Genomic DNA, 248,410 nt, shown 5'->3' on the forward strand with positions numbered 1-248,410 from the left:
CAAAGAAGCAGTGCATCTTCTAACCTGCTCAGATAAATTCTCTTTTGGTACCATAATAGTGGTGGCTTAGACCCAAATCTTTTCAGTTGTACCACCTAAAAAGAGGGAAAGCAAGAGGAGGCCATAGATTGTCTTTGCCAAAGCAACAGGTCTTGGTCATTCAGCCTTTTTTCTCCTTTCAATTGCAAGGTAAATTTTGGGTAAGTTTTTACTTAGCCAAGGTGGCGCAGTGGTTAAATGCATCACTGCAGGCTACTGCTAGATCAGCAGGTCAGCAGTTCAAATCTCACCGGCTCAGGGTTGACTCAGCCTTCCATCCTTCCGAGGTGGGTAAAATGAGGACCCAGATTGTTGGGGGCAATATGCTGACTCTCTGTAAACCGCTTAGAGAGGCCTGTAAGGCCTATGAAGCGGTATATAAGTCTACTGCTATTGCTATTACTTGCCAGTAGCTCTGAGGGCTTCCCCTCACAAGTCACACGTCTCTTCTTTGGGGGCAATGCATTAAAAAAGGGTTGGGAGCAGCAGAGCACCCAGGGGAAGGAATCACCCTCAGTTTCTGGATAATATGGTGAGCTAAGGAAGCAAGGGCTCAAACCTATACCTCAACCTCATCCTCCGTTCTTACTCAATGGAAGATGTGCAGGATGAAATAAGTAAGGCCAGCCCCCAGCATGGTACCATCAACTGAGTGCACCTAGGATGTGGCAGCTGCTCTTTGACTGCTCTCTGCACTGAGTTCCCAGCAAGGCAGGTCATGCAGGCAAATCAAAGTGGATGGCTTTCAAATCTATTTCTATCTAGTGGCAGCACTGTGACCCCACAGAGGGTGAGCAAGAGAAAGGAATTTAAAAATATCAAAGGATATTCAGACCTACTATTAATTCAACTTGTAGCCAAGTAAGGTTACTCTCCCATGAGAATTTAACTAGAATTCTTTTCTCCTTCAGAACCAATTTCAATAAAGTTTTTATCATCACATTAAATAGGAAGGGGGAGGAGAAAAATGCAGGAAAACATTTCTGCCCAGCATTTATCCTATATTGTAAAGAACATATTTTTTCTTCAAAATAACATACAATACTCACATGTAGTAATGCCTTTACTCATGGCAATTGTATTGTTGAACAAGGCTTATTCCATGAAAGTTTCATTTAAAGACTGCATTGCGTTTCTTCTTCTGCAATACAGCCCTAGATGTTCCTAGAGAAGTGCAGCTTTAAACCAGGAGTCGGAAGTACAGACTCCTCCATGAAGCTTTACTGATCCTGTTGCAGTTATTGATAATTTAAATGAGGTATCTCTTGTCATGTTAGACCAAGATGAGAGAGACTGTCAGAGAATTGGACTGGGTAAAATGTAAGAAATACTACCTGGATTTTATTAACAAATCCACTCATAGATTTAGGTTGAGAAGAGAAGAAATGAAAGGGATTTGAAAAAACAAGATACCTTAAGTAGCAAATCCACAAAAAAACCCCATCTTACTTACAAGGAATTTGATACAGTTTCATTTCAGTTTTTCATTCCAATCCTGTATTTGTAGAATTGACTGAAAGTATATTTTATCATGGATTTTCATAAAATGTTTGGCTTAAATAGATTAGTTTCTCATAGGATTGCTGGTGTGCAATATGATGCTATAGGTATTAGGTTTCTAATGAAATGAGCCAGCATATTTTGAAGAAGTTTTTACTTCAGAATTAAGAATGTCTTATGTATTTTAGCATTTTAAGTAACTCCAGATGATAAAAAAGACCATTTATTGAGACTGATGCTAAAAATACTGGCAGAAGGAAAGAAAATTAAGAAGAGGAAGACTTTTTGCTGTAAGATTGCATCTGCAAAACAACTGTTTCCACTGAACTAGTTATAGATTATCTCTGTAATTTCAGATTCTGGATTTAAAGGTTTTTAGGCAAACCCCTTCTTTATATAAAAGATATATTATTTCACTTCAAAATGGGACAGATCACTTTACATAAGCATGTAAGAAAGGCTCTCTTAAATGAGATCAAGAACCCAATGGCCATAGTGGTAGAAATATGATTCTTCCTATGATGTGCATTTATTCTCAATCAAGATCTTTCTATTATGGAGACTGAGCTGGTCTGTCCTTTTGCTTGTCCCAGCTTGAGCATGGGTCCCCTATCATTTTGGGGTTGTAGGAATGGATGATGTCATCCTAACACTTCCCCTTGCATGCTGAGATGGTGACTTCATCTGAGATGTCTCATTTCAAAAATAGAGCAACTTTTCTCTGCTAGAGCCAGTATAACATCCAGCCTACTTACTCCATCCACTAGAAATGCCTCATTCCAATTGGCTCATGGCCAGAAGTACCTCTCTGATCTTACTTCTCTTGTTTCAATGGCTGTTTTCTATTAGAACTGCGTGCCACGAAAGATGGTGTGCTTCCTAGGAGATACATGCACAAACATCCTGGAGAGATGGTTTCAAACTTTACTGAGAAGTTTGTGAAGCAAATAAACAAGTGGCAAATCAGGAAAGGTGAGTGCAAATGCACACACAGAAGAGAAAGCAAGTTCCCCAAGCAAATTTACCTTAAGAGAATTTTAAATCCAAAACATCAGGCAAAGAGTGGCCAAGAGAAGTCCATGGGTCCAAATGTTATAGAATAGTCATCAGCTGACCCAGATCCAGAATCCAAGTTGCGAGGTTTCAAGTCCCAAGTCAAGACACACAAAATCTAGGTAGATGAACAGTTGTTGCCAACAGAGGCTTGAGCTCACTGCTCTTCTTAAATAAAAGCAACCCTTGTGTTGTTTTGCTCATTTGGAAGACCCTTCCTTGCAGCGGTCTTTTCTCTGCTCTCGTCTCCACATGACATGCCTTGTACTGGTTGGTGGTGGCATCTCAGACTTCTCATCTTCAGAGACTGGTGGCAGCTATGTCTTCTGGTTGCCAGGTGGTACAGTCTCCTGCAGCTCTCCAGGCAGCAGCTTGTTTGACAACTCTGGAACTGGCTGCTCATTGTCAGTCTCCTTGTCAGAGTCTGAGCTGCTGGCCATGACATAGAATGACCCAGGCTATAGATAGTCCTCATTTAACAACAACTTGTTCACTGACCATTCAAACTTATGATGGTGCTAAACAAGTGGTACTTATGGTCCTTGAAGTTGTGGCCATTGCAACATTTCTGTGATCACGCCATCAAGATATGAGTGTTTGATGACCAACTCAAAATTACATCACAACATACACAATCACCATTTGCAACTTTCACTACTGGCTTCTGAGGAATGGGGAAACTTGCAGGAGGCTGCAAATGGTGATCATGTGACTTTGTGCTTAACTGTCACAGGATTTGCTTAATAGTGGCAGATTGAACTACCAGAACTGCCACACGATATTGTACTTTACGACTGCATTGCTTAGCAATGGAAATTCTGATCCCAATTCTGGTCGTTAACTGAAAACTGCCCGTATTCCTTTGGTTAAGTTTAGTTTAAGAACTGGATGAGATTGACAAGAGGTTTGCCAAGTTTCCCCTTATAGTGCTCAAAAGAAAAGTATGTCTATCCAAGAAAAAGCAATTAGCACTGGGTATGGATGGGAGGGTAAAAGAAGTAGGGGAATCCACCCATTAGTATGGTCAAAGCAGAGGAAAAGATGGAAAAATGGAAAGGGATTTCATTAAGGGGCTTTATTTTGAGCTGGTTTATGCAGAGAAGACAAAACAGCTAACGGCTGGTGCCATGCAGAAAAGCCCTTTCTCTTGGGGCAAATCTGCATATCTGTCACTTTAATAACAGAACTGGGAAATTCTTGAGTCACAGGCCACATAGCCCAGCAGCAGCTCCTTCAGTCCCTCAAAGATCACTTTACTAAAATGCAATTACAAATGTCTAGTTTTCAGAGGTTCAGTTTTAAAATGTGAAAATGAAAAAAAAAAGTGCAGTGAATGCCCCTTCCCTCCATGAGTCAGAATGCACCATTATGGTTTAATAAACTAGGGGCAAATGCCTATGTTTCTGACAAAAAAAACTACAGAGGTGACACATCAATTGGGGAGCAAAACCTAAGGTATATTCCCCCTTTCTCCTGTTTAGTTCCAGCAATGTGTGGGAAGCAACCATCTGGAAGTGCTCTTAAAGCCCTTTGAAATTTCCTCTAAAACTGCTGAAAGCAGTCCAAGTCAGCCAGATGATCCAATTAAAATCTGTCTACATAAAGCAATATATGAAAAAAGTGCTTTTTACTTCCACTTCCTCTGTTTAGTTATCAGTATTGAATCGACACGTAATTTCCTTTATTATTATTTTTTTTAAAATCTGGCCAGAATATCATTACTAACTACATAACCTTTCATGCTTCAGGAATTTAACAGATCAAAAATGACAAGCTCCATTTCTGTAAATATAAACTTTTCCCTCAAATACATTTTTCCATGAGCTAAACACTTGTTTTAAATAGCAAGCCTGTCTCCAAATATTTTTCAAACACAAGGGGCCAGACTAATGAAAATGCTTCTTCCAAGATAGCTTAGTACATTGATCAGTGTTTCATACTAAAGCAGAGAATAGCAGGCACTGGTGGCAGCATGAAATATTTCTTTGTGTCATGATGGAAAACAGCTAAATGGAAATGTTGACTCAATACACCACGGTTATGATAAAAGAAGATTCATTTAAGGAAGCATTAGGAGAGGATGGCTGATGAAATGGTTGATACTGTAATTAGAAGAGGATGGAAGCCTTTAGCTTTTTTTTAAAATGCTGATATAAATTAGACAAAACTGCATTTGACAGCCCATTATATATCGCTGAACATAATTATTTTTTGATTTTGACCTTTGTGTATTCTCACATATAATCTTCTAAACTGTCAAGTGTGCTGAATTACATTACATATATAATATGGGAACATTTATAGATATGATGAAATTGGCCAGAATAATTATCCCTACAAGAACCAGCTAGCTAGCTAATCTAAGGAAAACTCTCTCTCTCTCTCTGTGTGCGTGTGTGTGCGTGTGTGTATGTATGTATGTATGTATATATACATATAATAAAAAAGACTGTGGAATGTTTTTGTGTGTCTGTGTGTGTGTGTTGCATTTGTGCTGATAAATTTGTGCTGATAAACAAAGGCAACATAAAAAATGGATTTCTGCCTGGATGGCTCCTAGGGTGATCCAAAAGACAGAAAAGGAAAGCAGTATGCTCCCTCCCATATTTGGGCATACCAGGGGTTGTGACACCATACATACGTACGTACGTACGTACGTATGATACGTACGCCTATGATACGTACGTACATACATATATTTACACACAATGAATTTGGTGATGGACAGGTTTTCTTTTAAACTGATCCTAGACCATCATTGATTATTATTAGACAGTATCTTGGGTGTGGATTTTAGGGTTGAGAAAGATTTTAATTTAAAATTTTATCTGCAGATCACTCCTTTCTCTAGTTTTTCTTTATGTGCCATCTTCTATCCCCACATACTTACTCATGAGGAGAAAGTCAAACCTTTAAACCAGTATTGAATTGGCAATAAATTAAACCAGTATTAAATCAACCCAAATTTTGCATCATTATCCTGAGACATGTATATTTTTCCTTTATTCATGAGAGATATGGGCAGCTAGTGTTTCAAACATTTCAGCTTTGGGAATCTTTCACAGCATGTGAGGTGTCAATTTATGAACAACTACGTTTCCTTCATTGATGCATTTGGGAAGAGGTGATTCCACGCAGCCTATGATATCAACCACTGGTTAACTCATAGATGGGCAGACGTATAGCAAAAGCATTCAGCAAACATATGTTAAAAGTTTTAATCAATGATTGCCATCTAGGATTGGGCAAGTATAAAGCAGCTATTGTCTATCACAACTTGAAGAAGAACTAGTCACCCACCAGGAAAATGTTATTAGGACCCTGGTAAAAGAAATGCTAGAAAAAGGAAATGGAGGATAAAATTCAAAACCTGTATGAACTTGGTACATAATTTATCAAACAAACTATTAAGCCAGGGGGAATGACAAATGCTTGAACATGATGAGAGGTTTAACATGTGAGATGCCACACCGAGAATTTATAGCAGCATTAAAGTCCATACTCAACGAAGTAGAGATAGAAAATTCAGAAAAACATGCCATCAGACAAAAAGTATCGGCAGTGCTGATCTGACAGAAACCAAATGACAGGCTCAGCCCAATGGAACAATGCATTTTGTAAGAACTGAAAAAAGATCAGGACATTATCATTATGCCCTTCTTTATGAAGACATTTGCCCTGCTTAATGATTCCTCAGCATATAAGCCAGCAAAGAATCAGAGATGAAAACGATGATCACACAATTGAATGCTTATCTCAGCCAACTCAAACAAAACAAGCATATAACAGAAAAATAATGTTGGAAAATGAGAACAACGGATGCAACCCCTGCGATATTTTATAGACTCCCCAAGATACACAAAATAGGAATCCCCCTCAGATGTATTGTAGTGCTATGAAATATCTCTACCTATAACCTGGCTAAATGGCTGGCACAATGCTTAAGCTTCCTGACTCCACCCTCAAACACCATAGTCACATCATCCACCTAATTTTTGACAAAATTACAAGACTTTAATGTGGCTCCTGATCAGATCATAGTCTCCTTTGATGTAGTATCCCTATTTACATCCACCCGCCAAACTAACATATGAAGTAATAGATTAAAAACTAGAAGAAGAATATAACACAGATCAGAACTACCTAACCAAGACACAAATCATGAAGCTGCTCCAGTACCTTCTTCACATTCAAAATGGAAATGTATGAGCAAATATAAGGGACACTCATGGGATCCCCAATATCAGAAGTCATTGCAGAAACTCTCGCATGAACTAGAACACTGTGCATTTTAAAACTACACACCTAAATTTTGGTGCCGCAACATGGATGCCGCATTTGTCATCATCAAAAGAAATGCAATGAAAGACTTTCATACGCTACTGAATTCCATCTTCCTAGACATATAATTCACAATGGAGGAAGAAATGGCTAGACAATTACCATTTTTAGATGTGCTCGTCAACAGACAGGAAGATGGAAGCCTTGAAACCACAGTTTATCATAGGGTCACCAACACTCCACGCATTCTTAATTTCAACAGTAACCATCCGCTGTCACATAAAAAAGAGCTGCTTCAGAACACTATATAGCAGAGTGAGAACTCACTGTAGTACCTAGCAAGCTAAACAACTGGAGAGAAGGTACCTATATGAACAATTCAAGCACACCCTGCCATACTTCAAAAACATATCAGAAGCAGTAGAATGCAGCTGCCAAGATCTTCAAGTAGGCATTGCACACTGCCCAGAGGCTACCATACAGTGATAAATTATGCATTGTAACTCTCTTGGAGGTGGTATACTGTATACTTCCAATGTAATCTATCAAGTCCCCTGCATGGATTGCTCCTGTGACTATGTAGGACAAATGAGGAAGAAGCTAACCACCAGACTGCAAGTGAACAGCCAGACGAGGAGACCTGAACTCATTGGTAGCCTCACATTGCAATGAACAAGGACACACATTTAATTTCACAGCAACTAAGATAGTAGGCCATGCAGGTACAAAGATAGCCAAGTAAGTGAAGCCTGGGAAGCCTGCCTTTGTCAGGTAACAGGAGTACTGATTTACCACCAGCGTATCAAATTCTTAGGAACCAAGGGCTTGGCAGCACAAGGAAATGACAGCCAATCACGAGCCATCAACATACCAATCAGGCAATAAGAAGGCACCACATAAACACCACTTACAGAACAGTCCAAAGCACATATTCCAGTAGAAAAATTCCCTGAAGATGGGTTTCAGCATGAGTGCGAAACCTCAGAAGAGTAAATCTCTAGTTTTGGTGACCGACCCAAATTCAATTTTGTATCATTATCCTGTGCCTTCATTCCTTTAAACAAGTATTTTGATCTTAGCAACTTTAAGAAATATAGATGTCAGCGTTCAAAATATCATGCAGAATTAAATCAGAGTCCAAGGCAGAGCTATCCTTAAAGTTCCAATTTAATAAGACAGACATGTTGGCACAAACTGTGGAATCCCAAATCTAAAAGCTTCCTGGGATTCCACCCAGTTGAAAGTTCATGATCTTATCCCCACACCCACAAATCCATCACATGGTCCAATCTTCTTCGGCCACGCTGGCATCTCCACCCAGCTGGTTCCGGTCAGGTGCAGAGGTGTGGAGACAAAAAATGACCTTGGGCTTCTAGAAAGGAAAGACAACAACACATTCCACAATTCTACTCCTTTCTATTCCCCCTCCCAATTACTACACTAATGAAACAGCATAATTAAATAATAGAGAGTGATAGGCCAAAGATCCTAAAAAGGAATATGATTGCAGGCCTGACAATAGACTTCAAGTGCTAAAATTACTCTGTCAGCTGGGCCTGGCTGAACTGGCTGGGGAATTCTAGGAGTTAAAGCCCACACATCTTAAAGTTGCCAAGGTTGAAAAACACTTCTCTAAACAAATCTATATGTTCACAAGGATGTGGCTGTAAAATAAGGCTATGGATCTCAGCTGCAAAAAAATAGATTCCTTCGAGATGGATTTAAAAAAAACACACATTTGGCTTTTTACAATTAAGATCTGGTAGTCCTTTGCTAATATGACCATATTTCATAATATGGAAATCTAAACCAAACTTGGATATCTCTAAGCAATCAAGCCAAATTATGATGCTGAGGCTGAAGGGCCCATAGAGAAGAATGTGCACTTGTGAAAATGCAAGATCAAAAGCATAACATATATTGAAGAACATAGGATTATTTGGGAAGGGCTTCAGTGCCAAGAGTTGTAGCTGTGGTGAAATTCCACCACCTCCACGTAATATGGGTTCAGTTCCAACCTACCCACGCTGGAAACAGCATCTGCCACCAACTCTTGCCTCACCACGTATCTTGATTCCTGCTTGGCATTCTGGCTTGATTCCCAGACTGATCTTGGACTTGCTTTCAGATGCTGACTGAATTCTGTTCTTCCATATTGCTGTTCATCAGGTTCTGGCTAGAGGACAACCTGTTGACTTGCTCCTGAGAATAATTTTGCCCCAAGGATTTGATATTTTCTTATAAATGTGGCAGAGAATCTGTCCCATTTGCCTATCAGCTCTAATACAGGATACACTGAGTAGCTCTGTATAGAAGTTCCTCCAGCATTTTCCCAAACCTGAGAGTTAATAGAATGACTCAATCCTGGAGACCTAATGTTGTCATTAGACTTTTGCCTGGAACAAGAAGTTTCCTTCTGTCCAAGCCCCCATTAAAAATACCCAAGAACAACTGCCTTACCCCCTTCCCACTTGTCCAGGATTAGTCATTATACCCTCTTAAAGCTTGCGGAGCATAAAGCAAGTACCTTAAAGCAAGTACCCTAATGAGTGGCAAGCTTTTTCTCTAAAGGAAACAGGTTAAGACTTTACAACAAAATAGTTAAATATCAAATAATTAATCCTCTCTCTTTCAGCTAATAAATATTGCAAACAGAATTTTCTGCTGAACAATAAATTATGCTACAGTGGTTTACCATCAAAGGAAGAGTACTTTACAACAATAAAATGAAGAAAGAATTTTACAACAATACAACTGAGAAAGAACAATAAAATGGAGAGAAGAGCAATTAATTTCAAGAAAATAGAATGCTGTGATAATCTTGTTGTATTCATGGCTTTTCAAAGTATCTGGTTGACCATTATGAAAAAAGGCCCTCTGGACTAATACAACAGCTTTTAATGCTCTTAAATTTTTATGGTAAATATATAATACAAGCAAGACAAAAAAACTTCTTAGGATGAAAGATTGGGTTTAACAGATTGATTTCTCCTGGAGACTTTATGAGCGAATCATTTTTTTTTACTATTTCCAAATAGCTAAAGTTCAGTTCATTAAACAGCATTCTTTGTGATATCCATCAAAGAAGTTAGGGATGTAGTTAGTATCTATTTCTTAATTAATATTAATTCATTTTAATGAGATCCTGACTATTATTTAAAGACTAAAGCCTGAAATAGAGTTCATTTAAGAATTTTTCCTGAGCTGAACTTCACTGAAGTATTGCCCAGGAGTGTGGGCAGAGTCACTATAGAATTCCAACTTCTAGATGTGTTTTTCAGATTGAATGATCAGGGGAGGTGGGGGAGTAAATCTATCCTAGAAAGACTAAAAAAGTCATTTTTAGTCCATAAGACCTCCCCTTCCCACATCCACCTACAGGCGTTCTTTGAAACATGAATTGTGCTGTGAGCTACATCATCTCTCATCAGCCTTTTCCTCACTGGAGTTTTTCTGTAAATACTGCTAATAGCTAAAGACATTGCATAAAAATATGCAGCATGATCTGACTTTAGAGTCCCTAGAGAATCCTGGAAAGATGATGTTAATAATATATTTCATCTCACAGGTGTTGGTGGATCTCTATCATGGGGCTCCCTACACCCAGGTTCATCCCAGAGGATTTACCACAGCTGCTGTGATGGAATATAATAAATATATATTCCATTTCTAGAAGGGATAGAGGGAAATGATCTCTGCAAACGAGAGAGAGATTAATTATAACGGATGAGAAGCAATGTGAAGTAGAAGAACAATAATCAAACTTGACTAAGACTGAATAACTTTCTACACAATCAGTCTATTGAGCAATAAATGAACATTTCACTTATGCTTGTTGCAAATAAGCCATTTCTATATTGTTTCACACTGATAATGTTTTCAAAGAGCCAGGACTTAAGAAGAACCCTCAAGTAATTTTTATATACTATACAAAAGTTTATATACTATATAAAATAACGACATTGTTAATTTTAATGGAGGAATCCATTCCCCTTTTAAATTAGTGTGTATTAGCAGCCATCTCCAAGTCTTATGGCAATGATTTTAATAGTTGAATAACATACCGAAATAGTGTAATATTGATTCCTTTTGGCCCTTCACTCCCTTCTCATCAGCTTCATTTGGATCATCCCTGGTCCTATTGTTTTGAGATGGGGTACATTTTTCATTGGTGAATCACAGTGGATTACATTGTCCACTTTTTCCTTGCTATTCATTATCCTCCTTGGTTTTTTTTCTAAATTAAAGAGTTCCCCAAATGCTAGACTTCTTTTCATAAGAAGGATGTTTTAATCTCTTGATCATTTTGGTTGCATTATATTGAACCTTCAGGAATTATAAGTACAGGTATAAGTTGATCTGGATAATTGCATTCATGGGCTTTCAAAATTCTATTATATTACCTTTCTAGCAAGAAAGATTCTTCCCGAAACCCAAATGACTCTTTCTTTCTGAGTTCGACAATTTTGCATGGTTTGACACCCTTAAGACTTCATCCAGTTGTCTCCCTTCTGGTTAGTTCTGAGACAACTGCAACATAATTTAGAGTATTTAGCAAATTGATAAATTACCTTCAGTGTGAAAGTACCAGTTTATGTGAGGTTAACTAAAGACTCCTATTAATACAATTTGTCTCCTCTTTCTCTCTGATTTCTTTCACCTTGTTAAGATTACCCCCATGTTTTGTTCAGGGGTGTAACTGGATATTCCTAAATGTTATATACATGTGTAGTTAGTTATTCTCCCAGAGGAAGACAAATACAATTTTCCAATGTTTTATAGTATGGTATATTTGATATCTTCTTCATTGCAAAAAGTAACTGCCGCAGGGGGCCCTTCCCTGTCCATTTTTTAAAGTTGGTATACAGCAATTTTCAGCTGTGACGGCCTCCTGCAACCCTCTGCCACTGAAAACCGCTTGGTATACAGGAATTATTTTGCCATTTGTCAAGGTTTCGAAAAATGTCCAATGCACTTAAGTTTTTGTTCAGAATCATGTACTCTTATGCTCCCATCATTGTTTAGAAATGTCCATTACTGTCTGTGTGTGAGTGTGTGGGTGTAGTTCTTCACATAGATTCATAACATACTGTGAGTGGAAAGTTGCTTTTTTTTTGTTACTCCAACTTTTTTTTGAAGTGGGAAAGTATTTCAAATCAGCTTTGACTCCTGGTGACTGCCTGGACTTATCCCTGTGGTTTTCTTGGCACGTTCTCAGAAGCAGTTTGGTATTGCCTTCTTCCTAGAACTGAGAAAAGTGATTGGTCCAAAGTCACCCAGCTAATTTTGTGCTTAAGGCAGGACTAAAATTCATGGTCTCCAAGTTTCTAGCCTACTGCCTTAATCTCTACACCAAACTCATCACTTCAGTTATGCAATTACATTTATTTATTGTTTATTTTTGAGCCTTTATCAGCTATTACTATTTTTTTCTGTATCTCTTGTCTTAACGATACTAGAAAACTTATTTGGACAAAGGATTCTGTTTTTTATCATCAAAAATTTGGCTTGAATAAGCCCATCTCTTGTAAAACCAATTTATGTAATTGCATACTACATAAGGAGAAACTGTTTTTACCATTCAAAATAGATTCAGTCATTGAAGTGGGGGATAGGCAGGGAAGGAAGGCTATAAAAGTCTTTTCAAACACAAGTGATTCCATGTAGGGAATGAAGAAAAGCTGAAAGGGAGCCAAAGAAAGAAATGCATCAGTCCTAATTATTTTTTAAGAACAGAATTATTTCAAAGGAATGTGTTATTTTTGGAGTGAATCATTCTGGTGAACCAAGGACATATTCATAATAGTATTGCTATCACTGATTTTGGTGGTATATTCCAGATAAGAACAGAACAATATATATATTCAGATCTAACATATGTCCCCTTGTGAAAAATACAATGCTAAAAGAAAATGAGTTGAGCTAAGACCTATACATTCTTTGCTCTGAGCTGCCAAAATACCAAACTGATGTGCATGACCTGCTGAACTCAGAACCAGTGTGTAGAATGCCAGAAACCTTACAAAAGCCAGGCACATGGTATCCAGTTGTAGTAGAGGAAAAGACCTTCCCAAGCTTTTAGCCAGTGACGTGCGGTGAGGTTTATGGCTGGTAAGGCACTGACACAGTGGTGGGTTTCAAATTTTTTTAGACTTGTGGACTTCAACTCCCAGAATTCCACAGCTAGGCATGCTCAGTTCCGATTTAAAGCGACAGCATTTGTTTTTCTCCTTTGTGAAAATGTTTCCTTCATTCTTTTTCTTCTCCCTCCCCCTCCTTCCTTCCTCCCTCTCTCCCTTCCTCCCCCCCTCTCCCAAACAGACACACGCACACAGGGAAGTTGGATTGGACTATCTCTCCTACCCCCTTCCCTCTCTCACTCTCTCTCTCTCTCAAACAAACACAAACACAAACACAGAAGTTGGATTGGATATATTTTCCAATTGCTTGAAAGCAGCTCCTCTGCCATACCCCCCCCATTCCCCTGCTGCCTTCCCCAAACAACTCCACCATTGCAAATGCAGCCTGCTGTCTGGGTGGGAAATGCCTGAAATGCAATAAAGCCCACCACCCACTCACCTCCTGCTTGCAGGCTGGGGTGAGAGAAGAGGCAGAGAAGCTGGAGGGGAGCCAATCCGAGCCTTTGATTGCAGGTGGAGCCACGTTGCCTTTTCAAACTTGTAATCAGTGAAGCTAGGCTTATATAGTTTATCCGTGTGTGTGTGTGTGTGTGTGTGTGTGTGTGTGTTTGAAAAGACAATGTGGCTCTGCCTGCAAACTACACTTGGGGCGGGATCTACATTTGAGGATGAAGTTTGAATTCCTCCTCCTCCCTCCAACTCACACGTTTCCAGCTGTTTCAGAGAGGATTTCAACTCTGCTCTTGCCTGTCATCATGAAAAGAAAAAAATTGTAAAAGGAAAAAGGCAAGAGCTGAGGTCAGGCTGAGCTAGTTGCTGCCAGAGTCACCGTAGATGACTCTGCTTAACTGTTTAAAAAAGCTTCTAAAAAGCGCCCTCTACAGGAGGAGGCAGAAGAACGACATGCCTCACCCACGTCAGTAATTTTTAGGCTTTTAACCTTTGCTTAACTGCTCGAGTGATCATAAAACGCCTAAAGTCAGACTAGATGAGGCATGCCGTTCTCCTGCCTCCTCCTGTAGAGGGCGCTTTTTTAGAGGCTTTTTTAAACAGTTAAGCACTAAGCAGAGTCATCTACGGTGACTCTGGCAGCAACTAGCTCAGCCTGACCTCAGCTCTTGCCTTTTTCCTTTTTCCTTTTTTTTCTTTTCATGATGACAGTGGTGAGGCTCTGCCTCTCCTGCCTCCCCTGACTGTACGTCCCTGCTTTTAGCTATGGACTCAGGTAACTAGCAAGTGAAGGAGATCTCATATAAATGGAAAAGAGTCATTAGCCATCTTGCTGGTTGCCTGCATCTTATGCTTCCTGATCTTTTTGTAAGATAAGGAAATCACGGCCTACGAATAACTTTTTGATAAAGTGGATAAAAATGGTGCAAATTTGAAATCCATTTCAGTTAGATTTCCAGCTGGGATGGATACCCCATTTTAAGAACTGGATTGGAGGTCTACTAGTTTGTTTAGATTTTATAATGTCTTTCAATACAATTGCTTATGATATAGTTCCAGACTACTAGGAGACATCTCAATCAGTATGAAATACCTTAAGAATGTAACTAGCCAGTGTACTATACTGGGATCATTTTATGCAATGTTGTAAGTATTATACTGGTGCTTTTTGCTTTCTGAATATAACAGACTGTTAATTTTAAGCTTCAGTCTGGATTTTCTCAGAGCCTCTCTCTGTACAAACCTATTTGAGCATCAAGGTTGGCAATAGAATCCCACTTCAACTTTCAAATACCTGTTTGTTGACACATGAGAGAAACTAGTCTACAAATAATTTACAAATAATGGGATTTAGTTCCACAATAACTGTGCTTTCTCACTAATCTTTCAGTCTTTATCCAGGTCCTTTGAGCTGAATAGATATTAATTTTAATTGTTTCACTTTTTGTTTTCAATTATTAGCCAGGCTGGTGTATTGTGGGTGGAAATCACTGTTCCCTCTAAGGTGCGCGGGTGCGCGGCCACGCATGTGGCAACAAAACACCGTGCAGCAGTTTCCAACTGCCGCCCAGTGGTTTTTGTGAGACGCCTTCCACAATAATAGGAGGGGAGAGCCAGCCTGGAGACAGCAATCACAAGGCAGGAAGTAGCTGAGAGAAGGGGTGTGGGGGTTGGGAGAAGGCATGGGACCGACTCCCAGCAGCGGCTGCTCGGATTTGCCATTTGAGAGAGAGAGAGAGGAAGGGAGGGAGGAGGAGGGGAGGGAATGAGTGAGGGAGAGCGTGAGCGTGTGTATCCATCCTTCCTTCAGCCCAACACTCTTGCTGGCATCCCAGCCAGATGAGAGGGACTGCAGAGGGTCTCCTCGAGTCTAGGGCAGCGAGTCATTCGATAGGAAACGTGCCTCTCGGAAGGAATGACCTGGCTTGGCTCTAGCTTTGTCTCTCCTGTCTCTTCGCTTCTCCGTTCGGTCGTTGGGCGGCAGATTGAAAATGGGAGCCAAGCCAGGTCATTCCTTCCAAGAGGCAACTTTTCCACCGAATGATTCGCTGCCCTAGACTCGAGGAGACCCTCTGCAGTCCCTCTCATCCATCTGGGATGCCAGCAAGAGTGTTGGGCTGAAGGAAGGAGGGATCTCTATCTCTCTCTCTCTCTCTCTCTCTCTCTCTCTCTCTCTCTCTCTCTCTCTCTCTCTCTCTCTCTCCCTCCCTCCCTCCCTCTCTCCCTCTCTTTGAGAGAGAGAGAGAGAGAGAGTTAGTTAGTTAGTTAGTTAGTTAGTTAGTTAGTTAGTTAGTTGGCAGACTTAGCACTTTGTTAAGTTTGTTTCTCTCTGTGTTGTGTATATATACATGTCTCAATGGGTGCAATTGTGCAAGCATTTTTTTTCCTCTTTAAAAGAATTTTTGGATTTCTCCTCACCAAACCTTTAAGACTGAAAGAGTTAGAGTTGAAATATAAAGAGATTGTCAATCGCCATACTGTTAGATTGATAGGCAATTATGGACTATCTTGATTATATCCTCCTTAGAAAGAATATGCTACTGTATGGTTGAGAAAAAGATCAAACTTCATTCCATGGAAACCCAACAAAGTTCATAGGGAGGGTTTCTTTCTATGATGGGCTTCTTGGGTCAACATGAATATCAGTTATCAAAAATGTAGGTAGAAAATTAAGCAGGCAATAGGCAATTACAAAAAGGGAAGCCAAGTTTCTGAATCTGTTTCTTTGCACTTAGTGACTTATAAATAGACTAATGTTCTGAAAACCTGACCTAAATTACTATATATTTTAAATAGCTGTAAAGCTATGCTGAAAAAGTTGTTCTCATGGTATTGTGATAAATTCAATAAAAAGAAGGGAATTCTTGATGAACGTAAGAAGAAATGAGAGTATTAGATAGTAAATGGACAAATAAAATTACCAATCAAGAGAATATTTGCACCTCAGAGTTGAAATGAGATGTTCTCTCTTACTCTTTCCTCTTCCTCTCTTCTCTCTCTGTCTATCTCATCCTCTTTCTCTTTGCCTCTCTTCTCTTTCTCTCTCCCTCTTTTCCATTCTTCTGTCACTTTCTCTCTCCTCCCTTCTCTCTCCTCTTTGTCTCTTTCTGTCTCTTTCACCCTCTTTCTCTTTGTCTCTCTTTCTCTCTCCTTCTTTCCCACTCTTCTGTCACTTTCTCTGTCCTTCTCTGTCTCTTTCTGTTTCTCTTCCCTCTTTTTTTCTTCCTCTCTCCCACTCTTTTATCACTTTCTCTCTACTGCCCAACCTGTCCCCATACTTATCTTCGATTGATTATGTTTGCAATAATTTACCTTCTTTCCTAAATAGGCACAGTTCCCTTACTGGATCCCACGCTCACTCAAACACACACACACACACACACACACACACACACACACACACACACACACTCACTCATGCACAAAACCATTTTTCTCCATTCCAATTCGGATCCTATAAATCAATTGCTCTGTGAAACATCTGTGAAAAAAATTCAGGTGCTCAGGCATGAAAATGTGCTGCTCAAATACTATACTTTTCCGCACACACTGAAAAAAAATTAGAGGGAACATTGGTGGAAATGTATCATGTTGATTTGAGAACAAATAAAAATAGACCATTTCAAGCAGGTTCTGTGCAATATTTTCAATAGGGTAATCTCTTATGCATTGCCAAAAAGGGAATTGCATCACCAGAAAAGATACATCTGCATAAATTTTTACAAGCCAATTTATATGCACAAATGCAAACTTGGAAATAATAACCATGAACCAGACAGAAACACAGTACATCTAATTATTTTGGATAAGTCTGTGACCTGAGTCTTCTTTTACTCTGCTCAAATGTGGACATAATTCTGAAGTAAGAAAGCAGTTCTGAAATAAGAGTTTAATTTACTATGTAAAGTATGAGATGCCAGGATAATTTGGTCTTCACTACTCTTTAGTGTTCTGCACAATTCTTTGCTGCTTTTCTTTTTTTATTCTATTTATTAGCCATACATAAAAACCAGAAATATATTTTGCAAAATCTTTCTCCCATCTTCAATGAACCAAGTCAGTATTGTTTGCCTTGGGGAACAGCCAGAAGCAGCCTGGCATCCAAAGAGATATGCTTCCAATGAAATCCTGCCTTCCAAATTAGTTTCTCAGTGTTTGATGACCCAGGTGGGACCTGACAAATATGCTAGTACCATCAGGAACCAGGGTACCAGGCCCCAGTGGCTTCTGAGTAGCATATGAGTCATATGTTTGTCAGCTCTTTGCATGCCTCCTGCTTCTGTCCTTATTCCTCCCCCTGCATCCTGTGCTAGTTGGTGTTTGCAGCTATAGGATTGTCTATAGGAGGGCTTTGCCAGCTATGATCACCATTAATGATCCCTCTGCCAAACCATCTGGTTTTAATCTGCTTCACTCTGTCTAGATGAAACTGAATTAGCTGTGACACTGGAAGAAGTGCCTCTGCCCTCTATCAGAGGGGCTGGAAAGATTCCCATTGTTGTGACTATAGTGCTAATATGTAAACATAAGACTTCCCATGATGTATATTCTCCGGTTCCTTAGAACAGAGGTCTCCAACCCCTGAGCCTCAGCCCACTACTGGGCTGTGACCTATTTGGAACTGGGCTGCGCAAGCATCTAGTTGGCACATGTGTGCACACATGCAGCTTGGCTTTTGTGAGCAGTGGGCCAGGACATATATGCAGCTCACTCGCACAAGTGACAACCGGCATACATGCGTGCGGCTTGATTTATGTGAGTGGTGGGATATTGAACCTTGGGCAGATACATAACTCAACTTGTGTGAGCAGTGGGTTGGCGCCTATGTTTGTGCTCACATGCTGGCCTGCTGCTATGTAGGCTAATTCCCCTCTCCTTTCCAGCAGGCTGCCAAGCCTTAAAGGTTGGGGACAGCTCAGTGGTGGGTTTCAATTTTTTTTAGAACCTCTTCTATAGGTGTGGCCTGCTTTGTGGGAGTGGCTTGCCGGCCATGTGACCGGGTGGGAATGACTTGCCAACCATGTGACTGGGTGGGCGTGGCCAACTTGTAAAATGTGGTGAAACTCACTTAACAGCGCTCTTGCTTAGCAACCAAAATGTGGGCTCAGAAACTCTGGCATTTGAAGCACGCAAGTCTTAAAGCTGTCAAGTTACAAGACTCTTGCACCCCTAACTCTTTAGAAAAAAAAAACCCAGGGGTGTTCAAACTTGACAACTTTAAGACTTGTGGACTTCAACTCCCAGAATTCCTCCTCTCGCTCTTCATCTTGATGATATGTGGACGGGTGGGGGGAGGGAGCTGGAGCCAGTTCTAAAGGGCACTGTAGATTTGTGGAACCTCTTCTATAGAAGAGGTTAGAACTGGCAGGAACCCACCCCTGGGATCACTGCATTACAAGATCTGTATGAAGTAACACTGGAGGCAATCATCTGGATAAGCTGAATTGGACATCCAGTTACGAGGCCACTGTCAACTTCAAAATGTATCTATGCTATTGCAGCCATCTTTTTGTTTCTCAGCTTGCCACAGACTATGGGGGGAGAGAAAGGCGACAACAAGAAATCGTCCCTTGGGGAGCAAGGTCATCTCAACAGATGTTTGGCAAGGACTTGAAGGGGTTGCCATAGAGACACCAGAACACCTAATTGGATAATGTGATCTGGACGAAGGAGGGGAGGAAAGAATTCATTCTTTAATTAGGCGAAAACCACGGGAGCTAGCTGGAGTTGGTTTTGCTTCATGCATGCCAAAATGATGTACTTAATAAAGTTAAGCTTAATGAGATCTGATCGTCTTGACTTGCTGGTTTGGTTGGGTTCGTCAGTCAGGACCTTGACATTTAAATCAACTCTAACTAGCTGTACCCACGTAGAAGTTTTGTATATAATTATGTGGATTGTGTGTTTATGTTTAGTTCTCTTTGTCATGTTCTCAACATATGCAAAATAATAATCAACTATGGAATGCCAGCATTTCATGAATAAGTTTATGGTGCTCTGCAATGTTGTCCAAAGATCCAAGAGAAGAAATTAACAGATTTGGAATCCATTTCCTAGGCCAATCAAGTATCCTTTTTATGAATGAGTAGAGGCATTGGAATATCTCAAATATTACAGCAAGAGAAAAATATAAATACTAGAAAGTTGGGGGATAAAAATTCAGAGAATGTTTTGACATGAAAACATGCCAAAAACCCTACAATGTCTTCCTTCACATCTTTCTTTGCAAAAGTGGAATATCAGCTCCCAATCTAAACAAGATCAAATATTGAAATAGGCTGCATTTTAGTCCATCTCCAAGAATTCTTTTTAAAAGTCTAATTCCTAGTGTTGATGAAATATACCACTAAAAGCATGATCATGCTCCCCACTAAACATCATTATTAACCTATTAAAGGAATGGAAAAACAAAAGCATAAGAAAACTCTGTTTTGTTTATTATATTCATGTACACAGCTGCCCATGTCACAATTTTGGTCAATAAACACAAAATTTAAAAATCCTCAGAATAAGGATAGATCAAAACAAGTAGCAATAACAAAATAATAGTACAATGGTCCTAATTGTAAATACAAGACTCTGGTTCTCCAAACACTCTGTATCCACTCTGATACATAGTGAGTCTTTATTCTAATTTCCAAAATGAACATTTACACATGTATCCAATACCTTCACTGCATTAAAATGCAAACGCTCTTTAAAAAAACAAATCTCACTGAGTTTCTTAATTTAATTGTGATTGATTTTGCTTATTTGAGTTATATGGAACAGGTTACAACTTAAAGCTACTTTCCTAAAATTTCAATTTTAAATTCTATTTTAGTGAGATTTTAATGACAACTGCTTCCTATAATAATCCTTTTTATGTGGTTATCTATTACGTAACTAGGACAAATTATTAATTAGGAATAGTGCAATTTCTAGATATAGCCACAGCAGGTGGCAGCATTTGGCTGACTTTAACTGATATCAAAAAGCTTATGCAAGATTCATATTAGTTAGCACTGGACAAGTCACTAGTTGGAAATCACTGTAAACTAGAATGGGAAATTGGAAAAAAGATCCCCAATGAAATATTGATTTGTATATCTTGGTTGAACATTTACTCAAAATGGGGGAAAATATCTTAACAGATTCTTTTTGTGCACAAATAGTCCTTGACTTACAACCATTCATTTAGTGACCAGTTAAAGTTACAACAGCACTGAAAAAAGTGACTTATGACTTTTTCACACTTATGAACATTGCAGCATCCCTATGATCACGTGATCAAAATTTGAATGTCTGGCAATTGGTTCAGATTTATGATGGTTGCAGTGTCCCTGGGTTATGTGATCACCCTTTGCGATCTTCTGCCAAGCAAAGTCAATGGGGAAGCCAGAATCACTTAACAACCATGTTACTAACTTAACAACTGCAGTGATTCACTTAATAATTGTGGCAAGATAGGTTGTAAAATGGAGCAAAACTCACTTAACAACTATCTCAGTAGCAGAAATTTTAGGGTCAATTGTGTTTGTAAGTCAAGGGCTACCTCTATTTAGCCCAGCATTCAAGTATAGTACAGACTTTTGAGTTCTAGGGGAAGAGTTTGAGAGGAGAAACACTTTGACTGTTGCATCAGCTGTCCATTATTATTATTTTGATATCTTATTAATCATGTGCCATTTTACTTTTGTTCTATTAAGAGGAAGCAAGAAAAAGAAAAGTAATTTCTGTTTTATGCTTTCTTTTATATGCAGAATACATCTCACAATTTCTTTGAATGGAGCTCTGATCTCAAAAAATATGTCCAGCAGTAAATTAAAGGGGGGGGGGGAGTGATCTGAAAAACAGCAGATCTTAGCTCATCAACAACAATGATGCTCCTTGTTGTTAATGATGAATGATTTGACTTGAAAGACTAGAGTCAAATTTCTGCCGGAACATGGATTCATGGGGCAATTTGACTGCAATTTAAGCGGCTTGTTTCTTGTACTACTTCCACCTGTTTTTAGGCTAACTTTGGAAGTGTCATTTCCAGGCTGGTAATAGGGTCAAGCTGATCCTTGGTCTGGAGTATGTCTACAGCTGAACCTGACTACGTCTTCTTCTACTTCTTGCCCTTCTCATTCATGTGCAGAAGGAAAACCAGCCTTGTTTTATTTTCACTCATCTCTATGCTTTTCCTTTGCTTTCCCAGACAGCTGTACAGATAGATGCCTTCCACCTTCTTCCAAGATTCTATCTTCCTTGACCCTAATACAGATCTTTCTTTTTTCTCCTTCTGGTATCATCATTGCTTTGATGTTGTAATAATCAAAATAGCAGAGGGGAAAGGTTGATCCTCTGTACATCTATGGATATTTGGTTGCAGAGAATTGCTGGTAGCTCAGCTTCATAGAAACAAGTACCAATGTACCTATGAAGAAAAGGGTATTGTGGGAAAAGGGTGGGAAAGGAAGAATAGAGATTGCTTCCTCAAGCTTTGGTAAAAATAAAAAGGGTGCCCATTAGGGCTAAATGGAGAATGAGTTTCTAGGTTTATTGATTTCACAGCCCACTGTTAGATCAATTGCATTATTTTTTTTTAAAAAAGGTAGCAAACTCTAATCAGCAGAGAACATAGTAACTGGATAAACCAGAACTGGTTGCCCAGGATAGCAAAAACTGCTGGAGGAAATGGAGGATCCATACATTGAATCAAAACAAATCTGGGGATGTTTTAGATTAGATCAGGGGTGTCAAATTCGCATTGTCACACTATCATCATGTGACATATCGGGACTCCCCCCCCCTTGCTAAACCGGGCATGGGCATGGCCACACATGATACATCTGGCCTGCAGGATGCAAGTTTGACAGCCCTGGATTAGATAAAAGTACTGGAAATCATCTGTCCTGGTGTTTATGATAGTTCAGACTGAAAAGCAGCAGTTCTGAATCAAAGATGGAAAATTAGGGTGCATTTGCAGTGGGCTGGGAATGCTAGAAGGATGCCATACCTTCTTGCATTCAGGAAATGGTGACTGGTCTCTACTGGAATAGGGGCAAGCAGAAGATGCTAATCTGCCCATTGTCTCCTAGATGCTATTGTTTTTCTGAAGAACAATACGAAGAACAGTATGCAAGAATTATCACATTCTACCTAACACTTATATCATTTATATAGCACTTAATGATATGGGCAGACTAGTTCAAAATACTTACAAAATGTTTTCAGCAAACTTTCACCCACACACAAGTAATTTTGCAAATACATTTTTGATCCTTCAAACTGTTGCGATTAGGAAGAATGATACACAAATGAGTAGTAACCTAAAGTAATCATCAAAGACTCCAGAATGATAGTAATTGGGGGCTTAGGACTGAAGCACATTGCTTAAAGACTTATTACAACTTTATTTCAGCTGAGCAGTATGTGCCAGGATTAAATCTGACATACAGAGAAAACAGAGGCAATAAAATGAGAGATGAGGCCTGTAGCTTGTTTTAAAACAGAACAGTAGCATTGAAGAGAAAATCAATTGTGCCCTTGGCATTTTGTTACCTAGGTGGCATTTCACAAACAAGAACATGGCTCCTTTCTGACATAAAAACAAACAGCAAGCAATCTTACTACAGCTAATAATTATGAGGCACTTGGGAAAGGAAAATAATATTGTGGCATAAATCAAAGCAAACAAGTAATTTGGAAAACTATTTTCTTGTCACTCAGGAAGGATGAGGGTAAGACTTTTCACCCTCTGTTTGCCTTGTCTTACACACAAGAGGGAAGTTCATAACATTTCCCACTATGTTTCTTTTTAGCTTAGCTGAGGCTGTAATATTTTATCCACTCCCAAAGGAGTAAGACTCACCGAATTTAATAGCCCTTATAAGACATGTCTCTCATCCTGGTGTTCCTTCAGAGTCTCCATGACTTATGCCTGGTTGGTTCCACAAACAAAACAACTTCCTTCTTAATATAACTGGGTTTTCATGACACACTAGGCTAAAATGATGGTTGCTTTGGTTCAAGTTTCATTGTGTGTGAAAGCCAATCAGGTTAGGGAAAGAAACCTGTTCTCAGGAAAAAAAGAGAATGGAGCCTTTCTTATAAACAGGGTGCTCTCTTGTTTCTGTTCCTTTCTCTCTCCTGTTGTTTGTCTGCAACCAAGTTAATTAAGAGATAGAAAAGTGATGAATGCTACCATATATCAAAGTATAAGTGAGCTTTCTCACATGTCTTCTTCAAATATTTATCTGCTCCAGGGGTGGGCTGCTGCTGGTTTTACTATCAGTTCTCAAACCCGCGCGCAATGTGCGTGTGTTTGCACTGTTCAATGTAAATTGTTCTTTGTGCATGCGCAGAACAATTTACAGTGAACTGCACATATGCAGTCACTAAAAACCAAAATGGTGGTGGCATGGCAGCAGCAAGAGAACTGGTTCGGGAGTGGGGCAGGCCTGAGTCGCTGCTGATTCTGCCACCCAGGCCTGAATTCCACTACTGGTTCAGCCGAACCAGGCCAAACTGGGAGCAACCCACCTCTGATCTGCTCCCATGGGGCTGAGCTGTAGCATTGGGTTGCCTGCAAATAGATACTTTGTAGGTATTCCTCTCACCACTCCCCACAACCTGCTACAGAGTCATGACTAATGTTCTGCAGAAGAGGGAAGACACCAAAACTGGATGACAAATCACTTTGCCTGTCATATATTGTATGTGTATAATCTGGACAATACAATTCAAATTAGAATATAGGAAGATAGTGATCAACGAGGGTTAAACAGATTTCAGGATGGCACACTTGTCTTTTGATTCCAGAATGGATGGGTAACGCTTTAACTTAACAGTCTGGAAATATTCCTTTTTGGCTTCATTAAAATAGTATGTATAATTGGAAGATGCTTTATTATATTACTATACAAGATTATTTCTCCCATTCATTTAGTCATTATTTTATTTTGTAGTCTGTATATATTTTAAGGATAAATTGCAATTCAAGACAAATATATTCATTCAATAAAATGTGATGAAATAGGTCAAATAAATAACATTTATATATCACAGAAAATAATTTTGGAACAATTCATATGAGTCATGAACCAGCCAATTACAATAAAATTAAATTAAAGGTAACTGAGTGAATACTGTTTTGACATTTAGGTTTTCTTTCTAAAGTTTCTTTATTCTGTTAAGGGCTCTAGTTAAATATGACAGGAATTAGGATGATTTAACAGTAATTTTACTGTAACAGAAAAGAAAAAATAGAATATGTTAGATCGGGTGAATGAAGGCACACTCAAGCTTCAGAGTAACAAGTACCTAGAAATTCAACCCTTGGCACATTAATTTGGCATTTTTCTTTTTTGAGGTGGAGGCCTTTGTCTCTGATTCTGGCCAGAACAGTTCCCAATCTTTTAAATAATTGCACCTTATTTGCAGCCAATACCAATATGTCATCAAAATAGGGGATGACTCCTGGAATCCCCTGCAAAAGCCATTCCACGATGCTTTGGAACAGTCCAGGGGCAATACTAACTCCGAATTGAAGGCGGGTGCATTTGAATGCACCCCTGTGCATCACAATGATTTGGGCCTCCGCCGTGGCGCCATCTACAGGCAACTGCTGGTATGCCTGTGCATATCTAATTTTGAAAAAACTTTTCCGGGGCCTAATGAGTGTAGTAAGTGCTGTACAATGGGTACAGGATAAGCGCTTTGCTGCAAAGCTTTATTTATTGTGCACTTGTAATCCGTGCAGATGCAGACAGACCCATCAGGCTTGACAGGTGTCACTATAGGGGTCTCCCAGCGTGCATGATCTACCGGCTCTAGGATTCCCTGGCCAATCAATTTGTCTAGTTCCAAATCAATTTTAGGGCGGAGAGTGAAAGGTACTCTCCTGGGTTTTAGCCTGATGGGGGCTACATTGGGGTCCAAGTTAAAAGATATTGGAGTCCCCTCATACTTACCTAGACTGGTGCCGAAGACGTCCTCGAACTCCTTAAGGAATTCCTCAGTGCTTTCGTCCTGCATGGTGTTGATTCCTGTCACTTCTAGGCCCAGGGCTTAGAACCAATCAAGCCACAGGAGGCTCTGTAGGTCTCCGTTGATTCCGTCACTGGTAGCTGGCTGCAGAAAGTCTTGAACCTCACCCAGAAAGCCCCCTGGCCCACGATCAGGGCTCGGTTCCTCTGGTAGGTCGCAAAGGTGGATGCTTTTTAAGGCTAGGGATAGCCTGTTTGAGCACTGCCCAAGACATTATGGTCAAGGATGACCCTGTGTCAATTTCCATATTGCATGGAGAGTCCTCACTGAGGAGTGTGACTTTCAGCTTTTTTGGCTGCTTCAAGTGGACTTGGCCTATGGAGGTGTGATAGGTGACTCTGGTGTCGTCTTCTGTTCGCCGTGGTGGCGGCTGCCATGCCCATTGGTTGGACTTCTGCTGGCAGTTAGGTATGCTTCTGGGCTTCCAGATTGTAGCAGGGCGATCGTTTCTGCAGACATTGGCGATGTGCTCCTTATGTTTGCAGCGTTGACAAATGGCATCGCGGAAATGGCAATGTGGTCTGAGGTGGTTTCCTCCGCAGCTGGTGCAAGGTGGGAAACGCGATTCATAATTTCGCGCTGGCTTGGTGCAATTACTGCGCATGCAATAGCTGTCATTTTCGCTCTCTGAGTCTTCAGACTCTGTGGCCTCGTGATGCACGCCTGCGTTCTTCCGCACGCTCTTTGGACTATTTTGATGCTGTAGGGTTTCCGTTGATTTAATTGAAGACTCAGTAACCCTGGCTTCGTCTAGGGCAATTTGGAGAGTAAGATTAGTCTTTGCTAATAACCTCCTCTGCAGGCCAATGTTCCTAACACTGCATATGATGCGATCAAGTAGTAGTTCATCAAGATCTCTAAACTTGCAGTACACTGCGGCCTTTCTGAGAGCCACAACATATTTGTTGATGGATTCCCCTTCTTTTTGGTTCCGGATATTGAATTCGTGCCTCCGGATGTATTTAGATGGTCTGGGAGCATAGTGTATCCTCAGTGTCTGTTGTGGAACCGACCAAGCGACCAATTGGAGTGGCGTTGGCTCGGACAAATCCTTCGCCATCTCGAACACTTCTGGTCCGCAGTAGCTCAGGAACATATTCTTTTTCTGGCCTTCAGAAAGGCCCATGAGGTCGTTGGCTTCGAGGAAGCAATCGAACCTCATCATGTAGGATTCCCAGTGTTTGGTGCCTGGGTTGTACAGAGTCGGTGGGGCGTGCGTTTTCATCTTGTGTTCCTGAGCACGTTTGAATTTGCCGCTCAAATATGGCTGCTCGATGCCGCACCGTGCTGCGGGCTGGATTGACTTGCTGGATTGTCGAGCTCTTTTTGTCTGCCTAGTTGCCTTCCAATTCCACCTTCGTCGCCAGTGTTAGATCGGGTGAATGAAGGCACACTCCGGCTTCAGAGTAACAAACAGCTCTTTATTAGCACAAGTCAACTATGTACAATCCAGCGAAGGTTCAGTCTGACAGCAGCCCTTTTATAGGGAGCTGTCAGACCCTTCGACCAATCAGATTGAATCTCTGTTCCCACCGGAACAGAGGACCTTGGTGTAAACCATTACCAATGTTTCTGGTATCTAACAGAATAGATAATTAAAGTATTTTCTATCTCTGGGAAGACAGAGGAAAAGAAATTGGTCCAACTAAGAGACTTGAAGAAACATGTATGGTTACATTGGAATGATATAGTTAGCATGAACTTCTAAACCAAAAGGCACAGAATTAAAGGCATGGAAAGTCTTTGAAAACTCAATATTATTTTACCTATCAACAATTGACAGCTGTGGTATAATTATATCTTTTACATATTGTTACCAAACAAATGAAATCACACACACAAACACACACATACACTACAGATCAACAGATAGCTGAGGTCACAGTCACTGGGAAATTCTATCAGTGGCTGGAAAGTGCTGGACTAAAAGATAGGATTGAGGCACTGATCATAGAAGCGCAAGAATATCAAGCTCCTTAATGAGATGGTTTACCAAGTTCACTTTGGCCCAACCTCAAGAACTTTTGGCAATTGCAATGGGCAGAGCTATTCTGTTCACTCTTGATGGTAGGGGCATGGAATATTTCTGAGGTCATGCTGAGATCTCCAGGCAGGTACAGTAAGTAGGTGAGACTGGCCAGGAAGTTTGTACTGTCCAAAAAGGAGCATGGAGAGAGAAGGAGGAGGAGGAGGAAGAGGAGGAGGAGGAGGAAGCAAAATTTAAATAGCTCTAGGTTGGATGGGCCACCAGATATAATAGATATAGCTTTGAAAAATACATATTAATTCTGCCAGCTATTGTAAGTGATCAAAATGCAATGTTTTTGCAGTTCTCTTTTACAAGTAATCTTATTTTAATTTAATAAATTTATGTTGGTGTATTATACTCTTTATTTCTGACACTGGAGAATTTTGTATTGACAAATGAAAAGGCTTCAATGTTGAGGCTCTCAGCCTAATGACCTGGCCACCATGCAGCTCTTGTAATGATTTATGCTGGTTTAAAAACATAAAAGGTCCGAATCAATTCTGTTAAACCAAGAAGCAGGAAAAAATGTTATTGATAGCAAGATTAGTAACGGAATGGTGTAAATATTAGGTAAAAACATCTTAGCAGAGCAAAAAAAAAAGTCTTAGCACTAAAATAATATTATTGCAATCAGTGCCAGAAAAAAACAGCTCTCTCCCTTGTGGTCAGCCTCTGGAGTTCAGACAGTGAAGACTTTAAAGTGATGATCAATGAGGTGATGGATTGATTTACATAAGACAAGTTCCTTTAGATGAACATACAGTATTTTCAACTTGAAGACTGCAAGAGCCAGCTTTTAAACTTAGTTGAATCATTTCATCAACTAAATCTTGTTTCCCAGATGAAAACATCTAGGAGTGTGAGCCTCTCCATCAGTCTCCCATTAATTAGTAAACTCATCATATTCATCCATTTTTCCTCCTTCCGTTCCAACTGGCCTTGTGACCAGTAACAATTAGAAATAGAAATTAAAATGCTATCAAATGTCAGGTGACAGCCCTTGATTGTCGAGCCAAAAAATTAACACTGCACTTGGTGTGGCTGCCCAGAAGGGAAAAATGCATTTCAGCTAGTCAAGCAAAATACAAAATCCTTTTCTGAATCCTAATAACTAGTTACAAACAATTTTCTCATTGTTCAGTGTTTCGAATCTAAAAGAAAAGGTCAGGCAGGTAAAATTTAGAACAAAAGTCTAATAATGTTAGGGTCACCAATTATTCCTGTGACAAGCAGTCATTTATAATGATAACTGCAATCATGTGTATGTGCAAGACATCATTTGCTTCAGCTAGTATGATTCTTTGGAGAAAACATCTTGACATCACTGCAGTTAAATTGTTCACCTGCTGATAATAATGTACAGGTGGTAAAAGAGCTTTGTGTTAAAATTCTATAGGCCTATTCAATAAAAGAAACATACTTTTACATAATAATTATGTATTCCCAGGAAAGAAATATTCTACATGTGTATGCAGAAGCAATCATTTTCACTGTGTTTCTAGTACTACTCACTTTTATCACAAATTGTCATAAACAAAGGAGGGATGGAGATAGAAGGAAGGGGTAGGTTAAGAAATATTTTGAAAAAGTAGCTGAGCTTTTTAAATTACGTGTGTTGGTGTTTTGCTCCACATGCTTGATTTCTTTCTAGGATTATGCAAATTCTCATAGACTGGAGAAAAGGAAGAAAGTGTCAAAAATTATTATACCAGGCCAAGTCTTTAAACATTATTTAATGCTTTTTTCAAGGAAAGAAAAAAAAAGGATTGAAAAATATGAAAAAGATCCAAGGAAAAGATAATTAGTGGCTTCCCTTGTGGTATAGCATTTTGCAAATGACACCTGATTTGAAATAATCAGAAATGGCACATTCACAATGGATTTGCACCAAGGCAATGATTGATTTAATTTAATAATTCATAAGTACTCATGGTAAAGTTCCAGCTGTAAAAAAAAAAAGATTGAATGATAGTAGTATTTTTCTGAAAAGTATGGACTTTCTCCAGTAAGGGAAAATTCTGGAAAGACAACCAGTCACAATGAATATCTGTGACAATTGAATATCTGTGATAATACAGTGCAGTGGGGCTACCTCATAATAGTTGAATAAATGATGTACTATATGCAGTATTTTAGTATATAAATGATGTGGAATAAATGATGTAAAGTCAAGTCTGCATCTTGGTGTCTAGACAGAAATAACCATGCAATTTTCTTGGCAAAAGTGTGGAACAGGTTTGATACTACCATTTCTGTTTTAGATTTTACACAGAGACCCGGGGGGGGGGGGGAGGAGGAAAGACTTTTAGACTAGCTTTGGTGACCCCCCCATCCAACTACATAAACCAGACTTCCAAATCCAAAGAAAATCAGCCAGCTGCTGCAATCTGCTAAGGCAAATCTTAGCAGTTTTCTTCAATCATGGATCTACTAAGAGATATTTGTGATGGATTCAGAAATTAATTTTAAGGATCTCCGCCTTTATTGATAGACTAAATGATGTTGCGGAAGAGGAACAAGCTTTACTGGGTAAAACTGAATCAGATTTACATATAGTTTAAAAATCAGAGGCTTCAAGAAAGACATGGAAAAAGAGCAAATACTGAAAGTACAAATGAAACTGGTTGATGTTTTAATAAATAAAAAGAACATAAAGGTAATGACTAAAAGGACATCAGATAATTATCTGTTCTGATAATTGATCAGAAGAGTGTCATGGAGAACCTCATTATATTGGATTTTCAAAACATTATTTGGAGGGATTGAAGACTAGGAAAGCAAAGTTGCTGTTTTTTAATGGCTGTGAGTTGGAGGGAAAATAACACTATTTAACACATTTTTAAAAAGATCTTTAAATTACCATTAAAGTGTTAGGAAGTGGGTTGGTTCTTGTTTTAAAAGCCAAGAAAAGCATGAAAAGGCATCTGTGTTATTTGCCCTGGTAGGTTTTCTAGCTCAGGTTTATGCTATGTATCTTACAGGTGCATTGTTTGCTATTGAAATTCATAAGTGGAGTTGTGTTGACTAGGCCAGAGGTCCCCAATCCCCAGCCCACTATCAGGCCGTGGCCTATTCACAACCGGGCTGCATGAGCAGTGGGTCTTGGGGTCAAGCTGCTTGTGCAATCCGGTCCATTGCTTGCACTATTTAAGCTGCGCATGCATATGTGTGTGCCTGCCCACCACTTGTGTTACCATTTCCCTTTCTTCTCAGCCAGGCCGCCAAACTGCAAAGGTTGGGGACCACTGTCCTAAACCACCTTTTCCTTCTACCCTTCTACCTACATGTCACATTTTTATCCTGTTAAACTATATTAATGGCATTGGTCAGTATTAAGGAAACCTTGACTGATCTAGAAAATTAAACTATTACAGAATCTGTCACAATAATTGTATCATATGCAGCATCCAGTCTCTTGTACAGTAGCCCATCAGATGCCCTTTGGCAATCTGGATGTGGGAATAGGAGACAAATGAATATATTCCACTACAAATGGAGGAAACTTCCCATTGCTGCTGTTCTCATGCAACGTGTTATTCTTTGTTTGACTATGATCATGAAGGCAGTACAGGTAGTCCTCGACTTATGACCACAACTGAGCCCAACATTTATGTTGCTAAGTAAGACATTTGTTATGAATTTTTGCCTCATTTTACAACCATTCTTGCCACAGTTGTTAAATGAATCACTGCAGCTATTAAGTTAGTAACACGGTTGTTAAGTGAACCTGGCTTCCCCATTGACTTTGCTTGTCAGTAGGTCACAAAAGGGGATCACGTGACCCCAGGACACTGCAATAAACATGAGTCAGTTGCCACGCCTCTCAATTTTGATCATGTAATCAGGGGGATGCTGCAATGGTCATAAATATGAAAAATGGTCATAACTCACTTTTTTCAGTGCTGTTGTAACATCTAACAGTCACTAAATAAACTGTTGAGTGAGTTGTTAGTTGAGAACCACCTGTAAATAGCCATGATTAATGTCTTTATGTCTTTCTCTGCAGCTTGTTTGATAATAGTCTTTTTTAAAGACTTGGAGGTCCGATAAGTCCGCATCGAACCGAGCAATGGTAACCACCTGCACCAGGGAATATACTAGGGCACTTAGGGCAGCTAAAAGATCACATATAGCCTCCCTGGTTGCGTCCGCTGAGTCCCGTCCAGCCGCCCTGTTTAGGATAACCCGCTCCCTGTTGAATAAAAGGGAGGCGGGGGAACCCTTGCAGGGCAGAGCTGAAGAATATGCCCAATTCTTAGCGGACAAAATTGCTCGGTTTCGGACGGACTTGGACTCCACATCTGCAGTTCCAGCCGAGACTCAGGGGGACCAAGTTCAACAGCTCTGGGTTGAGTTTCAGGAGGTTACCCCCGGGGATGTGGACAAGGCCATGAGAGCTGTGAGTTCCTCCACCTGTGCTTTGGATCCGTGTCCCTCATGGCTGGTTTCTAACTGCAGTGAGGTGACACGAGGCTGGATCCAGGCGGTTGTAACCGCCTCCCTTCGGGAGGGGAACTTCCCCGCCACACTGAAGGCGGCGGTGGTGAGACCCCTCCTGAAGAAGTCATCCCTAGATCCAGCTGTCCTTAATAACTACCGCCCGGTCTCCAACCTCCCCTTTCTGGGGAAGGTTGTTGAGAAGGTGGTGGCCTTCCAGCTCCAACGGTCCTTGGAGGAAGCAGACTATCTAGACCCCTTCCAGTCAGGCTTCAGACCCGGTTACAGCACTGAAACCGCCTTGGTCGCATTGATGGATGATCTCTGGAGAGCCAGAGATGAAGGACATCCCTCCATCCTGGTCCTCCTTGACCTCTCAGCGGCTTTCGATACCATCGACCATGGTATCCTTCTGCGAAGACTGCGGGAGGTGGGAGTGGGAGGCACCGTGTTACGGTGGTTCTCCTCCTACCTCTCGGACAGGTCGCAGTCGGTGTTAGTGGGAGGGCAGAGATCGTCCCCAAGGCCCCTAAAATATGGGGTGCCGCAGGGATCGGTCTTATCCCCCCTACTATTCAACATTTACATGAAACCGCTGGGAGAGATCATCCGCAGGCATGGGATTAGATACCATCAATATGCGGACGATACTCAATTGTATCTGTCCGCCCCGTGCCAAATCAATGAAGCGGTTGACGTAATGGACCGGGGACTCGAAGCCGTCATGGACTGGATGAGGATTAACAAGCTTGTGCTCAACCCAGAAAAGACCGAGTGGCTGTTGTGTTTTCCTCCCAAAAATTCGGCTATTAATCCAACACTCAGGCTGGGGGGTCAAATTTTACACCCCTCAGAGAGGGTTCGCAACTTGGGAGTCCTCCTGGATCCACAGCTGTCATTCGACCATCATATAGCGGCTGTGACCAGGGGGGCATTCGCCCAGGTACGCCTGGTGCGCCAGTTGCGACCCTACCTGAACCGGGAGGCTCTCACAACAGTCACTCGGGCCCTCGTGATCTCTAGGCTGGAATACTGCAATGTGCTCTACATGGGGCTGCCCTTGAGGAACATCCGGCGACTTCAGCTAGTACAGAACGCAGCCGCGCGAGTGATCGCGGGTGCACCCCGATTCACCCGCATTACACCTATCCTCCGCGAGCTGCGCTGGCTACCTGTCGATCTCCGGATGCGCTTCAAGGTGCTATTGACCACCCATAAAGCCCTACATGGCAGTGGATCTGGATACCTGAGAGACCGCCTTCTGCCAATTACCTCCCTACGGCCTATAAGATCTCATAGGTTAGGCCTCCTCCGCATTCCATCGGCCAGCCAATGCCGGCTGGCAACCACAAGGAGGAGGGCCTTCTCAGTAGCGGCCCCGACCCTTTGGAACGAGCTCCCCGTTGAGATCCGTACCCTCACCACCGTCCAGGCCTTCCGCACAGCCTTGAAGAACTGGCTCGCCCGTCAGGCCTGGGGATAAGGACCATTACCCCGCCCGAATGGTGTATGCATGTTGTGTATTATTTTATTATGTGTCGTTGTCTTAGTATTGTATTGTATTGTATTCCCCTTTCCCTGGTTTCTGTGAGCCGCCCTGAGTCCCCTCAGGGAAAAGGGCGGCCTACAAATAAAATCAATTCAATTCAATTCAATTCAATAAAAAAAAGATTGGTTGAAACCTAGCTATGTCTCCAGAAACATTGTGCATGCATCTAAAATAAACTTGGCAATAAAGATGTTCTGCTAGATCCTACTAGCCGCTACCCCTGATGCCTACATTGCATTAAAAAGCAACGCATAAAACATTAATACAGTGAAACAAGAAAGAAAAAATAGCTCCGTCGTTCTTGTCCCTGAGGTCTCACTAAATAATTTTATTCCTCATGCCACAACTATTTTTAAAATGCTGTTGGAGAGATTTAAAATGAAAGTATATGCAGGAAGGAGAGGCAGAAATTAGAACTGGTGGTATTGGGCACAGTTTCGAAGCCAAAATCCTTCCATGCTTGTAAGTGTCCCCACAGACAGTGTCATTTGTCAGAATCACCTGTCGCTATGCAAGACCTGCCCTAACAAACAGAAATTCCAAGCCTGGTCAGTGTCAGCTTCTCTGCAGATAAAATGAGCCTGAGAAGATTTTAGGCAGAGTTTAGCTGGAAGAGGAGCTATAATAATTCTGCTTCATGTGTACATGGTGACAAAAATGTTTCTCATATACAGTACTATAAAGGTGAAAGATTTATACGATCTGAAGAGAAACCAGAGTATTATACTATAAAAGAAAAGGAATGATAACACACATCAAGATATTGTTCTTGTTGACTCAGAAACACAGAAAAATTTCGGATATCCAAATGTGTCATAGTAATTTGCTTCGTCTTTTATCATCTAAGAGGTATTTTCTATACATAACAGAAACACAATGATCAGGATTCCTAGCCAGAATACTTCACAAACAACATGCAACATGTCCTTTAGTAGTGCAGAGACTATAGATATTTCATGAATGAGCAATTCATCACCAAGTAGGTTGATATCCAGCAGGAGTATATGAGAAGAACAATAATTGGAAGCAAAGCAAATAGAGACTGAGAGATGTTTAAAAGGAAGAGAAAGAAGTAAGAATTTATAAATGGATCTAGAACAGGAAGGCTCGAGGAGTGGCCATTAGTAGTTTGGGATTTACTGCCTTATGCTTCCAAATAAGCTTTTACATTTGCTTTGTTTCTAATGCATAAGAAAACAGTGTGATTAAAACCTAGAATTTGTTTCTGCAGGAAATCTATTCATGGGTTACTCCTGCCAATGGAAGGAAGAAAGTTGGTTCTCAAATGTCTTTTTATGGCCCCTGATGTCCCTCACTGCCTGCTTTGAAATAATAAATACATCTCAAGAAGGAAATTTATGAAAATGTCCTTCTCTCCATTTCTACTTCTGGAATGCAAGTATATAATATTTATTTTACTTAGGGTTTTCAAAGTTAATAATATTCTTCATTCTTGCAATTCTTATAAAGAGTCCATTGAACATTTATGCCCTTAAACTGTTTTTGTTACCAGCTAGCCTTGGTTTTCTATTTCAGAAGTTGTTAAATGACAGCTTGCATTACATCAATTCATCTCAAATTAACACACAAAAGTCAAATGTGTTTAACACTACTGGGGCATTTGCAGTAAATGCTTTGTAGATTTGTCAACTTTCACAGCAAGTTGTTTCTAAATCTCTTTAGTGTTGCTATGGAAACTGCAAAAATGGCAGTTAGTTGTAAATCACACACCAAGGCTTTCCACTGTTGTTTTTTTCTCTCTTTCTCTCTTTACAAGCCTTAGCAGGTGCCTTGATTGGGCTTATCCTTGAAAATTAGAGCTGCTTAACTATTTCTAACAATGATACATAGCTCAAACTTTTTAAAGGAAAGCTTCTATTGTTTGGATAAATTATTCTCTCATCTTTTTTCTTCATTCACTATTAAATTGTTGAGGCCCAGCATGAACATAAAGACACGAAGAAAATTAACATCTAAATCCTTCAAATCTGGTTAAAACTTAAGAATCTCAAGTATAATCCTTCCTTGTTAGTATTCCCAAATAAATCTGCTTTCCCCATTGATTTTAAGGACTTTTAAAAGCAAACTGATTCTTTGGGTTTACATTAAAATATTTAAACACTCTTTAGAATATGCAAATATCCTACATAAAATCTCTCAGATTGTCATCTAGAGGCATTATAATAAAATAATCTATGAAAAAGGTAAACAGCACCATTACAACAATATAAAAGCATGAAACTCTGATCATAGCATGCTAAACCAGCTAGCCAAAGGTAACTGGTGATAGACTCTTGCAGTTGTTTATTGTGTTGTGAGGTTTCAAGAGTATTTCATGGATTAAGAGTAAGTAAAGGTTAAGTGCACTTTTTCATAGCTACATTAATGCATTCCTGCCATCATGGAATCAACAGAAACCCAGTCGACACTGTTGTGAGGAAATGCCCATTTACACTGGTAATCAAGCATTTGGAGATAAATGAAAGTATTTTTTCTTGCATGCATAACTACTGTGACCACTAGGCTCCTCTTCAAAAGCTTTCACAGGACAGTAAAAATAAAAAGTCAAGATGGCAGTCAGAACTGCACGATCAAACTCTGACTCTTATGTATGTGGGCAATGCATGTGGACAAATGAGTGGGGCTTCAAAATCATGGTTAGGAGCTCCATCTTGCCTTTCTGATACTCCCCATACCCTACCCTCTGGGCACCACTGGTTGGAGGATTTTGTTATTAGGGATGTCACAGATCCAGGTAGTTGTAAAATTCTATTCACACAGATGTAGGTTTTCCGAACTTGTAGCAGGCTAGAATATATCTTCTATGGATTTGAAAAATGGGCACAGCAAGTCTGATTCTGTAGTGAACTACTGTTTGGAAATGGTCTCAAAGAGTGAAACTTTGGCTTTCTTTATATTTGCCTATAATTACAAAATTTGTAATTTCAAAGATTTAGCAAAGGACATTCAAGACATTTTGCTGCCTCAGGCATAAAGCAGATGGTACCATGATTTTCCTCTCCCCTCTTAGTCAAGAAGGAAAGGCTTCAAGGCCAATCATGTGATATAATTGGTGTCTTAAGCAGCTATTTCCCTTCTGCTTCTAACTTTCCTAGAAATAAAAATAGAAGAGACATATATAAAGGAATTAAGTATTTGCAACTCTTGCAGGATTTTTAGTTTACTGTGCCTAAGAGTCATACTTACTGGAGAAGAATTAATTCCACTATACCTAATTAGTAGGAAAGGCAGAATGTAATAACTACTGTTTTTAGGAAGGATTGTTTTTTCTTGCTCTGTTCTCTATTAAATACAGGTGAAATAGAAGCCATCAATTCTCTGGTAATCAAGACTTATGAGCTTAAAGTTTAGGAGGGGCATATCCTCCACTTCCACATAACCAACCACCATGATTGCCATATAGCAAGGGTGTCAAACCTGCATCGTCACTCATCATGGTGTTGTCACTGATGTATCGGGACTTTTTCCCCCTTTGCTAAACCAGGTGTGGGCATGACCAGCGCTTGACACATTTGAACTACATGCCGTGCGTTTGACAACCCTCCCATATAGGATTAGTTGAAATGGACTGAGAAGGCTAACTAAGTAACAAGCTAATAAACTATATTATTTTTAATTAGGAAGCATATTTGCATAAGAATCTGCTGCCTACCCACCCTCAAAGAAGAAGAGATATGTTAGAGTTATATATTCAATGTCATAGCCAAATGTTATTATTAATATTAGTTCTTTAGTGCATTTCTTTCTCATATTTCAAAATGTTCACTTTATAATCTGCATTTGAATCTTGTCCGACTGTAGATTTATCAGGAAATTTCTGGTCCCATACCTTTAATCTTAAAATGTGATTGAATTTTAAGAGAAAAACATGGAAAGGGATTCAATTTCACTTGAGTTATTGTTGACATACCCTCTTAAGCAATAAGAGAATTGGTACTGAAGCATGCTTACATTCTCCAGAAAATAAAATTGGTTTTATGTAAGGTTCTATTTAATGTAAATATGGTTGTGGATGGGTGAAAAGGCTATTTGAACACTAATGAAATAATATTTCCAAGTAAAAGCTCCTTAATGTTGCGTGTTTGTGTGTGGGTGTGTGAGAGAGAGCGCTAGGCTTCTGTGAATATAGAGACTACATAAAATATGATTTCATAATTTTTATAATACATAAAATCTTTCTACAGGCAAAAGCACATTATATCAGAGGAAAACAAAAAATTAAGATCATCTTTTGAACTCACAGTTGCTGTTCAACAAGGCTCTTGATAATTTGCACATAATTTCATAAATATATGGCTCAAAAGTGATCTTTCTGTAAAAGGTAAATTAGGAAATTTGAACCTTATATCAAAATATACTCTTCATGCACAGATGACAGAAGTTTTCGAATTCCAAATCTAACAAAAGGGACACTTTGCACCAAACCAGAGGGGACACTCAGCAATTTGCTGAACATATTTGACTCTGGATCCCCATTTGAACCTCCAATATGAACTACAAATTCAGCCTTTTCCTCATTTTGGGATGGTGAGAAGTTTGGGAAACAAAAATCATGCTACTCTTTTAAATAACAGAACCCTCCTCTCCCCAATTGGGTCTCCCTTGTGAAATATTGGGGTTGTAAAGATTGCCTACTGCTGAGCTAAGCTCCAATGGTTAGCATGGATTTTGGGCTTGAATGTTGTGTAAACCCAGCCATTTTTTTACTCAATAAATCATTGATGAAAATGGAGTATGGCTTAGAATTAGTTAGGGAACCTTTCTGAAATGGCTCAACATTTTTCTATGGTTTGTGGGTGCATAGAAGTAGCATGACTGATGAGATGGGAAAAGATGTTGGCTTTTTGGTGTGTGTTTTGTGTGTACTCAGTGAGTCAAGAACACTGAGTCTTAAAGCATTTGTGTTGCATTTTTTACCTTTTGCTAAAAAGTGTATACATCTTGCTAATGAATAACAGGATTTTTGCATTCTAAGGATACTTTGAAGCAGAGATCAGCTGAGTGATCAAAGCCAGGTCCTTTTCATGCTGTAGTGCATGTGTAGCACATGCAAATGGGTGTGCTTTGATTGCAGAATGGAGGCAGACATCTAGAATTTTTTGATCCATCTGCTCTGGCATCTGCAAAATAATGGGGCCAGGTGAGATGCACAGGTCCAATTGAGTCTGATGTGTTTTATTATGACAGAGATGGTGGTCTCTATCTCCAAAATGAATGAACCTGTGTTCAAGCTGGATCAGGTTGATGGGAATTCATGTTAAGAAATGCTGCAATAGAAAGTAAGCAATAATAATGTTCCTTTCTAACTTCTATTTTGGATAGGCTGTTTTCATTTTAAATAAGTGCTTCTCAGGATGTGTTATGGTGATCCAAGCATTTTTTCTGGGCCATTCCCCACTTACATCTAATGATGGCACAAATATACCCTGGCAACCTCTTTTTTTTTGTCATGTCCTAATGATTGCTCTTATCTCATCTCCACCTAAGACTAAGACATACTTAAGTTGTCTTTATTTGTGCTGATATTATGATAGTGTTTTCCATTTCTCTGACATTATCCAAAATATGTAAAATCTATTAAGATGTCACTCATCACTTTGGCAGGAAGTCAGGTGACTGCAGTGACTTGAAACAGAGGCAATAGACATGGGATAAGGATTGGCAATGGGAAAATTCCATAGTTTTTGACTGACTCAGGGATAGCCCTCAGAGTCATAAAATTAAAGTGTTAGAAGGATCTTGGAGTTCATTTGTAGTCTATCAAGTGCAGGAATCCTCTACTTTAGCATCCCTGATAATTCTCTTTTAATTGTTTCCAGCAAATGACAAATTCACCATCTCCTGAGGCAGTCTGTTCTACTGCTGAACAGCTCTTAACTATTACAAAATTGTTCTTGATGTCCAGCCAAATTATACTTTCTTATTTCTTGCTTTTATCTTCTGGAACAACACTAAGTAATTCTGTCCCACAGCAAGATTGGCCTTTTCCAAATGTTTGCACAGCCCTACTTTCCCAGCCATTTGGAACCATTTTCAATAATCAGTTTCAGTTTTGCCACCATGAGTTATTTGTAAAAATAATATAGGCGGGATATAAATTACATTAAATTAAGAGTTCAACTCTTTTATATCTCTAAACTATAGAATGTTCTGAGTTTTTGAATTTTTTTTACAGGAAATTTCTTAAATTGCAGACTAAAGCAGATGATAATAACAGTGGGATAGAAATCAAATTAATCAATTAGTATTAATCAATAAGTATTTTCTTTAAAAAATGCATTCTCTTTTGGATAAACTCCTCGGAGCAGCACACAATGACTTAACTAGGAGATATAGTGTTTGATAAATCAGAGTAATATGACTGATTTTTGTTTGTGTTTTACAAATATTTTGACGAGACCAACTTTCCCTTTTGTGAGTAATTGTAATGAAAGACAATATTTCCCTCTAATTCTCTTAGTTCAATAAATCTCACAATGTAATTTTATACTTTTGCTGCCAGATACTTGTTTGGCAATGTTATAGAAATAGAATTTGCTGAAAAATGACTACTACTTGGGACATTCAAAACCTTAAATTAATAATAAATAAATAAATTTATCTGTTATTGGCTCCCAAACAGATATTTGGAATTCTTTGATTTGAAAGTAAAATATAATTATCTTTGTGGAAAAAAATTACTATGGCATGTCCATTGTAGGAAGTGAACACATCTTGAGGATGTCTTTATCTTTAAACTTGCAACATCATAATAAATCTATGACTCTCTTCACATAACATTCAATTAAAGCCAAGCAAAACACAATGTGATTTATTGTGTTATGCAAATCCACCTAATCAGTTGTGTGAACACTATCTAGAAGTTAACAGTGTGAGCAAGCTCTCAAAATGGCCTACAGAAGAATGTTTAATTTTTAATAATCAATATCCCCCACCCCACAGAAAGTCTGGCCAGTTAATCATCTTAATTTCAATAAGATCACTATTGATTTGCTACAGGGTATTATTTGTTCCCTTTTATTATTTATTGCATTCGAATAAATCATTGTGTGTGATTGATAACTAGGTAATGTCACTAGTGGTGGGAGGATTAGGAGACATTTAAGTGCAAAACAGAAGTGTCCAATTTTAGTCAAGATTAATAGATCTATTGTGTACCTTGTTAGGAACAAAAATGAAAAATTGCACTACACAAAATAGGTTATTTTCCATCAGGTTTTGAGAGGATTGGTTTGGAGGGCAGCTGCAGTCCAATATCTTATTTCTACATTGATACTGTCACTAGAAATCCTTCCAATGCATTTAAGATTAAGCCATTTTAGTCTTGACTTGCCTTGTTTCATAATTTGATTTGCCAGTTTAGCCTCAATTTTTTTCCAATGAAAAGCTACTCTTCTGCCTTAGTTTTAGTAACAAACACACTAAAACAACTTGACTTGGTTTTCCTCACCCAAAATAAAACTAAATATCATTAAAAATAAAATCAACAATAGTAAAATACATGTGAAATTTATTTTATAACATAGTTACATAATGTATAAAATATAGGTTCCTTGGCAAAGTTAGCTGTCTCACTGCTAATTTCCAATTATCAAAAATTGTAACACAGTATAGGTACTCCTTGACTTACAATCACAACTGAGCCCTAAATTTCTGTTGTTAAGTGAGACATTTTGCCCCCATTTTATTATTTTTCTTGCCACAGTTGTTAAATGAATCATTGCAGTTGATACATAAATAAACTGGTTGTTAAATGAATCTGACTTCTCCATTGACTTTGCTTATCAGAAGGTTGCGAAAGGTAAATCCACATGACCCCCGGGGACACAGCAGAAATATGAGCCAATTACCAAGTGCCTGAATTTTGATCACATGATCACAGAGATGCAACAATGGTCTTAAGTGTGAAAAATGGTCATAGGTCACTTTTTTCAGTGCTGTTGTAACTTTGAACAGTCACTAAACGAACTGTTGTAAGTTGAAGACTACCTCGACAAATCTTCAGTTTATTATTATTCCCTGTGGAAGATGTTTAGTTTCCTCCATTACTTGCACTTTTCTACTCATTTACCCCTCCATATTAGGATGTGTCCTTTTAGCCTATGCCTTGAAAGCTTAATCCCTTAAAGCATGTGTGTTTATCCTTTTCTTCATTGGAATTCTTGAGTCTACCTTCTGCTTTGCAGTTTGGCTCATTGAAGCAACTGACCGCGTCACAGGGTCCCTCTCTGTTCTTCCTGGGTATGAATCTTAAAGAGGAAGTGTAAAGTCATCTAAAACCTACTCATTGTATTTTGAGCACCAATTGTCATAATGGTTGAAAATAAAAGTAGTAATAACTGGTCTGTATATGCCAGTCATAACAGAACTGATTTTATTACCAGATTCAGCGTAGGCAAAGTTGACTGTCAGTGAGTTTGTGTCTCTTTGCTTGAGTGTATGTTCATGTATGTGTAAGAATCTTATTCTGCAATTTCATGCATGTCTGCTCCAAAGATAAACAGTGAACAAATTTGCCAATAATGACCGGTGAACTTTCTTCACTTCTAATGATACTTGTTTAGTAAAATAATACTTTAGATTTGCCTATATATCTGGCACTATTAAACAGAGAATTTCTTAATGAGATGTGCCTGTTCACAAAGTTTCAACCATAATTTTCAGAGGAGGGAAAAGGTCAGCAGATTATATCTGCATTCACACAGTAATTTATACTGTGTAGTTGTACTGTAGTCTAAATTACGTTTAGACTAGCAATCTCACAAAAATTTGTGGTTTTTTTAAAAAAAAATATTCCACACTAAAATAACACTGTACTAGGATTACAAAGTTAGCCATACTACTGGGAATTCTGGGAGTTGAAGTTGTAACACATTTGGAAGATAGAAAGTTTACCTATCAACAATACCTGTTGCCATTGTATGAGGGGAGGGGAGTTAATTATGGTGGCACAAAGAAAAACCAGGGATCTGGTAATATTTGTTAAAAGGTAGATCATTTGGGAACAAGTATATCTCTTTTAATAAAATACATTAGAACCACGATGGGTTTTTTGTTTTTTTGCTATCTGCATGGATCTGAAGGCATGGGTGTTCTCAGGGGAGTATTAAGATGGCTGGTATCACATCTTAACCAAAGTCTTACCCATTTTATACATGAATGTCAAGCAGTTGGATTTTGATCACAGTACTGGAACTGCCATCTTGTAGATTTTGACTGCCTTGTAGACTCTGCTGCTTAAAGATAGAAGTCCTTTACATACAATTCTTTTGATCTTATTTTATGCTGTTTTTATCTATCTTCCTTGGGCAGGGGTTTGGACTAGTAGACCTCCAAAGTGCATTCCAAACCTTTGATTCTATGATTCTAAGTTGGCTATTGAATAGCTTCTTACTGAGAATGTACCCTCTAAAATCTGTTCCTATTTCATGATACTAAGGTAGTACTCGACTGGAGAAGTGGGGAGACCCAGTGCGATATAGTAGTTAGTCTTATAGTAGCTAGACACTATAGGGACCCAAGCAGGGGTGGGCTGCTACGGATTTGCCCGGGTTCAGGAGAACCCATAGCTAATGTTATGGCCGGTTTGGAGAACCTCCAAATCCCACCCCTGGCTGGCCCCTCCCCTCCCAGGAGTGTCCACGTGGTCCATTTTGGATGCGAGGTAAGTGCAGGGCCCATGCGGAGGCAAGTACTAGTTTACCCTCAGTTATAGAAACTCAGTGGGTGACTTTGGGTCTGTCACTCACTCAGGCCAACTTACCGAATGGCTGTAGTTGGGGGCAGGGATGGGGAGAATAAAAGACTACATAGATTGCCTTGAACTGCTGGACAAAAGAAATAGTATATAAATCTAACAAATAGGTAAATAAATAATACAAGTATAAGCAATATAAGCAGAAAAGATGGTTATTTCTTCTTGGACAGGGCATTTAATTTATGAATATGTGGGAACCCCCCCCCCCTTCATTGCTGGCAGTACAATCCTCAATATATTAAGAGGAAACCCTGGGGATTCAATGAGATGAGCTGCTAATTAGCCATAGATTTTCAAATACAGAAAGTTCTGGTCTTTGTAACAGGAAACTTTATGTTAGTTTTTATAAATATTTGACTTTCCTGTCTAGAAAACAGTAATTGTTTTCCTCTGGAGTCAAGATGGAGTCAAGACTCTATTTCCACCCCCAAGGGATATAGAAGACATCTGTTAGTCTGGAAAGTGTCATTTCTTAATATTGTTAGCATAACATATAAATAAGCCATTTTCTATTGGAACAGAGGCTAGCCATGCTAGCTTGTAAAGAGTCACAATCAGTCTTAAAAGTCTAACAGTTTTGAGGTTGCTTCATTAGAGGCATGAAGTTGTGAGGTACATATATACAACTATATGCTTGCAAGGGATAAACAATGAAACCAGAAGAAAATTAAATACAGAAAGTAGGGATTAAGGCTACTGCACTATTAACAATTGCTATTCTCAAAACAGGCATTGGTTTGAACCAAAGGACATGTTAATTATTGACAAGTCGTTTAGATGATTTTTTTTAAAAACTCTGATTCACATGCACAATGAAGAATTCTTGGATTGGACAATATAAATGCTTGTGGAAAGATGATGGTTTAAAAAAAGCATATCCCAGAAAACTAGGCTGGTAGGAAGGGATACTTTCAATGTGTAACAGAAGAGAAGTCATCATTGGAAAGAAAAATTACAAGAAAAGAAATCTAAGGATATTTCAAAGGCTCATGTATATGACTTGTAGAATGAATGAGATCCTTAATAGCAAACCAAATATATTTAAATGAATGTGAGATTATTCCCAGGAATAGAGGCAGTCCTCAAGTCATGAAGACAATTGAGCCCAAAATTTATGTTGCTAAGCAAGACATTCGTTAAAGATGTTTTGCCCTATTCTACAATCTTTCTTACAACTATAAGAAAGATTCTTAACAGCTGTTAAGTGAATCACTGCTGTTCTGTGTCAGGGTCCCAAGTAATAGATCCATTGCTAGCAAAACTTCATGTGAGTTTGTGTACTTAATAACATGGATTTCCCCACTGACTTTGCTTGTCAGAAGGTCGTAAAAGGTGTTCACATGACCCTCGAACACTGCAACCATCATAAATATGAATCATCTGCCAAGTGTCTGAATTCTGATCATGTGACCATGGGAATGCTGCAACAGTCAGAAATGTAAAAATGTTCATCAGTCACTTTTTTCAGTGCCATTGTAACTTTGACAGTCACTAAATGAATTGTTACAAGTCAACAATTACCTGTAATAGAAATTTAATGAAAGCTAATTTTCAAGAGTCACTCTTGAAAAAGAGTAAGCAAAAATCAAACAGAATGAGTGTTGTTTAAAATCATAGGAACTTTAATCTTCAAGAAAAAGATGGGAAAGTGTGTCAGTAAGCATTACAAAATACATATTTGCAATATTATAAATTTCATAGAAACAAAAAATCTGGCTAAGAAAAGTTTTTAATATACTATGTTTTACTAGTTTGCATTTAAAAATATACATTACAGCATTAAGGAAATTGGTTAAAATGATAAAGATGTTAAACTCCCTCCTCAATGTAAGTTTTTATTCAAAACTAAACCTCTAAACAATACAATACAATAGGAGAGTTGGAAGGGACCTTGGAGGTCTTCTAGTCCAACCCCCTGCCCAGGCAGGAAACCCTATACCATTCCAGACAAATGGCTATCCAACATCTTCTTAAAGACTTCCAGTGTGGGGCATTCACAACTTCTGGAGGCAAGCTGTTCCACTGATTAATTGTTCTAACTGTCAGGAAATTTCACCTCCCTTGGTAGTCAGCCTTTCAAGCAAGCTTTTCCTATGTACATTCAATAACTTCAATATTTTAACACCTGTTACTTCCTAAACAACTTTTTCCTCAATGAAGTAAGAAAGAAACTGAGACATATTACAAGTAGTCCTTGTTTAACAACCACGAATGAGACCTGCAACTCTGTTGAAAACTGATGCCATTGTTTGACATAAGTGACCACTGCAGGCTTACATTCTCTGCAGTCATTAAACAAGAAAACATGTGATCACAACTTTTACTTCCAGCTTTCTCTTTGACTTTGCTTGTCGACAGCTGGTTGTACCATGGTCAAATGGCAACCATGTGACTGTGGGATGCTGTGATGTATATCTGAACAGAAAGTAAGAGAGAATAAGAGACACAATCCAACTCCCCCAGGTGACAATATATATTTGTATAATAATATACAAAGATTATGCTTCATTGAAAGTTTTACTTGTGTTTACAATATGGAGAAGCACTGCATGCTAAAACTGTTCATATTTTTTTAAAGAAAAAGAGATAAAAGCAGGAAAAAAATCTTGTTGCTGACTATAACAATGCTGAAGTAAACATTTCAACTATATGAGTTACATCTCAAAACTACAAGTAGTTAGCTATAATTTATTCAAAATATGTTTAGAGCAATTTAAAAGTGAAGATCCTGTAATGTTGCCCAGGTTTAATAATTATAAGATAGATTGATTTGAGAAGCCAGGCAACAATTCTAAAACTCTTCTGAATATTAATTGCTCCAAATTTCAAAAACAAGATACTACACATTAAAAGCAATATTTGAAGTTTCCCAATTCTTCATAGTTTTGTTCATGCTGTTTAAGATGTCCTTTTCTAACAGTGTTTTCAGTCTCTGCAGTCCACTATATATGAAGGGTAACAGATTGGGAAAGGGTGGGTTGATGTTGCATTTGTTATCCTTGTGTTGATCCTAACCATACATGTGTGTTAATTGGTAGCAAACAGCCATTGCTAAAGTAATTCATCATAGTTTATAACTTTGAGAATGAACATCTTCGTTCCTGAAATTAAATAGCATATGAGAACATTTCACAAATTTGATTTGTGCAATGCATGGATTTTTTCATGTGGAATAAACTGTGAAAGACTGCTATTTTTAGTTTCATGGCACATTTCTGGCCAGTTTTAACTTTGACATTTGCAATTCAGAGTGATTTAAGCCAAAATGGAAAATTTCTAATACTCATTTCCACTTTCCAGGCTCTCCAAATCCAGCTTAGATGCTTCCTTGTTTATTATTTCTTTTTTAACCAAAAGCTGTTGTTTCCTCTGCAGTTTAACTAGCATCTGGCACCAGCACATTCATACATATTTGCAAAAAAAACCACACCACCAAACAAAACACATGTCCTTCAGTTGCATGTCTTTGACCCTTTACCCATTGTGAGATGGCAGAAAAAAATATCTGCATAAAATTTGTAGCTCCCCATCACTGATTCCTATCCTGTCTCTGTTGCACAGAAATGCCAAGTGTTGAGTGCCCTACTCTTTACCAACATCATTTATGATGTGAAAAGTGATTAGGGTTTGATCTTGCAGTAGTCCTTGTTTAGCACTGTACCAATTGAAGGGGAAAACATTATTATTTATTAAATTATTAAATCTATCTCACTGTGGGGCTACTGTAGGTGGCCAATTCCATACTGTAATTCGGTAGGAATGGAAAGAGCTAGGATCTGACAAAACTGACACTACTTTGCTTAGGCTCACCTCAATTGTTCTCTGTGCTTCTCCTTTTACACTCATCCTGTTACCACACAAGTTGACTAAAGTGTAAAAAACACCCACAGGAATTGCAAGAAGAGAGTCAAGTCATTGGCAGAGATTCTCAAGGGAAAGCACTTCTAGCTACTACAGTAGTCAGAAGAAAGACACCAGATCGCAAATCAGCATCCTTCCAGAGTAATTGTGTGAAGTAAGGTAATGGTTCCTCCCAGAAATGGTTGCACTTTTTAGATTTCTCTTTAAAAGTGCAATCATTTCTGGGAGAAAACATTACTTTGCCCCACACGATTAGTCTGAAATTGCTGCATTGTAATCTGATGTCTTTCTTCTGGCAACGTAGTACTGTGGGGACCATGTGGAGGAGGACACTTAAAAGGCTGGGGCAGTAAAACAATGAACAATCTATTGTTCTGTTCAGTGCTGCAGGAGGAGGAGAAAAGCTAAACTCCCTTGCAATCCTTTAAAAAAAATCTGTAGTGTATTGCTGGCAAAAAATAATAATTTCCAGCAAAGATATCTCTCTTTTAACCTTAGCTGCTGCACTTTTTTTAAAAAAGTAAAATTTCTGCCTAGATAGAAACCGAGAAACTTGTTGTTTTCTATTCAGCAGAGATACATAATCTGAGACCTAGAGCGGTATGCTTTGTACCCCAAAGTCTTCAGTACATGCTCCAGCAATTCTGCTAAAACTGTTACTGAATTCTGGTTTTTAATATCCTGTTTTCCCCAAAATAAGACCTCCCCGGATAATAAGCCCAATTGGGCTTTTGAGCGCATGTGCTAAAATAAGCCCTTCCTGAAAATAAGCCCTCCCTAAAAATATTGCAACACAGCAGCAGCCATGAGGTGATCACACTTGCTGTCTCTTGCACCTCAAAAATAATAAGACCTCCCCGAAAATAAGGCCAAGCACTTATTTGGGGGGGGTCAAAAGAAAATAAGACCCTGTCTTATTTTTTGGGAGACATGGTATGAAAAAAAAGAAAATTAAATGTAGTGTTACCAGTCGGGTCAATCGCTGTCAGGTTATCACTACAGGAAAAATTGAGCATGGACTACTGCCACTTGGAAGAAAATGGACTGATTACAAATTTTCACTTGTAAAGCTAACCAATTAAATTATTTTTGGCATTCATTTATATTTATATTAACTTAATTTCATTTATTTTCTTAGCTGCACTTAGTTGTTCCCTTTTCTACATTGGATAAACTGTATGAACTGATGCAGGCTCCTTAAATATTGAAATGTAGAACATTTTTTCCTAGAATAAATGTCTCTCAAGGGGCAAAACAGAAATCCCTAATTTTAGTTTTTCTCCTAGGGAAACTAGTTTTGTTACTCATAACTGATTCTGTACTGGCCATGTTACTATATATATATATTTGCTATATCAAATCTCCTTATGAGCAGAAATAATTAACTTGCTCCATTAAGAGCAATCTAAAATAACAAAAATTAGATCACCGATATAAATGATAACAAAATCCTAGCAATGGGATACAGTAATTCCATATTTATGCTAATGTAAATGAAAATGGGATAGGACAAGTTATGATAGCATAAGCTAACCTTTTAAGAGCTGTCTTTTTTCTAAACAACATTCCTAATTTGTTTTACATTTTGGTCTATTTTTTTTCTCATCTCTGAACTATGTAAAATGGCCTGGTAATCATTCAAGCTTTGTATACAGGATGTCTGATTTAAACAGATATTACCCAGAGCAGAAGAAAGTTTAGAAGAAACAGAATAGAGTTTAGTTTCTTTAAAGCAGCACCACTGGGGACTGATGGTGCCAACTGTGTATATATTTACATAAAAGCAAATGTAACATGTTTTGAACCCTGTTCAAAAAAGGGTTGCACAGATACAGACTAGTCTTACATCAAGTTTTCAAAGAACAGATGCTTTACTTTTTGCCAACTGGTATTAACATTTCTCTACCATCTTCAATGTTCCCTATTTCCTGCCGTTGCCCATTCTAACCATAACGGTATGTGGGAATGATCATGGGAGACAGAACCTTAGTTAACAGTCTGATAGAAGAAATGTGAGTGCAAAGGACAAGGGTGGCAAAGTACCTCAGAAGGGACACTTCCTAGTTTTCAGGAGAATAAAGGCAAAGATGGAGAGGTACTTTTAGACTTGAAAGCTTCTGTTAATGTAACCTCACCATAAAGATAGAGCTAGAACGCCTGGTTGTGCTTCTTGCAAAGTTAATACCAACTAACAGAACAGTGATTGGATCTAACCTTTACTTTTGTTGTGCAACATCAGAACACATCAGCCAATGTCTTTTCCAAACTGAATCTGCCATGAAGAAATGGGGGCTGTCTCTGGTTCCACAGCCTCCCACAGTTCAAAGTGATAGGGAAAGCATCCTCCTTGGTAGTCTTCTATTTTATGGACTACTTCTGGAGGTAGAGATGGTCCCTGTTTTTTGGCATTTCACCAACTGACAAAAGTGGTGGTTTTTTTCTGGATATTTAGCCTTTAATGAGCATCTTTAGGAGAGTTAATTCTTTGATGATATTTTGATTATTTATGCTGGATGGCAGTGTTCATTTTCTGTTATATCCCATCCCAATTCCCTTTAGATTGAGATATGTTCTAAATTCAGTGAATCAGTATCCAAATAATTGCTGGAGAAACCTTTATATTATCCAATTCCAACAAAGTGGTGGAAGTTTTGTTATTGGTTTTTTTTTTTTTGTTACCTCTGACTCTTTGTGACTCTGGGATGGACACAGATTTGCTAGAATTTTCTGTCAGTAACTACTTTTTTAGGTTCTTGAAAGCTCATGCTCAGGTGTCAATCATAGCAACTAGACTTTGATTTTTCCAGGATCAAAGGCTTGTTCAAATATTCCAGCTTTGACATATGCCCAAAATATTTAAGCACTAACCTCAACATTAGTTCTTTCAATATATGTTACTTGATCTATTTTATTTTCTTGCCTAGGGTACTCAAAACTATATCTCCAGTGCCACCATTCAAGGAAACTGATTTTTCTTCAGCATTTATGATGAAGCAACTTTCACAGATACATAGTACAACTGGGAAGAACATGGCCTTGAAACATATATTTGCTGGCAATGTATCTTTAAACTGTAAAACTTTATGCTTTACAATATTTGTCTAGATTTGTCATCATTTAAGAAGTAAAAAAGTTATTTGTTAGTAGTTTAAATCAGCATTTCCTTGGACTTTTGAGTCCAGCAAAGGAAAGTTGACTTTCATTACTTTATCACCTAATGTTGAGTTTGCCCTAGCAAGTAATTTGTTGTGATTTCTTTGTTTGATAGTTGTGAGCCACCCAGAGTTGTTGAAAGTTAGACTGCATACAAGGGATGATTATGAAGAGGATGATAAAAATCTTAGGTCTTTTTCAGGTGTTTTTACATTATTAAACAACACACAGATAACTATCAAATGCCAAAGGAAAAAGCTGAGAATTATGGCTTGCTCAGCTCTGCATTTCAGCAAATGGAACCCAACTTTTCTTTCAAATTTCATTTTTTGTTTCCCAAGGAGGATGCTGGAGTTGACTGGGGACAAATGAGAATGAACAAGCTAAAACCTAATCCAGAGGAACTACACTACACCACTTTTTCATATTGGTCTCAGATGGAATGACCTCCTTCTATCAAGTACATCATTTCTGCAGATGGTAATAAATACTGAACAAGATTTTTTTCAATTGATTTACCAACTGAGACCATACTATAAAGCATGAATTTGGTTTTAATTATCTTTGTTTTAGTAATAACTAAACCATATTAATATGTGATGGCTCAAATTGGTCAGATCATGTACACTCATTGCACTGAATACTGTGTTTCCCCAAAAATAAGACCAGATCTTATTTTCTTTTGAGCGCCAAAATAAGCACTAGGGCTTATTTTCAAAGAGTACCTTATTCCCCGCCCCCATGTAAGGGAGGGCAACTTCTTCTGCTTCCTTGCAATGGAGCAGGCCATGTGGCACACCAGTGCCACTGCTGTGGGGGGTGGGGGTGGAGCTGCCCCATGCACCCCGCACTGGCTTACCTCTGGAACCCTGCATCGAGGCCCACACCCCGACTCCTGCCTCATCTTGTGGTAGCAGCTCCAGCAGCCCTGTCCAGCAAGCCCAAGCATGATCGCTGGCCCACTTCTGCTTGCTTGTGACCACAACGGAGGAGGCCGAGCAACGTACTGGTGCCACAGCCACGAGGCAAGTGGAAGAAGTGGACTGGCAGCCATGTGGGCTCTTGCTGCACATAGTGGCTGGTGCTGCCACCGCAAGGTGTTGGGGAGTGGATGTCCTGGCTCCGGGGGCCCTGACGTAAGCTGGTGTAGGGCAGTTGGGGCAGCTCCACCACCCCCCACAGTACTATGAGCAACCAGATAAAATGGGCAGTCCACTGGTTATGCAGGCTCTTAAGTAGGGCTTATTTGGGGGTAGGGCTTACATTAGGCACACACGTAAAATGCTAGGGCTTATTTTCAGGTTAGGTGTTTTTGGGAAAACGGGGGCTGGGGTATTTTCAACAGTGTCCTTCTAATTGATATAAATTGAAGCATGGAACTGCTTCAGTTTATATTCACTGAACTTATCATAGCAGGATTTCAGGAAGACCCCCAAAGCTAGCTCTTTATTTTGACTTACAACTCAGATAGGACTTTACTAGGTTTCATGCTATCTGTTAATTTGGATGCTTTTATTTTGTTCTTACATTTTTATTATTGTGGTAATGAAGCAAATATATACAAATTCAAATGATTAATTAACTAAAACAATAGATCGCTCATTTTTCCAAACCTTTTTAATGAAAATGTTTTAAATAATTTAAATCGATTCACAATTCAAGAAAAATTGCCTTGAGTTAAATGGAGCCAACTTTATTCTGTAATGTCATATGTCTACATTTTCCCTTGTGACTTTTTGTAATATTTGCTTTGATTATTTTACATATTCCATCACCAGCATTGTCGCTATTCCAAGCAACTGGCACTTCTATTAACATTCTACACAGTAGGTTGCAGAATGAATTACAATTACTCACCTTCTTTTAAAAGGTTTTTACAACTCACAGTATCAAGACATGTCCATAACTCAATGAGAAAAAAAAGGAACGAAGAGCCATAAGAAACTGGAGGGGTATGTTTTCACTCTTTGTATAGAAATCAAATATTTAATTCAATTGCTGTGCATTGGGATCAGTTTTCATGCAACAAACAAGTAATACTAATAAAACACATTGTTGCTTTGTTTTATAATTTTCCCTGTCTTTTTCAATTGCTATAGAGTATACAATCTCATTCAATGTGTGTATATACGAAATCGGAATTCTTTATTACAATTATACATAATTGATTATATAATTGTTATATATACTATATATAATTCTTATATATACTATATGGGAGGGACCTTAGAGGTCTGCTAGTCCAACCCCTTGCTCAAGCAGGAGACCCTATACCATTTCAGACAAGTGATTTTCCAGTCTCTTCTTGAGAAGGCAAGCTATTCCACTGTTTAATTTTTCTCACTGTTAGAAAAATGTATTTATTACACAACGTATTTGTATTATACAATGCATTTATATAGTAGTGTATTTATTTATTTATCAATTACTCAAATTTAGTTGCCACCAATTTCATTTTGACTTGTTGTGGCTTATAACAGTTAAAATGCCCATGAAATGCATGACAGTATAAACAACAAAACACCCACACCTACAGTGAGAAGTAAAACATTAGAGTATTCACTAACATGTTCGTGGAAAATAATCTAACAAAGAACACAAAACAGTATAATGCCCTACCATTATAGTTAACTAAAATATACCCTAAATGCAGCAACAATTTTACATAATCAAACAATTTAAACTTGCAAAATAGAAAAAAGTCCACAGGCTCTCTCTTATAGCTTGTCTTTCTTGCTTTCCAGAAGATGCTCACAGTGGGGGTTTACTTAATTCCAAAGGAAGCTGTGGCATAACTTTGATGTTACAGCAGAAGAACATCATGTCCTAGCCTGATCCCCTTTATCTGAAGAAAATGTGGGATTAGTCAGTTTCTCCTATAATTAATACACCAATTGGTTCTAATTGGAATACAGTCTGCTTCCTACAGCAGAAAGACTGACCATTTGTTGAAGTCATGTCTCATGTTTGCTGTTGACCAGACAAAAGCATTCTGACATGAAAATAGTATTTTGTATTTTAATGCTATGGTTGTATCAGATATCCGTTGTTGTGGATTCTTAGTTTGTTGAGGACCTTTTTGGAAATTGATGATTTGTTGAAATTTGGCTGTGCCAGACCTGGAATTATTAAGTTACAATCTATCAGCACTTGAAGGTCACAAATTGCTAATATTTGAAAGAAGATGAAGAATCAAACCAATGGGTTGCATTCTCTAATGCAGTATTTTTCAGTCTTGGCAACTTTAATATGTGTGAACTCCAATTTGCAGAATTCCCCAGACAGCATGTTTTAAGATGTGTGGACTTCAACTCTACAACTGGGGAACTATGTGAGTTGAAGTCCACATATCTTAAAATTGGCAAGATTGGGAAACACTGGTGTAATCCAAATCTCTATTGGAAGCATGCACAATGCTTCACAAATTTATTATTTCCACTAGCTGCCTCTTTTCTCTATTGTGTTCTTTATGGAACTGATCTACCAGTATGTATTTTTTCTTAAACTTGGAAGACAATAAAAATGGTCTCATTGTCTTGATAGTCAGGACAAAGGATAAGGGAAGAACTAAGATATCAGTTGAGCTGCTTCAGACAGTTGGCAAGGTCATAGTATTAGAAATGACATCTCAATCTCAAGGCAAGGGAAAGCCATAGCTGAGATGAGAATATGATTCTGGACTGAGGATCCAAAGTGAAAAAAGAATAGATCCTACTATCATATGGCAGTGAATATGGTTATAAACTTCCTTGGTGGATGTAAAAATCAAGCCTAAATTAAACAATCATGAGAGACACCTTGTAGTTTACATGCAAGGAAATGAAAAACTAAAGGAGAGTCAATCAAGAAAAATATGAAAATGGAGAGGTGAATGGAAACTAAGCAAAGTATACTTTAATGTGCACTAGAAAATGCATCAGAACTACACCAAAATAAGTATTTTAGTGCTTTGCTTCTAATCTTAATTTATATGAAGACAATACTTACACTACACTTCTGAATTTTGCCCTTGCAGAAACCTCCAGTCAGTTCAAGCACCTAAACTAAACAAATACACGTAGTCCTTGAGTTACGATAAGCCCAACATTTATATTGTTCAGTGAGATTTGCTCCATTTAAAGACCTTTCCTGCCAGTTATTATGTGATTCATTGCAGCTAAGTTAGTAACATGGTTATTAAATGAATCTGGCTTCCCTGTTGACTTTGCATGTCAGAAGTTTGCAAGAGCAGATCATATGAAACCCCTCCCCACAGAACCAGTTGTCAAAGGTCTGAATTTTGATCCCCTGACCATGGGGATGCTGTAACGGTCACAAGTGTGAGAAATGGCCATAAGTCACTTTTTTCTCAGTGCTGTTGTAACTTTGAATGGTCACTTCATGAATTCTTGTAAGTCGAGAACTACCTGTACCAAGCGATGAGCACTCAGTGTCTCGATCAGGGTCAGAGCTTCTGTTTACAATCTGAAAAGAAAAAAGGTCACAAGGTAACTGGATAAATTCTTTTCTGCAGAGACAGAGTGGTCTTCTGTTTCACCTTCAGACGACATAACAGTATCAGGACAAAGCAGTTAAGAGTTGCGTGTGTGGGGTGTATGTGTGTGCGGAGGTGCACAGGTGTATGTGTGGGGCGCATAAGTTGTCCCATTAAAACTACTGCGCTCTCGGAATGTCTATCCATGCGCTCTCGGAATATTAGTGGGGGTGAAGAGAGATTCTTAATAACTTTCTACAAAAATTACTCGGGGGGGGGTGGGAAACCCAACAGGTGAGAATAAGGCAAGTTCCTTCTCTCGGAGAGAGACAGCCTGCGAAGCAGGACCCGAGGAGAAGAGGCAGAAGCGAGGCCATAAATCTACTGTTCGCCTTCGGGCGGGCGAAGCGGCGCGCGGCGAGGACAGGCAAGAGGCGAGAGCGTGCGCAGCGCGGTCTCTCCAAGCGGCGTAGTCGGGCGCTTGGGCGCGTCTCGCCTTGAGATCCCTCCACTTGAGCTCAGGCGCCTCCTTATCCTTAGGCAGACGCCGACTCCCGGTCAGAGCCTCACTCGAGCGGAGACGCTCTGGGGCGCAGCTACTCAGGCGCTCCCTCGCTGCTCCGGCTGAAGCGGGCAACCATGGACCATGGCCCCAAAGAAGGGGACGCTGCCGGGCCGACTGCTGGCGGTGCCGCTCGAGGAAATAATGCCGCCGCGGCCACTGCCGCCTCCTCCTCCTCCGGCGGCGTGGTCGTGCAAGTACGCGAGAAGAAGGGACCCTTGCGTGCCGCCATCCCCTACATGCCGTTCCCTGTAGCCGTCCTGTGCTTGTTCCTCAACACCTTCGTACCTGGACTAGGTAAGCCGCCCTTGCCCTTCAAAATTGAGCGCCCGCCAGGCGGCGCTCGCGGGTCTCCACTTGCAGGGGAAAAAAGAAACAAGAAACACTAGGCGGGAACCGGGACGTGCCCAAAACCCGCGGAATTCCTCCGTAATCGTGGCGCAACTTAGCCGCACAGGTGCGAAGGTGTAGCCTGGCGGCGCTGCTGGGCGGGATATTTCGTCCTGCGTCGGTCTCTTCCTTTACGTTTTGGGCTAGCGGGGAGCTGCCACTTAGGCCGATGCCTTCGCAGCTACTTGATTCCGTCGCTTAGCGCGGTTATTTGAGAGGTGGGAAAGTGGGTCTGTTATAAGCGTTCACTTCCAAACGAGTCAAGCTTCCTGTCAGGCTAGTGCAGAAGTCTTCAAACTTGGCAACTTTAAGACTTGTGGAGTTCAAGTCCACAAGTCTTAAAGTTGTCAAGTTTGAAGACCTCTGGGCTAGTGCAAGTCTTAAAGTTGTCAAGTTTGAAGACCTCTGGGCTAGTGCAGGGAGAAGAGAAAAGTCCGCACAACACCACGTTTGTCGGCTCTAATAATTGTTCTCTATAATAGTGTCACTGAAGGGAATAGAGTGGTGAGCCTGCAGGATTTCGTATAGGGGAAAGAAAAAGACAGTCCTGGACTGTATACACTATATAGTGTATACAGTCCAGGACTGTCTTTTTCTTTGGCAGTTGACCAAATATGCAAGCAGAGCCTAAAAGCATTTTTAATTGATGTTGGTAGAGCTATATTCCATTTGATTATTCAGAGTTCTGGAGCTAAGGACTATAATCATCTTTATCCTGTGTGAATTTCTTTCAACTGCTGTTAAAAATAGTACTCATTTAAGTTAGTAACTGTTGCCAAGTACTGGGGTTTTGAATTTTGTAAACTGATTTTGGCGTTGTTTATCCTAAATTCATTGTGATGTTTTAGAATGGAGCCAGGAGAAGTCTGTTCTCAGAATAATTAATTCTATTTATTTCTCAGAATAAATAATTCTAATTATTTATTTGAATAATTAAGTCAAATAAAAGCCGAACAATGCCTTTTGCTCACTCAAGTGCTGGCATTCTTGTTAGGACATGAACAACTCAGGTGGGGAAAGAAGTGTAAGCATATTTTGTTTAATTGCAAGAACATATATAATATAATATATACCTTCTCTTTTAAAGTCGCTGAGGTTGATCTGTAACCATGAGGCAAAACATTTTTGCATTAGATTATTGGCTTTTCCTTTTGAACACCAAGTTCTCTTCAATAGAAGCCTCAATTCTCTACAAAATTTCCATTTAATGGGAATACAAAACTCTTTCACATGATGAAACAGGTCCATCTCAATTGGAAAGAGATGGAAATGTTCTAGCATGGCCATTAGAATGGGAATATTTAGAGAGAGAAAAGTCAACATCCAGAATGAGAAGTCAGTTATATCAGAGATAAGATTATTGAAAAAAAATCCCATGTCCTCTCATAGCTGAATTATACCTCTTGATATGAAGATTCAGAGAAGCAAAAATCCCATCTGTTGTATTTCTCCTTGCTGTATCTGATATGACAACCTGTCAAAAAGATGAGTTATTTTCTTCTTCTAGCTATATTGACTATTCATGAGTGAAATTTCTCTTTGTATTGCCTTTCCTTTGAGAAATGTTAAATTTTCCAATTATTTAAACTTGTAATGTTAGTATAGCCAGGATAGAATCATAGAACTAGAGGTTATTTGCAAAAACAAAAAAAACCAGACAAGAAATTGTGATATTATGAAGAAATACTATGGAGAATACTAGCAACTCTGTGTGGTTGGCAAAATTCTTGAGTACAAAATAACTGGGTAATGTGTCCTTGAGCAGCACTGAGGGTGACAGAAACTTTACATATGCTGACATTGTTAAAATAGCATGCTGTTAATCCTACTGTAAATATCCTAAAAGCCAAAGGATATTGCCATGGAATTGGCTCCAGACGTTATTTTTCATGGTGTGATATTACACCAGCACATTGTTGATAATAATTCATTTGAATAGTTGTTATATTTTAATTAAGTTTTAACTTTCTGACATGCCAATCAGCATAAATGATTTTGTGTCCCTTCTTGATAAGGTGTTGGTGCAATCTAAGACTACCTTCATATATCCCCATGATGTATGGCATATATTCCAAAGGAACTACTGTGAAGAATATTTTGTAGTGTTTCCTCTGGAGTTGCATTACAGACTCTTTTCCATAAATGGAAATACCTGCCGGGGCATCCCCTTTCCTCTTGTACCATAATTGTATCATAGAAAACCATGCTATTCAAATCTAAGCTTGTGCCCCAAGCTACCAAATCCACCAGTTAAGGCTCTGCGTTTGAGAAGGAGAGCTGACTGATCTGCCCCTCTGCCTCTCTGTATAGTATAGAGACTATTTGGAAGCATCCTGGAAGCAGGTGCTATTTCAGAGTGGCCACAATTCATTGCAGCTGCTTCCAAAATAGTGCCCACTTCTGGGACGGTGCCACACTGCCTCCATGTAGGAAGACTATGTGGCAGAGAGGCTATTTCCCAAATGACAACGTAGGTGACCGAGTTGTGATGGAGATTGGGGCGGAGGATGTGAGACCCAGCAGGCTGAGAAGCAGGCTCAAAGCCTGCAGGGACCTGGCAGGAAGGGTTGTGGAAGGAAGATAGGCAGGGGAGCTGCTGCAACACACTTGTAATTGATTGTAAGAGTAGGTGAATTCAGGAGCACCTGAATTTTGTTAATGTCACCATAGGGGTGCTTTGGCGACTGTACATTAAGGCAGAGCTAAGTCCCCTAATTCAGCACCATCATAATTTTGAATGGTTACTGAATGAAGGGACTATTTATAAGGCACACACACACACACAGACGTGATTATCAGATTCTGCAATAGGTACAATGATACACCTGACTGTAATTTCTCCTTCAAATGAATCAATGATCCTAGAGGTTCACATCCTTTTGCTATACATAAATATATAGCTTTGGATCATTTTCTTCAATAAATCAATGGACAAGTATAATGTTTTTTGACTCATTTGATTAACTGTGCTCTCTTTATTTAGTTTTAGGATTTGTATGGAGAACAGATAAGATTTTAGGTCATATTTAATATTCAGAAATATTAAAGATGCTTACATTGTAGGTACCACTGTTTCCAATATGAAACTGAAAAGGCACTAATCAACCAAAATTTTAAAAATTCAGAGCATCAAAGCATCCAGATTGGGAAAATAAATATTGCCATTCAGCAATTGTAGGTAGGTTGTATTCTTTTTATAGTATTTCAAAGTCTTAAAAGTAGTAGCAGTGATAAGCTAATTAAAGGTGTTAAATTTTTTGAAGAAAACTTTTCCTGCACTATCTATAACTAGGAATTATTTCAGACAGTCAATTTCTCATGAAGTGTATCAGATTTAAATCTTATTCCCAGGAATATGTTATGGTGTCTGTTGTTTTCAATACAGCTAATTTCCAAATAAATTACAGCTGAATGCCTGTCAGAATTTCAGAGAAGCCAAATAATAATATTCTAATTGTACCCATGGAGGTTCATATTCAAAATAATTTTCATTCCAAAGAAAGTCAGAAGTTAGTGTATATGCCTAATGGTATAACTGAAAATCTGGAAAATTAAACCCACTATTTTTAGTTGGGAGTGGCAGTAAAAACAGATAATTATGGGTTCTTTCATCCTGATTTCCTTTATTACAGATTTATCAATTGTTGATTAATTTGTGTAAAATATATACAGTAGGTGGAATTAACATATTCTTTTAAAAATCTATTGAACTAAGGGTTGAAGCAAAATTCCTTTCACAAGATTTATTATTTCCCATATATTCAGAGGTATTTTCAATTATTGTTACCACTGATATTACTAGTGTCATTTACAGTATCCACATCTAACAAAAATATTTTTCTTGAATTATTATCCCAAATATTTAAGAGATTCCAAACAAATACCATATTTTTGGGAGTATAAGACGCACCAGAGTATAAGACACACCAAGGTTTTGAAGAGGCAAATTAAAAAAGTAGGTAAGTAGATGGAGGGATAGAGAGGGAAAGAGAGAGAAATACAGTAGGTAGGTAGGGAGAGAGAAAGTAGTTAGGTAGGTATGTAGGTAGGTAGGTAAATAAATGGATATAGAGAGAGAGAAATAGAGAGAGAAATACAGTGGGTAGGTGGGAGAGTGTAGGTAAGTAGGTAGGCAGAGGGATAGAGAGAGAAAGAGATAGAGAGAAATACAGTAGATAGGTAGGGAGAGAGTGAGTAGGTAGGTTGGTAGGTATATATAGAGAGAAATAGAGAGAGAGAAATACAGTAGATAGGGAGAGAGAGAGTAGGTAGGTTGGTAGGTAGAAGGATAGAGAGAGAAATAGAGAGAAATATAGTAGGTAGAGAGAGAGAGAGAAATACAGTAGGTAGGAAGAGAGAAAGTAGGTAGGTTGGTAGGGAGAGGTATATATATATAGAGAAATACAGTAGGTAGGTAGGGAGAGAGTAAGTAGGTAGGTAGGTATGTAGGTAGATAGAGGGAGACAGAGAGAAATACAGTAGGTAGGTAGGGAGTGTGTGTGTGTGTGTGTGTGTGTGTGTAGGTAGGTAGATATAGGGATAGGGAGGCAAAAATGCTGTATTCAAAGTATAAGATGCATCCAGATTTTCATCCTCTTTTTTGAGGAAAAAAGGTTCGTCTTATACTCCGAAAAATACGGTAAATTGTAGTGTTTATATATTGTCATAGAAATCTGTTATAGAGTAACACAAAAATAATCTTGACAGAAAGTATGCAATAACTATGTTTCAATTTTATTTTATTTATTAAATCTTTATGATCCCCCCAACCAACACAAAGAGTACTCCAGGCAGAGTTATTGTTACTAAAACATTAATTTAGCACTGGAAAACAGGAACATATGATTGCTTCCGCTTCAGTCTCTGAGGGAAGGGGAAATGCTGACAGGTTTTAATATTGTTAGTATAGCTTATATTAATAAATTATGTACATATTAACAAAATATTTCTTATAATGTCTATATCCTGATCCAGTTTTCCTTAGAGGGCAGATTATTATGCAATTGGTGATTAGTTTTATTCCAATTTATTGTATGTCCAGAAAATATACTTGGGTAGAGAAGCTTAAAAGTTGTTGATTAGACCAAAGTGTTATCAGCATGTAATTACAACTTGTATTTAATTTCAACTAAACCTTAAACACCTATAGAGTGTCTATTGAAACAGGCCAAAGATTCTAAGGCAATGGTAGATATGTTTTAACATTCTTGATGGATTTTATAATAAGGCCACCCAGCATTTTTAAAGACATATGTCCAATGGAATAAGGTAATTTTAACTGTATTCTGAAAGCTCAGTAGGGGAAGTAGCCAATCTAGTAAGGTGGGAAGGGGGAAGACTGTGTATAACAGCTGAACCACAATTATAGGTGGGAGTCAAGATACGCAAGCCTTTTAAAATTATCAACAGCACTTTGAATTGCATTCAGAAACCAATTGGCAACCAATATTCAGTATGCATAGATGGCATGCAGCATAACAATAGATCAGGCTGAAACTGCAGGGATCTTGGCCCATAATAAGCATTTTAACAGCAAAAACCATAGGAAAATAATTGGAGGTAAGCCCACCCATAGCTTTACTTTGCTTTAGTCAATTGGCCTAGCAACTCTTTTTTCAGTAGAACTTAATATCAATATTATAACTTAACAAAGAAAGAAAATTATTTTGAGTCGATGAAACGTATATAAAATTGATTTTCTTTATCCACTACTTTGCAGGCCTCAAATAAGAGGTGGAGGGAAGCAAATTTGGAATCAAGTAAAAAATGATGCCAGGCTTTGAGCGTTGCTCCTAAAATCTTTGTATTTCAGGGATGGTGACAATATTAAGCCATAATACAATTATAAAAGAGATAAGCAGCCTCAAAGTCTTAGTTCATATTTTGCATACCTATTGAACACATTTTCTCTCATTCACCCGCACTATTCACTCATGGGAATGCAAGATCATTGGCTGAGTCCCAAGTTGTGCTGCTAGATGTTGGCCATTCCTGAAATTCCTTTCTTTGAAGATAGTAGGAAACTTGCAAAATTGATGTTGATTTCATGGGATAAACCAACTAAGAATTGTGATCAGGTGAGCTACTTCTACTTTATTGTAAAGCCATATTGACAAAATCTTTCAAATGATTTCAATTCTCTCCCGTTTCATTTACAACACAGGAAAGTGGAAAAGGTATCTTCTGAGTCTCTGGGACCACCCACTGTCCAGTTGTGACTGTGCTATCTTTTATCTAACTGCTGTCTTGGTTGCGTATCTTTGCCCAATCTCCCAAGGTCTTTCTCGCATATCATTACATAGTCCAACAGGAAAAACATTACCAGTTCACTGGCAGACACATTGGATGGGACTAACAAGTTCAAAGTACCAAATGCAAGAGGGAATTAATTGAGGGATGCCTCACTTAAAAGATCCATCAATAGAAACTACATGTCCTCAAAGACTTAACTATAGAAAGGAGCAGTAGGAATTTCCCTAGCATGGATATTAGGAGTGAAGAAGCTGTGGTCTTGGTAATCATTGTCCAAATAAAGCTCCTAGCCAGAGTTTTTGAATTTGCCAGTCTATAAGTGTAAATACATGCTTGCCAGAGCTAAAAAGATTAAAAGCCAGATAGCAATTTCTTAAGCCAGTTTCATTTCCAATGAGTTTTTGCAGGAGAGATAAGCAGCCTTAAGCTTCTGTATGGAACAATCCTTTAACTTAATGTGATTGGTGAACCAAACCAAACCATCTTGTTCAGCAAATTATTATTAACACAAATGATGAATTAGTTCAGTTTTTGAAGTCATTTTTTTTCCCCATGAATAGTAAATGTTTCATTTACACTGTTGGAATACTTCTCTCAATTTTATGGAAGCTGTTAGAATTTTTTAATTAACAGCCATCCTCATCATGTGTGAAATTTATGTAGGCATTTCTGAGATTTGGATTAATTTGTTTAGAGTTCAGATGTTAATATTAACCTGTCATCATAGCAAAAGAGCAGTGAACCACGCTTCCTACCTGTGTTTTTATTAGACTGATCAAACCTGTCTTCAAAAATAATCTTTTGCTAATATGGTTCAAAATATTTATATGAATGTGAATATTTTTATCCTTCTACCAAGAATTTTTAAGTTGCTAATTAAAATTCTGGTATGATAGCTTTATTAAAAATACATCTTGAGCTTAGTTCTGCAAATTATTTGTACAATTTTTATCTGTTGATTACAAAATATTTACTGCAATGCAATTATTACTAAAAGTAGAGGATTTTTTTTCAAGCTGGTAATACAGTAGATGGCATGTAATTAGTAATTGCAAAATTGTATTCGTAATGGTGTTAAAATCTCTCAGGAATAATTTATTTGTATAAAAAAACTCATGTTTATGATAACTTACAGTTATTAATGATTATTTAAAAGTAACAAGTATAAATTACATTTCAACTGAATCTGATAGATGATTCATGTGGTGGAATCTGGAACTGAAGTGAGTGGATAAGTTAGGAGTCTGACTAGCCTGGAATTGCTGGGGAAGCGAAGGAAAGCATATCCTCCCTAAAGTTTGTAGTATTTACCTAGTAGTTTCTCTAGTCAGTGTATGAATCTGGCAAGATTCCTGTTAATAGGCAAGTAGCAATAAACACACCATTCTGACTAGCTGGCTGAGTCATCCTTTTCCTTGCACCTGGCAGTTCAATAATATTTTATAACTGTAAAAAATAAGAGCTTTTCTTGGAAGTTTACAAACAAAATATAACAATAATTGTGAATTGCAGCTCTAGGCTGAAAGTTGCAATAATTGACCAAGATACTATGCATAACAGCATAAAATTCTTTAAAATGAATATAAGAAATTATTTATTTATCCAATAGAATCACATGCCTCGAATTGATCTTAAATGATTTTTAAAATAATTTAAATTTACAATGTGGCTGTCCTTTATTTTTTGCATACAGGGAAAAAGTATTTAAGTGTATTTGTAAAAAAAATATTTTGCATAAATGGTTCCTGTTAATTTGCTATTTTTAAAATATTTTTGAGTTCATTCTTGTTGCTATGACAATTTCATTTTCATAAACACATTTTTGTGGTGTCTATGTCTGCTCCTTTCTGACATTCTGGAAATTATATAAAATTGAAGAAAACAAATGAGTAATTTTGATATTAAAGAGAGAATGCTATCAATTTTGATTAATTATATATTGATGCATTTTATTGGGGTAATTTTACATTGCTTTTTGACCCCAAAATACTCCTTCAAGGTAGCATACTGTTCAATACAGTGAATAGCTCAAATGCCAAAATCAAATGCCAATACTGTAAAATGAGACCAAAATAGAATAATTTACACACAATACATTTTCCTAAAACTAAAAGCTGAAAAAAAAATCTTCACAGTTCATCCAATATACAGAAAGAGAGGGAATCAACTGCTACCTGGAATCAACTGATACATGAAACTTTCAATCAGTTTCATTGAAAATGTTCCCCACCTCCTATGCTACCAGTGTCTTGCACAAGTTTTTCATAAGAATGAGAAAAAGTAATTGGGCTCTTGTATCCAAGGTAGACTTGTAAGAAGCTGAGTCTGTTGAAAAAGAACTAACAATAGAGAAGCCAAGCAGGATCTTTTTATAGTTCTGCTAACACAGTGTCAATTTAGCAAGCTGCTAATAAACAGAGTGGAGAAGGGACATTTCAGATTTCAAATTAATTTGGGCAAGATATTGGTTAAATCAGCTGCTGTCAGAACTTCAAGATAGCCCAAACTGAGAAACCAAAACCATAAATACAAATACTACTTTTACTGTAGTTTCAGTTACAGAATCTTGTGCTTCTCCTTTCCTCTGTCTTTACGTTCAAAAGAATTAGGGAGGGTCAACTCTGAGCTGCTTTATCCACCTCCACTTTTATACTCAGATTTATCTTATCAGATCATTGTTTAGGCTAGGGGTGTCAAACTCGCAGCATCATGTTGTCATCACGTCATGTATTGTGAATTTCCCCCTTCACTAAAATGGAGTGGGCGTGGCCAGTGTGTGATGCATCTGGCACGTGGGGCCACGAGTTTAACACCCCTGATCTAGGCTGTGGCCCTCCCTCCTCTCTCTCAAGGTTATTCTGACAGTCCATTGTAATTGCACAGCTAAGAATTAAAAAGATAAGAAATATCTGTGCCAAATATATAAATTGTGTCTTATTTGATTGGCTATTATATAAGCATGCACTGAAACAATAACATGAGCAATCATGCATGTGCATACATGCAGCATATCATCCCATCCTGCCCCAGAGACTGCTGGAAGCCATATTTTTACAGCTTTACATAAAAATCCAGAATAGGTATTATATGAACGTCAGGGCGAATACTGTACCACAGGAAAAGTGCAGCTGCTGAAAAGATACATCTCCTAATTTCCACAAAATGACAATGCTTTATAGCTGTGACCCGGAGTGAGCCAACTCTAGTAAATCTTACTGCCAGGGGAAAGTCAGTCCTATACGTATTCAAATTCTAAGCCATAAATTGCATCTGAAAGCCCACTAGTAATCAGTGCAGCTTGAGTTGAACTCAAGCTCATTTCTTTCCCCAAAAGCTTCACAGCCTCCAGGCATCAAGACAGGAGCTCCATTGCATTCCCTGCCCAACCAGGGCTCAAGATCTAAAACTCAAGTACCATTTGCATATTGGTGATGCTTAACACTCATGCCAATGGGTGACCTCACCCACTTGCTTCATGTAGATGTTGAATTGGAGTACATAAGGAAAGTGTCACGCTCTGTGGAATTCTATATTGCAAGAACTTTGCATTACATCACTCCCTATCAACACCAGTTGAAACCAGCTCCAGAAAGAGAATCACTATAGTACAGTGCTCCTTGCTCCTAACTCTCAACAAGGGTCTAGATTCTAGAAGGATGCTTTGATTTTATTTTTATCCTGCCTCCCTTTTTAGAGCTGAATGCTTCTGAAATATCAAGCAGAACCAGGAATGTCATGACACCCCTATTCTGGTCCTGCCGAATAAGTACAACCGGAGCTAAATTCAGGCTGAAGGCTTTACCAAAACGGCTTCAAATAATCAGCTTCCTCCAGGCTGCACCTTATCTTTAATGTTGCACACAAAATGGAAAGTTGGAAATTGGTTCTAAATTATCCCACACTGTCAGTTCCAGTGATGGCTTCATTTGGATGGAATGTATCATTGTCTTATTCAATGCAGATGGGATAGTCCACTCAGTCCAGAATAAATGCATCACTGTTTCAGCCCAGCCATTTGTTACCACCTAGGAGGCCTTAACCAACTAGGAGGGGCAAGGGCTTAAGTTGAGAACAGTAACATCCTCAAGGTCCTATGTCTGCTTTCTCAACAGTCATGACTATAGAATATAGATCTACCTGACTATTGAATCTGAATGATTTTATCCATCAGATGTCTAATGTATTCATGATAGCAACTCTTATCATATATTCATCTTATCCTTTAATCTCCATGAGACTCTGGGTTGCTTTCAAAAGGGTCATTGGACACTGATAATCATAGTAAAATAATAATCGTAACTTATAAAGCCCTTGGACCTGGGTACTTGAGAGACCGCCTGCTGCCAATTACCTCCCACAGACCAGGGTCAGCCTCCTCCGGGTTCCGTCTACCAGCCAATGCCATCTGGCTACCACCCGGGGGAGGGCCTTCTTTGTTGCAGCTCTGGCCCTTTGGAATGAACTCCCCGCGGAGATTCGGCCCCTCACCCCTCTCCAGGCCTTCCGGAAAGCCGTCAAAACCTGGCTGTGCCGGCAGGCCTGGGGTTGATGAGTTCCCCTCCCCTCTTGACTTGTATGGCTGTATGACTATTGTGTATCTTAATTACGTGTATTGTGTTTGTATCCCCTTTCCCCTTTTGAGTTGTTCGCCACCCTGAGTCCCTCCCGGAGAAGGGTGGCATACAAATAAATTAAATCTTAATCTAATCTTAATCTTAATTATATGCTGCAATCCTCATTACTATATAGACTGTAATGTGGGCACAGTCATGTTTAAACGGACTTATTTTTCATCTTTCTCTAGTAATCTAAGCATCTCTTCTGGCTACTCTATTTCCCTTGAGTCATTAGAAAACCAAGAGGCTCAATGTGATTAGCCACTGTTCATATGCAGTCCTATACAACACAACGGACACTTCTCCATTTGTAGAAGCAACTACGGTTTCTGGTGAACTGTCCTCCAAAGACTCAGGAAAATTTCCAAATAACCATCTGAAAACCAGTTGGGTCCATCATGCATCTATTGCAGACCAATCTAAGAAGGTCCATCTTTCTTCAAGATGGAGGACATCAGAAAGTTTCCAAGGAACCAGTTTCAAAGAAACCAATTTCTAAACCATGGTCAGAAATTGATCTGACAATGACAAGACAAAGTTACAGTCCCATGCAATATTCAGAAGGCCGGGCTTATTATCTAGTTAAGAGTTTCTCCAATTGTGGTTTGCAGAATCTCTCTCATGTGCACCTCAACAATGTGACTCTGGACATTTTACAACAAAAATAAACATTTTTAAAAAGTAACCATATATCGTAAAAAGTAACCCAATATATAAATTGATGAATGAAAAAGGATAATAAAAACAACCAGAAGCCAGGTCTTAAGACACGTAATGAGGGGGCCTGTCAGATATTTACTCCTGATTAGGCATTTTGGATTGCTTTAAAAAACATTAATAAATTCCACATCCTAAGAAATGTTAGGCAGTATGGTAGCATTAAATATACCTCCTGGTAAACATTTACTATGAATGTAAGGATTTGGCTAGAAAAGAACAGATCAAGAGGCATCATTGTTTTATATTGTCCCAGATTTCTGCCTCTAAGATCTCTGAAAAGGGGAGAAAAGATGGGCAATCAAGAGCAAAGATGCTTTTAAGTCATTAATTTATCCTTCCTCTCATTCACCTGTACAGGTGAGCCATATGATGTTGGAACGATTTCTTTTCTTTGGGTATAATGTCTTTGTGCTATGACAGGACTTCAAAAAGAGCTATGAAGTCTGTACACTGGGTAGAATAAGAGCAAAATATAAATGAAGGTACTGTGCACACATATTCACTCAGAGAACTGTTTAATGGATGGAAAAGCAATATTTTCCTGACAAGTTTGTTTTTAAAATCCTGGGTTTAAAGGCACAGTTGGGATTTGTTCCCTAGCAACATTGTACATCTAAGGCTTGTGAATGATTGCCAATATTATGAAAAGCTGCACAGAAGAGTGAAGCAATTGAGAATGTGGTGTGTGTGTGTGTTGAGAACAGTTAAATAAAAAGGTATTATGGTGAAAGAAATTGTCAAAGATTTTCTGGAGCAGAAAACATTTCCAAATAATGGTCAGGTACATTAAAACTTATGACTTGGATAAGAAATGATTATTTCATTGACAACTTATTTACACAACCACTTTTTCATAACCAAAAAATAATATATTGTTGAAGCAATAGTGAATAATATACAGAATTGTACAGTTGTTGAAAATCTACAGAGAAATGAAGGTGGGCTATGTTACTAACTGCCAGTATTATGCAAAGAAAGCAGTTCCTTCTTAGGAATGTTCCTGACTTTCAGAAATGATTGTTGCAGGTGTTGAAGGATCTTGATAATGGTTCCTGAAAGCAGAACATAATTTGAAGCAATAATGTTATTCTTTGTATAAGAGGTATAGAAGAGGAAGCTTATATGCAGCTTGAAAAGGATTTTAGTTTAGTTTCTTACTTCTACAGCTAAAGGGAATTAGATTCAGAGATCAAGTAAGGGAAAAGACTCTATATGAATTTTTTAAATATAAGTTTTAATCTTCCATTTTCAAATGCTGGAGATGATGCTTCTGGGAGTATTTCTTATGATGGTTTTTTGGGCTTGTTTCTATTTCATACATTTGACAAATTTGTCTAGTAAGATGAAAGGAAATATACATACAGATAAAAAGCCAACTTTCTCAAGTGATTTTAAATTAGCCAACATATATTTTAAAAGCTGTATCTGCAGATTGAGAAAACAAGTGATGGGTTTCCCAAATTTGCATATATGTATGCTGTTATGTTATTCCCTTTCAGGCTTTATAAATCACAGAAGGAGTTAGAAATGGTAAGCTCAATAGTAATAGATAAGAATATAATGAGATAATAACTCTAGGTTTCACTATTTATGTAAAATTTACATTAGTTCATTTTTTCCTATATTAGTTTTCAGATTTGGTTCTTAGAAAACAATTCTTAAATCTGACTTTGAAAGAACTACATTAAACAACACACTTTTAACATCCCTATGAAAATAAAGCATTATAAGTAGTTCTGGAAAATGCAGATTTAATGTTCTAGTGATTTGGCTGATAATTGTGGAAAATAAAAATTTCCACTTCTTTTTGAGGGGAATAAAGATAATTCTTTACTATCTTTAATAAAGATAATAGAGGGAGAAAAATTAGGAAATATTATTGAATTGTAATTATCCCAAAGGCTTGAAATATGTACTGCTTAATTTTAGCAAGAAATGCCAATTTAGTGTCAGCTTTACTAAAAGCCCATGCTGGATTTGTGTGCTTTAAGTACTGTGGCAGATTCAGGTTGCCCTTGACTTACGACTACAATTCAGCCGAAAATTCCTGTTGCTAAGTAAAACATTTGTTAAGTGAATTTTGCCCCATTTTTCTTGCCGTAGTTGTTAAATGAATCACTGCAGTTGTTAAGTTACTAACACAATTGTTAAGTGCATACAGCTTCCCCATTGACTTTGCTTGTCAGAAGTTGCAGAAGGTCATCTTGTGACCCCAAGATGCTGCAGCTCTCATAAACATGAGTCAGTTGTCAAGCATCTGAATTTTAATCATACGACCATGGGAATGCTGCAATGGTTGTCAGTGTGAAAAACAGTTATAAGTCACTTGTTTCAGTGCTGTTGTAACTTTGAATGGTCACTAAACTGTTGTAAATTGAGGACTACCTCTAATGCAAAAGTGGTATTCAACCAGTTCTGACAGGTTCTGGAGAACAGGAAGCGGAAATTTAGAGTAGTTCGGAGAACTGGCAAATAGGCTGGTCCCAACCCTGCTGCCTCCCAGCTGATCTTCTTTTGTTGCCCTGAACAGGAGAAGGGAGCTGGAAAACAGGTTAGTGGGGTGAGGAGGTGTTGTGGCCCAGCAGGATCCGGTTGAGCTGCTGATGGACTCGGATAGTGAGGAACCATATGAGTCTGCCATGGAAGATGTGGAGGATCCCGTGCATGGTTCAGACTCAGAGCTGGGACCAGAGAGGCCGGTTGGCCACCAGGAGGCGCCTGAGGCATGGAGCAGTAGGGAAGATCAAAGGCAGTTTGTCCCTGATGCTCGATTGAGACGGGCTGAGAAACGCAAGCATCAACTCCGTAGGCAGTCTCATAGAAGATAATTACGCACAGGTGGTTGTGGATGGGCACCTCCCAAGAGTCTTTATAAGTGAGGGATTGGGAGGGGACATTTGCAGGAAACAACTGTTTGAACTAGTATTGAAAAAATCTGTATTCTAGCCATGTCATGTGGAATTATCTGTGTTACTTCCTTTGAACTTTCTGGGTTGCTGCCAACCTATTATCTTGAACGTGAGTTGCCTGGGCCCTCAGCCAAGGGATTTGTTATCGCATTAATTAAATAGTGGCAAACAGCCAAGGCTGCATTCTGGTTTATTCACAGGCCGGGGGAGGGGGTCAGAACAGGGAGTGAATGGGGATTTTGCAGTAACTTTCTTCCAGGAATGGGGAGGGAATAGGTATTTTGCAGTATCCTTCTCATGCCACACCCACAAAGCCACACCATGCCCACATAGCCACGCCCACAGAACCGGTAGTAAAAAAAAGAAAAGAATCCTACCACTGCTCTAATGTCGCAGCCTTTGCAGAATAAGTATTAGCTGTTTATAACATGGAAAAAAGACAGGCTTCAGTTATGTTATGCACACACTTATCTGACGCAACCATAGGCTTAGAGATGATTGTTTGTAAGTAGGTTTTTAACCATCCTGTATTTATTTCTGGACATAAGGCAGGAATTCTGATGAAACAAAGAAGGTGTTTTAGTAAGATTTGACATTTATTTGAGGGATCCGTTCCAAGTTTGTGATTCTTTGTGAGTGGGGAGATAAAACCCCGTATATTTTCTGCAGCATTTTTAGCCTCTGATCCCAAAGATTCAAAATAAAAATCATTGATGATTAGACAAGATTGAGATTTGACTTTACATGGATTCTGCCAAGGTACACAGAAAGAGAAAAACTTCAATATTACACCAAATCATTGCTTCATAAATACATCAATGCTCCATGTTAGGGTTTTTTATTGTTTTAAATATTTTATTTCATTTTTTCATTTTCATTTTCATTTTGTACAATCACTTATATACTGTGCAAAGAAAAAAGGAAAAAAAAAAAAAAAAACCCCAACATAACACTTCATTCCCCCATACACCCTCTCTTCTCCCCCTCCAACTTTCCTTTCACCCCTCCAACATTCCCCTCTTCTACTTCCCTTCCCCCTCAGACATCTCCCCCTCCCTCCATTTACCCTCCTTACATTCCCTCTCACTCCCTCTTTACTTCTCCCTTCTCTTTCCCTCTTCTCCCCACTTTGGTGTATCCATACAATTCAATTTGTTTTTTACAATAAAAGTAGAAAAAGAAAAAAAGAAAAAGAAAAAAAAAAACGGCAGTACACAAGTGAATTCTTATTGTTCTAAGGATTGAAACTGTAATTCCACCCTCCCCCCTCCCCCCTATAATCCCCCCTCCCTAACCCCCTTACGGCTTCGCAGGTCCCATGCCCGGCATAATTCTTTAACAAGCATTTAAGTATAATAAGGCCAACTAACTTTAAAATTTAAAAAAAGTAAGATAAAAGTAGCCAAAAAGAAAAAGGAAAAATAGTAGAAAATAAGAAATAATAAAAAAAAAACACCCACACTCACACACAAAAAGGAGAAAGAAACAAAAAGGGTCATAAGCCCACTACGTTACCACAGCCTCCCACTATCTACAAATCTTAATCAATGTGACTCATTCCAAATTTCGATTATTTTACTACTTGCAGGGTTTCAAACTATATTAGAGCCAGGTAAGTTGATCAGTCAGAATTCCCCAACTAAAAATCTCCTTGCTTTGTCTATCTATTCAAACCTTTAATCCATCTCCTTTTTTATCCAAGTATCCAAACCCTTCCACAACACCATCAACTCAAATACTTCTCCCATCCCTCACCTCCAACACCTCCCCCTCTATCCCCACCCACCTCCACACACAAACCTTCAACCTTCCACCCTGCCTTCATCCACATCCACACACATATCCCATCCACATTCGTTGCTCCTCCCACATTCACTCCACCTTCCTGAAGATTCTCCGACCAAACCCTCTTAACCCTACATTGATATAGCAACTCAAACAAACATCAGCTTACGCCCTAGCCCCATGTAATCTAACTAAACTTTCGCTGCCCCTCCCTCTCCCACGCACCTCCCAACTCCGCCCGTCCCAAACCACAACTCAAAAAGATCACAACTTCCGCTCTCCTCACCCAAAAGAATAGTTCATGCACAATTAAAGTTAGAGTTCAAACAAAACTCCTGTACAATATATGTCCCCAATCAGCAACGCTTCTTTCAGTCTCCATGTCTCATCATCGATATGCCACTTTTCCATTTTATCCCAGACGGAAATCATAAAGCTTTAAAAACATCGCTAGTCTTTATTCTTTAGTCTTCTGCCCTTCCGGAAGAGAAAAGCAACACGCTCCACCTTGTAGCCACGTGTCTCGCTGTTTGTCTTCTCCTTCTCCCTGTCTCTCCCCAGATCCGGATGAATCAGGAAGTCCCGCCTTCAGGGTCTCGTAATAAAATTTTCGGGCTTCACAGACAGAGTTAATGCGGTGTTTTTGGTCGCCAAATGTAACTGTAATACCAGCTGGGACTTCCCATCTATATGAAATCTGAGAGTCTCTGAGCTCCTCGGTCAAGAAAGCACACTGTCTCCTTGTTCCCAACACCTGAAATGGTATCTCCTCAAAAACAATCAAGTCGTCCCCGTCAACTCTCAACCTCCTTCCGTAGAGCCTCTGCGTTATCCCATTTCTAGATTCCCTTGCAGTAAAGCACATTATTATGTCCCTCGGAAGCTGTCGCTGTTTTGCTACCCAGGAATTCTGGCGGTAAATTCTTTGAATCTGCCAATCAAAGTCAAGTCCCGGACTTCCCACCAAGCGGCTGAAAGCCTCAAAGAATGTCTGTTTCAAATTCTCCTGTTGGTCTTCACGCAGCCCTCTAACACGTATAGCAAAGGCAGACTTGTTATAATTTAATTTGACAAGTTCTTTTTGTGCAGATTCAACTCCCTGTTCTAACGTTTGAATTTTTGATATCAGATTAAGGTTACTTTCTTCCAAAAGTTCCAATTTGTCCTCCGTTTCAGCAATACAATCTGTCATGACTGTCACCACTCCGATCATATCCTGCTTTGCCTGAGCAACTTTAGCATCAAATTCATCAGATAAATCCGAAATCAGTTGATTAATCTCCTGTCTGAAATCATTAAGCGTTTTAAGAAGGAATTCTTGTGTTAGCAAATCTCCCGTGGAGGGTGTAGGAGACAAGGGTAGCGGCTTCATGGCATTTTTTGGAGATATATTATTAAGGAGGCGCTTCTGTTTAAGTTTGGGAGCCATTCCAGAATAAAAATAAGAGACAAGCAATCCAGCGAGCCAAAAATCAAAGTCTGTGCTCCCCTCAGATAATCTTTTAGCAATTAGTACGGAGAAGCCTTCAGGAGGGTAGGGTCAGCTAGCTGCGTCAGATCAAACACAAAAGCTACGAGATCGCCATCTTGTGACGCAGTTAAAAAAAGAAGAAAGGGAGCCTTTTGCGAGATTGAAGCTGGTATTTTAAATAGTAATAGAGAAAGTTCCTCGGGAATGTTCCCCGCCCGAATTGGCTTTTAAATAGCTTAGTTTTGTCCTGGGGGGGAGGCAATCTGCCTAGGCTGCAAAAAAAAGCAGCGCGGAAAACTGGCCGGAGTAAAGGCTCAGCTAATGTTGAACCTCTTCTCCATTCACAGCAAAAAAAAGCTATGAATTACAAAGAGATCCTAACGACTGACCTTCTCCCTGCCCCTTTCTGCCAGAAAGAGGAGATATCTATAGATCTTATAAGATATACGAACCAGAGTCCTGGCAGGAGCTTTACTTAGCTCCCGACGGCGGCAGCCCCTCCCCTCGAAGCCCCCATGTTAGGGTTTTTTAAAATCACTAATATTTCAATAATGATTGTAAATAATACATTACCAAATCCATACCTCACCCTCAGATCCATATCTCACCCTGGTATGCAATTGGTTCTTACCAGTTCAGGCGAACCGGTAGTGGTCGCTGCTGGAGGTTCCGCCCCCCCTGCCTCAATGTAATACGCAACCTTTTGCGCAATCGAGCACAGTCACATTTGCAAACCAGTAGCGAAGGTAAGTGAATCCCACCACTGTTCACTGTACCCCACCCCATCTCAATATAAGCCAAAATAAAGACTAAAAGGTGGAAGTAAACAACATTCTTTTGTGTTTTCTTTGCATGACTGTTTTTTTATTAGGAAGTAAAGTGCAGGAGGCTCACCAGTCTGAGCTCCCACCCTGGATCTTAGTAAGCCTGTTTTATTATCTTGGGGCTTTGGAGACGCAGACTCCACATCACTCAGCCTTTTTAAAAGGAAAAAAATAGTATTCTGAATAATACAATTATTATTTAATAACAATAGCTCTGTTATAAGGATCCCTAATCTTGAATCCATGGACACATTTCAGTTGTTAAGAACTAGAATAGTTCTTACAAAATAGTTACTTTGACACATCCAGGTTCTCATCTATTGATTTGTTTAATAAAATGTGAAATGAAAGGGCCAGATGGACCAAGAAACATTTCAGTCATCGTAGAGGAATAGTAATTCCATGTCTACAACTTTCGAACTGTTCAATAATTTAGATATAATCTTCCAAGGGAAGCATACACTAAACTGGTTTTGCCCTGAACTCAGTCCAACTGAGATACAGTTTATTATTTCTTAGTTCTTATCTTCTTTTGAGAATCTAATTTGGATCATTTAAATCTGTTTTAGTCTCATGATAACAGGAGATGTTTTTTATTTTAAGAATAATGTCAGCATTAAAAGTCAGTTACCTTTTTCATGATTGAATTCACTTGTCTTTTTTTTCTTGACTACCGGTACATACTTCGACTATCAAATTATCTTGTATGGCAGAGATTCTTACAAATTTTAATATTGTTAAAATTATATTTATAATTTTATAGTTATAAGAATTGGAAACTGCATATAATGTAGCCAATAGAACTACACTTGAATTATTCTGTGGTTCACATACAAAAATGTCCTTTTCTAATCAAGGAGTGAGAAAAAAACATACTACTGCATCTGTTGAAAAGTTAAAAATATTCAGTACTTAAATGCACTTTCACTGCTGGCCTATACTGGTTCTCTTGTAATTCTTCCAAATTATCGTTTCTATAGTTCATATAAGCTGTTTCCTTTATATTTCCGATTGTTAACTGAGTTACTTCTACTATTCTACTATTGTTCCTTACCTTCCATTTTCACAATTTTTCTGAATCAATTTCAGTTCTGCATTCCTAAATATTTTAGTTCTGGTAATTAATCCCTTTTGATCTGCTAATTGTTATTCAATGATATTTGAATCAGGATAATTTTTTTCAATGTTCAAATATTTGCTTTAGGTATCCCTGCTTTGTTGTTTCTGATTTATAATAGCAGGCCATCTTGGCATGATTTTTATACCCAGTATGTTTTTGCCTTTTCTGTGGTTTTTGTTTTTCCAGTAATCCTACAGCTGCAGCTATAAAAAAAGCCTCACCAGACAAGCTTGAAAACTTTGGAGGTTACTTCTTGAGGGGGAAGTCGGGCAGCATCCCCCCCCCCCCCTGGAGCTTCCCCGGGCACCTGCAGCCTCGGAGCCTCAGAGCCTGCAGCCTTGGAACAACTCCTGGCCCTCGCACAGTAAAGAAAAACTTTTCGTGAGTGTGAGTTGTTGTTAATTGCCTTGCACTCACTAGAAATTTTTATTTACTGTACTGGGAGATGCTGCAGACTCAAAGGCTGCAGGAACTCAGGGAGGGTGGAGAAATGCTGCCCAACTTCCCCCTCCAGAAGCAATCTTGGAAGTTGCTTCTGGAGAGGGCAATCTCGCTCCACCACCTGCCACCCCCAAATTGCGCCCCATTGCAAGTGTCTCTCAGCCATTGTGTGCTGAGAAAAACCTTGCACAGTAAAGAAAAACTTCCCAAGAGAAGTTGTTAATTCCCTTGCACTCACAAGAAGTTTTTACTGTGCAAGGTTTTTCCCTGCACACAACGGCTGAGAGACGCGACAAAACTGGCAGACTCTGCCAGAAGGAGAAATGGGGGCAGGGGTAGGTAGGTAGAAATTTAATTTTTTCCCCTACCTTTTCCTCTGGGCATGGCTTGTTGGGGGGTGTCATGTGACTGAGTGCACATGACTGACATCATGCTGGCCACACCCACTCAGTCACATCCCCCACCACGTAGCCAGCTTACCAAACCAATAGTGAACATTTTTGAAACCCACCATTGGCCTGTTTGGGTGTGTGTTAACTTTGTGTATATAAATTTAGCTTATCTTTCTGTGTATATGTGTGTAACAAGACATACCTCCATGAAGAAAGCAGTTGAGAATTGTTTTCCCAGAACATAAAGCTGTATGGCCAAGCAATGGGTGAATAATTCAGTTGGAGGACAAGGTAATTATTGCCTAGATTGAATATGTCACAAGCTCTGCCAAATTATCTCAATCCCAACATAATTTTCTTAAGCATACATGGACAAATTATCCTGAATGTAATACACGAGCAGCTTAAGAATTCCATTCCTATAGGCGCTATAGCATTTTAGTATATAAAATAATATATTCTGGAACATTTATAATTAATTTTCTTACTAATCAAATTGTTTTGTTTATGCAGACGCTGAACAGTTTCCAGAAAGTTGAGCCAGCTATGTTTATAAATATGTACAGTACTCCAGGTGCTGCGTATAAAAAACCCCAAAGTGCTGACAACAATAATGATTTGTGCCTTTTATTTATGTTGAATTTTCTTAATCTTGTTAGAATGTTAGTGCAATGCTTTTAATACCGTTCCTGTTTTAGTATCAATAGATGGATTACTATAATTGAGCTGCATAATAAGTATATGTCTCTATCCCTCTATCTACCTACCTAACCTATCTCTCTTCCTATCTATCTACTGTATTTCTCTCTCTCTCTTTCTCTCTCTCTCTCTCTCTCTCTATCTATCTATCTATTTCTCTCTCTATCCCTCTACCTACACACTCTCTCTCCCTACCTACCTACTGTATTTCTCTCTTTCTCTCTCTCTCTCTCTCCATTTACCTACTAACCTACCTACCTAGTACCTACCTACCTACCTACCTACTCTCTCTCTCTCTCTACCTACCTACCTACTGTATTTCTCTTTCTTTCTATCCCTCTACCTACCTACCTACTTTTTAAAAAAATTGCCTCTTCAAAACCTTGGTGCGTCTTATACCCCGGTGCATTTTATACTCCGAAAAATATGGTAGCTGTGCCTGATCTTGTAAGTGTATCATAAGCTTTCTAACAGATAGAAAGCAGCAAGTGAAGCTAGGCAAAATCACATAAGATATCTGTACAATTAGCACATCCCCGGGCTGTGTGCTTTCTCCACTTTTCGTCTCTATATATACCAACAACTGCATCTCAAAGGAATCCCTTTGTTAAAGTACTGAAGTTTGCAGATGATACAATAGTAATTAGTCTCATTTGAGACAATGACGAATCTGCATACAAATGGGATATTTAACTACTGGCCCTGTGGTGAGGCTGGAACAATCTTGAACTGAACATACTCAAAACTGTAGAAATGATAGTAGCTTTTAGGAGAATCCCTCCAAATTATTATCTCTTACAATGCTAGACTACATAGAATCCACAGTAGAGATCTTCAAGTTTCTAGATTCTATAATATCTCAAGACTTAAAATGGACACCTAACATCAAAAATGTCATCAAAAAAGCACAACAAAGAATGTTGTTCCTGTGCTGACTCAGAAAGCTCAGACTGCCCAAGGAGCTGCTGATACAGATCTACAGAGGAATTATTGAGTCTGTCATTTGCACCTCTATAACTGCCTGGTTTGGCACTGCAACCAAACAAGACAAATACAGATTTCAGTGGATAGTTAGAACTGCAGAAGAAACAATTGCTTCCAGCCTGCCTTCCATTGAGGACCTGTATAGTGCACAAACCAGAAAGAGGGCTGTGAAAGTATCTACAGACCCCACACATCATGAACATAAACTGCTTCAACTTCTTCCCTATAGGGCATTGCACACTAAAACAACTAGACACAAGGATAATTTTCTTCCCTCCATTCCATCACTCTGCTAAACAACTCATTTCCACAACACTGTCAAACTACCTAGTAGGGTTGTATTACTATTATCCTTTTCATCTTTCCTATTTCCTTCTCTTCTTATGACTAGAACTTCTTTGTTTGTATCGTATGATTTATATTGACTGATTATTTAGTATCCTAGTATGATTTATATTGATTGCTTAGTTAGTATCCTATGATTATCATTGAATGTTGTATTTTATGATTTATGATTATTGTATTTTGTGATTATGATCATGATTTATCATTTGTTGCTTAAAAGATTATGCACCAAAGACAAATTCCTTGTGTGTCCAATCACACTTGGCCAATAAAGATTTCTACTCTATTCTGTTCTGTTCTATGTTCTATGTTCTCTTCTCTTGTGGGTAATTGGTTAGTTCTCAGCTTACAACCATTTATTTAATGAGAGTTCGAAGTTACAATGCCACTAAAAAAGGTGACTGTCAGGTGTGCCTCCTTCAATAACCAAGAAAGAAAACTTCCAACTCCATTGTTTGTGGAATTAAAGATACTTTTACTGGTCATGAAAAGATAGCAGTGAAAGAAAAGCAAGATCTGAGCCAAAAAGGTGCAAACATGTACCGTACATATCAAGCGTTTACCCAGCACCCTCCCCCCAATCATCCCAAACCAATGGTCAATTTCCAACTCCCTAAAGAGTCATGTGGAGTGCATCTTCAAAATCCTCATTCAGTTGCTATGCAGAGACGGTTGACCTTGACCAAGTCCAAACACAGGCCATCAGCAGGTTGGTGAGAACCAACCTCCCCTCTGATAACTCCTCCAGCACCATAAGTTTCCCATCCCAAATACCTAAAGCCCCCTCCTTCCCTGTTTCCATGGCAGCTGATAGCAAGCAAGCGAAGTAGAGGCTGACATTCGGACCTCCTTCAGAACAGACATCACCCCTGGGATGGAAATAAAAAAACAAAAAACAACAACAATAATAACCAATAATATGCATCACAGTTAAGGTTTATTAGGATACTTAGAATAGAATTGTCGTAAATGTTTGGGAGCCCGTGACATTAGACTTGTTCACCCACTCAGCCTGGGAAGGGGAGAATCATCATTATGTAAAGCCACCATCCAGGCAGCCGCTTTGTTCTCCAATGCCATAGTAACAGCTCTCACTTTGGCATCCTCCAATGGGAAATCCTCTCCATATTGCTGCATGTAATTCCAAACCTGGACCAACACCCCCCCCCCAACTCTTTGGGATCTCCTCCATACTTCACTCCAAGGGGAGGGATTTTTGGAATTTGACACATGCGGAGCCCCACTCCCCCCTTGGAGGGGCTTGAATGGCTGCTGCTGCTGTGCTGGGACTCCTCTGTCCTGACCAGATCCGGTGTCTGCCCCCAGGGCTGTCTCAGGGTTAGACAGCTCATCTTCTCAGCTCTCTCCTCCCCCCGCTCAGCAAAGTCAATCTCCTTCTCAGTGCGGCTCTCACGGAAAAGCGCTTCTCTCACTCTTTTTGAAGAAGTTTCAAAGCATGGGTCATCATGAGGTCCTCTTGTTCAGCTTCCTGCCAGGCAGCCTCTGGTCACTGGCGTAGACTGGTAGTGACTCCGGCCAGTGTCTCCTCGGGATCACTCTTCTGCCCTACTCCCAATGACCATCTGGGCTGGACGGACCTTTCCTCCAAATCCAGTTCAGCCATCCATTCCATTTCCAAAGGAGGATCCAGTAGCCCTCTGTCTCTTCTTGGTCACTGCAGGGATTAGACATATTTTTTTTACTTTATATTCACTTCCCACGGACGTTTTGAGCTCCGGGATGAGTGCTTGGATCTTGCTTAATGTCAGGCATGCCTCCTTCAATAACAAAGAAAAAAAAGTTTGGAAATGTTTGGAAATGTTTATTCCATTTGTATGCCGCCCTATTCCCGAGGGACTCAGGGCGGCTAACAAACAAGGTGGGTGGGGGGGAATACAAACAACAGAACAAAAGACAAAACAAGTTAAAAACAAAGCAAGAGTCGCAACAATTCAAGTGGGGCTGGGAACTCATCAGTCCCAGGCCTGCCGGAACAGCCAGGTCTTAATGGCTTTGCGGAAAGCCTGAAGGGTGGTGAGGGTCCGGATCTCCATGGGGAGATCGTTCCAGAGGGCCGGAGCAGCCCTCTGAAGGCCCTCCCCCGACGGGTCGACAGTCAACATTGGCTAGCAGATGGTATTCAGAGGAGGCCTAATCTGTGGGATCTAATTGGTCGTAGGGAGGTAATTGGCAGAAGGCGGTCTCTCAAGTACCCAGGTCCAATACCATGTAGGGCTTTACTCCCAACTCCATTGTTTGTGGAATTGAAGATACTTTTACTGGTCATGAAAAGATAGTAGTGAAAGAAAAGCATGATCTGAGCCAAAAAGGTGCAAACATGTACATATCAAACATTTACCCAGCACCTTCCCCCCAATTACCCCAACCCATTGGCCAATCTGCAACTCTCTAAGGAGTCGTGTGGGTTGCATCTTCAAAATCCTCATTCAGTTGGTATGCAGAGACGGTTGACCTTGACCAAGTCCAAACACAGGCCATCAGCATGTGCAGAAGGTGGTGAGAACCAACCTCCCCTCTGATAACTCCTCCAGCACCATAAGTTTCCCACCCCAAATACCTAAAGTCCCTCCCTCCCTGTTTCTATGGCAGCCGATAGCAAGCAAGCGAAGTAGAGGCTGACGGTGACAATCGGTCCTCATCGATTTCAACTGTTGCATTCCCACAGTCAACATGATCAAAAGTTGGGTTTTGGCAACTGCATGCATTTACAATAGTTGCAGTACCCAGTCATGTGATCGCCATTTGTGACCTTCCCAGCTGGCTTCCGACAAGCAAATATGAGAAGTTGTATTCACTTAACAGCCACATGATTCATTTAATAACTTCATTTAATAACTGCTAAACAACCATGGCTAAAAAGGTCGTAAAATTGGCCACAACTGATTTAACAACCACTTTCCTTAGCAATGGAAATTGTGGGCTCAACTGTGGTTGTAAGTCAAGGACTATCTGCATAGGAAGAATATCTCCTTTTACATCACCACCACCCCACCACATTCCATTTCTAATATCTTAGTTAATAACTAAGGATATGTATTTGCAAAAATAAACATTTCTAATTTTATAACTTTCTATGCTTTGATATTAATCCTGAAAAAGTTTTTATTTCTTTTCCTATAACTTACCCTGTTTCTAAAATATTTGGGTAAAACGTAAAGCCTTTGTCTGACTAATACAACTAGTTGGATAATTAAAGGTCTGCAAGCAAACAATCAAGTTCAGAAAGCACTAAGAACTCCAAAATTCAACCCTGAGCTTCAAAATATTCTCTTCCACTAATAATGCAGCTGTATTGGAAGACTGGAGTATTAATAATGCTATGTTGTCAAGCATCCTTGCATATAAACGATGGGTTTAATGAGAAACCCTCTTTCAAGTCCTTCTCTTTTCTGCAGCATTCTCTGAGAGATATCAGGGGAGGGGAACTGAGATTGAGAGGTTTACCTAGCAATTCATTTGTACTTTATAATGTAAAATACTGCATTTTAATGCAACTAACAATTTATTATTTTTATCATTCGTATATTTTAAAATTTCTGACATTATTCACAAATGAGGTTTTCATTGTTTTACTGTTAACACTTTTGATGTGCTTTTACCATTTATCAGCTTTTAAGCTTTTATTTAGCTATGATTAGAAAGGAAGTACATTTGCTACAGTGCAGAATCGGTGTTGATATTCTCTGAGCTTGCTTCTTTTTTGTAGCACAATTTGAAACTCATGGTGAGCATGACATGTCCATTTTGGAGGAAGGTGTCCTGTGGGTGTCGGTGTATTTCATGGTGATGACTTTTGTTTTTCTTCACAACATTTCCCTTACTGTGCAGCTTTTCAGGAAGTTTTTTCCTGCAAAAAGTAAACAAAGTGGGCAAAGTATTGGCTACAGTAGCTATTAGTGCCAAAGGGAGTCATGTTTTAACTGTCCCATTAAGAAAATAAGCAGTTGCCTTTGCTAATTAAGTGGAAAATCTTTCGGGTCAGAGGAGAAGCAAATTGTACATTTCTACTATTTAACTCAATCCTATATTGAAATGGCCCTGGAATAATAATAATCTTGCAACTATTTGTTACACTGGCTTGAACCTCTGTGCAAGAGACAGAAAAATTATGTTTTAGACTTGTTAGGAAAGAGGAATGCTACTGGATGTGAAGGCTGGATTATTTTAAAACAACTTTCAATTGACATCTGTATGTTTATGATAAAAGCAAAGAGATTTGCATTGTTTTCACAAAATTTAAAGTATTTAAATAAATTAATCACAGAGCTGCAAGGACTTTTTAAAAAAAATACTGGGGCTATTCTGTGGTGTTCTTATATTAGGACATTTTAAGATTGTAGCAAAATCTATTGATGTTTCTGTGCCCTCAATAAATCAACCAGTCCAATCCCAACAGTGTGGCCAGATAGGTTAACAATTCATTTCTGTCCATCTATGTTTAATCTGGTCCAGAAATAGCAGATTCAAAGGGACTTTGGATAGACTGCGTTGCAAAGATATAGCTTGAAAGATAATGCCAGCATGAATGACAGCTGTTTGAATCTGAATGGAAATGCCATCACATTGTCATTAGAGAAAGCAGATGAAAAGCACATTGTCAGCTATGGCCTGATAATAATAATAATCTGATGCACTGAGTATCTCATGTTCTAATTAGGCCGAATTCCAATAGCTCACTGGGCACCACATATATTTTATTTTATCAGTAACCCTTTGATTCTAAGATAGCTGATATACCATGGTGAAAAGATGAAACCTTGGAGCCAGTATTGTGGAGTGAGCAGGTAAAAATTTTGGTTTATGCCTTTCCTTCCCTGCATATTTAATTATTACTTCTGATAAGCAGAGAAATCAGTAGGATTTTTTCTAAATCATAAATTTCTGAGTTGGGATGATACGGTGGCTTATTCTTTATAGGAAAGAAATAAAAAATGTATTAGCCAAGGAATATTGCCTTTGTCTTCCCATAATGTTTGGTGGAAATCACCCTAAACCGATCCTCTGGAATGAGAGAGAAAGTGAAAAGAATAAAAGAGAAGGGGATAAATTTATAAAATTATATTGCTGAAATGTTATGTGATAATTGAATCTCAGAAGATTTCAGGATATTTGAATGGGATTGCACACAGGATCCTTCTGATAAGATTTATTTATTATTTATTTATTTGTAAAATTTATTGGTCACCCATCTTTGTTGTTGTTAGTTGCAAAGTTGTGTCTGACCCATCACAACCCCATGGACAACATTCCTCCAGGCCTTCCTGTCCTCTACCATTCTCTGGAGTCCATTTAAGCTCACACCTACTGCTTCGGTGACTCGATCTGTCATCCCCTTCTTCTTTTGTTCTCAATCTTTCCCAGCATTAGGCTCTTCTCCAGTGAGTCACCCATCTTACCCCAGGGTAACTCTGGGTGGCTTACAATCATAAAAAGATAAAAACAATACAAAAGCTAGCAGACATAAATAAAATACTGTGAAGATCCAAATACTGTGGCCCAATTAAAAACGGGAAGGGCAGGAGCAGGATAGTCGGGGGAGGGGGGTGTCATGAGGTAGGATCTGTTCAGGGGTGGGTTGCTGCTGGCATTACTGCCGGTTAGGTGTGTATGCAATTTTGTGCATGCTTGCTTTGCTAGCGTGAGTGCGGATTTGACCATAAATGCAATAAAAATTACTCTGCACATGCTCAGAAGCAAAAACAAGATAGCGGCACCTACGCCGTCAGAAGATGACCAGTTTGGGACTTCCTGGGGGCGGATCCTGGCGCCGAAGGAGCTCAACGGAGCTCCTCTCAGAGTTCTGGTCTGTATATCTAATTAAGATCAATAGATATCACCCCTTTTTGGCAGAAAGGGGCAGGCAGAAGCTCAGGTGCTAGGATTTATTCGTAGTTCACAGCCCCTTTTCTTTTTTGGGCTGCGAACAGAGAAAAGATCCAGCGTAACTGAGCTCTTATCTCCAGCCAGTTCTTCTCAGCTGCTTTTTTTTTTTGCAGCCCTAGACAGGCGATCCCCCCCCCTCAGGACAATGATAAACTGCTTAAAGCAATTTAAGACTAACACAAGCGGGTTTTACTCCTGTGATGTTCCTTTTTTTATAACTATCTAAACACCAGCCTCGTTTTCCTTTGAAACTTCTTTGTTCAACCGTGCTACAAAATGGCGTTTTTACTGTGTTGGTGATTGATGACGTAATTAACCGGCTTTATCTCCCCGGAGACTGCTACTCATTAACAAGCAAAATCTACAAATAACTTATTGAGAACTGAGCAGGTGAAGACACTGTTTATCTGTTTATCAGTGACCCAGGCCGCCAAACTACTAGTTTCGAGTTTCGAGTTTAATAAAATTTGTATGCCGCCCACTCCCATTGGGACTCTGGGTGGCTCACAACAAGACAAAAGAAACATTTAAAATTTAAGAATAAAAAATACAATTAAAAGTCCACATCATCCATTCCACCTAAGCGGGGCTGGATATCAATCAACAGCCCCAGTCTTGACGGCTTTACGGAAGGCTGGGAGAGTGGTAAGGGTCTGGATCTCTACGGGTAGATCGTTCCACAGGGAACGATCTACCAGTTTGGCTGAATCGGTCTGAACAGGTAGGAACTCACCACTAGATCTGTTGTTAATTGATCATCTCCATTGTGATGCTCCTTCATTGGGGCACCAAGTTAACTGGCAAAGCCAGATCTTTGGGCTCTTAGAGAAGGTTGGAAGGGTTGCAAAATGCTCCAAAGGGCAGGTGCAACAGCAGAGAAGACTCTTCACCTGGACCCAGCCAGACAGAATACCTGGGCCAATGGGGTCTGCAGCATGCCTACTCTGCTGTCAGAGGTGGGGCAGGCCAATCCCACTGGGATGAGTTAGCAATAGCACTTAGCACTTAGACTGGCTTCACAGTGCTTTACAGCCTTCTCTAAGCGATTTATAGAATCAACATATTGCCCCCAACGATCTGGACCCTCATTTTACTGATCTTGGAAGGATGGAAAGCTGAGTCAACTGCCAAATTGCAGGCAGCCAGCAGGCAGCAGAAGTGGCCTGTAGTACTGCATTCTAATCATTGTGCCACCTTGGCCTTTCTACTTGATGGTCCCTCAAGTAGTCTGCCTCCAGGCCACTATGGGCTTTAAAGGTGATTACCAACACCTTGAATTGCACCAGGAAGCAGACCAGCAGCCAAAGCAATTCATGGAGCAGTGGTGTTCCATGGGTCACGTTTGGGGCCCCAGGAATTGCTTGCACTAGCATACTCTGCACCAGCTGTAGTTTCCAAATGCTCTTCAAGAATAGATTGCAGAAACTGTAGAAGTTGGAATCTCTCAAAATTTAACCTTTTAAAAATAAATGTTTGGAGGAAGGAACCCACACCATTTTATAAGATCACAGCTAACACCCACTTCCTGTAAAGGTTGCTGGTCTATGCCATCACAACAAGCACTGTGTTTAAATATCACCTGTCTACCACACTAAAACATACAGGGTTATTTCCTAATCCCTTGTACCATTATCTTCCACTTGCTCTTACTAGGATATTTTTGTTGTAAGAAAAATATTGTCAAGAGTTCAGTATTATGGGAAAGAGCGGTTTAATTAGGTAATATCAATATTCTGGATTTTGAGTTTTTGTACCTGAAGCCTTTTGTAATGTGAAGCACACTACAAAAGAAGATAATACGCAATTCTGAAAAGTATTTTAGAAAAAGTCCTTTGAGTCTAATATCCCCCAGGCAGTCTTTGTTATTCTCTCTGTTGTTTTATTCTATTCTCCAGTTTGATTCATGGTGTTTGAAATTTAAGTGGGATTGTGAGAAGACTGTTTGACATAAAGGGGAGCTCCAAAGAACTTGGTATTAATATCTGCTTTTTAAACAGGTATAATAATGATGTCAGAAGTACTGTGGATATGCTCTTGACTTGCTTTAATTTCCAAAATGTTTATTCCCCTAATCTGAAAAATAAAAGCCCAGGCAAGTTGTCTCTTAGTTTCCATTCAGAATTTCTTTATTAGTTTAATTTTGACTGATCCTATTTAGAAAAAAATTGCTATATTTATATCAAAACTGCAAATACAGGTAGTTCTAAAATTTGCAACCATTCAATTAGTGATTGTTTGAAGTTACCGTGGCCTGAAGAAATGAATTATGACTGTTTTTCACACCCATGACTATTGGAGTCACATTATCAAAATTTGGATGCCTGACAACTGGGTCATGTTAATGACAGTTGCAGTGTCCCAGGGTCATGTGATCATCTTTTGCAATTTTCTGACAAGCGAAGTCAATGGGGAAGCCAGATTCAATTAACAACCATGTTACTAACTTAACAATTGCAATGATTCACTTAACTGTGGCAAAAAACACCATAAAAATGGGACAAAATTCACTTAACAACTGCCTTGCTTAGCAACAGAAAGGTTGGGCTCAGCTGGGGTTATAAGTTAAGGACTACCTATACCTGTTTCAGTAACAACAATTGGAATCTATCATGTCTACTCCACATTTTTTCTTACTTTGTCTTTTTTTTCCTTGGTTGCCTGTATTTTGAGCTATTGTTAGATCTTGTATTTTAGCATAACTATTAGCAAATGAAAATACGTTATTGGTTTTTACTTTTAATTCCTTTGATGATGTTTTGATTGCCTTTGCCATGAAAATAGTTCATGTTGTTGATTTTTATTTATATATAGGATTAAGAGAAGTAAGTCACCTTAGATTTCACACAAATTGGTTAGTATTATTGACAGACCAGCATTAGAAATCCAGAGTGAAAGTGTTCTTTTCATCCATGACTGCATAAGCTGGCCTTCTACATTTAAATCGTGTGCTGTATCCTTATATTGAATAATCTTCAGTTAAATAAATGAAGCAAGATAGATGGATTCCAGTTAAAACAATGATGGAGGCACTGTTGAAAGCCCTGAAGGACTAGGTCCAAATTTTGTCCAATGGACAAAATCTATATACTGTATATGGTTAACTTGATAGCATATCATCAATTTTATTCAAGATAAGGCCATTGCTTTAATGTGGGAAATCCTTTACTAAGTAGTGTTTTTTTATTATTGTTAATTTAGCTTATATGGCTGTCCATCTTGCCATAGTAATTGTAGGTCACTAACAGCATATAAATACACAATACCAAAAGTGTTAAAACAGCAGCATATGAAGCCAAACTAAAAACCATTTTATAGTAAAATCATAACAACCACTACATAGACTCAGACTAACCACGTGACACCCATGCCCAGGAATACATTGGGGTCTTCAAAGTCTTCCAAAAAGCCAATAGGATCATGCCCAATCTAATCTCGGGGGTTGTAATGTTCCATTTCATTATAGAAAATATATGTCAAAAAATTAAGATATACCTTTGCCTATTTAGATGTAATGTCTGCAGCAGAAATGTGTTACTGAGTCTGGAATTGTAAGTATTCTTACATGTCAAAACTTATAGATGGGATAATGGTTCTACCACAAAACCCCGCACGACAAAATCGCGGTCGACGAAAGCGCGTATGTGACATCATCACAGCGCGACGAAAAAGATAGAAAAACATCGAAAAATGTAAAAATAAAGCTAAAACCTTCCCCTAACCCCCCCAAACCTAACCCTAAACCTAACCCTAACCCTAACCCTTAACCTAACCCTAACCCTAAGCCTAACCCTTAACGTACGAAAAACCTAACGCTAACCCTTAACCTAACGCTAAACGTAACGCTAACAGTCTAACCCTAACCCTTAACCTAACCCTAACCCTTAACCTAACCCTTACCTTTATGTGAATCGGCTTGCTGTAATTAAATTTTTATTTCAATTTTTCGATCTTTTTCGTCGCGTTGTGATGTCACATACGCGATTTCATCGACCGCGCTTTTGTGGAATGCGCTTTTGACGGGTCACGGGGATAATAGCCCTGCTATTTTTATTTCAAAGGATTTCTCAAAAGTTGTGACTTTCCAAGTAAACCAAGCTGTATTGTCAGCAATTTCGTATGTTGCTGGACTGTAATTCCATAGTCCATATTTTTTTGTATTCTGATTCATATTGTGCTGGACTGCATTATTTGAATTGCGGGTGAAGAATTGTTGCTGAAATAGTTTTGCATGTAAGATTTTTCTGCACAACTGCTTAATTATGGAGGTAGGGCAAGCCTTATTGAAACCATACTTTCTGACCCTCCAAGCTTTGTATGTATGTATATGCATTTTTTTTAAAAGTAACTAAGGCAACTTTTATGAAAGGTAAGGGGCTCTTTGTTTCTCTCACTCAGAAATCTAGCACATTTGAAGAATAGTTTAAATATTTTAATATTGATTTGCAGGTTTTCTCTGTGTACTTTGTTTCTGTTGTCCAGATACAAACCTCCTTGTAGAGCCAAGCCTATTCAGGTAGTCTTCAACTGATGACTACAATTGAGTCCAAAATTTATGTTGCTAAGCAAGAAATTTGTTAAGTGAGTTTTGCCACATTTTACAACTTTTCTTGCCACTTTTGTTAAGTGAATCATTACAGTTGTTAAATTAGTAACACAGTTAAGTTAGGTGAATCTGGTTTCCCCATTGACTTTGCTTGTCAGAAGGCTGCAAAAGGTAATCACGTGACCCTGGGACACTGCAACCGTCATAAATGTGAGTCAGTTGACAAGCATCTGAATATAAATCACATGACCATAGGAATGCTACAATAGTCATTAGTCTGAAAAATGATCATAAGTCACTTTTTTTCAGTGCTGTTGTAACTTTGAACAATCACTAAGTGAATTGCTGTAAGTCAAGGATTACCTGTATGCTTCTAGGTCCAAAGTGTCTCTTCTACTACAATATCCACTTAGGAAGGAGGATACCAGAGAACAACTCAGGGATTTCTATTTCATTATATAAAAGCAGAAATCTAAGTTTCTTTTTGCAACCCCACTTGCTTATTGATAAATTGTGCCTGAATAGAATCATGTATCATTAAAGGTCTTGTAGTGCTTGGATCTGCATTAAATCTAATGTAACTACAGGCAGAGCATACAGAAAAATCACTGTCGTTATTTTACACCTGCCAGCCTCAGAAGAATGCAGATCGAGACTAGTGGCATACAGTACTGTTTTTGTCTATGGTATATTTAGCGTCTCATCTGAAAGTAAGACTCCCTTTCAGCTCAGTTAGGAAAGAATGTATGTTTTCTTTGGCTTTCTTCCTTGCCTGTTTACAAGAGGAAAAAAAAACCAAACAAACTTGATTTCAATGCAAAATTAATCAGAAATGTTCATACAGTAATTTCTTAGAATTAGCAAGTAAAATAAAAACAGTAAGTTTTAACACAAAGTGTGAATTTTGGTTTTCTGTGAGACAGATTTCTTCCTGTTAAAAGTTGTCTAATTTTAAAAGTGTGTGTGTGTGTATGTATGTGTGTGTGTTTGGCATGGATAAATACATTCAGCTACTGTCTGTATAAGGTCTTAGTCATCCTAATTTGTATCTCTGTTGGAGAAGTGTGGGAATGAACATTTGGAACAGTAAAATAACCCAGCATAGTATCAAGCAAATGCAGAGATACTGAGCCAAAATGCACAGATCAGGCTTACTGCCAACGCTTGAATCATCCAGCCACAATACCACTATATTAGTAATTAGGTACTTTGTTTTGTGTTTCATTGACCTCTTTATTCTTTTAAAGGTATAATTTCTTTATTTGCAAAGCAATGCACTGGCTAATTAGAAGTCTGAGACAATAGTGAGATTTTAATCTGTTTTTATTTTTCAATCCCTTTTATTACTACTTTTTTGCTCATGGAATAAATAGCTATTTCCTTATAAGGTTAGGAATGATGTGGTTTACTTTAGAAGTTAATTTCTTGTCCTTTTAACAAAGCCTCCCCATGACTTGTTACATTATCCTCAGCAGTTTGTGGGCTGAGATCCATGTAACTTGGAGGGAGGAGAACATTAAGAACAATGACACTTAGTGGGTAGACAAGTTTAGGAGCTTTTTTAAAGGCTTTTAATTGTATCAAGACTTTTTAAAGGATTTTTCCTCCTTCAAAAGGGTGGAAAAGCAAACTGTCAATGTTTGACATTCTCTGGTTCTAGGGTTCCTTAGAAATTAGGGGTAGAATAAATCTATTCATTTTCTAGTTTTTGAAATTTTGATTTTGATTTTCATGTTTTGGTGTACTCATCCCATTATAGAGGCAGATTAATCTGTACCTGTTTTGGATTTCTTTTGCCATTTTTATTCAATTATGGAACATGGAGAAGTTGTCAAACCAGAGGTTTCCCTGGTAACTCTAGTTTTACATATTGAATTTCAAAATAGTGTATTTATATATAGTTTTATTAAGAATATTGATTATAATAGTAAAATCTAATAATTTTCTCTCTATAGCTTTTTACTATTTCTTTCAGTTTCTTTAAGCTTATAAATAGTTTTTCTTTTGTCCAAAGTTTAAAATAAACTCATCAATGAAGATATTTGAACCTTTTTTATTCTGAGGGTCCCTAACAGCTTTAAAGTTAATAGGAAACTTCCCAAAGTGATTAAAAAGTAAGGTTTGCAATCTTAGTGTCCTTGAAAAGGCTCCTCTGCAGTTGTGAGCAATCCTTTGTCTCCCAGTGCTCCAATTCATAGAAAATCTCTGTCCTGTGATTGGCTTGTGAGGAGCTATCATTCAGAGTTTGTGTGATTGATCTCCCATCCTGTCCTTATATGGAGAGGTTCCAAGGAACTCACAGTTGTCTTCTCTTTGCCATTTGTCCCCCATGAGTAAAAATCGTATCTGAATGGTCAAGTAAATTTTGAGTTAAATTCTAAATCAAAAGTTCAAAAAGTTTAATTCTCAACTGCCACATTTTACCCATATTTAATTAGTGCTTCAGTAGAAAATTATTTTGCAAAATAATACTACAAACTCGCCTACAGTTTTTTTAAAAAAAATAATGCTGGTTCATAAGCATTTTTAGCACAAATAAGGGAATGACATCCATTCTTTCCACATTATGGAATTGTAAACTGGCCCACCAATGGCAAGATGTTTTAATTCACTAGTCACCACAGTAGTAACACTAAGTAATATGGGTATACAATACAGCAAATTACTCTATGAAATGCCATAACCTGCTACCTGTGGAATCGCCTAGACTTCCTTTTTACAATGTGATTTTGTCTTATTTTCTGCATTGACGTTGCCTATTATAATCATTGTTGTTTATTTTATGTTAACCTTCTATGTTAACCTTCAGAATTTGCTACATCTAAATAAGAGACAATTCTGGTGTGGTTAAAAAAATGAGACTTGTATAATATTTGGTTGACCACATGCTCTATTTTAATTGTTTTACTTGCTTCAGAAGAATTCATTGTACAAAGCAAACAGGACTTCTCTTTTAGAGTTGTGTATTTCCTTCTTTGGCTTCAGTAGCTACTGATTCAATACAATAATACAATAATACAATAATGGCAGTGCAGAAAATAAGACAAATTGATTCAATAGGAAAATAAGGACCCAGAAAAGTCTTGCATTGCAGGACTCTCCTATCTTCTTCTGTATCCCCCCCCCCCCTTTTCAACATTAAGTTCCTTTTCTGAGTCTTAGCAGCTCTATCCCATTCCTGCTGCTCCCTGCTTTGCTTCTGAACTGATTCTGGACATCCATGGTCTTTGGGAGATATGTAATGCAAAGGTAGAAAGGTGGTTTTTACACACTTGGGTGATAAACAAGATAATACTTAAATAGTAATGCCTAAACTCTTGCCTACTCTCCACATTAGTATCCACAAAACCTACTTGTCTTAGGAAATGGACTCTGAATTTTCAGAAATGAATCAAAAGAAAATAAAACTGAAATCTGGTGTGCTCTATTAAATAAGCAAACAAATCTATAGCTCAACTTATAGCCTAACAGCACGTATATTCCAGGACTGTTATTGAATTTAATTAGCACCTCTATAACAATATTAATGATTATGTGGGCTGATCTGTGGAAATGGTGATTGTGATTTGCTATGTAGGAGGAGTAGGCTAAAATTTAGTGGATTTATTCCTTTCCTATTCTGGGATCTTATAATAAGCTTTTTCTAAGCAGTAAATAATATGCTTTTTAATATATTAAAATGCTGCAAAATGTTTTCAAATGTAGTAGATATTTTTATTTATTTATGTATGTCTCTTGAAACAAATGCAGATCATTTCTGAAGCTGTGCCTGCCAGTTATTCTATTGCTCTTATATGATGGTGTTTCATGTGATATGTGTGACCTTTGTTTTCTTCTGAGTTTTTAATGCTGATCTTCCTTCCTACAGGGACATTTGTATCAGCTTTCACAGTCTTGTGTGGAGCCCGGACAGATCTCCCTGACAGACACATTTGTTGTGTGTTCTGGTTGAATATTGCAGCAGCTCTGATTCAGATTCTCACAGCAATTGTGATGGTTGGCTGGATTATGAGTATATTTTGGGGGATGGACATGGTCATTCTTGCCAGTAAGTTTTTGTTCATTTTTGTTTGTTACTCTAATTATTAAGAATTAAAGTGAGCTTGTGGGAAGGGGGGTAGAAGTGGGTCCTAGTTAAATCAAATAATTCTCTAGCAGCTGAAAACTCTTTTTTGTGTGAGTTGATGACTTGATGGAATCTGTTTGCAGAAACAAGCTGAAGAAAAAAAATGCTTCCTTCTCTTTTTCCCTAATATTTCTTTGAACAAAAACAAAATTAGGATTTAGAGAACAGCTTTTGTCATGGAGTGACCTCTAAAACACTGTCCTTCATATTCTACTAGTTTTATATTTGTCCTCTATACTAGTCAAGCAGTTGGCTCCCGGTAACCATAAATGGTGCAAAAGGCAATCACAATTTATCGATTTTTTTTTTAAATAATCAGTTTGGCCATCTCAGTTACCAAAGGAATTCTAGGTAGTATGCAGCAATATAATAAAAACAGATTAAAACAAACATAGCAAACCTAACAAAAAACAACGTACCAGTAGAGCTTCTCATTAGGGAAATGTTAATATAATTATATGGCTAAGAAATATCATAAACTGGGTCACAAAGGAGCCTATCCTTCAAAAGGCAAGGTCTTCAAGGCTTTCCTAAAGGCAACTGAGTCCCATGTAATGCTCTTTCAGAGGGCAGTGGGTCTCTGGGATCCCATAACATAACACTCCCTTCATCTATGGGATATGGAGCATGCTTACTCTACAATATTTACTAAACAAGCAAACCATAGAGAGAAAAAGATACTCATGTAGGTAACTAGACCTCAATTCATGAAGGTGCCAACTAGCATATTGAATTGCAACTGGAAGCCAACTGGTAAGCAGTGCAGCTTGTGAAGTAGAGGTGTCACGTGGGTGAAATGGTATGCATCTGCAGCTACTCATACTGCTTCATTCCAACTGCAGCTTCCAGGAGTAACCCCAGCTAGAGCACGTTGTAGTAATACAAACAAATAAAAATATCTAAAACTTGAAAGACTATGAGAAAGGCCTCCCAAATCAGAAAAGAGTATAATTGGCTAATCACATGTATTTCTGCAGAGAGCTCTCTTGGCCATAGCTGCCACTAAACCCCCCCCCCCCCCAAATTCTGCCTGGGTTACTGCAGTGCAATTGAGAACTAATATTGGAAAATCTCTAAAACAGAAGGTCCTTGCATCTTCAACCATTCAGTGTTGCTAGGCTTGTGAAGAAAACTCATCAATGCTGAGAATGAAAACAAGGTATTTCAAAACATAACTAATGAAGAGCAGATGGTTGTTTCGGTGTCAGGCTTATCTGGGGGAAAACGGTGGTCAGTGCTTCAGTTTCACAATCTGGGGAAAAAGATTCAATAATTCAGTGATTCCACCTTAATGAATTCATTCCTAAATGTAGGTAGGAATTTTGCTTATTTGGTTTTCAAGGTTCTATATCCTAGTTCCTTATTTCCTGACAATAATTAAAGACATTTCATGTGACTCTTGCTTCCCTGTCTCCTAAGGACTGGACAGATGGACCCTGATCCTGTTCCTCTGTATCCAGATCCAAAATCCTTGAAGCACTAAGAGAAAATATTGGCAATGTTGCCCAATGAGCCTGGATTGAAATAGACTATGTCACTAACATATTGACACTCCCTTACAATATTTCCAGGTTATTCCACATAATACCCTCATATAGATGTTAAATAAGAATGGGGAATGTGTTGAATCCTAAGAGATCTTAGGGTTTCAGGTTTCAGGATGTTTTCCTTCCCAACACAACTGGACCCAATCCCAGAGAAACTTGGAAACTACAGTATGATAGTTGTCAGCACATTCAACAACTACTGTGTGTTGACACTGAAATATGAACTTAAAACTGGTCCTTAAAATTCTAGCCATCTCCACAATCACACGATTGCAATCCAGGCACTTGAGAGCCTGGCTCATGATTAGCCTGTTGCAGGGAGCTGTGTCATGTGATCACCACTTGTGAACTTTTCTGTCAGAGTCCCTCAAACAGAGTCCAGTAAGTTGCCCCCATCTCATTTTCTTCAGGGAGCCCATTGCTGAGATATTATATTCCTTAGTGCCCCCTCCTGCCCACACCTGCTCACAGCACCCTGCTCACACCTTCTGCCAGCCTGCCTATGTTCCCCATCACCCACTGGAATCCCTTGCTAGCTTGCCCACACTCCCTGGCATCCACCTGCAGCCCTGAACACTAGCTCACTCATGTTCTCCAGAATCCACTTTTCAGTCTTACTAAGTAAACCAGACAAGAAACACAACCAAATGAACTAATTCTACTTTATTATGAAGCTACAGCAATAGAATCTTGCAAATCTGAAAAAACAGTTTTCCTGTCATTACCTTTTACAGCTAAAGAACACGGGGAAGATTCTTTCTGAGCTTCTTGCTTCACCTTGCTATACAGCTGCAGCCTATGCGCTTTCTTATCTGGTCATTCCTTGCATTGTATTTCTTTGCCCTGCATCCCAAGTTCATTTCAACATACCATTTCATTACCTGCAACTTCTGGTAACCCACCTGAGCCCTCTGCCAGCTCTCCTGCAGCCCTGCTATCCTGCCCACATAACATAGTGTCTGCCTGTGGCACCTGCACAACATCCTCTCACCAGCAACCCCCTCCTCTGCTACTTGCCTGGGACTCTATTGTTTCCATTTAATGACCTTCTGGGTTTGGTGTTGCTAAGTGATCTGTTCACATGTTATTGTACTTTAAAACCATATCATTTAACAATGGCAGTCCCAGTCCCAATTGCTGTTGTAATTTGAGGATTATTTGTAGGACAGTCCCTTCCATTCCCAACTCTCAGATCCACTCCGGAAGAATACCATGACTAATAGTATCAAAAGTTGTTGAGGGGCCAAGGAGGGCATGCAGAATTACATGCCCTATATCCCGCTATTGTCAGAGTTGGTCCATAAGTATAATTGGTGCCATCTCAGACATATATAAAGCCTGAATTTGAACTGAAAGGGGTCTTGTCATTACTTCCCACAGGCAAACTTCCTCTGATCATGGACACATTTTATTAATATCCTAAGAAGTTGCCTTTTTATAATAATCTTAGTTGGGGACTGTTATCGTGTGATTCTAAGTTTGATGTTTTAACTACTCTATGAGAAACAAATGTGCCTTTAATAACTTTCTACCAGGTTAATGCTAACTGCTTATATATAGGAGAATTCCCCCCCCTCTATACTATACATGACGTTTTATCACTCTTTAATGTTCTCTGTTAAGTTTTTTCCCTCTATGCTAACTAATACAATATATTTTGATAGCACATTTAATCCATTAATTCCTCATTTTAATACATTTTTAGCACTATAATATTCCTTTGAAAAGATAGCAATAGGAATTGCACTTAGGGTCAGAAGTATGGTCATATTGTATTAACTGAAAACATTGTGATGTTGACAGTTTTATTCATGATATTATCATTTTTGCTTTTGTGTTGAGTCAAGTTTTTAATTGATCTGATCCTTTCACCTGCAGGATTATTTCCCTTCTCAGATTCCCTCAATGCATACCCAATGCATATTCTAGAAGCAAATTTAAATTCTTGTTAGTTAGGGATTTGCAAAATAAAAAAGCTTCAATTCTAAAATACCATTCTTTAATAAACAAAGAGTAGCTAATCACCGTACTTATGTTTTTCCGTTTTGCTCTTTTTTGAATGTCTTATAATTATGGCTTTGTTTTTCTCTTTTATGTTCCTTTCACTTCTTCTGAATAATCAACCAAGTTTCACAAGGTATGTTTTTTCCTGATATTACTCCCCACAATTTAATCAATTTAAAGATAAACACTTTTCCTCAGGGGACATGTTTTAAACATTAAACTAAGCCTGCATTCGGTTCCACCACAAAAGCGCGTAGGACAAAATCGCGCTCGACAAAAGCGCGCTATGACGTCATCACAGCGCGACGAAAAAGATCGAAAAAATGTAAAAATAAAGCTAAAACCTTCCCCTAACCCCCCCAAACCTAACCCTAAACCTAACCCTAACCCTAACTCTTAACCTAAACCTAAACCTAACCCTAAACCTAACCGTTAAAGTAACGAAAAACGTAACGCTAACCCTTATCCTAACCCTAACGCTAACGCTAACGCTCTAAAGCTAACCCTAACCCTTAACCTAACCCTAACCCTAACCCTAACCCTAACCCTTACCTTTATGTGAATCGGCTTGCTTTAATTTAATTTTTATTAATTTTTATTTGAATTTTTCGATCTTTTTCGGCGCGCTGTGATGACGTCAAAGGCGCGATTTTGTCGATCGCGCTTTTGCCGTCCGCGCTTTTGACGGGTCACGGTCCCTTTGAGCTTCTGTCCCAATTTATCAGCATGCAAACTAGAATGCAAAATATGTGTCAGCTGTTATTTACATGATGTTCCTTGTATCACAGAAAAAATATATATCCTTAAGCTGTCCTTAAGTTTAATCATGGATGTTTTAAACCTAATTTACATGTAAGGAACTTTGGAGAAATAATGTTTGCAACTTCTTGAGATTCAACTATTTCAGACTAGTAATTATGTCCCAGGATGTAGTGAGCAACATATGAAAACACCTTTAGAAAATAAATGGAAACACTGTTGGCAGTGTAAATGAAGTTTTAATTTAATATATTATGCCATGGATGCAGAATAGGGGTACTTTTTGAGTGCCCATCTCTGAAAATTCTGATATGTATCATGAATAAAATCAAGGAAATCTGTACACAATTATTTTCTTAGTCTTTCACTTTGGCCAGAAAAGCAATGACTATTGTGTAAAGTTGTTGGAAATCCTTACCTTCTCCCGTAGAAGTTTAATATCTATCAGCACACCTGCTTGTTTTTAATCAAATATTGTTTTTATGTTTGAATTTATACTTTGCAAATCTAAGACTTAAAGAAATAATTTTCAATAAAATAAAATTAAAGATAGGATTCCCCAGAGACTGAGATTCCAATGGAACCCAGCAATAACTTCCTTCCCATCTTCTTTCTTTCTTTTGTGTGTGTGCTTGAGTATCCAGCAGAGCGGAGGTGCAGATCAGCAGAGAGTGACCTTCACTGATCACTTGGACAGCTAACACTGCTTATGGAGACTCTGACATGTGGATTTTTGAACTGGCACAGTCAACATGCCAGGATGCCAGGCAAGCCATTCCAAATGTGGGAGAAAGCCACTGGTTAGGTAGGGATATGGCTGAGAAGGAAGATAACATTTGAGAAAACATCACTGAAGAAGTTGCAATTTTTTCCATCTTATGGGATAAACGACATGGAAATATTTCACCTCCTTTGTGACTTCTTGAGGAAATGTCCTGATGTGAATATTGGGAAGCAGAGGAAATATTGATAGATAATGTGCAATATATCAAAGCAAACATTTGAAGGGAGTTTCCCCCCACCCCACACAAAGACATTCTTTGGTGCAGGAAAGTTCAAGTTGTAACTTTCCTGCTTGTGTACGTACTTGTGGGATTTTTTTGGTGCTTGTTGAATAACTGTTTTCTGCAACCAATTTAAGATTCTGCTTGCTGCTTTTGTAAATCCTGTCACTATTGCTTATCTGTTCATGCATTTTGCCACTTTTTACCTTCTGAATGTTGGAAAGGAGCTGTGAACTCTTTGTCTAACCAGAAGCAAGAATTTGGCTTTGCTAAATTTTATTATCCACCATTACTTTTTACAGATGTTTTATTCTTAACGGTGAGGACTGGGTTTTAAGAGATTATAATATGGAGAACATTTTATTATATACTATGGAAAATGAAAGAAGAAAGACGTAATCTTTTCTGCTCCCTCAAAGAAACTGTGCCAGTAAATGTTAATGTATTTTGGAAATGTGCATATAAATGATGGCTAGTATTTGTAGCTGAGCTGCAGTAAAGGTGTGATATCTCTTTCCTAGTATATGTGCTCATAGGGTTAATTACAGGTAAAACAAGTTAGTATTTTTAAGATACATACAAAAATAAGGCTGATAATTTACTGACATTAACAGAAGCAAAGCCCTGTTGTGTTGTTACTTATACATTCCAAGACCTCATAAGAACTTAACTATTTTTGACCAGCATCCATTCAGATTCTTGTTTATGACTATTGGTGTCTTTATAAATCATGATGAGAAGAGTTTAATAGAGTTTAATAATAGAGTCCAGTCCTTGTTCAACCATGATGACTTTGGACCACTTGCTTTTTCAGCCATAATGTCATTAGATTGTTTTGAAAGAAAAAATAGGTATCTCTGTGTGAAAATCATTAATGCTGCCAGAATGGTAAAATAAACTTACAATATTGTGTGTGCAACATGATGCTTTTTTCTGTTCAGGAAAAATGTTTTCAGGAACTGGAAGTCAACTACCATAAAGGAGGTTCAAGAATTCTGTCAAGTACATGACTGCTAAACGGTGGCTTTTTTTAAATCACATCTTAACCAGCTAACAACATTCTACAGTTAGTCATGATTTTTTAAATGCTAGATTTGAATTACTGCCACTGTATTCAAAATATTCATTGCCTATCATTTTAGATGTATTATTGGTTTGCTACCCAACTCTGAGTTAGTTAAAAGGCTTAATGGAAGTATCTTGTCATAAATGAGAGAGCTAACATATGCAGAAAATTAAATTAAAAACCTAGGAATTTGTAATTTTATCATGTAAAACACTGTAGGACCAATTCTGATACTGCAGCCCACCTTCCACCAGGTTTGTGAAAACTCTAATTATAATTCAGGTAGACCTCAAAAGCTGTGCAATCTCTGTGCCTGTGACAAGAAAACCAGGTACTGTGGAGGCAAGCTGTTCCACTGATTAATTGTTCTAACAACTGTCAGGAAATTTCTCCTTAGTTCTAAGTTGCTTCTCTCCTTGATTAGTTTCCACGCATTGCTACTTGTTCTACCCTCAGGTGCCTTGGAGAATAGTTTGACTTCCTCTGAGATATTGGAACACTGCTAACATGTCACCCCTAGTCCTTCTTTTCATGACTAGACATATCGAGTTCCAGCAACCATTCTTTATATGTTTTATTCTCGAGTCCCCTAATCATATTTTTGTGAAGCGGCTTGCATTCAGAAACTGTGGAAGGTTTTTAAGAAGAGATTGGACAACCATTTATCTGAAATGGTATAGGGCTTCCTGCTTGGACTAGGTAGGAGATCTCCAAAATCCCTTCCAACTTAGTTATTCTGTTCTGTTCTGTTTTATTCATCATGGTAATACATTACTTCATGCTGCTTTTATTTTGTTGTGATTCTAGAAGTTGTATCTTGTCTGCGCTTCAGTGAGGCATCCCTATGAAATAATATTGCAGAAAAGCAGTAGATTATCTATGTAACTGATTAGTAAGAAACTTATGGGGAACAAAATGGCTCTTAAGATCAATATTTTACTGCCAAAATTGAGATCTTTCCTACCTTACACTTTACCTTCTATTGGGATTAATGAAGCTTTAAAACTTTGAACCAATCTGACTTTTGGTTGGCTAATATTCTATTTTAAAGTCAGCTACTACTATAATTATATGCTTATTTAAAATAAAATCTCCTTCAAGGAGAACTCAACTTTAGGCGACTTTATGAAGACATCCATTTAGTTCCCTTGGCAACAGTACATTACATTCTTCCAGGATGTTTCTCACCTTTCCTGCCTAGCCCTCAATCCTGGTTTTTCCGGGTAGTCTCCAATTCTAAACTAATCCAACCCTGTTTAGCTTTTAAATATAAGTCAAGGTCAGGTGGATACTGCCACCTAGCTGAGGATATGCTTATTCACTTCTTCTGTATTTGAATCATGTTAAATAGATTTGTCTTGTTCATGAGAGGAAGCTCACTTTTAAAAACAAAGTTTATCTGAGCTATAATTATTTGATGGATATTAATGCCTCTCTTTTAAAAATATATAGGCAACCTATGGCCTTCAGTTGTTGATCAGCCAAACTCCCCAACCAAACCAGCTAACAGATGACCACTCTCTTCAGGATTTGATAAGAAACTTTCACTAAAAGTTCAGAAGTATCCCTTTTTTCTGGGGAATATCAAAATGGAAGTAGCCATATTGTCAAGGACAATATTTCTGCACCCTTTCATACCGTCAAATTAGGATTATATCCTATTGACTAATTATGTGCCATCACGTTGGTATCAACTCTTAGCAGGCAGAAATATATATACTTTTGCCAAGATGTTCATCTACAATCTGGACCTTTGGAGTGCATGGCTCATGTGGCTAAGGCACTAGATTGGAGGTTAGCAACCCCACTTAGGAAACATGAATGCTATTGTGTGACAGGGTGAGTTCCTGTCATTTGCTCCAGCTCCTTGACGGAATATGAAAGGAGACCCAAATGTGTCCTCAGGACAATGATGATGTCACCAGCTAATTATTTCAACATAGAAGCTCATTAAACGGTGCCTCTGATACAAATGGTATGGGATCTGGACCTTCTAATTGTGGTCTAATTGTGGTCTAATTGTGTCCCTCCATCTTGCAGTTTATTGCCTTCTTCTCTTCTTTCCCTTCATCTTTCCCAGCAGGATACTTCTTGCATAATGTACCCAGAGTATAATTGGAACTTGGTCATTCTTGCCCCAACTAAAAACTCTGAACTGATTTATTCTTAAAGAATGTATATCTTATGAGGAAAATTTTTGCAACGTGTTTATTAAATAGTTTCCTAACATGAAGTAGATATTCATAATTTTGAAAGACAGCATGGCAAATAATGCTCTCCTTTGGAATTAAACATAAAGCTTTATGAAATATAAGTCAGCATATTTACAATGGTTGGAGAAATAATTTTTGTTCCCACATGACGTATTTGACTTGAGAATCCTCACTGATGTTATGGGTCAGTATCCAGTTTATATATTGTAAAACTCAATAGCTCACTTTATTATTATATAGGATTTTTATTTTTTTAAAAATTATATGAAAAAATAAATCACACTCTAGTCTATATGGTTTGTTCCATGTAAAGATAAACCAACCTCTGATCAAGTTCAAAATAATACATACATTCTGAGCAAAATGCCTTGTCATTCTCCATATTTATAAAAGCAGTTAACAATAGATTTGATTTGACATAAAGTAGGGAGACATGTGTAGATTATGACAAAATCTAGTTATTAAAAATGGGAAATTCGCACACACATGCATACATATATACACACATGTGCACGCACACATCTTCTCTCAGTTTTATAGACATATACTTATTTTTCTTCTTTAATTTTATTCATGTTTAATATTTATTCCTCCTATTTTCTAAATGTTTTGTAATCTAGCTGGCATAATCATGCAAGCTTCAACAGAATAGTCACTCCAGAGTCAAGGAGGATGTAAGTCAACCCAACACCTCTTGTTGAGCATTAGAGCAAGAAGGACGGACAGTTTTGATGGTCTCTGTATCTGACATCTCAAAGTTCCCAACTTCATTATTTTTAAAGTTTCAATTAACTGAGAAAGAATTACACTTTAAAGAGTAAAGTTTGTCGTTCCATTTTATTTGTCTCCTTGCTTGTTCAGATTATTTTTATAGATGCTTTATCATATCAGTTTATACAAGTGATGCCCTTTTCAGAAGGCAACAAAATCAACAATTGTGTTACAGAGAAGGTTTTAGTTAACAAAATAGAGAGATTTTTAATTGTTAGATGAACTTTGCAGTGGAAAAACCCAACTCAGTATGTTTGATAGATTCTTTTATTTTTATATGTCCATTTTATTAGTTGCTTTTGGGGCTAAAAGAGCATTCCAAACAAGCTTAACAATCATTAAAAGCAAGTCACTGAAACTAACACAAACTCACAAATGAGCATTCTTGTGTTGCTTTGCAAGGAATAGACCTACGGCTGGGATGATGAACCTATGGCACGCATGCCAGAGGTGGCACGCAGAGTCCTCTCTGTGGGCATGTGCGCCGTCACCAGCTGCTCTTCCTGGATTATCTTCGCACATATTGGAAAGATGAAACACTGCAAGATGAAGAGATAGTTAAGAAGATACTAGACTAGTAATGGCACACGTACAGAAGTCCTGGCAACTCGAAGACCAGCTGGCCGGCATGCATGTGCACATCAGAAACCAGAAGACCAAGTGGCTGGTGTACGCATGCGGACTGGCCAGCTAATCTTAGGGTTTCCAGAGCTCCGGTATGCATATGCACGCGCAGGTACATTCCAGTTTGGGCACTTGGTGTCAAAAAGGTCCACTATCATTGACCTATGGGATTTCTCTGAGGGAGGTTCCATAGATCAGAGCAGGAGAGATGTCATCAATAGTTTAGGTACTGGATAATATACCTTTTTTGTAATGACGAGGTAGAATGAAAAATCAGTAGGTCTCTGAAGTTGGACCACAACTTCCTTTATCCTTTCCACTGGCTATATTGACTTAAGCTAATGTATATTGGAATCAGGCAGTGTCTGGAACCTTGCAGATTTTCCACTACTGTACTAGAAAGTCTTTTAACTCCTATCACTCTTTTGAATAACAGAATTGGAGGGGACTTTGGAGGTCTTCTAATCCAATTCCCTGTTTAAGCAGGAAACCCTATACCAATGGTTCTCAACCTTCCCAATGCCGCGACCCTTTAATACAGTTCCTCATGTTGTGGTGACCCCCAACCATAAAATTGGTGTCTTAGTTCCTAAGACCATCGAAAATATGTGTTTTCCGATGGTCTTAGGCGACCCCTGTGAAAGGGTCATTTGACCCCCAAAGGGGTCCCGACCCACAGGTTGAGAACCACTGCCCTATAGCATTTGAGACAAATGGTTCTCCATCTGCTCTTAAAAATCTCCAGTGTTGGAGCACCCACAACGTCTGGACACAACTCGCTCCACTGATTAATTGTTCTATCTGGAAATTTCTCCTTTCTTCTAGGTTGCTTCTCTCCTTGATTAGTTTCCATCCATTGTTTCTTAGTTTCCATTCCACTGCCTTCAGAATACATTGGAGTTTGACTCCTTCTTCATTGTGGAAGATCCTTTGAATTTTTGAGTTTCTTTCCTATAGTGAATCATGTCATTAACTTGCACATACTACTTACTTTTGTTATTTAAACAGTAAAGTACCAACCCCTACTCCATTTTTGATCTATTTCCCCATCCTTTAAAAAAAGTAAAAGTACATGAAATCAAAGTAATATATATGGTCATATGTGCTGAGGAGGGGTATTAGATCCATCTAGATTAGAGCAATATTTCTCAAGCATGGCAATTTTAAAATGTGTGGACTTCAACTCATGGTGGTTGGAGAATCCTAAGAACTGAAGTCCACACATGTTAAAATTGTCAAAGTTGAGAAATACTGATCCAGAAAATCCCTGTATTTTTTGTCTTTGTGACATAAAGAGAGTGTTACTCTCTGAATGCCCCAGGAAGGCGTAAGAACTTCATCTGCCTGCTTATTCATGGCTTTTCTGGGTGCTTTTTTTAACTATGGGTATGTATGTTCCAGCAAGCACACTGAATCAGGAAACAGTTGCTATGGAAATGTTGAATTCCTAAGGATTGCCTGTGTATTGTGAGACTACTTCTATTTAATTATGCTTGGATATGTTGACTGCTTTCATTGTTTTAATGATGTTGCCAAAGATCACTTCATATGTAATATGAGCTGACTTAAGGATATATAATTGGTATGTAAATGTATTTTATTGTTTTGGATTTTTTAAAAAAAATATCCACAATTGTGTAAATTCAGTGTTTCAGTTGCTTATCTAAAGTGCAAACGGAACGAGAATCTATGAATTAATTGCATGCTGAATTATACCTTTATTTCATGAAGAAAAGTGCCTGTCAAACTGAATTTGAGTGTCCAATTAATTTTAATTAACAGTGGTTTAATCTACCATGTTGTTGTTAACTTAACTATTTAAATATCACCCAGGTTTTACAGAAAAACACATAGAATTAAAGTTCCCTTTAATTTCTCACACTTAAAAACATAACAATAGCCCCATACAATCTTGAATATTCAATATTTTTTAATGTTTCTTGCTCAAAGTCAATTTGTGAATACCTACATGACAACATTTAGGGATAGAAATGGATTGACTTGTGATGATGGGCTGTTTGAAAGTTGAAAGCACAAAAATCTGATGAGAAGTAGGCCAACAATTGAAGAGACTGAAGTGTCTGTTCTTCTATATCTCATAGACATGATGCATTAAGTGTGATTAGGTGCAAACTTTAATAAATGTAATTGCTGCTTGACCTTGGATGCTACTCAGACATAGATATGGGGATGGGGATGTGGACAAGGCTATGCGAGCTGTGAGTGCCTCCACCTGCATACTGGACCCGTGTCCCTCCTGGCTGGTTGCCAACAGCAGTGAGGTGACACGAGGCTGGATCCAGGCGGGCGTTACCGCCTCTCTTCGGGAGGGGTACTTCCCCACCGCGCTCAAGACAGCGGTGGTAAGACCCCTCCTGAAGAAACCGTCCTTGGATCCAGCTGTTCTTAATAACTATCGACCAGTCTCCAACCTCCCCTTTGTAGGGAAGGTTGTTGAGAAGGTGGTGGCTCTCCAGCTTCAGCGTACCTTGGAGGAAGCTAACTATCTTGACCCCTTCCAGTCTGGCTTCAGACCCGGTTACAGCACAGAAACCGCTTTGGTTGCATTGACCGATGATCTCTGGAGAGCTAGGGATGGAGGCCATGCTTCCATCCTAGTTCTCCTGGACCTCTCAGCGGCTTTCGATACCATCGACCATGGTATCCTTCTGCGACGACTGCGGGAGATAGGGGTGGGTGGCACTGTTTTGCAGTGGTTCTCCTCCTATCTCTCGGACAGGTCGCAGTCGGTGTTGGTGGGGGGGCAGAGATCGTCCCTGAGGCCCCTAACTTATGGGGTGCCGCAGGGGTCGGTCCTATCCCCCCTACTATTTAACATTTACATGAAACCGCTGGGCGAGGTCATCCGAAGGCACGGGATAAAATACCACCAATATGCGGACGATACACAGTTGTATCTGTCCGCCCCGTGCCAACTCAATGAAGCGGTGGACGTGATGAACCGGGGTCTAGAAGCCGTTAAAGACTGGATGAGAGCAAACAAGCTGATACTCAACCCAGACAAGACCGAGTGGCTGTTGTGTTTTCCTCCCAAAAATTTGACCAACATACCATCACTCAGGCTGGGGGGACAAAACTTACACCCCTCAGAAAGGGCCCGCAACTTGGGAGTCCTCCTGGACTCACAGCTGACTTTTGATCACCATCTCTCAGCTGTGACCAGGGGGGCATTTGCCCAGGTTCGCCTGGTGCGCCAGTTGCGGCCCTACCTGAATCGGGAGGCCCTCACAACAGTCACTCGAGCCCTTGTGATCTCCAGGCTGGAATACTGTAATGTGCTCTACATGGGGCTGCCCTTGAAGAGCATCCGGAGACTTCAGCTAGTCCAGAATGCGGCCGCGCGAGTGATCGTGGGTGCACCACGGTTCGCTCACATAACACCGATCCTCCATGAGCTGCACTGGCTACCTGTCGATCTCCGGGTGCACTTCAAGGTCCTACTCACCACCTATAAAGCGCTCCATGGTAGTGGATCTGGCTATTTGAGAGACCGCCTTCTGCCAATTACCTCCCTGCGTCCCATCAGATCGCATAGAGTTGGCCTCCTCTGTATTCCATCCGCCAGTCAGTGCCGACTGGCGACTACTCGGAGGAGAGCCTTCTCTGTTGCGGCTCCGACACTATGGAACAATCTCCCCGTGGAGATTCGTACCCTCACCACCGTCCAGGCCTTCCGCACAGCCCTCAAGAACTGGCTAGCCCGTCAGGCCTGGGGATAAGTCTACTTTCGCCCCTCCCGAATGCTGTGTGAATGTTGAGTTTTACTGTTTAATTTACTTTTGTTCACATTTCTTTTGTATTGTCCTACACTCCCTTTCCTTTTTGATTGTAAGCCGCCCTGAGTCCCCTCAGGGAAAAGGGCGGCCTATAAATGTCCAATAAAACAAAAACAAACAAATATCAGAATTAATAAAATCTGGGAATCTAATAATTTCAGCTTCTTTTCCCTGAATAATTCAGTATGTGTTTTAATAACAAAATCTTTTCTAGTTCTTAAAGTCAAGAGTCTATTTATGCTAGCTAGTATAAAGAATTAGTGAAGTGACTATGAATTCCATAGATTTCAACTAAGCAGAAACTTTCATAGTCTGCTTTGATCAATTCTAAAGTACTTTGTTTAGACCACTGGTCTGTCTAACCTATCAGTAACATAACAAATTCTCTTATACCAGTTGTCCCATGGTTTCATTGACTAATCCAAGATATAATACCGTGTTTCCCTCCCAAAAGATAGGGTTTTATTTTCTTTTGACCCCAGAAATAAACACTTGGCCTTATTTTTGGGGAGATCTTATTAGTTTTGAGGTGCAGGAGGCGGCAAGTGTGGTCACCTCATGGCTGCTGCTGTGTTGCAATATTTTCGGGGATGGTTTACTTTCAGGAGAGGGCTTATTTTAGCGCATGCCCTCAAAAGCCTGATTGGACTTATTATCCTGGAAGGTCTTATTTTTGAGGAAACAGGGTATGGTTTGTTCAGCTGTGGCTTAGCGTACTATTAAGATACAACCAGGGTTGTATCTTAATAAGCAATGAGATCCCAGTTGATATGTCTATTGTAATCCTTCTTTTACAAAGAAAGGAGGAACAGAGCAAGGAACCACTAAAAGAAGAGAAAAGATTACTCAGTCCTGGGGAAATGGAAAGCATAAGAAAGAATCTTAAAATAGCCCCAGCATGGTTTTGAGATAAAATGTGATAGAGAGAAACTGATAGACTTTCAAGATTCTGATTTTTTATAACAAGGAGCTTTCCTGAAATCCATGCTGCTTTTGTTTCTTGACCTTGCCAACCTTGAAAGGCTGATATCCATGTAGCTCTATACTGTCCTCTCTGATTGGCAAAAGCTCCCAAGAATTTCAATCAGACTTTTTTCCTAGCTCCTGCTAAACAGATCCTTCCTGCTGAAGTCATTGCAGCTTAATTCTGTAGAATGATTTTTCACCAACAACAACAACTCCTCCTCCTCCTCCTCCTCCTCCTCCTCCTCCTCCTCCTCCTCCTCCTCCTCCTCCTCCTCCTCCTCCTCCTCCTCCTTATAGAATCTCTATGGAGATTCTCAATCATCCAGGTCATAGTTGTCCCAAAAGTGCTTTTTCCAAAAGGCAACTTGCCTTTTTTCCCCGTTTTGGAAATGTTTCACTTCTCATCCAAAAAGCTTCTTCAGTTCTCATTTCATTAGAACTGAAAAGGTTTCTTGGTTGACAAATGAAATGTTTTTAAAGGGACACCCCCCCCCCCCGGCAACTAAGAGTCCAATTGCCTTTTTTGGGGAAAAAGGGACTTTTGGGTTGCCTTGCAGAGATTCTTCAGTGTTTCTCAGAGGTGCTTTCTTGGTCTACTCTTAAACAGCGTTTTTCACAGGAAATATAAGGAAATCTTCTGCATATAAAATGCACCCTTTATTACTGATTACAATTAGCTTTAGAGAACAATGTACGGGGGGAACAACTTTTTAAAATCTGGGCAATGTTTCCAGATTTGATAAACCCAATAAATCTATTGTTATTTAATAGAAAATATAATATGGTCAATTATCATAAAGATGTGGAATGTCTGAAAATCAACTATTGCATGGGAAAGTTGAAGGAAAGGTCACAGAGCAATTTCAAATAGTTGGAACAAAGAGTATATTCATTATATATCTCTGAATGTGAAAAATGAATGTGAAAAATGAACAACCTTGGTGTTCATTTTAATGGTGTGTTAAAGAAGTACATGGAAAATATCTGCTACCTGCTTTGCACAAGTATTGGTGAAATTTTTCCTGAAAATTTAGCATATAAGATCTAGCTAAAACTTTACAAAAGAAAACTTATTATTGGCTACCATAGTAATACACTGAATTTTAAGTCTTTTCTATTTAATTTTCCTTGAGAAGACATCCTTTTCCCCCTCATTAAAGCAATCCCAATAGTATTTCATTATCATTTGTCTGCAAGTACTGCATGTTAAATGTTTTGACATAAAAAGCACAATTGAAGAACTGGAAAAACATTTTTATTGTTGTCGTCATTATATTAACAGAGTCATACAGCTGCCTACAGTATCTACCAAAGCATTTTGAGCAGCAGGCAACTGAAAAGCAAGAATCATTATCAGGAAAAATGACATAAAAAGAAATAGCAACAGTAGTGAAGGTCCCTAAAAATATCACAGGAATAAAACAAATTGACCTGCAGCCATATCAGAGCCCCAATAGCCCCCTGGGCACAGTGCCTTGGGGAAGCTTCAAGTCTGTATGGCCCCTTGGAAGGCCAGAAGGTTAGGGCCATCCTGTCTTGGGGAAGGCTATTACACAAGATAGGTACCATGACAGAAAAGTTCCTATGTTACCGCTATTTCAACTCTCCAAGCCTGCAAGAGCAATACAAAAATGAGGTTGTATGAACTGATGATTCAGACTTTCTGAGGGCCAAATGTACACCTCATAGCTATACCTCTACCTGGCAAAGGCCCAACAGCAACAAATATCACCTCATCCCTACTCGATAATGAATATAGGGTAGGAGCAAAGGATTTTTTAAAAACAAATCAGAGATGCCTGATCCAGAGGTGGGTTGCTCCTGTAATGGTGGGGGTGGGAGGCTCCACCCACCCACCCGCAAGTGCAGAAGCGTCACGCACGAGCACGAGCAAACCAGTAGTCCCAGGATTTGAAACCCACCTCTGGACTGATCCATTAGAGAAATGAGTGGAGAATTTTGTCAACTTCATTTCTGTTATTCAACCTCATCTGAGGAAGAGTTAGGCTTAAGCCTAAAGCAGCATTCCCTTTCAAGACATGTTATATAGTCAGTGAAGTTCGGGAGCCAGAGCTCCACTGTTTCCAGCTAGAATCAACCTAAGAGCAATTCATCTTGTCCCACAACTAAGCTGGCCCTCAGCTGGATCAGAGGCCAGGAGGAACACATGGAAGTGTTACTTAGGTGACTAACCAATAACCTGCTCAAAGTTATAATATATCAACTCCACTCTTAGGTTTAACATAAATTCACCAATTTACTACAAAGTACTTTATACAAATAGAATACATTTTTATATACTGCAGTTATTGTTTTTTCAGGTTTTTCTGAATGATTACTCAAAGTCCCATTTGCCTGGAGGAATGTCTGCAGAGTGCAGCCTTGAAAATCAAGATGATGTTTGTGATGGTACAATTAAAAGTTTGATTGTTTTGTATCTGCACCACACCCCTGCTTGCATGACTTGTGGTTTCAGAGATTCTTTGAGGTGAGAATAAACTTCCTGTATTTCCGTGACAGTTGGCCACACAAAGCAGTCTGGAAGGTAGGTGAGTGTATAGGAGTGTGGTATTTTACAGAAAGTAAGAAATTATCTTGAATGTCTTTTTCTTGCTCCAGAGCCAAAATCTCTTTAATACGGTACAGAATAGATTGTGCCTGGCTCAACAGCAGTGCTGTGAGAAGTATTTTGGAGTCCTAGTGGACAATCACTTAAATATGAGCCAGCTGCAGCTGCCAAAAAAGCCAACACATCCTTGACCGCATTAGTAGAGGGATAGAATCAAGTTCCCATGAAGTGTTAATACTACTTTATAATGCCTTGAAAAGATGATGCTTGAAATATTGCAACCAGTTTTTGTCTACACAATATAAAAAAAGATGTTGAGAGTTTAGAAAGAGTGCAGAGCAACAAAGATAATGAAGACTCAAGGCTAAAACATAGGAAGAATGGTTGCAGGAATTAGGTTTGTCTAGATTAGCGAAAGGAAGCACTGGGGGGAGGGGTATCATGATAGCAGTGTTCCCATATCTAAGGGCTGCCACAAGGAAGAGGAGGTCAACCTATTCTCCAAAGCACCTGAACACAGAACAAGAACTAATGGATGCAAATTAATTGAGAGAACCAACCTAGAACTAAGGACAAATTTCCTGATAAGTTAGAATAAATAGTCAGCAGAAAACTTTGCCTCCAGAAATTGGGGCTGTTCTATCATTGGTGGTTTTTAAGAAGAGATTCAACAACCATTAGTCTGAAATGGTGTAGGGTTTCCTGCTTGAGCAGAATGTTTGACTTGAAGACCTCCAAGGTCCCTTCCAACTCTGTTATTCTGATATGGTGTTCCCAGAAGCCAAAAAAAGTAAGCTGATATGTTCCAAACGAAAGTACCAATCTTCATTTTCAAGAGCATTTCTCAAAAGAATTCTTAAAAACAAATGCTTGCAAACAGCCCCTGGCATCTTATTTGATTACCTCTTCTGCCATTCTCTATTGGACCCAAGCTACATCTGTTGAATATCTGCCTGCCATACATAATTGTTATATGCCAGAAATAGAAAAGGACACACACACCCCAATTAAGACCCATGGTTATTATTTGCTTTCAATAAATATTAATCACCAGGTTAAAAAGCATGCGATGAGGATATGTGGAAGCCGACCTGAGGGATTTCTGTGCACAAGGATTTGCTCTGTCCTTTGCAGTTTGTGATTACACCTCCACCCTGGCTGCTTCTTAACCAGATTGATCCCATTAATCACTGCCAAGCATTTGAAGCATCCTCTGTAAAGTAAATACTGTAGAACTATCATTTATTTCCTTGTAAACTAATCCTATAGGATTAAGACAAGGATGGTAAAAATGGGTTTTAATGCCAGCCCAAATGACAACCATGAAAAGGGCAGCAGCTGCCTGTGAAAAGAGAAAGAAGGGGGCCTCTTTGCCTGGATCTTGTTCAATATATCAAATATATACAATGCATGGCAAAAATGTCCCCAGTCTACTGTAGACCCAAGATTCAGCTCTAGAATAGAATAAATAGAGAAAGGGAGAGGGGAGAGGAGAGGGGGAGAAGACAATACTTTACTTGACCAAATGTGATTAGACATACAAGGAATTTGTCTGCAGTGCAAAAAGAAACAGCAGATTGTACTGCTATGGGCCACAAATCTATGGAACAGAGAAATTAATTAGGCACTACTTTAAGTGCACTCCTTTAAAAACAAAACAAACAAGGTGATTCCTTTCATTTTCCAAACTCAACTTTATGACAACTTCCCAAAGAGCTCTCTCTCATCTTCCAAACTCTCATTGTTCACAAATATTTGGAAGTCTTAGTGTCATTCAAAACAATTTTTTTCTATAATACCCAGGCCATTGTGTTGGGCATGATGCTACATTTTCCTATGGCACTTCTCAGCGTTCTATTATCCACCCTCTTGGGTATATTTAGGCATAAAATGACTCCCAAAAGTAATTTAAAACTCATTTCCTTTTGCTCACTAAACTGCCTCAGACAAGACTTTCCCTTGTCTCCTATCCCTCCCTGCTCTGCCCAGCAGCCTCCAATACCATCTGCCATCTTCTTGCTCTGGATGGGATTCTATATAGCCTCATTTTAAGCTGCATTCAGTCAAAATTCTCCTGTTTGGCAGGAAGATTTCAAAGGGTTGGTAAAAGGAACACATTGCTCTGATGGAATTAGCAGAAGGGAAAATGGGCTCTCACTATGTCTTTGAGCATCAGAAGAGTAACAAAGCAAACCAAGCAGAGTCAAAGTTCCATTGAGATAGAATGACATAATTGATTGGCAGTAGTAGATGTGGAGAATTATTTAAAGGTGAATAAATTGCCTGAATATATTTTTCACCATCAGTGAATAGATGCCATTTGGGTTTTCTCCTTTAGGAAACAAACTGAACAACCAATATGATCCATATTTTATATACAGAAGGACCCAGATTCAGTCAATGGCATCTTCCATTTTAAAAGGGCCTCAACTATCATGAACATTGCCCAAAAGCCAAAACGTAGTGATCCTGTTGCATTAGAAAGTATTCATAACTTTTAAAATTATCTTATATGCATGAGAAAGATGTCCAAAGAGATCAAAATAAACCAAGAGCGATGGTTTTATTTCAGTTGCTCCACTGTCTAACATACTATTGGTTCACCGACAAAAGGGCGAACGACAAAACCGCACCCGACAAAACCGCAGTGACAAAACCGCGTGTTCTAACCTCTAACTGCGCTGTAAAACTAACCCTAACCCTAACCCTAACCCTAAACGTAACGCTAACCCTAAACCTAACCCTAAACCTAACCCTAACGCTAAACCTAAACCTAACCCTAAACCTAAACGTAACGCTAAACCTAACCCTAAGCCTAACCCTAAACCTAACCCTAAACCTAACCCTAAACGTAACCCTAACCCTTACCTTAACTTAAATTGCCTCTGTCGACTGAAATCGCCCTTCTGTCTCCGCACTGTTGTCGCTGTGTTGTTGTCGGCGCATTGATGACGTCGCGGTTTTAGCGACGCGGTTTAGTCGTTCGCCCTTTTGTCGGGTCACGCATACTGCTTTGTGTAAAAAAAATAATGGGTAGGACAAGAAGTGATAGATGGAAGCTAGCTAAAGCGAGATTCAACCTGGAACTAAGGAATACTTCTTGACAGTGAGAATAATTAAACAATAGAACAACTTGCCTCCTGCAGTTATGGATGCCCATCACTGGACATTTTCAAGAAAAGATTGGGCAACCTTTTGTCTGGAATGATATCAGGTCTCCTGCAGGGAGTTGGACCAGATCAAGATCCAGTCCTATGATTCTATGACTTTGAGGTTGAGGCAGTGAAGGGAATTAAAAAAACAAATTACACATAGAGGAATGAAACAGTCAGGACTAAGATCAAATTCATCTAGTCCAGGATTCTGTTCATCTCAACATTCCAATGTAGCCCCCCATTTGGTTGGTTTCCACCATCTACTCAATCTAAATTGTATTTATAGATAAAAGAGGTTGGCTTCACACTAGCCTAAATCACAATTTATATTTGTCTTAATGTAATCCTAATCTTATTTCTGATAGATTTTCCCCTAAAATAAAAAAAGGTTTATCTGGAATAGATATTGTAAATGAATGGTCTCAGAAAAGAGGAATGAAGAAAAAAAATCCTGTTTATACTGTTCAAAAGCCTATTACAATTGATAGAACAAGCTTTAGTTATGAAGTACTTTTTAAAGACCCCTAACAGCTACTGTCATTGACAGTAATCCAAGAAAAGATTCACATTTCCTTTTGTCTAATTCCTCAGACTCTTTAAGATGCCTGGACTTCAGTCCAGAATTCATGGATGTTGCCTGGGGAATTCGGGGAATTTAAGTCCCCAAAATTCTTGAGGTTGAGAAAAGCTGAACTAATTTTATTTTACTGACCTTTTAATTCGGAGGGCTGGTTTCTGGAATAAGGAGAGAGAACAACTTCTTAATTGTCCAAAGAATGGTCAGATCTGACCCAGGTTGCTGATAACCTGTTGCTGATAACAATTTGAGACATATCTACTCTTAAAGTCTCTTCAGAACATTTCTTCTAAATCAATGGATTCAGTGGGTTGGGGATTCAACCAGGCAAGGCATCTATATCAAGGGCAGGAAGATGCTGCTATCTCAGCTGGGGATGATTTAAACAGGTAATTCATAAACTCTAGATTCCCGACTTAGAAAGAAGAAAAGGAAATTTCTAGCAACTTTTGTAGTGAAAATTACAGTACCAGCTTGACACAGCTGCCTTGGCACACATTGTGCTTCCTTTTATCATTACTCAGATGCAGGAAAAACAGTTTCATAACCTAATGACTGTATTTGAGCTAGTGCTTTTGTTCTTTGTTCTCCCTGCTTTGTTGCTTGAGCGCTTCTGAAGCTCCTTTGTTTCTTCTCCAAAAGGTTGCCTCTTGTCAAAGCTGCAGTTTAAAAATAGATCTGATAGAACCCAAGCTTCTGGTGAAAAGCAATACAAATAAAGATGTCACTAGCATGAAACATTACCAGACATTTTTTGAAAACTGGAAAAATGGCATTTAACCTGTTAGATCCATTTAATAAAAACTGATAGTGATCTAAGGCAGCAGTCCCCAACCTTTGTGTCTTGGAGGCCCAGGGGGGTGGGGCAGAAGGGAACCTGGCCACACAAGTGGTGGGCCGGCATGCAGCTCAACTCACACAAGTAGCGGGCCAGCATGCGCACACACGCAGCGCGGTGTGGTTCCGAATAGGCCATGGCCCAATAGTGGGTTGCATCTGGGGGCTGGGGACCTCTGGTCAAAGGCACTTTCAGATCCAATCAACACAACTAGGATAGTTTAGTTATCTAATCAAGTGTACTCAGATGTCAACCAACATGATATTGTGAAAGTTCTTCCAATTACGTTCTGCCTTTCGGCTTTCTAGATCCTGTTGAAAGTACTGTGACACATTAGCATTTAGAATAAAATAGAATAGAATTCTTTATTGGCCAAGTGTGATTGGACACAAAAGGAATTTTCTTTGGTGCATATGCTGTCAGTGTACATAAAAAGACAAGATACATTCATCAAGAATCATAAGGCACAGCACTTAATGATAGTCATAGGGTACAAATAAGTAATCAGGAAGCAATCAATATCAATATAAATCATAAGGATACAAGCAACAAAGTTACAGTCCTGCAGTCATAAGTGGAGGAGATGCGTGATAGAAACGATTTTAAGTCTGATTGACTTAACCCCAGAGTACATCTTTCTGACGGAAATCTTAAAATGGAAACATTTAAAAAAACAGACCAAAGCTTTATGGCAGGAGCAAGTGGGGGGTGGTACTTAAAAATTAATCAAATGATGACAAAAAATCATTAGTCAAAATTACAGTGAATTAATAAGAGGATGAGGGACACAATGGCTCTGTGGCTAAGATGCTGAGATTGTCAATCAGAAAGGTCGGCAAATCCCTAGCACCGCATAACAGAGTGATCTCCAGTTACTTGTCCCAGTTTCTGCCAACCTCGCAGTTTGAAGGCATGCAAAAATGCAAGTAGAAAAATCGGAATCACCTTTGGTGGGAAGCTAACAGTGTTCCGTGCATCTTCAGCATTTAGTCATGCCGGCCACATGACCACAAAGACGTCTTTGGACAGTGCTGGCTCTTCGGCTTTGAAACACGATGAGCACAGCCCCCTAGAATCGGGAACGATTAGCACATATGGGCAAGAGGTGTTTTTCACCTCTACCTAATGAGGGAATGAAATCATTTCAGTGGGTGGTTCTATGATTTCCAAGGTTTCAGAAGGGGTATGAAGGAGTCATTCCTCACCTTTGAAGTAGTATTTAATTTTTCCAGTGGCTTATGAACATTTGTGTTTGTTCCCACATTCCCTAAAGAGCCATATTTGCAATTTTGGCAGTACAGCTTTAGGAGTACAAAAAAAGGCAAACAAGGAATGCAGAATATAGTTTTCCTACCCTTGTCTTTTAGATCCTATGTTAAATCTGAAAGTAAATGCCAATATCTTAGTGCTGGATTGCAGAAATGTGCTGGACCACAAAATACTTGAAAAAAATCTGATGTTGCAAATCACCGTGCCATCTATAATAACAAGGACCTCATAAAAGGCCTATTTCAAATCCTAGTGAAGATTAATAGGTTTAGGTTTAGGTTTATTAGATTTATATGCCGCCCTTCTCCCAAGGACTCAGGGCAGCGTACAACATTAAAAGAAACACATAATACAAAACTTTAAAAAAATTAAATAGAATATCCCAAACCCAATTAAAATTGACAATGACATTTTTTTTAAAAAAAATTCGAATTAAAATTAACAGTGATCAATAATTTGTTTTGTTTTGTTCAGGCCAGGCTGGCTTGCTGGAAAAGCCAACTTTTTAGGGTGCGTCAGAAGGACCGGAGGTCGGGGATTATACGAAGCTCTGGGGGCAGCTCATTCCAGAGGGAAGGTGCTCCCACAGAGAAGGCTCTCTCTCTGGGGGGTCACTAGCTGACACTGTCTAGCCGACGGTACCCTGAGGAGGCCAACTCTGTGGGATCACACTGGATGATGGGAGGCTACCGGTGGCAGTAGGTGGTCTCGCAGGTACCCTGGGCCTAAGCTATGGAGCGCTTTAAAGGTCATAATTAGTACCTTGAATCACACCCAGAAGACAACTGACAACCAGTGCAGGCTGCCTAAAAAGGGTGCAACATGGGAGCACCTAGGTGCCCCCATGATAACCCGCGCAGCCGCATTCTGGACCAGTTGAAGCTTCCGGCTGCTCTTCAAGGGCAGCCCCATGTAGAGAGCGTTACAGTAGTCCAGGCGAGAAAGGACGAGGGCATGAGTGACTGTGCACAGAGCATCCCAATCCAGGAAGGGGCGCAACTAACGTACCAGGCGAACCTGGTAAAAGGCCCCCCTGGTCACGGCCGCCAGGTGTTCTTCTAAACTAAGCCACGTATCCAGGACGACACCCAGATTGCAGGCCCTCTCTGAGGGGGCCAAAATTTCTCCCCCTATCATCAAAGATGGAACAAGATGAACAAATCGGGATGACGGAAACCACAGCCACTCTGTCTTGGAGGGATTGAGCTTGAGCCTGTTCCTCCCCATCCAGATCCGCACAGCCTCCAGGCATCGGGACATCATGTCGAGGGCATCGTTTGGGTGGTTTGGGGTAGAGATGAAAAGTTGGGTATCATCAGCATATAGATGATACCGTACACCAAAACCACGGATGATCTCACCCAGTGGTTTCATATATATGTTGAACAGGAGGGGTTAGAGAACCGACCCCTGGGGCACCCCACAAGTGACGCGCCTCGGAGTCGCTCCCTGCCCTCCAGTCAACACAATCCGATCCGACAGGTAAGAGGAGAACCACCGTAAAACGGTGCCCCCACTCCCAACCCCTCAAATCATCGCAGCAGGATACCATGGTCGATGGTATTGAAAGCCGCTGAGAGGTCTAATAGGACCAGGACAGAGGAGTAGCCCCTGTCCCGGGCCCGCCAGAGATCATCGACCAACGCAACCAATGCCATCTCCGTGCTGTATCCGGGCCTGAAACCCGACTGAAATGGATCCAGGTAGACAGCTTCATCCAGGGACTGGGGAAGCTGATGTGCTACCGCATTCTCAACAACCTTCACTACAAAGCAAAGGTTGGAGACCGGATGATAGTTGGCTAAAGACGCTGGGTCCAGGGCAGGCTTCTTAAGGAGGGTCCTCACCACCGCCTCCTTCAAGGCGGTGGGAAAGAACCCCTCTCTCAACGAAGCATTGGTAATCGCCTGGAGCCAGCCTCATGTCACCTCCTGGGAAGCCGAGACTAACCAAGAGGACACGGGTCCAGCACACAAGTGGCAGCACTGAGTCTCCCCATAATCCTGTCCATGCCCTCGGGGTTCACACGATCAAACTAATCCCAGATGATCTCCACAAGATTCATCCCCATCGACTCGCCCGAAACTACCCAGTCAGAGTCCAAGCCTGTCCAGATCTGAGCGATTTTATCCTGCAGATACTGAACAAATTCTTCAACCCTACCCTGCAAGGGGTCTTTCCCAGCTCCTTGGTTAAGTAAGGAGCGGGTCACCCTAAACAGGGCGGCTGGGCAGTTATCTGCGGACGCAATAAGAGCGGAAAAATGTTGCCGTTTTGCCGCTTTTATCACCACTAAGTAGGATTTAATATTAATTCGTACTAGTGTTCGATCAGATTCGGACTGGCTGGCCCTCCAACCACACTCTAGGCATCTTTTCCAGCGTTTCATCTCCCGGAGCTCCTCGGTAAACCAGGGGGCTACCCGGGATCGACACTGGGTCAGAGGCTGCAAAGGCACAACACGATCCAAAGCCCCAGTGGCCGCTCTATCCCAGGCTTCCACTAGGGCTTTGGTCGAGTTGTGAGCAAGGGATTCAGGAAAAATCCCAAGCTCCATCAGGAACCTTTCAGGGTCCATCAGGCGCCTGGGGCAGAACCATCTAGTCGGTTCCGCCTCCCCGCGGTGAGGGGTAGCAGTATTGAAGTCAAGCCTGATGAGGAAATGATCCGACCATGACAAGGGTTGGATAGAAATATCCCCTAAATCTAGATCATTCATCCACTGCCCAGAGACAAAAATCAGGTCGAGCGTGTGTCCCCCATTATGGGTGGGGTATTGAATTAACTGAGTTATGTCCATAGCCATCATGGAAGCCATGAACTCCTGAGCTGACTCAGATGTCTCGCCAATGGAAGGCAGATTGAAATCCCCCAGGATCATAAGCCTGGGGAAATCAACCGCCAATCCGGCTAACACATCCAGCAGCTCCGGCAGGGCCCATGAAACGTAGCAGGGAGACAGGTATGTAATAAAAAGGCCCATCTGAACTCCAAGGCCCCGTTTCACAAAAAGGGACTCACACCCGCCTATCTGAGGCACAGTGACCGCCTGAGGTCTGAGACTTTCCCTAATAACCACCGCCACCCCCCCACCCCTGCCCTGGACTCTCGCCTGGTGAAATGCCCGGAAGCCTGGTGGGCATAATTCACTAAGGGGAACACCCCCCTCATGGCCCAACCAGGTCTCCGTAATGCACGCCAGGTCCACTCTACCCTCTTGTATGAGGTCATAAATGAGGGGAGCCTTATGTACCACGGACCTGGAATGAAGCTCAAGTGTGTTTCTGAGCACTCTCCAGAATTTCTTCAGAGAAAAATTCTGAGAAGCCAGACCATTTACCAGCTTCTCATTCTTTCATGGTCTTCAATTCATCATTGCGTCCCCCACATATAATAACTGGCTTTGAGCTCCTTGGGGTGGGGGGAAGTGAGCTAGAAATGTAGTAACCACATAAGGAAGTTGGCAATGAATTAATAGTTGTCAGGGCAGGGAAATGATAACATACTGAAGGTTGTCATATTTGGAGAGACTCACTGACAAACCTCTGCCAGAAGATCTGAAAAAAGCTCATTTTGAAGCAACTGAGACTTAAAAGTTTCACATGTCTCTTGAGTATGTAAGTTTCCTCCTCAAATGATTGCAGGGAATAGTTCTGTCCATCTGAGCTAGTGCCTTCCTTCAAGAGAATGCTGCTTGTTTCCAGGATGCACACCATACCAGATCATAAGCCACTCCACTATTTATCATATACCCCAAACCCATAGCAATAGCAGTAGACTTATATACCGCTTCATAGGCCTTTCAGGCCTCTCTAAGCGGTTTACAGAGAGTCAGCATATTGCCCCCAACAATCTGGGTCCTCATTTTACCCACCTCGGAAGGATGGAAGGCTGAGTCAACCCTGAGCCGGTGAGATTTGAACCGCTAACCTGCTGATCTAGCAGTAGCCTGCAGTGCTGCATTTAACCACTGCGCCACCTTGGCTCTTTGCATCTGCAACCCAGATGCAATGATTAGCTCATGATTCAGTCTGTCATGCAGAACCAGAAAATTGGGTTAATTCCATAAACTAGAGTTAACCATGGGTATGACATGTAAACATAGATGCTGAATTGAGCCCTTGCTGAGAATATACTAGTCATTTTCCTTTCGCAGGAAAGGGCTGAATATTCTTCTAGCTGAGTCACTATTTCAGCTCTGTACAACTCAGTTTTAAGTCTCATGATTGATCTTGTATTAGCTAATACTGGGATCCATTCAGTGGTGGGATTCAAAAATTTTTACTACTGGTTCTGTGGGCATGGCTTGGTGGGCGTGGCAGGGGAAGGATACTTTAAAATCTCCATTCCCTCCCCACTCCAGGGGAAGGTTACTGCAAAATCCCTATTTCCTCCCAATCAGCTGGGACCTGGAGGCAGAGAATAGATGGGGGTGGGGCCAGTCAAAGGTGGTATTTACCGGTTCTCCGAACTACTCAAAATTTCCACTACTGGTTCTCCAAAACTGGTCAGAACCTGCTGAATACCACCTCTGGATCCATTCCATCGTCACTAAATTGAAAGGGAAGTAAAAAAAAATGAAATAATGCAATCTGCTGTAAATAGCAGCAGCTCATGATCAGCTTCAATGAGATGCTATGTGATTTACTATCATTATTTTCTGATAGCCTTTCTCTTTCTAATCAGAATTATAGTATTAGAAATATGTGATTATGACAGTTCTGTACTGGGGAGCAGCCATCATTCACCAGACCTTATAAGTACTACTTAAGGAAGTTCAATCTTCTTTCCAGGTTGCTGTACTTATTTCTGAAATTTAAAGAATAAATTACCACTGTTATTTCACAAGGCACGTAGGAAGAACTGATGAGTAATTGTTCCTATTGATAACTTTGTTCTATTTCTGCTTTTGTTGTGGGTCTAATATATTTGATTATGTTTTACTGTTAATTGTCTTGCATAAATTTATATTATTAAGCATTGTAAGGCTATCAATGTTAGATCTCTCAAATACATCAGAACCAAAGACCTATTAGATCCCACAGACTAGGCCTCCTCCGGATTCCATCTGCCGGCCAATGTCGGCTGGCGACTCCCCGGGGGAGGGCCTTCTCTGTGGCTGCTCCGGCCCTATGGAATGATCTCCCAGTTGAGATCCAGACCCTTACTACCCTTCCTGCCTTCCGCAAAGCAACTAAGACCTGGCTGTTCCGGCAGGCCTGGGGCTAATGAATTATCCAGCCCCATCCCATGTTATGACTGTTGCTGAATTTTTAATTGTTGCTTTTATTTTTGTGCCCCCTTCCCTTTCTTATTGTTAGCCGCCCTGAGTCTCTAGGGAGTAGGGCGGCATACAAGCTAAATAAACCTAACCTAACCAAATAAGATATACATGTTTTCATTTTTATAACTTCCAGGTTTTAGTTATGCAGTTAATAAAATGGTATACAGGGATCTGAAATTGCTAAAATGTTAATAGGCCACATGCTTCTGAAACCTATTGCTTCTTTCTTATGAAGCAGGCGCCTGCTCCTTAGTTCTATTATGAAGACATAGCTATCATTTAATTCTGAAATGTTATTAAAAAAAACTAATTTGAATCACATCTTTATTATTCTGTTCTTTTGTGTGTGTGTGTGTGTGTGTGTGTGTGTGTGTGTGTATAAACACAAGATAAAGTCTTTGCAAATCTCATAGGAAAATACTGCCACCTCTTGGCTAGACGGAGCACAACCATCTCACTTCATAGAAAAGTTGTAAAGGCTAGTTAAATGCACAGCCAGATTTTTTGCCTGAATTAAATAAAAATGCTGAGAGTATATTAAGCTTATTTATACCATATGTGACAGATCCTGATTATTTCTAGCCCTGATTACTAAGAAATATGGGTGGTGCAATCCAAGAATCTGGAGGGCACCAATTTATATAATAAGCTTGTTCTGTTTCATTTTGCCTTAGTCTTTCTTAATCTCCAGACCACTTGAAAAATTTCACAGACATAAATACAAGCAGAAAGCTAGAAATATTGCTGTTTCCCCCAGTAACAAATGAGAAATTACTAGAACAGAAAGCATTGAACTGAAATTGAACTGAAACATTGTTCAAAATTTGCATGCAATGGACCCCCAAGTACAAGAGTCAAGAGATCAGCAAGGTGGCCATAAGTGAAATTCCCTTAGTGATTTCTCACCCTTTCTTTTTTAAAATCTGAATGCTGAACCAACATAGCTGGTTTTCAGGAAAGGCAAAGTTGAAAAGTTAATAAAACTTTATAGAATTCACTAATCAGGGAACTGGAGCAATAAAAGCCTGTGCAATATTCACTAAATTTGGTCTTTCTCCACTGCATAATCTAGATGCTATTTTGAGGTTAGATTTCCATTTATCCTGATTTCAGGAAGTATGTAATTACATTAGACAGGTACTTTATTTTAACATTTTTTCTGACTCTTTTGAAAATGGGCAACTGTGACTACTGAGGTCTGTGCTTATTCTTAAGTGTGAAAAACATCCAAAAGTTCCATAGCATAGCCCCCAGTCTAATGCAATTATTTTGCATTTATATTTGTTTCTATAACTGCCTGGCCCAATTTTGATATGGTAACTGGAGTTGCTCAGAAGTTAGTTTCTACTTTATAATGAAGATGACAAACCAAGGTAGTTCTGAGATAAGAGTGAACGGTACCTTTCCCTCAACATATAAAGCAACACAGAAGGAACAAATCCAGAAACACTGTCTCTATTATGTTAGTTTGAGTGTATTTAAAATGTGGCTAAATTTGTTGCATGTATCAATCAAGCTGCCCATCATTCAAAGAACTTGATAGATTGTCTTACCTAATTCTGGGATATCAGGATAAAGTCCAATCTGAGTAACTGAAAAGAGTCAGAACTATGAGAAAAAAGGTAACTTTCTACTACAAAGAGTTTAATATAAATTTGCCTCAATAAGCCAGTATGCTATTTAAGAGACAGCGCTGGGATTTATTTCCAAATCGATTACTATGGTATGCACAATCTCATGTGCATTATAGAGACCATACAGAAAAATAGAACACTGAACTGACATATTTTTATGTCACTTATTCATACCCCAATAAATACTTATACCTCTCACCTTGTATGGGTATACACCTGCTTGTTAAGAATAGGCATTTTTTTATTGAGATACATAGTGAGATGGGATAAAAAATACTGACATGAAAAATACAAAATAACTCGTGTTTAACAATTCATTAGCATGGCTTAAATTCAAGTTATTAAAAATCTCTAAAACATTACTCTTTGCTATAGTATAGTTCGAACGGAATAATTCATTGACTTGAACATCAGACAAGTATATGCCTATGCCAAAATCTAAATCTATCTCAAGGTGTTAAGTAGGTAGATTTTGAAATCTTAGTAATTTTGGTATGATAGAAACCCTAGAATTTAGGACTTTGATTGTCCCAATTGTCAAAATTGTACTACCGGTCAGTAGATCAAAGTATTGTATATTAAGAAATATACAATTTCTTACACCAGTCTCTCACTAAAAGAATATCAGATATAAATATTACACAATTAAAAATGATAAATTATTACAGCAACAAATCATGTTGTATGTTTTTATTTTAAGTTGTTTGACTTACAGGCACTGTGCATTGATGATGTTCTGTAACTCTGCAAGTTCCTCATCTCCTTGCTAATCAAGGGGAACGGGGTGGAAAGTGTTAGGAGAAATACCTCACAGCAATAGTTCCAGCCTCCAGAAAGATCCAAAAGATATCTGGAGAAATATTTCACTTCTTTAAAAGCCAAAAAGCAAAGAATCTTATTTTACAAACAAACCAGCATATTTTTTTTTTTAAAAAGCATGTAATGGAAGTAATTTAAAAGCTAAATACATTTTTATAATAGGATGACTTGAAACTGTTTCATGGTCTTCCCCTTTCCATAAATGCGGAAAGAGATTTCAAAAGCCAAGCATTATCCTTTAAAAAAATTCCATGCATTAAGACTTAGTGTTCTAGATAACTAAAAGTATGGCAATAAATAGTACTTTAAAAAAAACCCACATTTTTTTTTCATGACACTGAGTGGAACAGACACTAGTCCATAAGGCACTTTCAGCATAGGCTATTATTAAACAGCGTAGGAAGCCTGAAAGGAAAAAAAAAACTTCGAAGCAAAGCAATTATTTACAACAGCACTAAGAAAAACCAACATTATCTTAGTGATATATGAATGGAGCAAAACTCAATGGGCTAGAATCTTTCTGAAAAGCTTTCCAAGGGATTGTATGCCAATGAATAGCCACCCTCTAAAACAATTGCAATTGTTTCAAGAACAGCACCTCTGGATGCAAGAAACAGCATTACTGTTTGAAAAAATAGTAACAAGACGCTCTGGAGCAGTGTTTCTCAACCTTGGCAACTTTAAGTCCTGTGAACTTCAACTCCCAGAATCCCCCAGCCAGCACAGCTGGGGAATTCTGGGAGTTGAAGTCCACAGGACTTAAAGTTGCCAAGGTTGAGAAACACTGCTATAGAGGAATATGGAATACATTATAAATATGAAAGGTTTAAAAAATAGCCAGGCAATGGCTCAGGAAAAAATGTAACATAAACTTATAGTCTCAACATCCAAGATTTCTGCAGTATTATGAGTTCTCCAAGAAAATCAAATGCACCAATAATCTTTCTCTCCCAGTTGCTGACCATTTGATTTCAGCAGTCTAATTCAAATGTTCCAGGAACGTATATAATAACTTCTATATCCAAAATAGAGTCAGATATATTTGCAAGACTGAAAGTGGCAAATCCTTATTTAGAGAGACTGCCTATATTTACCTGCCAAATTACTTAACCATCTCCTTTCTCATGTTCCTTGCCAGGCATACAAACATTATGAAACTTTACCATTATAATACTCTGCTAGCTGATATGTTAGGTCAAGTTAATCTCTCTTCTTACAATGGGAGATTTGGAATGATTTGCAGAAGCTCACCTGAGAATGCATTATCCTTTTCAAAAGGGACTGCAGTGCTACCAAAAAGACACCCAGAGGATGGCAGTCAGTGCCTTTGTCATTCTGCAGCAGCCCCTTTCCTGCCACGTGACCAGGTCACCCCATGCTAATGGAAGGGTAGAGAAGGGATCAGATCCTTGCTCTCAGTAGTCCAAACTAATTTCAGTAGCTAAATGGATGCACCATGTAATGTAATCCGCAAAGGCAAACTCTTGCAGTTGCTACAACTATGTATATATTGCACAGTAAGCCAGCAAGAAATTACTTCCTTATGTAGAAAAGTTTATCTGATGTTAATTATTCCTATAAACTATTATATTCTAATTCTTATATTTAGGAAAGTTAGTAAATATAAGTTGCTACCATTCCTTTTGTGGGACATTCCCACGAAGAGAGAACACCTATAAGAAAATGCCCAATATAAACATGCTTTCAACATCAGTTGCCCCAAATAATGCTAGCTTTGGACACGAGAGGGCAGCAGATAACTACAAATGCATCCTTCACTCTAGAGATACAATTTAAACAAGTCTAGGGAATTATCTTTCTGGTGCTCAAACATCTAAGAACTTTATCACATTTTTAATATACAAAAGTATTTTCTGTTTTAGGATACAGGATACCTAACTCCTAAGGCCAACATTGCTATCTGCTTTGTCTAATTTTTAACTTCTTGTTCAGTGTTTCTTTGGGAACATCACATTTTATTTACACCTTAAATAAAAGAAAAGGAACTTTTAAATTTTAGAACTGGAAGAGAAGGTGGAAGAAAAGTGTCTTGTAGTGCAGATCAGAAAGTCAGTTGGAGGAACTAGGTTGTGGATTAGCTTTAATGCAGATCTTCACGTTGAGACAACTCTGTTAGGATCTCAATTAGATTATCCAGCCCCCAGAGGTAGCCATCCTCTCTGTTCCCCTCTATCCAGGGCACATTGTGCTGCAGAACTTGTCCCTCTGGAAGTGGAGTGGTTTTCCCAAAATCAATCATCCATACTTTGGCCTGCTCCCTCTTGTCATGGATGAAGAGAAGGGAACTCCCAATTACCTGCAAATGCAAATGCAAAAGAACTGAGTATCTCAGAGGAGGAATTAAGAACAAATGTTCCAAATTCTTCTGAAGATAAGATTGCAATTTAAAAAATATATCTCAACAGGATATTGGCATTAACAAATTAAAAACTGAAATTTTAGGTTCTGAATTTTTTAAAGTAGCAACATTTCAACACGTGAGGCAGTAAAAATTGTTTCCCGGTGTTCTCAATGCACACAGTTGTAATGTACACACATTCTTTTGAGTTTTCAGAACCAGATGCCCAATGATTTCCATTTGTGTGTTTAGGGGATATGATTTGACCTAGCTCTAGTTTTTTAAAAGACAAAAGGGGAAATGGATAATTTTACCTCATGGGTCATGAAGAATGGTGATGTTTGCAAAGTATCACGTATCCCCTTTAACCGGTTAAGATAACTGCTCTGAAATTGCAAGGGGAAAAAAAAGTCATACACGCACGCATGCAAGCACGCACACCCCCACACCAAGGCATTATTCCTGAATCAGATACGTTCCATATCTCAGCCCAGATACCAAATGACTTATAAAAAATGAATAAAAGGTGAGAGTAGAGGAGGGAACACCTCCTCGTTTTCTCATAGTCTTTTGAGTGCCATAGTTGGCTCTGAAGCACAAACTGTCCGCCTTTAACATAATATATTTGGATCATGGAGTTATTCAACTTTAATTTTTTTCACACCTTCCTACAAGACAGGATTGCAAACAAATTTATTTGCATAAAAATAATTTCACATTAGCCAGTATCCCTCCTAGCATTGCTCAACCTCATTTCTCAGTTACTCAGATTTATGGTGCTGGGTGACTTTAGGTTTTTCTTCTTGGTTGAACATTCAAAGGTGGCCCAGGAATTCATGATCACCATGGCCTTGTACCAAACCATCCTGGCCTCAACCCAGTTGGGAGGCCACAAATTAGATCTGTTTTTTTGTCTTGGAATGAGAGTAGATACCATTTGTACTTTGTTATGGTCACCAGATTCTGTGATGTCAGCTCTGCCACTTATACTCTGTCACCAGATCTTGCCTTTCCTGACTGGTAAAAGCAGGAAGCAGGGTTAGGGCCAGAGTGATGGTTATTGCATGCTTGAGAAAAGAGATGCTGTCACTTGTTTCAAAGTAGTGGTGGACCATCCTCATAACATTACTGCTGAATTCAGCAATATTAAGTAACTACCACAGTAAAAATGCCTAGAGGAAATAGATTTATGTTTTAGAAATAGATTTTCCAGACTCATTTCATTCAGAACTTGGGCTTGAATATAGCACTGAAGCCACTTTGATCATACTTTCAGAGGACCTGTAGTGAAATTGGACAATGACAGTGTTCCTCTCTTGGTCTTGCTGGACCTCATGGTGTCCTCCTTGATTGCCTATATGGGTTAGGTTTGGGGGAGCTGTTTTCCAAGTTGCTCTCTTCCTTTCTGAGTAATGGAGGAGGGCTCTTATTGTGGTGTCTTGCAAGGCTTGGTTTTCTCACTTCTTCTTTTTAACATCTCCATATATGAAGCTATTGGGAGAAATCAGAACTCAGTTGTATATCTTGATTCTGGGCCAAACAAGAGACATGGCTAATGTTCCCTCTTGATGGCTGGAAGCTATCAAGATATGGAAGATAAGAGGTTTAGGCTTAATCCCAGCAAGATGGATAGCTAGTTCTGGACAGATTGCACTATCCTAGACAGAACTGATTCAAAATCTAGGGCTCTTCCTGCACTCCCAGCTCTTCATCAAGGAGTAGATGACATTGTGGCTAGTCGGGGTCTTTGCATAAATTACATCAGGTACAACTTTGCCTGAAAAGAGTCTCATTCATTAATTAACTCTTTTTGGAATATTGCAATATGCCCTGTATTGGCTGCTTCAGAATGCAGTGGCTTGAGTAATCATAGCTATTACAAGGTATTCTTATGTAACACTACTATTTCAGGAACTGTGATGGTTGCTAGTTACTTTCCTACAATGACCTATTATGGTTTGAGACCTGAATATCCTGCTCCCATTTCCATTTCCATCCATGTGTTAAGTCCTTTTTAAAGAGAACATCATTCACAGTGATTCTGAGGATGAATCTTCTTTGTGAAAACTGTCTGCCCACCCACCCAGTCAACCACGTCTGCAAGATTAGACTAGTCCCTTTCCTGTTAACATTCTGAAAAGGTCTGGATATTTCAAAGTCCTTAGATTCTTGTGCAAAAGGAAGCGCCCTCCAGTTGTATGTGTGTGAAATTTGTTTATTACTTTGTGCAAAATTTATTGCAATGGTAATTTATTGTTTGTCTTAATTTGTTTGCTATTTTAATATATTATTTTTTAATCCTTTTACTGGAAAAGGGTTTGTAAACTGTACTGACTCTTTGGATTAGAATGGTACATTGGTTCCAGAAAATAAACAGAGTTTATTTCTTCTCATCAGGATAGCAATTTAATAAAAGAAAAGGAGAATGATTCCACTAAACCTGACTGGGCTTAACATAATATGTTCAACAAACATATAACACAATTTTCACACAATTTATATATTACAATTTTTTTATGTTTCCTTTCAAAATCAATTTCTTCTAAGGAACATTTAAAATTTATTTTTTTGTTTATAATATGAAGAGGTTGAAAAGCTTTTGAGCAAGATGTCATAATTTGAAACAATCTACTTAGGGTTTAGTTTAGTTAAAGCAAGAGTTAGGCAATTTTATTTTGCTCAGTGGCAACACTTATTTTTAATTTTGGAGCCCTGCAAAAGCATATTGCTATGACATCATCAACTATTGCAAAAAACAATATTTTGGACTTACTTGGTTGTGGTGTTTGTATTGTTTTTACTCAAGGTGGGTGTTAAGCCCAGAGGTGTATCACTTATTTTAGGAGCTCAATAGTAAAAAAAAATCCCAACATTTTACTGCTGATGAATTTTGGCAGCATGATATTGTGGTGGGAGGAGAATTCAAAAGAGCATAAAAATGGATTTGGGGACAGTTGTGGCCTGTTGATCCTTGAGTGAAAATATTGCCCATTTCATTACATATCTCCCCTTTTCATTTTGGCATGTGGTTTTGGATGTTAAATTAATCCAAAGTAAGGAATGTCAAAGGAAATTGCTAGAATGACTCACCAGAATGTTATGGTTTCCTTTAGTAAATTCTCTGAAGGCGTCCATGACTTGTTCCTTTGTCCGAGTCTTCTTGAAGTCCCTATTCACGGTGCCATCTTCTTTCTTAAAAAAAAAAAAAAATAACAAAAGCATGGCTATTACTCAGAAGAATCTTTTTCTATTAACACCACTTGCTGTTCACTAGACAGAATGCAGTATATCCTATGACAAAATTTAGAGCAAAAATTTGAGACGGTAATCAGAGCTTAATAAACAGTCATGTGAGGGGGACACACACACTGCTTTTTTGTTTGTTTGTTTGTTTGTTTGTTCTGGGGACACTGGAGAAGTCATTTCTATGTTTAAAGCTTTCAGTGAAACTAGTTGCGTTCAGCTGCTGCCGTCGGAGGCATTTTTATTCCATTTGAAACATTTTTCGAGGGTTTGGTGCAATTATTTTGGATATGATTGCAAAGGAGGTGAGAAAAATTCATTTCATGAGCAGGTATCATGTTAAACAATGCTAGCTATGTAGCACTTCAGCACAATGCATTTTGGCATCATAGAAATTACAAGGCTGGAAAGAATCTATATGTTTACCCCAACTTTTTCTCTTACAAGTTGTTATAGTAAGGTTTTCATGTAGTAAGCTATTGTAAGGAGATTGCATTCAGTGCAACAATTGGAAGTTGAAGGCTATTATTTCACTAGACTCAGTAATGTTATTCCTAAATGTACTACCCAATATTCATTTAATTTATTATATAACCCTCCACTTAAGCTTTAGTTTAATGAGCACAGAGATGCCTGAAGTTGAAGATAATATAAGCAAGCAGATATAGCCCACTGGTGTAGTTTATATCTGGATTGGAATATCAAAGTATCTCTCATTTGGCACCATAATTCCTCTATTCAAAACAAGTACAGCATCTTATTTTTACTCCTGCTTTCACCTTCCTGAAAATGGGACACTTGCATGCTTTGGGCTCCAATAATTTTTGAGATAATTTTTTTAAAAAAAAGTATTAAAAACAATAGGTAGAATAAAAAACAACTTTTTATTGTAGCTTCTATAAGAATTTAATATTTCCTTCCTAGCAGCTTAGCTTTACTAAAAACTGGTATCTGAAACCACTATTGACACAGCCAAACGTTTTGATGTGTTAATGTCCCTCCAATACCCGTTTTGTACTTCTCCACATATCCAAACAACTGGGGGAATGTTGTAATGTTTGCAACATCCAGTAAACCATTTACATCTGAGCTTTTACTGTTGCTCAGGTAGACACGGAAGAATAAGAGAGGCATTCCACTTATATGAACATCAGCAGCACCCTGCTGACTTGGACTCTGGCTCATCTGTTCCCTACTACTTTCCCATTGATCCCCATGACTTCCATGAATCAGTCCATTCCTTTTTTTGTAACCAGGCAAAATGGCTTCATGACAAGGATGGGGCTATAGCAAACCTAAGCCTCTGAAGACTTAGGAAGAATTCACATTTTGCTATATTCTTCATTCATAAGACCAGTCTCTTGGCTGAATAAGTAGGTTAAAAGCTACTACTATATGAACATTTATGACTATACATAACAATATAACAGGGCAAGGCAAGGCAAGGTGTTTTACATCTGCAGCTCCGTGTGTCCAATGATGCAACACAAAAAGAGAAGGGAAAGAGTTAATGCCACAAAGAATTCCATGAACCTGCCATACCAAGTTAATAATGGGAAATCACATCTGTCCCCAAAGAAACCTGCCTCAATAACACGTACTCTGCAAAGATATATTATATATGGAATGGTTAAACCTAGACAAAAAATATTTGACATTTTACATTACGTGACAAGTTAATCACAGATTCATTTCCCATGCACTGTTGCAACAGACAAATCTGAAAGGCTACCTTTATTCCTTCAATCCGGAACCCTAACGTTGCTGTAGAACTTATAGTTTCTCTCCACTGCATGTACCGAGGCTTGGTCACTGCATGTTGAGAGTTCTCTTCCTCAGTTGGAGCCTCAGGATCTACTTCGATCATCTTCAGATACATGTCTTTCCGCAAACTTGGCTTCTTTCTGGCCTTTGATAACTCCTCTTCCACATAGGTCCTGCAAAGCCAATATATGTTCACATTATCATATTTGGAAACCGATTTATTACTACTGTATCACTGATGTCTGGGCAGAAGCACAGGTTCCTCCCTATCTTCTCTAGAAAAAGAGAGGCAAGATGCAGTCATTGAAATGTAACTTTTATTGTTGGGCCTCATGGAGGAATACAAATTACTCATCCATACTCCACATCTTCATTTATTGCAATATTATGAAAGTTAACATCATCTGTATCAGTACAACAATGGCAATTTTTTGAGCGATTCAAGTGAACATATTGGAGTCAATCAGATTTAAATATTGGAAGCACTCTCTAATGCAGACAGAATTATCTTCCAAGGGCATGGTCCTTCCTGTATAGCCAACTCTGAAAAGTTGAAGGCACTTTAGTTTCCGAAGTACATGGTATGAAGAGTGCTTATGTGTAAAAACAATTGTTTTCTTTTTCAATGATACATACAGTAAAGTAGTCGGAAATGGTCTGAGTCACTAGTTGTTCTGAAAGCTCCATGAAAGAAGTGACTGGTTTCCTTAAGGTATTAAATTGTGTATTTTGGAATGTTTTCCATACCTAAAGTGCTTCCATCATTTACTGGCATGTAGACACGAAAGAATACTATTAGTAATACAATGAACCGAGGTATGGAATACAATAGATAGAACAAAAATTGGGGGTTCTTTGCTTAATTTTCCTTATTTGCCACTAGAGAGCTCTGTCCTCCAATATCAACAGCTATACTTCTTGAAATATCACCGTGGAGTACTTATTCAACAAAAGATATGCAACTACCTTGCACTTTTTCAGTGTCCTGTAACCTTAAATATTCTGATTTATAGATCCTATAAACTACAGATTTAAGTTTATTTTAATTCAACTCCTAGCTAGACACGAGAGCTCCTAATTTGTGAGCAGTTGTTTTGTATCTCAAATATGAAAGGGTCTATATTTACGTGGGAACATAAAACTAAGAAGAGCATAAAAATATGTGCAAAATCTTCATTGACATATTTATTGATCTCAGAATGATAACATCTTAAATTATGGTCATATGGGGTTTTTACTGCTCCCATAATCCCTTGCCATTGGCCAGCCATGGTGACTGAGCTACTGAGAATTGAAGGGTCATATACTAAAGGGTCTATCTAAAGGGTCAAGACAGGTTACTTTTTCCTTTCTTAAATGTTACCATGATAACTAGAACTCTACCAGATGTTATTAAGTGATCCCACAATCCACTGTCTTCTTTATAGCTTGTAAGGCCACAAGCAGAGCATGTTTCATAGCAGCTTCTGTGCAGCCATATTCTAAATCTGGTCTTCAAGGTAATGCTTCATAAATATCAATATATCTCTATTCACTGATTTTTTTTTTGAAAATCATCTGAATTAATAATTACATGACATCTTTATGGAAATGATGCCCATATGTGTGTGTGGAAACAAATTTAGTTTGTCTACTGAAAATTAGCTTAATTTGCAACCTTATGGTTTTAGATAAAATAAAAAATAAAATATTGAACTGATCCTTCTCAGCACTTTCCAAATATCGGCACCAAGGATTCCCTTATACTGAAGTATTCAGTAGACCAGAAATACATTTGAGGATTGCATTGTGCTAATCATGGATATCAAACAATTTCACACCCTTTAGTTTTTCTGAATTTTCTCCAACATATACTGTTTTTTACCAACCTAGTTAAGAATCTAGTGACTCTTAGAACTACTGTCTGAGGTAGTTTGGCCATTGGCCAAACTTTCTGAGAATTTTTGGATATGCGGTCCCAACAAATCTGAGAGACATCAACTTGCTTGAAATATATAAACAGAATCACGGATCTTTAATATATATTATTAAATAGAGTATTTTCCGTATGTTTTATTTTCAACGGAGCAGCCAAGGTTCTATATATAATTGAAGAGCTATGCTAAACACTCTCTCAAACACAGTTACGGATGTACAGCAAATTTACAGTTGTTTCTAGATCAAGTAAACTGTAGTAATCCTCTATTATCTCTCTGACGAGGATGTACTTTTTTGGAGAAATGTGCTGGTCAACCCACAGCTTTGAATGTTTTTCCATTTGTTCATGCAGTTAATTTGATTTTTGCTTTCCTTAAGTGCAACAAAAAAAATCTAAATCAAGCAGCAAACAGCCTTTTTCACAAAGAGTAAATTTATGATGATATAGGGCAGTGAATTTCCTTATCTATCATGGGTATGGAGTGGCTAGAGAGCATAATTCAATACCAAAAATGTTATTAAAAAGTAGTTTATGAAGGACTTTTTCCTCAAGAAACCTGGAAACCATGATTCTAGTTCCACCTTAACCCATAACCACAGACTTGCAGTCATAGTGACTGCAACAGTTTTCCAAAATGTTCGGAACACTCCTATTTTTAGAAACAGATCATTTCAGTTGCGAACAGCATTTGTTTTCCCAGCAATAAGAGTATATGCAGCATCGTGCTTGTGTCAGTTTTTTGGTGTTTTCTGTACCGGTATTTGAATTTGAGTTTTAGTCATTTTGACCATAGATGTTTGTTAATGTTTTTTAAAAAAATAATGTCGGGGCCAGGTTTTCCACCCAAAAGAGTGTGAGTTAGTGATACAAACTTGGAAGAAACTGTTCTAAAATGATATGGAGAAGCAGAGAGTGATCTGAGTGAAGTGGAATCAAATTGTGATGAAAATTTTGTAATGGATGATGAGGAACCCACCGCCGCTGATTCTGACATCAGCGATGATGAAGCTCCCAATGAAATCAATGACCAGGTACAATCTACGTCATGCAATAATTTATATGGCAAAAACAAATGTAAATGGTCTTCTGCACCTTTTGGAAACAATAGATCCAGAACCATTAGTCACAATATTGTTGTGCAATTACCTGGACTACGGCTAGGAACTAGAAATCTCAGAAATTCACCTACTCCCCTCGAGATTTAGAAATTATTATTTTCAAAAGAAATTATTAGCACCATCATTCATTGGACCAATGTAAAAATTAGAGAAGAAAGATTGAAGTTCAAGGATGGAGAAACAAAAAGTGACCTGTGTGATGTGGATTTGATAGATTTCAATAATTTTTTTGCTTTACTGCTCTATACATCAATGTTTAGATCCAATCATGAAAACATCAAATATCTTTTTGCTACAGAGATCATTATGACTTCATGTCTGTAGTAGCGTTACTGAAATAGGACATCTGTGGTTAAGGGTTAAGCATGAAAGGATGGCTTGGGATGGTCATTCTCTGTAAGCCCAGGGTTGTTGTTGTTGTGTGGAAAATTGGAGTAGGAAAGAATATTAGATATGTTTGCTGCCTTGAGTTATTTATAAAAATAAAGGTCCTAGATACGCTACTAGCCCAAATGAATTAGAATTCCTCTTTTGTCAAATTCCCATGTTTTAAATTATTTAGATAAGAATTGCAGACTATTCATCAAGTTATCAGTCAACACGACCATCTACTTTACTGGTTCAGAGTAATGGGACTTAATAGCAAATCAGAATGGCATTAGATTAGGGAAGTTTCTTTTGGATTGTTCTTTCTGTTATTCAGTGGAGAGAACAAACTTTTGCCTACAAACAGGCTTCACTGGTCTGTTCATGCTTAAACTTAAACAATGAAATCATCTGCTTCTCCCAAGGTAATCATCTCTGCCAGATTTCAAACAAAGATAAAAATCAGCTTGATCTATAGTGATCTTGCAAGAACATCTGATGTGAAGTTAAACTAGGGATTTGCACTAGGGCAAACCAATCAGTAGGTTTTTCACTGTTGCTTTAACAACCCCTCAGCAGGGTGAGGACAGGGCAAGGCTAAATTACTTTGCTGGCCTTACATACAGATAATGAAATATATATTTGCCTCATATTTTTTTTCAAATAGTGTTGTTAAGTATCAGGTTGCTCTATATTTTTGTCTAGAAAGAAAAACTAACCTGACTCCCATCTTGCAGTCCATAACACAAGGAGAATCAAAATCAGCTAGGAGATCTTCCATCTGATTATACCTCTCCCCATCCTTCACAATATCTCCATGATAGGCAGGAACATAAGGCTTAAGGACATCATTCATCAAACGGTCCAAACAACGCTGTTCAGACTCACAATGCTTCTTTAATATCCTCCCATTTGCAGCAGCTTTGAAGCTACCTGAAAGACAGACCAAAACAAAGTTGTTTTTAAAATGCAAATGGAAGCATTTTTAAAAATTGCCACAAAGAATATTTCACCCTTTTATGGAATGCTTCAGCTGCCTGCTACCCTCCAGGTATGCAGGATTTCAGTTCCTATAAAATTCAGCAGCATCTGGGCAGCAGCAAGTTGGGATCCATTACAATTCTTTGCTTTTTCTATTGCATTTAATCAAGGCTATATACCCTGAAATTTTATAGGTGCTGCTTGCAGGGTCAAGTGAAAATGCAAGTGAGATTACTTTTTCGTTCTCTGACCTGTACACAGACACTTTCTATTATGATATTAAATAAATGGCAATAATATGGATCTACTCCAGACAAAGCAGCATAACAAGACCAAAAAGAATATTTTGTTCAAATGGTCTTTCCCCCAGTTAATGTAGGAAACAGATAGAAAATGAGACTAAAAAACTCTCACATCCTAACTAGTAAAAGTGTTTCAATAGACTCTCTTATGTACAAGAGGAACTGACCTAAGGTTACCCTCTTGTGATTATGAGGCTGAACCCAACATGATTGTCTTATTTATTTACATCATGTCCATGTTACTGAGATATGAAATATATGCATCTCATGTGCAAATTGAATGACTATAGAGGAGAATGTTGCTAATGTCATATACACAAATGGTATTATATAACTGACTTTCTTTCTGGTCAATTTTTTTGCTCCAAACACAGCTCTTTTCCTGATTTTTGTACTAAAAGTTATCTAAAAGTTACAAAGGAATTTGTATGAAAGATAAAAGGGGTAGGGGAATCAATCAATTATTCCATGACACTTTTTAAAGCATTTTTGGGATCCTCATTTTGTTTTGTTTTGATCAATCCTCTATGCATGAATAAAAGAGAAAAGTGAACAGAAATCTATATCCACTACCGTCCTACTTGATTTAGGACAGAGACATGTGCAGATCATGCAGTTTTCCCTGAGGAGTGGTGCAACTTCACTGCTTCAGGAATGCTAGAAAGCGAAATAACACATGCTCATTACCTACCCGTTAGTTCAGGAATGAGAATATGTACTCTTATTAATGTTATCATTGAAAGGCCAAATAACCTACCAAATGCCTTCTGAGACATCACTGATAAGAACTCCTCCCCCATAGGGAACAGCAATCTAGTCTGTATTTCCTTTTCTCGCATTGAATTGTGCACAGAATACGGATGATATATAGACATGGAGGGAAAAATCGGGATATCTTTTCTTATGACATCTTCACTTTGTTTCTGTAGACAGGATTTTGTGGAGGGAAAAAGCTCTTCCACAAGAGCTTGGGTGTTAATGGATATACAAAACTTACAGACTCACAGGCCAGAGATGCTCCACCCCTATTTTAATAATATAACTAAGAGCTGTTTGGGTAGATAACTAGGAGCTCTGTGGGAAGAATGGCTCCTATCACATAGTAGCAGATGGAAATTAGAGGGAAGTCTAACATCTAAAAAACTACAGAGGAAACTAGCAATATGTCTTTGCTTACAAAAACAACTTTACAATTCTTTATAGGGGGGCATACTCAGGATATCCTCATTAGTGGGAAGGGCTTATACCACGGGTGTCAAACTCTCAGTGTCACGTTGCTGTATCGTCACATTTTGTGATGTTTTTCACATTTGCAGAGCTGGGATGGGCATGGCCTGTGTGTGATGCATCCGGCCCGCAGGCCGCCAATTTGACACCTGGACCCCTAGTATACTATATGGTTCATTCTGATGGAATATTAAGGTAAATGTAAAGGTTCCTCTCGCACATATGAGCTAGTTGTTCCTGACTCTAGGAGGGGGTGCTCATCTCCGTTTCAAAGCCGAAGAGCCAGCACTGTCCGAAGACATCTCCATGGTCATGTGGTCTGTATGACTAAATGCTAAAGGCGCACGGAACGCTGTTACCTTCCCACCAAGGTGGCCCCTATTTTTCTACTTGCATTTTTACATGCTTTCGAATTGCTAGGTTGGCAGAAGCTGGGATAAGTAATGGGAGTTCACTCCGTTACTTGGTGCTAGGGATTCGAACTGAACTGCTGACCTTTCTCATCGACAAGCTTAGCGTCTTAGCCACTGAGCCACCATGTCCCTGATGGAATATTAGAATACGATTTTTTCTAAGAAACACAGAGGATTTGTTTTATAAGAAATTCAGACAAGTTGTCTGCAGCACAGACATAGCTTTGCTTTGTGCCCAAACTGTTAACATGATAGGACAAGGGGAGGATACAACATATTAGTCCCTGGGTCAAATATTTCAAGTAGCATGAAATTTTCAAGACTTTATATATAATTCAGAGTTAAACAATATTTTGGAGTTGTTGAGCACATCTGGAATTTTAACAGAAAATCATGGGTGATTATACAAAACGGTTGCCATAGGAAGTTATTCACATTTATACAATGGTTGTCATCGTTTATTTCAAAATTACTTCCCCAGGATGAGTCTCATGATCCCTTCTAGCCCCCAATTTATTTTTGTCATTTTTCATGGCAGGTGACACATTTCCAGACAAACACTGATTTGCAGCCACATTATTTTTATTTTCAAGGAAGGTTTAATGAGTCTATATAAGATAGAGTCATTCTCCTTAACCAAAAACTATCTCAAAAAGCCCATAGTAGCTGGGAGTTTGGCAGCATATAAATTTAATAAATTATTATTATTTAAAATTATGCTAGAAGCTGGAGTCTTGTTACAACAGTAGCTTTGCATTTATTGTAATCATTTAATTAAAATAGTTTTTAAAATCAGAACAGTAAATTACTTCGGCACTTCCTCTACTATGTCTAAAACAAACCAGCAATTCTAGTACAAGCCTAATCTGACATTATTATGATAAAACAGCAGGAGAAAAACACAAGTACTTATAATTCAATTTACAGAAGTAATTTATGTTGAGACTAGCTAATTATCTTAAATTCCCCAAGAGACATTCTGAACATTTCCCTTTCACTAAATGAAGTTTCCCTTTGAGAGGCAAACAGCAGAATGTGATCTGTAATACCTGCATGCCCTGCTAATTGGATCCAGGGATATTTCTTCTTAAAGGACATAACAAAGGGGGACCAATGCACCATGTTCTTGATTTTCCGCCACGATTTGCTCTAGAAAAAAAGAAGATAAATTAAAGCGACTACAGAAATTGTATTTATAGCAATACCCAGTTTAAAAACTCTAGTTAAATATGAAGAGTGAGATTTGGTGGCAGAACAAGCTCAACCAGGCACCTATGCTGAAAAAGACATCAATTCAAGATAAGCCAATCTACTGTGCATTTCTTCTTATAAGACTCGTTCAGATGTTCACACTTTCATGATTTGCTTGCAATTCCCACCATTATACTTGTGGTATACACACCCAGTGGAGGAAAAAGAAAGATACATTTGAAAAGTAAATGAAAGAAAAGATCTAAACTTTTTAAAACTCTTTCCATTCCCCACACATAACTGATCTTTTGTTTTTGCTATGCTTCAGATTTAAGAAACATGTTTTTCCGAGAAAGAGGTCTGCTTTATTTATTAAGTTTGGACTTAAATGTCACATTAAGCAAACACTGCACCAAATGCAGTCCCACTTTTGATTACATCATTATTAGTACGTCTTTCCCTATGCAGATATGCTAGGAGCCTACTGAATGAAAGGAGTAGTGAAAAACAAGAGTTGCCCACATCTTTTCCAAACCCAGCTAGAGCAATGTGCACCATTCTGCTGATAGGAAATATCCATGGCAGCAGAAAGCAGCGACACGATATTAGCTAAGACCAGACAGAGTTGTACATTAATTACATAAGAAGTACCTTGATACTATACTGTCCCTTTTCTCTTCCAAAATATCTTCAGGGTGGAGGAATTCCTGAATAAGTTAGTCTTGTTATTCTCTTTTAGGAAGAATTTTCTCCAAAAAAAGGAGAAACTTTAGCTAGTTGCATCAGCAAAGCACCACTTAGAAAACAGAGGAAAGCCTTTCTGAAAGAAAATAGTTTCCCACAATTTGCACAAATGGAACATGTGGCTAAATTAAGGCCGAGGTGTTTCTTATCTCAAAACCAGAAGGCAGAGTAAACTGTCTCAGAAGAAATATGCAAACAAGAAAACAATGGGTGAAGTGGTTAACAGAATAAAACAAGACAACAAGAAGGATTTTAACACTAAGCAGCCAAGTATCATAGTCAAAGTCCACACTGAAATGTCGAACAGAGAGCAGAATAATCTAAGACATATAAAAGGAACAAAATGTGAAATTGCCCATTATGCTTAAAACAATTACATCTGAAATCTGATACAGTGGACAGAACTAACCTATGCACACATGAAATGCTTTTGAATTTTAAAATTATTTATAGTTATGAACCTGATAATTTCACTTGTACTAGAAGACCAAGGAAAAGCTCAGCCATAAACCATATGGCAGTAGTTTTATTCAAAAATACAATATGTGTAATGTACAAAATTTTGAATAATTATTCTCTTATATTGGAACTTTTTATCATTTGTTGCAGGCTGCCATTTTGCTGTTTTTCCATCATTGAAAAATCACATGTAATCTATGCAAGTTTACCTAAATTTCTGTAACAAACTAATGTGAACACACCTGGCCGTGAAAAACTTAAGGAGCAGCTATGACATGCTCGAGAAGATAAGTAGAGGAGTGAAATAATTTCAGCGGCCTCTTTTCTTTCTTCATCAAGTTCATGTTTATCCAGACTTGTAGCTTTAGCCAATTTACTGTCAACATTGCTTAAGGCATCTCCCTATACCAACATGTGGGTTTTCAAGAAGAATGCCAGGAGCTCTGTACTTTGGCTTTTTTGTTCGTTGTTGGCAGAAAGCACTGTTGGATTCCCCTTTACTAAAGTGTTTCTTTGCTTTGACTTATATTTACTTAATTCTTTTAAAAGGAAAGCCTCTCGGGGGAATCTGGGTTTCCACATCAAGACTCAACTTGCCCAGAAGAGGGATCCTCCTATGAAAATGCAAACATTAAGTCATTCAGTCCCAGCATAAAATGTTCATGAGAGAAGTCACTGTTCTAGAGCCAAATTTTTCTTTCCACAGTGGTTAGAAATCACAGAGCAGAAAAAAATCGGAGCTACTTCAAAACCAGTGTTAAAAGAAACAAGCACATAGTATCATAATAGCCTCCCAAATGCTGTTATAAACATGCTCTTGTCGAGATTAATATTTCCATTCTACACTGATAATGTTCAAGTCATAAAATTATTGAAAAATACAGGGATCTAGGAGAGATGTGCATTAAAAGGGTTGAAATTTACATTTATGATCTCAAAAAAAAATTTTTTTTAAATTAAATGATGTGAGTACAGTGTCATTGGAACATGACATCAAAAAATGATCCAGAACATATAGCACTTTAAATGTATGTCGGAAATGTAAACAACAAAAAGATTCAATTTATCATGTTTAGTAAATGTGTAACAAAGCTAAAACATTTGGATCCAAATACATATTTTGATACAGAAGATTTTCAAGATCAACTGAAGCTGGATTTTTTCCTTTTAAGATTAAGAATATATTGTCAACAGTTCTGTCCACTGGAAATCTTTTATGGGATTTTTGCATAAAAATGAAAAAAATAACCTTGTGATTTACAGTGTTGATAACTTTAGACAAGTTAGATTATAGAAAGAAGAGTAATACGATGTAACTTTAGAAAGAGGTCAAGATATATTTGTGCTTGTGAATTGCCTAAATAAAATCAGAAGCCATTACTTTATATTTTCTTTCTTTTCTATTTTCTATTTGTATTTTCTTTTTTTATACTTTTTTCTTTTTCCTTTCCTACTTTCCATTACCCCCCCCCCCCCTTCTCTCGTTCTGATCGTTCTGATCATTGTTCTCTGTGTTCCACTCTTTGATCTTCTTTTCAGGTACTGGAAAAATGCTTTCATATCCTGATTCAATTATGCTTTTTCAAAACTAAATGTACTGTACTCCCCCTAGTTTCTCTTCCTAAAACTTAATTTGTTTATTAACTTGTTGATTTTCTCTGATCTGATCAAGTTTCTTTGAAACTTTCTGAAAATGTGGAGCTTTGAACTAGACATATTATTTCAGGTCTGACCAATGCAAAATAGTAAAACTATTCTTTCTCATAATTTGGAAAATAAACTCTATGGATATAGCCTAAAACCAGTGATTCACATTCACTTGTGATATACTTGTGTTATTTCCAAGTGTAATTATCAAGTCAGGTGCTCTCTGTCCTATATCTGTAAATGTGATTTCTTGTTCCTAGGTGAAGTACTTTCAACCCCCTTCTGCAACATTAATATTAACCCTAATAATACATGCTTTTTGGAAGGTAAGCTTGTGTTTCTAATAATGTACATGTGTTTTATGCCATGTATTAAGGGGAACAAAAAACTAATTCTTATGTGCTGACAAAGTCTTCCCTTTCATGCCACATGTGAAAAGTTATTATTTTAGGGAATTTTTATTGCCTATTAATGTGTAAAATATGCATACCTATACTTGTTTCTCTGGAATATAGATACAGTTCATTTATATAATTAGATAATACAGAGAGTAAAGTTGGTATAGAAGTTAAGGCACCAGGCTAGACCATGAGGTCTAGTCCTGCCTTAGTCTTAAAACCAGCTGGGGGAAATTCACTTCTGGGCTGGACTAGTCACTTATTCCCAGTCCTAGGAAGGAGGCAATGGCAAACTCCTTCTAAGAAACCTTGCCAAAGAAATTCTCCAAGAATTAGACACAATTGAATGAAAGAAATAAAAAACACACAGGTAAGACCTCCAACACTAACATTTCAGCACAAGCTCCTGAAGCTGACAAGGATTTTTAAAGTAGCCTGAACATAAGAAAAATTAACTTTAAAATTATTACTGTAAACTCAAAAGATAAGACTTGTTATTAAAGAAAGCAGAATTAGTTCAATGAGCACCTATTAAGGTTAGCTGTTTTCTTTTAGTTTATATTAAAAATAGTAGAAAAAAGTAAATCTTGCTTTGTCCACATCAGGAACATATCAAAGTGACTTAATGATATTTGAATAATTGGCATTCGTTCATCTGAAACACTATTTATATAGTTCTCTAATACAGTGTTTTTCAACCACTGTGCCGCGGCACACTAGTGTGCCGTGACATAGTGTAAGGTGTGCCGTGGGAAAGACTTTATATATAGTCAATATAGGCACAGAGTTAAATTTTTTTAACATTTTCTAATGGTGGTGTGCCTCGTGATTTTTTTCATGAAAAAAGTGTGCCTTTGCACAAAAAAGGTTGAAAAACACTGCTCTAATAGAAAGAAAGAGAACATTATCTAGTAGATGGGTGAAGACTATGGAATCTTCTAGAGATTGTTGAGTACAATTGAGTACAATGCCAGCACTTCTAATCATTAATCATGATGGCTAAGAGTCTCTAGAAGTTGTAGTTCATAATATGGACCTCTACTGCAGATTATATTATACAGCCTTTACTGGGTGGCAGGCACTGATATTGAAGTAATGAGTTGGTAAGAGTAGGCTTTCATGCAATTCCTTTACCTACTCATCAGCTGAACCTTTTTATAGAAATCATGACATCTACCTAAATAGAGAGCAAGAATTTCACCGTGACCCATCAAAAGCGCGGACGACAAAAGCGCGATCGACAAAATCGCGCCTTTGACGTCATCAAAAAAGATCGAAAAATTCAAATAAAAATTAATAAAAATTAAATTAAAGCAAGCCGATTCACATAAAGGTAAGGGTTAGGTTTAGGTTTAGGGTTAGGGTTAGGTTAAGGGTTAGGGTTAGCTTTAGAGCGTTAGCGTTAGCGTTAGGGTTAGGTTAAGGGTTAGCGTTAGGTTTTTCGTTACTTTAACGGTTAGGTTTAGGGTTAGGTTTAGGGTTAGGTTAAGAGTTAGGTTTAGGGTTAGGTTTAGGGTTAGGTTTAGGGTTAGGTTTGGGGGGCTTAGGGTAAGGTTTTCGCTTTATTTTTACATTTTTTGAACTTTTTCGTCGCGCTGTGATGACGTCACAGCGCGCTTTTGTCGAGCGCGATTTTGTCCTACGCGCTTTTGTGGTGGAACCAAATTTCACATAAGAGCAACTAGATTTTGAATTTAAAACTGATTTAAGGAATCCAGTGTGTGTTTTTGTGATTCCATTTAACCCGGTTTCATTTCTGAATTAGGTGAAATAGCATTCCAAGGTTCCAACATGGGTTGAGTCTGCACTCCCATTTACTACAGAACAGTTGGGAGGATAATTCTCAGGAAAAAAAGTAACATACAATCTTTTTGCCTTTTGTTCTAGCAGCAAATTATATCTCTTAAATGGGCAAAAATCTGAATTTTGAATGTGAAAACATTGGTTAGGTTCTGTGAAAATATTATTTTATTTGTCTATCCTTTTAAGTAAATTCATAAGGAACGGTATTCTGCCAAATTTTCTCAACTTGTTTTTCCCCCAAAAGAAAGTAAGGAAAAATGGAAATTAATTTAAGGTATTTATTGGCCCAGGTATATGGAGCAACATGTAAAGATTGAAACAGCATTTTGCTCTGCAAACATAGCTTTCTTTCCTTTGAATGAATTCTAAGAATAGTTAAAAGAATTTTAAAGAAGAAAAGGGGCTTGCTGCCAAATAAGCCACTTTTTTAAGCTTATAGTGTAGTCAATTAAGAAATTGTACACCTTGGTAGCAAGCAAAACTGTCATCCTTACAGAGAGTTGGATAGTTTTTAAAGAATGAAAGAGGTTTTTAAGAAAATGCAGGAAAAACAAATACATTCCCTTTCCTGTACACAATACAGAAGTCTATTTTGGACAAGGAACAGTGGGTTTGTCTGTTTGCAAGCCTTGGCAGGTAGAAATATCTGGTTGAATGGCTTACACCAAAGCACAGCTATTTCAGATGTTTGGAATTCTCTGAGAATACATAGAGACGCTTTAATTTACAGAAAATCCATTTTGGTTAGTTGTGAGTGTTCCAGTCACATCCAAAGGCTTCATTATGTGCTGCTGCTTTTGAAAACTTCAGCTAGTGTGGAATAAAATTATTTGGAGCCTGCTGGGGCTTGAAAGTTAGATCTTATTACACCAACTCTAAAATAGCTGTACTAGTTGTCAGCTTGGTTTCAAACTTCAGTCAGTTTATTGTTAATTTACAAAGTGCCATATTTTGGATCCAGGTTATTTGAATATCTATATAAACCTGTTTGGATTCCAAAATCAATTTTGAAAGTCCTATCTGTTATCCTGCTACAAAAATCTGTAAAATTGGATAACACTCGAAATAGGACCTCCTTAGGATGGGTTGCCAATCTATAAAAGTATCTTGAGCAAGGTATATGTTGTTGCTTTTGACTGTTTTTCCCAAGCTTGTAGTTGAAAGCCTTGATGAACTGCAAAAAGAGCCAATCAGTCAGTCCTGGACCAAATAATGGCTACTTGAAGTGATGATCAACAAGCAAAAACTCACATACTTGGCATGTAGTGTGAGGGGATGATGGATTGGAAAAAATGGTTAAGCTTGGCAGTGTTGAGGGAAACAGCAAAAGAGAGACACAACAGATGAGGACAGATGGGATCAAAAAAATTATTGAAAAGTTCTTTCTTTGGGAAGAGCTACAAATCATTACAAAATAGATCGAGATGACAAGTACCTGTCTACCTAGTCACCCAAGACTTGAATCTGGTCGAATGGCACCTAAAATATTTTTGAAAAATGGTGGCATTGAACTGCAACTGAAAAATAGGCTGATGGAATAAATAAAATTACCTCTTATCCTCAGGATTTATTTTCTTAATTTGGTTACTACATAGGTTTCAATTCTAAACTTCCAAACTGTAACTAAAAATTCTGATTGATGTAAAATATTCTGTACTTTGCCATTTTTCACTAGTAATTGGTATTTAGAGAATGGATAATAGATAAATAGACCTTTAAAAAAACAGGTGTATAAAAATGGAGAGAACATCAGTTTTTTGTCAGCCCCCAGGGCAATCTCTGATTTTTAAATCAACACACTAGTTCTCTGAACTGTTGTGATTGAAAAGTTCTTTCATTTGGGAACCAATGTGGAAGGAGGTTGTACATGAGCTTGGGATATATTTAGTTGTTTTGATATTATATGGTGTCATGATTTTTATGACTGTGTTATAATTTATGTACGAACCTATGTACTAAATAATATTAGGAACATAGTAAAGGGGAACACCTAAGTTTCCAAAGGGATAAATTAAGCAACAGCTCTAAAAAGCCGATGTAATCCAGCTAATAAAGTTCATGTTTTAACAGTTTCCTTTTAAAAATACAGAACTGTGAGCAACAGTTTAGTCTTCAAAATTTAGAAAAACAAATTCTAAAACACTGCTCAGTTTTTAATAACAGAAGTTATTCTAACCAATTTATTTAAAAAATGGATCATGTTTAACAAACTACAGCTTTTAAAACCAAATAAATACTGCTGAACAATCCTGACATTTTAATTTCTTTCAGCTCCTCTTAATTGCTTCTGGTTTACATTTGTCATTAGCTACATCAGTATTTGGTCACCCTTTAGTAATTTAAAACTCTATTTGTAATGTTATTGTTTTGCAGACATTGGAATTGAAACTGAGTGTCCGTAAGAGGGCTAATGAGTTCCTCAACTAGCAGTATTATAGAAAGCGACATATCTCTAGGATAATCTGATAACATAACTGTTTTAAAGGGGTTTTTTTTGCAGGTAGCACAGGGAATCTAGAGTCAAATTTCAATTAAAGGACAATAATTTTCTTCAAATTTCAGAGCAAGCAGATGACACAACCGTTCTTGAGTGGACTAAGTTGAAAGCTGGGAGGCTAGCAACAGAGGCGGAGCTTAAGAATCTTACAAACAGACTCAGTCCAATCAGGGCGGACAATGTCAACTCATGCCTGGATCCTATCTCCACCTCATTGGAGAAGGAAGGTTTTCAACGATGCCAATTTAAAAGTTAGGGAATCAATTACATTTTTGTACATTTAAGCTTTTTTGAAAAACAACATGAAAGATTAAAACTGTATTTTCAGATGTTGTAGAACTCTAAAATTGATTCATTGTATAAGGTGAAGAAATATCTTCTAAACTAAAAGGGAAACAGTCATTGGAAACAGGAAAGTGGAACATTTTAACATTAATTATGGAACAGCATTTAAAAGACACGGACGTGCTTGCAAATCCAAAACAATGCTGAGATAACAGACCAGAAACAATTCTTGCAAAATCTATTACTCTGGGCAGGATGTATCCATTGTCATTTACATTGCATATCATACAAAGCCATTACAATCTTATTTGGGCTTCCTCCAAAGAATTCATGGCTTGTAAATAGAATCACATCCATGAAGATTCTAGAAGACTCTTTTTTTTGAGTAACAACCCTTATATTATTTCACACCCTTAATCATGTACTGTGTAAAATTACCTGTGTAATAATCTCATAAATGCAGAAATGAAGAAACTTTTTTGAGCTCTGCATGATGCAGCTTATAAATTTAATAAATTATAATATGATGATATCACATAAATGCTGAACTTACATCAGGCATCAGAATGTAAGTATATAAGTTGAAGGTATATTACAATGTCATTGCATTTTATTGCAGACACTTTTGTTCCTGTTTCATGTTTATAAGTCTAAACAAAGCAGATTGAACATAAGAACATCCCTACAATATCAGACAAAAGTCTACCCTAAGGCAATTTTATTCATAATAGTGTTGGATTTTCATAGTCAACCAGCTGCTTCCAATGTCCTCAAAAACAAGAAGTAGGCATATCCCTTTTTGACTATTTTTGGTCCCCTGCAACTGAAATTATAGGCACATTATGCTTAAGTCAGAGTTAACACCAAATTCTTAAATACTCCCCTTATAAACCTACTCTCCTTTTAAAAACACCCAGAATATCACCATATTATGTGGAATATCAAAGGCTACTAATATGCTGCACAAAAATACTTTTTTTTGCTCTGTTTTAAGTTCTCCTTTCCATTAATGTCACTGGATGACCCAATTCTAAAGTTTTAAAAGAGTAAAAATTTATCCCTGTCTACTTTCTCTACAACATGCATGATTTTATGTACCTCAATCATTTCCCCATCTCAGCTGACTTTTTGCAAGCCAAAGAATTCCAAACATTTCTTATTGGGATAGCATTTGGGCCCCTTGTTCATTTCAGTTGCCCTTTTCTGCATTTTTTCTAGCTCACTTAGGTTATTTTCAATATGTAGCAACCAGAACTGTACCTGCATGCCAGATGCAGATATTCTACAGAAGAGCAAAAGGCATTACAATGTTGTCATTTTTCTTTTCAACCCATTTCCTAATTAACAAAAACACAAAATTTGCTTTTTTTCTAATTGCTACACCTCTTGGTTGAGGCAAAATATTTTATGTAGATCAAATATTGTATGCAGAAACTGATCTTTCCTCTTAAAATGGAAAGCCAGAAGCCAGTGAATTCTCAAATTGTTTCCAGGTCCCTAATAATAAATGTTTACTGCAAAGCAACTTAAACAGCTCTTAGCTTTTAAGATGAATATGATTCACTAGCAACAGGAAATGCTACTGTAGTTTGAAGAGGCTTAACTCCTCTGAACCAATAACTAATGGCTGAACATTTTCTGCTGTGTTTAGAAAGCCAGTTAAATTCTTGGCATAGCTCAGAGTATCTTTCTGTTGGCACAGTACTAGTTGCAGTGACACCAGGAAGTTCTGGTATTTCCCTGTTCTTCAGCATCTCACTCAGTGGGGGATGGTGGGGAACACGGTTCCACCACAAAAGCGCGTAGGACAAAATCGCGCTCGACTTGACGGGTCACGGGGGAACACAAATTGCACTTCAAAGCTTGTGCAGAAACTGAAAGGCAAGTCTGACTATTAAGAAGAAGTGCAGCAAAGTGGTTGGTTGCTAAGTTACCACATGACGTACATACAGAGCCCCTGTCTACATTTTTCCATTACATTCTCCTCAGTTAGGCTGAATCAGAGATGTCTTTCAAACAAGTCAACTTTATGCAGATCAAAACTCTTTAAGTCTTATAAGGAAATTGATCTCAAACTCTTAAGGAAAAAGAATTACATTATATGTGAGCATAGTATGACAACATATGTCTTGATGGACATGCACAAAATTTATACAATGGGAATATGTGAAACATAAAAGAACAGATCTGTCTTCCCACCTGATTTGAAGCAGTATACTTTAAATCACAGTTTGATAAACAAGCCATAACGTTTACGTAAAATGCACATTGAATGGATTCACCTGTCATGTGCAATAAAAATAACCACATTATATTTTAGTGTAGAGTGTGAAGTCATTAAAATTGTGACTCCTATTTTTTTTTTTAAGAAGTTGTGTATTGGAAAAAAAGGCTTCACACAGTGGTTTGTTTGGTTTGGTATTTTGGACTTGACTTTCCAAATTAATGTAGAGATGAATCACAGCTTCACTTGAGAAATCTGTTCCTTGTCTATTTTGTTTACTGTTCAAATGCCTTCTTAAATAGATACACGCTAAAGTTATGTGAATGGGAAGTATATATTCTCCAAGTATAGTCACAAAGGTACATTGAACATGATACATGCATAGTCAAAACTGTTCTGATGTGCAATCAAAAATTCAAGTATCAAAACAACTAATTGGGAGGGGGGCTACTTGACACTTTGGAAGATAAATAAATTTTACATTCTTGATGAGAGTGGGAGACTTATGAACCACGTCTTATGAAGAAAAGATGAAGGATGTATTAAAAGGATATACAAAGGTGATCTTCAAATAATATGGTTACCCAGATAAATACATTTTCATTTGCTCTAGAACATTGTTTCTCAACCTTGGCAACTTGAAGATGTCCAGAATTCAACTCCCAGAATTCCTCAGCCAGCATTTACTTTCGAGTTGAAGTCCGGACATCTTCAAGTTGCCAAGATTGAGAAACACTGCTCTAGAAAATAGAATCCATGTCTTAATGGGTTCAAAGTACAAGAATGGGAATTTCAATAGAAATTAATCACAGCTCATAGGCATGAGTGTGCCGGTCAGCTGGTCTTTGGATTTCCGGTGTTCCAGCTTCTGTGAGGACCAGTGGCTGGTGCGTATGCTTTAAGAGGCTTTAAGACCAGCTGGTTGCCGCACGCATGCGCGCTGGTCAGCTGGTCTTCGGGTTTCCGGCGCTCTGGCATGCATGCACGGGCATTCCAGTTTGGGCACTCAATGTCCAAAAGGTTCACCATCACTGGTATAGGGTTTCCTGCCTGAGCAAGGGGTTGAAGACCACCAAGGTCCCTTACAACTCTGTAATTCTGTTAAAGTAGATTTTGAAGGGTCACCTTCTGAAGATGCTATAAAATGTTCTTATTAAATCTTATTCAAAAATAAATATACCGAATTTGAATTATAGTTGCAATTGAGGGATGGGGGTTTTTTGTTTTTTTTTAGTAAAGCACAGATCTGAATAAAACTTTTTCACCTGTGCAAACAACTTTTTCCTCATATTTTATATTTTTAAAAAAAATTGGGAAAAATCCCCTGGCTCAGTGATAATTCACATTCATAAAAAAGAAATAGGCATGTCTACTGGAAAAAAGATAGATACAGCAACAATAATTTAAATGGCCATAACTATATTAAAGACAATATTGTTTAAGAATTGTAACCTAGGAAGGATGGTACCTTCCAAAATATCACTTATTTTCATTACCGTCTTCTCATATAACCCTAGACCCGTGATGGCGAACCAGTGGCACGTGTGCCAGAGGTGGCATGCACAGTTGGCTGCTCTTCTGGTCTTCATAGGCGCCGGAAAACAGACTGAAAATGGCCAAAACCTAGGCTGTTTTTTGGGCAGTTTTCAGGCCATTTTCCAGGCTGTTTCCAGGCCAATATTTTGGGCCATATCTGGCGCAAAAACAGACTGAAAAACAGCCTGAAAATGCCCACAAAATGGGCCAAGAAACAGGCATGCATGGGCCGGCCAACTAGTCTTCGGGTTTCCTGCATGCGGTCACATGCACACACGTTCCAATTTGGGTACTCGGTGCCAAAAAGGTTCGCTATCACTGCCCTAGACAAATGGGAAAATACTGGATAGCTTACTTATTTTAGACAGTGGAGTCATTCATAGTCAAGAAAAGTAGTTGAATGTTATATTCACTGCTTATCTGTCGGCATATCTGTAACCGAAACAAACAAACTTAGAAAATGCATTCATGCATCTGATAGCACAGTTAAGCACCACTAGTCGTTTCAGGAGAAAAAGGTTGCCATTTAGTATTCTACTTCCTTAATTAACATGATATGGCCTAATGTCTTGCTGAATAGTATTCTAGAGAATAATAAGCAAAAAATAGTTAGTAGCTGTGGTTAACTGCATTTAAGACAGAAATAAATATCAAGATGTAGCTATTCTAAAAAGGACATTTCAAAAAACAGAACATTTGGATAACATTCATTTGTATTTGGATAGATTACCTTTATATTTTTGCTGTAACAAGTTTTCATTATATGCAACTTCCCTCTGTTACCAAAACAATAACAAAAACAAACAAACAAACAAATCTTTCGGGGAAATAAAGGAAAATCCCAGCTAATTTACAAGCCTGATGTGGCCATATCCCTTGCACACCCTCTACAGTCCTTTATCGTCTTATAAATACATTATCTATAGTCCCAAGATATCCAAAAGTTGAACATGATCTAAACAATCACTTACCACCTTATTTGATGATTTGTAGACTCTAGTATAATTATAGCCTTAACCTTATTAAACTCTTGTGATTCAGGGTGGATTTTTCTGAGTTGTGAAAGGCAATTAGGAAGCTTTCTGGACTGAGAAAAATATGCAAGTGCAATGATATGCTAGGATACAGGTACATGTGTAGACACAGGAAATTATTAATCATTTAAATGTTGCAAGCCGGAGTCACTTATGTTTTCTCAAACCATCAACTCTTGAAAATAATCATAATAAAGTATCTGGAGTTCAAGATTGTCATTTTATTATATATTTTATCATATAAATAAGCTGCAGATACAACATAGCTATTCTGTTCTACTTAAGAACAGAAAGCCTATTTCTACACAATTAAGTTCATAATGCAAACACAACAGCTCATGACTTCATGCTCTACCCTAAATAATCATTTCTTGGCACAACAGCTCATGAGAAAAAAATGCCAATATTTTAGACATAATGTATGTTTAACACTTAAAATAAGTGAAAATAATACTAATACTAAAACTTTAGCAACAGTAGGAAATGTAGCTGCAGGGCTGTTCTTTACAAGGTACTGCAAAAGCTAACAGTTACATTATATTTTTAGGATGGTGGTGTTAAATCCACAACCTGAGAAATATCTTCATTACTTTATCAGTGTTTCATGAATTTGCAATCACTGCAATGTTTTTTCCCCCTTCAGGGAGTTGATTCAAATTGGAAAAAACCACATCTCTGAAATATCTTATTCATTCACTGGCTGGTTTTCATGTGCCTTTTAAAATTATAGTTTAAGAAAAAGCCACAATGTCTGTAGTTAGATTGACCATGAAGCCTTAAACTATGGTTTAGAAATCACAATGGCTTAATTCATTCCAAAACCATAAAAAACATATTATGACTCAATATGATATGTGAACAGAAGCTATAATATGAGACTATAGCAAACTATTTACATTGCATAAACATAACTATTTGGTAATGATCTCCCTTCAGTGATTATATTGTTCTCTTTATTTGAGAAAACAACCTTGTGTTACAGTAATACTGTAGTGGTACTCAAACATTTTGAAGCAGGCAACATCCTTCTTTGAAGAGTTGCTATTTATAATTATTGAAACTTATGTTCTATTAACATAGTTGTACAGTATTAATATATGTCTTGGATGCTAAGAAAAATTTGCAGTCTCGTTAATTGAAGAGGCTATTTCCTTACCTTAGATGAAATGCTTTTGGGAAATAGCTCTTGCTGTCCCATTTTGGAACCCCTGGCATTGGCATTCAACCTTCATAATTTCTTTTTTCTCTGAGAATATAGTGCATGATCAGAGTAAATAGTACCAGCACTATATTTAGCTTTCTTGTTCTTAATACTTCTCAAAGTGATTTGTGCTACTTGAACAACACTCCAGCCAATCCATCACAGAGATTTTCCACTCAACTGCATAGCGATTGGCTATTGCTACTAATCAATTTTTTTCATTCCAATTTGTGCCAAGGTGGAACTATTGCTTCACAGTACATACTGTACTAGATAGCAATTGATTCCTGTAAACTACTTGCTCCAATTCAAATGAAACACTTCCTTTTTCCTTCCTTTCTGACAGAAACAAACTTAAAGCCATATAAAAACAATGATAAGAGAAACAGAACTGAGACTAGCAAGGAATCCCAGAAATCTCTGAAGAACATCTCAAAATGCAATGGTTGCAAAAAAAATGAGTTATCTGGCAAATAGAGATTGCCAGCACAGACTACTGTTATTAAGCTTTTTGGCACCCTCTCCTAATTCTTTTTAACCAGGGAAGAACCTTGCATTAAATATACTGTATATAGAGTGTGTTTTCTTTCCTATCATTATTGATCTATTACAGAATCCTTGTATTCCATAGACTCCCAACTAAGAAAGGCTGCCTTTCAGACATTCAGTGTGTATGTGTATATGCATGTATATGTATATATGACAGACAGACAGACAGACAGACAGATGGACGGACAGACAGACAGACAGACACACACACACACACAAATGCGGCAAAAGGGGATAGGTAAAGCATGCATAATTTTGGCTATTTCATAACATAAAACATTTGCTTTTTAAGTATAGTTTTTTTCTTTTTTAATTTTTCATGACACTGTACTAAAATATGGTATAAAGCGTATGTTTTATTACATCTGTTCTATCTGAAAAAAACATAAGGATCTGAATTGAATACAGATCATCTTTTCCATAATATCCTTTGTTTATTGTCAACAAATTTCAAAAATCACTTCAACTAAGAAAATAACGTGGCTTAAATTTATTTAGTATCTAACAAAAATATAAACAGTTAATAATACTTTCTGAGTTGGTAAGGCAAGGAACCCCAGGCCCTGGATAAGCTCTACCAGGGATTGTTGTAATTGACATTTGAGTGGAAGAATTGAAGCAGAGTCATGGTATCAAATACAGAAGTGGCAATGGGTTGACATTCAGGGCATCCCTTCTCTGGCTGCTGTGGTCCAAATCCAGGGGTGGAGGAACCGATGCAAGCTGACTTTGGTTGCAGAAAGCTGACAGAAAGTTGCTTTATCTAGCAACCACTGGAAGAAGAATTGCTATTAGTTAACAATAACAACTAAAACTGTAGGGATTGCCATTGCTAAACAATGCCGTCACATTTTATAACTTCATTGCTTAGTTATGGAAATTTCAGTCTGTAATTACAGTCATATGTCAAGGACTACCTGTACTGTCATATATGCAAAGAATATATAAACAAAGAAACAGCATGCAAATAATCTTAAATATGAATGTGTTCTATGTTCATTGGTAATATATAAGCATATACTGGAAAATCACAAGTTCGACTAGCTTATCCATCTGTTTTATATATGTATAAACAGTAGTCTGTCTAATCCTGTTGGAAACACGTTCTGGGCATGTACAACACAGAGGTGTAGGAAACAGACTAAGTGGCCATCATAATTATTGAAAAAGATGTGGCTTCCACAAATGGTTTGTCCTGTCTTAATCAACAGATACATAGTTTTCACAATCCAGTTATGTTACACCTAATGTTTTCCAATAAAGATAAAATGAAAATGTCTACCATTGTATTTATGCATAACTGCTTTCCACTAAACAAAGTTAATAACTTGATATAATATACAGAGTGATATATCTTTGCACTCAAGTTTTTTGTTACATCCATTAATAAACATAACATTTTTCCTAATTTTAGTTATTATTTTGCAATAATGTATAGCATAAAATTATAAGCTTAACTAAATCAATTTAGCAATAGAAAAGCAAAATCCATTTTTGATTTTCTCATGACTTACTATTTCAAGATAATTTACTTGATTTATTTTTATTATGAAAATAGAATTTGCATAATCTGATAGGAGGAAAACAACCATACAAAAATGGCATATAAACTATTTATCCTTTACACAGGATCACTGAAATTTACTAAGTTCTTCTTAGTAGGAATTATTTAATCCTATTAATTTCTAAGAATGAAAATTCTTAAAAGTAGTGAAAAAAAATGAGATACCTTTAGAAAAAAGAATTAACTAATAATGTATTTACACACCACTGCACTAACATACTATAATGAATGGGCAGAATCACCCTCCCTTACATGCTACATCTGAAAGTCATAATTCTGCATTTCTATTAGAAGGCATGTAGAAAACAAAAAGCTTTTGTGACCCACAGTAACACTGGCTTGCTAGTGTTCGCAAAATGCATTTTTGCTTTTTAACAGTTGGCATTTAATTAATATTCTTTGCAAATGCAACATGGCACCACTTTAAGCCATTGTATATTTCAAATGAAAGATTAATTTTTTTAAATAATCTACAGACTTATAGGGGCTCCAACATTGCATGAAGTTCTTGACAGGCCTAGATGCAATCCCCAAAGACACTTTAATGGTTGATAACATAATTTTTTATTACGGCAAACAAGAAAATTGTTCCACAAAACAGGTAACAAAATAAAAATCATATACTTAATTTAAAATATATTTTAATGTAAATAAAATGAAATGTATTTTGCTTGGCCCTACCATTTGTTTGTCCTAGTCACATTTTGCAGCACCCTCTACAAATTGCTGCAACAATATACTGACATGCAACTAGAAATCTAAAAAAACCCCAATCTTCTTGATTGTAGTGTTTCTAAAAGTTTTCTGATCATGCATGCCATTGTCTGGAATTGTTGGATATCATGGGAAACACATTTCACATAATTGAAGTATTTCTGTATTCCTTTTCACCATCCACACTTTTTCCTTACTATATGAAAATCATGATGATGTTCAGACAAATCCTGAAATATTATTGACTGTGAGCATAATGTTTAGTATGCATATTCTATCCAACTCTTCCATTCCTGATGACCTGAAAAATATTTTAACAATATTCTAGTCAAATCTGCCACATGCTAAGTATTGATAGAACAAAAAAACTTCATAAATTTGCAAGTAACTTGACTTTTTAATTCCAAATGATACCAGAAGATCATTTTCTTAGGAGGAAAGATGGGTCAAATATGCAAATTAGAGCAGATGTTTTTTCTTTCTCGGATGTTTTCATATGTAAATTAGGTTTGTGCAAATGGATCAGCTTTCTAAAAATATGGTCCAATTATGGTCCTACTAATGTACAATGAAATACCTGTAAATTGATATATCAGATTGCCAATTTTAGGCACATTTTAAAAGATGTGCCTTGCTTCATGCTTTGTCCTCCAATGTTTCTTCTTTCCTTATGTTAAAGTATTTAAGAGAGTGATGATTATGCTTTAACAAATGAAATACACAAGTAATATAAGTTAATGAAATAAATTCCAGCCTCCTTACTATTACCCAGAGGTGGGTTGCTCCTGGTTTGGCTGAATTGGTAGTGGTATTTTGGCCTGGGTCGTAGAACCGTCAGCAACCCAGGCTGGTTCCCTGGTCTCTACTGCTGTTGCTGGCATGTTTCTGCGCATGTGCAGAACAATTTTTAGTCAACTGCACATGTGTGAGCAATGCGCGGCCAGTGCATGTGCGAGCGAAGCTTCACATTTCAAATTCCAGTTATGATCTGCTTATGAAGAATAAAATATGTCTATTGTAATAATTGTAATCCTAGACTTTCTTCATTCTTTCATTCTCTATCTTTATTCTCTGAATATTTTTATAGTAAAATCTTGCACTATATCATTGATTTAAATGTACACCCACACATTTAAAGGGCCCAACCAAATATGCACTCTTGCTCCTAACCAAATGCACCCACACACTTCCCTTCTATCAGCTATAATCTGGTGAAAGTGTTCGGATGAGGCAGACAGGCTCACAACATGTGTTAAATAGAAATTGACTCTTAATTTACTCATAGTCTGATTTGCCCATTTTAATCCTCACCTATCACAAACATTACAATCAAACTGTAAAAAGTAGAGCAATGCTAATTAGCACTATTTACAGAACCACTGCTGCTGCAATCACTGGAATCATTTACTTTGAGATAACCCCTTAATGCAGAAAATTCACTTGATAGGCAGATTGTTTCATAGTTACTTCAGTTTAGCACATGCAGAATGTCCTTTCACAACTTTGGGCATGCCTGCTCTAAAATTGCTCAATTTTTTAGCAATATTCAGGTCTTAAAATAGTTAAGAGCAACTCAATAAGTAGAAAGATTTGACAGAGAGCCCTTTAATCCTTTGGGGCACAATCCTTAGAATTTTGACAGTGACACTGAGGTTGGTGCAAAGACCAGACATTCTCTCATGGGATATTATTAATGTACTCTCACACTGTAACACAATAGGACATCTCAGAAAGACTCATGACTAAGCAGAGAAAGAAGTGATTGTAAAAATCCTGTGACTCAACTGAAACCCAAACTCAGCCTGGTCTTAGAGGAGTTTTTTGGCAAAACCAGAGGAGAGGAAAAAACAAGGCTCAACACTAGAATGAGAATGATGTGAGCAGCATCAATAAGTGTAGAAAATAATGTAATGCCGGCAGCAATCCACCCTTGGAATCCATGATATACATTGGTAGCATCATAATTGGATATGGAGAATACTAATCAAAAAATCAACAAAGTTAATTAATCAATTTAATTAAATAAAAGCATACACCAAAATAGCTAGATAACCATTATTTGTGAGAAATATTATTCTTTGGTCAACTACTGTGTATGTATTGTTTGAAAGGAGTGAGGGGAGATATAAGTGTTATATTTTTTAAAGTATTCACTGACTGTGCAATGACTATATCATTTAAGAGCTGTTGGCAGGGATTGGTGGATGAATTGTGCTAAATAGTACCTTTTTGTATTTATTAATACATGTTAAATTTAAATGATCCTGTTGATAATCACAGAGATCAGTACTATGCACACAACCATTTTGTCAACCTTCTAATAAAGTGAGCTGAATATGTCAGAGATCAATTATCAAAGGTCAGCTGATGCTGAATTTATTACATATTATATGGCACATGTTTATTAAATGAAAGCAGAACTGTCACAAGGAAAAACACAGCAACTTCATGGTCAAAATGCCATATGCCTACACTGACTTTGCATTCTCGAGTCAGAAGATAAAGCCATAAAGCAGGGAAGGCTGGGTTGATCAATAGCCAATATAATTAAGGGTATAGAAAATAAATCCTTTGTGAAGCCTAAAGTGTAACATAAATGATTGCCAAGAGCAGACTGCAGTAACCAGAGCTGAAGAAGCTTCTTGGATGAGAAGTGAAACATTTTCAAAGAAAAACCAGACAGTCCAGTTGCCTCTTGAAACAGTACCTTTGGGGACTGCAGTAACATGTTTTACACATACTGCACTTACTGTAATCACTGCCTGTCTGTTAATGCCTGGAGGACATGCATGTATATAGAGATTTTTCCATATGATAAGCTTAGTTAGTTATCTTCTCAAGCTGTTCCCGCGATCATTTCTATAACATAGATTATTGCAAACAAAGGAACTGCCATGAAGTTGAGACAATTTCCTGCCCCTTGTGATTATGCTACAACATGTAACTGTCATCTAAAAAAAGAGGAAGAGTTGCTATCATTTTCACCTGAAAAAGGCTCTGGGCTTTTCTCCAAGTAGTAAAAATGCTTAGCTTTTTGAATTTATCCTTGTTATCCAGTTGTTCCATTTGTCAAAATACAAAACAACTGGTAACCCTATTAATAAGTCAAAATTATTGAATCATGCCTTGAAACAAATTTTCAATCCAACAGAACCAAGTGACTGGATTATGCTGACACTGAAATATAGGGAGCACATAATGAAATCGTGGCACGACAAAACCGCGCTCATCAAAATAGCGGTGATTAAACCGCGTCGCTAAAGCCGCAACATCATCACTGAGCGTCATCACCGCCACGACAACAGCGCGGCGACAGAAGGGCGCTTTAAAGCCGATTTAAATTAAGGTAAGTGTTAGGATTAGGTTTAGGGGTTTGATACATGGTTCGTTCTTTGCCTCTGTACCTCCAAAGGTAGCCCTCCTCCTCCAGCGCAATGCCCGTCTTGGGGGCGCCCACCAAGATCCCCGCCAGGGCGGCCGGGCTGACAGCGGCAGCGGGTACAGGGCAAAGTGGGCTGCCCAGCAGCAGCAGCCCGCGGGAAGGGTCCAGCTCAGCTGCGGGGGGCAGCAGCAGGCGGGGCGCGGGCTCCGCTGACGCCGCCCGCCCTACCTCTTCCTCCAGGGGAGGCGCTGGCGGCGGAGGAGGATGCGGCAGCGGTGGCAGCTGAGGCTCTCCCGGGGCTGGCGAAGCGGGCTTGCCCGGCGGCAGCAGCTGCCCGTCCAAGGAGATGTTGTTGAGGAACAAGAGGGTGGCCTGCCTCCACCACGTGTCGCCGCCCCGCTTGCGAGCCCCTAGGTTTAGGGTTAGGTTTAGATTAGGTTTAGGGTTAGGTTTAGGGTTAGGTTTAGGGTTAGGTTTAGGGTTAGGGTTAGGGTTAGTTTTAGGGTGCTTTGGTAGGCGCGGATTTGCCCTCCACGGTTATGTCATCGCGGTAAGGTTTTTCTTAGCGCTTCGGACGGCGCGGATTTGCCTCCGCACTTATGTCGGCGCGGATAAGGGCTTCGCGGTTTTGTGGTGGAACCTAATGAAATAGTATGACTCCCAGGTTACAAGCGACAGGCATCTATCACATGCCTCTTTTAGAAAGAGGCATGTGATGGTAAGTTTGATGCCTGTTTTATTATTTCCAAAATAATAAATGTACCATTAGGCTATGCCCTATCCTAAATTGCTTTCATCAAACTGTAGTTAAAGCTTTTCACGTCTCACATCACTTTTTCTTTTTAAATGCATTTTATTCTTCATGAGCTTTTTTGTTAGCTGTGTAGTCTAAATTCTGAAAATACCTTTTCCTTTGAGCAATAATCTCCCCAGGGCTGTGGATTCTCCATATACAAATTTTATAAGAATATAAACATAGCCAGCTTTCCTCCCTCTTTTTATTTTGAATTTTCAAAATGTATTTCCCATTCTTGTATCGAAGAATTAGAAGTAAAGAATAGTAGCACATTAAGAATAGTCAGATAGCCGTGCAATAATGGGTCTAGGTTTTGTTTGTTGCCTGTCTTCCTGCATTCTTTGTGGATCTGTCATATGCTGTTATTCACAAAGTGAAACTTTGTAAAAGATTGTTTCCACCCAGTTATTAGAGTATAGTTTATTTGGCCAAAATTTCCTTTCTAGACCATGAGCATATATGAAGACTAACTTTATTTTATTCATCCTTACACATTTTTTGTCAGCTGTTTTCTCCCAGTGGCCTGAAAAAGCAAATGTTATAAATGCACATCTTGTCTGATGAATTTTTAAATCTATATAAAAATTAAAAACATAATATTAATACCACATTCTAATTACAGAAGGGTATTCCCAAGTTAAATTCTTAATTCTGGTTAAAACTTCTCAGCAATATTTTTGGACAAGCTGTGTGGATTCTTTTATAATGTTTCCCAATTGTGTGCTCACAGAACCCAATTAAAAAGCTACCCATAAATTCAAATATGAAGATATTTAATAAAGCTGAATTACACACCAAATACCTTCACTCTCCCTCCCTGTTTCCTTCCCTCCTTATAACTACTATAACGGATGTTGTTTGCTTATGATGAAGCACTGGCTGGCTGTCTGGCATTCCATTTAGCAAACCAGTTGAATAGCACAACTGTTAAATATCTGGAAGAATTAACAGCTACCTTCTGCCTATATATATATACACATAGAGACCTTGGAAATTTCCAGAACTGCGATTCAGTTTCTCAAAAAGCTGCTAAAAATATCCAAACGTCATTACAGCTTTTCCTGAGTTACAGCTTTTTTTATTTGATACTGTGCTATTTGAGTTCAAATGATAACCAAGCATGGTAAAGTTCAAATTAAATTGTTGCTCTAATAGTAGTATCAGTTTTATTTATTATTCATATATAACTAGAAGAAGAATTGAGCTCATTTTCATAGTTACAGCTGATTCTGCCATGGATAAATTATGGGCAACACGCAAGATAACTGTATCTTTGGGGTTGTTCCATTACAAAGATATGATCTGAAGTGGCACAATTTGATGGCTGCCCAAAGCTACTGAGTCCAAGCTCACAACAATTCCCTCCTTTTTCTATGAAGTCCCATTATATCCTTCAATCCTCAGTAACATTTCTCAGGGTATACTTGATGCCTTTTTCTTAGATCCTGAATTTCCACATCACACTATATGGTAAATAGGTTATACTGTCTCTTTTAACTATCTCCTCTAGTAATCTCTTTGCCCTAGAATTTATCTCTTCTTCTTCTTGTGCCATATCCATCATCGGACATTGGTGATCATGTTGGCAATCCTATTTTTGTCAACAGATGCATGAAAAATTGCTGCTGAGTTTTGTATAAACCAGTCCCTTAGGTTTTGAAGCCATGATGTTCTTCTTCTGCCTGGACCTCATTTGCCTTCAATCTTTCCCTGGAGATTTAGGTAAAGGATGCCGTATTTTTCTGGGTGTCGCATCGCATGTCCAAAATATTCTAGCTTTCACTTTTTAATGGCTTTGATGATTTTCCTTTGCTTTCCCAGGCGCCTTATCATCTCATTTGTGATTTTGTCAACCCAGCTTATACGTAACAGCCGTCTGTAAATCCACATTTCCAGAATTTCTCTCATCCTTCCCTAATTGTTTATGTGCGTACAAATATAACTTAAGTCCAGAAATCTACATTAGGGCAGCAAATGGCACACTATAAGTATTTCAAGAAAACTTATACTACCATTCCACATGATCATGTAGTCACAAACAATCCTAAAAATACTTTCTATTGGATGCATTGGAATACTAAGACATTATATTAGGACTGTCCTCTAGTTCAGGGTAAAGTCCAAGCCTGCATAGTCTGGAGCAATTTTCAACTTATTCTGAGCACAATAAATGTCTCCTGTGGACTCTGTATCAGATTCAAACATTTCCACGATTCCTGAAACCTTGGTCCTCCATTTCATAAACACTAGAAGTGTCGTTTATTATTTTGCAATCCAATTGGGTGACGGGAATCTTAAATTCATTGACTAAAACAGGGGTCCCCAATCTCCGGGCCGTGCAAGCAGTGGGTACACGCATCCTCTACTTGCACAAATGGAGCTGCATGGGCAAGCACGCCCACTGCTCACATAGAACTTTCCCCTCTCTCCCCCGCCCCAGGTTACCATGTCAGAAAAGTTAGGTATCAGTGCCCTAACATTGGAGTCATTATTAAGATCCAGCAATCATCAGACTGTGGAGAGAAATCTATAATTTCTTTTAATAACAACATAGCCTCACTGTTGCCTAAACATTCTTGCCGTCATCCAGAGTCAGTATATGTGATGGCATTCTGGTGAACTACAGTTAGATTATAATTTTTCATCAATATTGGCTCTTCTTCAGTTTGTTTCTACCAACTTTCCATTTCTCTCCTGTCATAACATCAGGGGTCCTCAAACTTTTTAAACAGGGGGGCGATTCACAGTCCCTCAGACAGTTGGGGGGCTGGACCAGCTGCATGGGCGTGGCTAGGTGGTCATGTGACTGGGTGTGGCTAGGTGGTCATGTGACAGGTTGGGCATGGCCAATTTAGCAGTCTATTTTGCCTTTGTCCTTCCGGTACTTGTCCGTCCCCTACTCACTGGATCATATGGCTGTGAAAAACATCCCGAAAGGATGTTTTTTAAGAATTTTAAAGACTTTTAAAGCACTACTTTACAAGCTGGAAGCAGGGTTGCTTTTCAAGCCAGCAGCAGACCTTCCCCTACTCACCAATGGCTGCATTGGCGAGATCACCCCTCAATCAGCTGGACCTCCCCAGCACCTTTTGGCCTTACCTTCGGCAGCAGCAATGTGATCAGAAGTGCAGCTCAACCTGTGAAATAACTAACCAGAAGTGCAGCTGGAGTGGACGCTCACTGGAAGATAATTAAGGCCAATGGCAAGAGGCGTGGCTAAATCCCACCACTCTGTGGGCCGGATACTTTGCATTGGCAGGCCATATCCGGCACGCCGGCTGTAGTCTGAGGATTGGTGTATTACATCTTCCTTTCCAGATATTAGAGGAATCTCTTTAGTCTGAACCTTCCAAACTTCCTCTATTGCTTTGGTAGACATATTTTGATTCTCCTTTATGTTGCCTTTATCACACTGCTGTTCTTAACACCTACCAGGCATGCTGTTATTCCTGGTCCCTCACTTCTGTTGCTTAATGAAACTCAAGAAAACTACCCTGTTTCCCCAAAAATAAGACCTTCCCAGATAATAAGCCCAATGGGGCTTTTGAGTGCATGCGCTAAAATAAGCCCGCCCCTGAAAATACTGCGACACAGCAGCAATCATGAGGTGACTATGCTCACCATCTCCTGAACCTCAAAAATAGTAAGACCTCCCTGAAAATAAGGCCAAGTGCTTATTTCGGGGGTCAAAAGAAAATAAGACCCTATCTCATTTTCAGGGAAACACGGTATTAAAACTTGAAAAACTAAAACATTCAATTAATATAACCTCAGGACAAAAATAAAAAGTGGGTTAAAAGTGAATAAATAAATCTGAAACCTAACTATTATCCTGACATATAAAATTGTAAGGTGTTTGGCTGAAGAACTGATTTTCCTTTGCCATCCTGGCTCCTCCCCCCTCCCCACACACACATCAAATCACAATTTCCAGCACAAATCCATATTGACTGGGGATGCAGATGGCTGCAGTTCTGTGTACTTTTAGAGGGTCAAGTTGTGCACCAATGTTTAAGAAATATTATGCACAGTTTGATACTTTGAAGAAGTTAAAAAGAATGCTGGCTGCATCAAGGCAGTTGAACTGTAACCACTTTCTCAGCTAAAAATAAAACAAACAAACAAACATATCAAAGAAAAAACATTCTAGAAGGGTCAGAGTTAGGGTTAGGGTCTTCTTACAGATAGTTGGAATCTGGTTCCTACTACCAAATTGAGTATTCCTAGACTGAGATGAAGTGGTTTGAGCTATTTCTAGAGCTCTCAATATGGTCTTAATGCCTTATGACTTTATTTGCAGTTTAGTATGTACCCCTACTCATCTTAGACTATTAAAATAAACTCAGGAGTTTAAGCAGCAGAGTATGAATATATTCAGTCTATATATATTGGACTATTTTAAAAAAAATGCTAATTGTCAAAATAGCCACATATTTTTAGACTTATTTGCTTTTTACACTCAAGATGTAGCAATGTGAACCTAGAAAAAAGATACGCCTATTTCAATAATTTGAAGAGAGGTACCTCATATACATTATACATGCAATACAAAACATCTTTTTTGACGCATTGGTACTGCCCTAATATTTACTTATACTGCCATGCTACTACTTCCTGAGACCAATAAATTTATGCAGCAATTCATAAAGAAGTGCGTCACCAGGTATTTGAAAAACATGTGTATAAATGGTGTCTGTCATCTCGTATGTCTCAGTTTATGAATTCTTCTCCAAATTCTCAACCGGATATAGAATATTGGGGGAAAATATAGTATTCATGGGTCTAGCTGCAGAAAATAGATACTAAGTCAACTATTTAAAGTAAGCTGAAGGTTTTTTTCAAAGTCCCTGCTAACATCTTTTTCAGATGTTGATGAAAGAATCTGTTTTAATTGGTCCAGTGTTTGTGCTTCTATTAGGTTTTGCTGTTAAAACTTGAGAAACATAAAAACCTTATGTTGTATAGTTTACTTTTGTATCTCAACACTTGTCATAGGTTGTAACATTACTTCAATCAACTGAATTGAATTCTTGTTGAAAATGACACAAATAGGAACATTAGGTTTCTAATTCTTACAGATCTGCAATAGCTAAACTCATGCATTCAATGTGTAAATGCATGAATCATTAACTCTTTAATTCTGCTATTAACAATATACCAAACATGTAACGCACAACACTGAATGCCATATTATTATCACAAAGTGGAAAGTTAAGACTACTATTTTTATTAGGAATGTTATGAAACTACCTCAGTTAAATCTTTTAAACTTGCTTTAGAATCATTTTCCACAACTGTTACAAGCTTATACTGACAACGGCAAATTAAAACTATTTTAATGTGGACTATATTAAAAGAAGTGTAATACAATACAAAATATTCGTATACATAATTCTGATAAGCATACTGCTAGTTCTCCACTGAATAACATTTTCTTCATTCCTATTTGTGAAAAAGATAAATGCAGACTTTAATTACTATTACTTATATGAAAAAGTAATGCTTCATTCAAATAAAATAGTTCTTTTGTGGAAGAAACTTTGGAGTCCTCTTCAGTTTTAAAAAAAATAGTATTTACACATTTTTATAGTCCTGCCTAAAATCACAATTACTGTTTCTCTTTGCAGACCAATACCAAGACAATGATTTTCATGTGAAGATATTAAAGGATTATATTGTTTATATCATTTATCACTTTTGTTTATTGTTCTAGTGGCAGCACGAACGGGATGGGAAACAGAATCATTACTCAAGCCACTTCTTAAATTATTACCATTAAGCCTTTTAAAATAATTGCTTTCAATATGCAAACATTGCTGTTTTTTTCAATCTAGTATTTATTTTAAAAAGCACAGAACACTACAGTGTCTTAGGTGTTGAAGAAATATGTAGCAAGAGATCTTACAGAATTTGTTGTGTGACTGAAGTCATCAAGTTGCCATAGATAAAGATAAAAACAAATATAGCTGATTTGAGCCTGAAAAGAATGTTGCTAAAATTGGAAAAACATTTCATGTGAGTTGCATAGGGGTATAGTAGCACTGTGCTTTAACATAAGAAAATCAAGCTGTGAAAGCATACCAAAACATTGCAGACTTGGCTCTTTAATTTTCAGATCACAGAAGCAAATCTCCCCTATTTGGGAATTGTTTTCCTAGCACTATCGATTCAAACACAAGGACAATGTGTTTGGTAGAAACTACTCAACAAACTCTCCTACTATAGAAGCACCATCGTAACTGTTTACAAAAGTTTAGTGCTTACAAAACTTCCAATAAGGATAAATTATAGAACGTCCATGTGAAATTTAACTAGTTACTACTATTAGTAATGGTAGTTATCTATTAACATAAGAAAATAGAACAGCCTGAAAATCACAATAACAATCTAATTAATCTGTAACCAACCATGCTTTTATTTTACAATGTGGCTAACCATTTTCAAGAAATATAATAATGCAATTATTTTCTTTGAAATGGGAGACACAGACTTCAAGAGAAAGTAGAAGGATTTTGGGTTTTCCCCCTAAGTCTCCTATTATAGAATGGCTACAGGACTCCTCCTCAGCCACTAGAGTGGTTTTTGTTTTTGTTTTCATGAACTTTCACATGGGTTTCACATGAGCAACATTTAGGTTAAGAGACATATGCTATTTTCAAGATTTTCTTGTTGATTGCAACATGGAGAATTTAAGATGTTTAGCTATAGTTTTGCATAGTAAAATATGAGCATAGGTAATGATTTGTAAATAACTACATATATGGCCAAAATAAATTCATTAAAAGCATAAGGTAGGGTAAAAAGTTTTAAAAGAAGCAAACTATTATTGAAATCAACATATTCTGATAAGAATTTAGCCATGAACATATTTTCAAGATGAAAGTAGATTTCTCCATTCTTTATGTAGATTAAAGTATAACCAAAGTTATTTTCAAATTGTGTTTTAAACTTTTAAATTTTTCCAAACACTTAAGCAACTGAGTTTAATTATAGCCTCAGTATAGCCTCAGTACAGGAATCACCAGAGTGTGATGCTTTGGAGAGTTGAGGTTTTTTTAAACAGAGAAAATAGACTTCCTGGATGTGTAGCCATATAGGCTGCCAGCTCAGTATACTTAGAAGGCACCTGACTGGGAAAGGCTGTCTTTAAAAAAAAAAAGGAATCTGCAAGTATTTTTATAGAATTCTCACCGTCTTACCAACAAGGAAAAGTCACTCTACACAATCCTTCTTTCAACAGGACTTTGATGAATACTTATCTGAAATATGTATTTATCTACATCAAAGATTGGTGGTGCGCAGTGCTCAAATACCAACATTTCTGGGCTAGAAGAGTCAAACCCAGGTTCAAAAAGGTTTCGGGCTAAGTATGCTGAAATCATATGAGATTTATAATCTCATTATATTTTGATTATTGAAAATACTTTTTGATGTTTACAGCACTAGTGCTTGGCACCTAAAAAATTGCTCATTATGATTTCCATATTATGTATTTAGAAAAAAAAACCTGAAAATTACTCTTGGGAGAGAGAAAACAAGCAATACATATTATGGGTATTATTCATATCTATAATAATCTAAATAATATGAATATTTCTATAATAATGTAGACATTTCCCAGTCATGTAGAATGTCTAGAAGAAAATCATAGAAGCAAAGAAAACAGAATGTAAAAAATAAGTTGCAAAGATTTGTCCGTAGCTCACTGAAACAGTTAGATCCTTGTAACAAGTCCCTTCCAACTCTGTTATTCCAGTAAATTCTGTTAGATTCTGAACGATGGTAAGTGAAGGGGAACAAGTGAATGTGACATCCTATGTGTCATGACAATATCCCACAAAAGATGCAAACTCAAGTCATTTATATGATGTCATTGTGATGTCCATGGCTTCTAATGGGTGCTTATTTGCTATACCAATTTATTTTCATGCTGCCCAGAGTCACTCTATTTAATAAAGGAGAATATTTGTAGCTCAGGGTTGACATGAGGTGTCCTTGGTGCTCTCTGAGCTTGTTTGTTTCCTTGCAGACATTTCATTACCCAAAATAGGTAACAACATCAGGGCCATCAAGGAGTTGTGTTTACTGCACTCCTTAATAGCACTGATGATGTTTTCTAGTTTGGGTAATAAAACATCTGCAAGGAAACAAGCAAACACAGAGAGCACCAAGGATCCCTCAAGTCATTCTATTTGTTTGGTATAAACAAATAAATACCAAAACCTAATGATACAATATGCAAAGTGTAAATGCTGCAGGTGTGTAAACTAAAATGACACTTTATACAACATTGCCCTAAGCACAAAAATATATATTATGTCTATAATGTTCAAATCATGTATCACAAAGGCTATTATTTTATGTACTGCTACTACGCAATCCTGAACTTTACATCTTATATCAGATTCTGCTTCATGGCTGAATAAACCATAGAGCTGTCACTGAGAACCCATTTATATCAAATATAGGACCAAATACATTGTAATAAGTCATTTTAATGGTACCAAAACTATAAAAGAATGTAGAACTCTAAAGGGGAGTGTTTTAGAAAAGACTACTCAGTCTTGAAAAAGAGGAAAGCATGAGGAAAAACATTAATAAATTACATTTTGATTTAGTTTGGCACAAGTTTATAATCCAAAAACTCTAAGTTTCAAAGCTCTGTTATTCTACTTTACAACTAGAAAGAGCATTCCAGGAAACCCACTGCAGCTGTAGGTTGATCTTGTCTACCTCAAAGGGTTATATCAATCTTGAGAGTCTCACTACTCTCACTACTTTCTCGAGAGACTGGACCTTGCCTTTTAGACCCAGTATACAGTACTAGATCCTTCTGGTGTCCTACTGTCAGCGGAACACACTTCTCAATTATTATTACACCAGTAGCAGTAGATGGATCTCCAAGTAACGCATTTATCCAATGCCACAATACTGCTACTACAGCAATACTTACTGTTTTTCACAGTTACGACCTTTGCAGCATCCCCATGATGTGATCAAAATTCACATGCTTGGCAACTGGTTCACATTTATGACGGTTACAGTGTCCCAATGTCATGTGATCTCCTTTTGCAATCTATTTTTGGTAGGTACAGACTTCCTTCTAACATTCATCTTTGTTAACATGTTAGAGGGCAAAACCCATTAAAATTATGTAATGATTTCTGAGAATACTTAATTTCTATATACTTATTATAGAATTCTAAAAATATATGAAATGAAATGTTGCTTTGGCTGTCTCTTTCTAAATCTACTCAAAATAATTGGGTATATTCAGTTTCTGAAACATAAACATGAACTTTGGATGTTACGGAAGGCTGGATTTAGTCACTATGGTGTCTATACTATATAAAAGTATTAACATACATGGAAATGTGACTTCAGTGCTACACAATATTTAAAGATCACCATTGAGTTCATATTTTAAGTAAACTTAGATTGATTCTAAGTCAAAATGTCAAATAATAGGGAAAATATGGGAAAAATTATACCATGTTCTCAAATGTTATCTACTTTAAAAGATTAGTAAGTACAGTATTTATAAGGCAATTTAAAATAGGCTATAATTTTAGAACTTATTTATCAAAATTAAAGCAAGCAGATTTTTTAAAGTATGCCTTATATGAGTATGTATATTTGTAAATATGTAGAGCCAGTTTGGTACAGTGGTTAAGGAATCAGACTAGAAGCTAGGAGCCTGTGAGTTCTACTCCTACCTTAAGGCATGGGTAAGTAACCTTGGACCACGCTGCCTCTCTCAGCACAATCCATGTCACAGGGTGGTTATTGTAGTGAAAATGGGAGGAGGTAGCAATATTGTATTGTGAAAATGGGAGGAGGTAAGAATATTGTATTTGCTACTTGAGCTATTTATAAAAATTAATAAAGTTGTATGTACAGTATATATGCATATATGTATGTACAGTTGCAAGAAAAAGTATGTGAACCCCTTGGGATTACGTGAAGTTTTGCATGAATTGGTCATAAAATGTGCTCTGAACTTCATCTAAGTCACAACAATAGACAAACACAGTCTGCTGAAAATAATACTACACAAACATTAGATGTTGCCATGGTTTAATTGCACATAACATGTAAACATTCACAATGCAGGAAAAAGTATGTGAGCCCCTAGCCTAATGACGTCTCCAAGAGCTAATTGGAGCCAGGAGTGAGCCAATCTTGACTCCAATCAGTGTGATGATATTGGATGTGTTGCTGACATCTGTTCTGCCCTTTATAAACCTGTTGTGGGTTTACTGGTTTCAAGAAGCACTGCCTGATGTGAACCACACCTCGCAGAAAAGAGCTCTCAGAAGACCTACAATCAAGAATTGTTGACTTGCATGAAGCTGGAAAGGGTTACAAAAGTATCTCCAAAAGCCTTGATGTCCATGTGTCCACAGTAAGACAGACTGCCTACAAATGGAGAAAGTTTAGCACTCTTGCTACTCTCCCTAGGCGTGGTCATCCTGTAAAAATGACTTCAAGAGCACAGCACAGAATGCTTCATGAGATAAAGAAGAATCCTAGAGTGTCAGTTAAAGACCTACAGAAATCTCTGGTACATGCTAACATTTTTGTTGACACATCTACAATAAGGAAAACATTAAACAAGAATGGAGTAAATGGGAGGACACCACGGAGGAAGCCATTACTGTCCCCCAAAAAATTGCAGCACGTTTGAAGTTTGCAAAAGAGCACCTGGATGTTCCACAGCACTACTGGCAAAATATACTGTGGACAGATGAAACCAAAATTGAGTTGTTTGGGAAAAACACATAACACTATGTGTGGAGAAAAAAAAGGCACAGAACACCAACATCGAAACCTCATCCCCACTGTAAAACATGGTGGAGGGAGCATCATGGTTTGGGGCTGCTTTGCTGCGTTAGGGACTGGACGGGTTGTTGTCATTGATGGGAAAATGAATTCCAGAGTTTATCAAGACATTTTGCAGGAAAACGTATGACCATCTATCCGTCAACTGAAGCTCCGCAGAGTATGGATGATGCAACAAGACAATGATCCAAAGCATACAAGTAAGTCAACACAAAAATGGCTTCAACAGCACAGAATACACCCTCTGGAGTGGCTTAATCAGAGTCCTGACCTCAACCCAATTGAAACGCTGTGGCATGACCTTAAGAGAGCGATTCACACCAGACATCCCAAGAATATTGCTACACTGAAACAGTTTTGTAAAGAGGAGTGGTCCAAAATTACTCCAGATCGTTGTGCAGGTCTGATCTGCAACTACAAGGTGAGCCAAGGTGGCGCAGTGGTTAAATGCAGCACTGCAGGCTACTGCTAGATCAGCAGGTCAGCGGTTCAAATCTCACCGGCTCAGGGTTGACTCAGCCTTCCATCCTTCCGAGGTGGGTAAAATGAGGACCCAGATTGTTAGGGGCAATATGCTGACTCTCTGTAAACCGCTTAGAGAGGCCTGAAAGGCCTATGAAGCGGTATATAAGTCTACTGCTATTGCTATTGCTATTGCTATTACAAGAAACTTTTGGTTGAGGTTATTGCTGCCAAAAGAGGGTCAACCAGTTATTAAGCCCAAGGGTTTACATACTTTTTCCTCCCTGCACTGTAAATGTTTACATGTTATGTGCAATTAAACCATGTCAACATCTAATGTTTGTGTAGTATTATTTTCAGCAGACTGTGTTTTTCTATTTTTGTGACTTAGATGAAGTTCATGCAAAACTCCCAAGGGGTTCACATACTTTTTCTTGCAACTGTATGGCAGGAACTACTTGTGATTTCTTGTTGGCTTCTGCATTATTTTTGTTATGGGAACCTGGCAGGAAACATGTGAAATTCTCCTTGTTCAGCACCATTATTATTTGGAATAGTTGCTGAATGAATGGCCATAATTCAAGGATTACCTGCATCAGGTATTTTAATGGAGGATTTAATTTTTTTAAAAAAAATCTAAACTAATGAACACTAGCTTTTTCAATTGCTGAACTGTCCCTTTTTTAAAAATTTGCTTAAAAGCTCTGATTGGAATTCCTTTTAATATATCTTGGGTTGTCAGCTCCAGAAAGCTAAATTATTCAATCCAGCCTTGGGACCTATAAAGTCAGTTTCAGGTAAAAACATGACCTGAATTTCAGATTGCTGAAGAAAATATAAAAGTTATCTATTTGTAGATCTCTATCTGGAGTTGATCTGCAGTCTCTTCTTCAGAAATATTTCTAACTCACAGAACCAGAAGCATACTTTTGCCCCAATTGCTTCTACCTACTACTGGCAGTCCCCAATTTATAACCACAATTCAGCCCCAAATTTATGTTGCTAAATAAGAAAATTGTTAAGTGGATTTGCCCCATTTTGCAACTTTTCTTGACACATTTGTTGAATCCCTGCAGTTGTTAAATTAATAACACGGTTGTTAAGTGAATCTGATTTCCCCATTGACTTTGCTTGTTAGAAGGTTGCAAAAGGTGATCACATGACCCTGGGACACTGCAACTGTCATAAATATTATAGATAAAACTGTCAGCAAAAGTGATTTAGAAAGCAATTCATGGGCATAGTTGATGCAAGGATGTTTTATGTAGACTAATTTTAGATATATTTCCTTATTTTATTTTGTGACCATATTTTTTCCGTTTACTACTTCCTACTCTTTTTCTGCACTTTATATAATGTTGCTTACTCTGAAAGTGAACAGAATGCTGTTTATGTATGTATTGTATTTAATTCTAGTTTCTGCTTTTCTTCACAACCACTAGCATTTGCCAAATAATATGTTTATTTGTTTTCCCACTCTCAAGTTCCTAGAGAAGAAATAAGAGTGATTTTATATAGGAAATAAATCTGTTTTTGTTATTGCTATTGTAATCCAGTGCTTTTGGACCCCTCAGGAAAAACAAAACCAAGGGCTATGCATATTGCTTGAATAAAATATATCATTATAAACTACAGTAAGCACATTTCAATATTAGTTCTCACTCACTGCCAATCAAAGAAATGAATAAGCTTTTCATTTCACTACCAAACAAGTGCATCACTTCTCAATCTTTTGCTTATGTTAAAACAGTGTTTTTTGCTTAAAGTAGGTAACAATTTTAGAATGCTTTGTCCTGGAAAGAAGAAATATAAAAAGTGATTGTTCTATTTCAGTTCTAAGAAACGTTTTTCCCTTAGCATATGAGGCAATTAAATAGTAACACATAACCCTTTTTTCTATTTCCACCTGGAGTCACCACACTGTGCCAGTTGGAGAAAGTAAACAAGCGCTGGGTCCAAGACATCTAAAAGGTGATGGGTCAGTAAAACTTTTCAAAATATTTTTATTACAAACACAGCATTCATGAACTGTTGTAACTACATAGCAAATAGTTTACCACAAATCCATCTGCTGTCGTAATATTTTGGAGGTCACTGATACTTTGCTCTAATTACATTTTTATATTAGGATCCTAATAGCAGTTATTAAGAAAGAGCTTCTAAAGGTTTCAACGGTTCTGTTAAAAGTTAGGGAAATCTTCCTTCATAAAAAGCTATATTGGTTTGATAATCTAGAAATTAAAATTCTACTACATCAAGAGGTTACCAACTTGGAGAAGAGAGATTTGCCTAACTAATCTCAGCAAGCAAAATAGCCTCCTATGTTGAACAGGAGCAACAGCAACATTTTGGTAGCAACTATGCATAGGCTAACTCTTTCCAGTCAAAAATGAGCACATTTACTACTTTAATATTTTTAATTCTAAAAGCAACCTCTTTAGTGAACTTATGAAAATGATGAATTTAAAATCAGAAAAAGTACCTTAAAAGTGCTTGGGCTTTTGCTTTTTTTTGCCAAAGAGGGAATACATTATTCTTAGAAGAACTGGAAAACTGTGTATACACTATTGTGAAAAGAAAGAGAGAAGAAGAATTTCCCTTTTCTCTCCAAATCCAATGGTGAAATTCAATTTTTTTTTACTACCTGTTATGTGGGCGTATTTTGGTGAGATACTGTAAAATCTCCATTCCCTCCCAATCAGCTGGGCTCGGGGGGCAGAGATAGATGGAGGCGGGGCCAGTCAGAGGTAGTATTTACCGGTTCTCCGAACTACTCAAAATTTCTGCTGCTGGTTCTCCAGAACTGGTCAGAACCTGCTGAATACCACCTCTGTCCAAATCCTATTTAAAATAACTTTTACAATCACCAAGTAAATTAGATAGAATAATGAACTTTTATCAAGATGAAAAATTAGCAAAACATGCCATCAATATCATTCATTTTCCCAATGAGGGGTTATCATAGGCTTTATAGAACACAAATGTATATTTTTATTTTATAACAGGCTTTTTTCATGTTTTTACAAGAGCATACTTTCAAAATCACATATATAATTGAACTGAAAATTAACATTCTTAACTGTCTCTGGGGAAACCTTGCAAATTTTGAAGCTGTTGTTGAAATGCTGCTACATATGGATCTTCCTTTGAAGACAAACATATTGTTTGTAATGCTTTAACCTAAAACAATCGTAATGCTTACCCTAAAGCACAAGTTCTATTATAGATAAAATTTTTGATACAGAAATCTGTATTTTTAAAAAACCATCTGACATGTACTAGTATGATAAATGTTTCTCGATACTAATTTCTTGCATGTTTTGTTTGAATTTACAGTATAAGAAGTTTCCCCTCGAAAATATTTTAGAACAAACCAACATTACAATTACATCTTCAGAGACTAATCGTTCATGTATACTATAATTATTTTCTATAATAAAGGATTATAGAATTAAAACAAAATGAAGTATGAAATACATGAGATTGAAAGAGAGTTCATCCATTAGGAAAGAAAAATTGTTAAAGCATTATGGATAAAGTTAAACTTGTCATGCCAAAAAGAAAACACAAAATATGCCCAGTCATGTTTATCTCATTATTAGGAAAGCTCTGGACTCAGAATACATCAATCATGAATGGTTTTTTTCCCCAAATGAAGAGGGCTAAGAAAAAAAATGCAGTGACTGCAATAGAACTTAAAACTGAGTAAGTTTTAAAAACGTGCATTTATACTCAAATATCCAAAGCAATATTTTATTAATTGCTTCAAATCCAAAATGAGAGAAGACATACATCACACTAAGAGTAAACAACACAGGTGCATATTGTGGATTTGTTAGGAACCAAAACTATCCAGAAAGTTGAAGGTATTTAGTATCTTTATATCATGTCATTTCATCAGAGTTCTATACTTTAGTAACAGCTTTAGTTAAGTGAAACGAAACATGTGATTTGTTAACAACAAATGAAAGTTGAAAATTTCAGAGCAATGTTACATTCCATGAATTCCATGGTGTGTGGGCTAAGAACTTAAAACCAACCTGCTACATCACAATATTCATTCATATAGTTCAGAAATCTAATTTGAAAACTAGTCAGTAAGATATTTCTGCTAGTTCATAGGCAAAGCATAAAGATGACAACCATCTAATTATTCCAGATATCCTATATTTATACATTTACTGCTTTTAAACATATGGTATTCCATGCTTGTCTATTATATTAAATAGCTACTGACAGGATTGTTTTCCTTGCTCACAATCTTCTAAAACTTCTTACATTACCATATCTTGTGATATGCAATTCTCATTGCATAGAAATTACGGAACTTCCAAGAGTATAATGTAGTATATGATAGATATGAAAGATATAATACCTATTCCCTTATTTATTATGAATTTTTAATAATCCTATTCTGCAATAATTGTGAATATATTTATCAGTGAAAATTCTGGTTTTTCTATATTTACATATTAGTTGTTATATTTATATCACGTTCATATCTGTATTTGCAAATGGATATCTGACATATTTTTTATCCATTAGATTTTTTGTGCAAAATCTGTTTTAACCTGATTTTTTTTCTTCAAAAAAATAAATTGTGAGTATGAGAATGAATTGAAAATGATTTTCTCATAGCTCATGTTATGTATGGCATCAACATAACATCTGTGCTGGCAGTTTTTCTAACTGAAGTAGGAATATTCAGTGCAAAACAGAATGTGATCTAGGTCCTAGAATAGAGAAAAATAGCATGTGACATGCTTCAAAAGAATGACTAAACTTCATTGGCCCAAGGCAACACTAAGTCAAATGATGAAGTGTCTTGCAATTCCACTCAAAATACATAGCAAAATTATGATGTTAAAATTACAACTAACTCCTTTCCAAGTATATGGTGATAGCAATTTGATTATATTAAGCTATGGCTTGCTTCATCAAAAAAAGCTGAATATGTACAGGCATATTAAATCTTAAACCATGGCTTATTCACATAATACATTAAATTAAAACACAAGCATTACTATTCCTTAGTGTGATGTGTGAACCAGACCACTGAGTTACAGGACGTTACCCTATTACAGGATATTAGAAAGTAACAGAAAAGCCTTGTTGAAAGTAACTGAAATGCTCTGCAAATATTACTGGCATAGAACATAATGTTGCTTGGTGTTCTTATCAAGACAAGGACTACATAGTGTATCTATATGGCATTGTACACAATTTAAGCAGAATCTTTTTAAAGATAGTGATTTAGTATATTTTGATACAGTACTGAAACAATAAAATAGGAATTGCTTCAAAGTGTCTTTCTTTTTCAGAATAAAAATATATTAATTTTAATCTAAAATGTTCTAGTTTAAATAGGAACTATGGGTTGAAAAACATATTGAAGTAATATTGTGTTGAGACATCAATGCAGAAACTTATCCACAAAAAACATGAGTTACAAGAGACAAGCAGATGTTTCTGAAAGATTTCCTCATCATTTAGTGTTGATTAAAAAAAAGATGATCACCAGAGCCTTCAGTTATAAGTATTTAAATGAGGTGTAGCCTACTTCAACTCATCATTTATTCTATGTCCTTATTAGGATATTCAGTTGAGTAAAAAAAAGACAAATATTTCACTCCTATATTGAATGATGGAACTATTATTTAAAAGTTTTAGTACATGTGCTGGTTATAGGGGAAAATTACAAAGCAAAGGTTATATTTGGACAATAGTTTTAAAAATGCTAATAGGAAATGCTAAACTAGAAATTTTAAAAAGATATTGCTTGGTTAGTTTATATTTACTTACGTATTTATTTTTATTTCACATTTCTAAACTACCCAGGTCCCTCAAAGAAAAGCTCTGGATAATGTGTAATATAATATAACAGTTAGATAAAAAAAGTATAAAATTAACATTAAAATTAAAAATTAAATTAGGGTAAAAAAAATGAAATAATTACATAATTAAATATAAAAAGGGAAAGAAAAATCCTAAAATGGCTAATTAATGTTGGAGTAGAACAGGTGGGGAGGCTCTCAGGGATTAGTCAGTCCCATGGTTACATTGTCCTCTGTGCCCCCCATGCAAGACCAAAGAGCCAAGATTTGACCCCTTTGCAGAAGGCCAAGAGACTGGGGGCTTTATAGGCGATGATCAACACCTTGAACTGGACCTGGAAATAAACTAGTATCCAGTGCAATTTGCAGAGCGTTTGGGCACCAAGTACGGCTCACACTGCAACTCGCTGTACCAGCTGAAGCTTCCGGATACTGTTCAGGGGTAGCCCCATGTAGAGTGCGTTGCTATAGTCCAATTGGAAGATCACCATATTTCTGTATAGATCACGGATGTCAAACTCGCTACATCATGTTGCCATCACATGACATTTCATGATATTTTTCCCCTTTGCAGAGTTGGAGTGGGTGTAGCCTGTGTGTGATGCAGCTGGCTTGTGGGCTGCCAGTTTGACACTCCTGATAGACCATAATGTATAAATTGTTCTCAGCATCTGGATGCATGAAATTATTTCTAGCAGATAATTAATCAGGTAGCTTCTTAATCATGAAAATACTATGAAGTGGTGGCCAATGCATATATTAAAAATTCATCATACTGAATAGGCAAAGCGGGCAAAATCCAAGTATATGAATACTGAGGTAAAATCAGAACAATTTTTATACTTTCTGTTTTTATACCTTCATATAGAAGGTTGGTTTGCTTGGAAACATTACTGATTTTTCAAGCATTAAAATATAGTTTCAGAATATAGCTAGTCGTCAAAGATTTGTGAAATGTTTATCAAACTATCATCAAATCTGTGTCTCAGGTATTGTGCTTGGATATATAAAAACGCTGGATGGGATTAGTTGAATGGATTAGACTGCAAGGTTCAATTTTCCCATATCCTTAAGCTTTTCTCAGTCTGGAACTTTCTAGGTGTTTTGGAATGGCAATAATCAGTATTCCTAACTACCCATTAGCTATTCTATATAGGAACTGTGGGAATTATAATCTCAGCATATCTAGAACTTGCCACTTTAGAAAAAACTTGTTTAATATTATTGCAGAGCATATAATTCAATTTCTAAAAAGTGCTTCAAGCGGTAAAGGAGCACAAGTATAATATTTGTCTGCTTAACCAGCTGTACTTTTTCTGCGCCATAGTACCTTTTAGAGATAAATTTTTGAACAATATCCCTTGCTACAATCACTGCATAAAAAAGAAATTCTTATACAATTCGTGATTTCATAGATTGTCAGGTTGGATTCTAATCTAACAAGCCTAATAGAAAGCTTTTTTCTCAGAACAATCTTGGTAATCTATCTTCCTCTCACCAGATTTCAAATATTATGTTATTATGATTTAACCATGGTTTACAGAATCAGCAACAACTGGATACTCTTTCAACATATACTGAATATGTACTGAACCATAAATCATAGTTTATAGCAAACTATAATTGCTACATTTACAAAGCATTCTAAACTAAAACCAAGAAACCATGTGAATTAGTTATGGCTTAGAAGTGTGAACCCAGCCACTAACTCTTCTAATAGGTGGTTGATGCTTTGCCCTAAGACATAGTGGTATCCAGGAATATGCAATCCAATGTCTCTGTATTTGTACTTTAAAATATCCAATTGTCTAGTATCTGCACTAATCTTCTTAACTTTCTTCTCTTACCCACAAGATAATGACTACAGATTCTTCCTTCTGAAGTTTTTTTTTAAAAAATATTCTATTTTGATTTCTTCTATAAATCTCCAAAAGTGGCAAATCTCAAAATGTGCTGCATTCTACCACATATGGATAGAAATATTCTAATATCTGACCAGATGAAAAAGGAGTATTAGCAAATTTCTCATATATATTTCTCACGTGCTTTCACAGTATGTTCATATGCTTGCAACAGGAATTTCCTGAAGCTGTGAGGTAACTGTATTTTGTTAACATGTTGTCCCAGATATATATTATGCAATTTCCCCAAAACACCAAATGATGAATTACAGTACCTTCACAACAAAAATAAGTAGTCCTACGGCATCTTAAAAATATTAAATATACCCTCATCTGATCATACTCTTACTAAAATATCCAGAATAAATTTCACAGTCTAAACTAGGGAATTATATGCCAGCAAGGCAACTTCAACTTTGACTGTAATGCCTATCTTTGCAGCAGTGGCCTAGTTCACACATATTAAGTCACAAGATCATGTATTGAAGCATGTTATGATAAATGAGGGGCATTGTGGTTAAGAATAATGTGTATACCACTTATCCATTAACTGTGAGCACATAGACATTATTTTTGTTTCTTTGTAGTAGAAATTGGAAATATATTAAAGTAAAAATCTGGTGTACTGACTTATGCTCAAATCAGGAGTCCAGGAAGCTGTTTTAGAAGTTGAATTTTGACGACGTGTATTTTAAAAACCTGTCTATTTTATTTATATACTATATACTCCTGGTACAAACCAGAAATCAGGAAGCAGGATGAGGATATTAGGGCATAAGAATGTTTGATTACGACTAGAAAAGCAAGGGAATAAACCAGAGTTAAATGTTAACATTCAGTACTGTAAAATAAAATTTAAAAAACACCAATAGTACAGAAAATCTCAGAACATCATTCTGAAAAGCTTAATAAGGAATTTATGGACTGTCTGTTCAAATGAAGTTTGCCTATAAGGAGAACACATATAAAGTTTATTATCTTAATGGATATGTTAGCTAAGTTAGTATGATTTGCCTGTCAACAAACATTAGACACAAACTACAACATAGCTTTCTTCAATGTGATAAGTTCCAGATGAATTGTACATAATGTGTAGCGGGCTCAGATAGCTTTGAAGACTAGATTTCCCTGTATATATTTGCATTGTATGTATTTCTTTGTCCCATACCGCAGAACACTCAATATCCTTAGACCGGAAGTTAAATAACTATAATGATATTGCCTTAGACAAATATACACATTTCAGAATAAAAAGGTTATCATCATCATCATTTGTATACTTATTTATATGACTTATATCACAATTTGTCCAAGTTATATGCTACTTATAGCTATTCATAAAAAGCCACAGCTAAAAGAACTGGAGAATGCCTGGCACTTGTTCTGGCTTTTTATTTCAGAGTTACAGCATGAAACACTCCCAATTAATAACAGCTGATACATTTTTCAATAATGAAATAAAATTGTGTGGCAAATTGGCAACTTGTAAAAAAGTGACAAATAGTCATTCTTCCTATTCATTTGGGATAAATGTTAACAGCTGAAACACTGCTCTAAGCAAGGCCTTAAAATTCTGATTAGTAATACAATATGATTATCTGTCTGTCCTCATTTTTTGTTCAACCCATGTGGTATTTGATTATGAAAAGCTGAACCTACAGCAATTATAGGTTTACATGAGTTTCAAAACCATCATACTCATTGCAAACAGTATACCACCATCTCATCTCTTTTCAACACTGTAGATTCATACAAAATCACCATTGTATGCTGACAGTAAGTTTAAATCACCCTTTCCCCTAATATAAATTAGTTCTTCAAATGGAAATCTACATTGCAATCTTAGTCTTCAAATAAGCCATCTGACTTATGTACAGATAATGACAATGGAAGTAGGTATCTAATGTGCAAATAGACTTCTGCAGTACATGTGAATTTTTTAAATGATATTTTTGCTTGCATAATGCTATGCTTTGTTAGAGCATTAGAGCAGTCAGCATGCATGCTTATTTAGAAGAATTAGAAAGTCAGGAATGTCAAGAAATATTGATTTAAATCAGTAGCTCTTTAACTTTAGTAATTTAAATAATTAGTTAATAATTTTCTTTAACAGATTCTGCAAGGGGCGGGGGTGATTCTCAATGATCTCAGGAGTGCGTTTGAAGTTTATGATTCTGTTTAGATTTGTTACACAAATATTGAAGAATAAATCCCACTGGCTGCAGAATGTTTTTCAGCAGATAAACACAGAATTGTGCATTAAATGATTAGGCTTAATCAATCACATCTAGTTTTACCACAAAATTAGATGTTGTCTATTTATGCTTCCCCCACCTTCAATCTAATTTCATTATGTTGTAGTTCTTCCCACCAATAAATTCCATGCCTGTTTCTGGATTCCATAATTGATGGAATGGTCCCTTAAAGTCACCTGGAATTGAGATACAGATTTTATAGCTCAGTTGCAGATTTAATGCTTTTACTCTTTTTCATTTTTAATGATGTAAGATCAACAGAACAGCTCAAATGCAGAAAAAGTTAATGTCACAGAAACTGATTTTTAAAAGGCCATTCATAAAAAAAAAAGTTAAGGGTATCCTATCTCCATTAAACATGGTCAGAGAAATGTTATCACCTTGAGAAAACACCTGGCTCACTAATCATCTGAGACATCACTTACACAGAACTTACCACTCTGGGTTTATCCAAGGTCTGCAGGAAGGCTGGACTCTGGTCCAAGGATCGCTCAGGATCACTGGAGATATCTTCTTCAGACTCTTCCCAGGATGAGGAAAAGCCAGTGGAAGAAGCTGAGGAAGAAGACAGCTTCCTGATTGGCATGTCCTTTGGGGGAGCTGCTCCTGTTTTTTCCTCTTCCTGAGCATCCAGGTCTGTCACAATAACAGCAGGAATGTTTGCACCTCCACAGCATCCCCCGCCTTCCACTAGGGACCACCTCGGTTGTGGTAGTCCTGCAGAGGTCCCTGAGGGAAGCTGCTGTCCCTGCAGCCCAACAGCATGGGCTTCAGCCATAATCTCAGACAAGGACTGCTTCTCAGAGAATGTCAAAGCGAACAGGCTGCAGCTACCCTCTTTGTTATCAGTTCTCCCAAGGCAAGGCGGGTCTCCTAGAGGGAGCGGCTCTCCAAGGGGCATCTCTATGGCTCCTGAGCCCTGCCCTCCAGAAAAGTCCCTCCCCCAGAGCCCAGTTTTTATGAAGCTTTGATTCTTACAGCAACTACTCACATTGCTTGACCCTTCCAAAAGTTGTGCCTCGCCTTCACCTGGCTGCATCATGATGCTCATCTCATCAGAGCCCTGAGTTTCCTCACAGCTTCTCCTGCTCTCCATCTCTTTGGAGTCTTTTTCTTCCAGAGGCTCACTTCTCACCTCAAAGTCCTGCCTCCCAATAGGCCACAGACCCCTTTCTGCCTGCCTGGACTCCTGTGGTCTGGAAATCCCATTCACCCTCCCCATCTGGTTAGAATTGGGCCCTTTCAACAAAATACATCCTTTATCCATTGGATCTGAACTCCACAACCCAGTTTGGCTTCTGCTCTCCACTTCTGAATCTTGTGCTCCAAATCCTTTGGCCTTTGGGCGCTGCTCTCCCAAGAGTCCATTTTCTTTCTCAGTAGACTGAGACGCCTCATCGGATTTTCCCTTGCCCACCACCTGTAATAGATGGGTGTCCCCGGAATCCTTCTCTGCCTCCTTCTCTAACGCCTTCCCTCTGGTTTCTAGTCGGTACCAGAGTTTATCCAGCTCCTTGATTCCCTCCTGTATCTCTCGTTGCCTGGACGGGGTATCCTGCACCAGCTGCAAGGGGCAAGGTTGGCTTGGGGAAGAAGACGACTTTCTCCTGGGCAGGCGGGGACTCTTTAGGGGGAAAGTGGTGCCCCCCGAACTGTGCGCCTGGATGTGCGCTTCAAATAGCCCCACTTTCTCAACCACCTGCACATTCTGCAACTCCCGTTGGAGGATCCGGGGCGACCTGCAAGACTCTTTCCAGCCGGGCGAAGGAGACCGGCTCTGGGGGCTAGTCCAGATAGGGCTGCTGAGCTCTCGAGGGGACTTGAGAAATGGAGTCTCCTCCGTGGCTCGCGGCGACTCGGCTGGAGGGAAGAGGAATGCAGTGGGGGAGCCGCTGGAACTGCCGCTGCTGCTCAGAGGCAAAGGGCAATAGCTGCTATGCCTCTCGTTTCCCCGGGCGACTTCAGGCGGCCCTTGTCTGCGCGTGGCAGGTGGGGTCTTGCTCCTGCCTCCTCTGCAGCCCCCGCTCTTCTCCTCTCCCTCGCCGCTCTTCTTCATGATCACTAGGCTGTTGAGCGCATAGCAGAACACGGCCATAGTAATGGGTCCGGCCGCCGGGGGACAGGCTCCGCTTCCTCCTCCTCCTCCTCCTTCACCCAGGTCAGTTTCTGCCGAACAGCCCACGTCCTCTTAGGAGGGGGAGGCGGCGGCGGCAACTGCTGCAGCATTGCCCAGGGAACGGGAGACGCACAGGGGCGATGAGCGGACCCCAGTCCACAGCTCCATAAACACGCAAACTGGATGGAAAGACAAGAGAGAGAAAGAGACAGTCAGCGCGCGAAAACGGAGACAGCTCAAACCGGCCCTGCCAATTGGCTGCGGGAGACAGAGTTCGTCCAATGGCTACAAAGCTCCCGCTCTGAAGCCCGGCTGCGAGAAAGACGTGAGTTTAGCCACAAAGGTTCAGCAGAGTCCAGCTCCGCCTCTTTTAAAAGTTCATTACGTTGATCAAAGGAATAGCATATTAACCTGAATCTTTACATAATCCAGATTCTAATTTCCATGCCAAGCTTCAGTCCCAGAATACGCGGATAATAAAGAAGGATCCTTTATGTGAGTAGTACAGCAAGGATGGGAAACCTAGTATCCCCGGATTGCCCCAAGGACCCTTTCGGAAACCGACAAACCCCGTTTGAATATGCCTGCTAAAAAGCGACAGTACAGTTTCTCGTCATTTTAAAGTTGAGCAACACATCACGTGTTGTAAGTGTTACCCCGCTCGCTTTGGTGATCTATTCTAAACTCCCACAAAGTGCTAAATGCAACCTTTGGCCACTACCTTAGCAACCTTGAAGTAAACTATTTTTACATCCATATAGAGGTAAATAAGCTTGTTACATTTTCTACAGTTAAAGGGATGAGAGGAGGAAGAAAAGAGAGAACAGAGAGAGAACAGGCCTGTGAAGGCTATGACCAATGTAAATTAGAAGCCAGGACTTAACATCTATTTTCCTGTAGAATAAACAAGCAAATAACACAATTGATGGTTGAATTGCACTCAATGTGTGCCAAAAAACAAAAACAAAAAACCTCAGCAATCACAATCAATATTAAAGGCAAATGTCTAAGGGTAATGATGCGAGATCAAATTTGGGTCAGTCAACCAGAGATTTACTCTTCCAATTTTTTGGATACAATGTGGAGCCCATCTTCAGGGAATTTCTCTTTACTGGAATATGTACTTTGGAACTGTTCTGTGAGTCATGTTTATGTGGTGCCTTCCTATTGGCTGATTGGTATGTTGAAGGTTGGCTGTCATTTCTTTGTGCTGTCAAGCCCTTGGCTTCCATATTTCCCTGAAGATGGACTCCAGCATGATTCCCAAAGTTTAAATCTCTGCTCCCAGTGACTGATCCAAATTTGATTTCACAATCAATATTCCCTACGTTGAAAAAAAAAGCTTAATGGCAAGAAGATTGATCTTCTTGGTCTCCTTGGTCTTAAATTCTGATTTGTTTTATAAAAGGATAAAAATATGGCTAGAGCTACATGTTCTGCTTCTCAGGCAAAGCCCCAAGAAGACACTGAGATGATCGAGAAATGGAAAAACTTGAGGTGGTATATTATCGTAAATTAGTAGCTAGTGTTGCCAATCACCCACATTCTGGCCGTGTGTCAGAAAAAAAACAACAGATAGGAAGATGTTCCATGAAAATAAAGGAGCAAGTGGACTAAATATGTAGTTTCTCCTGGAGGGTGAGAGGGAGAAGTCATGGGACTTGGGAAAACCAAAGCTACACATAATTTTTCTTTTTATAACTATGGAAAGGAATGGTGGAAGGTCTTAAATGTTGGCTTGGAAAGTTGTGAGAAGTAATGGTGGAAGTCTCATCATTATATGCTCTAGAAATTGCATTTGAGGAAACTAAAAATAAAATAATGTTATAATTAAATAGTATTCATAAATATTTGAAACATACAGTCAGAAACCACCACAAGACTAAAGGAAGCAGAGCTGTAGCTTTTCCTCTGAATTCATTTTTTTCTGTGGTGGAACAGTATTGTGCAGCAGCACTTTGCTCTTTTACTTTATTTATTACACCATTTTTAACTGTACCTGTGCTCATTTTTACTCATTACACAGTATTGCCTAATGGTAAGATACAAAATGTGTAGCCTTCTTGCTATTATGGCACCATCTCCCATCATTTTTAGTAGCTATACTGATGGAGAGTGATGGAAATTGGATTCATCTTGAAAGTCACAGGACACATTACTGTTTTGTTGGGTTAATTAATTTTTGAAATGTTCAGTAAATTGTTTCTTTACTGAAGTTGTTGGGATTATACAAGTAGTCTTTGATTTACTATCAAAGTTATGACAGACTTAAAAGAGTACTTCTGACCTGGCACGGCTGGGCGCTCTCCAAGTGATTGTATTTTGGACATCCAGCATCTGGCCTGTATTTATGGTCATCTGAAGTGTACTGCAGTCACAAAATCACAATTTATGACTTTTTGCCTGAAATAGGTGTTTACTTTCAGTTTCCAGCAAAAAAACATCCATTGCAAACAAAGGATTTTTTAATGACCGCAGTTTTTGCTTGACAATTACAGAATGTGTGTTAACGACTACTGCAAAAAAGGTCGTAAAATCAGTCATGGTCACATGATGACCCGTGTAATGACTGGCATGATTAACAACAGTAATTCCATGCTCAATTATTTGCAAGTCAAAAAACTATGACTGTATTCTGTATTAGAGTTAATTCTACTGAACTGAGTGGGATTTATTTCTAAAATCTGAGAAAGCACAATATATAATTATTTCCTGCTGTAAGGATATATAGTTTTATTAGTATTATATATTTAAGCGTATATTTATATATGTGCTATGTTATTTATGTATTGTATTAGTGTAGACATATTTATAACCGTATAACATGCATCTATGTGGTACTGTTGCACCAAATGAAACCACACCTCTTATTTTTGTATCAGTTATATGCTAAGAATTTTGATTAACCGAACAAGACAGTAATACCCTTTATGCTGTGGCAAATGTAACTGTTTATGTCATTCTGTGTGCTAGTCTTTGGAACTTATCCATTTACCTGTGTATAAGAATAAAGTGTAGATTTTTTTTAACTTGCTAATAGGTTTGCCTAATTATTTATTCTGCTTTGAATATTTAATTTCTATGCTTTTGAGTAGAATTATATAATGCGCACACCAAAATTGCTGGCAAGAATAAACCATAATGAATTTTGAATACAGGATTAGCTCAATATGTCTTCACATAGTCCATAGTCATAGTCACCTGGCCAAACAACTAGTTAATAGAGGAAGTAATGTAAGTTTTGTAATGGACGAATGAAACAATAAGCATATGTAGGTATAATATGTAATGTACTGTTGGTCTATGCGCTTCTTCTATGATGCTTGTTCTATACTACAACAACATTCAGTTTATAATCAAAATTGTGATATATATATCACAATTTTGATGTTCTAAATATATATCCGCAAAAGGATATATATCCTTTTTAATGTCCAATTAGAAGATTGAGGAACCTGATAACTTTAGAAAATGGTATTTGATTAAATAAAACAACATAATGTGTAATATATACTACCGTTATTACTTTAAAATCTTCTAATCCACACTGGATTTTTCAACCAAGAGCTTGGTGGTACTTGAAAGGGGAAGCCCAAAGGTGCTTTTTCAAGAGACAACTGGACTTTCTTGTTTTTCTTGGAAGATGTTTCACTTTTCATCCCAGAAGCTTCTTCAGCTCTGATTGGATGGTGGGGAATGGAAGGATTTATATTCCTTGCAGACAGCTGGTCATTTGTCTTCTGTTTAGCTGACTGCAAGGAATATAAATCCTTCCAATTCCATCAGAGCTGAAGAAGCTTCTTGGGTGAGAAGTGAAATGTCTTTAAAGAAAAACAAGAAAGTCCAGTTGTCTCTTGAAAAAGCACCTTTGGGATAACCATGACCTGGATGATTGAGAATCTCCATAGACATTGGAAGGACATTTGATAAATACATGGGTCTGAACACATTTTTATCAGAAACATGAAAAATCATGTTCTCTATCCTTGATGATCAATGATATGCACTTTTTAAGTTTTTTGTTTTTAAGTCTTAATAGCTGATATGCTGGCTATAGTGGAAGATAATTCTAAATAAGGTAAACATGCTAGAACAATATTTAACCTTTCCCCTTTATATTGGTTTTTTCAATTCCCAATCAGTGTCTTCATGAAGAAACGAATATGGTATTCAATTTAAATAGGAAAGGCAAACAAGTTTAATAGTCTCTCATCTTGCCCTATGGTCCTAATTAAATTCACCTTGCCCCATTTGTTTGTTTGTTTGTTTAATTTATATGCTTTCTGTCACCCTATCCTGAGTGGCTCTAGGAAGCAACTTACAATAACTTCATTGCTATAATTAACAACTCTTGAAGATCAAAATATTTGGATTCTAATATTTTCTTGAATTTGGTTTCTTATCAATGGATGCAGGCCGTAATAAATTTGTTATCATTCTTTCCTGATTTTTTTCCACCCATCTTAAATAACAATATATTATATCATTTATTATCAACCATGTGTGATTTTTAAAATGCTGAGATCAGACTAAATCTTAGAAGCATACACATTACAGAATTCACAGCCTTAGCCTCTTTCTAATGAGATAAACACTAGCATTGCTAGTGTTACTCTTAATATTTCTAAGGCTAGGTGTGGCTTGTCCAGGTCTTTTATATAGTACGCTAACTGGGAATGAACTAAAAAAAAGTAGCCCCTTTCTTTTAGCTATCAGCTGAGTTGTTTTGCTACTTTAATTCAGTGATTTGCTTTTCTTTTAGCCTAGTGAGTAATCTTATGCATGAGTTTGTAAAGTTGTCGTTTGAACGAAGACAATGCTTGTTTGTAATTTATTTCAGCAAGTTTCTATGATATTGCTTCTTGAAATATCAATAATTATATGTCTCCAGGGAATGTTTTACAATAGTATAGCAAGCATAGTTATATTTATAGTTTCATGCATATTTCTTCAACTTTTCTCTGACCCATTTTTTAAAAGTTTTCTTGAATTTCTGAAAAGAGTTCATTATCTTAGGAGGGTTTATTCATCTTTTATTCATGTTTTAAATAACATTTATTTCTCACAATTCCAACAGTTGCCATGTCCATGCACATAATAGTGCACAAAGTAATTCATTTGTGGATCGAATAAATAGGAAGTGTGGTAGCTCTGTAGGGCAGTGACTTATCTACTGGAAGAAGTAGCAATTATGTTCAACTCTTGCATACTGGGCAAATTCTGGATCTCTGTCCCTGAATGATTCTTAAAATTACACTAAATTCGTAAAAGCCGTATTCTGGTATGACAGCGGGAAGGCAGTAGTGTGAGTTAAACATTTTGTAAACTTGCTGGAAGCGGCTATGTGTGTTTGTGTGCAAGCTGAACCCTGTGATGCGTGTCTTGCCCTCATATTATATGGAGGAAAGAAATGATGGCAATCTCTATGGAGACCCGAAGATCAGGGCTCTTTTCGCTGTTCTCTGCAACAAGAGTCGATTTGGCTGAAGTGCTTCTCTTTCTACGGAAGACAGCAGAATATACTTTGCTTTCAGGATAGTTTCGGTATGATAAAAACGCTCGCTGCCCATTTTGCGTTTGGCACTTTTCAGAAGTACGGGCGGTTTGAAGCTCGCTTTTCGCTACTTATCCATGCCCGTAAAACCTGATTTGTCGCCCGCTTACTGATCCCAGCCTAAATCGAGTCTTTTTCTCCGACCCGGTCTCCAGGAAAAAGCGATCGCTCCGAAGCAAGAGTTGGAGCTCAGGAAAGAAAGAGAAAGAACGCCAGGATTAGGATGCACGGAGAAATGAGAAAAGATTAAGAGAGTGAAATCAGAGAGGTTGGTCATACCTGTCCAGGAGAAATTGGTGCACCTTGACTATCCAATTGTCTCGGAAAAAGCTCTAGCCATGAAGACGCGCAGACTTGAAAGTTGCTGTAGAAATAATTTCCTTCTCCTGGCCAAGATGTTTAGATCTCTTTCTCTTGTCCCCGCCTGCGGCGCGTAACTGAACAAAAAAGCGAGCCAGTTCTATTGTCGGCTGGATCTGTAACTTTATTATTACTGCTATTATTTTTCAACTGTTCAGCCGCCGCGATCGTTACTCGTCTTTTCCAACATCACCCTTGCCATTGGCTGTTTCTTCGGTGTTTGTTGAATGTGCGGGAGCGAGAGTAGGGAGGGGAGGGGGTCGGAAAGCAGGAAGGAAGTTGTGAGCCTGTCTGGGGTTGAACTCAGCGGAACAAGTTTCTTTTCTTTCTTTTTTCTTTTTTTCCTATTGCTTGGCAGGACTGATGGAGGGAAACATTAAAAAAAAGTTTCCATTGTTAGCGAGCTCAGAACAAAATCTGCTCCACCCTTTGTGGGTTAAAGATACATCGTCCATTTTTTTTCCACTCCTTGTTCCTCCTTACTATGTATAACTTGCTTCAGCTATTTAAAACCTTTTAAATGCTACAGCTTTTTCAGGAACAAGATGAGATGCTGGGGCTACTCTCTGCAGACCGGATCTCCTTTCCAAAGGCCTTCAGAGAGCAAGTGAAAAACTGTGGCCCATGTGAGATCATGGATATTTTTCAGGTATAGTGACTATATATCTGTAAATCTATTAAGAGCCTAAGGTTTCCCTTTAGTTTTATCTTAATTTTTCAGAATAATTTTAATTATTATGAGAGAGTGATAGTCACAGTGTTACACACTTAAAAGGAAAAGTGGCCCTTTAAGAATATGTCAACTCTTTTTAAACAAGTCAAATACCTGGGGGCTGAAGGAGACTCCAAATATGTTTGATCACAGTACTGAATTAAACTAAACACTTGGGTGGCCAGTTACCTCCCTTAGCCCAACCTAATTCACTGGGTTCTCATTCTGGGGTAAAACAGGAGAATGAAGTGTTACCTATCTCATCATGAGCTCCTACACTAAAGGCAAGGTGTAAGAAATAAATAAATATGTTTCTAGATATTCCCCTGTTTGGTCTGGAGCTGGAGCTGTACAATTACCTCAACAAAAGGAACTTTTCACATTTGAATTATTATTAATTTAAAAACCAGAAATTAAACACATAGATCTTAAAATCTTATCCACATGATTCACTTCAGGTTAAATATACTTAGGGCAGAAGAGGCTAGTGTGACATATACTTTTGTTTTAGGGAATCTAAGTAATGGAAGCTTGCCCCACAATATGTATTTCTGGTTCTTCTGTTAGAAACGATTGCACCTTCCTATTTCAAAGAAAGAAAGAAAAATATTAGAAACCCCTTTGATCAGCATTGCTTAGGAAAAAAACACATCCATTTGACCTGGAATGATCTCCATATGGCATTTAATTTTTATGGCTCTCCCAAAAATGTATAAACCAAATCAGAAAATGTTAGTGAAATCGTATACACACACGTGCAACGTGGCATACATTAACCTAAAATAACCCCAAACCTAAAATCATAAAACAAGTTTCTGTTAAAAAAGAAATAGGAAAGATGCCCTGTATCTCCAGGTTACTACATAAAATGTGGTCATGTTTATCTATTTCCCAAGATCTGAACTGGTAAGTAAAACATGTGTCTATGACACATTATAGTAACGTGAGGAGGAACTATAAAATCGCAGCAATGAGAAGTGAGGAGGAACTATAAAATCGCAGCAATGAGAAATTGTATATATCTTTAAAGATTCCGTAGATTAGGTAGATAATTGTTACTGATTCAGACTCCCACAGCTAGGAAGGCAAAGCCCCTTTCATTTAATACCCTTATGAGGAAGGCACTGTATTTGGAATGAAGCCTATTCTATAATGAGCAACTGTTACATCGAAGAGTGAATCTATTGATTTTAGATATTTTTTTTTAAAAAAAAACAGGTTAAAATAATTTGGAGACAGTGACATCCAACTGGTGATTTACTTGCATTTATTTCCAGCAAAATTGTGTCAAATTTAAGGCAAGCATTATTAATATATGTGCTCTCACTCACATTCACCTATTTTTATATGTATTTACTTATTTGTTTGGCTTATGGGTTTACAATATAATTTTGGATTAAAATATACAAATATATAACACTCAGAAACTAAAACCAAAATCATGCAATATAAAGCAACAGTAAATTCTGGGAATCAGCCATGACAAAAATAATGTTAAAAGTAGTTAAACATCCAGAGGGACAGTGTGTCAGTTATAACTTGAAACTGCTGGGGTAAAACTGCTGCAGTTCAATAACACTTGGAGGACTACAGGTACTCCATCCCTTCAAATAGCCTGTAATGTTTTGCCTTCAAGGTGCTACGATCTACACTTCTTTGATGTACACATACTTACATATACTGTATGTGTACATACACACTTCACTTCACTTTAATGTATTGATTGGGGGAGGCGTTCGACTATTCCTAAACGGAACTCAGAAATTTGCCTGCTTTATAACTGGTCTGGCATGCCAGGGTTATGCATTATGCCCCTAATTATTAGGGAAATGAATTGTAGCTGGTGAAATTGGTGCCATAAAGTCTATCCTGAATGTCATGTGATTTACTGTTGTTTTTCTATATGTTTTCTCTTTGCAGTAGGATCTGCAATGTCTAACAAGCCACTCTTTGCAGGATCAGAACCACATTAAGCACAGTTACAGTGTTTTTGTTGAAACATTGCCTTTCTGAAACTGTCTTTCAGGCCCACATTTCCAGTGCAGTTTACATTAGCTGATAAGATCCAAGAAAACAGTTTGCATCAAAAAGGCAATGCCAAAAACAATCAGACCTGACATTTTAAAAACATCCAAATGAAAAAGCCTGGGGATTATGCATACTGAGCAATATATATTTGCCATAAATCAGCATCCTCCTGCTTGCTCTTGGATTGCACTCTGTCCAGTCTCCTCTGAATAACCATATGAGTATTGCTAATCTACTTTTTACAGGCTGTTCAACTCTATTGCTTCAAAAATGATAATGTTGAAAAGAACACATTAGGTTTAGAGGCTCTGTGTATGCAACTGTAAGTAGAGCTGAACAGAGGGGAAAAAGTTTGAAGATAATATTATTTATTAATCAAATTTATATGGTCACCCATCTTCTCCCAAAGGGGGCTCTGGGTAGCACAATACCAACAATAAATAAATAAGCCAATAAAAAGAAATTAAAATCTTCATATAAGCACTCAGAACAAAGAAGTGGAGAAATTGAGGTGAAGTCATTGTATACAGAAAGGACATTGTTGTTTAGTAGTTAGAATAGAATCCAAGATTAGTCACAATCATGAAGGTCACATATCATTTCTTACCATTTTTTTTCTATCTCAGCAAACCTACCTCATGAGGTTTTGATGAGAATAACAAATTGAACAGAGGAACCCTTAATCTCTTTAAAGGAAGGATATGCTAAAAATATAAGAATAAAATATTTACTTAACAGTTATCCTGTCTCTATTTCCATTTTGGGTTCTGTGTGCATGCACGCATGACCTTTGATGTAAAGGCTCATTCACACAACAGACCCTACATCATTACAACTACCAGATCTGGACTTCAAAACTCGTAATGAACCCTGAATGGCAGAACAAAAATAAAAAGTACAGTGAAGTCCTCAAATTACAACCAGTCACTTAGCAACCGTTCAAAGTTACACAGATCCACCTGCCCCAAAGGTACTTAAGATGACCATGTTTTACAATACTTTTGCTGAAAACTAGCATTTGCTTCTGGTTTTCAGGAAAAAAAAACACCTTATAGCGAACCATGGATTTGCTTTATGACTGCAGCATTTGCTTTACAACTGATGCAAAAAACCTCATAAAATTGAGTCTGTCATATGGGTGATCTGCTTTACAACCACCATGACTTATGACATAATGGGCAGATTCCATTATCTTTGAAAGTCAAGGACTACTTGTAATATATATAGTTTATGCCATGTAGTGGCTGTTTGTAGTTTTGCAGCCATAATCTGAAAGCACTATGCATAATTAGCAGGCAACAGATTATACTGGAAACATAAAAACAGGAAGTACAAGACTTGCGCAGTCTCTGCTTATTTGTAATTTCCAGGGGATCCTCCTCAGTACAAGCCTTATCCCCAGGGAACTTGCTTGTCTATATCTGTGGTTGAACATTCTGTGAAGGAGCTATTTAGATGTATAGATGTTCTGTTTTGAACCATGCAGTCTTTATTTAGATGATTGAATCTTAATATGACATTATTTTACTTGTGATGGTATCTGTGTGGGACAGCATGTCTAATCTTTATTATCCTAACAGATAGTGGATTTCGCAGTTGAAGGATGACAAATTTGCTATAAGTGAAATATTATAGGAAAAGAAAATACGGCAGCTATTCTTTCTCCAAGGATGTTTTATGCCCATGTAGCTGGTTGGAAACAAAACAAAGAGCAAGCAGATAGTCTTGGAGAGTAAGAGTTTTCCATCCCTTTTCAGTATTTTAGTTATTATCTGCTCTGGACTGTAGAGGTGAAGCAATTTCATTATAAAATAACTAATTTTCAGAAGCATTTTTAAAAAGCCAATATTGCATTTTAAGCATTACCAAAAACATGCACATATCTTGGTGTAACTTTGCCATCCTAATGCAAGTTCACTTGGTGTAAGACCATTGAGTTGAAAAGGCCTTGCAGTTTGAAAATGTCTGAATACTAATACAAATCTAATCAGAATAAAGCTGGAAGGGATCTTGGAGGTCTTCTAGTCCAACCCCCTGCTCAAGAACGAGACTCTATATATTTCAGGCAAATGACTGCCCAATCTCTTCTTAAAAACCTCCAGTAATGAAGCACCCACAACTTCTGAAGGCAAGCCATTTCGCTAGTTAATTGTTCTCACTGTTAGGAAGTTTCTCCTTAGTTCCAGGTTGCTGCTCTCCTTCATTAGTTTCCATCCAATGTTTCTTGTCTTGCCTTCTGGTGCTTTGGAAAATAAGGTGACCCCCTTTTCTTTATGGCAGGCCCTCAATTACTGGAATACTGCTATTATGTCTTCCCTAGTCCTTCTTTTCATAATAAACATAATTCTTCCTTTCATAATAAACATCATAATACACATTACAATGTTTTGCCAGGATATAGTTTAAATAATAGCATGCTTTAATTTACTATGTTGTTATTAATTATTGTATGTATGTATGTATGTATATATGTATCAGATTAAAACCTGTTGTACATTTTTTATTTATAACATTTAGAATCTTTTCCTTCAATTAGCCAAAATAAAACATTACATCCTAGATAATAGTTTACCATAAGGAAATTAAAATAAAGAAATATATCAAATTCATCACTATTACCATGTAAGACACATTGAACTTTCATCTTTAGAATTGCTATACCATTGATGCTAATTGCTGGGTGAAACAAGAGAGAACTGATTGTTCTTGTGCTGCTTGTAAGTTTCCCATAGACATCTGGTTATCCATTTTTGGAAACAGGATGCTGGAATTGAAAATTACATCAAAGTAATGCAAGTGGATTTTTTGTCCTGCAACAGGACTTCCCTTATTCTATCTTTCTCTGTACTTCCTGTATCTCAATCTCTAACCTCTAAACAGATTTGGGGAGAGCAAGGGAAAAACGGACCTGGTTTTGGGGGGAGCAGTTGCTGGGTGATCTGCTCTGTGATTGAACAAATCTGGTCTTGCAATCAGAGGAAAAGATGGCAGCTATTTAGATTCACAATTAAGACAGGCTGAGGAAGTGTTCTTTGTTAACTTAGCACACTTTTTTCTTAAGATTGTGTTTGGACAAATATTTATTACAGTATAAATAAGGAAGAGGGGGAGTCTACAATATGTCCCAGTAAATAATTTTCTTCTTTTCCCTTAGTTACTGAAATAATCCAAAGCACCTTTTATGGATGACATGAGCTGAAAATTACAGGAAACAGTACGAAAGTTTCCATTGTCTGCAGCTTATTTTGTAGAAAAACAGAAAGATATTGTGGGCTTGTGAGGGGAAGGAATCACTCTGTAACATAATGGGATGGTGGAAACTTTATATACCCAAGATTTTAAACTGCATTGTGTATTATACGTAAATGAATAGAATTTGCCATGTGTGGTGATGACTTAACAATACAATACGCTTTTAATTTTATCAATGGGAAAGATCATTCTGAAATCATATGGCATATGGTAAATATTAATAAGTTTATACATATGTTACTGCTAATTTTGTAACATTAAAAACATAAAACTATGAAAATACACTAATTGGTAGTGACAGTTTATCATTCTTTTAATAAACAAAGTCTAGCTCATAAGTTTAAAGCGATAGTTATGAGAATCTCTCAAAAAAGGTGTATTTGGAAAGTTATTTTATTCTTTTCTATTATTTCTTATTCTATTAATTTCAGGCACCAACTGACTCCAAAGTGAGTCTGGGTAGCTTACAATATAATAAACCACGATAACAAAATACAAAACAAAAACTTTTCGCTCTATTCCAAAACATAGACAAAACACATCTAACAAAAGGCTCCAGCCATCTTAATCCAAGGTCTCCAAAGTTAACCACCTATTTACAGCATTTTGAAATGCCAACAGAGTACAGCCATAAGAGTCAAGAGAGATCTCATTCCAGAGGGCAAGCACCAGTACAGAGAAAGCATGTTTCCTGAGATGGCACTGTTTAATTGAAGGAATCCTGAGAGTACTAACTCTACCAGCATCAGGCAGAAACCACGAGAGAAAGATCGTCTCTCAAATCATTTGGCCTTACGTTCTGTAAGACTTTATAGGTCATAATCAGCATCTTAAATTCCATCTAGAAGCATAGATGAGGTCAAGGAAAAGAGCCTTCTTTACCCTATGGAACATCTTGCTCCCAGAGATGAGGTTTGCACCCACTCTTTGGGTCCTTACCGAAGAATGTGAAGTTTTGGCTTTGCCAACTGACATAGGGATTGAAGAGTGGCACACAACGTTGGGCTGGCTGGTGATTTGAGGGTAGCCATTCTGCCTTTTTAACTTGTCTTTTAACTTTGTCCCTATTTTATCCTTCAAACTGTTTCTAATGATATGCCGTTTATATGATTTTGCTGTTTGTATCTGTAAACTGCCCAGAGTCACTTGGATAGTAAGATGGGTAGTGTCTATTTGATTAATAAAATAAACAAAACAGGGAAAAATAAATACTGGCAACTAGTGCAGCTTTCACAGTAGGGCCATACCAAGGTGTGTTCATCACTGCTGGTGCCATTGATTCTGGAGAAGTTATTGCTTCTGAATGGTTTTCATGAGTAGCTCCATTGCACATTGCTGTAATCAAGCTGTGAGGTCATCTGTACCTGTCCAAAGGGCCTACCAATTCATGATGTGTTTGACTGGCACACCAGATGGAGGTGGGTGAAGATCTTGGCCATAGCTGCCACCTGGTCTTTGGGAGATTTGAGTTCAAGACACTTTGAGATTAATTATCTCTCAGAAATATTGGAGAAAGATGGTCAGAAGCACATTCTCCATGTTCCCTGTCTAATGTATTTAATTGTTCCATCTTTGTGTTGTAAATCATCTAGAGACAAGTGATGACAACACAAAAATGTAACTGGGGAGAAAGGAAAGGAAGAAAATATCACTTTAGCTAGTCACAGGTCTGGTTGATTTTCAAAAATAAGACTAAATAGGAGATTAGACTGGAAGGCTGTTTGAAGGACTGCCTCTTCCCTATTGCATCTACCTGAATGGAAAAGCAGGGCATGTTATGGGTTCCATTGATCAGGGCTGTACATCCAGTGAGACTATGAAAAAGGACCTTCTTAGTAGTGGCTCCTTCCCTACGTCATTTCCTCCCCATTACTCTTCTGAAAGACACAAAAACCATGGTTTTATCTGCAGGCTTAGGGATCACGAATAGAGATTGAGCCAATCAATTGGTATTGTTGACACGGAGGTATGGAGATGTTTTTAAAAAATGGGTTTTTATTACGTGGTGGGTTTTTTAAATGTTTTAAGCTGCCCCAAGTTACCTTTATGTGAATTGGATGGCTATATAAATTTGTTTAATAAACAAACAAACAATAAGCTAACTTATTAAACAAACATCCCAGAAGATTTCAACAACAGATGAGTTTTGTACTGTACTGCTGCCAGGAAAATTATGTGACAGTGTCCCTATGGTCACCAGGAGTCAACTATGACTCAAAAGAGACTTTAACTTGATAGGAACAATAATGCAAGAATAATCTGTTCATGTCAGAGGAAGGAAAGGAAGAAAATATCACTTTAGCTAGTCAAGAATGTGATTTAGGATGAGAACACAGCATGATAAAAACTCTATAGCCTACTCAACTGTATGCTGAGGAGCAAATTTTCCATCTATCATTTCTGTTCTTGATATGCCTGACAGCAATCCCAATATGCATAAGACTACAGGCTAAAGAGAAAAATAGAATTTGAAGAGAAGGTCATCTTAGAAATATATTGTGAAAAGCTACACATTTTGTCTACTTCAAAATATATGAGCTAGAAAAACGCTCATGGAAACGGACTACTTGCATTCATTTGCTGCAGCTACTTTTCCCATTTTTTAATAAATTGTTAACTTCCAAAGTAGAATCCCCAATTTTTGAATAAAGCAATAAGTAGGAATGTGTGTGTCTGTGTGTGTGTGTGTTGATTATGTTTAATTTTAATCCTTTGTTAGGTTAGAGCACTGTTTCTCAACCTTGGCAACTTTAAGCTGTTTGGACTTCTACTCTCAGAATTCCTCAGCCAGCCATAGAAACATTGGGTTAGACTGAGGAAAGATTCCAAGAAGGAATCATCACCAGGAGATCCATCATACAATATTCTACTTCAGAACTTTCTAAGCCAGTAGATTTTATCATATTCCTTGGCAACCCCACAATGCATTCCCCACATGAGATGGCAGCTGCAGGATCAACAATGGTCCTGTAGAAAATTCTGACTGAATGTACGCAATAAACCAAGCCACCTTGTGGCTATGTCTATGGTAGATAATTATTAGATAATAGATTCTGGATCACATCATGGACCAAATTCTTTTTGCCCCTATTGGAAAGAAAGCTTTGTCATAGGTTACTCGCAAAACATTGTTTCTGATTTTCATTCAGACAGAAACATTCCAATTTGTAAGAGATGATTCTTATATTAACAATGAGACATGGAATCATTATGTAAGCAAAACATAAGGTCAAACTGCCTTGCCAGCTTGAAAAGATTGGTGTTGTCTCAACTGAAACCAAAAGCTGAGATGGGAGAATTCCAAGGTTAGTGGTTTTTAATCGCTTATAAGTAAGTTCAATTTCTAAATGCAAAAATTACTTGCCAAATATTTGAAATAGCGCATCAGCATTTTCTCTAATGCTTCTTAATCTGAGTCCATGAGAATTGCTTCTTGTTCTTTTCCAGTCATGTTTCTAGGCAAATCTTATAATCAGGAGTCACTGTGAGTGAGTTGAGTGGCCATATAAAGTTTCTTAAATAAATAAATCCTAGTCCCAGAGATAGAAGATTGAAGCAGCAATAAAAATAAGACTTTCAGTGACACAGTTGCAACTGTTCTTTTTTTTTTCCACTCAAGATGAAGAAAATCCTATCCTCAAATAATGTTCACTGTATCCTGCAAAATAGTTATTGGCCAAAAATGGCAGTTTATGAACAAATAGTTGCTAGATGTTGTGGTTTACCCATGGTTGGTTTCAGACTAGACTGTTCTGCTAAAATGAACCTACTTTAAAGAAACCATGGTTAACAGGACATCCAGGGCTAGGTCTCTGTGTGATGCTGTAAAAAAGCTGGGTGCATTATAGTCAGCATCTCTTTCCTGTAAACTAAGTGAAGCTAGAATATTTTCTAAGCTGAGCTGCTCTGTGCTGGTGTGGATCCTTTGTTTGTCAGAGACCTTTTGACTATTACACCTAATCATTGTTATGCTTCTACAATTAGTGTATATGGAAAATTTTCTAGGAGAATTAATTTGTATAAAGTAATGTAGGGTTTCCTGCCTAACCAGGGGATTGGACTAGAAGATCTCCAAGGGTCCTCCTAACTCTGTTATTCTAGTATTTCTATTTCTAATGCTAGGGTTTATGCTTTTGAAACTAGCCACAGCTACACTGAATATTTGGAGTCCAACAAATGCACCATGCAAGTTAATATAGATCCTCACATGTACATACAAGTTTGCAAATATAATTATTGTCTTTTCATTTAGATGCATTGGGTCCCCAATATGTTCTTAAGAAGCTATTTCTTCATTCAATGCTGCTTCTCTGTTGGGTTACTAACAAAAAGATTTTAAAAGCAAAACTGAGGCTACAGTACACTATACATTGGATAGGGTTGCTATCAGTTTTATTTATATAGAATACAACTTAACGAAAAGTATTATTTTGACATGGGTAAGGAGAAGTAGAATATTTACATATTCTCAAAGCCAATGTTTGCTGGTTCCAGTGGTAGTCAGATAGACTATCAATTCCCTACTAATATAATTCTCTATACAGTTTCATTCCCTACAAGAGATTACAATTTCCAATAGGAGGACTAACTTAATCCTGCAATGAGATGAGCTATCAGGATAATATGGAATGATTGTCTACTTTTGCACATTAATTGATTTTTATAATCTTTATCCAAACTCAAAGCACTGTAACAGAAGGAAAATAGCTTCATTGCTTTGAGTTTGTCATGACTTTCATTTCTTCCAGGATCTAACAAAAGGATTATGATAAAAATAAGTTTTAGCTATTTTTTCACAGGATGATGATCAGTATTTAAGGCTCTCAGGTCCAGATGACACTATCCTACACCATCTCTGATGTCTAAACACCATGATAAATATTCTGAATACTTAATGTAAACATCTGCATCATCAACTTCTTCTTGCCCTACTTGGCTACTTAATTGTCACAGCCCTTCTAGGATTAAGCACAACAAAGCAGCTCGTACCGCCAGTTAACAATCAGAATCTGAAACCATAATTTTTTGTAGGTTTCACATTTCAGGTAGTGCTAACTTGAAATGATATATGGCATTTGCAGATTACTCTTAACCGCAAAAGAGCTGCCAACTGTAGCTAAAGAGTATGCTAAGTAATGAGGCAACATGTATACTTACGTTAGCCATTTGGAATGGCTATGTTGTGTCAGCATGTCTGATGACTTCCATCCCTCTGACAGAGTAGAGTAGTGAGCTCTTCAACCAATTAGCTTGTCCAGAAACAGAGCTCACAGCGTTGCAGGGCTCAAATGGTTTTAGTATGGTTTTAGTATGGTTTTAGAGCCGAGGTGGCGCAGTGGTTAGGGTGCAGTACTGAAGGCCACTACAGCTGACTGTTATCTGCAGTTCAGCGGTTCTAATCTCACCGGCTCAAGGTTGACTCAGCCTTCCATCCTTCCGAGGTGGGTGAAATGAGGACCCAGACTGTGGGGACGATATGCTGACTCTGTAAACCGCTTAGAGAGGGCTGAAAGCCCTATGAAGCGGTATATAAGTCTAACTGCTATTGCTATTGCTATTGTGTTACTATCTGCAAGAAATCTCTAAAGTTACACAATTCAACAGCCGTCCTCCTCTCAATAAATATAAAAACTAATAATCTCTTGTAGAAATTGACCATGCAATGCCTTTCCTCTTCAGGATTCTATTTGTGTTATTATATTATTCTGATATTCAGTTTTTGTTTCCTGTACATTTAGTATCTTCCAGTTTTTAACCTGCATCAATGCTTATTCTTGGCTACCTTTTAGATAATCAGCCAACACATGCTTTTCTTCTTTGATAATTTGTTTGACTTGCCTCCATTTCTGCCAGGCAAGTTTAATCTATTAATAACATTATGAGGATGTAATGCATAGTGAATAGACATCAGTTTTCTTATTTTTTGACCAAAACTGTCCAGTTCAGTTTGTATCCAGTTAATAATTTCAGCAGTGCATCATATCACAAGTATGGCACACATATATTTCTTACATCTGATATAAATTTAGGATTTTAAAAGAGGATTGCCTTTTAACAGATTTTGACCATCGGGCTTTACATTAAATGAAAATTTTATTCCTGCTGCTTTGAGCTAGGATATAGAAATATCCCATAAATAACATTAGTTATTCATATAGTTGATACATATAACATCCTTGACAATGTTGGCAAGGTTTTGAAGAGCTGTTTGCTTTTTGATGAGTCAGTCCCATGTGTATTTCTTTATGCTTCCCAATAAAAACACAAAGAATTACTTCCGGAAAACATGCATACAACTGATTGACTGAAGCCTAAAATGGGGCCCCACTGTTCACTAAAATTGTCAGTTCCTGGGAGACTTAATGGAATGTAATAAGTTTGTTGCTTTATTTATTGATTTTATTTACTTGGAAAACCAATCAGAACAATTTCTGTCTCTAAAGGATATCTTGCCAACAGATTTTGTTTTTTGCGGGGGCAGATCTACAAGCTTTGGCAATAGAGTTACATTGGCCAGGTTGGCTAGGAGTCCTAAGAGCTGTGATCCTAACACATCTGGATATCTCCAGAATGAGGGAGGCTGTTTTGAGCAATGTCTGTAGAACACAAGCAGAAAAGTTCTGCTCAAACAACAGCAGGGAGAATGTTAAAGACATATTAGGGATTTGACTTTTTGGAAATTTTATTTGGGAAAAAATGTACAAGACCAGCCAATTGCATGACGTTTTCTTCTTTTCATTTCAAATGTAATCCTCCCACATCTACAAGATCCAAAGTTAGGATGAGCTTGCTAATCAAAAGTGGAGGAAATTATGACAGAAAATTAAGCACTAGCATTGCAATGTGATTCTGGAAAGATGTCCGAGGAACATTATGTACCCTTCTCTTTCCAAACCTTTAATGGAAAAAAAAAATGTCATAAAGGTGTCATCTTTAGAAATGTCATGGGATGCACTGAATGTTCTGAACACTTATTGTTAAAGACAAAAAAAATTGCTTAAAAATGAAATATTCTATATAACTGGAATGCTGCTTTGGGGCAAAAATAGTCTTTTTCCAGTCCATCCTCTTTCTCCCTTGTATTTTATAAATCTAAGCTTTCTAAATCTAAGCTATAAATCTAAGAACAAAATACAACAGCAATTTGTCCACTAAATGCAAAAACAGTAATTGCAGACATTAAATGGCTTACTCTTCACAGGACTTTTTAAGTTTGTATCAGTACAGATGAGACTGTCCTAAACCTGCTGCTCTCCAGATGGATCCAAGTGATAATTTTCACAACTATCAGCTAGAAAGGATGCATTTGGAATAGCTAGCGTTGAAATATTGAGTTTCATAGTGTTCAAATGGATGGTCAAAAAACTTTGCTGGGTCTTTGCTTTTTTCCTTCAGAATCTTATCAGTAATTAGAATAAAATAGAATAGAATAGAATATTCTTTAATGGCCAATTGTGACCTTCTTGGAAAATCTGGCAAGTTTTGGTTTGAACTATTACACCTTTTATGGGGCTACCTTTGAAGATCACTCAGAAGCTGCAGTTCACAGACTGCAACAGCCCACTTACTGATGGGAGAAGCTACCAATGCCACAAACTCCAGAATTGCTAGTCATCAATAGGTGTCTAAGTACAATTCAAAATGCTGCTTATACTTTATAGAGCATTTATGACTTGGCATCTAGATATCTACAGCCCTGTCTACCTCAGGAGAACCATCCCATCCAATGAATTCAGCCCTCAAATGAGATAAGGGAGGGGGAAAATATTTTTTTATGTTACGTGCCTCTTGTATGGAGCATCTTTATTCCTCCTTGCTGTCAATTTAGGACAACAATGTTCCTTTGGACAGCACTTGAGGTGTGAATTCTGAAGAAACTGCTCTCTTGTCAGGATTGCTTAGATAGGGTATTTTTTGTGCGTGTTAATATTTGTTTTCACAGAATCTTTATGTTGTAACCTCTGTGAGTCTGTATTCTGCAATAATCCGTTTTCAGTGCTAGCAGCTTGGCTTACTATTTTCTACCAGATAACTAAGAGTCATCTTCAAGGGCAGTGTGCTTAGATTCCAATGAAATACTACAACCTCATGGCCGGACAGCTAACAAAGGTTTCTTAATCACTGTTTAACCATAGTAAGAAAGCAAGCAATAAAACATACCAATCTAGGGACACTAACACAACTCTTAATTAAAACAGGCTCAAACAGCATCCTAGCTCAACCCAGGTATTTTAAATACATTAAATTACTGCAAAGCATCAATAAACTTCTAATCACTTTCTAAAGAAAGCCAGACTTAAGAACATTCTGTTCCACTATCTTTCTTACCATTGTTGTTCTTATTCTGACTTTTTCAAAGTGACACAATTTTATCATTAAAGGGAGAAAGAAATGAAATAGTCTGTTACATTTAAAGAATGTTTAATTTCTTCCACAGAAAGAGAGAGAGAGAGAGAGATGCTTCCATTAGCTAATTCAAAACGGGTGGTTGCCTAGTCCCGAATGCAGTTGCTTTGGTTACCATTTTGCTGGCCGTAACAGCCAGCAAGGAACACCCCACTCTACCCCACCCACTCACCCATTGCTTGTCTAATATCCTAAGAAGGAAGCAAAGGCAGATGCCTGCCTCCTGTTCACACAGACTGTAACTGCACAGGTTGCTCTCCCTTTGGGAACCAACTTGTTCTGCCAACAGTGTGTAATGCCTTGTCCTATCTATAAATGGTATGAACTTTGGCAGATCTGGCCATCTAATTCATTCTGGTAATTCCTGCAGAATTATTACCAAAAGGGCTTATGCTGGTGATGTTTCTTTGTTTTCAGTCTTTATATATTTCTGACGGATAAGCAACTTTTCTTACAGAAGTTCCACAGCTACTGGTCTTGGTTCTCAGCCTACAGTTCTGAGTCTTATAGTTCACTTATCATCAGATGTCCAGGAACTTTGACATCTAGCACAGCTTTTATTGGCCTAAACAGCAATTGATGTGATATGGGTTTCTGTATTTATGTCTCATCATATTGTTTAAGGGAGAGACATTATTCACCTGGCTTCTCTGATGAAATGTGTCTAGTTCATTCTAATGAACACTGAAGATCCCATATCTTATTAGATAAGCAGATTTCCATATTCATGCAATGATTAGTATATATTGATGTCTTTATATCACTCTTCCTTAACTTGGTGCTCTCTAGTGGTATTGTATTTGGATTTCTAACATCCCTAGCCAGCACCAGATTAGAGAAGACTGGTATAACCAGTTTAAGAGATGCACATTGAAGATCAATGTATCTGGACAGAATTTAATTACAGAAAATGGTTGTATGCCAGAATGATGACATTAAACAACTACCTAGAACCAGCTTATTGCCTCTCCTCTGAGATTTTAAACAAGCTTCTCTGAGAAATACAATTCAAAAACAGTTAACCACTGATCAATGCTGTGAACACCTCTCCCTGATGCTTGCTTCTTTTTAGTTCCAGTGGTCAAAAACTCAAAATGAGGATTTACATATGTACTATACTAGCAAATAGCTGGCCCTAATTCAAATTAGTTTCCATTGGTTAGACGTGTTTGTTTTGTTTTTAACTTTCCATCTAAAGTTGAGTGCCCTTACATAGTGAATGCTTGTCCTTGTAAAAACAAAATGTAAATGTGATGTTATTGTAATTGCTCGTCGAAGCTCAAATGCCAAGTCTTGGGACCTCTGCCCTTGCTGCACATTGCCCAGGGAAATCTTAGCAGCACAATGACCATGGCTGGCAGTAATCCCTGTAGCAAGAAATAGATTTCTCTTACACTCAATGGGAAGATTCATTATTCAACCTACTCCAGACAACAGGGGGCATTTCATTCAAGAAGGAAAAGCAGACCCAGAAAGTATAGGACTTTCTTTAACCTCCATCTCCACTTTCATTTTATTAAAATTTAATATACAACCCACCCACCCCCGCCAATTTTCACCTGTTTTGGATAACTTACTACAAATACTATCACTTAGGTTGCAGTGGGTGTGCTAAGTCATAATATAGTTTATATGATTTGTAACACAGCATGTTCTATGTTCCCAGCCAATTGTTCAATCTACTCATGGTTAAGTCAGCCCTGATTTACTGTAATTTGCAAACTAATCTGATTTAATAAATTCAGGTCTGGAAGTTTCTGTTTGAAATGGAAAAACTACAGTGAAATAAAATAATGCTTCATTTGTTAATCAAAACAGCTATATAAAACATAACATTAAATTAAGTAAGTCTTTCTCCCCCCCACCCAAGCTAAACTAGAACAGGGTCTGAATCTAGTATCAACACACTTCTACTGCTAGAGGTGGATTCTCCTGCTTTCTCAAACTTTCCAGGATTTTAGATGACAGGAAATGAATATTAGATTCTTTATTTTACAGCTTCTATGACAAAGTACCTAATAAAGTAGTTAATGGATACTAAAGTTGAAAAGAACCCCTCTGGATGATCATGATATAATTATGTAGATGCTAAGTATCTGTTAATTAGTCTCTCTCTTGTCTATTTTTATTTTACCTGTTTTATTGAGTTTAGATTCCAATTGACTCTGGAGAGTTTACAGCTTGAAAGGAAAGAATAATATATGAACATTTTTATATTTGGGTAAGAAAAATTAAAGGCTTAGATTGGAAAGATGTAAACGCAGAAAGGATCTAAATAGTTTAGTAGATCACAAGCTGAACATGAGCAAACAGCGTGATGCATTTATATCACATGCTATTCTGATTCAAAAGAAGTACACTGTCAAAATCAAGATAGGTCAACATGCCTCTCTATTCTGCCTCCGCTAGTAAATTATTTCAGGGTATTTGAAGGGTGGCTTTATCCATACTATTCCCAGAGTGACTCCAGTTACAATGGTCCTTTTGTAGTTATGTGGGATGGGTGATTGCAACAGCTGTTTTTAGGCAGTTGTTAGTATGTTAGTGAAATACATCCCTTGCTTATGAGGGCACACTCTCAAGATCCAGCCTCAAAGGCAATTACCATCTCCCTGACATTGGGCTGAGGTATAACATATATCTCATTGGTATATGTTAGAAGAGACAACTCTTGGGATGGTTGGGAAGGAATTAACATAAATAAGAGGCTGTGAGTCTTACTTGGATATTTTCCATGCTATGACTCTAGGAGTAGCGGCTTTGTATACTTGCTATTGGTGCATGGCAGAGCCTCTAGAAAGCTACATATTCTGGAGCTAAATCTGTATTTCAGAAAGATGTTAGGTATCTGATTAAAGTGGGACATAGTGAGCCCCTCTGGGAACCATTCTTCTTCATTGCTTTGCCTTCCTTATGTAAGAGAGAGAGTCTGGTTGAAGCCCCTCTTGTTATTCAAATTGTTATTTATGGATTTCTTATGACCATGAACCCTTTCATTGCTAAGAAATTTGTGGTGAGAGGTTCATTACAACTCTTCCATGTTTTCCCATATTTCTTATGTGCCATGGGTAGTAAGGGAGTCTTACAATCAGTTTATTTATTTGAGTTTTATTTCATTTGTATGCCGCCCTTTTCCCTGAAGGGAATCAGGATATCCCATAAGAAGAATGGGCATCCCAATCCTGAGGATGAGAAAATGGACTGGGGATCCATTGTATTCTGTTGTCTTCTCTAGCCAGAACTGGAGAATGTGTGGCACTGATAATGGAGTGAGTTCTGTGGGATCAGGAACGGTCCTGCACTGAGACTAGTTATTTGGAGCTCTTCTCTGGGTGACTTCCTTCTGCTAGCTGAGACTGGATGGTAAGGGTGGCTGACTGCTTACTTCCTGTCTTGTGAGAAGAAACTGAGGGAGATTTGGTTGGATAACATGGGATGGAGCGATATAACCCAGTCCATCATTTTGAGTGATAAGCTAATTCTTGGGAATTAGCTGTCCAGGTCAGTGAAATCCTTCTGCATAGTTTGTGATTCCCCTTCTCTAACTGAGCATGTCATGGGAACAGGACCATTGAATAAACTGAGGGAAATGCAGTATCAGCACATTTGCTGCCTCCCCAGCCTTGTCTTTTAAATCTGTCCTTCAAACAAAAGGAAACACTTGGCGTGCTTGTTAAATTTAAAGCAGAATGACAACAAAATAACTTTTGAACTATGTTCTACTTGTGAATAGGGAAGTGTAAGTTCAACATTTCAGAACACTTGAGAAACATGATGTAATTTTGACACAATATCCAATTTGCGTTACTCAGAGTTGGATTCCAGCCTTATTGCAGGTCTGGAAGAGATCCTTGGGGAGACGTTTTGCTCAGTCATTTGGAAATTGTTTGAACTTTTTGGACCTAAGGAAGTGAACACATTCCTTGGGACTGTGAGTTCAGCCACCTGAAATCTGTTTTTCTGGCTTGTTAAAGTGGCCCAGGTGATGTTGTTTTCCCAAATAGCATACAAATTTAATAAAGTATTCCAAATAATGAATTCTATGCATCAGTGACACTATATTTTTAACAAATTAGCATGTGAATCTGCTTTCTATTTGTGTAGTACCTCAAAGATCCAAAGAATTGCATTCAGTTGTGTGCGTAGGCAGGCAAAAGAACATGCTTAAAGTAACACATATAGTTTGGATTACAATTTCCTTAACATGATTGCTAGGATGGATGAATTTCAAATCCAAAGCAAGTTACAGAGAACATGGTGTGGCCCAGCTTTAGGAGAAAACCTTTTCAAAGGAGCAAAATCCCAAAGAAGAGACCTTGTCCTCTTCTATGGTAGCATGAGAATTTAGAGGCAAGCATTTCCTCTCCTCAAGCTGGCTGTCAGGGTTCCAGATAGCATCCTCAATCAAATAAGAATCCAAGGCTAGATAGTCTCAAAGTTCCAATTTTTAAAGAAGCCATGATGGCATATCTGGAAAAACCCAAATCTGAAAGCTTCCAGGTTTTCCCCACCCCAGTTTCCCCCCAGTTGAAAGTTCAAGACCCTGCCCCACCACCCACATGTCCATTACATGGCCCAATCAGCCATTGTCACGAAGGAAGATTCCTCCCACCCATGTCAGTCTCGGTGCAGGGTCAGTATAACCTTGACTCTCTGAGAAGGAATGTTATTTTGGCTACATATCTCCCGTGCTCCATCCAATCTCTCCTCCCAGTTTCCCACAGCAGAATATATTAGAATATGTGGCAGGCTTGAGGCCCAAAGGAAAAGATGGCTCCCGAGCCTGACCCTGGCAATTTGTTTGCTTGTCTCTAAGGCCAACATATTACTATCATATCTCAGTCAAACCAACATTCACACTGCATAAGTCTCTTTCTTAATTAATTAATATAAAAGAGTTCTGATAATTTCTAAACTCTCTGAATTTTTCAGGAAATGGGGTTTATCATAAAACAGTTCGCTTGCAAAGCATTACAGGGAGCTGTGCTTGTCCATCAGGGGTGGGGAAGAAGAAACAACCAAATTCTTCAGCTATGTTCAAATCCAATTTCTGTACCACTAACTCCCCATAAATTAATCTGAACAGAAATGCAGTATCAGCAGGGAGCTATCAAGAAAGCAAATCCACATTGTAAAGGGAGAACACCATGTTTTAAATAATCTGTCATTTACAAGCTCTGCTGGAATACTCTGATGCCATTAGTAACAATTCTCCTGTTAAGATGAAAACACGTCAGTTACCAAACAATTTCTGAACAATTCAGGCAAGCAATAATATTCTATTTTTAAGCAGTACAACTCAAACTTGTATTACAGAAGGTTGTATAGATACAATGTCCCATTTTGCACTAAAGGACAATTATACAGAAAACTTTCACCCCCTAGTGTTACATTCTTAGGATTACCATTTATAGGGGCAGAAAAAAAACCCAGACCATTAGTTACAGATCTAATATTTTAGGTTGGAATTACAGTTTCCAACCAGATGTTTGACATGCTGGTGAGAAATTTTTAAAATTGGAACCCCAAAATATCTTAGAGCAACAGGTTAAGAAAGGTTGACACAGGTATTTCTTTGCTATTTGAATATATCTAAAATCTCCATCTTTTTCTGGGGAAAGTAGATTCAAATACAATTCATTAGTTGTTACTGTAATCGTATTGCTACACTATTCCTATTACACACACACACACACGAATGGTAATTCTGTTTTAAAATAATTTTATTGAAGTTTTTAATAAATTTAGTAAAAGCTAATACAAACAAAATAGAACAGAACAAGTAAAAGGAATATAAAAAGAAAAGGGCAACAAAGACAATAATAAATAAGCAGCATTACATGGAGCATAAGCTAATATTATGCTTTGCCTTTCTTAAAATTACATATAAAACAACTATTTCCTTAAGTTTTATAGAACATATAATAAACATTAGTTTTATATATATGCATGTCAGAAATAACCATATTTTCAGTTCTGGTTAAGCAAAAAATCCATTAGAAGTTTCCAGAAATATGAAACAAATAATTTATCCCTGATCAAGGAGTCCAACCTTATATTCTTTCTTTGTATACTCGGTGGATACCCTCCTCAAGCGAGCAGTGGGGCTCGGCCAAAGCGTAGTGAAGGCGCATAGAGTGGGCAAGTTGACCGCCTGACAGGTGAGCGTCTTCGGCGCTCCAGCTTTTTCCAAGTCTGATCCCTGGGGTGGGCATGCAAGGTTCAGCGGGGCCAGCCCCCTTTTCCTGCTGCCCTGAGCTTCTTTACTCCTCCAGCGGAATTGATTGAAAAGGGTCCTCTGGGAGGTGAAAATCTCCCATGAGAGATTTAAAGCTGCCCACTTTTCAATCAATGCCGGTGGCGGCACTAGTCCGCTTGCTTGAGGAGGGTATCCCAGTCATGCACACCCTCCCAGCCCCACAATAGCCGGCCCGGGGGAGCGCAGCCCAGCCTTGGCTTTCCAACAGAGAGAAAGGAAAGAGAGAGAAGAGATAGAGAAAGAGAGAGAAGGGGAGAAAACCAGAGAGAGAAAGAAATAAGACAATGGAGGAGATAAAGACAGAGAAATAAAAGAGAGATGAGAGGGAGAAAGAAATGAGAGAGAGCTGGAGAGAATGAGAGGCAAAAGAGGTAAACAAATGAGAGAGAAGGGGAGAGAAAGAAAGAAAGAAAAAAGGGAGAGGGAGAGGAAAAAGAGAAAAACTGAAATGAGAGGGAGGGAGGGAGAAATGAGAAAATGATGAAGAGAATGAGAGAGGGAAATAAATGAGAGAGAGAAGGGGGAGCAAAAGAAAAGAGAGAGAAGGAGGTAGAAGAAGTTTAGTTGCCCCATCCACCCAAGCTTTGTGGCTTCTAGTGTTTTCTTTTCTGTGGGAAACTGGTCCAAATGGTTCTTTGAGTGTTTAAGGTTGTAGACCACTGTACGAAGAATGTGATTTGGCAGGCTTTTCCCTTTGCCTATTCAAGTCTCATGGATGTGCATCACAATTGGACCACTGTTCCTATTCTGTCTAGGTAAACAATTATAAATAAAAAATAAAGAAGTAATGAGAAGTGAAAATGGCTTTCTTGGAAATAAAATTGAGAATTCAAAAATTATTAAGACTAAGCCAGCTCATCCTTGCCATATGGTTTTACATTTGATAATTATTTACAAGCAAAATAAGCTTTCTAAAGTTGCAGGGTTCTGTCTCTACCAAGCAGACAGTTGGAGTAGATGACTTCTGAGCTTCTTCCAACTTAATGATTCACATGACATTATGTGTGCTTGTTCCTGCCCAAACTCAATGCAAAGAAACTAATTTTATTCACGGGGAGAAGAAAGGCACACAATTCATTTACCAATCATAGGTGGTCATGACACTTCAAAATTTGAGAAGCCCTGGCTTAGGATACTGCACCATATCCAGGAACTGTCAAATTCAAGTCCATTCTCAGCCTTTAGGCTAGCTACTATTTTAACCCAATCCATCCTTCTTCACAAGAAATACAATGTACACTGCCTTTAGCTCTCTGAGGCCAGGCAATAAATGTAGCAAATGTATGAAAGTTATTGTATATACTAGGATTGTGCAGACCAGAGATGGTACTCAGCAGGTTCTGACCAGTCCTGGAGAACCGGTAGCAGAAATTTTGAGTAGTTCGGAGAACCAGTAAATACCACCTCTGACTGGCCCCACCCCCATCTATTCTCTGCCTCCCGAGTCCCAGCTGATTGGGAGGAAATAGGGATTTTGCAGTAACCTTCCTCTGGATTAGGGTGGCAATGGAGATTTTACAGTACCCTTGCCCTGACACGCTCACCAAGCCACGTCCACAGAACTGGTAGTAAAAAATTTTGAATCCCACCACTGGTGCAGACCTTCAGATTCAAAGGCAACAGGCATGTCTGCAATTCTTTAAAGCTTTGAATTTTCCTTGCTTGTACAGCTATTACTCAAATGGTATAGAATATTTTTTCCTAACCATTAATCAGAAAGGTTTTCTTTTTATTAAAAAGCCACAATAGATTACCACTTTTAAATGTGTCACTTCATATAGAAAAGATTATCTACTATAATAGAAAAGCTAGTAGATAAGCCAACTTTTTTGCTAGAAATATTATAGAAAAATGTGCATTCCATTCATTCATGCCAATAATCTACATTTTCACTGAACTCGGAACTGCTTCAACAAATTTTGACATCCAACAGCTTAATGAAATGTAATATACTAGTGTATTATTCAGTGTTCCCATATGCCAGATATAATCTCTTCCAAAATACTTCATTGCAAGTTCCTTTTATTCTTTTTCCCAACAATTGCTCTGTGTTCCATGGCCAATGAATACACTTTGTCCTTAGTGTGATGGGACTTTGGGGGAGGGGAATAGTATATATTTTAAAAGTTCTTTTCAAAAAGCACTATAATAAACCAATTATACTTAATATAAACCACCAATACAAGCATTCATGTCAAATAACATTGAAATCTAGCACAGTCTAATCAAATCACCAGCTAATTAAACACAAGGAAAAATTACTGAGAATAAATTGCTCTTATAGCCTGTATAAAAGTCTATAGAAAGCTTCTTGACACCACTAAGAATGATTTTAATGAGTAGGCAGATTAATATAATCATAGAGCAAGGTTTTCACATCAACCTTAATTAAGTTGCAAATCAATAACTGTTTTGCTTAGCCACAATTTCTTGAACAATTCTTAGTTCAACTCACAATCTTAAATAATAGAGTAAGCCATAAATCATAGTTTACAGATCATAGTAACTGATACAGCAGACTAAGCTAAAACCAAATTATTATTTTTTAAACTTAGTCCAATCTGTGATGCCCATCTAAGCTAGCAGAACTTTACAGAATGGTGATGAAGTTCAGAAGCAAGCCACTTGGAATCTGAGTAGCTATTTATTTCCCACTTTTAGTACTTTTATAAATAACTCAAGATGGTGAACATACCTTGTCCTATTTTCTGCACAATAATAAACCTTGAAGCAGGTTGGTCTGAGAGATGGTAACTGGCCCATCTGGCTTTCATGCCTAAAGTGGGATTAGAACTGAGTCTCTGGGTTTCTGGCTCTCTAATAAAAAGAGGAAAGCATATAAACAGAAACTACAGGTATTCCTCAACTTGTGATGATAACTGAGTCAAAAATTTTCTTGCTGAGTTGTTGAGTTTTGCCCATTTTATGAACTTTCTTGCCCTAGTTGTTAAGTGAATCACTTGCAGTTGTTAAATTAGTTACATGGCTGTTAAGAGCATCTGGCTTCCCCACTGATTTTGCTTGTCAGAAAGTTGCAAAAGGTGATCACATCAGTGGTGGGATTCAAAACTTTTACTACCAGTTGTGGGTGTGGCTTGGTAAGTGTGGCTTGATGGGCATGGCAGGGGAAGGATACGGTAAAATCTCCATTTCCACCTGATCAGCTGGGACTCGGGAGGCAGAGAATAGATAGGGGTGTGGCCAGTCAGAGATGATATTTATCGGTTCTCCGAACTACTCAAAATTTCCACTACTGGTTCTCCAGAACTGTTCAGAACCTGCTGAATACCACCTCTGGATCACATGAACCCAGGAGACTGCAACTATAATAAATACATGCCAGTTGCCAAACGTCCAAATTTTGATCATGTAACCTTGGGAATGCTGCAACGGTCATAATTGATCTTTTTAGTGCAATTGTAACTTCATATGGCCACTAAATGAATGGTTGTAATTCAAGGACTACCTGTATGTATGCATAGAAGCTATGCATATTTTTAAAAAGTAAACATATAACAAAGGCAAAATACACTCCTGTACTTGCCACTAGATCCTCATTCCTTCATTCCTTTATTAACATTATCTGCTTTGCCAATGAAGATCTTAAGTGAAATATTCTGGATTCACTTCAACAGTCTATTCTCCCAAGGTACTCAGCAATACAAATCAGAATCACTAGAAACAATAATTAAGTTTCCTCTAGGGTCAGATGCTTAACATGTGATAGTAAATAGCATGCAAAGCTTGTAAACATTTAAATAGCTCTTAGAGATAGAAAAAGCTCTAAGCTGCCATACTGTTTTTTTCTGAAAAAAACAAAAACAAAAATTGCACAGCTAAAAACATTACATTTGGGGGGCAGATAAGGAACTTAAATTAAAAATCTATTTTATCATTAATGGTTAAAAGCTTTTGCTGTAACTGAGTATATTTAGTATGAAAAAGAGTAGAATAAATGTTTGCTAACTTTCTTCAACAACTTGTAATTATTTTCAGGATTTATGATTTGGATAAAACATAATAAATAATATTGATATATTTTGCCTGAAATTACAGTCACACAAGTTGGATAACTATAACTTTTTGGTCTTAACAAAGAAAAATAACTCTTTCAAATAAAATAACATCATAAGAAATTATATACTGATAATTTCCTTACTTTCCTTTCAGTATTCAGCTCAGCCATACAATATTACATATTTTAGTTACTAGATATTTGTACACTGCAATAGTCATATTTACAGGAACCCTACTGTCAGATATGAGTTTCTCTAAGCAAATGATTGATATATGCTGACTCTGTAAACCGCTTAGAGGGCTGTAAAAGCACTATGAAGCTGTATATAAGTCTAAGTGCTATTGCTATATTCATACACAGACATACACAATCTCAAAATTACACACATAATAAAAAGCTACTATTTAAGAAGAGCAAGAACATGCAATTCTTCCAGTTTTTTTAAGTACTGCAGCAACAACAAAAAGGAATCTCTTCCATCGCAGCTCGTACAGCAAAGCCCTCGAGCCACTAATCCTCCAAGCTTGATTTAACCCCGGTCTCCCTTTTTGCTTCTGCTTGACAGCGCTCATTCTCCATTGGCAAATTGCTCTGCCGGCCGTTCTCCTTCATTGGATGAGGAATTGCTTGAAGGAGGCGTTTTCGTGAGTGACAGCCGGCTGGAGCAATAATACGCTGCGCTCATCAAAACTCACCCTTCCGAAATAGGTCGTGCTGCAACTAATGAAGGGCGTCAAGTTATCTCCGTTTCCGTAGGGAGGAGTTGGTAAACAACGAGCCCCGATAATCAGGGCTTTGCATCCCTACGGAATCGCTCCCGGGCAGCGAGCAGCGTTGAAGCAGGCAGGTGAGAGATCCTTAGGAGCGGCTGTCGACGCGCGCTCCGTTAAAAAAACAGTCCGGCCTCTTTCGTAGGTATCTACTTCCTGGGCCGGCTTCTGGGAGACCTTCGTTTGGGACGCTTTGCATTTCGGCATCTTGCCTGATTCGGTGCAAAGTTGCCGCCTCTCGGGCGCATGCGGTGCAATCTCGGTAGAAAAGGATCTTCATTCGGAAAGATAGGGGGAGCTTTCAGTGTGAAAATGGCTCTTCCTGCGAGCATCCTTAATGGGGGGGGGGAGGGCTTCCTTAGGAAATGGATAAGATTAAGGCTGCAAGCCCTCGGAAGGGAGAGTAGTTGGAAATCTCGGACTGGAAGCAATTCTCACCTTTATGGGGAAACTTCGTAAAAGAACAATTAACCAGCTTGCCTTCAGAAGTTGTGGGTGCGACATCACTGGGGGATTTTAAAGAAGAGACTGGACAGTCACTTGTCTGAAATGGTATAGGCAGGGTCTCCTACGGGAGCAGGGGGTTGGACTAGAAGACCTCTCAAAGTCCCTTCCAGTTCTATTCTGAATTGAATTGAATGGACTGCTTTCAAAGTAAATATGTGGGGAATATGCAGTAAAACCTCTTCCTCCGCCTCCAGTGAATAACTGCCCAATTAGCAGTTATAAAAGATCAGTTAGAACTTCTTCAGCCTATTTCCATTGTTGTATGGCTGAAGAAGCAGAAAGTGGACAGGGAAAATATCTAGGTGTGATTTTTTTTGGGGGGGGGAGGGAATTGTGGGTTTTCATTCTGGGAAATGTGAAAAAAAAAAACCAGCTTAATTGCTGTTGCCCTGTAATTGTCCTACAGAATTTTCAGCGATGTTTTCTGTACATGCTTTCCCAAGATAGATTTTAGAACATTCTGTTACATATACAATATATGTTCACATATTCCTCCCCAGAGGTGCCATCCCTGTAAAGAGTTTGCATTATGGGAAACAATTATCAAATGCAATTAGTTTTGAAACCAGTTTGGTTGGAGAATAAAGGCTCTGGGGCATATCATTTGGTATTCTTTGTAATTGTGTGATTGGTGACTGAGGAATTCTGGGAGCTGAAGTTCATATATCTTAAAATTGCTAAGTTTGGGGAAAAAAACATTGTTTTTGCTGGTATGGGCAGGCCTCCTCTTTTCCAGGGCCATTCTGGTTTGTGTAGTATGAATGCCTGGGTCCTTCAAACCTCTACCCCTTTCACCCAGTAGATCCCTGAGCGGATCCCAAACTTACAGAACTGACTTTGAAAAAGGAATTACACCACTTAACAAATGACAAGCCCTGGAAATCAGGAAGACTCTGACACTATGGAATCGTTTTCCTGTGGTTGGTCGGCTGAGCTATTGTAAAACATAGGTGTAGTGTTCTTTCAGGAGAGTACTAAACCCATGTTTAAAACAGCCTGATGATAGGCCCCAGGGTGTGCACACCATGCAGTCTCATCCCCCTGTCTAGTCAAACATAACAGCTTATAGGTCCAAAAGAGGAAGCCGTGGCAGAGGAGAACTCAACTTTTTACTCACTACATAAACAATAAAGACTGAAGTAACACATCTGCTTTTGTATTTTGCCTACTCTTCCAGCCTGGGAATCAATTGTCTGGACCTTCTCAAAGCTTTAAGGAAGTTTTGAATGTTACCTGCTATCTTCTCTACCTACTTTTCTAAAGGATGTTTCTTACAGTTATCCTATTTCTGAATTGATGGATAAATTTTCAAATAGCATTGGGAAACAACATTTCTATAATCTTAAAAAAGGTGTGAGGTCATATTTGTGACTCAAGGCATTTTGGATAGTAATACTGAAATTTGTCATAGATTAGCTCCTCATTTTAACCAGATTCATTTCATGGGAAAGTACAAAATTAAGTGGGACGAGGAATCTGGCAGGCACATTGACTGCAAGCTACACAGGTACTTTAATTGTATGCACTAAATGTGGCGTAAGCTTTGTTGAAAGTAATAATATTTACTTTCAAATATTCATCCTTGGGTGTTGATATTAGGCTTTATCTTTCCACTTAAAATAAACATGAATTAAATATAAGATTTGCAGTCCTAACATTTATTAGTTTTGCTTTGTGTTTTTTATTTTTAAGTTTTCTTTCAAGCTTGACATTGTTCTTGGCTCAGAAAAGCCTCCCTGTATATTGGAATTTAAAGCCAATGGAAAATACCTCTACAGAGAAAGGATGTGGTTTATCTTTGCAAGCAGAGAAGTTCTATTGTGTTTTTAAATAGATACATAGTTCTGCTCAGGTCTGTTTACTCTAAATGCTTTTTTTAAAATTTCATGTAATATTTTATTCTTATCAGACCAGTGTATTTTCAGTAATAATTTGGCTTCTGGCAATGCCCACTAATACTTTTTTTCTAACTGATTTAAGCCAAGGATGAATATAACTCAGACTTTACTGTTGTGTTACTTTTATTAGACTTTCAAGGGTTGCTAACCAGAACCAGGTGAAAAAGCAAGAATGTTGGTGGAACTAGGTATCTGCTGTATCTTATGAACAATTCTTCAATTCAAACCTGGAGCTAGGCTATATTTTCTTTTCCCCTCAATAAAAAAAAAGTATTGTTTTCCATTTTTATTCTTTCTTTAAGTGTACATCTTCCAGAGTGTCTTGGAATCATAGATAAGGCCTCCTCCGAGTCCCATCTGCCGGTCAATGTCGACTGGCAACTACGCGGAGGAGAGCCTTCTTGGTGGCAGCTCCAACCCTATGGAACGATCTCCCCGTGGAGATTCGTACCCTCACCACCCTCCAGACCTTCCGCACAGCCCTTAAAATCTGGCTATCCCGTCAGGCCTGGGGTTAAAGCCTGTAACCCACCCGAATAGTATGAATGTTGTGCTTTTAATGATGTACTGTCTTATGTGTTAATTGTTTGTTTCCCCCCCCTTTTCGAGTTGTAAGCCGCCCTGAGTCCCCCCAGGGAAAAGGGCGGCATATAAATAAATTACTCAATACTCAATACTCAATCAGGCAATATCTAAACAAAATAATAATTGTTGGTTGCATATTCAACCAGATATTTAGACTGGATTTTGCATCTTTCTCTACCTATTGAATTCTTCTCGAAGACCTGGGATAGGCAGATGTTGCTTGGTGGTGTATGGCTGGAAGGGACCTTGGAGGTTGTCTAGTCCAGTTTTCTTGCTCAAGGCAGAAGTCCTCATATCAGTTTGGATAAATGATTGTAGAAACTTTTCTTGAAACCTCCAGCAATGGAACACACAACTCTGGGAAATACATTGTTCCACTGCATAATAGTTCTTGCTGTCAGGAAATCCCTCTGTATGTCCAGATTGGATCTCCCACTGACAAGCTTCCACCCATTGTTTCTTGTCCTACCCTCAAATACTGTAGACAATAAGTCAAAGCTCTCTTCCCTGTGGCAGCCTTTCAAGTATTAGAAGACTGCTATCATGTCTCATCGAGGTCTTCTCTTCATGAAGCTAAACATATCTAATTCCTTCAGCTGTTCTTCATGGGTTTTAGCTTTCAGACATCTTTGTTTCTCTTCTCTGTTATCTTTGTAGGACATCAGCATCTGTTTTTGTATTGTGACCAGAACTGGTATTCCAAATATAGCCTCACCGGTCTGGTATAGAGTGGTAACTATACTTCTCTTGATCTTGATATAAACCTCTGTTGATGCAGCCCAAGACTGAATTGGTTACTGATTCATCTTTAAGCAGTGATCCACCAGGACACCTTGAATGCTCTCATAGGCACTATTGCAGAGTCTATCATGTACCACAGCATAAAAATAAAAAATAAAACTTTAAATAAAGGTGAAATATTTTTAATAATTCTGGAGTACTGGTTATTTCAGAAAAAAAATAATAGTTTTGAAAGCTACCTTGTTACAGGCTCTTTAATTTTGTAATTATTCTAGGCAGTTTGTTTTGCTTTTACTCTTCTACATTACTTATTTCTGCAGTGTCTGGAGTGTGATTAAGATTCTCCATGAAGAAGGAAGTATGATCGCCTTCATGAACAATTCTGACAGTGAAGAGGAACCTTGCAATGAAAGGACATCATTGATGTCAGCTGAAAGCCCCCTTCTGCCTTCTTATCATGATGGAGCACAAGCATCAGAAGCTACAGAAACACTTTCCCACAGGGTAAGAATCTTTGGAAAAGCATATGTAGCTTTGCTTAGAATTGGCAGGTATTGTAGAAGGCATTTAGTCACCTTAGGACTACACTAGGGATATCAAACTCAAGGCTCATGGGCCGGATCCAGCCCTTGGGGTGCTTAGATTTGGCCCGGATGGCCGCCCCTGAAACAGCAAAGGATTGGCCTGCAGTGCCTCTGTTGCAGGAGGCTGTTGCAGCGGAAAACAGCTCGCGAGGGCCGCAGGTGGCCTCCCAAGCTGTGTTGTCACTGGCAGAGAGTTGCAGGAGGCATCACAGCTGAAAATGGAGCTCGGGAGTCTGTTCTGTCGAGCGTGCCACGCCCAGGCTTTGAATGTGTTAGTCAAACATAACCCTGATATCGCTGTCAGTGAAATCGAGTTTGACACCCCTGGATTAGACTGTCTGCAAAAGTTTTTGCTCAGTAACCTTTAGGATGAAAAGAGTCTAAAATCATTAATACATACAATATGAGATATTAGTATTCATTGTAGTTAATGAATGAAAATTAGTTTAATTGCATTTAAATGAAATCGGGTTTTATCTGAGCCCTGAAAAAAGTCCCTAATTACATCACTTCCTATGCAATGCAGTACCCATTACAATGTCCTTGACTGATGGCTATTCAACCTTTACTTAAATAGGTCAAGGAAAAGGAAACTTGCTATATCCCAAGGCAGTTCTAATGCTGAACCGTAGTATCAGGAAACTTCTAAATTTAGTTAGAATCAGATTTGTCTTCCACGTGCTAACAAAAAATAAATCTGCTCCTTTGTCTGAGTAGCATCCAGTTATAATATATAATGGTGATGCTGTTCTGTGTGTGAGGTCATTTTCTGTGAGTCCTTCTTTTACATCTTTCAAAGGACTAGACTGGCAGTTTCAGATGTTCAAGTACATTAGGGTAGTTTTCCCACTCTTCCCCCATCACAGATATATTGGACTATGTACTAACCAAGTAGGACTATTAATCATCCTGGCTGGAGGTATGGAGTTGACATCCAAAGCATTGGGCTGGCTGTGTTAAAGTATTTGAGCCTGAGCCACCCTCTCACACCAGGAAATCACATTAATTTTTAAAGTCAGCTAGTGGCTGATAAATTCAAGACCCTCCCTCCTACCATAACATCACATGGCAAGACTGCACAAGTGAAGATGTGCTCTCACAGAAGAAATATATCTGTGTGCCATCGATTGTGTTTTCTCTCTTTTTCCTTTCATTTAATTGTGTCTGATTTTTTTTGAGGCTGCCTGGATTTTTCTTGTAAATTTTCCTTCAATTTTCTTCTCAAGGTTTTTCAGAAGTGATTTGACATTGTCTCCTTCCTTGGCTGACAGAAAGTAGCTGGCCCAAGGCCACCAAGCTGGCTTTGTGCCTAAGGCAGGACTAGAACTCATGGTTAAGAGACCATGAGTTCTAGTCCTGTCTTAGATTAACTGGCTATAGACTCTATAGATTCTATATAGTAACTATTTTACAATTCATGAGAGAAGTTTTAGCCGTGAATAAGGACGATCATGTAATTGTGAGGATTCATATTGTATTTTCAGAATTTGATTGTGGGGATAAAAGATGGGGAAAGAAGTTAGTATTGAACTGGATTATTTTGTGCATTCTTCTGTCACATTATTTCCGCTGAGGAATTATTGTTACTGGGCATGTTCCTTAACCTCTGAAAACTTCCTGAATAATTTTCTTTTATTCCTCAGTTTCCTACAATATTTCCATCTTCTCGATTTTTAGATGTCTGAAATGACTCTTTTGGCAAGCGGTTTTGAAGGCATTAAGCAGTCTAGAAAGAACTTTGTTGGGAAAGTAGATCTGCACAGCAGTTGCTAACTCTTTCTATTTATTGTTATTGCAGAATAGACGTCCTGGCAGCACTAGCAGCTCTAATAAAGCGGAGGGAAATGGGCCTGATCCAGAAAGAGCAGCAAAAGGACACATTGTGCTGGATAATGAGGAAGAAGAGTTGACCTTAAAATATGGAGCAAAGCACGTGATCATGCTGTTTGTGCCTGTAACACTCTGCATGGTTGTCGTTGTTGCAACCATTAAGTCAGTCCGTTTTTACACTGAGAAGAATGGGCAACTGTAAGTGATTCCTCACAGACTCTAAATGAATGCATTGTCCCAAAAGTGCTTTTTCAAGAGGTAACTGGACTTAGTTTTTCTTTGAAGACATTTCACTTCTCATCCAAGAAGCTTCTGCTTCTCAGAGCTGAAGAAGCTTCTTGGATGAGAGGCGAAATGTCTTCAAAGAAGCAAACCACTGTCAAAGAAAACAGTTGCCTCTTGAAAAAGTACTTTTGGTGTAAATGTGTTTTTATTTTCCATTTTCATTTTCGTACAGTCACATATATACTGTGCATAACCGGGGCCATATAACATTAAACAATAAACACAGCCATTCCTCTTATCAGCAGTACCCCCCCCAAAATAAAAACCCAATGTACCTCTTCGACCCTCCATACACCCTTTCGCCCCCCTCCAACTTTCCATCTTCCCTCCATCATTCCCCTCTACCCTACTTCTCCTCCCCCTCTACCACTTGTCTCTCCCGATACACTCCCTTCCTTCTCCCCCTCCCTCCAGTCCTCTCTCCCACCCTCTCTCCCCCTCTTTCTTCTATCCCTCTACTCCTCCCTTCGGTGTATTTCTACAATCTATTAATATATTCAGCTTGTCCTATTTTTACAGTGGAATTAACGAGCAACAGTATACAGGTGCAGACACGTTACCTTAAAATCTAACACATACTATGTATCCCCCCCTCCCCCCTAACACCCCACCTCCCTTCCCCCCCGACTTCCCAGAGCCCGTAAACGGTATAGATTTTTAACAAACACAGTCTACAATATATTAAGACAAAGGAAATAAAAAAAGAAGTTAATAACATCTCTGCATTGAACTCAGCTTCTTCCTGTTGCACTAGCTATGAACAGTTTAGATTATTCCTAATCTTAAGCATAGGCTATCTGTAATTTCTTAGTCCCATATTTGTTTTGTATATAGTCAATCCATTTTTTCCAGTCTCGTTTATATCTCTCATTTGAATGGTCTTTAAGATATGCCGATATTTTCGCCATCTCGGCTAGGTTTGTGACTTTCAATGTCCATTCTTGAGTTGTAGGCAAGTCTTCCTTCTTCCAGTATTGCACCACCAACAGTCTTGTTGCCGTTATTAGGTGCAGAACCAAATTAGTCTCTACCGCTGTAAAGTCCGTACATATATCTAGTAAAAATAACTGGGGAGTAAACTTTATCCTTCTTTTAAAGATATTTTGCATAATCCACCACATTTTTATCCAAAATGTACTTTTGAGACAACTATGATCTGGATGACTGTTGAAAATCCTTGTACTTCAATGATATTTCCATAATCTGCGCATAACAAGTTGCTCAATTTTTTCCAACTTGGAATCGTTCAGATGTTTTGGTGTTCAAATCCCTTTTGCCATCCTGGATAGAAATTAATGAGTGGAAATCCAGCATACCTTGATAGGGGGATGGTACTTTAGCTAAAGATACAGTAAATTCAAAAGCTACCTTGCCTGTTTTATAAATGTCTTGTTTCTATTGCCTCTGTGTTTGAGCTAAAGATTGGCATTTTGTAATACATACTGTGTTTCCCCGAAAGTAAGACAGGGTATTATTTTCTTTTGACCCCCCAAAATAAGTACTTGGTCTTATCTTCAGAGAGGTCACCTCATGGCTGCTGCTGCATTGCAATATTTTCAGGGAGGGCTTATTTGTAGGGGAGGGCTTATTTTCATGCATGCGCTCAAACGCTCAATGTTTGAGGGAGGGCTTATTATCCAGGGAGGTCTTATTTTCAAGGAAATGGTATATTTTGGAGGGATTAGGTTTTGTCTTGGTAGTCAATGAGCTGCTTCTATTAAGATATTTTGCTTTTTCTTTCAGGATTTATACCCCCTTCAGTGAAGATACCCCCTATGTGGGCCAACGTCTCCTGAGCTCTGTGTTGAATACCATCATTATGATCAGTGTTATTCTAGTGATGACAATCTTTTTGGTTCTGCTGTACAAATATCGTTGCTATAAGGCAAGGCTTTGAATATGTTAGTCAAGGGCCTCAAATTATAAAAGCCTTTTAATTAATTATGTCAGATCAGCATTCATTAGGCATGATCCTCAATGATTCTTATGGTATACATTTGCAACGCCATTTTAGGCAATTCGACTGCATTTTTGCATGGATTGGAAACAGAAGAATTTTCATCACACCTTTTAAAAAACGTTGACTGCAGAAAGTAATATTCTAAAGAATTTTGCAGGATTTAGAAAAACCTCAGTGTTATTTTTCAATACTTTAAATTGTTCAAACTCTTGGTAAAGAAATAAGATCTTTCTCTAGGGTTATCTTGACACATTAAACTTTGTAAGGGGTTCTTCTCCTCTATATGTTCTATATCAGGGATGTCAAACTCAATTTCTTCAAGGGCCAGCATTGTAGTTATCCGTGGGCCAGCCAGGTGGGGCGGGGCGAGATAGGACAGATGCCTCCTGCCGGCCAAGACGGGGCACAGGGGAATATACAGGATACCCTGCATCCCATTTTCGGCCTGGCGGCTCCTGCAGCACCCTGCTGGCCAAAACAGACATGGGGGGCTGTGCATGGCCTCCCCACACCCTGTTTTGGCTGCCAGAGACACCAATGGCCGGTCCTTTGCTTTTTCCAGGCCGGCCTCATGGGCCAGATTTAAACACCCCGTGGGTTGGATCCAGTCTGCGAGCCTTCAACTTTGATACCCCTATTCTATATGATGTTTTAAGAGTGACACTAGAGGCAAAATAAGGCATCCTTCATTCCAAAACAGGTTGAAAAATTGTATTCTCAAACAGATCTGCATTGCTGATAATGCATCAGATCAAAGTGAATTCTTCTAGAGGGAAGTTTTTAACACAACAAAAACTTCTCTAGCCTAGTGCCAGAATATGTTGAGATTATATTTCGCACCATTTATCATCAATACATAAGAGGCACAGTGGCCTAGTGGTTAAGATGATGGACTTGTCAACTGGAAGGTCAGCAGTTCAAGAGCCCAAGTACAATGTGACGGGGTGAGCTCCCATTCTTGTCCCAGTTCCTGCCAACCTAGCAGTTCAAAAGCAAGTAGATAAATAGGTACCACTTCAGTAGGAAGGTAACAGCTTTCTGTGCAACTCCATGTGCTGGGAAGGCTTCGTTTAGCTAGGAAGTGAATTGAGAGACCTACAGCAAAACCAGGTCAATGTAGTTATTTTGGAATGTGCAAGAAAGAGACCTAAATAGCATATTGTCATCTTTTGCAGTTCATTCACGGGTGGCTGATTCTCTCATCGCTGATGCTTTTGTTTCTCTTCACTTACATCTATCTTGGGTAAGTGAGAACTGTGAATCCTAAATCACTTAATATTCCTTTAAACAAGCATAGACACAGGCTAGTGTAGATCCAGTGAGGGATTGCTACATGATTTGCAAGGGTTTTTCCTTCAGATTTTTGAAGAATAACAGGAAAACATATATGATCAGCAAAAAAAGATGAAACATGACACAAGAGAATGGCATGAGCAGGGAAGAGGAAAAAAGTAAATTCTTAAAGATGAGTGTTAATTCCTAAATAATGAGCGTATTTATATGGTTAAAGAAGGGGAATAGTCTGTTGGAGCTTTACTTTCATTCTCATATTTCTTATAGTCTGATAAAGCAGTCACTACTTAGTAACTATGCCAGATCATTAAATGGTATTTGTATAATTGTGTGGCACCTAGGTTGACTGTGTTAGCAAAATTTCAGATAGTATTTGAAATATATTTATGATAAGACAAGACTAGATGGCTCTTGCTTCTATTTGTTAGTTTTTAAAATTAGGTTTAGTTAGTTGTTGGGCAATGTGTAATATCCCCTTCCCCTTGAGCCAAGGTGGCGCAGTGGTTAAAAGCAGCACTGCAGGCTACTGCTAGATCAGCAGGTCAGCGGTTCAAATCTCACCGGCTCAGGGTTGACTCAGCCTTCCATCCTTCCGAGGTGGGTAAAATGAGGACCCAGATTGTTGGGGGCAATATGCTGACTCTCTGTAAACCGCTTAGAGAGGCCTGAAAGGCCTATGAAGCGGTATATAAGTCTACTGCTATTGCTATTGCTATTCCTAGTCTAGTTGATCCATATGTATTTTATATTCTGAATTAAAATATCAGCTTTCCCACACACTTCCAAGGGATTTGTAGTGGAGACGATGGCTTATTGGTTAAGTAGTTGTAGAACATCTCTAATGTGGTTGTTGTCTTCTCTTTGACATCACATAATAACTTACTGGAAAAAAAATGCTGATCCCAAAGAGCTTTGATTAGATTAGTATCTGCTTGGCAAGATGGATACCAGTGGTGGGGTGCAGGCGGTACGCCCTGGTGCCTCCCGGGAGCACTGGGTGCCGTTCCAGTATGGTGCTTCAGAGTGCCCACCCACCCGCCCAAGCCCCTTATCTGCATTTGAGCTCTTCGGCACTTCCGCATACACGCATGGAGAGTATGCCACTGGCGCAACGCTCCGCAGAGCAGTTGAAACATCGCGGAGGTAAGGACACATGTGCGTGCGAGCATGTGGTGGACACCAGACCCCGTTGGACTGTACTGGTTGCAACGGGATCCGGAACCCACCACTGATGGACACATACTGTAATATGACATGGGATCAGGTACTTTGATCCTATTTTGATCCCATGAGCCTTAGAAGATCAGTTATACAGCACATGATTTTGGTCATACATTTGTAACTTCCCTGTTCTTCATTTCTCCTCTATAGTGCAGGATCACCTTGTGCTGTTAGTTCACAGCTACTACATCATAGCAGTAAATTACGTTTTGTTTTTGTTTTGTTTTTTTGTCTGACAGCGAAGTACTCAAGACATACAATGTGGCTATGGATTACCCTACCCTGTTCTTTGTCATCTGGAATTTTGGAGCAGTTGGGATGATTTGCATCCACTGGAAGGGGCCTTTGAAACTTCAGCAAGCTTATCTCATTATGATCAGTGCCTTGATGGCTTTAGTTTTCATTAAATATTTGCCAGAGTGGTCAGCTTGGGTCATCCTGGGAGGCATCTCTGTTTATGGTAGGTCTACAACAGAAGGATTTGTAAGGTGATCATCCTCTGCAAACTGAGCGTGCCTTTTGTGAGGAGACTAAATCAAATTAATGCTGTGTCCTAGAAATCATAAATAAGGATAAATATTAAATCTGTGTATTTCATTTCAGATAGATTATTTCAGCTTTGGAACCTGTATTCAGAAAGTTGCATTCAAATATGGCAATAATTCTTGATTTATTATAGTCTTCTCCAGGCTGGGTTTGGGTATTACTCTAATCTGCTTGTAAGCTCCACTCTGATAATAGCCACTAATGCTTTCCAAACCTGACAAGCCATAGTTTGTCAAAAATGAGAGTAGAAATATTCTACTGTTCTGTGTAGCCCTGCGCAGTCACAAGGATAGCAAACTGTGGTAACTGATTATAATCATTATCCATTATGACATTGGTATGTGGCTCAGAGTCAGATGCATTGAAACAACAATCACAGCAAAGCTTTGATAATTGTTCCAAAATACATGTTAAGAGATTGTGGGCAATTTTAAGTACTATAGATGGTTGTCAACTTATTTCATTTAGTGACAGTTCAAAGTTACAGCTGCACTGAAAAAAGTGACATGGTAATTTTTCAGTTATACCCTTTGTAGCATCCCCATGATCATAGGATCAAAATTCAGGTACTTGACATCTGGTTCACACATGTCATCTGATCACTTTTTGCAACCTTTTGGCAAGCAAAGTCAATGGGGAAGCCCGATTTACTTAGCAACCAGAATAGTAACTTATCAACTGCAGTGGTTCACTGAACAACTGTGGCAAGAAAGGTTGTAAAATGGGGCAAAACTCATTTAACAAAAGTCTCAAGAACAGAAATTTTGAATTCAATTGTGGCTGTAAGTGGAGGACTGCCTGCATACAAAAAATACTTTTCAAAACTAATCCTGTGCAGTCTAAGAATATGTTTCTACTTAAGTATTTCTCCAATTATTAGTTTCATTCCAATTGTCCATTTTGCTCTTTCAATTATTATATTGGCTACATTTCTTCACAATATTTTCATTGCAAAGGAGGGGTAATTAAGAGACTGAGAAGAATTTGCAGCTGGATATAAATGAAGTAAGAGATTGTTTGCCATCTTTTCAGTGATATCAAAATTAATTCATAAATCTGCTACCTTGCTTTGCCGAATGGTAAGGTTGGACTGCATTTGTCAAGAAGGATTAGATTCTGTGTGCCATATAAAGTTTGGTGGTTTTATTTCCCTGCCATTGCTTATATTATATGAGTGTTTTATTCCCTGAATTCCTTTTTCTCTGGTTTGATGTTCTGAAATTGCCTTTATCTCCTCTCTCATTTCAAAAGGGAAGCTTTCCAAGATTCAGAATGTTTTCTTTTTATATTGTGCTCTATTTTACTGCTATTGTTATGATTTAGTAAAGCTATAAGTACTTTTTTGAGAGAAGTGTGAAAGAACTCCCTGCCTGTATCAGCAGGAAAATTAGAGGTTCAGAATGCTATTTGGGATTAAATTGAGTTTTTTTTTTCTGTCCACAGACTTGATAGCAGTTTTATGTCCAAAGGGACCTCTCCGAATGTTGGTGGAAACAGCACAAGAGAGAAATGAGCCAATATTTCCTGCACTTATTTATTCCTGTGAGTAAAATACGGGCTTCTTTTGTATGACTGGCTTTTATAGAATTACCCCTGTTGTAGTATCTAGTGGTGCCTTGTTAATTGAAAATATTATCTCAGAGCGAAAATGAAGGAAAATTGAAATTCTATTTTGATTCTGTCCTGTGCAGAGATATTGTTGGATATTCCCAGATCATGGAAATAGATATAAAATTAAATTTCCTGATTATCTCAGCATTTTTTTAAAGAGGAAAATTTTTGGCATTGCAAAGTTAGGTGTTTGCAAGTATGGGCCTGATGCCCAGGTTCCAGATATCTTTTGATAAATTACAAATTTTCTCTAGTAAATTTTTAAATTTAGGCAGGAAACAGAAACCACTATTTTGGCTTGGGATCCTGCTACCACTAGAAATGGCAGTGGTATATTGAAAGATAGATATACTGTTACTCCCTGCTGAAAATAAACTTCTAATAAGCCCTGTTAATTGCAGCTCCTTTTAGTTTTCCTAGTTTCCTAAATTGCCTACTACAGTGAGGCTATTGAAGAATCTTGTAAGGCCAGTGGGAAGAAATTGTGTGGATAAAACCTAATTTGCTCTATGTTTAAAAAAGACAAAGGCAAAGTCAGCATGGCTGGGACAGCCATTCTTTCATTTTGATATTACTGTACCCCAAGGCCACTGGGAATCAAATTAATTGGAAAACTGGAGTGATATCTGATTTGGCTGTGCAAAAGGGAGTAACCTGATTTTGCCTCCTGTGTCTGAAGGGTTTCCCCCCAGGATTTTTAAAGTCCAAAATATTTGTCTCTGTGAATTTGTGTACTTCTCCCATCTTTGTGTTGCTTGCTTTTGCCTAGAAAGCAAATTATGAAATAATTTAAATGAAAATAACATAGACCTAATCTGCAAGTTAATAGTACCGTTACGCAGCTATGGAGATTCCCAATCATCGAGTTTATGGTTGTCCCAAATATGCTTTTTTCAAAAGGCAACTGGACTTTCTTGGTGTTTTTTTTTCCTTTGAAAATGTTTCGCTTCTCATCAAGAAACTTCTTTGGTTCTGAAGTAGTGATTTGAAAAAAAACACCTCAAAAAATCCAGTTGCCTTTTGAAAAAAAAAATTTTTTTTGGGAATACTGTTAAGCTGCCTTCCATTTAGAAAAAGGCTTTTTTTAAAGTGCACACATCTAGCTATCTTCTGCACTTATGACACAATACATTTGAAGTATATAGCAGAAAATATTTTATGTTTCCATGATATGTGAAATTCTTCCAACTCAGACAATAATTTTGTCATTAGTCATTCCCCAAGCATTTTTAAATAAACTTGTTGATGTGTATATTCCAATTCTTAAAGAAAGTGTGCATTTAGCAAACTGAATTAAAACTGAGTGAAAATAAAAACCCTTTGTCTATCCAGTTCTGTGTTGTCTTCATGGACTGTCAACTATTTGAGCTTCAACAGTATTTCATCCTGTGGTTTTCCTTTGTTATTTGTATTTTGTATTTTGTGAAATCATAAAGCAACAAAGGGAGAATAAATAAATAAAATAAATAAAAATGCCAGTAGTGCAGGATTCATGAACTTTTGGATGATCAACCAATATGCCTAGAAAAAAACAAAGAAGTTTTATGTGTATATTGATGGAAGGCGTTTGTGTTTAAAGAAATGTCATAACTCACTGATGGATTGAACAAATAGTTTTTTGTGTAAAAAAAATAAAAGATTTCCTTGTCCATTTGTGTCTGACTCTATGGGGTGGTACTCATCTCTGCTTCCTATCCAAGGGAACTAGTGTTATCTGAAGACTTTTTCATGGTCATGTGGGCAGCATAGCCGAGGCTGTGTACTGATAGGCAAGTGCAAGTATCTGTAGCATTGACACATTTTCTTAATATATGACAATTGAGAAATGTAGGGTGGGCTTTTGATTATACTGTACTTTGTAACTTTGAACAATCCATCAATCTTGTTTCATAAGTTGTAACTTGTTTGCTCTTTTTTTCAGCTGCTATGATGTGGACAATAGGAATGGCAAAGCCAGACAATGCCCAAAGAAGATCTTCTCAGGAGATACGGGATCCAGGTAATTGATACCCTTGATATAACAAGGGCCGTTATTTTCTTCTTAAATAGAATTTAAATGGAATCTGCAATGCATTATATTCACTGGATTTCCTGCTTATTGCTAATTATAAAGGGAAGTTTCCGTGAGACTTGTATGGGAGCTGCATTAGAAATCTCTCCATTGAAAGAGTTAATTCAGTTACTGACTGAAGAATGGTTCTGAACCTTTTGACAATTTATGCACAGAAAAAAGTTTTTTTTAAAATTTGAGAGTAGGTTGGTGGTAAGATTCAGATCCAGCATGACCAGTCATATGAAGTTATGAACCTTGTAAACAACATTAGGAAAACCATACATTCTACACCCTAGCTCTGCGACAACAGAGAACAAATCAGTCATCTTCTCCATGACAACTGGGTTAAATCAGTATTATTGCAAAGTCTTCTTACACAGAGGAAACTTTTATTCTAACAATTTTTTTCCTTAAAAAATTAGTGTAATACATTGATTTTTCTTATTTTGGCTTGTTTTTCTCTCATCGTTATGCTTCAAATTGGCTGAAGAAGCAGAGACCCATGACAATTCCTCATATGCTGAGCCTGAAGTTCCAGAAATGAGAAACTCAACTATTGATCAAACTGGCCAACAACTTGGTCAAATTGCCTGCAACGTTGAGGAAAGCCAAGAGGAGGAAGAAAGTAAGCTGTTGCGCTGTAAACAAATTAAAAATTCATTATTATTAATCCTTTAAAATAGGAGCAGCTGTCTTTAAAAGAAGTATTACAATGATTTGTAAAGCTAAGAGTCATTTTGCTGTGGGATAGTTGTTTTCTTCAGTTGAGCCTTTAATGAAGATTTCGGAGAAAGAGCAAGGATTTTGAGCATGAAAGAGTATTTCCATCCTTGTTTCTTTTACGACATATAACATCTTTGAAATATCCTAGAGAGGTCCTGGATTACAGCAAATCTGTTTGAGATTGGATCTGTGTATTCATTCATTTATATTGGCCCTGAATTTACTTTGTGGCTGTGGTTACAAAATGCAGAAACACTGGGTGCTTCCTTACATTAAGGTAGAAATCAAATGTTGGCCATTTCATATGCTTTGGTGATCTTAAGTGAGGGCCACAAAGAAATGGTATTCTGCATGTAGGAAATAACTAAAATATTACTTTGTAACGTGGATCATGTAATCTTTTTGGGATGAGGACTCATTTAAATCTTTAAGATCTGCTAGTGAGTATACTTGGCCACAATGGTGAGTATAGAGGTCACAAAACACCCATTTTTGAGGAGGCAAGTATTTTAGGCCCTGTACCAATCCAGAGAGACCCTTAAGACCAAAACAGTTTGGTGCAAATGTATGTATTTATTTTATTTAAATGATTTATAGAGCCAGTCATCTCATAGCAATGACTCTGGGTAGCATTCAAACATTAAAATAGAATAATGCACTATTTTAACAATATAAATATATAAACTCATGAGGTCCTGGTTACATAATTCCCAGATAAAATCACATCACCAATAGATATTGCCTACCAAGGGAAGAAATATTTGTAAATCAGGGTTGAATTGGAGTCCATTTGGGACCCTTCGAGCTTGGTCATTTTCTTGCAAACGTTTCATTATCCAACTAGATAACATCATCAGTGGTACAAGGGAGTGGGGTTTGCTCTATGTTACAAGTGGCTTGCCCTGTCAGTATTGGTGGGAGTGTTCTTGGTGATTCCTTGATTAGTTTACTGTGTCTGAATGGTTTGTCTGAATGGTTCCTTGATTAGGGAATTGTTTATTACTTGATTGTTGGTCTAGGATTAATCTTGATGTTAGTCTTTGTTTATCTGGATGATGATTGCTGACAAGGTATCTTTTTATTCTAAGTGAATGTATTTTATTCTTATGTACACTGAGAGCATATGCACCAAAGACAAATTCTTTGTGTGTCCAATCACACTTGGCCAATAAAGAATTCTATCTTCTATTCTATCTTGCATAGGTGTTTTGACCTTTTTGTTTCCTTTTTAGCTTTTTGATTGTCTCTTGGATGTAGATGTTGTTTGTGCTTGTTGATGGATGATTTGTCTGAGTGCCAGACTTCCAGTAATTCCTTAATGTTTTTGGACTTAGCTTGATCTAGATGATCACAGTTTCCCAACAGAGATCCAACACCATTCATTTTAGCACTGATTATGTTACTTGGCTGGATAATGAAATGTTTGCAAGAAAACAACTAAGCTCAGAGAGCACGGACACCCCACAGATATTGTCCAACTTCCTGAACAAAATTCTGGAGGAACAGCCAGTCTTCAGGGCCTTATGAAAGACTAAAAACATTGGGGTCTTCAGAGTCTTGGTGATGGTTTTCTACAAGCTGGGTGCAGCACAGAGAAAACATGTCTCCGGGGCCCAAGAAAATTGCATTATTTGATGGAGGGAACACAGAGCATGCCCTTTCTGCTAGACTTGGTTGGTGGGAAGAAACAATGGGGGACAGGTGGTCCCACATATAGCCTGATCCTATGCCATGTAGATCTTTACTGGTGGTAATCAGCACCTATAAAAATAAAAGAGGTCTTATTTTTAAAAGTCAGAAAATTTGGTATACAAAGGAAAGTTTCTGAGAGCCCCGTGATGTTCATAAATGTCATGTTTGCTAAACCTAACTTAAATTATGTGTGTTGAAAGACAGATGCAGCTATCTGATGGAATTATTTTTACTTCTAATAGGAGGAGTCAAGCTGGGTCTAGGAGACTTTATATTCTATAGCGTGCTTGTCGGCAAAGCAGCTGCCACTGCTAGTGGGGACTGGAATACAACATTGGCTTGTTTTGTAGCCATCCTCATAGTAAGTAAAAATAATACAGTGAGCAAGTACTATTGGACTTTTAGCTTCTTTCCCAGTCGTGCTTCCTTTTGAGTGTAAACCTGAGGATAAGAATTATCTCAGAGTTGTGACCTGCTCTGGGATTATTTTTTTGTATGGGAGAAAAGACAGAAATGATTTAAATACCTATTCCTCTGCTTTGTCCTTTGGCATACTATAAAACAAGGTTAGCAGCATGGATTATCAGCATTGGGTCCTAGTCATTTGAACACTTGAGACTGGAGAGTGAATCCCAATACAGTTGGGATCACACTTGATTGGGAAGGCTTACTCAAATGATAATGAGTGGACTTTTTAACAGGATCAGTTTGAATCTTTAGGGTAATATGGCATTCTGTTTAGCTTCTAATATTAAGATCTGAAAAGTGATGATAACCCAAATATTGTTTTCTTTTTTCACTATTTAAATAAGTGTTTCAAAACCTTAGCAATTCTAAGATGTGTGGACCTATACTTCCCAAATTGGTTTAAATGTTTATTTAAATATTTGGTATTCAACCAGATATTAAAAATGTCCCAACAGAAACAGGAATTGAAGAATGTATAGTTCAGGAATATATACTCATTTGTACTCTTAAGCAAAGCTAGAAAAATGTCAGCATCCATATTCTAACTCGAGTTAATAGGTTTACCTCTAGGCAGCTAAAGCATATTTAGGGGACTGAAATAGGATACAACATTAATAACACAGTGGGGCAAACCCTTATTTTTCTCACACCTAGTGAAGCAGTAAAAGGTAAGCTAATATGGTAGGGACCAGCCACCCTCCAACCTCCTGTTTTCTTCATCTTCTGGGAAGGTGGAAACTTTCCAAGACTGTCTTCTTGCTGACACATACCAGGGGAGATTTAGTAAACAGCTTCAGGGTAACATGGACCCAATCCAAAAAATCCTGTAGCTAATAAACAGCACCTTGAATTGCGACCAGTGCAGCTGCTATAACAGGAGGAGGAATTAAACCCATTTTGTTTTGTTAAACCCATTTCTACAGATCAGCTACCCAGCAACTACAATTTGTGCCAGCTATAGACTTTGGATCATCTTCATGGGGTAGCCGGCCACGTAGGCCAATTTTCAGGAATCCAGCAGAGTTATAATAGCAAAGGCATGAATCACTATCTTCAGATGAAATAATTTCTCATTCATTTCTTATTTCTGTATCACAGGATTTTAATATTTTTTTATATTTATCTGTACAAAAATATTCCCCCTAGGTATAGTCCTGCTGATCATGTTCCTTTTCTTTCTCCTAGGGTCTGTGCTTAACTCTTCTATTGCTTGCAGTCTTTAAGAAGGCACTACCTGCTCTTCCCATTTCCATCACCTTTGGCCTGATCTTCTACTTCTCAACAGATTATCTCATGCAGCCTTTCATGGACACCCTTGCAGCTCATCAGTTATATATCTAAGAATAATGGTGATCCTGTTTAAGAGCTTCCACGGGCAGCAGGCCAATTTTCAGTGGATAAAACCTTGTGAATTTTACTCTTAATTCCATACCTTTTTCTTAGGAAACACGAAAAACAGTTTTGCTAGTTTCCCGTGGAACTTCACAGCTGATTCTTCAGACTATTAATGCTGCAGATATCAGGATCTAGGCAAGAATACCTACTTGCACGTATTCAGAGCTGAATTCACCCAGATCATTTGGAGCATAGAATTATAATCATTCTATGCTCATTTGGAGCATAGAATTATTATTGATAACCTTCCTCTTCAGATTTTTCATATATTAATTTTTTACTTTGTGTAGAAGATAGATTGATTTCATTACCTTAAAGTAAAATGAAGAATCTGTCTTGAGAGAGTATTGGTATTGAGAAGTTTAAAGTCCACTTTATATAATTGCACAGTAATAATAATGCAGGGTATTTTTTTTAAACATTGAAAAAGCACTCTTTGAGAGAAATACAATTCAAGTACAGAAACTGTCTGAAAGGAGAGCAGAGTATAGGGAGTTGTGGTTTCTACAACTACACCACTAAAAGTGGGCTGTTCAAATATCTTATATATTAACAGCTAACCATGGGCTATCATGGAACTTTTGGCATTTTTGGTTTCCACAGTAAAAACAGCAAGAAGCAAATTGCAAACAGCAGAACTGTTTTAGTGATCCTTTGCTTGTTCCACTGGAAGACTTGATGCTGACATCGATTAGCTGATGCTGACATCGATTAGCTTGCCTTCCAGGTACTCTAAATGAAGGTATCTGAATCTCTGGCTATGTTCCTATGTCATTCATAGCCAGATTTCATGTAACACTGATTTGTTGAATAATTGGCTGGATTCATGTTATTAATTAAGTCACAAATCATGATTGATATTTCTAGGTTCAGCATGCTTAGTCATATTGCATGTTAGCCCTGATTTTATTTTCTTTCAATATCCTTTCAATTAAAAACAAAACGAGAAGTAAAATGATGCAAAGAACCACTCTGTAGTTTTTTATAGTGATGGGACACAATCTTGCCAGTTAGCCTTCTGTTAAATGACTGCGTGTATCTACCATTACAACCATTTGTGGGAACGCCTGTAAACTGTTCTCAAAGTTCTAAATGTATCACAGCTCACAAAGATTAATATGGACCTTAAACTGGGTTCACATAATATACTATGCCAACATTCAAATAAATCACATTATGTGTATTATGTGTGAAACCATGTCACACTCTGAATCCCATCTGCCCATTCTGTAATCACAATAGTTTATTTGGCATTGCTCAAATAAACTCAAATGATCCCATAATGACCCCATAAATAATGGCAAGCAAGTTCTCTTTCCTTCTCTTCCTAGGCAGGGTAACATTAGTGTGACCAAGAAGCCATTCAGTAAAGAGTTGAGACTTGATCAGTGGAGTAAGTTGGGACTGCTTTATTCTTTAATCATGAATCCTCTAGAGGCTTATCTTATTTTGCTAGCAGTAAGAATTCTGGAAATATGGACAGTTTGTTTGCCCTGGTTTCTACTCTTCAGAAAGTCTTAAACGTAGAATAAGAGGCTTTTATGCATAAAGCATGATACACAAAGGTCTAGTTCACTATATTTCTTTTCTCCAAAATAGAACAAGAGCACACATAAAGTCGGCTGAAGTATATATAGTGGTACATACAGTAGTACATGTAGATACTGTATATGCTATGTAACATCTTTTTAATTAAAAAAGATAATTTCCCTCCAGATCAATACTTTATTACCACCAGAAAAATAAAGGGGAAATGAAATATTAGCTTGTTATAGTTTTCAAAATTGAGTTCTTACTGAAAATAGTATTAGCTGCAAAAGTAATATTTCCATTTCAACTCCTTTCATTTCTCCCACAAAAATCTCTTAATATTTTGCTGCATCAGAACTATTATTCTGTCACACTTTTTATTAGACCAACTTGGCAAAGGAAGTTCGGCAAAGGAAGCCAGAAGAGCTTCAGTGATATTGAAGGTTATAAAAAGAGATTTGGTACATTAAAGTAGATTGCAGCTCATTTACAGTGGGTTTTTTATGTAGATAGATAGCTACATGTGAACTGTAAGTGAGGATCAGTATACTGTCTCTATTAACTTATTGTGTGCTTATTTTTTATTCCTTGCAATGCATGTTCCTGCATTTCTACCCTAGAAATTCCTTTCTGACAAGTCAGTGTATTTAGATATCTCTTTGCATAGACAAAGTGTACTTATTTTAGGGGAAGACAAGCATTTTGCCCACCTGCATCAGATTATTTCTTACCTTAGTAGTAACACATGGAGCTAATGCTGGGCAAACTGGAGCCTTAAAAGGAGACTCTTGACCAGCTAGACTTGCTTCAGGGAGATGTAGATATTTTATTGTTTTTGATAAAACAACTGCATAATTGTTTAATCTGTTCAACGGGGAAAAATGCTAAAGCTGTAAAGCTTAGAATTTCACTTTCCACTTTGGATCTTCTTAGTAAAAAAAACTTAGCTTTGGCTTTCCACTGAGTTGTGTTGGAAAGAGAAGGTCACTTTAGAAGTGTTTTTAGGAATATTATATTTTTTTATTATTTTGGAGCTATTATAGCTCATTGTAAAATTGAAAGGCCACATTGGGCTTATTATAAAAATTAGTCTAAATAAGAAATCGTCAATTCAAGCTTCTTTCTAGGGCATCTATCGTAGGATTTGCTTATTGGTGCTTTATGTTTGTTTTACTGGAAACCTGAGGGTTTTTTCTTCCTTTTCAGATGTTACTTTTGTAAAAAACATCCTTGATTTAATTGAGAAGGAATAATGAATTGACCTTGAATATATATTTCCTGAATATTTTACAAGTAATAAACAAGATTTGGGGCCAGTCCAAAGTAGAAGAACCCAGTAGTACACCTTATTATTTCATGTCTTAATTTATTTCACATATTGTGAAGAATTTCATTATCATTAGCAACACTGACCAGGGCTAACGGGAACTGTACCTAAGCACATCTCTAGGGCATCAGTTGGTAAATGTGAAATGTGCTCCTTGAACTATATCTGACTTGCTATACACTTGGCCTACAGTGATTAGCATATACCATAATTAGCATATACTATAATCGTACATCAGCTTAACCAGAATTATATGGTAAGGAAGAATTCATATCCAGCTAAATACAGATAGTCCTTGACTTATGACCACAATTGAACCCAAAATTTGTTGTTAAGTGAGACATTTATTAAATGAGTTTTGCCACATTTTACAACTCTTCTTGATACCGTTCTTAAGTGAACCATTGCAGTTGTTAAGGGACACTAACTGTCATAAATGTGAGTCAGTTGCCAACGGTCTGAATTTTGATCAGATGATCATGGGAATGCTGTGATGGGTATGTGAAAAATGTGGATAAGTCACTTTTTTCAGTGTTGTAACTTTGAACGGTCACTAAATGAACGATTGTAAGTGGAGGACTACCAGTACTTCCGTCCATGGCCAGGGTAGAGAATCGAGATCTTTAAGATGTTGACATAATTCCAGCAGCCTAAACCATAAGGATATTCCTTGTGTAGCAATATTTAGTTGTACAAGGTATGTTTCAAATCTAGTTCCAACAGGTCACATTCTCTTTGTTTTAAGTGTCCCATGCAGTCCCAAATAACAAACCAAATGAATATTGCAGTTAAATACCTGCACGTTCTTGCCAATGCAAGCAGAATTAAGATGGGTCATCTTTTTGCTGAGAGGAAGTTGGCCAGTACATGGAAGTATTTGAGGGCACAGGTATATCTAAGCATGTGTGTTTTATTTTCTGCAAGTGCAGCTTACAAGGCATGGCTTGGCCACCCATGATCTAGGTGTTTTCTTGTTCCTTCTTCATAAAGCTGCACCAGTTTAACATACATATATACATACATACATACATACATACATACATTACCTGATTCTCAATAGACCTGGACCTTTTTGCAAATGTTTGCTGGCCTAGAGAAAATGTAATTAGTATATATCAAATATAATATGAATACATAACATCATGCCCAGTTCCTGATACATTCATTAAGCAATGCTTTTTAAAATGTTTTAATAGGACTTTTCTTAACCATTTTGAAATCTTTCTTCCAAAAATCCATTAAATACTGTGCATGTCTCATTTATTTCCTTTAGAATGACTTTAGTATAGCACAGAATTTGAATGCATCCAGTGCAGCTTTTGGCTTAAAAATAAGTGTGGGCTTAGTCAATGCCCGGGTGAGAAATAACCAGGAAAGTCTCTCCCTCCTTCCCTCCCGATGTATGTATGTATGTATGTATGTATGTATGTATGTATGTATGTATGTATGTATGTATGTTTGTTTGTTTGTTTGTTCCATAATGGAAGAAAAATAGAATGTGCTTAATAACAATGTTTTATAATATATTAATTTTGCATAAATTAATAAGTAAAGTCTGGATAACAGAAACAACCAGAAATCTGGTTGCTAAGTTGCTGGGTTATCATGGACAGTGCATATAGTATATGTACAGGAAATTATTCTTAAAATATGATTATTGAAAATATAAATACAATAAAGTGTTGATATAACTACCAAGGACTATTGATTTTGATTTGTATACTGAAGTTATTCTGGTGGGAATAGTTAACAGGCATGCAAATTGGATTTATTTAAGGTGATTTAGATTGTACCAGTTGCGCCACTCAACCAGAAAGGTGATGAAGCAAGACAAAATTAGTTTCCCTATTCAATTACAATTCATTTTCATTATTTACTTGAGATACTCTTTTTTAAGTAACCAGAAACAGAAGTTGCGAATTTTACTTAAATATCTATTTTGACGCAGGAAAAAAATCAATAGATAACTTTAAATGATCATGAAAACTCCCCCCCCCCCATTAACCTGTAGAAATAAAGTCAAAATTCTAAAATCATTCCACTTTTTCTAGATGCTACCATTTCCCTCTGCATTGGATTTTACATGTTATTTCCACAACCAAAGTTCAGGAAGCTAAATAGCATTGTTCATATAATATGCCAATTTTAACAATGAAAGCTAAATTACTGTACTTGAGAGTCCGCCTCCTGCCAATTACCTCCCTGCGACCTATTAGATCGCACAGATTAGGCCTCCTCCGAGTCCCATCCGCCAGTCAGTGTCGACTGGCAACTACACGGAGGAGAGCCTTTTCAGTAGTAGCTCCGACCCTTTGGAACGATCTCCCCGTGGAGATTCGTACCCTCACCACCGTCCAGACCTTCCGCACAGCCCTCAAGACCTGGCTATCCCATCAGGCCTGGGGATAAAGATCGTAATCCGTCCCCACCCGAATGATGAATGTTGTGTACTATTTTTACTTATGTATTGTTTTATGTTTTATTGTCTTGTATTCCCCTCCCTATATATTGTAAGCCGCCCTGAGTCCCCTCAGGGAAAAGGGCGGCCTATAAATAATAAAACTAAAACTAAACTAAACTACATTTCTGTACTTAGTGTTAACTTCCAAAATTGAATATTGTCTAAAATAAACTACACTAAATTACTTCACTAAATACACATTACTAAATTCAAGTACACTAAATTAGCCACTCTCTAGCCATCTGTTCTCAGCACATGATAACATACAAAATGTTTCACTAGTACAGTGGCTCCTAACCTTTTGGGTACCAGGGCCTGGTTCTGTGAAGAAAAGTTTTTCCGTGGACTGGAGGGGCGTGGTTTCTCATGCTGCCTGCATCATGTTGATGGCGCTTCGCTTATTTCTATGGCCCAGTTTCTGGCATGCCATGGCCTGGTACCAGTCCACAGACTGGGTGTTGGGGACGTCCCCCTGATGTAAAGGATACCTCCACTTTAGGGCCGAATGGCTAATTTCCTAATTTTTAGAAATGTTCCTCGTTAGAAAATCAATGAATGTGTATTGTGAAACATTGTGCATTTTGTCTGTTGTTGAGGGCTAGAGAATGCAAATTTAGTTCAGTTTCTTTTAACAAATACTTGTTTTTTTATTTATTTAAAACATTTGTATGGCCACCCATCTTATAACCAACTACTTTTCACTACTTTTTAGAAAGTTCCATCCACCACTAGGGAGCAGTGTGGCAATAGAGTAACTTCCCTTTTAAGAAGATTCCAACTCTGTCTTCGTAGTTGTATGAGATCTCTAAAACCTTTACTTTTTTACTTAAGTTGATATTGTCTTCACATTGGTAGCAAAATAAAGCATAGGAGTGATGGAAGATAACAGTTCAAACAGAATGATGCGGGGAAAGTACTAATCATGTTCTGTTCAGGAAGCATTTTTAAGATAGACCGCTGAAAAAACATTCCAGTCCTGCGCATATGTTAACAAATGAAGCAGAACAGACGCAGCATTGTAAGAGGAAAGCACAACAAATAACAGCTCCTCTCATTATGTAAAAAGGTTTTCACCACTAATCAAGCATTGCCTAAACAAGAAGCCGATTGCTGTTCTAGTCCATGCCTAGAGGACATGGTGTCCTTGAGATATGCTGGACTGTAACCCCATTATCCTCAGATTGGGAGGATTGTATTAAATCTGTAAAAAATAATAATGTCCTTCCCAAATGCCAAGTGGTTTTAATATAGCGGTAGGTATTTTCAAGTCACGGTGGGCTCTTAAGCAGTGAAAGATGTCAAGCTCAAGAGGAGGGTGTGAAAAGAGCACAATGTGCTCCCGCAGTGGGAGCCTGCAGTTCCTTTTATAGAGTATCCATAGTATTTTGTTTATGACATTTCTGTTCCATGCTCGGAACCTAATGCACAAAGCCGTGCTTAGCCTCTGACCTGAACTCATAAATGATCTCACTTACTAATTATGGGTTCTGTTTCAGTGAACAAAGACTTGCAGCAAAGTTCTTGCCTATGTTTAAAAAGATGACAAGCAGGATAAAGGTGGGTGGGTGGGTGACATACCATGACCGAAGACTGACACACTTACTGAAAAGGGATTTTGCTTTATCAGCTGATACTGGCAGAAAGCAGGACTTTGGGTTAAAATTAGAAAAGACAATCTGGTGCCCTCTGGTTGTTTTGGGAAGATTGGCTCATGGGGCTTATGTCAGGGGTGAAATGCTACCAGTTTGGGCAAAAAAAAAAAATGCTACCCTTTGCCCGAACCGGAAGTAAAAAAAATGCTTAACAAAGTAAAAGAAAGTTCCAACAATCAGCTGCGCTGCGCAATGGTAGGAACTTTTTATAAAACTTTTTTTTTAGCATTTGGGGTCCCTTTTTGCTCCCAGGAGGCTTCCCTGAGGCCTGCTAGGCCAAAAATGGGGGTGGGATGCTAAAAAAGAGAAAGAAAAGAAAAGAAAAGAAAAGAAAGAAAGAAAGAAAGAAAGAAAGAAAGAAAGAAAGAAGAAAAAGAAAGAAGAGGGAGGGAGGGGGGAAAGGAGAGGGAGGAAGGACTACAAATCTGGCACTAGACACATCTTCAGAGGATACTTTAAAAGAGCATAACAATCCATGGTTGGAAGGGACCTGGAGGTCATCTAGTTTAACCCCATTGAACTAGACATTGTTAAAGTGAGTTTCTGTCTTTTGACCTCCCCCAGTCACATGACTACATAGCCACACCTACCCAGTCACATGACCCCCACCAAGCCGCACCCACAGAACCGGTAGGATTTTTTTTTTTAGATTTCACCACTGGTTATATGCTAATTAATCCAATGTATCTCTGGCACCATGTTGCATACCCCTGCATTAACAGATCAACAATAACTTTAGGAAAGTAACTGTTGTGATGGGGAGAATAGTACCAATATCCCCCCTAGCAAATGGCTTGCTTATTTACTTTATATTTATTATTTATTTATCTATCTGAAAAGGTATAGGAATCCTGCTTGAGCAGGGAGTTGGACTAGAAGTCCCTTTGGTATTCTGGTATTTACCAAGTTATTTTTATAATATCTGTATTCTTTTTGCTGAGTCAGTTAAGAATTTCAAAACAAGGTTCACAAGAGGGGAAAAATATCACACGTTTATTCTGTGCGACCATATAATGTTCCCTTCAAGCATGTCTCTCTGAAAAGCCCCCCAACCCAGAGGAGGTAAGTGATTGTACATAATCTGATGAAAACCATATTCGTAAGAAAGATGCTTGTCTTCCCAATTGCCCTCTCTCTCCAGTATGCACATAATTCTGGTTACCAAAGTTATTTGGGGTCATCTGTTGTATCTTTTCCCTAGAGTAGGGGAGGCAGCTGCAACTGAAATAACCCTCAGCACCACACCATTGGGTGGACTTATCTCCTACTACATACCAATCTTGCTGATAACAACAATTAAAGCCAGCACAAATGAGAGGCGGGGTGCCGGCCTCTCCAGGAGTATCAATGCCCTGCACTATTTCTGGAATTATGTAAAGAGAGATATAAATAACCAGAGGCTCTGAAGTGATGGCAACTGGGGACATTTGTATTCCAGCCTGGGAGGCAGTTGTGCTGGCATTTTCTTTGAGCTTACAGGTTTTAGAATAAGGAACAAAATGGATCCTCACATGAACAATTCAAGTTAAGAAGAAATCAGCCTGAAAGTAAATGAAGTGCTCTGAGCTTCTATGTATGAGAATAGGGGATCCACCACCAGGAGATAATACTTACATTCGTCCTTAGTGTGATTCTTCATATCCTCTATTCGGAACTGCACACAGACCATCAGACTTTAGATTATTATATACAGTATATTAGATTTTCTAGATACCCTTTCCTGCATCTGCTAAGTATCAGGATATGCAAAGCTCTAAAATCTAATAGACTATACAGCCTTGTACATTGCCTTGCCCAGAGTGCTAGGAATAAAAGGTGCAGCTTGGAAAGAATTTGCAATTGGCAGTGCATCCCCATACTGAGAAATTACAATTTGGATAGCAATCCCCCAAAATTAACCATTTCCTATAGCAGTGATGGCTAAGTTTTTCCAGACAGAGTGCCCAAAAGGTGTGCACGCATGAATGCCCTAAAAGAATTGCATGTGTGGCCCACGCACGACCCCCCTGCACATGCAGGCATGCCCCCACTACATCCTCCACCCCCACGCATGTGTGCATGGTCTTTCCGCACATGCCCTGCCCCACACACATGTGCAGCAGAGACCCAAAGACCAGCTGGCCAGTGGGAGCATGTGCGCATGCGCGGAGGAGCTGAACTGGGGTGGCGGCTCGCGTGCCATCGGAAAGGGTGCTGCGCGCCACCTCTGGCACGCATGTCATAGGTTCACCATCACAATCCTATATACTCAGTGTATTCTTGTCAAGAACGTATTAACAGTAACATTGACCTAATGGAAGCTCTTCCACAAGCTTGATATTCCTGAATATGCAAATAAAAAATAAACTCTTGCTGGGCAAATTTCTGGTCTCTCCAGCAGTCAAATCAAAAATTACCCTCCGACCCAGAGGCCAGCAGCTAGATGGAAAGGGATGGTTCTGTAACAGGCCAATTGGGGCCCTAAAGCTCAAAGATTCCACCTTTATGTATTTTAGAATGTTCACATAGGTTTTCTTCCTTTTTACCATGGAAAACACCCAATTTTCTGCCAATATGTTTAGTTCACCCTTTACCTGCATCAATCACAAGCTAGTCACAAAATGGATGGTTTATTATGACGATACATCCTCCTGAAATGTAAATGGGATGTCTTCGAGTCCATGCAAGGAAGGTGTATGCTATAAATAAGCTATATTAAAAAGCAGAAGAAAGAATTACATTTTTTCACTCTGAGATATTTTTCTGCCTGGGGTGAAGAAGGATTAGATGCTTCCCCACCTAACTCCACTCAACGGAGGTACCAATTAGATTTGTAATTGGCAGGATAAGGCACTTCCATTTGTACTCAGCTAAGCTATAAATACACTACATAAAATGACTACAACTACTCTTTCTTCGTCCTGCCCCAGAATTACCTCCAGATCTGTATTCTTATGCTGTCTTCAGCAGTTGAGTTGATTTATTTCTGAGTTACTTATGTTATATCTTAAGGGTCAATAACATTTTGCATAGCTTCTGGGCATGGACTCCTGCTTCAGCCCTTTTTGTGGTTCTAGGGTCGTGATAGTGAAACTTTTCGGTATCGAGTGCCCAAACCAGAACACACGTGTATGTGTATGCAGGTGCGCACACCGGAGCGCAGGAAACCTGAGGACCAGCTGGCCATCATGCACATGCCTGTTTTCAGGCCATTTTTGCAGGCTGTTTTCAGGCTGGTTTTTGGGCTGTTTTTCAGGCCAAAAAAGGCCCGAAAAACTGTTTTTTGGCTATTTTTCAGGTCGTTTTCCAGCGCTCCGGTGCCTGCAAATACCAGCTGACATGTGTGCTGGAAACTAGAAGAATAGCTGGTGACAGTGCACGTGCTCACAGAGAGGGATTTCCGTGTCACCACTGGCACACATACCATAAGTTCGCCATCACAGGATCTAGGGCTTCAGTTGATACTGCATTTAATGTACATGTCATCAAGAATGACAGATGACTTGAGAGGCTTGTACTAAGCCCATCACTACCAATTTTAACGTAAAACATTATTTGTATTGAGCTGGATTGTATTACCACATCACAGATCCTTGCAATGGTTACCTGTATTGTACAGTAACACAGTGCCAGAGCACTGAGTGAAACTAACAAACACTTCTGCTTCCCTCTTTTCTTTACTGGGAGGAGCAAAAATGCAAAGCACCAGTGTGCTCGTTGTTGTTTTTCCTTGTTTTGTGGAGGGGGAGGTGTGGTTGCCAAATAACTGCCATACTGTTTTGCTAGCTGTTGTAATTTATCACAGGAATATGACACCCCCATCCCAAAAGAATGGCTGCACTATGCAGTTAGCTTTGCAATCCCTTCTTTATAGACGTTGCATGGGGGGAGGTGTGTTTGTTGCAAACAACCCGGAAATCGTACATATTTCAGGAATATGGGGTAGGGGCTTGTGATTTATTATTACTTTTTCACTTTTAATGAAAGAGTGAAAAACTTATTTCCTTGACAGGACTGGCAGACGTTTGAGGCAAGGTATTGACTGAATTACATTTATTTTTTTTGCACTCTGATCAGCTGGAGAGAGAGCACTGACTGGTTTGAGGTGTTCCCTGTCAAATCTCTATTCCAAAGAGGGCTGTGAAAATGTCTACAGACCCCTCACATTCTGGACATAAATTATTTCAACTTCTACCCTCAAAACCACACTAAAGGGCATTGCAAACAGAACAACTAGACACAAGGATAGTTTTTTCCCTGAATGCTATCACTCTGCTTAACAATTAATTCCCACAACACTGTCAATAATTTACTAAGACTATTACTATTATTCTTCTCTTCCTTCCTAGTGTCTATCTCTCCCCACCTTCTGACTATAACCATGTTCCTTGTATCTTTCAATTTATATTGTTTTTATCGGTTTCCTAGTACGATTTGATAGCGTATTAGTAACCTTGACAATCACTAAGTGTTGTACCTTTTTATTCTTAGTGTGTTGTATCTTTTTATTCTTAGTGAATGTATTTTATTCTCCTTATGTACACTGAGAGCATATGCACCAAAGACAAATTCCTTGTGTGTCCAACCACACTTGGCCAATAAAGAATTCTATTCTATTCAAAGTCCAGAGAAATAAAAAGAAACATGTGGGCAGCTTCAGTTTGGAGGAACTGGGGAAAACCAATGATACTGTATGTAAAAGCCATGTATCTTATTTCAATACTAGTGATGAGAAGACATCTTCCACTGCACTAGAGGGCAGTGAAATAATTTATGGTGAATAAGGCCGTTTATCTGATACACAACACTTAGGCTTTCAACACTTCTCTGCTGTGTGCTCACTGGTCTGCCTGGCACCTGCTTTCAACCCACTCAAAATGTTGCAATACAGTAGTGACAGTTTTAATAGATATTACATGAATAGAATGAAGCAGGTACACAGCTTGTTCGAGTGATTAAGTGCAGTTGCCTCTTCAGTCACTGGACTTTCCCAATGGATTGAAACGAGCAAAGGAATCTGGGTTGGCTGAGTCAAGTCAGCAACAAGAAAATATTGTTGCTTGTTGATGACTTGACTCAACCTGCAATAGAATGGCCAGTGTTTATGGAAGGGGGCGGGGAAAAAGAAAAAAGATTGTCACCACAATTTCCCTCTTTCTATATTACCCACTTCCTGAAAGCTTTGGTAGATAAGACAGAGCCCAATTGTAATTTTTTTAGACAAAGATTTGCTAATGCTTCTGCAGACTGTTTTCTATTTCTGAAAAATCCCATTTTTCCTAGTCATCACCCCCATATTTAAGAGAACTCATCTAAATAAGGATTTTATTTTTGGAAGCAGCGGATTGTTGTTGTTTTTTACTCAATCCTTGTGATGCAGACAAGATTTTCTTCTGGCACAAACTGTGTGAGTTGAAGGATTCTTCCTAATGTATTTGTGCATGTACAAGTGTGTGCATGCAGTGTAAATACCACTGTCCAAATATTAGAAATGAGTAAACTTTGAACAAAGCCAGAATAAGAAGTAAGAAGCCGACACATTAATCAGCTTTTGGGTTATAATTCCCTCTTCACAGGACAGCTAAACTTTCTTCCTTCTCAGAAAGTTGGTGGGTCAGACTCTCTGGGCTTAAGTCCACCTAGTGTTTAGTTGATGTTGGGTAAAAGATCAGGCAAATCATTAACTTATTTAAAAAACATACTGAGAAGTACAGCCCTAGGAAAGTACCAATTGCATCCTGTTTATTAAGAGGACCAGGAAGAGAGAAGGAGCTCTAAAAAAGATCCTGAAAACAGGTTGGAAGAGCATCTGCACCGAAAAGGAGTTAGCATATTCCAGAAAAATAGAATGTCTCGGTAGCTGTTTTTTCTCTTTTTTTCATAACAAATACTGGCACTTATTTCTCCCAACTAATGTCAACTGCTTTAATGTAATCCTTCTATGGGTTCTTATCTCTCTTTCACATTATTATTGGCAAAGCAAAGAATCTTTAACTGCCCAAATATTTTCATCAGCAACTCTAGGTTTTTATAATGGTTCAATGCTTGAAACAAAGATCCTTTTGCATTATTTTTTCCTACAATCTCTCCCCCACCCCAAATTAAATGGTGGCATAGAGTATTAATAAAGTTGAGACGTCCCAAAGCAAAAGGAAAGAGCAGATGCCATTGTACCGTTTGCTTTGATCTACTGAAATTTATTTTATTATATAAATGGACTTCAGCACTTGCAACCTTCATACCTGTATGAAAGAGAGATAGTACAGAGCAGATAGGAAACATTTTAAATGAAAGGTGACTGGAACATAATGTCAAATGGGAGATGGGGAATTCTGTGAGTTGAAAGCTAGATGGCTTAAAGTTGCCAACACTGAGGATTACTGGTATAAAACAAGACTTATTGTTATGTTCTGAGTGAAGAATAGAGGAAAGGCCTGAGTGATTTCTAACAGCTCTTTATTCAATACTGCCTGTGAGGAAACTGTTTCTCCCTGGACGACACAGTTCCTTTTATAGGGAAGCTGATTAGCTCAAAACCAATCAGGAAAGAGTATTTTCCTGCTTCGATAGAGGACCAGATTGAGAACTTCAACTGACAAGTACATACATTACATAACACTTATCTGTATGGATCAGTTTGGTGTATGTGTGTGTGATTGCCTTAAGTTGTCTACTGCAGCTTTCTTCAGTCTTACACCCTTGTTGAAAATCTAAGCAAAATATTCTCCTCACATTTCATGCACAACATAAGTGAACTGTCTGTAGCAGTGGTGGGTTTCAAATTTTTTTGGAACCTCTTCTGTAGGTGTGGCCTGCTTTCCAGGTCCACTGGTGGAACCTCTTCTCACCGGTTCAGTAGATTTGATGAACTGGTTCTACCGAATAAGTATGAACTGGTAGGAACCCACCTCTGGTCTATAGGTAGTAATTTAGGAAGCAGGGGTGAAGAGCATCACAGTCATTTACTGTTTTTGTCCCTTGTTCCTTCGTTTCTTCTTTTACATTTCATCTTCTCTTGCTGTATATATTGAACTATTGTTTCTAGTTCAGGAAAAATTCTGATCACAGTCTGAAAGTTAGAGCTTCATTAACAATGAATATCTTCTTAGTTCTGGTCAAATGTTTTATTTTGTCATTTATACCAAAGCTATCTTCCAGTTTGAACAGGTGCATTGATTCAGCCCTCAAGGCTACTTTTGTTTTGCACATAACTTACTATAGACACAATGCTCCTCAATGTTTCTAAGGGAGGAGTAGCACCAGGCTTATCTGAGCTCTGCAGAACAATGTTGGCTGCCTCCCTCAAACTTGTCAATATGCACAGTTAAGAGATGCTTGTAGGAATTTCCATGCACAAACTGAAAAAAATACGAGTATTAATAAAAACTCACCTTAGAATGTGGTATTTTTAAATCACAGGTTATAGTTGCCTAGAGCTTTTGCAAAGCAAATGAGAGGAAAGCATGTTAGCTATGTAGTAATAAATTTTCTTTGTTGTTCCAGTTATTGTTATGAGATAAAGGACAAGAGTTATTACTATATTTTTAAGAGTTGATTTTCAATCAATAAAATCAAATAGTTTCTGTTAGCAGGCTTAAAAACAAAAAGAGATGCCATAGAATATTTATTTAAGAACCTGCCTGGCCTCCAAGAACCTGCAGTAGCTTTTGAAGCACTACCGTTTTCCCCCATGTTATGTTCACAATAACAACCCAGTGAGGTAGTTTAAGCTGAGAAAGAATGATTGGCCCAAAGGTCAGCAGCAATCTCTATGGCTGACTGAAGATTTGAACAAATGCCATGCAAAAAAAATATTATCTTCCAGCTTTCTTTATCCGTTCTCTCTC

At 38.1% G+C, this 248,410-nt stretch overlaps 4 protein-coding genes across 9 annotated transcripts; 2 read left to right on the plus strand and 2 right to left on the minus strand.

Moving 5' to 3' along the window:
• Positions 1 to 25,608: 25,608 nt before the first annotated feature.
• On the minus strand, positions 25,609 to 26,703 carry LOC148044974 (uncharacterized). Its single transcript, XM_087718671.1, has one exon. The coding sequence runs from the start codon at positions 26,701 to 26,703 to the stop codon at positions 25,609 to 25,611; it is 1,095 nt and encodes a 364-aa protein (XP_087574797.1).
• Positions 26,704 to 55,263: 28,560 nt separating this feature from the next.
• STUM (stum, mechanosensory transduction mediator homolog) lies at positions 55,264 to 99,075 on the plus strand. 2 transcript variants are annotated; one of them, XM_087717863.1, is made up of 4 exons: positions 55,295 to 55,618; positions 92,585 to 92,768; positions 94,371 to 94,375; positions 97,797 to 99,075. In XM_087717863.1, the coding sequence occupies exons 1-4, from the start codon at positions 55,399 to 55,401 to the stop codon at positions 97,835 to 97,837; spliced, it is 450 nt and encodes a 149-aa protein (XP_087573989.1). In that variant the 5' UTR covers positions 55,295 to 55,398; the 3' UTR covers positions 97,838 to 99,075. The 2 variants fall into 2 exon arrangements, with proteins under 2 accessions (XP_013925202.2, XP_087573989.1); XM_014069727.2 differs by lacking the exons at positions 94,371 to 94,375; positions 97,797 to 99,075 and adding an exon at positions 96,518 to 96,627 and having other exon boundaries at positions 55,264 to 55,618; positions 92,585 to 92,764.
• Positions 99,076 to 123,594: 24,519 nt separating this feature from the next.
• ITPKB (inositol-trisphosphate 3-kinase B) lies at positions 123,595 to 189,032 on the minus strand. Its single transcript, XM_014053334.2, has 8 exons — positions 188,697 to 189,032; positions 181,184 to 183,042; positions 138,479 to 138,578; positions 135,226 to 135,439; positions 131,073 to 131,277; positions 129,188 to 129,289; positions 126,412 to 126,483; positions 123,595 to 126,055 (listed from the first exon to the last, which is right to left on the minus strand). Exons 2-8 carry the CDS (start codon positions 182,840 to 182,842, stop codon positions 125,840 to 125,842), a joined length of 2,568 nt encoding a protein of 855 aa, XP_013908809.2. The 5' UTR covers positions 182,843 to 183,042; positions 188,697 to 189,032; the 3' UTR covers positions 123,595 to 125,839.
• Positions 189,033 to 189,267: 235 nt separating this feature from the next.
• Positions 189,268 to 238,165, plus strand: PSEN2 (presenilin 2). 5 transcript variants are annotated; one of them, XM_014053329.2, is made up of 11 exons: positions 189,268 to 189,426; positions 218,274 to 218,457; positions 220,336 to 220,565; positions 222,396 to 222,537; positions 223,788 to 223,855; positions 225,366 to 225,586; positions 227,116 to 227,214; positions 229,205 to 229,282; positions 229,827 to 229,961; positions 231,994 to 232,112; positions 233,405 to 238,165. In XM_014053329.2, exons 2-11 carry the CDS (start codon positions 218,314 to 218,316, stop codon positions 233,558 to 233,560), a joined length of 1,392 nt encoding a protein of 463 aa, XP_013908804.2. In that variant the 5' UTR covers positions 189,268 to 189,426; positions 218,274 to 218,313; the 3' UTR covers positions 233,561 to 238,165. The 5 variants fall into 5 exon arrangements, with proteins under 5 accessions (XP_013908804.2, XP_013908802.2, XP_013908805.2 ...); XM_014053327.2 differs by lacking the exon at positions 189,268 to 189,426 and adding an exon at positions 214,146 to 214,299; XM_014053330.2 differs by lacking the exon at positions 189,268 to 189,426 and adding an exon at positions 214,146 to 214,299 and having other exon boundaries at positions 229,830 to 229,961.
• The last annotated feature ends 10,245 nt before the right edge of the window (positions 238,166 to 248,410 follow it).

Source organism: Thamnophis sirtalis, unplaced genomic scaffold (genome assembly GCF_051295495.1).
Source record: "Thamnophis sirtalis isolate CommonGarterSnake01/CBP01778 unplaced genomic scaffold, rThaSir2_p1.2 scaffold_6, whole genome shotgun sequence".
NCBI lineage: Eukaryota > Metazoa > Chordata > Lepidosauria > Squamata > Natricidae > Thamnophis > Thamnophis sirtalis.

What these genes read in the sequence shown, in the direction of transcription:
- LOC148044974 (XM_087718671.1), bottom strand. Translation starts at nt 26,703, where the DNA reads ATGAAAACGCACGCCCCACCGACTCTGTACAACCCAGGCACCAAACAC.
- STUM (XM_014069727.2), top strand. Translation starts at nt 55,399, where the DNA reads ATGGACCATGGCCCCAAAGAAGGGGACGCTGCCGGGCCGACTGCTGGC. An exon ending in CACCTTCGTACCTGGACTAG is followed by an intron (nt 55,619 to 92,584) that starts GTAAGCCGCCCT and finishes TCCTTCCTACAG; the next exon opens with GGACATTTGTATCAGCTTTC. An exon ending in GGACATGGTCATTCTTGCCA is followed by an intron (nt 92,765 to 96,517) that starts GTAAGTTTTTGT and finishes TAATCAACCAAG; the next exon opens with TTTCACAAGGTATGTTTTTT.
- ITPKB (XM_014053334.2), bottom strand. Translation starts at nt 182,842, where the DNA reads ATGGCCGTGTTCTGCTATGCGCTCAACAGCCTAGTGATCATGAAGAAG. An exon ending in CCTTGGATAAACCCAGAGTG is followed by an intron (nt 138,579 to 181,183) that starts GTAAGTTCTGTG and finishes CTTTTTTTCTAG; the next exon opens with AGCAAATCGTGGCGGAAAAT. An exon ending in CCAATTAGCAGGGCATGCAG is followed by an intron (nt 135,440 to 138,478) that starts GTATTACAGATC and finishes TCTGTCTTTCAG; the next exon opens with GTAGCTTCAAAGCTGCTGCA.
- PSEN2 (XM_014053329.2), top strand. Translation starts at nt 218,314, where the DNA reads ATGATCGCCTTCATGAACAATTCTGACAGTGAAGAGGAACCTTGCAAT. An exon ending in ACTGAGAAGAATGGGCAACT is followed by an intron (nt 220,566 to 222,395) that starts GTAAGTGATTCC and finishes TTTTTCTTTCAG; the next exon opens with GATTTATACCCCCTTCAGTG. An exon ending in TCCTGCACTTATTTATTCCT is followed by an intron (nt 227,215 to 229,204) that starts GTGAGTAAAATA and finishes TCTTTTTTTCAG; the next exon opens with CTGCTATGATGTGGACAATA.